The sequence below is a fragment of the Sinohyriopsis cumingii genome, chromosome 5 (assembly GCF_028554795.1).
Source record: "Sinohyriopsis cumingii isolate HCF-2022 chromosome 5, ASM2855479v2, whole genome shotgun sequence".
Taxonomy (NCBI): domain Eukaryota; kingdom Metazoa; phylum Mollusca; class Bivalvia; order Unionida; family Unionidae; genus Sinohyriopsis; species Sinohyriopsis cumingii.
The window spans coordinates 36,828,585-37,116,942 of record NC_142965.1 but is presented as its reverse complement, the minus strand read 5'-3'; the positions used below and the strand labels follow the sequence as shown (position 1 = coordinate 37,116,942).

At 35.2% G+C, this 288,358-nt stretch overlaps 4 protein-coding genes and 1 non-coding gene across 6 annotated transcripts; 2 read left to right on the top strand and 3 right to left on the bottom strand.

Moving 5' to 3' along the window:
- Positions 1-46,317: 46,317 nt before the first annotated feature.
- On the bottom strand, positions 46,318-46,401 carry Trnal-cag (transfer RNA leucine (anticodon CAG)). Its single transcript has one exon. It is a non-coding gene; the product is annotated as a tRNA-Leu (tRNA).
- Positions 46,402-46,619: 218 nt separating this feature from the next.
- LOC149798949 (interleukin-1 receptor-associated kinase 4-like) lies at positions 46,620-56,709 on the top strand. The gene is made up of 2 exons (XM_089957869.1): positions 46,620-46,870; positions 51,050-56,709. The coding sequence occupies exons 1-2, from the start codon at positions 46,713-46,715 to the stop codon at positions 52,563-52,565; spliced, it is 1,674 nt and encodes a 557-aa protein (XP_089813995.1). The 5' UTR covers positions 46,620-46,712; the 3' UTR covers positions 52,566-56,709.
- A 5,078-nt stretch (positions 56,710-61,787) lies between these two features.
- Positions 61,788-160,223, bottom strand: LOC149798948 (alpha-1,2-mannosyltransferase ALG9-like). Of its 2 annotated transcripts, XR_016421045.1 has the most exons (18): positions 159,998-160,223; positions 152,079-152,223; positions 145,324-145,458; positions 140,236-140,306; positions 131,691-131,853; positions 128,515-128,576; positions 119,042-119,129; positions 113,225-113,330; positions 110,280-110,368; positions 105,633-105,669; positions 98,967-99,037; positions 86,565-86,636; positions 79,639-79,768; positions 75,844-75,994; positions 74,828-74,957; positions 67,698-67,828; positions 66,448-67,122; positions 61,788-66,285 (listed from the first exon to the last, which is right to left on the bottom strand). XR_016421045.1 is itself a non-coding variant. In XM_089957868.1 (17 exons), exons 1-17 carry the CDS (start codon positions 160,066-160,068, stop codon positions 66,996-66,998), a joined length of 1,779 nt encoding a protein of 592 aa, XP_089813994.1. In that variant the 5' UTR covers positions 160,069-160,223; the 3' UTR covers positions 61,788-66,995. The 2 variants fall into 2 exon arrangements, 1 of the variants encoding a protein (XP_089813994.1); XM_089957868.1 differs by having other exon boundaries at positions 61,788-67,122.
- Positions 160,224-160,266: 43 nt separating this feature from the next.
- Positions 160,267-271,404, top strand: LOC149798946 (propionyl-CoA carboxylase beta chain, mitochondrial-like). The gene is made up of 17 exons (XM_089957870.1): positions 160,267-160,552; positions 167,386-167,499; positions 171,773-171,841; positions 178,922-178,978; positions 185,157-185,270; positions 189,831-189,891; positions 192,128-192,177; positions 200,253-200,294; positions 243,935-244,001; positions 246,489-246,609; positions 247,724-247,805; positions 249,407-249,530; positions 252,737-252,844; positions 256,018-256,118; positions 259,993-260,091; positions 261,127-261,223; positions 268,403-271,404. Exons 1-17 carry the CDS (start codon positions 160,343-160,345, stop codon positions 268,522-268,524), a joined length of 1,638 nt encoding a protein of 545 aa, XP_089813996.1. The 5' UTR covers positions 160,267-160,342; the 3' UTR covers positions 268,525-271,404.
- On the bottom strand, positions 204,717-236,578 carry LOC149798947 (beta-1,4-galactosyltransferase galt-1-like). Its single transcript, XM_089957867.1, has 2 exons — positions 236,449-236,578; positions 204,717-211,425 (listed from the first exon to the last, which is right to left on the bottom strand). Exon 2 carries the CDS (start codon positions 207,541-207,543, stop codon positions 205,927-205,929), a length of 1,617 nt encoding a protein of 538 aa, XP_089813993.1. The 5' UTR covers positions 207,544-211,425; positions 236,449-236,578; the 3' UTR covers positions 204,717-205,926.
- Positions 271,405-288,358: the final 16,954 nt, after the last annotated feature.

Below are 288,358 nucleotides of genomic sequence, written 5' to 3'. Positions count from 1 at the left end.
ACCACCGATAACACCGATACCACCAGAACCGAAAAAGTCTGATTATGTCACGGATAGACAATCATATCATGAAATTAATCCATCATACGGGGAACACCTACGTATTATAAAAAACTCATCAATGCTTCACAATTTTGTCTTCTTCGGTGGAGTTGAGGCATGGTTTTTTTATAATCCGGGAGAAACAGGACCTCATTGGGGTTTTCATCGAGAAACGATTATTAGATATTTTCAGGAAATCAATCAAGAGTGTAAAAAACAACTAGATCAACTGAATCAATATTTTAACGAACATATTTTTGACATATCAGCGTTATCGCGTGAAAAAATCATCACGCGTGTGGAAATATTAAATCAGCTTATATCAGATATGGAATATATTAATAACCGAATAGTTCAGGAGATGCTTATTATTTTAGAATCACCTGAAAATTCTGATGCATATAAATGGTTAGAAAAATATAAATTAACAGAAGCCGATGTACCAAATTATAAATTTCCCGGGTATAGTGTAACCGAGTTGAGAAAATCTATCAATGATGTCATCGACGAGTTTTTTTCTAAACTACTCGATGCATGGAGAAAATTAATTCCACCTCCAACTGTTCTTAGACATGATAATGATCCACATGGCGGAGGAAGACACGTATCCCCGCGGATCGTTAATATAACACCGACGGTCGCGGTCAATCTGGTTTGTGACGTAATCGATGGCAGCTATCAAATAGATCTCGGAAGATCAAATCAAGCTCAACAAGGATACATCCTGTACACGTTCACACCACAAGTCCCCCCTGGAAATTTAATCGTGCAAGAACCAACTAATCCCGTGTATTTGCGGTGTCACAATAATATGTTAACACGAATCAATTTTAAACTCACAGACCACTTTAATCGCTTGATTGACATACGTGAAGAAGAGCTTGTGATAAATCTGTATGTAAAGTCCTAAGGACTTCCGTCTTAAGGATTTTTGTCTTAAGGATTTTTGTCGTAAAGACTTCCGTCGCAAGACTTTATCGTAGATCTTCATGTGGAGGAGGGTTTTACACGCGAGGATTTCTTAACAGTTAGAAGAACATTTGTAACGGAGATCAGAATCAAATTCGATCAACTTAAAAAAATAATATTTATTAATTTTCCTGATTTTACAAATTACTTGATTTTGACTACCAACTACCCCCTCAGAAACATAAAAATGCACGAACTACTTGATTTTGACTACCAACTACCCCGTCAGAAACATAAAAATGCACGAACTACTTGATTTTGACTACCAACTACCCCGTCAAAATCAAGAAAGTTCTAACCTTGTCAAATTGTTCCTAACAAATTTTATTTATTATAAATTAATTTTATTTATTAATAATATTATTTTTACTGAGATTTTTATTTTTTTTTTACTAAAATACAACGAAATTGCTCAATTTTCCTGATTTTGACTACCAACTACCCCGTCAGAAATCAAGTAATTTGTGCATTTTTCTTTGATTTTGACTACCAACTACCCCGTCAGAATCAAGTAATTTGTGCATTTTTCTTGATTTTAGTAAAAAAAAATAAATCCTCAGTAAAAATAAAATTTATAATAAATAAAATTTATAATAAATAAAATTTATTAGGAACAAATTTGACAAGGTTAGAACTTTCTTGATTTTGACTACCAATACATGTGGTCAGCGTTGACTTGGACCCCAGTTACCAAAACTTTCATTTTCATTATCATCAGTAACGAAGTTACCTTGGATCGTTTCATCAGTAACGAAGTTACCTTGGATCGTTTCATCAGTAACGAAGTTACCTTGGATCGTTTCACGATCTGACATTATTTTTCTTAATTGTCTTATGCGAGTACTAATCGTTTTCTTTGCCTCATACTCGTGGGATAATAACGACTTAATTCTTTCTACGGCGGTAGAAAGAGGAACGAACTCCTTCACATGATCATCTTCTACGGTAGCTAGCGACTGAAACATTGCCGATTGAATCCGTTTCATGAGCCTGTATTCAGATGATAGTGTGTGTGTCCCCATGGTTTTACGTTCTTGTAAAATCTCAAAGTCAGAAACTATTTTTTCAGGATTAAGTTCATCAGATATATTAATTCCATCTTTTTTTAATTTTTTAATAGCGACAATTACATCATTGATATTTTCATGGTTCATTATATAATATATAAATCTTTAAAATAAAAAAAATATCCCAGACCCCCTTCGAGTTCGTCGGGATGTTTCTGGGACAGCACAAACATATAACTTAATTAAGGTACGCTCAGCAAAATCACACCCATAATAATTAATCCAGTGGGTGATACGAAAAATAGGTATCAACAACCAGTTAATATTGTGGTTGTGAATTTGCTGAGCGGAGGGGTTCTTGCGGTTCCCCCCACTATTATAAAAATCGCAATTATGCGCACCACCGACAAATTGTCAGCCATGGGGATTCGATCCTGGACCGCGAGCGCCACAGTCCAATACCATACTGATCGAGCTATCAAACCTTGTTACGAACATATGTTTCGGAAGTTAATATATAGCTAAGGAACCAATATTTACACTAAACAGCGGTTTCTGAATAATAACGGTTTCTGTATTTAACAGTTTCTGTATTTGTAGCGGTTTCTGTATTTATAACAGTTTCTGCATTTAACAGTTTCTGAATAATAGTTTCTGTATTTGTAGCGGTTTCTGTATTTATAACAGTTTCTGTATTTAACAGTTTCTGTATTTGTAGCGGTTTCTGCATTTATAACGGTTTCTGTATTTAACAGTTTCTGTATTTGTAGCGGTTTCTGCATTTATAACGGTTTCTGTATTTAACAGTTTCTGTATTTGTAGCGGTTTCTGGATAATAACAGTTTCTGCATTTATAACGGTTTCTGTATTTAACAGTTTCTGTATTTGTAGCGGTTTCTGGATAATAACAGTTTCTGTATTTGTAGCAGACCGAAAATCAATAATATAGTGGCATTAATGCACCAGTCAAGGAACTTTCCAGAATTGTAAGTTCAGTGAATACACAACTGCAGGTCAATTACAATGAGTAACGATTTCTGTTTCACACACAGCTTCCTACGGATCAATAATATTATCATGTGTTGTATGATGGGAAAATATTTAAAAACCATAAATAATACTTCTACGAGTAATTAGTTACGATGTAATTAGTTACGATGTAATTAGTTAAACTGACTAATTACAATCATAAAAAACCAACCATCTACGAAGAAAACTATATATTACAAAGTAATCTCCCCTTAAATCAAAAATTCAGTAGTGTATGGAGGACCTCTGTGACATAAATTAAAAAAATTAATTCAATGTGGTGATGATAGTTAATAATGTGGTGATGATAGTTAATAATGTGGTGATGATAGTTATTGATACTGAAATGTAATTTTCTGCTTATATTTTTTCGAGAGAGTTGTTTTATATATATTTTCTGCCACTCTTTGTACTGATTGCGGGTGAATATCAAAATATGTCGCAGCCGCGTTCATAGACTGAAACATAATTACTTTACCGGTTTCTATGTTTGTAGAAATTACCACCCTCTTTCCGATTGTCTTACATCTTCCTGTATTTCCACGTGTATTATTCTCGCTGTAAGAGATAGCTTGTAAATTGGATAAATTATTGTTTTGAGTGTCCCCGTCAATATGATCAATAACAAGACCATCATTGATCAACCCCCTGTGACACTCGTAGATGAAACGATGACAATGATATCTTTTCTTTCCAACTGTGAACCTTAGATAGCCAGTATTAGAAACAACGCCAACTGGTCTCTTCAACCTGCAATTTCTGATGATACCATTAATATTTGATTCATAGTTTGTTATGACAGGATGTGGGACAAATATATTTTGCTCCATTATAATAATATTATATGTTTAAATCATTGTTTGTCTGAAATCTTGATATATAATCCTTCACGGATTTTATAGCGTTTTCACCGCTATTATTTTTTTTGTCATAATATCTTTTAAGTTCTCTGAACCGTTTCCCGCCACACTTTCCACATAATTCTGTCTTTCCTCGCACTCCAATACCACACCGTAGACATGGTATTGGTCCTAGACTTCCTCGTCGTATGTTTTGTGAGTGCATCCAACAATATTCCTTTCTACAGGATTTGTTGCATCGATTTACTGAGCCGATCATCAACCATCTACATTGGGACATTGTATATATATATAATTTTCTTTATTTAAATATTTGTTTTAATTATATGAACGAGTTTGAGAGATTATCCCAAACTAGGCCTGTTAAGTATAAATTCAACCTTGACAGATTATCTTCTGACTTGCCAGTACGAGATCTGGTTGATCCGAAAAATAAAAGTTTGATCTCGAAAATTCATGACGCTAAGAAAGAATTTTACACGGATGGTGCATCTCATACATGGTCAACGTTCAAGATTATACGCAACACTGACTTTGTCACGGACGCTACAATGAACGACAAGCGAGCGGCAACTATCATTAACTACATCGCTGAATACGAGGGCAATCAAAAATATTTCTTCAGAGTAAAATTTATTGTATTAACAGAAACAGATAGTTGGATTATCCGTGACAAATATGATCCTGTCCTTGGTAATAATAAAACTATCATATTAAGTAAAAATTCCAGACCGGGTCTATTGACTGGTATTGATAAACCGTATTATGAGCGAGCGTATCCTGTAACAGCAGTTATTTATGGAATTTATGAGATAAATAAAAAACCCAACGTTGATAAACTAGCGCCGATGAAATTTTCAAGGTTAAATTGTGTGGCTGAACGAGTAATAGAACACTTTACAAACGCGATGCGTGGAAATGGATTAACTGATTTAAGGCGTGAAAAAATAAACTCGTGGGCTGATTCAGTTAAGGATACTGGTGCTACAATAAAAGATGTTGCTGAGTTAGGAAAAATATTAAAATTTCCAATAACTGTGGCGACAATAACGGGAGAAGTACTGTACCAGTCGAAATATAAATCGAAAGGAGCTCCAATAAATATTATCGATCATAACGCGCACGCATGGACTAACGCAGTAACAATATTTCCACGTGATCGAACTGTTAGATTTTATCCCACAGAATTATCTGTGGCAGAATTATCTGTGGCAGATATGAGTATGTTTGATTTTATCAACGAAATAAGTAAAACCGATCCTGTATCGGTATGGTTATTTAAAAGTAATGAGGAGGGTGAATTTGATCAGTTTGTCAAACCGAACGGTGAAATATATCGCACAGAATCCCTCCATGACGAGATGAAAAATCTTGCGACGTTTTTACAGTGCAAGCACGCGGAAAATACTGACAAATTACTAACTAATTGTTTTACCGTTCCATCTGTTGCGGCTCATTTCGCCAGGGAACGAAATTCATGGAAACCAACACGATTTGATTTACTCGAGGACGTACGCGCAAGTTGCGTCGAATATGGACATGGCGGATTATGGAATACCAAATATAATTACAATGATGTTATTTCGGTTGATATGGTTGCATGTTATCCAGGAAGTTTTCTGGGATACGGAGATTGTTCTGTGTACTTTGAAAGATTTGGTCACCCTACAAACGAGATGACGCGAGTGGCAATTAATGGACCATTACCTGATTTTGATCTGACTGGATTCGCCTGTATTGAGTCGTTCGAGTTTAACGAAAATCTTCACAAGATTTGTTATGTTTGGTTTGGCAGACATTTTTGTGAAAAACGTTGGGCACCTATAGTTTTGTTACGATATATGCTAGATTGTGCGATACTGACATCGTTGGTGGTCAGTGAGGCAATTATATCATATCATGCACAGACCAAAGTTTGGTTGCCCATGTCAGATTCTGAAGTTATCAGCGAGTTTAAGGATGATATTCCTAATAAACTCAAAACCGCAAAAGATCTCGGTAGAAAAATTATAGGTAAATTTACTCAAGGTGGTGCATATGATTATAAAAGACATCACGCACGATTAATTCTAGATGATGCCGAGTACGATTTTATAATCGCTGATACAACGGCGAAAAATACATTTGTAAATCGAGAGAGTGTTTATTTATCCGACGGAACAAAATTAGGTACGATCGTTAGTTACATAAATGACGTATCCCCGCAATATACTCATCTAAGATCTTCCATGTTGGCTTATGTTTCTATAAATTTATTATCGATGATTAATAGATTTCCTGAGGCCGCAGTCAGAGTCGCAACGGACTCGTTTTATATTTCAAGTAAATATTTAGAACCTGTTATGAAATTTACAAGTAGTGATGAACGATGGGGTTCGTGGAGAATAAAAAAGGAACTATTACACAATTATGTAGAATCAGCAGATGTTCCAGTGAGAGATGTTTATCGTGAGGGTAATAAAATATCAGAAATGTCGAAGGCACCATCGTTGAGTGATCCAATAACCAGATATAAGACAGTATATCTCAATGGACCTGGTGGATGCGGCAAAACAACTCGAACAATTAATGTTTTTAGAAATTCAGATATAATCGTGCTGACACCCACACATAGACTTGCACGTGAGATGAAACAGCGGCAAGTACAATCGTGCACGTATCATAGTTTCTTCCGATGGCGCGGGGATACATGGACTCCTGAACGAATGGGAGAAAAATATATACCTAAAATAATTATTTGGGACGAGATATGCACGGTGTCATTAGATACATTAAAAATGTTTCTTGATTGGTTGCTGACGAAAAATACCGCTATAATAATGTGTGGCGATCATGGTCAACCTCCGCCTTTTGTTGGACCATCTCCACATGATTGGTTAAAAAATTTCGTTGATTATTACGAAGAAATAGATGATGATCATAGAGCTCTTGATGCAAATTTGAAGGAGTTTAAAAAATTAATCAGATTACAATCAAACAAAATTCAGTGTGAAATAATACGTGGAGTGATCTCAGAGACATCAATGAGTGATTTTTTGAACTCATGGAGACCCAACGATTTGATCGTAGCAAGTAGAAAAATAATCAGAGACGCTTTACAGCAGCAGTTATTTCAGCTACATAAAGAACAATATTCAGAACTACCCGTACCGTTGTGTTATAGACCATCAGATACACGAAAACAGAATATTAATGTTGATATTCCAGGACCCTTGACAGAGTCAAGGAAACAGAATCTCGTATTAAATGATATTGTCGCCGTTGATATCAGTGTGGTCGAAGATGCATTACACGCTGACAAATCTCCATGGGTGTTGTGATACGCTATGACGATCCACTCGTCTCAGGGATTAACTATTTCTGATACACGAGTCTGGATTGTAGACGATCGCATCGAGTGGTCAAATTTAGTTTATTTAGCGGTATCGAGGGTCAGAAATATATCTCAATTACGTAGAATCATAATTCCTGAAATCGTTGATAAATTTAACATCATCGATGATGATATAATAAGAAAAAAATTAATCGGATACAAACAATCTGACAAAAAAAATAAACGTGACTTTGATCTTGATGTTGAATTTATTATTAAGTTAAAACAGCAGCAGAATAATCATTGCATCAGTTGTAATTGTATAATGTTATGGCGATATTCGAGTAATGATTCAAGACAATTTACCGTAGATAGAAAAGATAATAGTTGCGGTCATACACGAGAAATTACCATGTTAACCTGTCTTGAGTGTAATCGACGTAGAGGCGCTAGTGCTAGTTAAGTGATCGAAATCACCGAAGTGATCGCGGCGGTAGTTGTGTATCCGCGGGAATTATTTGTAGTTGTTCACGTGTAAATCCACGTTGAGGAGCAGCAGAATCTAATCTGTAGATTGCAGGTCTGGAAACGCCTACATTTCTTCCAGTGGATCTTGTCACGGTAGATATTTTGTGTGTGGTAACACTCCAAATAGGATCAGTTGCTCTCGCGCTACCACCTTCAAGTTCACCAGGCTCATATAAATATCTGACTGTGACATCACCTAATATTTTTTGTTTTCCAGCATCTTTCCGTTGTGTTCGTATACTTTTTTTTGTGACCGCGCTAATGGGTTTCATGTTGGTTGTTCGTGTGATCTCATTATTTAATGCAGCTATCACGATTGGTAATCTTGCAACCCATTCACGAGATCTTTTATCCTGAATAAATTCCCTCGCGTATTGATATCCAAATAACCGTTCAGCAAGTGTTCGATTAAATCGCTCAACAATTGCTTGATCACGGTGAATTGCAGTATGACCTCGTCGTATTTTGGTATTATGTTGTTTCATCAGCGATGATACTGGACCAAGAAATTCCTTGCCAGGATCAACCTGTAGTAGCTGTGGCCATCGTAGACCACCTCGTTGATAAATTCGTTCAAACGCATCGGCTACTTCAGATGATGTTTTCGCCGATAGCGGCTCTGCTTCTTTATATCTACTTGCAACATCAACTACGGTTAGCGCGTACTTGTACGTTTTTCCACGCACAGTATCATGCGGTAAAAACAGAATATCAGCTTGATGAACTTCATTAGGAACACTGACATCGAAATACGAGTACTGAATTTGTTTAGGACGCGGTAGATAAATTTGCCATATTGCTTGTTTAGATAACCACGCTTTAGCAGTAGAATGTTTAACCGATGCTGCATCAGCGAGTTTACCAATTGCTGCTTTGCCTCTCCAGTATCCTCTCGGTGAATAATAAATTGATTCCATTATTAATTACCAGCCCCAATCGCTAATTTACCTTTCATCGAGGATCTTACTAACCAATTAGCTAATGATTCTCTAATATTTTTATTTTTTATAGAATTTAATGAATGAATTAATTTTACATCTGCGATATGCCTATCTTGTAGATTTTTACTTTTATAAGCTACATCATGAGCATGACAAGCTCGATCAATAGCATTTATTGGTTCCTCGCCTGGTTTTGGTTGATCTTGATCATCGAGCCTGATATCGAGTCTGGTACCAGGACCGCAATAATTATATCCTGGTAGATGTTTTTCTCCGCTGTATTTAGCCCATGGAGCACCTGGAAACTTTGACATCAAATTAGCAATATCACCACCCCGCTTATTAGGTAAAAACGAAAATTTCTTTCTACCGCATACAGAACATTTTCCACCGTATGCTATTTTTTTATTTTTTGTTATAACCGTGGCTAAATCAACAGTTGGAGTTTTAACTTTACAGCGTAAACAATATAAATTCATGTTATAATATATATGGATATAATTGATTTCTCAGCAACTCGGCAGCGAGAGCCAGTTAAGCATCATCCTGCGCTACCGAACTCCATCAGAATGATTATCATAGGACCATCTGGATCGGGTAAGACGCAATTATTACTTAATCTGATAATGAGATGGTTGAAATGGGATAAGTTGTATTTAGTAGCACCATCCGTTGATGATCAACGATGTTATGATGTACTTAAAGATTTCAATGAAAACGCACGATTACTGGATGAAGATAATGATGTTATAGAATTTATAACCGATATTGATGAAGCACCATCCGTAGATTCCATAGATGGATTTATTAATAATTTAGTTGTATACGACGATGTGATGCTAGATAAACAATCAAATCCAGCCAGAATATTTTCCCGAGGGAGACATAAAAATACAGACGTGATCTATGTTACTCAACGATATACACAAATTCCAAAGGTGATCAGAGACAACTGCAACATTTTAGTTGTGTTTAATGGCGTAGACACACACACGTTGCGAAATATTCATCAAACTTGGTGTGGTGGTGACATGGATATAATTAAATTCAAAAATTTCTTCTCACGAGCGCAAGCTACCCCGCATGGATTTATAACAATAAATTTACATGATCCAAGAACAAGATATCGTGTGGGTATTGATAAAATATTTGGGTAACAGGGGTGATGATAAAATTAAATTTAATTAAATAGATAATGAACAACTGTGCGTGGCTGCGTCAAGGAACAACAGATAAATGCAACAAAAGGTGCCGTGGAGAATATTGCAAGAAACATAATTATCTTATAAAGAAAAACCCTCATGCTGGTCCACGAAGATGTGTTGGATGTAACAACGGCGTTAGAGGATTATATCAGATTTGCAAAAATTGCGGTGGAGATCGATATCGAAGTTTGATGATATATTATAAACACAGAAAGAACATAAATCCCAAAGTAGAAAAACCACCATCAGAACTTGAATATTACTTGAAACATAGAACAAATTCCGAAGATTCAGATGAAGATGAAACAGATGAGGAAAAACGACAGCGAGAACGCGTTGAAAAATATTCATCAAACTTGGTATGGTGGTAAATTAATAGCAGCAGAGAGGGTACCTACCAACGTTGGTCGTCAAAAAAATAAACAAGAAATAAATAAACACGTAGAGTACTTTATTTTTTCAGATACTATTTCGAACTGAGGTTTTATTAGCACAATCGGTTATTGCAAAAATAAACATCTCAAGGAAAGTTCATTTGTAAAATCTGGACCTTTCTACGAGATGATTTATTTGTTTGTTTTATTTGTTTTGTCGGAATTCTATGGTCTGTTCACCCTCTCTGCTGCTGGGGTACCAAACGGTTCCGTCTGTGCGGCTGATATATTCTCGCGCAATGATCTTAAACATAGTATTAGATAGTACAGTTATGATTTGTAGGTACACGAGCCCATGTGTGGTCTTATATGAATCTACCTGATGTGGCCGACACAGTCGTGTCCAGATCGCTACATCTAGTAATCCAAATACTTGAAAAACATGTCTGAAATCCACAAGTGACTCAGCCCTATGACCTTTGACGTCATAACTATTTATTATTGCATTCTGGTATTTTCCACACTCCATAAACCACGCCGCAGAAAGGTGCACGAATCATATTTGTATTAGGTCTTCGCTTAAATAAGCGATCTGTATTTTATCACTTTAACTGTCATTTGCAAAACGATGGTTTTAAAGGTTCAACATCAACAACTAGATATAAAAGTAGAATATACACGTGACAAAAGTACATAAAAAAGGATGCAACAAGTGGACTGGTTTTGGTTTTGTGGAATTTAACGCCATTTTTCGGCACACCTGAGGCCTTACATGGTAGACATTATATTTGGTGAATGAAGACGACGGAAAGACCGGGAAGAACCATCGACCAGAGGAAAGCTACTGGAAATCTTTCTTAAATACCTACGATGGTCGAGCCGAGACTAGAACTCACGCGGACAGAGGTGATGTGTGCTAGTTATCTGTAAATCGAACGCTTTCGATCAGCACCCCCCTCCAGAACAATTGGAACGAAACGATTCGATGTGTAGGGAAATTAACTCGCTATCAAAGCGAAACTTAACACTCGTTCAAATGCACAAATCCACGATTCTTCTGTTTAGAAATGCAATGTTTATGCATTAAAATTTTAATTACAAATTGACACCTATATACCAAATAGAGATGAAAGCGCGTATGTATGTATGTATGTGTGTGTGTGTGTGTGTGTGTGTGTGTGTGTGTGTTACCTTTTACCATTCCTTAAATCACGGAACATTACCGGTTCGAGGCTAATACAAAAATATACCGTATGGAACATTTGTTCTTTCAACCTTACCCTTCTCGCATCTGTTTATGGACGATTCAAAAAGTAAAACATATTACGGCGCATTTGTAAAATGCAGTGTTTTGGACATTTAATTCATAAATAATTCACTGCTAAATATCATTCATTCATTCATTCATGCTTGTATTCATTCATTCACGCATTCGTTGACGTATTCATTATTTTATACCTCCATTCTCTATTCCTTTGATTCAATTTTTATTTTCTCTGCACATGTTCTATATATCTGCATCATTATTTGGTGGTGAAGTTAGTCATAAAGTTAATTACTGATAACGCGCTTAGGGTTAAGAGCTCAAGTCTGAGTATCAAAAAACCTAATGAGCTCATCAGCTGTAAATTAGACTTACTTCTATATGAGTATGCCCAATATTCGAATATTAGATTTCAATTTAATATATGCATACATTTGCATATTGATCACATGAGACCATTATTACTGAAAGGTGAAAACAAGTTTATTTATACACAACCAAGAGAAGAAGAAAAAAAATGCATGTACTTCTTCCGACACACGTGGAGCAGAAGCGACAGTCGACCCGTCTATTGTTACAGCCTACTAGCCTGAAATTATTAAAATTATTTGGTGTCATTAAAATCAGATCTCCTCTGTCCCACGTGAAGATCTGACAGCGACCGCTTTGCGGCTATGTTCTGGTGACCTTTGCACTAGCCAATGGAAATGCGGCTTTCAGAATTCTGAAAATGAATCAAATCATTCTGCACACATTGATGCTCTTCTGCCATACTGCGCAGTCTCCCAAACGCGAAGATATAAGACTTTGTTTGGCTGATAAAACCAGCAATTATGATAATAACATAAGTCACCAGAACATGAGATCTAAGCAGTTGCTGTCAGATTTTCAAGTAGGACAGTGGAGATCTGATTTTAATCAGATTGTGAAATTATTAAGAGATTCCATCTTATTAGGTGACGTTATTGGGATTATTCGTATGTGAATAAAAGTGAATAAATCCGTCAGACGAACTTATTACGAACTTACCTGAAGACTTTGCATTACAATTCCTTTATACATCATGTACAAAACAATACATATACAATATTTGTAGATCGTGCAACAATAATCACAATTGAAAACTTCTTGCAATATTAAACATGTCTTAAAGTGCCAAGCTGAAATTTTATTAAACAATGTCATGGCATATATGATTTCATACATATGTGACATATTCTCGTCAACATCATGATGAACCCAATTCATACAAACATATTTTAAACTTTCACGGGCGCTTTTTAAAGTCTATAGTAATCGTACACCATACTAGAAAGTAAAGTGTTCAACACTTACTATCTTTGAAATCTCAATAAAGTGTAATACACTTGCCTCCAAATGAATTTGTTGTGCAGCAGAATAACAGCTTTGTTACTGACAGTGATTTTCATTTTCTTTATGATTTATATAAGGGTTGTAATTAAAAACCCAAGTATCAGGTTTGATAAAACAAAGACTTTTAATCCATAACGAAATGTTGTAGGAACTCGCCTTTTGATTTCACAACTCAGACTTCACGGCAACCCTTTATGCTCCTCAGAAAATAACACGCAAATAGTCTTGTCCGTTCAAAGTTTCGTTAGAACGTCTAAAGGATTCAGGTAGTGTATAAAACTCACAGACTCTGTATCATCTTTGTTGTGCTTTTTTTTTTGGTTACAAATACTATTATTAAAACTATTCCTTATTTACATCTGTGTGTGTGTGTGTGTGTGTGGTTTGTACCAGTATTCAGATTTAGTCTATAATATTAGTGTTGGAGGCATGGTGCTCTAATAGGCGAATTTCCGAAATCTTATTCATATACTTGCATTTGACAAAACTTTTTGAAATAATCTGAATCTGAATGTGTATAGTGAAGGGCCAGTTACGGCATACATTTGCACCGGAGGAGAGAATCAAATAGAAAGTTAGTAGTAATGTTCAAGAGCTGACTGCGCGCAAACAGCACTGAGGATCAGATGATTCCAGTCAACAGTTGTTTTTACGAAGAACGAAGCTCTAAATTGTTCTGTTCTAATATTGTTTTAATTAACAGATTTGATTCATTCAGAGATATATATTTTAGAAACCGCAATTAGCAGTTTCATTCTATTCTTTAAAACAGAAAAAGCACTGTAATACTTACCAAAGAATTAGACCCCTTGCTTTATTAACCTGCTCTATTTATCACCGAAACATCAGATGTTAAACATGTATGTATTTTTCAACAAGTGTGGGCAACCCAACCAGATTACTTATCTCGGTCTCTACGGTTAACGCTCAGTTCTCTATGAACAAGTTGAGACGTACATCTTCCGAGGGTGTGGTATTACAGGAGCGGTTAAGTAGCTACAATTGATAGTAAACATATCAATGAAAGAGGAAGTAATGTAAACTCGTGTAAATGATAGAGCAAGGAATTCTCCAAAAATCAGGCAAGACTGTGACTAAAGATTGAACGCACCAAAGTCTGAGATGAAAAAGACACCATTTTATCATCCATATATATATATATATATATATATATATATATATATATATATATATATATATATATATATATATATGTTAGAAGAAGGGACGCAAATTAACGTATATGAATTGTCTCCCTTCGTATATTGTGTTTTCCTAGTCACCACATCAGGGGGTTAATTAAGTATTTAATTGAAACCGAAAGAAGAAAAAAAAAAAATTTCCCTCTGCAGTAGAATAGAAACAAATTAGAGAATACATCGGAGTGCCATGGATGAGGACAGAGTGATCCCTGATATTGACTAATCAATTCCTAAGATATTGTAACGGATACTGTAACGTCAATCAGTTCCAGGAGTGAAAAGAAGCAATGATATTGTATGTGGTTATAGCAGAATTATAGTGGAAGTAGTAGCCTTGGTTCTGCTGTAGCGGATTTTTTAAATGGATCACTTACAGGTGACAGTTTGATAGTTTCGGCCTGCAGGAAGCAGGGACGTCATTTCAACTTTTTCAGGGGGTGTGGGCAAAATTCGGGGGGGGGGGCAAAACTTTACGGACTTGCTAATTTTCGTATATAGGCAACAGCAGTTTTACATTCTACAGTACATGCAAATTCGCCCCCCCCCCCAATAAAAGATGACTTCCCTGGCAGGAAGGTGTCCTTTCACGTCAACTAACATTTAGCCCACTACCTTGAGGCATGTAATGCAGTAGTACAATCGAAGACCGACAATTCAGTTCTTTCCAGGTATGAAAATGAGAACCACCTCGTTATTTGTATTGGTCTTTGCATGAAATAAATAGATGAAATATACTCAACGATTAAAATAAATATAAGCTACACGATTGCGAAATGTTTTTAAATGCTAACAGAAACAAAGGCCCAATAGAAGCCATGGAAAAGTGTCACATATTTGCATTTTGCAGTTTACTCACAAAAGCCGCACATCACGGTAACTATGTAGAAGCTATACTCGCAAGAGAAAATCAAATGCAGCATAAGCTTAAGAAAGGATGACTGTAAATAAAAGTTATCTCACCACTGGGAGTGGTAAGTGGTAGGCTCTGATATAACTATTCCCACGCAATGGATATAAAGACAGCAAAGATTTATGATAAGGTCAAAATGTTTATATAACATATATAAAGTCACATCCAAAAATAGTTACAATGATGCTGACAATAATGAAGACTTCGATGCTTGAATCTTCTAAAAGAGAAAAGAATTAAGGCACAAATAAACAGGGTTGCAAATAAAATTATCACTAAAAGAGTTAGAAAGTCATTCTAGAGAAATGTACATAAGCTTAGATTTTACGTGGTTAACAAACAACATTTCTGTGAATTTTTCATGACAATGAAACATGTTGGAAGAAGTCTCGTTTAATTTTTCACAAGCCGATACCCTTCTTCCTCCCCAGATGAAATAGAACAAGTTAATAGCAATCATAAACTCAAGAATATTGTCAGATCTTTTGTTTCTTCAAACCAACATCTAACCGCATACTAACTGAACCAATATCGCATATTGACAAACAACCTTGTTTTCATTTTTCTTTTAAAATTAGCGCAGTCCAGTGCTTCAAATCGACTTGCCCAACAAGCTAGAATACATCTCTGGAAAATTCATGGAGAGAGACAGTGTGAGCGAGAAATAGAGAGGTCATGTTCAGTTCATAGTGCTTTGTGTTCTGCAAGTTATATACTCTGATATCATGCCAATACCTATATATCTTTATTTATCGTTTATATATGTACTCCACCCTGCTATAATGTAACTGTCCGCAGTTTCTTTCAGCTTTTGATCTTTTATTTCACACTATACACTGTCAAAGTCTGTTTTCCATTTTAAAGTCAATCTCAAGGTGAGTCTCGTATTACTTTGCTCTGAAAGATATTAATTGTTGTAAACATATTTTACTGTCGTTTATTAAACAATATGGGATTTTATACACGTTGTCCAATACACTTAGGTCCTTTCCCAAAAGAAATACAAAAATTATCCAAAGATGGCATTCATTTTTTAAAAAAATTATAGTACATCAGTATTTTATAAAACATGAAACGTTTCAAAGGTATAGAGAATAAACACATAGTTATGTCGTTAATGTAATAAGTACTTAATATATGAGAGAGAGAGAGAGAGAGAGAGAGAGAGAGAGAGCTGGGATTTGATGGGATTAGCTGAATGTCTAAGTCTAGTATGCAGGATATTAAGGCGACATTTCTCAATATCATAATACGGATATAGACTCGTTAGTTGAATTTTATACAAAAATTCGAAGATATCAAGATTAGGAGCTTTCGGATATCTTCAGAAAGAGAGTCCCAAATACAAGTCGTACATTGGATGACGGGTGTCTGGGAAAAAAAAAACAGAGAACAAAAAACCACCATAAACAAACTGAAGTCTGGTTGAAATTAGTGTGATGCTTTGGGAGTTACGTAGAGATGAGATGCCTCGTATCTCCTTTGTGGAAGACTACCACTTTAGTTGAGCATTTATAATCAAATACATTATGCATAATCTCTTCTTCTTTCTTCCTTGTGCAAGAGTTTACCAACCATTAGATCAATTATTCCAGACGTGAGAAACATATTATAAAAGTAGACCTATTAATAGTATATACAGTTTGGCCAAAGCTGTCCTGCGAAAAGAGTTTTTAGTCTCGCACAACATAGCTATTTAGATGTGTTCTAAATAATCATTATAATATGATCGGTCCATTTGGTATCAGAGAATAATGTTACGCCAATGTGCCTATGATTTTTAACAGGAAGCAAATGCATATATTCATAAGAGACTTTGATATAGAAAAGTCATCTGGCTGTATGCGATTGGTAAAATGTCTGTTTTCAAGGTATTAAAAGTACGTCATTTGCATTTAGCTTTGAAAGATCGATATTTATAATCCTTTGTACGTGTGAAAGGTCTGTAAAAGAACATGCAAGATAAATATGATCAGAAAGAGCATCGTAAGCGAGCTGAAGTTGTCAGCTATATGGCTGACAGAAAATTTAATAGTAAAGGTTATAACACGGAACCTTGAGGACTACCCCTCCCCCCAGCAGTTACTTGACATTTTGATGCTACCGAAGCCTGATATAAAACTCTTTGTAGCGGTTTAATAAGTAGATTCCGAACCATGATAGAAGTTTCACAGCAATAATCTATTTTGAAACGTATAAAGTAATTATTTAATCCATGCTCTATCAAAGTCTTTACTGACTTCAAGGAATGTTGAACACGTGTTTTCATTAGAATCAAGAAAAGAAAATATTTTGTGATAAAGTTAAATTAGTTCACTAGTTGTTGAACGTCCTGGAAGAAATCCAAATTAATATTTATTCATCAAACAATTTTCATCGAAAACATTATATACATTTCCGAATATAATTCTTTCAAAAACCTTGTACACACAGCTCATTAGAGGAATTAGTATGTAATTAGACCATAGCGTTTTGTCTCCTTTCTTATACATCTGCATGATATAAGATAGCTTCACTGTGCGGGAACATAATAGTTTCAACTGATTTATTGATTAATATTTGCAAGGGCACATACATTTCTTCAACTATATTTTTAACAGCTTGTGACTAATTTGATTCGGACCATGGGCTTTGTTTAGGTCAAAACCATTTATTAAATGTATAATTTTTTGTATATGAATAAGAATGTCAGAAATAATAGGTTGATTTCTAAATTCAAAATGCGGTAACTATTTAGCATTATTTATTATGTTTTAGACAGTTATGTTTTGAAATACTGCTTCTTTGTACGATAGGCACTGTCCCTTCAGACCTCAATACCTTCCCTATATATAATGCAGAAATTGCTAAACATGAAGTGCGTGAATCATGCAATTCGGTTGAACTTCATAACTGTGAAATATGCTTAATGTGTCAATAATAACAGTCCCTATACGTATTTCCTATATTTATATAATCATTTTCAGGCACAGATAATTAAAAGTAACTAATCCAGCTTCAGAAATAGAAAATAGAAAATAAACAAAGAAACACACTATTTCTTGAAAACATTCTTTTAGGCCTACATTCCCAAAATTAGCAGGCAGACATCATGCAGCAATTTAAAACACCCTTGGGATGCTCACATTGGTTAACTGGCCAAATTTTGCCTTCGGAAAGGACAAACAATAGCCTTAGACTTGCCTTCAAAAATAGGAACAAATAAAAATATTTGCATGCGTCTAATGCTATAAATTTATATTGCGCGAGGCATACATGATCCCTTACAGCGATGATAATCTCTAAAGCTTCTAATCATATTTGTCTTCAAAACACGCCGAAAACCTCACCATGCAGTTACTCGAGAAATACCGCAATCATTTGGAACTCCATGTTGTTTAGCGCAATTTCTCAAGAAAAGGCTGATTCCAAGTTGTCGACCAAAATAAAAATGGAATTCGAATGACCACAGTAAGTATGTTTGTGCTATTCCACGTGCATGTAAAACTTGTCAAACATAGGATTTGATACGAAAATATTCTGTATATATTGCCGACAGTAACTGAAGGGCCGAAACAAATTCCGGTAGGTATCTAAAAGTTATACTGATTTCTGCGAACAGGAGTGTCAGCACGGATATTCACGTTTTAAAGAATAGGCGAGATTATATCATAAAAGTCGGTCATTATTAGTACAGGTTTGGTGCTGATTTATCGGATTTTTAGAGTTCTTATGCACAGCAAAAACGTTCGGTGCGAAACATAATCTTTCCAGAACCCTCAGTACCAATGAAGTTGTGTCTGTGCAACTTTGTATTATCAAGACAATAAAATGTCGAATATCCGGATGCTGATTATCCGTATTCGCTTGTACGGACTACTACCGTGTCGTGTATGTATGTATGTATGTCCTACATGTAAAACCTGACGATGATATTTATGTTTTGGGCGTCAGAGTCTTACAGCCTAACTAACGGCGCTGTGTAGCCTGTTTTGATGTCGACTAACATCGTTACGAAAGTAAAAATTTTAGGAATATTTCACGCAACTGACAACTAAAATAACGACGCTTTTTCTCAGATGAATTCAAATTCTCCCAAAAGAAATGGACCTGTTTTCAAGTTTCGTTGGCCTACATTTCAGTTCACTGGAAAGCGATGAAAGCCAAGAATGTCGAAATCGGGTTAAGTTGAAATATTATTCTTTAACGAAACGAATAAAATATATATTATGCCTATTGGAACTGTAAGCAACGGTTCGTTTCGTTCAAGAAACAGATCGCTAACATGAACCTACTTGAACTTATTTCGGCATACCTCGACTACCGTCGCATTGCAACAAATTCAAATGTATGTCAATGGAACGTGAGAATGGGTCCATTTGCTAGTGTCATATTTTCATTCCGGCAGGATAAAGACAGCACAGAAAGTATATTAATTACACATAAATTAGTGGAAGAGTGTCGATACAGGCTGCCAAGTGTGTGAGATGTTCCTGAAACTTTGATTACTCATTCCGATGTCAACGACATCGGAACACGCTATACAAGGCCGTTATTTGGATAGTAAGACATAGCACCTAAACAAAATCAACATGTGCTGTGTCTTACGTGTAGGAATAGTATGTATACATGCATGTATGTATGTATGTATGTATGTATGTATGTATGTATGTATTGGTGATTGGGCACCGTCTTTATGAAGTCACCCTGGTTCCGTGCGACCACGCTCTTCAGGGCATTTGGCTCGATACAAGTGGGAATCGGCCCACATACTTGTTTTTTTGGAGTCCGAACAGGGAAAGGAGGAAGAGGACTTGGATGGTAGGTATAAAGTCGGCCGGTACGCTAGGTAACATCAGGAGAGTACTTATGTCAATTGCTTGTACATTTTCCTACACATACAAGTTGGTATTTTATGTACAAAGTGTACTTCCAAATCTCGAATTAATCTAACGAAGGTCAATGAGACCATTTAAATTTGGAAGCCATGTTTGGTGATAAGGATATATTTAATTTGGAACAGTGAATACAAGGATCATGGCTGTTTATAAAAAGTATTATCGAACTGGAATTTCGAGCTAAATTGAAATCTCTGAATAAGAGGCAATTTGTTTTAATCCTAAAAATGGCTGAGGTTACACATCAAACGACATAAACAGGAACGGTTGAATATATTCTGGAACGTTGAACATTTCTCTCGACCGTCCTTTGTAATCCGATTCAGCAACTAGGTCCCTAGCATCATGAGGTCCCACTGATAATGTTGTGGGATTGGTTGGGTCTGAATGTCATGGACTTTGTGAAGCTCGTTAATCATCAGGACTAGGACTGGTATGGGACATTCATAAAACTGTTGCCCCAAGGTACTTATGTCAATAGCAAGTCTCTCAGCCTCTGTGAATTCTTTTGGTTGTTGCTGTTGTTGTTTGTTCAAGGCGCCTTCATGATATAGTTTCCAGTGTGTTTCCAGTGTTTCCTTAAAGTTTCCGTGTACTGAATAGCTGCCTAACAGTTATTAAATAAATGGGTTAAACCCCATATTTTGATTTGGTCAAAACTACAGTTGACAATAACTTCTCTTTGTTGTACGTCTGGTTGCGGTTTAAGCTGACCTTTCCTTGTCCTAGACTTATCCTCTTTTTCAGATTGCTAAGTAGTCGCTGTTTGATTGAGGTTTGGTGGTCCTGTTTTGCTGGGGTGGCCATTGTAGCTGTTACTGGCGTTTTAAGGTTGTTGATCATGCTGTAGCTCCTGGTATTGGGTCATTAGTAGTCACAATTTTATATCTGACGTATATAAGGGGAAGTTGTTTGCATTTGAAACATGCACAGTGGAGATAATGTTGGCATACCTCTATGCTACTTTGAGGTAATGTGGCTGGCACTTCTTTGAATATTGTATTTGTGGGAATTCTACACGATCTCAGCACACGTATAACTGAAATGACTGCTCCCTTGCGCTCAAAAATTCAGCCTGAATTAGTGCAAAGTACACTATCTTTAGCTGCTATTAAAATAGAGAAAATTAACTATGCCAGACTAGACACGCCAGTTTCTGAAAGTACAATGGAATGAATTACCAAATATATAAAATGTATATAAAAAAAAAGATATCGGCTCATTTTTTTACAATTTACCTCTGAAGTTCACGAAGTGAAAGTGACCAAGAAGAGCTATAAGTTTTTTGAAAGGTGCACATCTTTGAGTAAGGCCAAGCTTTATACGCTATAGCCCATATTACACCCCTCAATCATACACATGGGCGCCCGCAAGATTTTTGCGGGGGGGTGGGGGGGTGGGGTCATTCACTCACGGCCTGGAGAGTTCGTTGCGTAGTTAGTATAGTTAGTAGTCTGAAACTAAAGCTAATATTTACTAAGCGTTTTGAACAGAATCTTGTGACATATTTTAAGCTTCATTTCCGATTTTCGGAGGATATTCTCCTTTGCTTCCCTAAGTAGTAGCCTCAAGGCTAATTAGTAGTATTTCACTTTTCCACGTGGCCGGCTCTGTGTAGTGTACTTGTTCCGCTTGAATCATTCCTAATCCCAGATTAGTTGATAGTTCTTGGATCTTTTTCCTTCAGGTATGTTTGGTACCAGATTTCGGCTGACTGGTCTTTTGCATCTCTCGATAATTTGTCTGGTGGAGTGTGCTGTATAATGAAATGATGTTCTGGCCGCAGATCTAAGGAACATCTCAATTCTTACTAATTCAAGTAGCAGCAGAGGGGCTGTACAGACCGAAACTTTTTGCACAATAAACCCCTCCAGGAAACTATTCCTCGATAGAGGGCTTATTTCGACGAAATAAACCCTTCTATTCAGAATACAGGACAAAAAAAAATGTCCCCCGAAAACTCGAAGAGTTTCCAGGGACAAACTCGTTGAGTTTGCACTGACAACTTGGGTTACTTCAATAAATCTGAAACAGTTTCCGTGGCGGGGTCGTTATTGAAAAATCCATGGGTCGGGTCCATCCCCTCTGCTGCTCTGGGAAATGAGTTTCCAAGGAAAAACATTTTTATGTTGCAAATAGTGTATCAAGTCCAATACGGTATCTTGTTCTGGGATCGTGTAAATTTATTGTCACAAATCCGTGAGGTTTTCTTTGAGCATGACTGAAGAAATTTTTAAATTTATTTAAATCCATATCGCCACCACACCAGGTTTGATGAATATTTCTCAGTGTATGTGTATCAACTCCATTGAATATCGCAAGAAGATTACAATTATCCCTGATTACTTTAGGAATTTGTGTATAACGCTGAGTAACATAAATCACATCAGTGTTTTTGTGACGTCCCCGGGAAAATATTCTTGCGGGATTTTTTTGCTTGTCCAACATAACATCATCATACACTACTAGGTTGTTAATTGATTCATCAAGATCCTCGACGCTGGGGGCTTCTTCGATATCAGTGATAAATTCAACAACATCCTCACCGTCTTTACTCAGCGCGCTTGCACTCTCATTAAAATCTTTTATAACGTTATAGCATCGTTGATCATCTACAGATGGAGCTATCAAATACAGTTTATCCCATTTCATCCACTTCATTATCAAGTTCAGCAACAGCTGTGTTTTACCTGAACCGGATGGCCCAATTATAATCGCGCGGATAGAGTTTGGTAGCACTGAATTATGCTTAACTGGCTCTTTCTTTTTTGTCGCAGAAAAATCTGTAATTTCCATTTGTATATAAAGAATAATAATTATGGATCTATATTGTGTGAAGTGTAAGGCACGAACCCCTACGAATGATCTAACAACCATTACAACAAAAAATAACAGACAAGCACTTTCTGGTAAGTGTACGCGATGTGGCACAAAAAAATTTAGATTTCAAAAAAAAAGCGAGAATTTAGCGGAGGTGACATTGCAGCCAAACTTGGAAAGCTCCCCGGAACTCCCTGGGCAAAGTATCCCGGAGAAAAACATCTCCCAGGATACAATTACTGCGGTCCAGGGACCCGACTAGATATCAGACTTGATGAACAATCTAAACCAAAACCGGGAGAGTATCCGATAAACGCTATCGACGCAGCGTGTCACATACATGATGTTGCTTATCGAAGTAAAGATCTACAAGACAGGCATATCGCGGATGTGAAATTAATTCATGCACTAAGCGCCATAAAAAATAAATCATTTAAGGAGTCACTCGCTAATTGGTTAGTAAGATCAGCGATGAAATCTAAATTAGTATTAGGCGCTGGATAATTAAATAAAAATGCAAGCGATTTATTATTCCCCAATCGGATACTGGAGAGGTAACTCAGCAATTAATAAACTCGCCAACGCGGCATCAGTAACACGCGAGGTTGCCAAAAATTGGCTATCAAAACAAGCAATATGGCAAATCTACTTACCACCACCTCGACAAATCAACTTTGCACATTTTGATGTTAGTGTGCCCAATGAAGTTCATCAGGCTGACATACTATTCCTGCCTCATGATACTGTCCGTAGAAAAATATACAAATACGCGCTAACAGTAGTTGATGTTGCCAGTAGATACAAAGAAGCAGAACCGTTAGCGACTAAAACAGCGTCCGAAGTCGCCTCTGCGTTTAAACGAATTTATCAACGAGGACCTCTAAACTGGCCACGATTATTACAAGTTGATCCTGGCAAGGAATTTCAGGGCGCGGTGTCATCACTGACAAAGCAGCATAACGTTACCATACGACGAGGACATACTGAAATTCATCGGGATCAGGCAATTGTTGAGCGATTTAATAGAACACTCGCTGAGAGATTATTCGGATACCAGTACGCGAGGAAATTCATTTACGATACGAGATCTCGTGAATGGGTTGCAAGACTGCCAAACGTGATAGCCGCACTGAATAATGAAATTACCAGAACAACAAACATGAGACCTGTAAATGCAATCACAAAAAAATATATACCCCGCGTCAGTGAACGCGGACAACAGCAACAAAATGTTTCAACGCAGCCAGGGACGCTAGCGTCCCCACTGCTGGGTAATGTCACCGTTAGGTATTTATACGAACCAGGCGAACTAGAAGGAGGAAAAAAAAGAGCAACCGATCCCACATGGAGTGTTACTACACATAAGATATCCAGCATAACCAGATCAACTGGGAGAAACGCAATCTACAGATTAGATTCGACTGCTCCTCAACGCGGATTTAAACGCGAGCAACTTCAGGTGATTCCCGAGGATACACAATTACCACCCCGATCACTAAAGTGATCCGCACTGAAGTGATTCAATCATTTAAATAACTGCAGCAACACCTCTGCGTCGGTTACACTCAAGACAGGTCAACATCACATTTTCACGTGTATGACCGCGACTGCTATCTATTCTATCTACGGTGAATTGCCTTGGGTCGTTTTTCGAATACTGCCACAGCAATAAACAATTACAACTCGCACAGTGATTATTCTGCTGTTGTTGTAATTGTATTACAAATTCAACATCCAAACTTTGTTTGGGATCAAACTCTCTACCATTTTTTTTGTCGCTCTGTTTGTAACCGGCTAATTTCTTTCTTATTGTGTCATCAGCGATTGAGCTGTCGTTGACAACATCATCTAATACAATTCTTCGTAACTGACCTATCCTTCTTACTCTTGACACGGCTAAATAAACTAAATTTGACCACTCGATGCGATCATCAACAATCCAAACTGTTGTATCTGAAATAGTTAGTCCCTGCGAACTGTGGATGGTCATAGCGTATCCTAGCGTCCACGGGGATTTGCTCATTTTCAGTGCCTGTTCAACAGCATCAACATCAACTGTGACAATATCATTTAATACTAAATTCTGTTTCTCCGGACCCGACGCAGTCAGGCGCCCTGGAATATCAACATCAATATTCTGCAATCGCGTATCAGCTGGTCTATAACACAACGGCACTGGCAACATGGGAAATTTCTTCTGATGTAACTGAAATAACCGCTGCTGAAGTGTGTCCCTGACTATCTTTCTACTTGCCACAATTAAATCACCTGGTTTCCACGTTTCCCAAAAGTCGCTCAGCGAAGTCTCTGGAATTATTTCACGCATTATCTCACACTGGACTTTATTGGTTTGTAGCCTGATCAGTGCCTTAAACTCTTTCAGCGTTTCATCGAGTGCTCTAACATCGTTAGTTATTTCCTCATAATAATCTACAAAAGTTTTCAGCCACTCGTGTGGAGATTCACCTGTAAATGGGGGTGGTTGACCATGATCGCCGCACATCACCACTGCGGTATTTTTCTTTAGCAGCCAATCCAGAAACTGTTTTAATGTATCCAACGGCACAGTGTCTATCTCATCCCAGATGATTTTCTCGGGAATATATTTCGTTCCCATTCGTTCAGGTGTCCACGTGCCGCCGCTGTATTTGAAAAAACTGTGATACGTGCACGCGTTAACATCCCGTTGTCTCATCTCCCTGGCAAGTCTGTGTGTGGGTGTTAGCACAATCATGTCAGAGTTTCTAAATAATTCAATCGCTCGAGTTGTTTTACCAGAACCACCAGGACCGTTCAGATAAACTGTTTTGTGTCTTGTAACAGGATCGTGCACCGGCGGCAACAACGAAGTTGCCCCCGACGAAACCATCGAAGATATTTCTGCGCTGCGATACTCATCCTCGATTTCAACATCAGCCGATTTACAATATCCGTGTAACATTTCATTCTTTATTCTCCACGAGCCCCACGATGGATCATCCGATATAACATTATCCAACAGCGCTGAGTGTTTTTTATCAATATAAAATGAATCCGTTGCAACTCTCACTGCGGCAACAGGGAATCTATTGATCATTGACAACAAATTTATGGATACATAAGCCAGCATCGAAGATCTCAAATGTATGTACTGAGATGATTCTCCGTCAATATAACTAAAAACAGTCCCTAGTTTTTCCCCGTTTGACAGAAACACATCTTTGCGGTTACAGAACATGTTGTTCGTGGCTGCATCAGCGACAATAAGATCCAATTCAGTCTTGTCCATGATTAATCGACTGTGATGTTGTTTATGATCATACGCTCCACCTTGAGTGAATTTCCCTATTATTCTTCGTCCTAGATCTTTTGCTGTGCTTTCATCATTTCTGAGTTTGCTTTTAAGTACTTCAGGAGCTTTCTTGATGATAGCGTCGATAGAAGTTTCTGGATATTCTCGTGACCAATCTTCGATGACTTCTTCTAACGTAACCGGCGTTGGAGTTGGCAACCAAACTTCGGTTTGACGACAATAACATATAATCGCTTCGCTGACCGTCAGCGACAACAGTATTCGACTGTCAAGCATGTATCGCAATAACACTATCGGTGCCCATCGCTTCTCAACGAAATGTCTGCCAAACCAAACATAACACACAGGATGTAAATCCTTAGCGAATTTAAACGACGACACACAAGCAAATCCGGTCAAGTCAAAATCGGGTAAAACACCGTTGACAGCTACTCTTGTCATGGTATTGCCAGCGTGGCCAAACCGTTTAAAATATTCGCTGCATTCTCCACGCCCAAGGAAACTTCCTGGATAACACGCCGTCATGTCCACGGATATCATACCGCGGTGATCATACTGAGTATTCCACAAACCGCCGTGTCCGTATTCGACACAGCTCTGCTGGATATCAGCAAGAAAACTTTTCGGAGTTGGTCTCCATGAATTTCGTTCCCGGGCTACATGCGCGACAACACCCGGGACAGTAAAACAGTGTGTCAGTAACGTATCAGTGTTGCCAGCATGATATTTTTCTGCGAGTTTTTTCATTTCCTGCTGTAACGCCATTGTTCTGTATATTTCCCCGTTGGGTCTCACAAACTGATCATATTCTCCATCTTCGCTACTTCTGAATAACCACACAGACACTGGATCGGTTTTACTTATCTGATAAATAAAATCAAACATGCTCCCAGAATTGCTTTGCAATTCCGGATAATACTTCACAACACGGTCTTGCGGAAATATCCTAACCGAGTCAGTCCAGGCGTGACTGTTATGATCGATAATAGTTATTGGTGTTCCACGGGAATTGTATTTACACTCATACAATACCTCACCGGTTAACGATGAAACCGTTATAGGAAATTTTAGTAATCGCTCTAGCTCAGCAACATCATTTATTGACGCTCCTTTATCCGCTACTCGTGTCGCCCACGCTGTTATTTTAGTTTGTCTTAGCGGTGTTAGGCCGTTTCCTCGCATTGCATTTTTAAAATGTTCCATTACTCGCTCAGCTACACAATTCAACACCGACACCTTCATCGGTTTGAGTTTATCAACGCGTGGTTTCTTCATCGGATAAATTCCATAAACAACTGCGGTCACAGGATACGCTCTGGCATAATATGGTATATCAATCCCAACAAGTACTCCCGGTTTTGAGTCTTTACTTAACAGAACGGTTTTTCCACGAACGCCTCTGGCATCAAGAACAGGGTCTAGTTTGTCTCTGATAATCCACGTTCCCTCGCCGACTCCAACAATAAATTTTATCTGTACGAAATATCTTCTATCGTCGAGATACCCAATTATGTTACGCGCGATTGTATCGTTCATGGTAGCATCAATGATACGGTCACGAGAAATGCTTTGCATTTCCCGAGAAACGCTCGCGTTTCCGAGGATAATTTTATACGAAGACCACGTGTGTGCGGCACCATCACGACGAAACTCTTCTTTGGCATTCTTGATAACACCAATTACCTCTGCTAACTCTCTTCGTCGTGGATCAGCGGTTAACCGGTCAAGATCGAATCTAGAACCTGATATGGGTTTTATTCTGGATAGTCTTTCAAAACCCATTATTATAATTAAGACAAATATTTAAATAGACAAATATATTATATGATGAACCAATGCAAGTGGATCAAACTAAATTCATCAGCGCCGTGTAGCAAACCCTGCAGAGGCGAATACTGTGGACAACATGCTCAACAGGTCCGCGGTGGGAGTCTAGGACCGATACCGTGTATCAGATGCGGCATTGGAGTACGAGGAAAAACGCAATTATGTTCAGCGTGTGGTGGAAAACGCTATCGAGAACTAAAACGGTATTATGATAAAAAAAATCCAGACTGTGATAACGCTCTCAAATGCGAGCGTGATTACATAAATAAGTTTTCAGACAAATTATGAATTAGACAATGATTTGCTTATAGTATAATGAATCAAGAATTCGTCCGACATCCAACTATTCCAAATTATGAGGCAAACCGAGATGGCATAGTGAGAAACTACAGGCTGAGGAAACAAGTTGGTACAGTTGATAATGCTGGTTATTTAAGATTTACTGTTAGGAAAGGGAGGTATTTATGTCATCGTTTCGTCTATGAGGTTTTTAACGGAGAGATCCCTAAAGGCCTTGTCATTGATCATATTAACGGGAACAGACTTGATAACAGTATTGAAAACCTTCAAGCGATCACTCAGAGCAAGAATACCATACGAGGAAGAGTTAAATGTAAAACAGCTATAAGAAGAGCAGTGAAATCTGTGAATGTTGAGACTCGTGAAGAAATAATATTTCAATCAATGAGCGCAGCCGGTAGGTATTTCGGTATTTGTCCACCTTCTGTACAGCATGTCGCAGATGGGATCTACAAAACAGCATTTTCAAAGAAGCTCAAACAGAAGATTTCATTCTGTTATATAAATCTTATCGTTGACACAAACGACGATAACTCCTCCGAGAGTGTGTAACGCTTTGCAGAGTTGTCGTTGCTGGTCAGAGGATTTGCTCCCCCTAAGAAAGCCACCTTGATAAAATATTTTATCGAGTTCATAACATGTAATCATTTATTTACCGTAGAATATATATTTTTTTACAAACAATATCCTCGTTTTACTGAATATATCCGACTGTTTTGCTCTTCTGTGCTTGTTATATGACCGCGCTTAAGAAAACATACAATTAAAATATTTTAAACAAGTCCCGCCCCACTGCTAGAGCGAATTTCCAACTCGCAAGTAACAGTTGGGTTATATACGAAATCGCTCCCTAAGACCTTTGGGTCGATCGAAAGTCAGCACGCGCAAGCAAAACCATAAATTTAATCCGCCAATGGCGGGTGTCTTTTGTGCACCATCCAATGGTCGATTCAATGGATGGTTTTGCTCTGCTGCTGACCGTAGAAAATGACCCACCTGTATATGTTTGTGTCGTCATAGGATAAGGTCTTAGGATAAGTTAGGATAAGATTACATGTTCATTGTGCCTTTACTTGCTGTCATACTCGAATCAGAGGTTAAAGGTTGTCTGTTCTGTACCGTCTCTTAGGATAAGATTACATGTTCATTGTACCTTTGCTTGCTGTGATACTCGAATCAGAGGTAAAGGTTGTCTGTTCTGTACCGTCTCTTAGGATAAGATTACATGTTCATTGTACCTTTGCTTGCTGTGATACTCGAATCAGAGGTAAAGGTTGTTTGTGTTGTCAAATAAATGTTTGCCGGGCCTGCTAGAGAACTCGATCCTAGAAGCCAGGGCTGTCTCGTCTTGTAAATAAATGTGCCTCTGAGTCACTTGGCAGTCAGAGGGGTCCGTCCTTAGGATAAGTTACGTGTTATATGTTTGTCCTTGTCAATTCACTAAACACGTCCTCTTGAGCCTATAGAACGTTATTTGACGATCTAGAGGCTCTTGCAGGGGATAAAGTGTTTCGTGTTACATGTTGTATTGTCATGTCGGAAGCAGTCCTCGTGGGGTTCTAGAACGTTATTTGACGATCTAGGCCCTTGCAGGGGATAAATGTTTCCGACTGTCTCGTTTTGTTTTGGAAAGCTAGCGTTTCTCATGCAAAGTGTTTCTATTAAAAATATAAAAATATATAATAATATGAATCACGAAAATATAAATACCATACTTGTTGAAATTAAAGAATTACAACAGCGAGGTTTTAATATTTTACTAGACACTGAAACAATTATGTCAGATTTTGAATCCTTGAATGAGCTATCACGCTTGGGGAAGAACAATCTCCCTGCTCGTTATAGGTTCATTAAGGGTTTGCAAGATCGTGTTTACAGATCACTTGCCGGGATAACTGAAAATCAGGTATCTGAATTTATTCCACTGTGCCGTGCAGTTGAGAAGATTCGTCTTGGATTGTCACAAGAGTATGAGACTCGAAAATTAATTAGCACCAGGGTGAGACGGTTAAAAGGTTATATAAAGAATCTAGACACGGAAATGCCTTGCATTTCTGACAAAAATACTAGTGTTTCTGACTACGAGGCCGACAAGGAAGTATAAACCGCATAGCGTGTGACTCACAGCACAAAGTGAAAGTAGAACCTGAGAACGCTAGCGCCCCCCCCCCCCCCCCCCCCGCTTGGAGTGTAAAGCACATTTCCACGGGTAAAAAAAAAAGTGTATTATTTTTTTTGCCCTTGGAAACTCAAAGAGTTTCTCAAGTGAAGGGCGCTTTCAGATTTTCAGGATTTGCTTAAGCGTTTCAACATCAATACAGGAATGAGAATAGTTCATAATCTGTTCTCGTTGACACCAAACTATGATCATATGATTTTGCTGTAGCTCTGTTAATTGTGACGGAGTTAACAAGAAGTCTTCGTCACCATACACGTCAATAACTATTTTAACGGGGAAATACTGTTCTGGGAATGTCTGTATTTGAAATGCGGTTTTTATTGCCTCGTAAAGAATTTGCTTATCATGAATATGAACTCGTGCATGAATGTACTCGGGTTGATACATTATACACAACCGTTTTTTTTTAAATGCGTGCTAGCACTTTCAACGATAACTTATGCTGGTTTTGATAGGGTATTTGCACGATAAAATGACGAAAATGGATCAGTGCAGAAAAAAAAACTATTATAAATATTATGGATCCCTTGACTTAGGACTTCACCAGTAAGTTTATACTAACAGTCTCGTCACGCAGGTCCAACAAATTCCCCCTCTGGTCGGTGAGTTTGAAATTTATCGTTGACAACCACGGGTTATGACACCGTAGATAGACCGGATTGATTGGTTCTTGCACAATCAGAAAACCAGGGGGGTCTCTTGGTGTGAACGTATACAGGATAAACCCCTGTTGTGCCGTCGTAGTATCTGATGCGCTGTAACTGCCATCGATGACGTCACATACAAGATTGACCGCAATAACATCTGTGATATTTACGATCCCGGGTGAGATGTGTCTGCCATCGGATGCTGTACTGTTGTCGTGCTTGAGAATAACAGGTTGTGGTTTTATTCGTTCGTACGCGGCAAGAATATCTTCGAAAGATTGATCGATGAGATCAGAGACTGATTTTCTCAGCTCGGGCACGTTATATCCAGGAAATTTAAAATCTGAAATATCATTCACTTGAATACCATATTTAATTGCAAAATCTGCTCTGGCTATCTGTCTATAATTATCATCGATATAGTCTTTAAGATCCAGTAAAGCCTGAATTATTCTTAGATTTATAGTTTCCATGGCCGATGCGAGTTTGTTTAGTTTTTCTATGGTTGTGATAATATTATCACGCGGACTTGTTAAATCAGAAATATAATCTTGGAAATATACTCGCAGGAGTTGTAGCTGTTGTTTATGTACTAGATTGATCGGAATAAATAATTCAGATTCTATATCATCTAGACGGTAAACACGGAGCTCCTGCCCCCCCTTAACACGTGGAGCTTCTATACTCCAAGTATCGGGCATTAAAGTACTTTTTCTTGCTAGTAATTGATCTGCAAGGAGTAAATAATAATTGTACTCGAGGTCGTGTAGTGCTTCTTTATAGGTCATAAAATCCGATTTTTCAGGTTTTGGTGGACGAGGTTTAACCTCGGGGGCCTTTGGCCATCCTAATAATGTTCGGATTGAGCTGTTATAAATATCCACGGCGTATCCTGGCGTTGAGATTTCAATGACCGCAGACAGCGTTGGTTCATGAGCTGTTATAGATATTTTGGCTTCCTTGCCGGTGATTCGTTTTATTTGGCGTTGTATCTCATTATTGATTTCTTCGATCTGATAACTCCCAGTGGGAAGTGTAATTGTATTCCAGTCAAGTTCACCCTGTTCGCCGGAGTCGGCTTTGCTTTTCCCGAACACGAATGAATTATTTGGCTGCAGACCACCAAATGATGCCGACCTAACATTGGGCCAGCTGTGATACACACTGAGCTTTGCTAACGCGATTTCACTCACTGGAATTGGAGTTCGAAAATTAATACCGAATTCTGGTGTCGTCGAGGACACTGAGATCATTGTGGTCCTTACCGGTGTTGTGTTTGTGACTATTTGTTGAAGCAGTTCTATTGACATTATTTATTTGTTTAGTTTTCAAATAGTCATTGTACGCATCTGACATTAGTTTGAATTCAGAATCTGATATCGTAGCGTCGCTACTTTGCACGTCTAACGATGATGATATCAGCGATGATAATTTCTGATATGCGGTCGTGGCTGTATTTAATTTTGTCGTGTAATCGTGTAATTTTGTGTTAGCACATGATGATATTTTTTTTGCTATGATGCCGAAAACTTCAGCTGTTGTTGTGGCCGCGGAAACACAGATCGTGGCGGCGACTGCTGCAGTTACCGGAGTGACCGCTGATAGTATTGCTCCGGCAGATGCAACAACGGCAGATACTGAATAAACCATAATATCCAGCACTGTTATGCGGCGCTTGTATTTTTTTACTTTTTGACTAGTTACTTCGATGACAGTTTTTAACTCAGATTGCCACTCACGGACTTGATTGTATCGATATTGTTGAGCATCTGGCGTCGTTGACATTATTCAATTACGCGGTAACCAATTGAGGCGTTGCAGCGACGAATTCCAAACAAAACCAGTAAGATGTTGCTGTTAAACTATCGTCCTCGGCTTCAAGCATAAATGTTTCCTCGGTTCCGCTGTTTAGTATTACAGTGCAAACCCCGGAATACTTATCGGTGGAATGTCTCCAAGGATATGTTGTGAAGATTTCAAATTTAGCGGCTGAAAACACAGACAACCTGTAAACACCGGTGGCTGTTGCTGTATATTTGATAGTGTTATTTTGTCGTGACCATGTTGCGAATCCCGATGATACCGTGAATACGATGTTGGTGATATGCCCCGGAGTAACTCCAGTGGGAACTTTAATCAAACTGGTTTTGTTAACGATATCAGGAATACCCGATACGATATCCTGCTGTGTTTGTTTGATCGTGTTAATGTCGGTCTTTACATCAGCGAGTTTTACATCGACGACTGGAGGAGTCCCAAAGAACTTATCCACGACCTCATCAGTTTTTACGAAGTTTCTTCGAAATCTTGTAAACGCGCCCACGTGAACATCATGCTCTGCACGCAGCGTATTTAGTTTACCGTTGACGATGTCCACGTATTGTTTGTTTGACGCATCCTGGTCGGATTCGGGATTCGCTAACGCGGTTATTTTGTTGCCGCTCATGCTGAGTTCGCCTGTCATCGTGTCACCGGCTTTTTTCACACATTTATCAACACCTTTATCAATACTGTCTTTGATGCTTGCGATTGATATATTCGAGTCCTTGATCCGGCCGCCATCACTAAATGCAACGAAGTTATCCTTGGTAGCTCCAAGAACTCTGCGAATTATATCATTCCACTTAATGTTGCTCGTTCTTAGTTTTCCTTGCCTGTCTTGGAAAATAGCAACTTCATCTGGGTCAACTCCAGCTATATTCAAAAGATTATCGACTTCATCTTTGGTCGCATATTTTGAGAGATCAGCATCTGTGCTTGGTTTACCTCCTCGTGTGAAAGGTCTTCCGTAAATATCCACCATTATTCTTATTGCTGTTTTTCAAATGCTAGCATTTCTCGATGCGGTATATTCATACACTACTTTATGAGGAGGAGTTGCTGGATTTCTTGAGATTGCATCAAGAACATTTAAAACCTCCCTCCCACAAATGGGCGGATCAATTAATGTTTGTGTTGGTAACGTCGACTGCCACACTGGAACATTAGAAAATCTGCTGACATACTTGAGAAACTCAACTGGCGGTGCTAAACCGTACGAATCAAAATAGATAATTCCACGTGGATCGATCGCGTAAGCAACCCAGTGAGTTCCCGGACCATCTTTGTTGTCGAGATTGATAATGCCAGTTTCTGGATTATTCGGTCGTTGCGGTAATTGATCTCGCATAAATACGCCTCTGAAATGTTTTACACGCAATTTTTTAACAGCATCGAGTAAATCAAAATTGCTCAACGGCGTTAGAATTTTTTTGGATACCATGATGGTGGAGTTCCTGGTAGTCTTAGACCGCGTCCCTTTTTTTTCTTGTATCCTTTTCCCGTTGCCTTTTTTAGTGCCATTCCAGCTGCAGTTCCAACTGCACCGAGTGCTGCGGCTTTTGCTACGGCTGGTGCTGCCGCGGCAATCAACGCCGGTATTGCTGCGAGAAGAGGAAATATTCCACCGGTTTTAGTCATGTCCTTGATAGCTGCAGCAGAGAAATCAAGTCGGACACCGGTTTTTGCTGTTAGTGCCTTATTAAAATGTTTAAGCTGAGTATTAGTCAACGACAATTTGTTTGGACCACCAGTAATCTGATCTCGTTTTAGTGTTATTGATGTCCCGCACGTGCTTGCGTTCTTTGATTGCAATTTCTTCGTTTGACCGGAAGTCAAGGTGACATTAACATGACTGTATGACATTATATCCTAAGTTTGATTTTAATTGCGTTACATATTCTCGATTGGAGCGTCGATGACCCTCATTCGTCCGCCAACACCTTCAAGCAGCATTGCTTTATCGGAGAGTATGACAGCAATCGCTCTGTAACCACCAGCAGGAACACCTACACGAGCTCGGAAATGTAGGTCGACAACAGATTGTTTAACCAGATCAAGATGTTCCAGCGAAAAGTAATAAATCGGATATAAACTCATAAAGTCTCGCTGTGATATTTGCAGGCCAGTGTCTACATTAAGGTCGCGCCCCATAAATGACATCAGACGATGATACGCGCGTGCGACACGATGATGTTCGAAATCTATTAATATATCCTCAGATGGCTCCTGATGCCCATTTATTCTCAACGAAACTTCAGAAACTCCAAGTGTATCAAATACCATTGGATTTCTTTCCTGGCTATCTGTTCTAGCACGGTATTGAAATGCAATGAAAATATGTCGTGGTGCTGATACTCCTTGTTGCGATGATATATGCCATGTAAACAACCCACCATTATCACCCTGAATAACGTCTGTGGTTGTTGTTTTCCAGGATAGCAGTGATTTACCGCCCGTGTCCATGAAAGACAACAGTCGTTGTTCTTCGGTGATTGACGGAGACAACACTGGCATCCACAACCACAGTTTAGTTAGTATTACCTGACCAGGGGCAACAGCAGCATCTCGCCAGATAGCGTCATTATCATCAGGTTTTCGCACAAGTACAACTGTGTGTTTGGCACCGAATATGACCTTGTGGACATCTCTGCAGAATCCAAAGATGTGAGACAATGGAATCACACCTGAGAACTCTTCATCTCCACTTAACATCGATCTACGTGTTGCAAAACCCAAATTAAAATTTTCGTTCATCGATGCAACTGCGTCACCGGCATTATTCATTGTTACATTCCTGTTCTCGGGGCTGTCGGTTATATCCTTTGCAAACATCATTGATGGTCCGGCTGATCTGGTGTAATCATCCGAGTATCTCGCCAACCCGAGAATTGTTGTGGCAACGTCGACGTTATCATGAATTGTTTCAATTTCTTTTCCATCTATCATGTAAATAGCGGATTTAAATAACGCCATGATGCCGTTGTTAACAAATCCAACTCGGTCGCCGATTCCGTAGTTAGTGTTATCATTCTTTAAAAGCCTACCTTCAACTTCGATGAAGGCCTCAGCGGGCAAGAAGTATCTACTTGTATCCTGGACCTGTAGTTCAATTCTTCCGCGTTGGTTAGGATCACGTGCTTCATAAGAATAATATTGAAAATCACGTACAGAATCATCTTTAAGTACTGGTTTGGACATATCAAACGCGTCATTGGATTTTCGTGCAAACATTATTATTATTTGTGATGATCTAATTAAAATGTTATCGTCACCGGAAACCACTACCAGCTATCAAATTAGCAGTTACACTATCTTGCAACGCTTTGGAGGTAATTCCTGCTGTTGCGATCTCAGCTAATTTCTGATTTACGGCCTTATTTACTACGCTACTAACATTTGCCGGCATAGCTTCAGTGGATGGTAGTTTTACTGGCACCAACCTCTCGACTGGGTTTTTTTTTCGTATCAGCTGTGCTAGTCGATCCTTGATTGATTGAAATGCTTTCCCGGCAAGACTACCAACAGTGCCAATGGCTTTATCCTTGACAACATCAGCGGCTTTCATCGCGAATTGTTTTGCTAACGGTCCAGCTTTCGGAGCGATTCTTGTGACTAAATCCCTAACAACATCACCGACTCCATCTCCGTAAACAACCTCGTATACTGGTAATCGTGAGTTTACTACTCTGACACTTCTTGGTCTGCGAAAAGAATCGTGTAGTATCATTTTATTTAATTATTGTTTATCTAACTGAATTTGCTAGCAAATTTAATTATTAGTCGCTGTGGTAACCGTCTGCGAGTTCATCAATGAGCCCCCGGTAGATGCTGATATCCATGATGCCACGCTGAAATAGTCTCTGACAGATATCTGCGGCTTCATTTATAATTTCCGGAGAATTGTTTCCGGCACGTCTTCCTCCGATGAGAACTTCCAACCGTGATACATCATCGATGATATTATTAGGGCAGGCAATAAAACCGGATCCTAAACCCTCCCCTGTTGATGGTACAATTCTTGGGGATAAAATGTCTTGAGGCAAACTTTCAGAAGATGTTGTTAAGCTAATTATCGGCGACCTAGTTTGTTTGAATTTTTGGCCCCGCGGACTTCCTTCAGATGCAGCCTCGTATTCACTTAACGGAGTTAGGTCAGGATCTATTGCTCTTCGCCGTGAAGGATATTGTTGTCGTTCTGTGTGTTGCAACGGTGATTTTTCTTCTTGAGGTTGCGATGGTGGAATTTCAAGTTTACGTATAGCATCTACAAGTCTATCGTATTTTGTATCGTCCCTGCTGATTTGTTTTTTATTTTCACGTATACGATACGAATATTTGATAAAATTATCATCTGTCATAGAACCGTGTTCTGGGTTTAAAGACACATCTCTTCTAATCAATCCTAACAGTATTGTCTCAGGTAATTTCTCTTCTGGTACATTTTTAAGAAGTTCAATATAATCCGGCGTAAATCTTTTGGCGGGGTCAGTAATTCTCCCTGTTACTCGCTTACCAGCAGGTACTGACACAACAACTTCATCGGGTGGAGGCGGGGGTTTAAGTCCAGCTGAAATATCCTGTAAAATTTTCCTTTGCTCTATTAAAGCCTCTTTGGTAACAGCTGCGGATTTTTCAGTAGCTTTGGTCACGGGTTTAAATAATTCCTCCGTAGTCTCTGCAAAGCCTTCCCGTGCTTGCTGTCTTAGTTGTAATTTTTGTCTGACACTATCACGGACAGGAAGAAATTTCTGAATTGCTTCGAGACGTTCTCGAGCTAATCTAGTCGTATGTGCTTCTCCAATATTTGCCATTATTTATTTGTCAATGATTTAATTCCGCTAACATAAAAATGTTTTTCCTTGGAAACTCATTTCCCAGAGCAGCAGAGGGGATGGACCCGACCCATGGATTTTTCAATAACGACCCCGCCACGGAAACTGTTTCAGATTTATTGAAGTAACCCAAGTTGTCAGTGCAAACTCAACGAGTTTGTCCCTGGAAACTCTTCGAGTTTTCGGGGTCATTTTTTTTTGTCCTGTATTCTGAATAGAAGGGTTTATTTCGTCGAAATAAGCCCTCTATCGAGGAATAGTTTCCTGGAGGGGTTTATTGTGCAAAAAGTTTCGGTCTGTACAGCCCCTCTGCTGCTCAAGTATTAGTTCACCTACTAGAATTTGAAGTTCTTCCTTTGAGGTGCCTCTCAGGGTTATGGTGCAGGTGTTTAATGCCTTTTTCTGGATACTATCCACTTTTTAAGAAGGCTGCTTTTTGCTGAAGCATATACTTAACGTCCATAGTTTAATCTAAATCTGATGCGCTCCCCAACTGAATCCTCTAAGGTTCACGAGGAGATTCAGACCATGGTTGCATCTTCGGACTAATTGTGTAATGTAATCATTCCAGGAGAGGTTTTATTCAAAATACATGCCTCAAAATTTAGCTACTCTTTCGAATTGGATTGGTGTTTTATTTAAGTACAGCTCAGGGTATATGTGTGATATTGAATGAGTTATGAGGGTTTCCTTGATCTATGAATAATTGTGGGTAATTAGTTTCTATTTGGATGCGATGGTTCTGGAAATTGGTTGAATGATTCGTGTTGTTGCCCATCCCTGCAAAGTGGGTGGCTCTTTTGTTCGCTGTATTCTGATTGGTTATTGCCATGTGATTTTTAAGGTAGTTTGGACTAGTATTCCTCTGATGATTTGATTTTACTCCAGACCTGTTTTGCAGTTGTTGTATTGTACAGCGATGAGCAGAATTTAGACCAAGTTTTTGTTTCGCTGCAATATTAACTTTTTTGGGGGGCATGTGTTTCCTTTTCTTTGTAGCGTTCAAGTCCGATGCTAGTTTTGACCATCTGAATTTGTTTGAGGCCTTTTTCTTTTCCTTGATAGCTAATTTGCAATCTTCATTCCACCATGGGACCCATTGTTTTGCACATCCACCCATGGTTTTGGGGATGCTGAAAAAAGCTCCTGAGGACAGTGATACGTTAATGTTATTATTAAAGTTTTCCATATTTTTTTTCATACAGCTGCCCGTCTTCTATTCTCTCCCAGAAGGCTCTAAATGAACCCAATTGGCTTTATCAAATCTCCATATGGGTGTATGGGAGGTATCATTGATCGGAGTTGAAATGTGAATAGTTGTTTGAATCATGAAATGGTAGTTACCAAGAATGCTTTCTTGGTATATCTGACACACTGCTATTACCGCAACTTTTGGAGTGCATAGGGTTAAGTCCAAGACTGAGGTTATTTCAATTTCAGGGTTAATTCTAGTACAAGACCCGTTGTTCAATTACTAAATTAATTTATGAGATCCATTTTTCGGTTGATCTTCCTCGTCTGTCCTGATGGTATCCTCCCCACTGTTGGCCGTGATGACGTATTTGCTTAGGTTTCCTCGTCATATTTAAGTTAGTTTCCAAGTTCGGTGGGCTGATTCCTCCTGAGTCGTTTACATTGTATATCGTTATTTCTACTTTTCCAGTCTGGATTATAATCGATTGATATTCGATTGTTTCGTAAGGATCTAGTGGTGTTCTCGTGTTTTCAGCTACCACACTGGTTGCTATGCCTCCTCCTTTTCTCGATTGAACCTGCTTTGAGTAAATCTTATAGAATAACCTACGATCTTTGCGATGTATTCTTTATCCGAGTTCATGTGTGTTTCTTGGAGGCATATGATGTCTGGTTTGTGAATTTCGTTGTTGAGTTTAATTTTCAATTCGGGAATTTTTTTATTCAATCCTCTGCAGTTCCACTGCCAAATTCTTAACAATTTCCTTTTCTCTTACTTGGGCCTTGCCATTGTCCAGACTGATGCATTCAGTCATTTATTGCTTGGATTATGATCGCTTGTGCACCGTAGGTATGTGCGACTGGTTTATTTCCACTATAGGTGAGTGTCTTAATTGACCGTGATGCAAGACAAGAGCCTCATCCTTTACGCATTTATGCACACAATGTGAGCTTCTTAACCGTGATGGACATTCGGGCAATGAAGCCCCAGGCGATATTATTAATTGTAAAATGAGAGGGAATCGAACAATACACACACTCATTGATTCCAGACTGAATCACAATAAGACGCTCAGAGGGATCAACACTAACTGTGAGACGCCTCTCATGTTCCGTGTAAACATTCTCATTGGGATACCTGATGACTTGAGTGAGAATCGGCCCACACACTTGTCTTGGCAGTCCGAACAGGAAAGAGAGGAATGGACTCGGATGGGAGGCACAACCGTCAGTTTCAACGCTAATGAAGCGCCTTGGTGTACATAGTTAAATTTTGCCACGTTATCAATATTGGGCTTTTCCCTATTGCCAGTTTGGTGTATGCCTCCTTGGTAAATAGAGTCAAGCAATATAGTTTATAATATTCCTACCCCTTTAATAATTTTAAATTTCGTGTACAAGGTGTACTTTTCATGTTCTAATAGATGTTTGAAACAATGGTCTCAGTGATCTTAAAAATTTTCCTGTCCCGTTAGATATTTATGGTATTTGGTCGGTGAATCGCAGTCATATTAGATTCAGTTGATATTACCAAGAAAAGTATTCCAGCCAAAAAGGATGCTTACAGATATATGATATAATTGTAGCCCAAAAAAGTGCCTCTTTGGGCAAAAGAGAGGACTCTTTTATTGCGGTTCGGTGGCGTAAATCGTTTCATTTCTCGATTTCTTGGTTTCTCAGGATCCAATAGGTCAGCAACAACTAATTCCAACTGGTGATCGAAAGGCCAGTAGTACTCGGGGCCTCAATTCCATATGCTCCAGCTAATCTCATGCATATTAGCATATTAGAGATGCCAGCGTAACCGGACATTATGTGTAGGCCTCTTCCAATCTTACAAACAAGGGTAGTAAGTGTTTATGGACACAGTACTATATCCTCAAATTCAAACATACATACATACATACGACAATGATGAGATAAAGACCATTAAAGTCCATCAGTTTATTTGGAATACCTGAAAGACTACACAATTTGTAAGCACTAACAATATTCTTTGAGATTAATAAACTCATACATACATACATACATACATACATACATACTAGGTTGAAGGAAATTGTTTAAAGACATTTTGTACCAAAATTGTACCAAAATAAAGAAACATACTAAACGAAAATTTTGAGCAAATTTTCAAGTCTCTTTTGTAGACATCTTTTTAGCCCTGTCAAGTGCTGTTCTGTTTTTGGTAATCCTGTAAAGTCTCGGACGATCTCCCCGTCTCGCTACAGGCTTTCCCACAGGATAAGGCATGAGTCTGCAGTAGAAGGAAACCTCCATGGTGTCAACTCGACAATGTACAATTCCTCCCACTTCCTGCTGCTGCTGCTACTGCTGATGTCTCTTTTCTTCCTCGTGCTTCATTCTCTGTTGAAGTCTATGTCTCTCTCTCCACTTTTCCTCTTCTTGCTTCACTTCTTCATGGAATATATCTACTATCAGATCTTGAGCATTTTTTATATTGGTATTCTCCAAATTCTCTGTCTTCCGCATCATGTGTTGCCTGACACGATGCAAATGAAAGTGGGTTTTGTTAAGCTTAGCTGATTCGAATGCATGTTACTGGCTGGGGAATCAACAATGGATGGACAGACTGGCTAGCGACCCACATTATATTCCTCAACGCTGACCCGATGGAAAACATCCCTACGAATTGGGAACGAAGTTGATAACATGTTCCAGAGGAATAGAGACAGAGGTGAAATAGCATATATTCAAACAGTATCAATAAAAAATAATATACACCAGTTTTTAAAAAAATCAAAATCTTTGATTCACAGCAAGAAACTTCTCAAATAGAAATCAGCAAGTCCATATTTCTTCAAACATAAACTTATTTACAATTTTGACAACGCTGCAGAGTCAAACTCGACCTCCTTTTGATCTAGGTCATTTGACCATCGGTGCACACTACGTTTCCTTGTTAAAGACAAAAGATAACTATAATGTTCACAAAACCATATTTGTACTTTATTAGTGTTTCGAGAATACTCGCTATCAAAACAAGTCACTAAATGTTCTAATGGACATCCAGGGCTGCGTTGATGAAGAAAATTCACAGAATATTGTCCACACATCTATGAATCAGTTCCTTGCAACCTAGCATTATTGAAATGAGTCGAATATGCATTTCTTATTAAGTCCATGATATCGTCTTCCAAAGGCGGGAATCCATAACAATCAAAATAGTCCATACTGTGATCATTGTGAAGGTAGACGGCTGCCCAGTGAGTTTCTGGTTGATGACTGAATGTCGTCGGTGTTGGTACCATAAGCTTGGATGTCTTTAGGTTTGCTATGAGGAAGTTCATCTTTAGCATATATGACATGATTCCAAGAAGCTGTGGATGAATTGTGCGTCAGAAGGTAATGAAGTTCCCAGGTATCCATATCTTCTTTCACATGTAATAATAAGTCATCAATCCAATCCTGGCTTTTCTTTGAAAATGTCTGTCTGTTTCTGTACTTTGTGGAAATAGAGCTTCAATGCGTTGGATATCCAGAGGTGTCAAGGGGGTGGGTGGGGTAGGAATAGTCATGCAAGTGTTGATACCACTGATGCAACACTTTTATTTCGGAGACAAGACCGCAAGCGTCATTCAGATACTCTTCTAGTTGTTATTCTTGGCACATCAGCATACATTTGTCGTGTTGAATCTGACTTTGATGATCGTTTTGACATCCAAAACAATGTTCGTGTGTCAACGATGTAATTTTTTCTAGGTTCTAAGAAAAAGCAGTAGATTAAGTCTTCTTCTTGTTTTGGCGATATCGACATCGTGACGGTCTCTGTCTTTTTCATTTTTTCTGCCTCAAAGAATATTCGTCCACCATCTCAAAAAAGGCTCATAATTCCAAATTCTTTCACAGTTTCTAATAGTCTAGAATCACTTCTCAGAAGCTGTTGATGATGTTCAGTGCTTCTAGGAGTCTCTGCAAATGGAAGTTACACCCGAAGTTGGCCTGATTTTATAGGGTGGAAATGTCCCTCCTTGCTATCATGGCCACGAGTGAAATCAAAAGCCCACAAAGTATAACGTCCTGCATATTCGTCGTACGAATTTTTCTTACAAGGCAATATATTCTATACATTCAGGACACGTGTATTCAGTGTTTAAAACTGAAACTTGACATGAAATACAAAAACGTATAAGAGCCAAATGGTTAAGTACATCGCTAAAATATAAAAGTAAAATGATCAAGGTACAAGGCATTGTACACTGTACAACATTTTCGATGAAGGTGTTGTATACTAGAATTCATAGGGACAGACTTGAATATTCTTTGAATCTCTACACTGTTAACAGCTGTCCTTAATTTGGGTTTCCTCTGTGTCGGTTCTTTTCTGCCCCTTTTTCTGGAGTAAATTACAAGTGTCCCTGGCATAGTGAGCCATTTCTTGCGTCCAAGCATCGAAGCCAACTCTTTTCCAGTCACGTACATCTTTCCACTTGTGGTGTAGGTTACAAGCTACACATACATCTTCATAAACATCTAATGTTGATAAACCTTCACAAATCTTTTTTTTTCTCACGCAGAGGTAGAGAAGTAATGACATGAAAGCGCAACGCTTTTAACAGACCGAGTGTCTTGTGCACATTTAAAGGAGCATCCATGATGTCTTTGCAGGAACTCTTCGTAAATAATCCACAAGGAATCGGCTCTTTTAGAGATAATATGTGCACTTTTGCACAGACCCTCGTTTACTCCAGTACCAATCCTTAACTCTTTCCTTGGAATTCAGTGTAGTAGTGTCACCTTGTAAGTAGCAGTCTTACCATCCAAAGCCTTCTGTTTCTCTGGCAGGTGATCAATATCTAGCCATTTCAACACTATCAAAAGAATCAATCCTCTCATAGCATTAAGGTACCATTGGTTAAAACATTGGTGTTGTAAAAGATGCCGTTGTTCTTTGCGTTTCACTTATATTTTGATAAGGTCTTTGGCAAAAGTATTCTCTCAACTCCAGAGGCAAACTACGAATGTTCTCTTCTAGAGTATCCATGAAGATATTACTTGGGTCCCAGCAAAGGAAGCTAGTGGCAGCGCAGAGACCATCGAGTAGCTCCAGGTAAGCTGAGTCTTTCGTCTCTCACTCTTGAAGTGACACACTACAGCTGAAACACTTCACTTTATATCCTTCAACTAAGCAGACAAATCCAGCTCTAGCTAATTCTTCGGGTGCAGATCCAGCCGAAAACCTATGCCACTTTCCTTTGATCGTTTGGAATCGATTTTCAGTCACAGTAGCAATGCAAAGTCACAGGCAACGTGTATCCTTCTTTCACTGGTGCATTTTTTAGTTGACGTGATGGAGCAATTACGAGTTCTTTACACAGGTTTGGATGAGATCTGAAGGGTGGTAAACACACGGCATCACGTTGACTGTGAAAACAGTAAAGAGACAGGAAGGACGGTAATGAGTGGCACCACGTTATAACTATCCATGATGCGCCTAAACTCAGGATCGGTTTTCGAACGTCGATTGTACTCGTACTACCACATTTCAAACTCTTGGTATCCTTGTTCTTCTAACTTCAGGCGTGGTAAGTTTACCTCGTACAATATTCCATGGTGCACTGTAAGAATTCATTTTTCGTGTCACGTTGAGGATAACATAAAGAGGGCATCCGTGAAATAAGCATCTATTAAATTCATAGACGATGCTGGAGTCTTCTAAATCTCAGCCATCCACTTAAATAGTTTCCAATGGTCTTTCCGTCTCCTCTGTTACTGAAATGTTAGATTCATTTGTCTTCCTTTTCGGACAAGTAATGTAACCATCGCACAGCATTGGTCAAGTATCAACGTCTGATGAACTTTTAGTTTGAGTATGAAGGCTAGGATGTTCTCGGGCATGAATCGCTTGCGCTACACTAAGCAACACGCTTTGGTGATACTGCAGGCTTCCACCAAAAGGATCGATCCCTCCATGTTCTATGAACAGTTGTCGAAAATTTTCCACAAAAACGCTGTAAAATGTCCACGTCGGAACGACAATACCTTAACATTTCTTCCTGAAAGTCGAAAGGGTCCAAAGCATGAGAGAGGTACTAAGCGTAAAAAGGTACCCGCTGTTCGGTATGCATATTGTCGGAGTTGTAATAGTGTGCGTCAGACAAGCGCGGTAGGACTGCCTGTTGCTTGGCTTTTGTATTGACAAGGTGCGGAAAATATCCTTTGGTCGTTTCTGTCATTCCAAACGTTCTAGGCATTCGATTCAAAGGCATGGCCAAATAACTTAAAGCATGTTTTGAGGTAGGTAGTTTAAATAAACTTAAACTAAAATCAGTTGAAAAACGATCGCTATCCTTGCAAATTCAAAAGACAGCAGCCCCACCACCTCCACCTTCAACACACTCACCCTTTCTGTTTAATTTAAATTGAAAATAAAATGTTCCTTAGACCCATTAGATTACTACCGCTTATAGTCTGTAGTGAAATCTACTAGACTCTGACTAACGGATTAATGTTAGTTTCAAACCCTGACAACGTCTATATAGACCCATCTTCGCTCGCCAAGGTTAGGACATGTTATGTAGATAGGGTTAACATATCGGAACCTTGGCTAGCGAAGATGACATAGTCCTACTTTCTGAATCATGGATATAAGTCTGAGAATTATTGCTGGTGTTTTAATTTAAATAACATTATTATATAGCTTTGGTATTTTAATTAACATAACAATATTCTATAGTTTCGGTATTGTAGCTTAAATTAACAGTACTCTCTAGGTTTCGTATTTTAATTTAACATATGATCATTCTGTTGTTTTTGGTATTCTAAATTTCAGATAACATTATTCTATTGTTTTATGATTTCAGTTCAAAATAGCAAATGCAAACAACTTTACCTTACAGCAGCCAGCCTCTCAAAATTTCACAATATCTGTAGAAGAGCGTCCTCTACTGACAACGGGATTTTCGGTTGACCAAAAAGGAGGCAGTATTCCATTCAGTGCCTTGTACTCGCATATTAAGCAACCAAGGACTCTGATGGGCGTTTAATAATTTCAGTCTCACGAATGTGTTTTTCTTAATATTTAGATGCAAATAATTGGTTTCTATCTCGCCCTATAACAATGATCTAAGTGACCAAACAGTGATGACATTAAATCCTTTTTTGTTGTTAAAAATACTTTTAAATACTTTTACTTTTAAATACTCTGAAAAAGTACCCATGATAATGATGCAAAGCTCTAGAAGAAACAAAGGATGAACATATTACTAATATCATATCGAATACGACTCATTGCATACAATTTTTCATTGAAAGGAAACTCTTGAAACCTTTTATTTCTTTTAATGAAATAATTCTTTATCTCGTGGTATGTCAAATATACGTACAGAGATACACTAGATAAATACTTTTAATATACATATCATTGAATAAATTTGAAACTTTCATTCTGTGCGCTTTAAATCCATTATATATTAAATATGTATCGTAAGTATACATGAAAAAGGATGCAATGAATAATGCGCTGAAGAAAAAAAAAAAAAAAAAGTATTGTCAGAAGTGGGATTCGAACCCACGCCGGGAAGACCCGACTGCGACCTGAACGCAGCGCCTTAGACCGCTCGGCCATCCTGACAGACGTATGTCGTTGTTTCTGGAACAATATTGATCTATTTATCAAGCTATGATTCTTTTATTTATTTCTATTAATTTTAATGTAATTTATTATATACTTTTCCACCATTTATATAAGTTTTCACTTTTAAAAAATAGCTATCACTTCCTGGGTTGCTTATTCGGCTCAAATAATAAGACTGTGTCCGATTGGAGAATAAGACACATGACGTCTTTCCGATCGTTACTTCCGTGTTAAACAGAAATAGCACTATTGCAAACACAGTCCGTAAGTAGAGTTGACATGTAAAGAAAAACTCGAATTATACAAAAATGACAGGTGCTAAAGAAGTTACTGAAGATACTTTTATTCGTCATTTGCCTTATTCTGCTGTCAGATATCTGAGTTTGTTACTGGATGTTGATAACAACTGGAAAAAAATGGTGAATCACATTCCTAAGAAAATCGACTCTCCGCATTTCGAAGCAAGGTGAATAGATTCTGATATTTTTCCTAGTGTGAAATGAAATGAAAAATGGCATGTAGGTTGCGAGATTTGTATAGTCATGTCACTCGGAATGCAAATTGCGAGATCCAGGTAAATTTCAGCAACGATGTACTCTTGTTTCTTCTGTCAGCTGATCAAAGACATGAATGGTATACTCGCGGTTTTTGAGAAAATAAATCACATTCCTATCGATTTCATGCAGGTATATCTCGATCAAGTTTGCTAGGCCGGCTAGTAAGCGGCTACCCTATACCGACACCAAATGGTGTCGGCGAATTCCAACTTTTTAATAGGCAGTGGACTCGGACCCTACACCCTAGTCCTACAAAGTAAGACACATCACCCGATATTTTTGTTCTGGGGGGTGATGGGTCTTACTGCCTAACTAACAGCGCTGTGTAGCGTGTTTTGATGTCGGCTAACAGTGTAACGAAAGTCAAATTTTCAAGAATATCACACACAACTGGCAACCGATAATGTCGCTTTTCTGCAAAGTTATGTTTTTTGCCAGACTTTACTTACCCTGATATCTTTTCTCTAGTAAATTCAAATTCTCAAAAAATGGACCTGTTTTGTTGGCCTACATTTCAGTTGGCTGGAAAGCTCTGAAAGCCAGGAATGCCGAAATCGGGTTAAGGTGAAATATTCGTCGTCTTTATTAAACGAATAAAATTATATTATGCCTATTGGAACTGTAAGCAATGGTTCGTTTCGTTCAAGAAACATATCCCACATACGAGCCTACTTAAACATACATTGGCATACCTCGACTACTGTTGCATTGCAACAAATTAAAATGTCTGTCAACTGAACATGAAAATGCATCCATTTGCTAGTGTCATATTTTCATTCTGCCAGGATAAAGACAGCACAGTAAGATTATTAATTACACATAAATTAGTGGAAGAGTGTCAGTATAGGTGGCCAGGTGTGTGAGATATTCCTGAAACTTTGACTACTCATTCTGATGTCAACCGACATTGGAACAGCCTATACAAGGCCGGTATTTTGGTAGTAAGACCAGAGGTCTCAGAAATGCTTAATCACACGTATTTGGATGCAATTTATTTATCTGGGACACAGAAAATCACTTGTACAGTACTCCTCCTTATTCACACATTTGACGGACGGCAAATTTGGTGGCTTGCCAGTCCTGCATCAACCACCTACTGAGTGGCAAAATGTGTAGATCAAATGATCATTCTGAGTTGTGCTGATATTTACAATGAGAAAATTCAGTGTCTGAAAGAAGCCCAGATGTACATGTTGTCATTGTAAGAGTACATCTGAAGAACAGGACCAAATAGCTTGGCAGTAAGTTCAAAGACTTGACTAGCAGCAGAGTGGTTGGAAAATGTATTGATATTTACAATGACTGAATTCAGAGGCAGAAATAACCAGTGATGTATTTCTGTTTAAGAGTGCATCAAATGAATAACTTTAGCTTTCATTATTGTGTTCATTTTGAAGTGTAGCTGAATGAGTAGTGCATGTGACCTCCAAAAAAACCATGTTGAGAGTTAGACAAAATGCTTTTTTGCAAATGTGGATAAATATTTTGGGGCAAATTGATGAAGATTGTAATGAGATTCAGCAGAGTGCTAGAACTGATATTTCACTTGGAACAATATGTGTGATGCCTAGCTTAGTGCTTGAAATAAGGCCTTTCCTTGGCCAGACCTAATTGACTCTCACTCTAATGCACAAACAAGAGTTATAAGTCAGTGGTGTAAAGAAGTTAGAAAATGAAACTCAATGGCAACCATTGGTTCTTCTTGTCGGAAATGTAGCCACTTCAGGAATGCCCAATATGCTTCTTTCAGGGGACTGCAACTTTTGCTAGTGGGACTCCTGTTTTTCCCAAAATAGTAGTCCTGGACTCCTAGTTTTAAAATCCAAGCGAGACCTCTATAAGACATAGCACTAAAACAGAAACAACATGTGCTATGTCTTACATTGCTGGACTAACCCTACACCCCAACATCAATGTCCAGATATCAAAAGTGGGGTGGCAAGGGTCAGGGGAAACTCGGACTAATGGTAGTACAACAATGTAAGACGCCTCACCAAGTTTTTGTTTTTGGTTGCAACATCTTGCTACACATGGCCATTATTTGGCAGTGTTATCCCAGGCTGATTGGCAGGAGAATGAGAGGTTACATTTTCAGGAACATTTAATACATTTAAGTCTAATTGATATACTTACTTTGCTGTCTTTGTCCAGATAGAATAATAATGTGACACCAACAAATGGATGCATTTTCATGTTCAGTTGGCATTTCTTTTGTTTGGAATACAATGGAAGCTGGGAATGCTGAAATTGGGTTAAGTTTTAGTATGTTTCTTCTTAACAAACAAATAAAAATATACTGATATTGAAGAAAGTGTTTAGATAGCTTCGTTTCATTCAAGATACTTACCATTTAACCGATTTTGCATTCCTGGCTTCCATGGCATTCCATCCAACTGAAATATAGGTCAGCAGGGATGGTCCTGGCTTTTAAAAAGCTGTCGCCAAAATAATCGCCAACCTCAATATTTTGTCGCCAATTTTCAAAAAGTGTCGCCAAAAAAAGTAGTGTACATTTTTCCAAGTGTTAATTTAGTCTATTAATGTAACAGGCAATGAAAATTACAAAAGATGGATTAGTTAATACTTTAATTACAACAAGCATTAACAAAATGTTACAAAGTGTTACATGAAGATCCGTCGCGATTTTAGGGCTGCCCACTTGTTGAATGCAGTTTCAAAGTCTAATTTTTCACATCTGTACATGCTGATTCTCATTAAATTCTCGAGAGATGAGATGCAGAGCTTATTTCTAATGTCAGTTTTTATGAGGTTCATCTTACTGAATCCACGTTCACAGTCGTCAGTGCTGACAGGTGACACCAGTAGTCTCTCAGCAGCCCCCCCCCCCCCCCCCGGCTAGCTTCACAAAGCTTGTAGCGAATTGCTTCCTAAATCCCAAGAATGATCACTGAATGCTGTATAAATTTTCTCGACAAGAAAAATAGGATCTCCATTCCCACGAATGAAACTTACACGAGTCAACACCTGGCAATATAGGACCGTATATATCAGCGTAAATTCACACCCAATTTAGGGATTCTTTCACTCCTGTATTTTGAGAAATAAATAATTATTATTAATTATGCAAAACTGTTTTTTTTTTTTGTTGCTATTTCTTGTTGCGGAGTTTAAGTCTCTGCAGCCGTAACACGGGACTGATGACAAAAGAAAAAGATCAATGAGTAAAATGCTGCACTGGCGACAGATGTAATTGTGATTGAGATTTTTTCCATTTGCTTTGTATTTATACACAGTAGTCGGTACTTCAAAGGTTATCAGTTTTCTATGAAGGTTCAGCAAAACTATTGTATTGGTATATGTATAAAAAAAAAAAACAGAAGGATTAGCCATACAATTAATTGTATCTGTTCTATTCGCGTCTTCAGAAGTCGGTCAGTTGTAGGTATAGTGCGGTAGCATGATTGACTGTATCGCAGCATACAGTACTCAGCCCAGATGTCAGCATAAGCAGATTATGATGTAACAATGCACTGTAAAGATAGGGTTGTCAATAAGAACAAAGGATCGTTTGTGTAACAGATTGATTCCAATGCATTGCTTAGTCAAGTTTATGGCTTCCTTTCGTTCTGGCTTTAAATTTATTCAGTCCAAATCCATGATTGTATGTACAAATTAAATAACCAAAAAGTATGTCGGCAAAAAAATCGCCAGATGGGATATTTTTGTCGCCAATAAGGAAAAAAAATCGCAATTTGCGACATTGGCGAAGCCCAGGACGATCCCTGGGTCAGCAAAACTTGGAAACAAGTTCCTTTGTTTGTGTGAGAATTCAAATTTATTAGAAAAAAGTCATTAGAATAAGTAAAGTCTGCCTAAATCAACATAACTTTAATTTGTGATAAAAATGTAATAATTGTTGTTGTACAGCCATACTTGAAAGACAACTGTTTTTGGAATAGCACCTTTCACAAAGGTCCAACTGTCACAAAAGACCACATTTTTCATGCATGGTTCAATCGTATTATATGATGGATGCTAATGAGACACAGCTGTCTCTTTAGAGGTTTAAAGTATTGTACTTTTAATTAAAATAAATTCTTACAATGACTTTCAAATATATTTTACAGGTACTCCCAGCTCCAAGTTCGTCTTTTTGAAGACAAAGGAAAGAAACCTGATGGAAGTCCAACTAGAGCTATAATCGATGACTGGGCAACTCAGAATGCACAGGTACGGCATTTAATGCAAGCACTACTTGATGCTAGCCTAATTGAAGCTGCAGATTATCTTTCTATGAAGATCTTGAAGCAGGGTAGAGCACCAAGACCATGCCTACAAGATGGTGAGCACCTACCCCCTGTGGGTATGCCAGTACCAGCATGGCATGATCCTCACAAGGAGAAAAATGACACAGAAGATGATATTACAGAAATTAAAAGGGCCCTTCATCAGGAAAATAAACATGAGCCCAAGGAGGGGCAGGAGCATTCACTGGACAGTGATCAGTGCCATGGAGAAAGTGAAATTCCAGCCAATTCTGGAAATATGGAAACATTGTTTAATAGAATTCCATCTTATGAAAGTGGTGGAAATCCATCACAAAGTCTTTTTGTTGGTCAAGAAAGGCCCTTTTTTCATTCTATGGAGTCCTTTGAAAACCAAGAGACACTGTTGCAGAGAGCAGTTAAAGTACATGAAGCGGATAGAGACACATCAGAGCCGTGTGAGTCCATTGATGAATTGTTCCTCCTAATGCCAGATGGGCCAACCCAGTGTGTACCATACTCTTGTCTAGCTGCAATTACTGACAATTTCAACTCAGACTGCATTAGTAAAGGTGGACGGGTTATTGGACGTGGTGGATTTGGCACAGTGTATCTTGGTTTGTTCAGAAATGGTTACAAAGTGGCAGTTAAATCATTGCATGAGGTCAAAGATGTCAATGCTGAAAAACAATTTATAACTGAACTTCAGGCACTCTCCAAATATCGTCATGATAATATTGTGTTTCTGTTAGGTTACTCAGTCAATGGCCCTAATAAATGCCTTGTGTATGAATACATGTGTAATGGTTCACTAGAAGATAGGCTTTTGAGAAAGAATAACACTCCTTCACTACCTGGCAAACTACGTCTATCTATCGCAAGTGGTACAGGCCATGGTATTCATTATTTAAATAGTCAAGGAATCATTCATAGAGACATCAAAAGTGCAAATGTTTTGTTAGACGAGAATTTTACGCCAAAAGTTGGCGATTTTGCTACAGTTCGAACTGGTCCTATGGGATGTGGTACAACAGCTGTTCAGACTACGCTCGTAATTGGCACGTCAGCATATTTGGCACCAGAGGCATATCACTTTGACATTTCTACAAAACTCGACTCCTACAGCTTTGGTGTCGTCCTTCTGGAAATAATAACAGGATTGCCAGCTTTGGATCAAGATCGAGATGAAAAAGATTTGAAAAGTTATGTCGAGGAACACGAGGAGGATCTGACAAGTCTTTTGGATAAATCTGTGAATGATTGGTCAGAGGATACTGTTGAGGCTTTATATAAAATAGCAACAAGGTGTCTTGAGCACAAGAAGAAGATTAGGGTTAACGTAGGTGACATTTTAGAGGATCTTGATGCATTGATTTAGAGAGTTCCAATCACAGTGATATATACAGCGTTAGTAGCATCATGCCTGATGGTTCTTTTAGAAGATATTTACATAATGTATCATCTGGAATACAAGAGTATATGCTTATATTCGATATTAGTGAAGGTTGTATGCACTGACTTCTTTTATGTTTCTTTAGTAGAGAAGTCTTCCACTATCCATCTGTTTTGCAGCAAGTTTTATATTCACTTTTATTAAGCATAATTGACAGCAATGTATATCAGATCAGAAGGCAGAATTTTAATGAGATTAAAAACTAAACACTCACACCAATTCTAAAACAGCAGCCTTTAGAAAAACACATTTTTAAGTCTTTGACATTATTTTTACATTTTGCACATTTACCGTATGCTCACTTATTTGTCAGGTAGTATTACAAACTGCATTATACCCAGCTTTGATCTTGTATCATCTGCCAGAAGATTCGAGTCATATCATTTTATTAGAACTAATCAGTAGATTAAAAAACAGACCCTTTTCAGCTGTGCATTGTGCAACAGCAGATCAAGGTAGGGGTGACATAATTTATTTATATATCAATGCATTGTTAATTTTTCCATATCAATGAAGATTTCAGTACAAGAGGTGAAGAATCTAGACAAAACTATACTTATCCCATCTTCAGCAGACTATTGTAAATAATTATTAGTTGTTTGCCTTTTCATTCTTTAAATTGAAAATTTGTCTGAGGCAGTTGTTTCAGGAAACTTACTCATTTTTGTCAGTAAAAAATAAAACTTTTGGTAGCACCTACTTGTCTTCTACAAATAAATCAACACAAGGTGGCTAATATGAATGGTTTAAAATATGCTCTCACATCCCATTCCCACCAATTACATGCTGATTATTTTGTCACTTCACTGCGCTCAGCCACTGATAACTTATATCAGTGTAAAGATTTGTTCCCCATGTGTGAGATAAGTACTTGACTAATCCTTTAATAACCACATTATGCAAAGTTAATCTGTTGCTTTGCCTCTTGTCTACTGGCACTGCATTTGAGGGCTACAATTCCGGTGTGTCATGGAGAGAAATATGAGGCATTTAATTCTGATTAGTGGTTTTTGTTTGATAAAGTCCAGAGTAAAACAGAAAACAGTTAACCACCAATCAGAACTAAATCTGGCATATTCACTGCGTGACACTGGAAGTAGTGACATCCAAACTAGGTCCATTTATATACAAAGCAGCATAGTTTATATAAAGTGACTATTAAATAATTTTTAAAGTACTTAAATTGCATGTGGGGACAAGTTTGTAATGTCTGTTTTTACGCTGCTACACATGTGTAATCAGCAACTGAACTTGCTGAGAGATTAAAAAATTAGCGCATAATTAGCAAGGAGCCAGATTCCAAACTGCATGAATTGTGGTCACATATTAATTTTGTAGATGGGAAGTGGGTGTTTTCAACTATTTACCTTTTCACTGGCAGAAACTTGAGGTCTGACCAAAGCAGTTGTTTGAATCTGCAGGAAGTACAATGTGAAGGATTTAGTTGTTAGTCAACTCAGTTCGTTCGCACACTCTCACTTGTTATAGATACGATTTTATTTGCATGAGGAAATTACAATATTTCTTCTGTTTTGAAGATAGCACTGTATTGACATCCATATGTAAGTGAAGACGTGGATGTTAATAAAATGTTTTAAATACTTGCTGTGTGAAACAAAGAGTGTGGTGTTCAAGATGAATCCTGCCCCTGATCAAATGGAGCAACCTGAAATGGCCTAAGAATTTGAATAAAAATCACATATATAACAGGTATCAGTTTGGAAAGATTTTTTTGCAAAGATTGAGAATGACATGAACAGATGATAGTCTGTTTGTAATCTGATCAGTGCATATAAAATGGCACCACCCCACTGCTGACAGACATTCTAAAGATGAAACCACCATGAAATTTGATATTTATATTGATAATATATTGTATCGCGATCTATGTATTGGGAATCATACCAGTGCATGGCAGGAGTTTATTGTTTCACCATTTGGTCAGGATCTGTGTTGTTTGCAGTCGACTTGGGAGTATATGTGGTATTAGTTATTTTTGCCATCAGAACACCAGAAGGAAAATTGTAAACTTAATTTCTTCATTATGTTTATTTTCTTGTATGTGCTTATTATTTAAATTTGATGGTAATACAGAAGTATTAAGTGAACACAGTAAAATTAATACATGTATGTATTAGACTTGTGCTAGTATACTGTTAATTCAGTATTTTCCATCAGGTACCAGTTGTCATGGTTACTAAAGACCAGAAATTTAAAAACCCAATGAATGATAATAATCCTTAAATGGAAATGAGCAACCACCTGCCTCTCATTCCAATTCATGGAAATTAAGTACTTATACATTTGTAACATTGTGAAAAACTATGATACTTTATACCCAATAAAGTAAATACATTCACAATATTTGACAATGAAACACCCTTTTTTATCACATTTGATTTCCACCTATATGGTTCCAGGTTCAATCCTACCAGCACATATATCCATGGTTGGTGGTTCCTCATCTGAAGACCACACAATACCAATACTCAAAATGTCAAGAACAATTTTTACAAGTCACTTTAAAAAGTTTTGGATTGGACCTAAGATAAATTAAGTTTTAGTATATTCTTATACTAGGAAATATTGGGTATATATTATTGTTACAGGGTCATAGGAACTATTGCACACACAAAGAAAGTATATGCCTTTTTCTGTCTCTAAATGTTAGCCTGGTCTGATGAATAGTGCTCTAACTATAACTAGGCTAATAAGACTTGTGCAGTACACATGCCCTGAAATAGACAATAGACCAGTTTCAAATTGTGCAGTAAAGATGCCCTGAACAGTAATAAAGATTATTTAAGAGCAAGGGCAGAGGTCTCACTAGGATTTTAAAACTAGGAGTCCAGGACTCCTATTTTGGAAAAAACAGGAGTCCCACCAGCAAAGGTTGCAGTCCCCTACCAGAATCATATTGGGCATACCTAAACTGGCTAAATTTCCAGATGATTAGAATCAGTGGTTACCAATGAGTTTAATTTTCTTACTTCTTTACAACACTGATATATAATTCTTATTTGTCCATTAAAGTGAGAGTGAATTAAGACAGGTCAAGGAAATGTCTTATTCCATGCACTAAGTTAAACATCACACATAGCGTTCCATGTGAAATTTGAAATATCAGTTCTAGAAACTTCTAGCACTCTGTTTAATCCCATTACAATCTTCGCCAATTTGCCCCAAAATACTTATCCAAATTTGCAAACCACATTTTGTCCAACTCTCAACTTGTCTTGATTTTGAGGTCACGTGCACTGTTTATTTGACTACACTTGGAAATGAACACAATATTGAAAGCTAAAGTTGTTCATTTGATATACAATTACACACTGGGTCTTTCTGCCTCTGAATTCAGCCACTGTAAATATCAGTATATTTTCCCACCATTCTCCAGCTAGTCAAGTCTTTGAACTTGCCGCCAAGCTATTGGGTCATGTTCTTCAGATGTACTCTTACAATGACAACATGTACATTTGGGGGTCTTTCAGCCACTGAATTTTCACATGGTAAATATCAGCACAGCTAAAATGATTATTTGATCAACACATTTTCCCACTCAGCATATGGTTGAAGCAGGACTGGCAAGCTCTTGAATTTTCTGTCGGGCAAATGTGTGTGCATGGAGGACTCTTGTATAAGTGATTTTCTGCATCCCAGGTAAACAAATTGCATCCAAGTACATGTGATTAAGCATATCTGAGACCTCTGAAGGCGTTGTGCACTCGTGCAGAAATAAAGTGCTGTACAACTGAGCAGTTTCTTTACTTGCCAACGCATGATGGCACCAGGCATGTGGATTGTGAAACTGTCAACATTATTATGTATACCTCGTAATGTTTGCAGTGTTTGTTACAGTAATATTACATGCCTGTAATGAAGAAAAAAGACATTATACTGCTTGTTTTATTTTGTTTGTAAAATTGACATTATCTGTTAAAGATAACATCTACAGTGAAAGAAACATTGTTACACATTTCATATTTGTTGCCAATTTTTTAAACTTTGTATCCCGTCCATTGAAATATACTTAATATGACTGCTAATAAATTTGGTCTGTATTCTAAAATATTTTGTTTTCCCTTGAACTAAATATGGATTTTTATTTATACTGAAATAATCAGATATCAGTAAATATATTTTAAGTTTGACTTCATTTAATTGACTCAAAAGTGTTGTGCATGTCATATTTGATACCAGTAGAGTCCTATAATACAGGTCTCTGATTCTAGTAGAGATGTTTAATACACAAGACTGGTGCCAGTAGAGACATGCAATACAAGTCTCTGGTGCTAGTAAAGACATGTAATACAAGTCTCTGGTACCAGTAGAGATGTGTAACACAAGTTGCTGGTGCCAGCAGAGAAATGTAATACAAGCCTTTGGTGCTGGAAAAGATGTGTAATAAAAGCCTTTGGTGCCAGTAGAGGCATGTAATACAAGTCTGGTACCAATAGAGGCATGTAATACAAGTCTGGTGCAAGTAAAAATGTGTAATACAAGTCTGGTACCAATAGAGACATGTAATACAAGTCTCTGGTGCCAGCTTGTAATCTAATCTGATAGTTACTTTTCAATAAATGTGGTCTGTCTTACAGAATGTTGTTTTCTTTTTTACTATTTTGGATTTTCTTAATGACTTTTATTTAAATGCATGGTTTGTGGCCAAAAAATGTTACAACTTCCAAATATCGCAGCCTACATTTTTTGACTGCCCCAGTGACTTAAGTGGTTAGAGCATCTGCAATGGATGTGGGAGGTTGCAGGTTCAAAGCCAGGCTTAGTCATACCAAAGACTTATAAAATAGTACTAGCAGCTGCCTTGCTTGGCACTCAGCATTAAGAGGTTAGTCTTAGGAGTGGATGGCCTGGTGTCAAGGTAATGTGACTGGGTGGGATACAATGCTAAAGGTCTTTGGCATGATTCCTTAGTGCTATACCTCACTATAAACTACCACACTGCCAACACTGCAGCGATAGAAGTAACCTTAAAGTGATGCATTGCAGTTTTCTTTTTTAATTGGTATGTCAGAAGTTGTTGTTGTTTTAGGGTTTAATGCCATTTTTCAGCACACGATAGGCTAAACATGGTGGCCAGTATTAATGGTGGAGGAAGAACTCGGGAAATCCCCGGAAAGAACCACCGACCCTCAAGAAGCTACTGGCAGACTTTCTCACATACCCACACTGGCCGAATCCGAGACTAGAACCCACGCAGACAGAGGTGAGAATGGCAGTGATCTGTAACGGAGAGTGCTTTAGACCACTCGGCCACTCGGGGCCCCTCAGTATGTCAGAAGTCTATTCTTTGAAATTAAACAAGTTTTTCATGTTTCACTTCAAACATTCTGAGCAACTCTTAAGAGTTATACATATTTATGAATAGTTTTTGTTTGTAAAGACTTTCATCATATTACAAATACACATTAATAATCTAGTTCAATAATTGTTGCAATTCTTTGATCATTTAGTGTCCTTCCTCTGACCTACACTTTTTCTCCTTTCTCACTTTGTTCTCTTTCCTTGACCTTAAATACAGGTCATGAAGGACATTCGTTAAACCTTTGTTTATTCTGTGCTAATGTCTCGAAGTGAAAGCTGGTTTTGTGTCCCACAAATATCTGTGTTAGATTTCTCTTAATGAAGTAATTTTACCTCTAGCAGATTCCACACTGACTGCAAGAAAAGTCATCACCATTGAAAATGTGCCTAACTGATTCAATCGTCTAATCTCCTTTTATTTTTTTATCTTGCTAAGTCTCAGCTTCCTTAGTGAGGTAAATGTTGGCTCTTTCTGTAGTATTTTCACATAAATTAACATATACTCGACATAAATTTTATTAAATATGAAATTGCACATGCTATATCCTCTTAAATTCCAATATTTGAAACTATATACATTAAATAGCTAAAACTGAAAAGTATACAATTTTCCTGATAAATAATGAGACCCTAATGATATGCATCAAAGAAGACAATTTATTTAAGCACAGCTGAACCTGTCAATACATGTACTAGCCACCCATTGGAAAAGGCCAAACTGTCCTTTTTAAACAGGTGGCTTCTGAATGCAAGTTTGCTTTATAATCTTGGTTCTGAAACAAATATTCAGCATATATCATTATCAGTCATATTATTACAGGTATTATTATTTCAGGCAATAAGTATAACTTCCTTTTGAAAGAATTCACAGAATAAATTTATCATTCATAAATTCTTGAGGAAAAGGGTTTTATTTATATATTTCTTCAAGTTTTCTCTATGTTTCACATAAAACATTTTCACTTCTATAAATGGTAAGGTGTAGCTAGCTCCACTCCGGTCAGATAAACAACCTCATTTCAGAGATTATTTAATTAGATAACAATAGGTAGGGTGATGTGTCATGCTGCTGGCAAGTCCATTTAGCTAATTTGCACAGAACCCAAGTTGTCTGAAGTACATCAAAAATACATGCAGAAGACCAGATGTTATTGCACATCCAGCATTGAATGATAATGTTGAATCCAACTTTAATAAAGTTATAATCAGTCGCAATGTTTCTTTGAAGTTGGAGCTTTACTCTATAAATAAAATGCAAAACATAATTATTTCAGTTGTTAGAATACTGTTCAGGTTATTCATTTTTGAATAGTGTGATTCTGGAAGCAATAGACTATCTGCAAAGACTAGCAAAAATGAATTTAAAACTCCAGGTAGATGGAGTTTTACTTTGTCAAGTGCAGTAACAAGGGGAGCATTTAATTCCTTTCACATACTGCAAACATATCAAGAAGTATACATCCATCGAAATAGAAGCGCCACCTGTATGCAGCATATTTGACACAATGAACCAAACATTCTCTTTATTATTATTAACTATCTTAATTTTGTTAAAATTCTAACCATTATTGAGATTTGTTCTTCATGATGATTTTAGCCATGAAAAAGATTGATTTAAAGAAAATAATAAGCATACACCTGTGTTGGCACAGTTGATTTGTAGTGACAAAATGTTAACACCCATACTGGACAGATGTATTTATGATTGGTGTATTACCTGTAAGGCCCCCATTACACTTGAAAACATGATGTTCTTTCCCTTCCCCCAATGAAATGGTCAGTCCTAAATTGATACATATTCATTTTACTAAAGAGACAAGCATTTCTTGTGGTCAAACTGCCTTATATACAGTCCTGACAATGCTAACATTATGGTCATTTTAAACAGCTCTGTTGTGACCAGGGTTTGCTCAAGAGAATTCAGCAGGGAAGTTTGGACAACAGTACCATCCAGTTTCAAGACGATGTTGAGATGAACACTAATGGCACTTGCATTACCTTCAAAGCCCCTACTGAACTATTAAAAGCAGCAAACACTGCATCAAATTAAGCATATATTTTGCCATCCAATAAATTTCAAAGACAGAAACTTGATGCGTGTTATTTAATATCAATGTGGTTGTGATTCTGCACATGTGTATGTATTTGGCATTGATATTTGACAATGCTAAGTCGACCAACTATATCTTTCTTTCTAAGTGTATTAAATGTTTTGAAGAAAGAAAAAAAAAAGTGAATTGTTTTTATTCAGATTTGATTTTCCAATAATTTTCGTTATATAAAAAAAGCCTATTCCCAACTGAACATTCATTTTTTGGTCAAGCACACCGGCCCTTTCTGGGACCTCAAAACACACTTTTTGAGACTGAATATGCCAGCTACGGTATATTACAGCTGAAGTTGGCTGCTTCAGAAGTAATAGGCCTAAGTTAAATGTAGAAAGTATCATGGCTGACAGGTCACCTTTCCTCAACCAGTATTGTGTGCAATAATAGTGAATGTAATTTTGGTCCTTTATCCATTCGTAGATTGAAACGAATAACCTAATGATTAAATGCATGTCAAATATAGATGGATATATGGATGGACATTAATACTGTTACAATTTGTTTTAGCAACAATGCATTGTGTTCATATGGATTCAAGCAGACTTTTCCATGCTAATGTATCACTTTAGCTTATTTTTTTTTGTTTTTTTTGTTTAATAATTACAATCCACGTCTCTGACAATAGTCAGCAGTATCTGAATATGACTTTCATCATTATAAACAAAATGTACAAACAGCTTACCATGATTTTGATGCCCAAACCTGTATTAGGCAGTCAACACCAAAAGGACTGGTACATTTCTGAAATCTATTAAACAAAATCAAGTTCTGTATAAAATGTGTTATCTAGTAATCTCTTCTGATGAATACAATCAGCCATCAAGTATCTCAAGCATGTACCCCAATAACAAATTTCTAAGCAATATTTTGGCTTTATTCAATTTCTGAATAATTTAAAGTAACCTGATAAACTGATTTGAGTAGGGGTGAATATAAGTAAGATCAGTCATGTTATACATCATCACCTTGCTTGGGAAAATAAACACTCCTTTGCATGGCTGATATGCTGAATGACTGCTCTGAACTGAAGAAACCACTGCTTGGGTTTGAAAGACTTGGCTACTGATGATGGAAAGCTAGTATCCATTTAATATGTCTATTTTGGAAGAATTTCTCAGGTGGTGAATGGCCAGTGACCACTGTATTAAGGTGACCATAAGTGCAGGTTTCAAGGGTTAGTGATGATGTACTGAAAAATAATCGTTTAAGTGAAATGCTTTGGCAGTAGTAGATAAGCCAAGTTGTTGTAGGTTTAATGCCATTTTTTCAACACATCATAGACAATATATGGCGGCCAGTATAAATGGTCTAGGAAGAATCCAGGAAATCTCAGTAAGAACCATTGACCCATGGGAAGCAAGTGGCAAACTTTCTTAAAAACCCATGTTGGCCAAGCCTGGGACTCAAACAAATAGAGGTGAAAGATGGCTACTTAGTTCATAATCACTAACCTTTATGCTGTACCTCTGGCAGCTATACAGCCAAAATAGGCATCAAAATCAAATGTTTTCTAAAATCTAAAATATAGCATTTTTATTACCCTGCATCCAGAATATCTGAACATTATGTTTTCTGCAAAAATAGTCCTATGTTAAATGGTTTGTAATGGTATGTGTGAAAATTATTACAATATTATCTACATTCAATATGGGTTTGGTTTTGTGGCTGTACATCACTTTTTAGCAAATGAAATGTTATACATGGCAGGAAGTATATCTGGTGGAGAAGATCATGGGAAGACAATCCAATTGGCAAGCTTTCTCACATACCTACATTGGTTGAGCTATAATGGAGGTCACTTCTTTATAGGAAAATACTGAATATGCCATAACTCCTGCCTAACAGAGTCCAAAAACACAGACCTCACTTTCAATGATGGACATAAAAAAAATTAAGACGCTCTTATGAAGGTAGGATTTAACTTTTCCACCTCCTTTATTTGATTTGACACAAAAAATGTAATTAATGTGATAATACAAAGCAGGTCAGCTTTTAACTGAGTGTAACAATACAGCAAATGCATCTGCAAGTCCGAAGTCAATTAGGTTTTCATAGAAATGCTCACAGATATAGCTGTAATAGTAGATTGAAATTTTTCATTTTTAAATACAAGAGGGCACATTGCATTTATGATGGTTACATTGAAACAGAATTACAAGATAGAAATAAAACACAAATTTCATTCAACAAAATTTTAATTGGTGTTTATGAAAGTGTTGTCACCAGTAGGCATTGGTAATATTTTCATCAATCAAAATTTTGTTGAATATTGTTAATTAGAATGTACTGAGAATATTTGTTGGTAAGAAAAGTTAACAAAATACATGAATTTGCTTTAAAAGTTGAGAATTTCATGATGATGTTTCACATTTCTGGGTACTAACCACCATATTCAACAATAAAATGAGCAATATATAAATATATCAAAGTGTCATTTGCCAATTTTGATCACGATTTTCTTCACATTCAACAAACAGAGGCCAATATTTTTCTGTAATTTTGGTTTTAAAAAATGGGAGCCATGCATGTTCCTTCATTATAAGTGGGTTCCTGAGTTATCTTGGTGCCAGTTATCAAGAAAGTGATGAAGTTATAATTAGTGCAAAATGAATAGGACTTGCTTTAAAGTATGTAACAATAATAATGCATATTAACCACAGTAACCTTACATACATCATACCACTAATGTACAATACAATGTACAATTTCCAATGACAAGTTTGGACTTAAGGGCTTTTGCCAACACATACAAGTACCCTGATTCAGTACTGTTTAAATACTATAACAAGACAATTTATTGACTTCAAAGGAACTTTAAAAAAAAAAAAATAATTCATAGGTGAACAGTACCACACACATTTAAACAGTCTATATATATGCTCTATCACCCATACATATATATATGCACACACAACCCAAAAGCAGTAACCCTAACTGCCTTACTAGTTGGAATAATAAAATATTACACCTCTGTATTTGCTTCACATTCCTAATGGCTAACCTTTTACTTCCAATTTTAAGAATCTTTACTCCAAACACAAAAGTTCTGATATTTTATTATGGACATACATGTAAATACACAATTGCAATCATCTACCTTCTTAGGGCTATTCCATTTAAATATTTTTGCTAGCCAGGGAAGGCACTTTATATAGAGGATCTCAAATGGGTAATGATATAATACTGAATTTATGAAATGAGTTGAATAATGTCCAGCTTTTGCAAGCCTTGGCGAGCAAAAGCTGGACATTATTCAACGAGTTTCATAAATTTAATATTATATCATTACCCATTTGAGATTCTTTTTATCACAGTTTTTATTTCAGTGGAGATTATTTAGATAGAAAGAAGAACAAATAATTTCGTTCAATCTGACATACGGTGCACCTTTCATTTGTTGTGCATAAAATATTAAAGTTAAACTAGTAAATTTAAAGTAGATTGTACTTTTTTACAAACTGTAAATCAAAGAAAATGCTTCCATCCAAATAAACAGAACATTTTATAATGGCAAAATCATTTTTCAAAATAGAATGATCAATGTGATGTGATGCCACATTATTAGATACGGTACACATTAGGCCTAGAGTACATGTTTACCCTAGAATGTCCCTTTCAGAACAAAACATTACATTGTTGCGATTTTCATGTGAAATAGGATTTCCTATATTTACTGTAATGCATTTGTGATGGGATATTTACAGTATTTGACTGGAACAATAGATTGCACAGAAGATGTAAACAAATTTCTTTTTGAGTCGGATTTGCATCCCATATATGCTGCACAAAGATCAGCTGTGGTTGGATAAAGTTCTGTCAGTTAAGAGACCCGTTTATGTCCAAATTCTTCTGTGAACAGAGGTGAGTTTATTTATTTCTGTAAGTTAACATTAAAACCATGCTTGTATATACAGTGGATTCTTTATCTATGTTACAGATATACCGAAGCTCCCCCACCCTGCCATCAAATAAGCAATACCCTTAATTTTACTTCTTTTTGTTGTTCTTGTTTTGTAGTTTTATGCCATTTTGTCATCATGATATTGTTATACATGAGATAAGAAACCCCTGTAGGGGTAACATATCCATATTCAGACAGCTGAAATAATTTGTCCTCAATTTCCTTTCACAAGTCGAGTTCAAAAATGGCTGCCAAAAATGTTCATTCAAAACAAAACATTCCAGAAGGCAGGGTTAAAAATGTTTTCCCATGATTCCAGCCAATCATTAAAGAGGATACTGCACAGTAATTTCATGGGCTTATTTGGACCAATCAAAATCACAAAGTGATATTTTAGCATATGGTAATATAAAAAATTTGAAACTGCACATACTATAGGAAAACTATACCTACCTACTATGTGATAAAAACATATATGCCAGGGTATTCTGGTTACTCGGAGAGTTCATATGAAAATCATACAAAGTTTTAAATTGCATATATGGATCACTACCCCACATTAACTCATTAACCCCTGGAGGTTTTTGTCGTTTTTGCCTGAAATGTGAGTAGGAAACACGTTGTGGGTGTTTTCTGAATACATCCTAATACATCAACTTCCAGGCGATTTTCCAATAACCTAATACCTAGTTGTGTTAGAAACATCGTTTTCCATTGGCTATTTTGCTTGCGCATGAGCAGAAGGGTAAAATGGGGAGTACTTCTTTTTTTTGTGCTTAATGGACCCATCATTTTCATATCGAGACCACTCTTTATCCCAAATGCCCATCTTATCCTACTTTTTGCAAAGGTTCATCTGTCTGTTTGCAGTTTACACCGGTATGCCTTAGATATGAGACCAAAAAGTCTAAAATCTGGACACAAAATCGAATTCCAACCACGGGCGAATTTTGAGTGAAAAAAAATCGGGTAAAAAAAATGAGGTTTTTTTCCTTTGTATTTTGTAGTGCAACTAGAACTTCCAGATTATTTGGTATCATTGTAGAGCTACATTTGTCTGACTTTCATCTTTCGGCAGTAGGCTACTACCTCCTGTCATGTACGTAAACTCGGCACCAGGGGTTAATGAGTTAACAAGGATACAAGGATTTTGGAATTTTTTTACAGATCGTCAAGGAATGGCTAAATTTGTAATTTATGTCCAATATCAAGCACAAGTGATTAAGTACGCAAGGAATATTCAAATTTGGTGACGTCATCAAAATGCACCCAACTGCATATATGGATCACTATCCCACATTAACTCATTAACACCTTGAGGTTTTTGTTGTTTTTGCCTGAAATGCGAGTAGGAAACACATGTGAGCTATTTCTGAATACTTCCTAATACATCAACTTCCAGGTGATTTTCCAATAACCTAATGCCTAGTTGTGTTAGAAACATCATTCTTCATAGGCTACTACCTCCTGCCACATAAACTCGGCGCCAGGAGTTAATGAGTTAAAAGTGCCTTCCCTGGGTATCGAGTATAATTTACTGGGACAGCCTTAAGGATATTCTGTTACTGACATACACGTAAATACACAAATGCAATCAAATATTTACTCAGTATATTCTGCTACTGACATGCATGGAAATACACAACTGAAATCACCTATCTACCAAGGATATTCCGTTACAGACACACATGTAAATACACAACTGCAATCACCTATCTACTAAGAATATTCTGTCACTGACACACATGTAAATATACAATTGAAATCACCTATCTACTAAGTCTATTCTGTTACTGACACACATGTAAATATACAATTGAAATCACCTCTCTACTAAGTCTATTCTGTTACTGACACACATGTAAATATACAATTGCCATCACCTATCTACTAAGTATATTCTGTTACTGACACACATGTAAATATACAATTGCCATCACCTATCTACTAAGAATATTCTCGTTAAAATATATATGCATTACACAACTACAATCTCCTATTAATTATGGATATAGATGTAAATATACAATTGCCATTACCTACCTATCCAGGATATTTTATTACTAACATACATATAAGCACACAATTGCGATCATCTCTCTATCAGGGACATTTTCGTATGGACATAGTAAGAAACACAAAATTGCAATTAACTACCTAGACTAAGGATACTCTGTTACTGACATACATGTTGGAATTACCTACTACTAACGATATCCTGCCATGGATAAACATGTAAATACACAATTGCAATCACCTACCTACTAAAGATATTCTGGCATGGACAAAAATGTAAATACACAATTGCAATTACCTACATATCAAGGGTATTCTGATAACAACATATATGTAACACAATTGCAATTACCTACATATCAAGGGTATTCTGATAACAACATATATGTAACACAATTGCAATTACCTACATATCAAGGGTATTCTGATAACAACATATATGTAACACAATTGCAATTACCTACATATCAAGGGTATTCTGTTAAGAACATATAAGTATATGCATAATTGCAATTGCCTACTACCAATAATATTCTGGCATGGACATACATGTAAATATACAATCGCAATTACCTACCTACCAAGGATATTCTGGTAAGAATATATATGTAAATATACAATTACAATTACCTACCTACCAAGGATATTCTGGTAAGAATATATATGTAAATATGCAATTGCAATTACCTACCTATTAAGGATATTCTGGTAAGAACATATAAATAAATACACAATTGCAATTACCTACCTATCAAGGATATTCTGGCAAGAACATATATGTAACACAACTGCAATTACCTACCTATCAAGGATATTCTGATAACAACATATATGTAATGTACAATTGCAATTACCTATCTATCATGGATATTCTGTTAAGAACATGTATGTAATACACAATTGCAAACACGTATCTACTGCTGTCTCAAATGTTTGGGCCATCACACAATTTAAATGTTTTTCTGGGGAATACTTAAGTGTACTTGAATGACTATAGCCCCGATAATGTTATCTCTCAGTTTTTGACTTGTAGGTTTTCTTCGTCCTGGTAGTCCTTAGTAAGTTGTAATCTTCATATACACAGAATTTATCTGACACAAAAGGAATGTAGAAAGCCCTGAAAAATCTGTGAGATCTGAAAAGATTAAAGTGAAACAAAACTAAAATATCTGTATAGGTGGGGATTTTATTAATTTGTTTGTTTGGAGTTTAATGGTAAATCAAGACACCTTTGACTTGTGAGTCCAGCATGGGCACAGATTAAAAGAAAACAATCTTATATTAAACATGCAATAACATTTGTTTGAATATGAGTTCCAATGGGCAGAAAATAAGATTTGTTTCCATTTGAGTTCTAGTGAGAATAAATGAAGCCATAACAATGTGTTTCCCATCTGATTATTAGACTAAGTGCAGTATTTCTCTAAGGTAGCAATCATGCTACAATGGCAAACAGGTCAAAGACTTTGGATGCCAAACAAATCACAGCATACATTGGGATTTCCTTCACGCAATGTTCTTCCAGATTTGGGCTGTCACTATTCATCCTACATATGACTGCGCAAACAGCTAAAAGAAAATAATCTATTTGTACATTAGGCAGTGTCAAATCTATTGATACATTATGCAGTGTCAAATCTGGGTCTAAACCACTTGCAGTCATACAGATAAGGTATATTAATAAAAGCATTATATTTTTAGTAGCCCTACCTTGAGGCATCTAAGAATTTAATCGATGCTAGAAGTTTCCATTCATCCAAGTTTGCTGCATATCTGGGTTCCAATTCTGTCTCTGTGGGTAAATCCAAATCAACCAGGTAGTGACAGCGACTGATGTTTGTCTGCAGTATATAAAATAAATAGATTGAAACAGTAAAAATGCCAATAATGTTTCCAAAGCATGAAGATTACTTGTTAAAATAATGGGGTGAGCATTTCGAAGTATTATGGAACAGACTAATAACAACCAAAATCCCAGAAATCCACAGATACACACCTATATGCAAACATCAACTGGCCAAAGCTAAGAAAATCACCAAAGCCAACCCCCCGACAAGTTAAAGAGTGGAAATGCACCAAAACCTAATGGAATGCCTGCAGAGAAATCAAGGTAGACCTATAAAAAAACAGAAAGAAAAAAAACAATTAATAGACATGATATTTCTTCTTTTTAGAATGATCAGGGATGAGGAAAAAATCCCAATAAAAACATGATTAGCAAGATGGTTATCTCATTAAACTTCCATGAAATCTCAGGGAAGGCAATAACTAAATACTGTGCACCAGAAAAAGTCATGACTAAATTCATCTTGGAAAAGTTAAAGATGACTTTGGATAAGAAACTCCAAAACAAGAAAGCTAAAATGGATGATACATTTATCATATAGCCTCTACGCAAATAATGACGGTACAATCTCTTGCATAACATTCTTCTATCACAGTTGACTTTGGAAATGCATTCGAAAGAAGTGTAGACTGAAACACCAAGTGGATGCTAATGGGATATTATGGGATACCATCGAGATTCACCGACAGAATGCAGAGTGGTTCACAAAGAATCTCTCATGTAACTATCTGACATGGAGACAGGAGTCTGACACTGACAGGTTTGTCTGCTGTCCTCTCTTATGTACACCTGAAGGAAACATGGTCAAGTGACAAACCATTAATTGACTAAATCTCTGCATGAAATGGACTTTGTGTCTGAAGAAAATGATCTGGACTTTGTGTCTGAAGAAAATGATCTGGACTTTGCACATGACACAGTTCTTCTACCTCACAACCAACTCCAGCCACAGAAAAATATCAGCAAACTAGGAAATACAGCAGCTAAAGCAAAACTGAACATCAAGAAGTAATGCCAAATAAAAGTTACATTGATAAGCAAAAAGACAGAAGAAACTCTCAAAGGTGACATGCTTATCTACCTTAGAAATATCACACGTGAAGGCAGGTACAGAAAATGATACACTAACAAGAAATGACACAGGAAGAATGGCATTTCCAGTCCTAGCCCTGAACTCCTGCCAAAAATCTTTACACTGAGGGGTAGCTGTCAAAATTTTAAAATATTGCATTCATTTAGGAGGAACTGATAGGAAACAAACTGGATGTACATGAAGTTACATACACTGCTCCCTCGATAACTCGCGCTCTGATAACTCGCGATCCCGCTTATAACGTGGTGTCTGTCTTGGCTCCTGATTTTTTTCCAGAGAAAATGTATTTAAAATATCTTTAAAATATGCTGAACATAAAAAAATTATGATAAGAATTGATAAATTAAACCTTGATACATTGCTCATTTTATCATCGAAAATGGTGATTAATGCCCGTAAAAATATAATCCATATTTTGAAATTGGCAAGTTCTAAAGAAGAATTAATTTCAAAGATCTCGAAAACGCTTAATTACGCGTATTTGGATGCCAATTTTTGATCTGGGACGCAGAAAATCACTGAGGCGGGAGTCCTCCGTACGCATGTAATAGGTGCACGGGAAAATTCAAAGATTTGCTGGTCCTGTTTCAGCCACCTGCTTTGTGGGAAAATGTGTTGATCAGTTAACTGTGCTGGTATTTACAATGACAGAATTCAGTGACTGAAAGACTCTTTGATGTACTGTTGCCATTTTATAAGAGTACCTTAAAAAAAAAAAAAGAACATGATGCAACAGCTAGGCGGTAAGTTCAAAGGCTTTGACTAGCGGCCGAGTGAGAAAATGTACTGATATTTAGTGATTGAATTCAGAGGCAGAAAGACCCAGTTTTGAAATCCTAGCGAGACCTCTGTTTAAAGATATCATATATTATGTAAGTTTTATGATAAATAGTTGTCAGTATACTGTAAATAAACAGTCTGGTGAAATAGCGATCAATGAAAACTTCTGGTAAATGCTAACAGGTGGCAACAGAGAATGAAATAAACACCAATTAAACGTCTTCCTGTGTGAAAGTCACGTTCTAATCCTTTAATTCCGTTTCAGTGTAAACATTATAATCACAACATATTATGTTCATTGAAAACATGAAAAGAGTCAATCGACCGTCACGTCGAAACCCGTGAGTACTTCTGTGAGAACCTAATTACATGTACATGCCAGCTTTGTTTTGATCAACAACTTGGGGAAGTGTTTGTTGCATTAAAAAAAAATCGATTACAAGAGACCTTGGGTGCTGGATTAAGGGTCTTGGAGCTGCCGTTGACGTAAAGCAAAACAGTAACAGAGACAACGACGATGATAGTGACTTTGAATGTTTCAGTGAAACTGATGTCATTAATGCCGAGACTGGTTGGGAGAAATTCATACAGACTCATGGTCCTGAGATGGGCGTTTCTCTTGATGATATTGAGGAGTGGATTTGTGCTGACAATGATTGCCCCACAGCCGAATACATGTCAGATGAAACTATAATTATTTCTATAGCGAACAAAGTTGCAGCAGAAGATGATTCTAACTGGAGTAACACAAGTGTTGAAAGTGATGCAGACGCAGATGTTGCACCCCCACCCCTCTGCACAGGAAGCAATCAAATATTTTGATATTGCCATAAGGTGGCTGGAGAGCCAAAATGTTGACTACGTAAAGCTCATGCAGTTGAGAAATCTGAGGGATTTTGCTCGGCGGCAGAGAAACCAAGGAGTAACACACACACAAAAAAATAACTGATTGTTTCAAAAAGTGAATTGATATTTGTCAAGCGTGGCACAAACGGCAAGTATTAACTTGTTCTAATTTACATTGTTTTAAATTTGTAGACCAATTAAATACGTCTGTACTGATTAACCCTTGTGTTTTTTGTTTTCCATTTTACTTCTATCACATTCAAAAATATTTATCTATCGTTCGATCGACACTGTATATAAAAAAACGTCTAATTTGGATCAAACAATAAAACTAGAATGTATCCAATTCAACATAAAAGTTAGTGACGTAGTACACAATGTGTGAAGTGGTACACATGTTAAGCGAACGGAAACCACGTGGAATAATGTTTTCGATGATCGCCTCAATATACTGTAATTTATCCTGAAATTAATGTTGTCCTATGAGGAAATAATAAAGTACACTGTTATGAAGAGATATTTATTAACATTTAATCTCAGAACGATTATAAAATGAGTATTCAACAGTATAATCTGCCTACCCCCCCCTTATTTCTCCGTTATGTTGTCAATCACTTTATTGGTTTTGGGCTTATTTTATAGGTCCCTCGATAACTCGCGCCTCACTTATAGTGCGGTCGATGTTTCTGGACCCTGATGTGCACGAGTTATCGAGGGAGTGGTGTATACACATTTCAATGTACTTCATGCATGTTCTAAACAAACTGAATGTACATGAAATTACATAAAAATTTCAATGTAATTCATGCATGTTCTAAACAAACTGGATGTACATGAAGTCACATACAAATTTCAATGTGCTTCATGCATGTTCTAAACAAACTGGATGTACATGAAGTCACATATACTGTATACAAATTTCAATGTGCTTCATGCATGTTCTAAACAAACTGGATGTACATGAAGTCACATATACACATTTCAATGTACTTGATGCATATTCTAAACAAACTGTATGCATATGAAATCAATGATATGCATATCAATGTACTTCAAGCATGTTTATCTTCACATGTTGTTCTCATTAGGCAAGCAACATAAATTCCTTCTCTGTCAAAACCATTATATGGCAAGCAACATAGGTTCCCTCTCTATCAAAATCATCACATGGCAGACAAACTAAATTCCCCCTCTGTCAAGATCTGTCACATCTTTAAATGTATAGCTGTAAAACTTTATAATAAACAAGCTGAGCTCTTAAATTCACCGTTCTTAATTTTTTTTCCAAGAAAAGTCTCTAAACTAAGCCCAAGGAAAAAACTAAACCAGCGTTGCATATTTACAGTAACCACATATCCAGCATAAGAAAGCTTCAATAAAATCTTCCAAGCAATGATAAGTTCAAGTTTCACAATACTAACCCCTTTTCTCCCAAAAGTAAAAAAAAAAATGTCCCAAACATGGGACAGAGGAAAAAAGTGAAGAATTATTTTTTTTACAATGTTGGCTGCAGTAACTTTGACCTTAAGGAACCTAATTTACTGATATGAAAATTGGATCGAGGAAACTTTTTAATATATAGAAATGAAAATTGGACCAAGGAAACTGAATATATAGAAATGAAAACTGGACCAAGGAAACTGAATATATAGAAATGAAAATTGGACCAAGGAAACTGAATATATAGAAATGAAAACTGGACCAAGGAAACTGAATATATAGAAATAAATTTTTTCTCTTAAGACACCTTGATCTTGGATATACTGGTGCCAAAACTAATAGGCTTTGCTTCTATTCATAGCAAAGCCACATAAGGTTTAAAGAAAAAGAAAACCATCATAAACTAAAGTTATGTTGCAGAAACCACCTTATCAACAGACTGACAGAAACAGACATGATTTTGGTCTTCCATAAAAAAAGCTGAAAATATTTAATGGGGGGTTTGGGGGGTCCTCCCCCAAATGGCTCTCAAGAGGCAGCGCCCCGATCTGGGGGTCCAGGTTGCCAAAGGCTCCCGGCCAAAAACGCATTTTACACTCATAAGAAAAGCTCCTGGTGCAACTTATGATCATAAAATAAACCAAAATAATCATTTGAAAAACTAATAAACTTACCAAAAATGTTCAATTTGATTTCAATAATGTCACAATATTTATAGTCACATGAATTTGTTCTCCAATACTGTGCTGTTGTGTTGTTGTGATCTGGATTTTAAATGTAGCTTTAACAATTTTTTAGTCATATAGCTACGATGTTTGCAGTGTGACAGTTTATAGTGATGTCTAGCACTGGGGCATCATGTCGCAGACATGTAGCATGATGTCCCACCCAGTCACATTATCCTGAAACCAGGTCGACCAATCCTAACACTAACCTCTTAATGCTGAGCGCCAAGCGAGGCAGCTGTTAGTACCATTTTTGTAAGTCTTTGGTATGACTTGACCAGGGATCGATCCCATGACCTCACCGCATCCGAGGCGGACACTATACCACTAGGTCATCGGAGTGGTTCTCCAATACTATTGATGCTAAAGTTATTTCATGTGCATGTCAGTGTTCACACTGTAATTAAGTCACAATGATTTCTTAATTTTTACAGCAAATATATTATACTTCTCTCTTTTCATAACAAATCTGTAAAATAAACACCCATGTACATCAACTATATACAAATAATCCCATACATACACTTGTCTTTTTCTCCAGTGGACACAACCTGTTGATATGCCAGTCAAGCTCTTTTTGTGGCTTTGGCAAAGATATCTTTAGCCTTCCACTGACTTTTTTTGCACAATGTGCAATCATTTCTTTTCCTTCTCAATGAGAGCCTTTTTCCTTTCAAGCTGGTGCTTGTATTGGCAACATGCAGTGCGCATATTCTGACAGGGGCTACATCTGTTCTCTCATACAAGAAATCTTTCTTCTTATAGTAATTAACTGCACTTTTTCCAGATGTCTTCTGAGCTTCAATTTTTTTCATATGCAGCTTCTTTTGTAGGTGCTGTTCCAAACTCTTCCAACCGCAATTACCATAGAGCAGAAGTCACAAAATGCCAGTCCTCTAGCGTTCATTTTTTTAATAAAGTGACCAACTAAATTTCTGCCAACTTTTCACTCAAGCCATTCCCATTTCCATACATTTTCTCTCTCAACACTCGGGGCCCCGAGTGGCCGAGTGGTCTAAAGCGCTCTTCGTTACGGATCACTGCCATCTCACCTCTGTCTGCGGCGGTCCGAGTCTAAGATTCAGCCAATGTGGGCATGTGAGAAAGCTTGCCAGTAGCTTCTCGTGGGTCAGTGGTTCTTTCCGGGGTTTTCCGGGTTCTTCCTCCACCATTAATAAAGGCCGCCATGTATAGCCTATCGTGTGCTGAAAAATGGCGTTAAACCCCACAACTCTCTCAACAACTCAGGATGCCATGTTTTACAAGCATGCTTCTTTTTCCACTGCCATCAGTTTCCATTACACAAAGGTTCAATAGATGAATTTAAACCTTTGACCAATCAGAATACTCTTTATGACAGTTTTGTGCTAACTAATATATGAAACAAATAATTTACAAGGGTCGTTGCGGAATGGGAGCTAACAGACCATTTAAAAATAAAAAACCCAGATCGGAGATGATATAAAAAACGGACTATATCAAGAAAAATCTGATTCAAGTCAGGAGAAAAGCAGATTTCTACTTTAAAACAGAGACCAATCATGTGTGCAGACAACTGTGAATTTATTCCCTGCACATAAGCATAATCATCTGTATACTTAAAAATTCTGCAAATGGTAAAATATTCTTGACAATATCTTACTACTCATCCTGTAACCTTATTGAATAAGGTTTCAGTACAAAAGTGTCATTTCTAATGTTTCAAATATAATTTTTCCATATTTTAAAATACTTATTATTTTTTACATTGTGACAGAAAAAATAAATAGAAGTTTTCTTTATTTAAATGAGATGTGTGTTGCTATTTTATTTCCCTTTTATGGTAATAACTGTCTTTTAAATTTTTCAAGTAATTTTGATTGTTCATATGTGAGGAATAACATGAGTAAATTTTGTTTAACAAAATGCCTAGGGTGATAGGTTGTCTTTGCAACTGTATGATCTGTAATAAAATTAAGGATACTGGTATGTGTATGTCATTTTGATGAGAAAAAATATCCCTTAATAAATTAGTAAAATTGTGTAAGATTATTATATTCCAAGCCAAACAATGCTCAAAAGGAAAATGAAGAGATCATAAAGGAAAAAATAAACAACTCCAAAAACTTACATATCTGGATATCTCTTCTTTATTGAGGTCATTCATGTCTGAGGGTATGATCCTCGTGGCATCAGGACCTGAACTGTATGGTTTTGGCAGCTGACCCTTGAACTCTGACCTAAGGAATTGAAGACTCCAACTATAAGGAAAGAAACTCATATTAGCATAAGCAAAATAATGACTTTGATCCTAATGTCTCTACCCATTGCAAGCACATTTCACCTGTGAATTTTGATGAGAACTGGGTAGACAAAACTTGATTTTCAAGTGAAAACTAAAATCACAATTAGAGATCACATGACCTTGATCACTGACCAAGGGAATAAATCTACATTTTCTTCTACCAAAGTACAAATCAACCAATAAGACTGTTAAAGAAAAACATCACAGCAAACTAAAGTTACACAACAGAAATGAAGATTCCTAGTAAATAGGAGGAAATGTTGGAGGAAAACTGGGGTCATCAGGACTCATCCAAAATATAAATATTGCAAAAGTGTCCAAAATGGAAGAAAATTTAGGTTTAATTGGGTCTAATCTAGAACATATCTCATTTTTCTTTACATCTCAAGCAATTTAAAAATATACTTGACATAATATTTTAGAACATTATATTGATGCCTTTCATTTACTATTGCTTTCATGAGAAACAAAGATTGCTATAACATATAAATAAATTCTATAACTGACACAAATACTATTCAGTATTAATATATTAATAAAGTTCTTGTCTGATTTCAATTTGCTGCCATGACTTTCCAAAACTGTTGTCTTCCTTGCCAGATCCAATGACAAAAGCATAGTGGCAACTGCCACTTTTTATGTCAGCATAAACCCTTCACATTCCCAACTACGTGTATTACTTCTGTCTCTCATTATACATAAATTCTACTTCCTCTCTTGTGATCATAACAAACCCATCCCTAACGTCCACCAGAGCCTGCTATATAATTACCTCTGATCCAATGTCCTGATCCAAGGGGCAGGGGTGGTTGACGAGGGTAAGGGACATGGGGAACACTTACTTGTCTCCTGGAAGGTAGAAGCTGCTGGGATACCGATACCACTCCTTCCCAATACATACATGGACTGGCTTATCAGGTGGCAGGGTATGAATCTTCGGGTCAGATGCAAATCTGTTGAGCTCCACAAACAAGTCAAGAGGAGCATGGTAACCTGAAATCACAAACAAGTCAAGAGGAGCATGGTAACCTGAAATCACAAACAAGTCAAGAGGAGCATGGTAACCTGAAATCACAAACAAGTCAAGAGGAATATGGGAACCTGAAATCCACAAACAAGTCAAGAGAAGCATGGTAACCTGAAATCACAAACAAGTCAAGAGGAGCATGGTAACCTGAAATCACAAACAAGTCAAGAGGAATATGGGAACCTGAAATCCACAAACAAGTCAAGAGGAGCATGGTAACCTGAAATCACAAACAAGTCAAGAGGAGCATGGTAACCTGAAATCACAAACAAGTCAAGAGGAATATGGGAACCTGAAATCCACAAACAAGTCCAGAGAAGCATGGTAACCTGATATCACAAACAAGAGGAGCATGGGAACCTGAAATCCACAAACAAGACAAGAGGAGCATGGTAACCTGAAATCACAAACAAGTCAAGAGGAATATAGGAGCCTGAAATCCACAAACAAGTCAAGAGGAGCATGGTAACCTGCAATCACAAACAAGAGGAGCATAGGAACCCGAAATCCACAAACAAGTCATGAGGAACATGGGAACCTGAAATCCACAAACAAGTCAAGAGGAGCATGGGAACCTGAAATCACAAACAAGAGGAGCATGGGAACCTAAAATCCACAAATAAGTCATGAGGAATATGGGAACCTGAAATCCAGAAACAAGTCATGAGGAATATGGGAACCTGAAATCCACAAACAAGTCATGAGGAGCATGGAAACCTGAAATCACAAACAAGAGGAGCATGGGAACCTGAAATCACAAACAAGAGGAGCATGGGAACCTGAGCATGGAAACCTGAAATCACAAACAAGAGGAGCATGGGAACCTGAAATCACAAACAAGAGGAGCATGGGAACCTGAAATCACAAACAAGAGGAGCATGGGAACCTGAAATCCACAAATAAGTCATGAGGAATATGGGAACCTGAAATCCACAAACAAGTCATGAAGAACATGGGAACCTGAAATCCACAAACAAGTCATGAGGAACATGGGAACCTGAAATCCACAAACAAGACAAGAGAAGCATGGTAACCTGAAATCACAAACAAGTCAAGAGGAGCATGGTAACCTGAAATCACAAACAAGTCAAGAGGAATAATGGAACCTGAAATCCACATACAAGTCAAGAGAAGCATGGTAACCTGAAATCACAAACAAGTCAAGAGAAGCATGGCAACCTGAAATCACAAACAAGTCAAGAGGAATATGGGAACCTGAAATCCACAAACAAGTCAAGAGGAGCATGGTAACCTGCAATCGCAAACAAGAGGAGCATAGGAACCTGAAATCCACAAACAAGTCATGAGGAACATGGGAACCTGAAATCCACAAACAAGTCAAGAGGAGCATGGGAACCTGAAATCACAAACAAGAGGAGCATGGGAACCTGAAATCACAAACAAGAGGAGCATGGGAACCTGAAATCCACAAACAAGTCAAGAGGAATATGGGAACCTGAAATCCACAAACAAGTCATGAGGAATATGGGAACCTGAAATCCACAAACAAGTCATGAGGAACATGGGAACCTGAAATCCACAAACAAGTCAAGAGAAGCATGGTAACCTGAAATCACAAACAAGAGGAGCATGGAAACTTGAAATCACAAACAAGAGGAGCACGGGAACCTGAAATCACAAACAAGAGGAGCATGGGAACCTGAAATCACAAACAAGAGGAGCATGGGAACCTGAAATCCACAAACAAGTCAAGAGGAATATGGGAACCTGAAATCCACAAACAAGTCATGAGGAATATGGGAACCTGAAATCCACAAACAAGTCATGAGGAACATGGGAACCTGAAATCCACAAACAAGTCAAGAGAAGCATGGTAACCTGAAATCACAAACAAGAGGAGCATGGAAACTTGAAATCACAAACAAGAGGAGCATGGGAACCTGAAATCACAAACAAGAGGAGCATGGGAACCTGAAATCACAAACAAGAGGAGCATGGGAACCTGAAATCCACAAACAAGTCAAGAGGAATATGGGAACCTGAAATCCACAAACAAGTCATGAGGAATATGGGAACCTGAAATCCACAAACAAGTCATGAGGAACATGGGAACCTGAAATCCACAAACAAGTCAAGAGAAGCATGGTAACCTGAAATCACAAACAAGAGGAGCATGGAAACTTGAAATCACAAACAAGAGGAGCATGGGAACCTGAAATCACAAACAAGAGGAGCATGGGAACCTGAAATCACAAACAAGAGGAGCATGGGAACCTGAAATCCACAAACAAGTCATGAAGAACATGGGAACCTGAAATTCACAAACAAGTCATGAGGAACATGGGAACCTGAAATCCACAAACAAGACAAGAGGAGCATGGTAACCTGAAATCACCATCAAGAGGAGCATGGGAACCTGAAACCCACAAACAAGTTATGAGGAACATGGGAACCTGAAATCCACAAATAAGTCATGAGGAACATGGGAACCTGAAATCCACAAATAAGTCATGAGGAACATGGGAACCTGAAATCCATAAATAAGTCAACAGAGCATGGTAATCTGAAAAGAATATACCTATCCTCATTTTGTCAAATTGTAATGCTTTCAATATTATATTTTTGAGGCTGTCCAACAGACTATTTTCGATTAAATTTATCTATTATATACTTATGTATTAAATAAAGAAATTGATAAGCAAAATAATATTCATATTTTCATTTCTATATTTTCACAAGTGAAAATTATACCTTTATATTTCCACATGTAAAAATATAAGAAAACCGATCACGCCATGTGATGCTTGATTCTGTGTGACTATAGATGTTATCTGAAAGTGATAAAGGTATGAGGTCAATAACTAAAATTCTTTTCAGAAACAGTGAGTATGACCTTTGATAGTTTGACCCCAAAATCAATAGGATTCTTCCTTAAACAGAGTTGAAGTCATCCACAAAGTCAGGCTCTCGTGTGCAATGTAAAACTAATGATGTCAGGTAAAAACCCATTTTTCTTTCTTTTTCACTCATATTCAAAAATACGACAGGTTTCTTCCCTACCACAAATGCAAGCTATTTATAGGTTTGGTCATGGGAGATTATGGAGAACTCAAAGTAATGGAAGAAACAAAATAGAGAACATATGGGCAGACATCATATGGAATACCTTATAGTGGACATGTACAATTAAATGGAGAATAGATTGTTTGGGATTAGATTACAGCTTTTTATATAGAGTGGATTACATGAAAATTATGCAAATCATCCAAATCATTTGACGACAATAACACAGATCACAAGACCATTCAGAGGACAATTTTTTCATTGCACCAAGTTTCATCAAGACAAAAGCTATTTAAATTATTACCTAAGTATTAAAATTATGAAGGTAACATATTTGAACTGAAACCTGGTATGATGTCACAACAAACACTTTTAGAAAAAATTTAAACAAACCACTACAACATAATTGGTAAAAGAAGAACCAGACCTGCAATGGATGGAAAATTTCAATACAGCCCATTTTTGGTGAACTGCACATAAATATCTTATTTTTTCCCTTCTTGGTCAATATTTAGTTACTTATTGAGAAATTCTAACACCAGCTTATAATAATTCCAATGAAACTGCAACTTGATCAGGAACTCACCTTGATAAAGTGCCACAATCCTAGAGACAGACAACAATGAGAAGACAACTCCACCAAAAACAGGAATCCAGAGTGTGCTATCTGTGTAGTGGTTAGCTCCCCTGGAAGGAAACAGCCAGCTCCAAAATTTCTGTCAAAAGTTATTTATAAAATAATGATGTTGTATTACAATTTTGATATGCAGCAAACTCCTGTCAGTAATGGGATTCTGGCCAATAATCAAAGTATTCTTGTATTTTCAGCAAGTGTTAAAAAATGTTCTGTCTCACTGTGATTATTATGACATTACCTATGCAGGTAGGACTGCTCCTGACATCTGTCTACAAACTTAAGACATAAAGCGATATTTGTAATACATTATCCATGCAGGTAGGACTATTCCTGACATCTGTCTACAAACTTAAGACATAAAGCGATATTTGTAATACATTATCCATGCAGGTAGGACTATTCCTGACATCTGTCTACAAACTTAAGACATAAAGCAATATTTGTAATACATTATCCATGCAGGTAGGACTACTCCTGACATCTGTCTATAAACTTAAGACATAAAGCAGTATTTGTAATACATTACCTATGCAGGTAGGTGAGTGATCTTGATTTTTAACATAGCTTTAACAATTTTTCAGTCATATCGCTACGATGTCTGCAGTGTGACAGTTTATAGTGATGTCAAGCAATGGGGCATCATGCCACAGACATGTAGCATGATGTCCCACCCAGTCACATTATCCTGACACCAGGCCGACCAGTCCTAACACTAACCTCTTAATGCTGAGTGCCAAGCGAGACAGCTGTGAATACCATTTTTTTAAGCCTTTGGCATGACTCGGGCTGGTAGCTATCCCATGACCTACCGCATCTGAGGCACTCGCTCTAACCACTAGGTCACCGGAGCAGTCATAAACCTGTGTTGCTGTTGTTTAGGGTTTAACACCATTTCTCAGTGCAAGATAGGCTGTATACTGTGGCCAGTTTAATTGGTGGAGGAAGAGCCCAGGAAAACCCTGGTAAGAACCACTGAGCCATGGAAAGCTACTGGCAAGCTTTCTCACATACCCATATTGATCAAGCCCAAGCCTCAAACCCACATGACAACTGTGAGATGGTAGTGATCAGCAAATACGAATGCTTTAGACCATTTGGCCATCTGCAGCCCCCAATACCTATCGCTTGCCATCCATTTATAAGACATTAAACCAGAATAATTATTGACCAAAGAAAAGATTCTGAATGGGAAGTGGAATTAGTCTTGTCAGGGTGATTTTCTAATATTTGTGCATAAATTTAAATTACATTTAGATAAAAGATTTTGATATACTTACAACTTGACTAAATGGGACTAGATTTTAGTATGAACGGTATCCACTGTGTTAATAAAAATCATCCTTATACAAACATTACGTGTTTTGCTTTGACCATATACAAGTGTACCATTTATATGCATATACTTCCTTAAAAGTTTGGTACAATTGTAAACTGCATAGACCAAGAGCACACACTGCATAATGAACCAGAAGATTTGTTTCTATGTAGTTTGTAAGTACAAATCAGTTAGAACAACATGGACCATGATCTGCTGGCACATTATATGAAGGCAGATCAGTGTCTAATGTTACAACTGAAAAGGTTGCTTCCTTGCTCTGGACAATTAACTTCCCATAATCAGTACATAAATATTTTAATGGTAGTACATGTATGCCAGTCTTGTATCACGTAACCATTATAAATCACACTGATGAAGGGAGTGTAATATTGCCAAAATGTCAAATTCTTAAGATATTTATGATCTGAGTATGGGAAATTATTAATAATCAGTGTCTATGTTGTCTGCAGCCATATCCAGCTTATAAGCAACATATACAGCATTTGCTGACTATATGCCACAGAGACTCAGAACAGAGCCTAGCCGACACACTGACAATATGCCACACAGACTCAGAACAGAGCCTAGCCGACATACTGACTATATGCCACAGAGACCCAGAACAGAGCCTAGCCGACATACTGACTATATGCCACCGACACACTGACTATATGCCACAGAGACTCGGAAGAGAGCCTAGCCGACACACTGACTATATGCCACAGAGACCCAGAACAGAGCCTAGCCGACACACTGACTATATGCCACAGAGACTCAGAACAGTGCCTAGCTGACACACTGACTATATGCCACAGAGACTCAGAACAGAGCCTAGCTGACACACTGACTATATGCCACAGAGACTCAGAACAGAGCCTAGCCGACACACTGACTATATGACACAGAGACTCGGAACAGAGCCTAGCCGACACAACTTGGGATTATAAGGTTTCAGCCCCAATATAGCTACAATGTTTAATGCAATATCAACACCATGATCTTTAACAAATTATTATTTAGGGTGTGTGTGTGTGATTTGGATTTTTAACATAGCTTTAACAATGTTTCAGTCATATCACTACAATGTCTGCTGTGTGGCAGTTTATAGTGATGTGAAGCACTGGCGCATCATGCTGCAGACATGTAGCATGATGTTCCATCCAGTCACATTATCCTGACACCAGGCCTACCAGTCCTAACACTAAACTCTTAATGATGAGTGAGGCAGCTGTTAGTACCATTTTTATAAGTCTTTGGTATGACTTGGCTGGGATTCGAATCCACAACCTCCCACATCTGAGGTGGACATTCTAACCACTAGGCCACCGGAGCAGTCAAATTATTATTTAGTCAAACTGCAGGTTCAAGATCATTATAATAAACACAAACTGACAGTATCATAAACTTGGTCTCTATCATGTGTATGTACATACTAGAAGAGTCAGCAATCATTATGCGCATGTTGGAAGCTCTCCAAATATGGTTGTATTATGTAAATCATATCAAAGTTCAAATTATGAAATAGATATAACTAGCAAAGTTAAGTCATAATGGGGACACTAAAAGTAGTCAATGATAAGTTCCATGAAAATAGTGATGTTCCAGGTAGGTTTCAGAAGTCATACTGAGATTGACACAAAAGTTGTGTATAGCCAATGTTAATATCAATGAAAACAATGACGCTCTAGACAGGTCTTAGTAACCACTTCCCAGCCAAAATATGTACTGAGATCTACACAAAAAAATTAGTTCCATGAAAATACTGATGTTCCAGGCAGGTTTTAAAAGTCACTTTCCTCTCACAATGCATACTGACACTGTGTCACAGAATTGTATAAATCCTTTTATTTATGAAATACATGTACTTGGGTTTCATTTTCTTGTGTGTGTACAATGATACCCAAGGGTGATTTATGTATAATGTACAATATTTTGAAACGGTGAGTTTGGTTCATCCTATGCCACACATGTGAAGTGCTTTCGATGGGAAGAACTGAATACTTCCAATGCACAGACATGTATTGTGGCATCGTCCGTGTATAAATGCTTCACCGTAAGACTAAATCTACATATTACAGAATGTCTTGTCGGTGAGCGGTCTACTTTAAGGACTTGCACATCTTCAGCTGATGTGAGTTATTTATTAATTTCTTGTGTATAAGTTATAACTATTGAACTATCACGTTTATTTTTGTATATTTTCTATGTAGCTTTGGCTTATGTAGTATAATGCAAATATTTTCTATTCTTGTTTGTGACTTAACAAGAGATTTATATTAACAATATAAAGTTGCATTTTTAAGAAATGTTTAGTACCATAGGATTCTTATCAGGCATGGGTAGGTTTACTTCTGAACCTGTGTATTGTTTTTTGTAATTATTTATTGCCGATAATGTAATTTATATAACTTATCATATATAACGTCATTACGTTTATCGTATATGCCAGTGTCTTGCACAGTACATGGTGTTAGATGTATTTTCAGCTGACCAGAGTCACAGCTATAGAGCTGATCGGATTCAATGTGGTACCAGCTGTAGAGCTTACCATATAAGTTGACCATAGCAGCTGTAAAGCTGAACCATAGCAGCCGTAGAACTGAGTTAACAGTCTTGCTGGTCGAGTAGCAAGTGATCAGGCATTTAACAGAATCTGGATAGTATAAGGTGAAGTCCATGCTTTTGTTTCTCTGCATTCTTGATTTAATTTCTTAAGAACCAAGATAACCAAGAATAACTGTCTGGCCATCCAAAAGCCTTATTGTTTGCCTATCCAAGGCCTGTAGTGTTTGTCCATCAAGGATCTGTAGTGACTGCCCATCCAAAGCCTTATTGTTTGCCCATCCAAGGCCAGTAGTGTTTGTCCATCAAGGATCTGTAGTGTTTGCCCATCCAAAGCCTTATTGTTTGCCCATCCAAGGCCTGTAGTGTTTGCCCATCAAAGATCTGTAGTGTTTGCCTATCCAAGGCCTGTTGTGTTTACCCATTAAAGATCTGCAATGTTTGCCCATCAAGGCCTGTAGAAACCTGAATCTTCTGTAGTTCCCTCCACCATGGATGATACATGGGTGATGTACATGCTTTCTACCTCTGCTTTGATTTCTCGAGTATCAAGCATGTTTGTTTGCTGATACAAGGCCTGTGGTTTCTTCAAAGCCTTTTGTTTATCGGTCCAAGGCCTGTGGTTTTCTCAAGACCTTTTGTTTGCCAATCCAAGGCCTGTAGTTTCCTCAAGGTCTTTTGTTTGCCCATCCAAGGCTTGTGGTCTCCTCAAGGCCTTTTATTTGCCTATCCAAGGTCTGTGGTCTCTTCAAGGTTCTGCACTTTTCTCCACCTAAAAGTTGGTTCGCTGGTTGGTTTTTAACAGAATTCTGTACCTTTCCCAAGGACACATCAAGGCAGCTGACCCAGGATAGCTTGGGTGGGTATCCAACTCACAACCCTTAGATTATGGCTCTGATGCTCAATCAACTAACCTACCACAACTACCTTCCACTTCAAAGACCAATTTATGCATAAAAGTATGGAGTATCAAAAGTAAGCAATGAAAGTCTGTTTTATGATTTATGTCAACAACTGTTGTCAGAGAGGCAAACACAATTTGATTGTGTACCAATGTTTGTCCTACTTTGTGAACAACCCAAATACATGTACAACAAAGAATTTAGTGTAAGAAAAGTTAATCATTGTGACCTACGTTCCATTGAGAAAGGGGAACAATTATACAAGGAATACAATGATCAATTTTCATGTCTATAGTTGAAGATATATCAGGATGAAACATTTTAATAATGGTATTAATCTCTAATCAACAAATATATTAGTGCAAGAAATGTAAGTCACTATCAGCTGGATTGGTTTAGAATGAAAAAACAATTTCATCATGTGCCATATAAGCAGCATACCTACAGCTGGAGATATGCCATTAAGACAAAAAATTTACAAAGGGCTGACATACCTTGCCCACAGCTGGAGATCTTCCATGAAGATGGATGTTTATGCTAGTGTTAAACTTGAATCACTAAGTCATTTGTTAAGAATAGTTGGTCATGGTTACCTACTTTCCCCTAGAGTAGTTCAGAATGTGCAAGGAACATTGTATGTTCCAAGCAGATATTACTTGCCTACTGCTGTAGATTTGCCACAAAGACAAAGCTTTCACATTAATATGTAAACAACGAAGTCACTAGTATAAATAAAGTAGGCCATTGTGACCAGCTTTCACTTGGAGTAGCACAGAATGATGCAAGGAAACCATGAACAACATCCTACTTACAAATGGAGATCTCCCAGTAAGACAACATTTTTACATACAGTAAAACTGTAAACAACAATCATAACTGTAAGTAGGTTATTGCAACCTTTATTTCTCTGAGGTACTTCAGAATGATGCAACAGACGCCTTATGTTGTATGCAGATACAATGCCTACAGCTAGAAATTTTCTGGGAATACAAAACTTTTACACTAAGGCAAAGTTATTTGTGCAAAAAGTAAGTCCCTGTGACTTAATTTCACCCAGGGTGGTTCAGAATGATGTAAAATACAACTTGCTTAAGTTCCAAGTGGATAAAATGCATGGGGTGGCATACGTTTTAGTAAAGATTTTTTTTATGATGTTCTCCTGATTACCCTATAGCACCCACAATGCCGATGATACTGATGCTGTGAGTATATCCTAAGCTCACCTGTACTTCATACAAGCAAGTGTTATAACTTTATGGTATTAAACTAAGTAACAGAAAAGAGCAAACATCAACTTTTGTAAAATTCAACAAATAATATATTTCCCTAGCATACAAAGTGAAAAATTAAACAAAACTTACAATATTGTGAATTAAATCCCAAATAGTCCTAAAAGTTCTGTCACAAGTCCAAATGTATAAAGTTCCAACTGAATTCCAGTGGTATTCAAAATAAATTCTGATACTGCTTGTATTGATTTGCATGTAGTCTTGAATGTGCTAATGTGCCAACAGCCTGGAGTGTGATGATCTTTTAAGTCTTTTGATGTCTTATAATAATATAATTCAAAAAGTTCTAGTCTAAATTCAATATAATTTCAAAGTAATGTTCTAGTTCAAGAATATTAGTGAGTACTTTGTAATTACAGTGAATAATAATTTCAATAAAAATAAAACCAAACACAACAATATGACTGATTCTGCTTCAGATGTTAAGGCAAGAATGAGTAATTTTTCAAGTAAAAAATGGTATATAAAAAGCTAAAGTGCAATAATATGGCCAGGATGTAGGTCTGTCTCCTAAAAAACATTCAAAGTTGTTAACAAGTTTAGGAATTTCCAAGTGAAAAACTGATGTCCTAGACTCCACTGATACTGATCTGGCTATTTAATCTAGGATTTTAGTGAATTATTAGCTATGTTTACAAAATAAATGTCACTGGTCAGGTACACTATTAACTTGAATTTGACATGGTCAAGTACAAAATACATATATACATAACAAATCATCATTAAGAAAGACCAACAAACAATACATATTAAATATACATAACACAAGTTAAGCAACAAAATGTTCAATCTTAAATTAGTTACCTGTATATAATCCACAGATACAGCCCCGAGAAGGATGAAAAATGGATAAATTGGGAACAAAAACCTTTCCTCCTGAAATGATCAATACATTTTTTCATCAAGTCCACCACTGAAATAATCTAGAATTAGTCTATTTCAATAAAGATTAAAGTGTAATCCTTCTTAGGAATAAGCCAAAAAATACAACTTTTTATTAAAAAAATTAAAACCAAAATTTTAAAAAGTAATCTTGTTTTATGCAGAAAACATAAAACCGTAACCTTATTAAATTGAAATTATGTAAGTACCAGATGATACAGTTTTAATGCATGACTTTGGTGAAGTACTTATTTGACAAATTGGCCTGGATCAGAAAATATGTTTAGGTACATAAACTGGAACCAAACTATATAATTCAATATATCTATGGTTTACAAGTTGACTCATACACTGTAAATTATTACATATTTATATTTTTCTATTGTATCAAACAAAAAATTTAGCTCTAAGATGAAATATATTTTAAGGCAAAACAGAAATTAAGATTCATTATGAACAAAAATATTAATTACATTAATTGATACATTTATTGATTTTGAGTTGTTTAAAATAATGTTCAGATTGATACATAGGACCATTATTATTATACTGTACAGCACCAAAAACATTACATATTCAGCAGGAACACATTTTAAACACAGCACAGATGATCAGAATTATTACATCTTAAAAACAGTAAGCATGTTCAGAACGAATAACATTTTAACACTGCAGGCATGTTCAGAATAAATAAGATTTTAACACTGCAGGCATGTTCAGAATAAATAAGATTTTAACACTGCAGGCATGTTCAGAATAAATAAGATTTTAACACTGCAGGCATGTTCAGAATAAATAAGATTTTAACACTGCAGGCATGTTCAGAATAAATAAGATTTTAACACTGCAGGCATGTTCAGAATAAATAAGATTTTAACACTGCAGGCATGTTCAGAATAAGATTTTAGCACTGCAGGCATGTTCAGAATAAATAAGATTTTAACACTGCAGGCATGTTCAGAATGAATACATATTAAACATAAACTGTGAACATCATAAATGTCTGCAAAGAAAATGAATACCAGGCCATCTTTTGAAGTACCATAATGGGTGTAAGTCCTCTGGACATTATAAAACCAGGAAAACCTTAATTACAGAGTATTAAAATACATGGGGAGAAGTTATTATATGGATAAAAGATCATGGTAATGCTAAGACTATGGTAATTCTAAGACCATGGTAATGCTAGGACCATGGTAATGCTAAGACCATGGTAATGTTAAGACCATGGTAATGCTAGGACCATTGTAATGCTAAGACCATGGTAATTCTAAGACTATGGTGATTCTAAGATCATGGAAATGCTAAGACCATGGTAATGCTAAGACTATGGTAATTCTTAGACCATGGTAATTCTAAGACCATGGTAATTCTAAGACCATGGTAATGCTAAGACAATGCATACTGCTCATCATTGTCAGTACAGTTATTCAAATCTGAAACAGAAAAAAAGAAGAAATACGTTATCTGATTAGGCAAACAAGCATGGGAAGAAGGAAATGCAAGTGCATCCTACCTATATCACAATCACACTTCAAGAGACAATATGATTGCAAACTCAATTAATGACAAGCTTTTCTCCTAATATGAAGGCAGGACAATAGGAACATTTTGAACTTAATTATTATGAAATCCAACCTCTTTGGGGTTCAGATATGGGTGTTATCTTACCAGTGCAAGCTTCCCTGGTGAATGCATCAAAGCTATAAACCCCCGTGCCTAAAATGAATGATGTGCTGTCATAAATGAGGTCTAATGATTGCACGGGCAAAGTGCTCTCATCTCTGCGATGCCATCCTGTATCAATATAAACTGAACAACCCCACTTGTGCTATGAGGTCAGTGCTTGATGGGTTATATAATCCTTTCCTGCCTTACAATGCCAGACAGGAAGTGCAGTTGTTAAACAGTGCAAACCCTTTCTATGTGCCTTAATTACCTGTGTGCACAAACTGCATACTGTAACTTGGCCACTCTCAATGAATCATCTGAGGAGTGCGGGCAAATGATTATTTTCTAATTGTCCATAGAGGCAACCTTTTCTTGGTGACAAAACCAGGCATGACTGATCCATTGTACTGGAACTGGAGGTCCACTGGGGGGTCCATGGCCTAGGCATGCAGTCTGCTCACACTGCACAATAAAATCAGAATTCTCAGAAAGTATGTCCTATCAGAAAGCAGCTTTAGTGGAGCTGACGAAAGGGCATAAACTGAGTCACATAAAAACAAATTTGGGAAGCAAGATAAGCAAGGGTGGACCTGATAGGGAGCATGGGGGCACTGGGCAAATCAAAACAGTGGGAAAGATAGATCCTTTGCTGTGGCCAATATTTTCTTTCCCATCCTGTCGGAACATGAGAAATCATGGAATGATACTCAATGATAGTGACTGGGCTAACTTCTCCTCCCCAAAGAGTAATGGAAGAAGACAAAGAATATACAGGATATCTGAAGACATGTACAGTATGCATCATAAGAAGTCTTTCAATGAAAATGCCATCTGGATATGACCTTCCATAGGGAAGAAGAAATAATAAAATTTTCAATATGAATTCCACAGAGGCCATGTTGGCTATCAGATTGGCAACATTTTCATTCAGGACCAACTAGGCTTCACATTAAATACTATGGTGAAAACTCCATCATGTCAATACAACCATCCATTCAGAATGATTAGTGATATGCATTTCAAGAGGGTCACCATGGCAACTAAATTTGATGTTTAAAGGCATCTCATATATACATCAGTTTCACTTAGGAGCCACTAAACAGTTTACTGATCATCCCAGATCTGCCAATTCCAAAATGACTTTAGTATGGCAGTCAATATTTGTCTGTAAATTAGACCAATTTTCAATAAGGTGTAACAAAATTTCATGCACTGGGATATTGCTGACATAGGAAAAATGCATTTGAAAAGTTCAGAAGTGTGATCTGATACAGCAAAGGCATTATCTTCAACTAAAAAGACAAAAGAGTACACTTAGATCACAATGATCTCTAATTCAGTTTTAGAACATGCAGTTCCAAACCCTAAGGAAGTCAAGGGCTTCTTACTTATTGTCTCAATTCAACATAATCTTTGGGTTTTCTTTATTATTTCATGTGGTGGTTGCAATCATCTCTCCTGACATGAGATATACTCAAACTGACAAATGATTTCCAATAAATGTAATTCTTGCCTTTCCTGGATTTTTTTTCCCCAGCAAAAAACTGAGAATCTGAATTCCTTAAATACTTCTGTGCCAATTGTTTGAACTTATGAAGAGGCTGATTGTCACTTTCACCTACAATGTATTTTCATTTGTTGGACAACATTTCTAGATAATGATATGTCAAAGTAAAAACTTGATTATGCCAAAATTTTGCATTAAAAACATGAGCATACTGAAGTATGAGTTACTCATGTAAAGTCACTGAATTTAATATGAAAACTCAGATTCAAGCCAAACATGAACAAGCCAATATCTGGAGCTGACTGCAACAAAATATTTGTGTATTTCTTTATTTTACTGCTGAAGTCCATAACAGTAAGACGTATCATCATATCCCATGGGTTAGCAAATCATTATCATTAAAGGCAAGTTGCTTAGGTTTGACAAATTACCAATAGACAAACTATCTGGAAATATTATACTAAAATACTATCTTTTGCATCCTATGGAGCTGAAATTTTGGGGCTTTAACAATGTGTTTGATATTGAGAGAGTGCATACAAACTACAGTTACTATGTATTGAAACTTACAAAATATACTGCAAATAGTTTTGCTGTGCATGAATTGGGGAGAAACAATGTTAAATTAACATACAATATGAAGCCAATAAAATACTGGTTGAAAATACCCAAAATGTCCAACAGTAGTCTTCCAAAAATTTGTTTTAATATGCAACTACAATGGTCACAATAATCAGGTTTATATGGTATGGATTCAGGATATTAAAATTATAATCATTACCTATAGTTTTGGAGAGGTTTGATACAACCATTGTGTAGGAGATGAACTAATATTTATGAAACAGCTTAAGCGAAGATGTACAGATACTGACATACAAACCTGGAATGCAAGTAATAATGCAATTCAACAAATTACAAGTCTTCAAATTAATTAAGTTAAACATTAGCTGAGAACTATAGATATTTTTAAAAAATCCATTGTATCTTAGCTTATTCTGTGAGGCAGTTATCTGAATGTTAGGGTCAATATGGGTCGATACGATCATACTCCATCCCATGTTTGTTTAGTAAAAGTGACACTGAAATGGAACTTTGTTTGCAAGAGTAGAGCTGCTTTATTAACTTAAATATCTTTCAGTAAACCCTTCAGAGGATATGTTTATATACACACTTCCAAAGATGAAACAAATGTACACTGAACACAATATGTACATTTTTATGAACTTAAGCACAGAAATGTACACCGTATTTCACTTAATGTAAACAAGTGACAAATAATAATGACATAGGTCATTAATTGTGTATATATATATATATATATATATATATATATATATATATATATATATATATCCTTCACATGCTTGTTACTATTTGTTTATGTACCCTACGATGTAAATTTTATTCTATCTTAATTCTGTCTTGTAATATAAACCCTGACGAATAACACTGATATAGTTCATTATATATATATATATATATATATATATATATATATATATATATATATATATATATATATATATATATATATATATACATATATATAGAGAGAGAGAGAGAGAATTATAAATATACACCAGACAGAATGGAAAGTGCTATCCTATCCCTGGATTCCTATAGCTATAGAAGAATGCTTGATAATAGTAGGCTGAATTAATATTTTAATACAAATAATACTATCATATAGGTTAGAGAATTTTTAAAAAATACTCTACGAAGATTCGAACCCAGGTCTGCGGGTAAATGGCACCCATTGCCTTGCCTGCACACACAAGCCCATATTCCCTCATGACTAAGAACACATCACCAAAAAATGATGTTACTTAATCGGTGTTATATGCACTCGTGTGTAGCAGACACATTCGCATGATGACCTAGTAATATATATATATATATATATATATATATATATATATATATATATATATATATATATATATATATACATATATATATATATAATTTCACTCACATGCTTATTATTTATTTGTTAAGTTACATGTATTATGTAATTTGGGCCAGTATATTATATCTCAATAAATAGAGGATATTTGCTTTAAACGAGCGAATAACGGATACATTTCACTGAGTGGATGAAAAATTCAGTATTTTCACGAGTGGCAAAGCCATGAGTGAAAATACTAGAGTTTTTCACCCATGAGATGAAATGTATTCCGTTATTCACTCGTTTCAAGCAAATATTCTTTATATTTTATGCTCACATACATTGGCTACCTAATGTTTGTGACACAGTGACATGTACATAAGGAAAAAGTAGTTCACTGTCAGAAAATCAAAGGGAGGTAAATATGTTTTGACCCAAAAATGTAGTTCCTGTAGTGAAAAAATATTGTTATTTTTTCACTACAGTGAAATATCAATATCATTTTAATTAGAAAATCAAGTAATTCACTGCTTAGCATAAAATAAAGACTTCTATCCTATGGGATAGCTGGTCTGAAATCTCATTTGGATATATACATCCATTCAGTAGCAGTAGTGGTATTAAGACTTTCAAGATGGAAGCCATGGAGGCCATGTTGGATATCAGATCAGCAATATTTTCATTTAGGAAAATACCAAGGATGGCTGGGGAGGGATTTCAAGTAATGTGATCAGGTAAGTATTATTGGCAAAACATAATTTACTTCAAAATTTGCTTTCTCCTTCAAATACATTTTCCGATCACATTAACACTAGGAGAATAGGAAGGAATGCTGGGCATTATACATACACCTCGGGCATCCTCATTGTGAAGAAAGATTGGATTCCCTAAGTGAATGATAACATGCTCTACTATTTAAAGCATTTCAGAACATGGTCACATGAACCATGACAACTCTATCAGGTTAGTAAGATTATTGAAATTTCTTATCATCAAATTTCAGTGAATCCAGCAAAACTATGAGACTGTGTTGGTTTAATTGGGTCTGGTGGTTGTTATCTTGGCTGCAGCCATGGGACTTACCAGATTCAGGTTTTGTCTCTATGAAGCTAAATCCCCCAAGATTAAAACTTAAGAAGGTTGATTCTGCATGAATGTCAACAACTTCTGTGATGTCTTGGATAACAACATTGCATCTGAATGTGAGGCTCAAAGAGATCACTCAAATTTCATAGCTGCAATACTCTGATCTACTGAGATGTCAGAGTATACCAATCATAGAACCCATTTCAGTCAAGATGATCTGATTTGGGAGGCGATGGCCTTTCTCGTCTTCACTGGGAGAAAAAGACCTTGTGCATGCCATGATTTGTCTCTAAAGTCCAAGTAGTGCTTAAGGGCATGGACTGGATATTACATGGCCACAATTTATCTATAGATGAGAGAGAGCATACAATGACTAGATGCCCCTGATGATGAATGGCCTGGAGGTGGAGAAAATTGGTGTCTTACCTCCCCTGTAAGGGTGCCTTCTAGACTGGTTTGGCTCTTGACTGATGGTATAAGGTTGAGATCTGAACATCACTTTGTTTATAAAAGACTCCTTTGCTTGGGTTGCCAATCTTCTGTCCAATGTGGCAGGAATGGATAGTTTTTAAAATGATGAAACAGGTGAAGCAGCAAGTTGGAGGGGTAGTTATTCAAATTTGCTCACAAAAAGCAATGGTGAGCCAGATGGAGTCATCTTTATAGTGAGAGCAGTTTTTTAGGTGGAGGTAATCTTTTTAATTTCCTGGTGTGCAAACACGTTTTACAATGTATCAAGTTAAGATTGGCAAAGGCAATCAATACATTCACCATCAAATGGTGAGCTATTCTGTCAATAAACAAAGCTATTCGGGCCATTGACTCCCAGGCATGTTGATTGGCCAAGTTCCCACCACCCAGCTGTAAGAAAATTGCCAAGGAGGCCAAATTTAATGTCAAAGAAGTGGTAAATACATTCTGAACCCACTTCAATGTGGTAGGATGTTTTTTTATAGTCCACTTTTTGAAAGAAGTTGGGGTTGGTTGTTAGCTGCTGCAAATTTTTTTTTCTAATGCCAGGAGTTCAGTATAATATATGCAATGGAATGTGTCTTGTACCAGACTGTTAAAAAAGTGCTTCATTTCAGGATGAAAAATTCCCTGTGGCAACAATGACATGATGTCATCATCTCGATATAATTCATGGCCCATACCTTGCCAGCAAGAAGTGAATAAAAAAGACAGCTCTGTCAGATGATTTTTTCTGTAGTGTAAGGATGGGTAGTTCACAGTGAGTATGGTCAACATGCTTAACAGCCAAACAAAAGGCTGTCTACCATATTTGCCCGCCCATTAAGATGATACTTTTTTTTACCAGAAAATCTTAGCTTTGTCTTAAACTCCAAATCGACTTATATATTTTTTATGTTATCCAAATCATTTTATTGTATGTCACATAATTTTTCACATGAAAAAATAGTTTTCCAATAAGAATGAAAAATAATGTGTAACAAATATTTCATTTTGGGGAAGAGATTGTGTAAGAAAAAAATATAGGACCCCACATTATGAAGGATTTCAAACAATCACATGATCTTCAGTATTAAAAATTAACATAAATCAGACGTAACTGCACTAAAGCAGCATGCACCAGTAATATGTGTTTAAATTTGATTACTGGTACATATATGTGCATTAGAATTGACAAGTTAGGAGATGAATAACCATGACAAAGACGGATATTCCATCCCATTTTACTTCTTGCACCACACTATCAAATATAAATTATGCCCCAGTATGAGAGAAAGAGAGAGATAGAGGTATGTTCTTATGAATCTGTATTGTTCACTTACCTGATGACTGTGATTTTATGTACCAGTGCAGTACTATATTCCATTTTCAATTAATACCGCTTGTTAAGCAATTCCTTTTAGTTTTAGTTACCACTCCCAATGTTCAATAATCACGTGGCTTCATAGTGGTATTTTCATTCTAATTAAACATGTTACAGCTGCAGTCAGGTTTTCCAAGCTAACACCTGCTTGAGGTCAAGGTTCGGCAGAGTCTATAGAGATATTTCTCAGTTGGGCTTTTTTCTTTACACTGGAAAGTGTCTGTTGTGGCAGTTTGGAGTTATTTGTTAATTTTTATTCCAATTATTTGGATTCTAAAAGATTAATTCTTTTTCCTGGAAATATCTGAGTGCTCATACAGAATTCTTGGACAAAGACAAATTCAAACACTGGAATATTGTTTTCTGTAGTTCACAAAGGACTTTACACATCAGCTGTATACTGACTACAGTATACATCATCGCCTTCCATTTTGGATCTTTCATCGGGACTTGAACTTGAATTCATTAGAACATTTCATTACTAGGACTTCTAAAATTTAATTCGTGGATTATTCTTGGATTATTTTTGGATTTGATCTTAAAACCATAAGTTCTTATTTTTTCATTTTTACAGTGTTTTTCCAGGCAAATAAATTATTTGTTAAATTTTTCAAAGCTTGTTGTTTTCACTCTATCTTTTGTTACTGTTTATTAGAGCCTAAACACATAACACAGATCAAATTAGTGCAGCTATCAATAGGGAAATGAGGCCACCCATAGGGTATTATGAATACAGTACTGTTTAATGAAAGGCAATGCTGGTTACTCTTGTGAATTTCTCAATCAGTGGCATCTTCTGAACTTGCTGATAGAACTCTCAGCAATTTAAAGTATGAGCAAAGATCAAAAACAATTGCCACCTAAGTACAAGAAGATTACATGCACTTTTAAAATAAATTCTTATTTGTTGAGAATGGAGAGGTCATTGTACTTGCAAAGAAAATTAGACAGCATATGAAATGGTCTTTCTTGAAATATAACCTAAATTGAGTCTATACGTATAAAAATATTGTGAATATTGAAACCCTGAAGGAGTATGGTATGTATTTTCACAGTTTACATTTACTATTTAATTTATTAATGTTTTCTCTCTTTGAGAAAAACATGCTAAACAGGGGCATTAATTTTCACACACCCCAAAAATTATTTTAAATAAACATAAAAAGCTGAAATCTCTCTCTCTCATATTGGGCAATATTTTATTTTGATGACGAGGTGCAAGAAGAAAAATGCGATGCAATACATGTGCCTCTCTCTCTGTATCTCCCTTCCAAAAAGAACTCTGGAAAAAGCATTTCTGGCATTAATTATGCAATTTCCCAAGTGCTGGTAATCTGAAATAGCATACAGTAATACCTTTAATATTTATGAAACCGGAACTTACTGTAGTTTAATTCCACACATCATCGTGAATTTTATCCTATATGTAACTCTATATATTTTCAGGTCAGCATCATTATATGTAGCTAAAAGTACACAATACATTTAAAATACTTCTTATAAAACAAATTAGGTACTTTTAGTTTGAATTAATGATCCTCACGAATGATAAAATTCACGACACTATGTGGAAGTGAAAGAGATGCAGCAGAGATATTGATCTGGCCTTGTCTTATAATCAGCATCAACTTATATATGGATTAAGGATGGAAAATCTGACTTATACTCCACATCAACTTATTGGCCGACAAATATGGTAGTTGGTATTGGTATCATCTGTACTGTGGGCATGGCTGGACAGATGGATCTCACCCAAGTCCCTGTCATAATGTGCTTGTATAGTCTTACGCCAGACAAGACACAGATCATGATCTCCCTAAATTGTAACTGTATGTAGCCGTAAGCATATTAGGACAGACAACTGTATCATTATGATCTCCCTAAATTGTAACTGTATGTAGCCATAAGCATATTAGAACAGACAACTGTATCATTAAGATCTCCCTAAATTGTAACTGTATGTAGCCATAAGCATATTAGGACTGACAACTGTATCATTAAGATCTCCATAATTGTAACTGTATGTAGCCATAAGCATATTAGAACAGACAACTGTATCATTATGATCTCCATAATTGTAACTGTATGTAGCCATAAGCATATTAGGACTGACAACTGTATCATTAAGATCTCCATAATTGTAACTGTATGTAGCCGTAAGCATATTAGGACTGACAACTGTATCATTAAGATCTCCCTAAATTGTAACTGTATGTAACCGTAAGCATATTAGGACTGACAACTGTATCATTATGATCTCCATAACTGTAGAGACATGTTGCCATAGACCTGGTAAGACAGATGATTTTATCACTGAAATAACCCTCAATTTTAACTGTTAACAGCCGTAGGCATCTTAGGATAGAAAATCTATCACAAAGGTCTCCTTACCTGAAGAGATATGAAGCCACAGACCAGGTGAGATGGAATGATCTATTACTAAGATCTCCATAACTGTAATTGTGGCCACAGGCATCTTAGGATGGACAAATCATTCAGTAAGATCTCTGTAACTGCAGAGAGATGAAGCCATATACCTAGCGAGATGGACAGATCTATCACTAAGATCCGCATAATTCTAACTGTATGTATCATATTAGGCTGGAAAATCTATTAAGATCTTCATAATTGTCAAAAGATGAAGCTGTAGGCCTGCTAACACATCCTGATCTTTCAGTAAGACCACCTGATAAAGACGCCTGGACTGGCCAGCTGGTTCAACTCGTTGGACGATCATAGATTGATTAATATGGCTACAAGATAGTAAAGAATACTTCAATACTTCTGTTGCATGCACTAATAATCCCATGCACCTAGTCCTGAAGGCAATGCTCGGACATGTGGGGGGACTTATACCAGCTGGGTTACAAAATAATGGTTGTACACTCCTCAAACGTATCATAATTATTTGTAGGAATTTTAAATTTTGCAACATCATCACCCTCTGTATTGCCTCAGTCAACTTTGCAATAGTGCAGAGACTGCATGGTACTGGCAAAGTACATTTTGTACATGCAAAGCACAATTTGTGCCTGTCTTCCTTAGCCTACAACTTGTTGCATTTATTGCACTTAATTGACAGGTTTCACTGAAATGACAAGATAAACAAAACACAACCAAAGTGTATAATTAACGATTCAGTATGTTAACAAATCTCTAAAATGACACCTCTTACTGGGAAAGCAAACAATATGCAGTGTGAGTGAAACATGAATTGCAACAATAACATGTTTCACCTTGTGGTGCCAGGTCAGAGAAAGTGTAAAAATTTCAAAAAATATTTGCAAAATTAAAATAATAATTTTTAGGAATGAATTTTAATCAAAATAAATCCAAAAGTTTGTATGGCTGTTTCACATTTAATACAAATTTGGCTTTGGATTCACAGGAGGTGTCTTGTATGAAGTTGTTGTATGGAAGCAAAGCTTAAAAACTAGGAACACCTGGTGGTGGCAAGGTGAGATAATAGGCAAGTGTTTATCAACCTTTGTCTATATGAAACAGAAAAGACAAATTGTTGAATTTTGTAAATTTATTAGTATGGCTGGATTCAGGAGGTTGTTAAGACGAATGGATCTTCTTTCATTTTTCAAACTAGTTTCTACAGTAAATGTCAGGAAACAAGTAAATAAAACTAGTAACCAGTCAATGTCAATATATAACAATGGTAACATCTTGTAAATTGTGGTTTTGTTTCCATAATCATGAAATCAGTCATAAATAAGAAAATTTCCTAAGAAAATATATCCAAAAGGAATTGTGATTTTATTTCAAGCAATTTCTAGAAAATGCAAGAAAGGCTGTGACACATCTTAGTAGCACAGTCACGTTGTAGAGTCCACATTATAAGATCAGAGGTCAAATCTCAAGCTTGAATGTATGCTGATAGCTGCCATTCAGACCACCTGTTATTTATGAAACAAGATTTGACCAAGAAAAGTGTCTATGCTTCAAACTATTTTTTACATTCAGAATTTCTTAGTCAACACTATGCTCAACTGTAGCAATAGCCAAGATGGTTTCTACAATCTGTGGTTTCTTTCTGGCAAAGAAATTTCTGGTGAACAAAATATGATTTTTATTTAAATCACTGTTGTGAGATACATCCTAGGCATATTTTTATCTCAAGGAAATAGTTTATAAAGTCCAAATGCAGTCTACCTAGAAATAAAGAAGTACAAGCATCCACCAGGAGGTTAACCCATACCAGGCTGGTGTCCCATTTAGTGGGAGTTACACAGTCTCATTCCGTTTAAACCATGGAGACTGGGAGAAACTTTGGTCCAGTGATTTACTAGTAGACTTTTAATCTTAATCAGTAAAACCCGTGTTACAAACCTTGTGTGGTCTAGTGAAGAAAACAGCAATCCAAAGATACATTGGTGCTGTGAAAAGCCATGCTGGGATGTCTGAAAAAGTAAGCAAAGTCAATAAATAATATATGGACTAGCCAATGCTTAAATTTGTGACAAAAATGGATGCATTTCACATTGTCATTGTCATTAAATGAGAGATGATAAAAGCTTTCATTAAAATACTGGTATTTTTCTAACTTAACAGTGATATATGGATGTAAGATTTGATTGTCTAAAGTTCAGATTGGTGATGCAATCCACAGAAACACAGGAGAAAGATTCATAACTTTATTATCAACTACTCTGACATTTTTTCTATCAGTTGTTACTCAGACATGATCTTGGTATTCCACAAAAATAAGCTGAAAATGTGAAGTGGGGTTTGGGGGTCTTGAGGAGCAGCATCCCCTATCTGGGGGGCCAAAAATGCATTTCACAATCATAAAAACTGCTCCTGGTGCAACTTATGATCATAATATATAACAAAATAATCATTTGAAAAACTAACCAACTTACCAAAAATTTTCAACTTGAATAATTTCACAATATTTATTGTCACATGAATTTGTTCTCCAATACTACTGATGCTGAAGTTATTTCATGTGCATGACAGTGTTCACATCGTAATTAAGTCACAATAAGTTTTCAAATTTTGCGGCAAATATATTATACTTCTCTCTTTTCATAACAAATCTGTAAAATAAACACCCAAGTACATCACCTATATACAAATAATCCCATATATTCACTTGTCTTTTTCCCCAATGGACAAAACCTGTTGATATGCCAGTTGAGCTCTTTTTGTGGCTTGGCAAAGATTTTTTTAGCTTTCCTTTTTATCACCACTGACTTTTTTGGCTCAATGTGCAATTGTTTCTTTTCCTTCTCAATGACAGTCTTTTTGCTTTCAAGCTGGTGCTTGTATTGGCGACATGCAGTGCGCATATTCTGACAGAGAGCTACATCGGTTCTCTCATGCAAGAAATCTTTCTTCTTATAGTAATTAACTGCACTTTTTCCAGATGCCTTCTGAGCTTCAATTTTTCTGTGTGCAGCTTCTTTCGTAGGTGCTGTTCCAAACACTTCCAACCATAAAGCAGAGGTCACAAAATGCCAGTCCTCTAGAGTTCAGTTTTCTTATAAACTGAAAAACTTAATTTCTGTTGACCTTTTGCTCTAGCCATTTCCATTTCCATACGTTTTTTTGAACTTTTATCAAAGCTTCTCATGTCATGGTCTCTCTCAATAACCTGGAACGCCATTTTTTGCAAGCATGCTTCTTCTTTCCATTGCCATTAGTTTCCATTACACGAAGATTCATTGGATGAATTTAAACGTTTGACCAATCAGAATACTCTTTAACAGAGTTGTGGGATAACTAATATATGGAATGAATACGTTACAAGGATCACTGCAGAATGGGATCGAAAAGACCGTTTTTAAAAAACCTGATCAGAAATGATTAAAAAAAACTGGACTATATCAAGAGAAATCGGATTCAAGTCAGGAGAAAAGCAGAATTCCACTTTAAAATGGAGAAAAATCATGTCTGGTTATTGTTTAATTTATCTGTTGCTTGTGTTGTAATTTAAAACATAGTCCTGTGCAAATGTCTTATTAAATAACTTTAATTACATAAGAAAAATTTTTTCTCTCCACATGCAATAATACCATAAGTAACATCAAAATGTTCATTGCTATTTAATTTTCACTATTTATCACATGATTAGTGTTATTTAGATTAATATACCATATACAAATTTTCCTGTATATAACATATAGTAACACCAAGTGATGTCATAAATGAGGTCATAACATGATGGAAGGAAAGCTGTAATAACCAAAACAACCAAATGTATTTCAAAATCATTTCAGTTCTGACAAATAAAATTGTTTTTCATCACGTGATAATGTAACATATTTAGTTATGTATAGCATACACTTTCTCACCTAATTTTCTAACCTTATTTTAGGAGTGTACATTTTATACAAGGACTAAAAGAATTTTTTTCCAGGTCTATCGAATGGAAGGATGAATGCACAATAGATGTCTATATGTGTCACATTTATTCCTTGTGAACTATTAAATCCATTGTGTATTACATTGTAACTAAATTGTTTACTAGTACTAAATTGTTTACTGGTACTAAATGTTTTACTGGTACTGAACTGTTTACTAGTACTAAATTGTTTACTAGTACTAAATTGTTACTGGTACTAAATTGTTTACTGGTACTAAATTGTTTACTGGTACTAAACTGTTTACTAGTACTAAATTGTTTACTGGTACTAAATTGTTTACTGTTACTAAATTGTTATTGGTACTAAATTGTTTACTGGTACTAAATTATTTACTAGTACTAAATTGTTTACTAGTACTAAATTGTTTACTGGTACTAAATTGTTTACTAGTACTAAATTGTTTACTGGTACTAAATTGTTTACTAGTACTAAATTGTTTACTGGTACTAAATTGTTTACTAGTACTAAATTGTTTACTGGTACTAAATTGTTTACTAGTACTAAATTGTTTACTGGTACTAAACTGTTTACTAGTACTAATTTGTTTACTGGTACTAAATTGTTTACTAGTACTAAATTGTTACTGGTACTAAATTGTTTACTAGTACTACATTGTTTAATAGTACCAAACTGTTTACTGGTACTAAATTGTTTACTAGTACTAAACTGTTTACAAGTACTAAATAGTTTACTGGTACTAAATTGTTTACTAGTACCAAATTGTTTACTAGTACTAAATTGGGGCCCCGAGTGGCTGAGTGGTCTAAGGCGCTGTCCGTTACAGATCACTTCTGTCTCACCTCTGTCTGCATGTGTTCGAGTCTCGGATTTGGCCAATGTGGGTATGTGAGAAAGCTTGCCAGTAGCTTCTCGAGGGTCGGTGGTTCTTTCCGGGGATTTCCCTGGTTCTTCCTCCACCATTAATACTGGCCGCCATGTATAGCCTATCGTGTGCTGAAAAATGGCGTTAAGCCCTACAACAACAACAACTAGTACTAAATTGTTTACTGGTACTAAATTGTTTACTAGTACTAAATTGTTACTGGTACTAAATTGTTTACTGGTAATAAATTGTTTACTGGTACTAGCCTTATTAAAGAAAGAACTAATGCTTACAAAGCTTGATAGTCTAGTTTTTTCTCTCATTTATTATGAAAATAAAATTGCTTCATTTCACATCACTGTGCAACATTTTGTTCTAAGCTGCAACCAGAAATACATGTACATAATGACTGGAAACATTGTTTTAAAGCTGTGCAAAGTACAGCATTGTAAAGGTAAAAATATGACTAATGTACGTGTACCATAAATGCTGAGTGTTCCATTACTGTATATTAAAATACATTTTTTCATCATTTGTTCTTGGTTGAATTAAAATATAATTGTTTGAATTCAAGCAGTGTTAATGTTCTCATCAGAGGAACAGTTAGGGGACACATTTTGTTTTACTACAGTTCATATGTTACAGCAACAACGACAAATCATAAAACAATGCATCTAGGTAAATTTGCAATGTATTTACTTTTCTTAGGAAATTAGACTTGGTTCTTTGTTATAACAGAGTGAGCAATATTTAGTTGACAGCATGGTGTACTTAAGTGTGGACAGTGATTTGTTGACTCAGTGTTACCTGTCAAGATAATCAGTGCCAGCTAAAGCTTTGATATGCTAAACATACCAGTAGTCACTTTTTGCTTTATCTAGGAACCAGTAAATTTTCAATTTATTTACTTTCTTCAGAAAATAAATTTGGTTCTTTGTTTTCTTTCTCATTTTAAACCGTATTATCTGATACTTCAATGTTACAATACAGTCAGCAATGTTTAATTGACTCAGCATGTTTCTGAAGGTAAAAATGAGTACTGGCTAAATCTTTTGTTATATATATTTAATTTGTATTGTTAGTTGTCTTTTCTCCATGATTATATTATGTATATCTGTATTTTGTACTTGACCTTTGTCCAAAATCAAGTTAATGGTCTACTTGACTAGCAACATTTTGTAAACAACATGATACATAGCTAATATTTCTCTAATTATAGATTAAATATTCAGATCATTATTAATGGAAGGTAAGATGTTTATTTGAACCTAAGTCTAGGACATTAGTTTTCCACTAGGAAATTTCTAAACTTCTTAACATCTTTAAATGTTTTAGAAAGGAAACTGACCTACATTCTGGCTCTATTATAGTGTCTTATTTTTATATCAATACTGTTTACTTGAAAAATTACTAATTACTACCTTAATATCTTAAGTGGAATCAGCCTTATTGTTGTGTTCAGTTTTTGATACAGGTGGATTTAATTATTTAAATTATTCACTGGAATTACAAAGTGCTCCTTAATACATCTTGGATTAAATCATTAAGATGGAATTATAGTGAATTCAGTCAAGGACATTTTGGATTATATTATTGTGATATATCACAAGACTGTTACCACATCACATTCCATGCGACCACTCTGGTGGCCTAGTGGTTAGAGAGTTCACCTAGGATGCGGGAGATCGTGGGTTCTATCCCCAGACGAGTCATACCAAAGACTTATAAAAAGTATGCTAACGTTTGCCTTGCTTGGTGCTCAGTATTAAAAGGTTAGTGTTAGGACTGGTCGGCCTGGTGTCAGGATAATGTGACTGGGTGGGACATCATGCTACATGTCTGTAGCATTCCATTCCATGCCAGTGACACATCTGAGACACCAGGCACATCAACACATTCAATATTGGAATTTATTTGAAACACCACTTGAATTCAATTGGAACTTCATACATTCAGACTTGTAATAAAACTTTTAGGACTATTTGGGATTTAATTCACAATATCATATGTTCTTTATGTATTCGAGGGAAATAAATTATTTATTGAATTTTACACCCTCTTCTGTTATGTGGTTTAAGACCATATAATTGTGACACTGATGTGTCAGACATTATTACAATGCATTGTCTCAATATATTCTAACTTGGATATGGAGATACATTTTAGAGATGACATAATAATCCAAATAAGTATAAATACTGGACTTGAACTTTCAAGTACGAGGCAAAAGAGTGACTTTTCGAGAGTTATAATGAAGAAAACGAACACGTTTTTTGTTGTTGATGCAATCAACTGAACACCATCAACAAAGTGAACAGTAAAATGGCCTTATAAGGGCCATACATATACTTGAAGACATTATGTACTTTCAATATTGTCACATCTTTCATTCACTATCCAAAATGGCCGACTGTAGTTACACAATGAAAACTTAACAAAGTTATCAAGATTTTAAACTGTATTATATCGCATATGTTACATGGCAGAATTGTTTTTCCCCTGATTTTGAGTTGAAAATAGGGGTGCATGTTATACAGACAAAAATACAGTATATATATGTACAAGGTTTAACAGCACATCAGCACATCCAAGATACATAGAGCAGAGGAAGTTATGGCATCTTTCAAAAGCATAGAAAGGATAAAAGCAAAAAGGACAAAATCCTTAAAATGCAAAGTCACATTTTGTATAAACCGAGATCTCTTCAAAAGTCCAGATCTTCTCCATATGAACATCATCACCGATACGCACCCTAATCTACATCCATGAGTCCCCAGTGGTTTGTCATGTGATAAATGGAATCTTATATCACTGAATCCCCAGTGGTTTGTCATGTGATAAATGGAATCTTATATCACTGAATCCCCAGTGGTTTGTCATGTGATAAATGGAATCTTATATCACTGAATCCCCAGTGGTTTGTCATGTGATAAATGGAATCTTATATCACTGAGCCTGCAGGGCGATTGAGATTGTCAAGTGATAAATGGAATTTCTGAGGGATTATCATGAGGTAAATAGACTCTTACATTCCCAAGCCCAAGGAAGGCTGTCATGTGGCAAATAGAATCTTACATCACAGAGCCCGCAGGGGTATGGGGATTGTCATGTGATAAATGGAATTTGAGGGGGATGATCATAAAGTAAATGGAACCTTACATCCCTGAACCCACAGAACGACAATCATGTGGTAAATGGAATCTTACATTTGTGCTCACAAAAGTTATTTGATTTGTTTCATAAATGTGTCATCTGTAATGAACACTCATGTAAAATACTGTTTTTGCAGTCAGTGGTGCTAAGCTAATTCAAAGGGATCACAAAAGAATCAAAAGTATAATATTACCATGTGTTTGATGTCCCTCTAGCAAATTTTCAAAACCACATTAAAATGTTTTGAAAGACTGAAGTGTGAAAATATCCCAGTACATATACTGATGAGTTGAAATTTCATGGTAATTTCAGTTACAAAATTTCCCAATATTCCTCAGTCTACCTAATTTATGGCTATTAAATATCAATTTTCACACCAATACCTAGGTGATCAAATAATTTCCATTTCCCATACTTATACAACTTCATACCAATACCTTGAACATCAAAAGATGTCTATGTTCTTTATTTAAAAGACTTCACTCCAATGCCTAGATCTCATCATGTAGTACAAGTTAATGTCCAAAAATTATAAAATTACATTTTACCTTTTTATTCACATTTTAATGACAAGTTATCAAACAATGTTAGTGTAGGTATGACAGTCAGAATAACAATGTTTTCATCATAATTATGTCCAATATTACTCACCTGTATTTTGACTTTTGACTATATTCTGAATGGTAATCTACAAAAAATTGAAATGAAACAGTAAAATATTTATCATTTGAGTTTGTATTCAGAAAACAATAAATCATACACATCAATAGAGATGCCATTGCATTTTTCTAAATGGACTTTAGATAAAATATGTCCATGGTTTTGCCAACATGAAGGCCCAAGTGAGCCTGAGATCATTCACCTGTCGGACATCTGCCAACAAATCATATGCAACAGAAGTTATTGGCCAAGAAATCAGGGTCAGCAGAATGATTCCTGTTGATATCACTGTCATTAACATTTCTTTCAAAACTGTTGACTACATATGTTATTTAAAAAAATGTTTCAAGGTTTTCCTTGTTTTTCTATCTTCATCTATATCTAACCACACATCAGCATAATTTGTCCTATAACTGAAACAGCCCTATCATGCCAGAATACAATGGGTCCAGTACTAAAAAAAACCTAGTATGCCAGTACACATTGGGTCAAACATTGAACAAGCCCTATAAGTTGGGTACAATACTGAACAAGCCCTATTATGCAGGGATACATTGGGTCCAATACTTAAAGTGCCCTATTATGCAGGGATACATTGGGTCCAATACTTAAAGAGCCCTATTATGTAGGGATACATTGGGTCCAATACTGAAAAAACTCTATGGGTCCAATACTGAATAAACTCTACATACATTGGGTCAAAACTTGCTAAACTCTGTTGAGCATTGAGATAAAGTTGTGTAAATGGTTTTCTACTTGTAGTTCAGGATTGACATCATTTGTACAATCCGAATGGTCTTCATGCCAGGACATTTTTTTGTCGAATGTATCCAAATTCTGGTCAGTGGATTTTTTTTAGAGAAAGTAATCAATAGGTTTATCTAATTTCAGTAACACTGAGTATTCACTGGTGGATCATTATCATAAGTACTAATCTGAAATCCTTTCTCTATCAAGTTTTCTCAAATTTTATTGAGCAGTTTGGGAGTCAGAATAAGTTATTTAATGGTAAGAAATTTGGAAGAAAGGTCATTTAAAAGTTTGTATAATTTTAGTAATGGTGGCCAAAGATAATGGATCAACATAATTTGTACAAACCTGATTGGTCTATTCAGAATCTATTTAACAGTTTTGGAGAATAAGTCATTTGAAGTTTTCCTTTTTCTTAGTAACTGTTAACCACAGCTGTGTCAAACCAGCACAATTGGGAAAAGTTTGAAAGGTAATCATAAGAGGATACTTTCAGTAAAGTTTGGTCAAATTACATTCAGCAGCTTTTTTGGAGAAGAAATGTAAAATAATAACAGCTGAAGTAGGCATGATGGTTGCAGGATCATATCATAAGCTCACTTGAACTTATGATCAGGTGAGTTAAAAGTGCCACCTGCATTTCCCATTATGAAAGCTTTGTTCTGCTAAGAGAGAGAAAAAAATGAAAGCTTTCTGTTTTCCTGAAAGATTAACATTTACATTTTGTCATGTTTATACTGATGGTTTGTTACAGTAATAACAAGTTTACATACAATAAATAAACACTATGAATACATGTCAGCTGTGCTGTGTTCAATAAAAGAAAAATGTTATACAGCAATGACACCTGACTGACCCCTGCTTTTGTAATATGCAAATACAGCATTCCCTCACTATAAGACCCTTTATTATAACATGTCCCTGTTATATGGTGGGTATGACCATGGATCCCATTTCATTAAATGGTAATCGAATTAAGCACGATTAACTTCGTTATAAAGCAATCTCATTATTAGATGGTATACTCCAATTCCCTCACTATAAGACCCTTCATTATAACACATGTCCCTGTTATATGGTGGGTATGACCGTGGATCCCACTTCATTAAATGGTAATCAAATTATGTACCATTAACTTGGTTATAAAGCAATCTCATTATTAGATGGTATACTCTACATTCCCTCACTATAAGACCCTTTATTATAACACATGTCCCTGTTGTATGGTGGGTATGACCGTGGATCCCACTTCATTAAATGGTAATCAAATTATGCACCATTAACTTTGTTATAAAGCAATCTCATTATTAGATGGTATACTCTATGGCATCAGTGAACAACATTATAATAAAACGGTACTTATCAATTACTTCAATATAAAACAGTCTCATTATAAGACAATATACTCTGTAGTGCCCAAGGCCACTGCTATAATGAGGAAGTTACTGTAATACTTTTCTGAGAGGGTGACAGTGTATACTGTTGCCTTAGAAAACACAAGGTTGACAGTAACTGTAATTATGCTGTTTAATTGAAACCATGAGACACTCAACCTTTCCCTCAGCTGATTATATTCTGCATGCTCTACCTTGCTTAACTTGCAATTATTTGATCTGCTGTACATCTTTTTGTGTCTTAATATGATTCAGTTTGCAAGACATGCCTTTGTTGAATATATCCGACAATATATGTAAAGCATCCCAAGGAACTATGTGATATAGGTTCCTATTGTTATGTCTATCAACATGATGAAAAATCAATAATGCAACCAGATGCACTGCCTGGGCATGTGCATGGAATGCTGCTGTAGGATCTAGTGACTGAGAAACTGTGCAATGGCTTACAAACTTGAAACAGGATTTAAAAAAAAAAAACTACAATGTTACTAATCAAAGGTTCTATTAACAATCATGTTTCTCCAAGGTAAATTATATAGTTTAAAGAGATTTTGGAAGTAAATCAATCCAATGTATAATTTTGAAACACATACATTTTAACCAATTCTCATCAATTTCTGCTTATTCCTAGCAATGCTACAATCGATGTGATCATGCATACTTTTTAAGAAAAGAATAAGCATAACAATCTTACTAAACAATCCTTTTTAGCAAAGATGTGGAAATATGGAATTTGACTGGAATAGGTAGTTCATGCATTAATGACAGCCACATGCATGTATGTTTAAATGTTTACAAATTTTGTGACCATTTACAAAACTAAACAAAGCCATTTACTCTTGAAATGTTGCAGCCATAGTGGACAATGATTTTCTAAGGGTGACAAATATGTACTATCGCCCACTCAGAATTGTAATATTCATTTAAGTAACATCTAATGTTTATCAACTATATATAGACAGTGTAGATAATTCATGTAGATAATTAAATGAAACATACTTATAAAATGTATGTGGTACCTGTTGCTATGTAAAAACTGCAATACTTTAAATTAATTTACACTTTCATGAGTATTATTGTTTGCCATTCTTTCTGAAATTAAATTCTGTGGATTAGGGATGGGGTCCTTGTCAATACCTAAATATGTGGACTGGGGATGGGGTACTTGTCAGTTCTTAAGATTGTGGATTGAGGATGCAGTTGTGTTGTTTTAATAGAATAACCATTGCTTGCTAGATCTTTAAATTCCTGGTCTGTAGTAACCACAAAATAATAAAAAATATTGTACATGAAAAACAACAGTGAATTCACCTATTTTACCTATTAATGATTGTGGATATTACACTTAAATGAGGATAGTATTGTGTGGATATTACACTTAAATGAGGATGTTGTGTGGATATCACACTTAAATGAGGATATTGTATGTGGATATTACACTTAAATGAGTATACTGTGTGTGGATATTACACTTAAATGAGGATGTTGTGTGGATATCAGACTTAAATGAGGATACTGCATGTGGATATTACACTTAAATGGGGATACTGTGTGGATATCACTTAAATGAGGATACTGTGTGTGGATAATACACATAAATGAGTATACTGTGTGTGGATATTACACTTAAATGAGGATGTTGTGTGGATATCAGACTTAAATGAGGATACTGTGTGTGGATATTACACTTAAATGAGGATGTTGTGTGGATATCAGACTTAAATGAGGATACTGTGTGTGGATATTACACTTAAATGAGTATACTGTGTGTGGATATTACACTTAAATGAGATGTTGTGTGGATATCATACTTAAATGAGGATATTGTGTGTGGATAGTACACTTAAATGAGGATACTGTGTATGGATATTACACTTAAATGAGGGGGTCCCAAGTGGCTGAGTGGTCCAAAGCTCTCCCTGTTCCAGATCACTGCCATCTCACCTCTGTCTGTGTGGGTTCGAGTCTCAGGTTCAGCTAATGTGGGTGCATGAGAAAGCTTGCCAGTAGCTTCTTGTGGGTCAGTGGTTCTTCCAGGGTTTTCCTGGGTTCATCCTCCACCAGTTATACTGGCCACCATGTATCACCTATCATTTGCTGAAAAATGGCATTAAACCCTACAACAACAACACTTAAACAAGGATAATGTGTGTGGCTATTTCACTTAAATGATGATACTGTTTGTGGCTATTACACTTAAATGATGATACTTTCTGTGGCTATTACACTTAAATGATGATACTATTTGTGGCTATTACACTTAAAATGGATATAGTGTTATGTACATTACACTTAATGAGGAAACAGGTTATTATCCTTACATGAGGATACTGCTTGTGGATATTATATATAAATAAGGATAGCAGTGAAGTTTGTTGAATTCTTGTGAACTAATCGAAGTTAAAATTTATTTACTTTAAGGAATTTAATGTTATTGAACAGTCATGTTCTTATACTGTCAGTTATTTGGATTCTAAGTAAAAATACTCACAACAAGAGGCAAGCTGATGAGTGCCAGGAAGAATGCTATGTTGAAATTGAGGAATCCATTGATAAAATAATAAGACAATGGCTCAACACCTGCAATCAAAAAAGAAAATACAACAGTTTAAGATCATTTAAAATCACATGCATGTTCATCTTAAAAACACACTATGTCATTTTCAAGAATGTGCTGTAACAGTATAACAAAATAATTAATAACTTTCCATCAAAACTCTAAAATCTGAATCTCAGGAGCATATCAACAAATAATCTACAGAAAATAATGCACACAGGCCTTGCTTAACTTTTTGCAAAAGTAAGCACACAGACACATGCATACACAATGTGTGTGTGTGTGTGTGTGTGTGAGAGAGAGAGAGAGAGAGAGAGAGAGAAAACAAATATAAAGGCACACATTTCACTTCATTGGCAAGCATTTTCTGCCCCATTATATGTATATTTCATTAGACATTATTATGATTAATTTTCATTAACCAAAACCTAGTATGAAGTCAAATACATTGATGAGAACTATATTCAAACAAAACTATGGGATCCATGACCCATACATGAGAGACAATGGTACAATGAAGGCTTTTCAGTGTATTACTGAAAGATAATGGCATACTGAGGGGCTTTACAGTGTGTTGAGGGGCTTTACATTGTAATTTACAGCATATTACTGAGAGACAATGCTATATGAGATTTACAGTGTGTTACTATGACACTATTATACTGAGAGATAATGGTATGCAGAGTGACTTAACTCTTCCTGAGAGATAGATTTTATACTAAAGACCTCATAGTATATTACTGAAAGGCAATGGTTTACTGTGTGTCCTTACAGTTTATTACTGATAATGGTATAATGATTGACTTTAGTTTTACTGAGAAAATGGTATATTGAGGGTTATTGCAGTCTATTACTGACAGAAAATGTTATGAAATGAAAAACTTTACAGTGTGTTACAGGAGACAATGTTATACTGAGAAACTTAACAGTGGGTTACTGAGAGATGAACATGATGAGCTTTACAGTGTATTACTGACAGACAATGTTATCCTGGGGAACATTACAGTGTGTTACTGCAAGACAATGTTATATTGAGGAACTTTACAATGTATTACTGAGGAACTTTACAGTTGTTATAGGGTTTTAATGCCATTTTTCTGCACAAGATAGGCTATACATGGCAGCCAGTATAAATGGTGGAGGAAGAACCAGGGAAAACCGTTGAAACAACCACTGACCCACGAAAAGCTACTGGCAAGCTTTCTCACATACTAACATTGGCAGAACCAGAGTCAAACCCATGCAGACAGAGGTGAGATGGCAGAGATCCATAACGGTGAGTGCTTTAGACCACTTGGTGCCCCCCCCCCATCTATTACTGAGAGACAATGCTATACGGAGGAGATTTACAGTGTGCTGCTGAGACAATATTATACTGAGAGATAATGGTATGCAGAGTGACTTAACAGTGTTACTGAGAGATAAATTTTATACTAAAGGCCTTACAGTATATTACTGAAAGACAATGGTTTACTGTGGGTCCTAACAGTGTATTAATGATAATGGTATAATGACTGACTTTACAGTTTTACTGAGAAAATGGTATATTGAGGGGTTTTACAGTGTATTACTGACATAAAATATTATAACATGAGGAACATTACAGTGTGTTATTGGGAGACAATGTTATCATGGGGAACATTACAGTGTGTTACTGGGAGTCAATGTTATGCAGAGAGACAATATTATACTAAGGAACTTAACGGTGTATTACCGAGAGAAAATGTTATCCTGGTGAACTTTACAGTGTGTTACTGGGAGACAATGTTAAAGTGAGAAAAGTTACAGCATGTTAGTGAGAGACAATGTTATACTGAGGAACATTACAGTGTGTTACTGAGAGACAATGTTATACTAAGGAACTTTACATTGTGTTACTGAGAGACAATGTTATCCTGGTGAACTTTACAGTGTGTTACTGGAAGACAATGTTATACTGATGAACTTTACAATGTGTTACTGCGAGACAAGGTTATACTGATGAACTTTACAGTGGGTTACTGAGAGACGATGTTATACTGAGGGGCTACACAGTGCACAACTGAAAGACAATGTTATACTGAGTAACTTTACAGTGTGTTACTGAGAGACAATGTTATACTAAGGAACTTTACATTGTGTTACTGAGAGATGATGCTTTCCTGGTGAACTTGACAGTGTGTTACTGGGAGACAATGTTATACTGAGGAACTTTACATTGTGTTACTGAGAGACAATGTTATCCTGGTGAACTTTACAGTGTGTTACTGGGAGACAATGTTATACTGATGAACTTTACAGTGCACAACTGAAAGACAGTGTTATACTGAGGAACTTACATTGTGTTACTGGGAGACAATGTTATACTGAGTAACTTTACAGTGTGTTACTGAGAGACAATGTTATACTGAGTAACCTTACAGTGTGTTACTGAGAGACAATGTTATACTGATGAACTTTATAGTATGTTACTGACTGACAATGTTATACTGAGGAACTTTACAATGTGTTACTGACTGACAATGTTATACTGAGGAACTTTATAGTGTGTTACTGACTGACAATGTTATACTGAGGAACTTAACAATGTGTTACTGACTGACAATGTCATACTGAGGAACTTTATATGTGTTACTGACTGACAATGTTATACTGAGTAACTTTACAGTGTGTTACTGACTGACAATGTTATACTGAGGAACTTTATAGTGTGTTACTGACTGACAATGTTATACTGAGGAACATTAGTGTGTTACTGACTGACAATGTTATACTGAGGAACTTTATAGTGTGTTACTGACTGACAATGTTACACTGAGTGGCTTTAGTAGGTAATGCATTTGAGAAATCTGTGTGGCTTTCCCAAACAGTGTTATAATGCATTATTGACTTGAACTCACCATATAGATCTGGCCCATGTTCTGTGAAGACATTGTATAGAACTATATTAAGAGGTGCAATAACAAGCCTTCCATAGTAATACTTGTCTATTTCAACAACAGGAACCTGTAATAAAAACAAATTTAAGAAAACATAAATCCTAATAATAATTTGCTTTTCACATAAAGTAAAATTGGAGTATCCTCAGCAAGAATTATAAAGAAAAGTAGAACATCAGTTATTTGGACTGTTCACTCATACAGACTCTTCCAATCCCCCAAATTTAAATATCCAGATGATTCAAGATAATTTATCTGGAGTCTAATTTTCCAGACAAAACACGGGCTGTGTCTTAAGAAACACGTGGTAACCCCTTAGACAAACTGTCAATATATCAAAGGTATAATCCTGTGTCCATATGGGCCCCAACCAGGGGCATGTCTCAAGGGTGGGAATGCTACAGGAAGGGAAGTATAGGATGCTGCTATATATTCCAAATAGGCTGTAAATTGACACAAAAAAGCTAAAACATAGAACAGTAGATGCAACACTATTAGACAAAATGGCTCCATCTAAGGACTTAATTCAAAGTCAGAGTAGTACAAAGTGATAGGTAAAGACAGGATGATGTCAAATTAGAAAAAGCACTGAGTTGGGTAAGGTTTTATTGTAGTAATAATAATAATAATAATAATTTTACATAATCTGTGTTCAACTTTTGACCCAATGGCCACATCCAGGCACATAACCCAGGTGAAAACACATTAAAGAGATGGTGAAATATGAGATAATATAATATTCCAAATTTGTAGTCAATTTAATAGTAAATTCACTGAAATAGATGAAATCAAAACTTTCACCTAAAAGGTTTCCTATACACTGACCCATAGCCCCACACAGGGACTTGACCTGGGACTGACTCATAGCCCCACACAGGGACTTGACCTGAGATTGACCCATAGCCCCACACAGGGACTTGACCTTGGACTGACCCATAGCCCCACACAAGAGACTTGACCTAGGGAGAGAAGTTGTAAAGTCTGTAAGGTCATTGTGTGATAATCCTTCATGCCAAACATGAAGTGAGCTTGTTACAGAAATATAAGTTACAGAAATATAAGTAAAATTAAAGCTTGAACCAAAATGTCTTTTTTTCATTATAATTCTTGACCCATGGCCCTGCTATAGGTAGAACACTGAGACAGGAGTGATATTAAGTGAGTGACAGTATATTCTAAATATGAAGAGAATTAGATATCAGGTTTTTGAGTTATAAGTGCTGGGAAAACTTCAGCCAGAGCTGTCCACATCCACAGCTTTATAACACAAACCCACAAACAGATAACCCCTGCCTTTCAGGGGACATAAAAGATGTCTCTCAACAGATCTGGATAAACAGTGTCTTACTGTAATGAAAGACTACAGATATACAAATTGACAGGACCAAGACAAGGACTTCTAGCTATACAAAATGATAGGACCAAGACAAGAACTTGTAGATATTTATACAAAATGATAGGACCAAGATAAGTACTTGTAGAAATACAAATTGACAGGACAAAGACAAAGATTTATAGTTATACAAATTAACAGGACTAAGACAATGACTTGAAGATCTTCAAATTGATAGAACCAAGACAAGGACTTCTAGTTAATAAATGGATAGGACTTGGACAAGGACTTATAGATATACAAAATGATAGGACCAAGACAAGAAATTGTAGATATACAAAATGATAGGACCAAGACAAGAAATTGTAGATATACAAAATGATAGGACCAAGGCAAGAAATTGTAGATATACAAAATGATAGGACCAAGACAAGAAATTGTAGATATACAAAATGATAGGACCAAGACAAGAAATTGTAGATATACAAAATGATAGGACCAAGACAAGAAATTGTAGATATACAAAATGATAGGACTAGAACAAGAAATTGTAGATATACAAAATGATAGGACTAGAACAAGAAATTGTAGATATACAAAATGATAGGACTAAGACAAGAACTTGTAGATATACAAAATGATAGGACCAAGACAAGAAATTGTAGATATACAAAATGATAGGACTAAGACAAGTACTTGTAGATATACAAAAATATAGGGCTAAGACAAGAAATTGTAGATACACAAAATGATAGGACTAAGACAAGAAATTGTAGATATACAAAATGATAGGACTAAGACAAGAAATTGTAGATATACAAAATGATAGGACCAAGACAAGAAATTGTAGATATACAAAATGATAGGACCAAGACAAGAAATTGTACATATACAAACTGATAGGACCAAGACAATGACTTGTAGATATACACACTGATAGGACTAAGACAAGGATTTATAATATAAAAGTGATAGGACCTAGACAATGGCTTGTACATATACAAAATGACATAACCAAGACAATGACTTACAGTTATATAAGCTGATAGGACTAAGACAATGACTTGTACATATACAAATTGACAGGACCACAACAATGACTTACAGCTACACAAACTGACAGGACCAAGACAAGGATTTATAATATAAAACTGATAGGACCAGGATAAGGACTTATAGCATCTATAAAACTGATAGGACCAGGACAAGGACTTATAGATATAAAACTGATAGGACCAGGACAAGGACTTATAGATATAAAACTGATAGGACCAGGATAAGGATTTATAATATAAAACTGATAGGACCAGGATAAGGACTTATAGCATCTATAAAACTGATAGGACCAGGATAAGGACTTATAGCATCTATAAAACTGATAGGACCAGGACAAGGACTTATAGATATAAAACTGATAGGACCAGGACAAGGACTTATAGATATAAAACTGATAGGACCAGGACAAGGACTTATAATATAAAACTGATAGGACCAGGACAAGGACTTATAGATATAAAACTGATAGGACCAGGACAAGGACTTATAGATATAAAACTGATAGGACCAGGACAAGGACTTATAGATATAAAACTGATAGGACCAGGACAAGGATTTATAGATATAAAACTGATAGGACCAGGACAAGGATATATAATATAAAACTGATAGGACCAGGACAAGGACTTATAATATAAAACTGATAGGACCAGGACAAGGACTTATAGATATAAAACTGATAGGACCAGGACAAGGATTTATAATATAAAACTGATAGGACCAGGACAAGGACTTATAGATATAAAACTGACAGGACCAGGGCAAGGACTTATAGATATAAAACTGATAGGACCAGGACAAGGATTTATAATATAAAACTGATAGGACCAGGACAAGGACTTATAGATATAAAACTGATAGGACCAGGACAAGGACTTATAATATAAAACTGACAGGACCAGGACAAGGATTTATAGATATAAAACTGATAGGATCAGGACAAGGATTTATAATATAAAAGTGATAGGACCAGGACAAGGATTTATAATATAAAACTGATAGGACCAGGACAAGGATTTATAATATAAAACTGATAGGACCAGGACAAGGACTTATAGATATAAGACTGATAGGACCAGGGCAAGGACTTATAGATATAAAACTGATAGGACCAGGACAAGGATTTATAATATAAAACTGACAGGATCAGGACAAGGATTTATAATATAAAACTGATAGGACCAGGACAAGGATTTATAATATAAAACTGATAGGACCAGGGCAAGGACTTATAGATATAAAACTGACAGGACCAGGACAAGGACTTATAGATATAAAACTGATAGGACCAGGACAAGGACTTATAGATATAAAACTGATAGGACCAGGACAAGGACTTATAGATATAAAACTGATAGGACCAGGACAAGGACTTATAGATATAAACTGATAGGACCAGGGCAAGGACTTATAGATATAAAACTGATAGGACCAGGACAAGGATTTATAATATAAAACTGATAGGACCAGGACAAGGATTTATAATATAAAACTGATAGGACCAGGGCAAGGACTTATAGATATAAAACTGATAGGACCAGGACAAGGACTTATAGATATAAAACTGATAGGACCAGGACAAGGACTTATAGATATAAAACTGATAGGACCAGGACAAGGATTTATAATATAAAACTGATAGGACCAGGACAAGGACTTATAGATATAAAACTGATAGGACCAGGACAAGGACTTATAGATATAAAACTGATAGGACCAGGACAAGGACTTATAGATATAAAACTGATAGGACCAGGACAAGGATTTATAATATAAAACTGATAGGACCAGGAAAAGGATTTATAATATAAAACTGATAGGACCAGGACAAGGACTTATAGATATAAAACTGATAGGACCAGGACAAGGACTTATAGATATAAAACTGATAGGACCAGGACAAGGACTTATAGATATAAAACTGATAGGACCAGGATAAGGACTTACAGCATCTATAAAACTGATAGGACCAGGGCAAGGACTTATAGATATAAAACTGATAGGACCAGGACAAGGATTTATAATATAAAACTGATAGGACCAGGACAAGGACTTATAGATATAAAACTGACAGGACCAGGGCAAGGACTTATAGATATAAAACTGATAGGACCAGGACAAGGATTTATAATATAAAACTGATAGGACCAGGACAAGGACTTATAGATATAAAACTGATAGGACCAGGACAAGGACTTATAATATAAAACTGACAGGACCAGGACAAGGATTTATAGATATAAAACTGATAGGATCAGGACAAGGATTTATAATATAAAAGTGATAGGACCAGGACAAGGATTTATAATATAAAACTGATAGGACCAGGACAAGGATTTATAATATAAAACTGATAGGACCAGGACAAGGACTTATAGATATAAAACTGATAGGACCAGGGCAAGGACTTATAGATATAAAACTGATAGGACCAGGACAAGGATTTATAATATAAAACTGATAGGATCAGGACAAGGATTTATAATATAAAACTGATAGGATCAGGACAAGGATTTATAATATAAAACTGATAGGACCAGGGCAAGGACTTATAGATATAAAACTGACAGGACCAGGACAAGGACTTATAGATATAAAACTGATAGGACCAGGACAAGGACTTATAGATATAAAACTGATAGGACCAGGACAAGGACTTACAGATATAAACTGATAGGACCAGGGCAAGGACTTATAGATATAAAACTGATAGGACCAGGACAAGGATTTATAATATAAAACTGATAGGACCAGGACAAGGATTTATAATATAAAACTGATAGGACCAGGGCAAGGACTTATAGATATAAAACTGATAGGACCAGGACAAGGACTTATAGATATAAAACTGATAGGACCAGGACAAGGACTTATAGATATAAAACTGATAGGACCAGGACAAGGATTTATAATATAAAACTGATAGGACCAGGAAAAGGATTTATAATATAAAACTGATAGGACCAGGACAAGGACTTATAGATATAAAACTGATAGGACCAGGACAAGGACTTATAGATATAAAACTGATAGGACCAGGATAAGGACTTACAGCATCTATAAAACTGATAGGACCAGGGCAAGGACTTATAGATATAAAACTGATAGGACCAGGACAAGGATTTATAGATATAAAACTGATAGGACCAGGACAAGGATTTATAGATATAAAACTGATAGGACCAGGACAAGGACTTATAGATATAAAACTGATAGGACCAGGACAAGGACTTATATATATATAAAACTGATAGGACCTAGATGCCTCAGCTGCAAGCACTAGTGGTGCAAATGGAACTGTTGTTTCCATAACAGTTTTAAATGACTCTTTCAACTTTGTATCGAGCATTTATCCATAAAAAAGATCAATATGTCCAATTCAGTCTTACCAGAAATACTACCAGTGCAATTACACTCCACATAACAAAAAGCTTAAGCTGCTTCCTGCATATTACTATATCCAAGGCCATTGGTACTCTGAAAAAAAAAAAAAACCTCCATATTACTATATCCAAGACCATTGGTACTCTGAAAAGAAAAACAAAAACTCCACATTACTATATCCATGGCCATTGGTACTCTGAAAAGAAAAACAAAAACTCCACATTACTATATCCAAGACCATTGGTACTCTGGAAAGAAAACCAAAAACTCCAGATTACTATATCCAAGGCCACTGGTACTCTGAAAAGAAAAACAAAAACTCCACATTACAATATCCAAGGCCATTGGTACTCTGAAAAGAAAAACAAAACCTCCACATTACTATATCCAAGGCCATTGGTACTCTGAAAACAAAAACAAAAACTCCACATTACTATATCCAAGGCCATTGGTACTCTGAAAACAAAAACAAAAACTCCACATTACTATATCCAAGGACATAGGCACTCTGGAAAAAACACCAAAAAACCCATTTAGCAAATGAATGGAAATATCTCATAATTTAAAAACTGAATGGAAATACACAATAATTTACAAACTGAATGGAAATGTATCTGACTTCATTCATTTATTTCTTAAATTCTATTCAGCATTAAACAAAGTACTGTATGGTTCTAAAGAGACGTGGTACATCAAATGCTGTAAGTTTTATAAAAGTCAAAGTATCAAGATTTTATGCTTAGTGTTGTCCACTATAGAGTCATTGTTATATAACAGTTTGTCACTGTAAACAGCTGACTGTTATATAACAGTTTGTCACTGTAAACAGCTGACTGTTATATAACAGTTTGTCACTGTAAACAGCTGACTGTTATATAACAGTTTGCCACTGTAAACAGCTGACCCAGAGATGCATTTAGTAAAATTAGCATTTCAGATGTTACAGTGGATGCAAGCCTGGTCTGTTCCATTAATAGGTTGACTTTTTTACATTTTAAAGGTGGACTGGAAATAATTGTTGTGGAAGCCAGAGTGTCCAGTTAACAAGTTGGTTTTGTTTGCATTTTCTGGATGTACTGGAAATAATTCACTCTCAAAACAAACTTTTATCATTTGCACTTACATGTAGTAAGAATAGCATTGGTCCCTTGCAACAACAAAATTACACATAAAGATGATGAAATTTCTTCATTACATATAAGAGATTACAAGTTTTCTTAATCACACACAAGAGATGATGAGCTGTCTTAATCATATAAGAGATGATGAGCTGTCTTAATCATATAAGAGATGATGAGCTGTCTTAATCATATAAGAGATAATGAGAATTCTCATAGGTCAAAGATAATATACAACAGTGTTACCCAAATCTGACAGACCATAGTGATGTCAATCCTTCAAACATACTTACATATTACAGATAGCCGACATTAAATTGTCTAGGAAAGATAGGAATCTGCATCTAATAATGATATTTTGGACAATTGTTGCCTGCTAATAAATTATGGGAAGGGATAATTACATTGTGCATGTGCCCATGCTATGCCAGCTGGTGCAAGCACTGAAAACCAACCCCTCATCTTTATTGTGTCTTTTAATTAAATTGTTTGATTAATTCAGGGTTAATAGCATATTTCATTCAAAATTTTAAATTTTTTTTTCCAAGATTTATAAAGGTTCAATATCGTGTTTTTCAAGGTGCATTATTATATTAATTTTAGGGGATATATAAATGAAATTGTATTAAAGCTGTACCGATTAACTGGCCATACTCATAATTGGGCCAATTATTGAAACAATCGGTATAATTGGTATCAGCAGAACTAATCGGTGCCGATGTAAACAAATTTCCAAAATATAAATTTAATCATAACATTCATCCTGACATGGCTTGAATTTTAAATCAGAATTAAATAGTGGAAATTAAGGAATAAAGATGTGATTTGGGGGTTAATTGAAAGACAGTATATACTTACAAGTAAATACTTTTTAACACGCTTGCTGTAAAGTACCGCTGATTGTCTGCTCACAACAAATTATCAATACCATGCATGCACTCATACCAATCACAGCAGCCAACCAGCCAATGAGGCCTTGTGTGGCTGTTGAACTTCCAGCATACACATTACAGGGATGGTCCTGGCTTCTAAAATGTTGTCGCCAAACTCAATATTTTTGTTGCCAATTTTCAAAATATGTCACCAGAATAAGTAGTGAATATTTTCCAAGACTATTAATGTAATAGGCAATGAAAATTAAAAAAGATGGGATAGTTATTACTTTACTGACAACAAGCAATACAGCCATAATATTACAAAATAAATCATTACATGACTGTTTTGCACTACTTCCATGGTCTTTGCATTGCGCATCACTGTTAGTGCATAGGTCTAACTGTTGCCACCTGAAATAAATGCATTATCAAATGTAAAATATCTAATATCTACTTTCCTACGGTCTCTCTTTTTTTAATAGAAACATCAGGTATTAAGCAAATCTATATTATGTATATTATTTTCCAAATAATAGACTGTAAGAAACTTTATTTAGATAATGAAATTTTAATACTAAAACCCTATGATCGTACTTTGCAATGTAAGATAAGTGACATATAATGCGACCGTCGATTTTACGCATTCAGGAATTAAATGCCCCCCCCCCTTTTATTTTTATGGCTAGCTTCACAAAGTACATCTCCATCAACCAGGAGTTCAGAAATTTACTTTTGCCGTGCTTTACATGCTTTGCTTGTTAGTGAACTGCTTCCTAAATCCCAGGAATGATCACTGAATGCTGTAGATTTTTTCTCGACAAGCAAATTATGATCTCCATCCCCACCAATGAAACTTACACGAGTCAACTTGACCTGGCATTACTGTACCATATATATAAGCATTGATTACCATCATTAAATTAAAAGAAGGGATGAGGAAACATATCACAGAGCATATGTGCCTCCAAAAAACTAATTCGGAATAAATATGTTATTTAGTAAAGAGTTTTATTTGCATATATGAGTTAAAAATAAGGAATAAGGTGGGATATAAAATGTGGGAAATAGTTATCACATGTATGGTAGCTTGAGGCCACATTTGAACTGTTAACATAAACCTGCACCCACTTTAGGCATTGTTAGTTATAACAAAAATAGGGCATGGTTTACTTGTCAATCAAATACTAGTGCTTTCACTAACTGTAAAACAGGCGGTTTCTTGAAATAATCGGTCTCATAATCGGTATCGGCAATTTTAATAATCGGCTTTATGCGGCATCGGCATAATTGCCAAAAAGTGACATAGGTACATCTTTAACTGTATGTAAACACAAGTTAATACTATTACTCCATACGCGGAATATTTCTTGCAAATTTATTTTTAAAAAAACATAATAAAACAGGAAGTCAATAGCATGATCACAGATATCTTTCCCATTATTTTTTAACCCTGGTAGTGTGGAAGCCATATATTTATGGATGACGTTACCTGGCTGTGCATGCAGGAACCATATATTTATCGTTAAACTTTACCTAGCTCTGTGTGCAGACACCATATTGTTATGGCACAGGACAGTGATGTCTACATATGCCCAATCTAGGTCAATCATTAATCGTAATTATCTAGCATAGGCCTTAAAGTAATGAACTGAGGATATGTAATATGTAGAAACAAATTAACTGTCCATGTACACATTCAGAATAACTATATTTGATGGAAAAGTATACACTATATTCTATTTTTTGGGGTCAAAAATTACTTTTCCACCCATTTTCTCTATTTGGTTGCTATGGTAACTATGAACACATAATAATCTCACCGACACTTTTGGTGTTTGCAATCTGCATGCATATATGCATCACTCTGTACAATTTCACAGCAATCTGATTATAAATACTAGTTTTGTAGTTGTTATATGGATTTGGCCCAAAAAATCTGTCGTACTGTTCTGATTCAACAGTTCAGCATACACTGAGAGGGCAATTAGAAACAAATCAGCACTGGCTTCAAGGTCATCCCAAAACAACACAACTACCAGGGTTAAACATCCTACATTTGGGCATTAGAATAATGTAGTCACTGAACAAAGTTCATTTTACTCTGTCTACACTACACCTTTTACAAAGTCTACACTACACCTTTTACAAAGCCCAAAATATTTTAAAGTGAGTTTTTCAGTTCTTCTAGCTTGTCATCAGGTTGTTTTTCAAGAACTCCAAGTTCAGTGATTTTGTCCTTTTCACTTTTCCTCAAATTATTTTGATGTCATGATAAAGGAAATTTTCCTATGGATCTTTGCTTTCAATGCACAGTCAGCAGCAGCAGCTGTCATTGTCTCAATGTCTTTTTGTACCTTCCTTTCTTCTTCACTCATCCAAATAAACAAAAAAGTAAAGATATTTGTTTATTGCTTATTTAAAAACAGCGTATGGATATTTTAAATTATTTCATATTAGTTATATTAATATTTCTCTCAGCTTAGCTGTATTATATATTTTTAGATTTATCGTGTTCATTGCAATTATCATCAGTCCTTTTTCCACTCAATTCCAAAATAGAACTGGATTGAACTAATTTCATAAAAAAGACTATATACATTTTCTATTTTAAAACTTGAATCCGTGTTCACAGACACACCTCTTTCGTGAAAAATGATTTCATGCTGAAGGCTTCTTGTTTTGCCTGTATTAAGTGCCATTACAAGAGCTTGTGGTTTTTTTTCAGCTGCATGTGATCGTGGAATACTCTCTCCCTTTGCACACAAATCAATATCCTTCTGGCATAATTTGTATTTTGCAAAGCTCTCAGAGAAAGATCTCAAAATCAAAACTTTATATTTTTCTTCATCTAGCCACTGAAGTTGGAATCAGCAGCCAGCCATGTCAAAGCGACCGATTTAAATTTAAACCACTGCTACATCTGGACTTCGTACAATTGGAAGTTCAAAATGCACGACTGTGCAGTGGCCAGTTGTGGAAAAATTTCCGTTTCAGCACAAACTTAGCGAGAGATTGTTCTTTTTGTTGTCTTTTTCCCCATTTCTTTTTATTTAATTCTGAAAAATGAAAACTATTTATTAATTCCTTTTGGTTTTAAGAAAAATAAGGCTTTTCAAGGTATCCAGACAACATTTTGAATTTTCAAGGTGTTTTCAAGGTCCTGAAGGAACAATTCATTTTTCAAGGCTTTTCAAGGTCCCCTACAGACCGTTAATTGCTATATTGATTCTAATATGCATTTCCATGAAAACTGATAAATATTTGTAGAATAAAGAAAACTGCACCACATATCATCAACTGCTTATACATCCTACTGGTAAATTGAACCCTTGCTGACACTATAAAAGAACCTCTAATAATTTATAAAATCAAAGCCCATAAGCTTTCAAAGTACACCACTCCCTTGATAACTTGTGCCCTGATAACTTGCGAACCCGCTTATAATGCGAGATCAGGCATGGATCCCATTTTTTTAAACCAGAAAATACCCCAAAAATTGATCCCTATTTGTTGAACTGAATTGGTAATGGAAACTTTGATGCATCTCGTTTTATCGTTGAAAATGGTAGATAGGACCTGGAAATTTTAATCAGCACTAAAAAATATCAAATTTAAAAATAGGCCATACATTTTTATTATATTTTCTTTCCAAACGACATTCCTAGTACACCGCAATTAATGATATGTAAGGAAATTTTGATGAATGAAAATGTCACAGATGCCGAGTGGAGGCAGTACTTTAATAAATACAAATTAAATAATTTTGTTATCAATTGAAATTTGTGTTCTAGTTCTTATCTTTTAGTTCCTTTTAAATGTAATCATCATAAATGCAATGTGTCCTCTTGAAATTAAATGTGAAATGCATCAATCTAACGTAACAGCTATGTCCGCAAGCATTTCCCTGAAAACCTAATACAGTGCCGACCGTGTTTTGATAACTGACTTCCGGAAGTATTTGCCGTATCATTGCACCGAATTAAAAGCTGGCCTCCTTTGTATTATCACGTTAATTATGTCTTTTGAATCAAATAAAGGAGGTGGAATAAAATAAAAGTTAAAAGGAACGAAAACCCAACAAACTTAAAATCTAGCTGCCCCAGTTGTATGTTGGGTGAACTCACTTCATTTGATCAATCGAACACTTATAAATGTTATTGTGTTATGTTATATAAACTACCTTAAATTAACCAACTCTTTCGTAACTGTGATCAAAGATAACAAGGCAGCCAGGCGAAATGAATACTTCATAAAATAAAGAGCTTGATTTCACAGATACGTTCCATTGTGGGCAAGCGAGTTTCAGAGAATTCTGAACTGGCACTTAGAGATATCCTCAAGGATAAGAAGTTTCATCATTACTTCCAATGAAATCATGACATCAATACTAACTGAACAATACAAAAATTGAGTTTTGACGCAGACGATTGTCACACGAAATAAATGTCGCGTGTTTTTGGAAAAAAGGAATCTTGTTTGGCAGTTATTAACAGTTAGTCTAGTTCCCTGCACTGGGGACTCCCGATTTGGCAGGATAATATTAAATACCACTACGGGAAACAGACTCATCAAGAAAACAAAAAGCAGTGATGTAATACACAGATTTTTTTGCATACACGTGATGGTTGTTGAAACCAGTTGGAACGATCTTTCATATGTTGGACATTTTGAAAATAAATGTTATTTAAACAGAATAACAAACAACTTCATTAGAAAAAGCGCATTATTAAAAGTTATTATCGACGTGATTGTAAAATGAGGATTCAGTCAATAAACAGCCCAGTTCCCTAACACGGCTTCCCCCCCCCCCCGGTTTTCTCAATGTCAAAGCGATTTTTTCCAATTTTTGGAGGTCCCTTGGTAACTCGCGCCTTGCTTATAGTGCGGTCTATGTTTGTGGACCCCATTGTGCATGAGTTATCGAGGGAGAGGTGTACTCTGCTTTTTATTTTCATTTTGGAATGGAATATCTATTAAAATCAATAACAATGGTTAAATAGCCAGACATGCATATTTCATTGAAATTCACAGTTTCACATTTTTCAAGATTGAAACCACATAATTTTGATGCCTTTGTGTTCCTGGTAAATGTTTTTAAAATAAATTAAAATAAGAACAGGATTTATCCTGTATTTTGGCTTTTTGGTCTTTAGCCATTTTCAAAACCTTGGGAATAATTTATGGATATTGATGGTTAAAAGTGAGGGAATTCTGTCACACAAGGTCTTATTGATGAATAGAAGTACACCTTTTCAATTTAATTATCAACTTTTCGTTATTACTAATTCATATTCAGCTTAATAAAACATACAGTCTTCACAGAAGCAATTAATATATCATATGTACTTGTTTGTTAAGTCAAGACTAATTGCAAACAACATTGACTATCATCTGTGATCACACATTCCCCAGCAGATAAGGCTCTATGCTGTTTGTTCTAATGATTACTCCTAACGGACTGTATAGACTCAGATCTGCCAGTGCATTATGCGATGGCATATTTGGGTCTGTGCAATCTGCAGCTGCACTCGACTTATAAGCAGAGCTGCCAACTCTCCAGACTTGCAATTAGTGAAAAGTGGGAATTTTTTTTGTGAATTTTGAACACAATTAGTGAAAAACTATATAATGACACTAACTCCATCTACCTCAATGGTCAGCACTGCATTAAATGAAAATCCCAAAATAAAAATAAAACACATTATCTACACTGATCACATGTACTACTATATTTGCAGCCAAATTTACCCGATATACACAAACTTCACACTATCTGTCATGATATGATGCGGTGGCAGTCTTGAACTTCTTCAATCAGGCCATGGTAAATTTATTTTCAAAAGAGTTCAGGCTTCTTGCCTGCTGATAAATCGTGGTGACTAAAATTGCTGAAATTTTTCTGCACATAAGGAGGCACTTAAAGTTTGGCTTATTTTTCCTCACAATAGGAAATAATCTTTCACTGTCACTGTTGCTGATCTCCAACTGAGAAAGACAGGTTATGTTCAACAAGAAAGCTCACAAACAATGCCTCAGCACTGGTAGCATTCAGGACTTGAGTAGTGGCTTAAAGTACTCCAAAACTGAAATCTGTTGGGGGCGCTGTAGCAGTGTGCTGTTTCACATCATTCTGCCACATGCCTCTAATGGCTCGTTTCATTGCTTACAATTTATCTTTCATACATGTACTTATAATAATATTACTACATGGTACATGTATGGCAGGTGAATTGTAAGGAATAATACGAGCCCTTGTGCACATTCCCAATTGTAAAATTCACTGCACACTACTGTGCGGAAAGCATAGTGTACATCGATGTGTGATGGCCAAACGTTAGGCCAAATTTTGGTGTACTCCAATCTATACTTCACTTTTTGTGGAATACAAAATCTTTTTCCTTGGAAGTGAAAACATTTTAACTGCAGTGTAGCTTAATTATGAAATGGTATTAATCCAAAAGATGAAACATCGAATGGTGAACGAATAGTGGTGTCAGCGCATGTGCGGAAAACTATGAACTCAAGCAAATTATAATATACGCTAATCTTTCAATCTAAAAAATTCCAACACTCGAAAAAGCTGTCTTCATGTTGTTTCCCAACCTTTATGTGCTTTTTGCTACCAATGTGCTTCCTCACATCGTCTCCGCCACCATGCCCAATGCTAAAATATGTGGCACACTGTGTGCAAAAAGTATGATGCATATCGGTATTTTAAGACTGATTGCATCGTGAATGTTTGGTATATTCCAAACTAAATGTCACTTTTTGTGCAATACATTTCTTCTTCTTTGGTGGTGAAAACATTTTAAAGATGTGATGCTGAATGGTAATTCGAAACAGTGTTGGCAGTACATGCGCGGAGAAAAATTCTGGTTAGGCCCCGGTTTCTTTCAAAAGCATTTACAAAACTACTCTTATACATATAGATTAAAATATGCTAAAATGCTTGCTACCGGGCCAATGGTACCAATCGGCCATAGTTCTACTAATATCACGACTAGCAGTGCCAAACCATTTTGGCAATGGCTGATATCAAGACTAACACTTACCAAGAAAATTTAAAATAATTAATAGTTCGTGATTTTTTTTGGCATGCAGCATGAATCTTTGAATCATGTAGAAAGTTGTGAAATTCACACCAAAATCATGAGGGTTGGCAGCTATGTATAAGCAAGTACATAAAAAAACCTGAAAACAACTTGTGCATCTCAGTCTCAAACAGTTTTACACACTTCACTTATGAACTGATAAATGCCAGGTTTTGATACATAGCCTGATTTGGGTACATTCTAATATTATCAATACATGTTTTAGTATAATTTATCAAAGTTTGCAAACATTTACATGCATTAATCATCAAAGTTTCTAAGTTTGTTCATGAGGTAACACTCAATAAAAACAATCTGTTAGATCAAAACACTGAAATTAACTTATGAATTAATCTCAGATTGTTGATTTACTTTGGAAACATTAAAGATTTACCCAAGAATTAGAGCAAAAGGCCAACCAATGATAGTACTGGCAGCTGTGGACAAAACAGTCACCTGAAACAAAGCAAAAATCACAGTGTTTGGTATAATTCATCATATATATATAAGGTTGTTCAATTTTGAAATTCTAGTCAACTGAGCATTTACATGACAGACAGATTTTCAGGAATAAATCATTTACAGTCAGGTATTGTGCTGCAGCAGACTATAATACAGTTTTCATAATAATTGTTATCTACCTAAAATTTAACAAAAAGCCCAAGCAGGCCTTAAATTGCTCACTTGGATGACTTATGCCTAATAGCCAAATGCACAATTAGTTGGCTAAGAAATTTTGGTTAGGTTGCTTTCTGTACAAAATTGTTCCAATCCTGTTGGTCACATATTTTAAAAAAATTATTTCAAGGTTTTCTATTTTTTTAAATCTACAAACATATTTCATGGCATATCTGTATCATCTGTCTAAAGGTCATTGAAAGGTCATTATGGACTGAACACTTACTGTCAAAATTGGTCAAATTTTGTTGAGTATCTTTTAACATGTTTTCTATGTCTTGCAATGACAGCCATGTATATGAAGGGAGATCAACATCATTTGTATCAACTTGAAAGTCCATCATGCCAGCCTGCTTATATATTGAGACCATAACTATGACATAACACCCATTCCTTCAGACCAACAAGTGTAATACAAGATAGACTAGAATATGATAAATTGTTCCTGAGCTGCATTGATTACAAACAGCATCTCATGCAAAGATACTACATTGACTGACAAGGGCCTTAACTATGTCAAAAATGAAGTAAACAAGACAAAACCAATAAATGGCACATCTAAGTGACTTACGCATTCATCAGAATATGTTGATTTGTTCATGAGCTATGCTGATTGCAGGCAACATCCATGTAAAGACATTAAATTGATTAATAAGGGAAATAACTCTGTCCAAACAGAGTCAACAAGACCTAATTTAACAAACAAAAGCCACAAAATATACACTTAAGTCTAAGAGACAATGTTCTTATAAAACTACACATGTATACTGAATGGTTCTCAAACTATTCTGATTACAAACAACACACCATATACAAATATGAAATTGGTCAATGAGGGTCATAACTCTATCCAAAACAGAGAAGACAAAGCTAAATTTTACAAATGTCATTGTAAGTCTATGAGAAAATGTTTACACCATATTGAATCAGAATATGCTTCAAGGTTCTTGAGTTGCCAGTTACAAGCAACATCCAACTAGAAGATCATACCTTAGTGGTCAAGGGCCATAACTTTATATCAAATGGAAGCTCAGATGGAACTTTTGAAATGAATAAGACAAATTAAGGTCTATGAAGTACTGTACACACCACACTGCATCAGAATATACTCAATTGTTCTTAACACATTAACCCCTAGCGACGAGTTAACATGGCAGGAGGTAGTAGCCTACTGCCGAGCTCTGTAGCATCATGGTCATGCATGATACACTAAAGTGGGTGGTATTATAGAAAGGTAGACAGATGTAGCTCTACAATGATACCATATAAGCTGGAATTTCTAGTTGTACTACAAAATACAAGGGAAAAACCTCAATTTTTGGAACTGATTTTTTTCTATCCCAAATTGACTAGTGGTTGGGATCTGATTTTGTATCCGAATTTTAGACTTTTTGGTCTCAGACCTAAGGCAAACCGGTATGAACTGCAAACAGACAGATGAACCTTTGCAAAAAATAGGATAAGATGGGCATTTGGAATAAAGAGTGGTCTCGATACATAAATAATGAATCCGTTTAGTAAAATTTTTAATAAAAAAATGCAACTTTTACCCTTCTGCTCATGCGTGAGCCAAATAGCCAATGAAAAACGATATTTCTAACACAACTAGGCAGTATGTTATTGAAAGATCACCTGGGATTTGGTGTTTTTGGATGCATTTAGAAATAGCTTTCAAAATGTGTTTCCTACTCGAATTTCAGGTGAAAATGACAAAAACCTCCAAGGGTTAATGTGTTAATGGGTGCATTTTGATGACATCACCAAATTTGAATATTCCTTGAGTATTTAATCACTTGTGCTTCAACACTGCACATAAATTACAAATTTAGCCATTCCTTGCTGATTTGTAAAAAAATTCAAAAATCCTTGTTAACACATTAACCCTAGCGACGAGTTAACGTGGCAGGAGGTAGTAGCCTACTGCTGAGCTCTGTAGCATCATGGTCATGCACGATACACTAAAGTGGGTGGTATTATAGAAAGGTAGACAAATGTAGCTCTACAATGATACCATATAAGCTGGAATTTCTAGTTGTACTACAAAATACAAGGGAAAAACCTCAATTTTTAGAATTGATTTTTTTCTATCCCAAATTGACCAGTGGTTGGGATCTGATTTTGTGTCTGAATTTTAGACTTTTTGGTCTCAGATCTAAGGCAAACCAGTATGAACTGCAAACAGACAGATGAACCTTTGCAAAAAATAGGATAAGATGGGCATTTGGAATAAAGAGTGGTCTCAATACAAACATAATGGGTCCGTTTAGCAAAAAATAAAAAATAAAAAAAATCCAACTTTAACCCTTCTGTTTATGTGCATGCCAAACAGCCAATGAAGAATGATGTTTCTAACACAACTAGGCAGCATGTTATTGAAAGATCACCTGGGATTTGGTGTTTTCGGATGCATTTAGAAATAGCTTTCAAAATGTGTTTCCTACTCGAATTTCAGGTGAAAACGACAAAAACTTCAAGGGGTTAATGTATCAAGCTATGTGTGTTACAAGGATCTAATGAAGTGAAGATTTTAAACTGAGAGAAAAAGGACAATAACTCCATCAAAAACTGGAGCTAAAAGATGAAACTTTCGACATATATATCTATACATAATAGACAATTCACCAATCAATGGCATCAAACTATGGGCAAGGGTTCCAGAGTTATATTGGTTTATAACAAGTGTGAATGGTATACCAACATCTTGACTGAGTATATCTATACATAATAAACAATTCACCAATCAAATGGCATCAAACTATGGGCAAGGGTTCCAGAGATATATTGGTTACAACAAGTGTGAATTATATACTGACATATTTGCTGATGTATGACCCTAATGATAATTTGTATCATCTCTATCATCATCATTATTATCTAACTATTGCCATTTACCTGATAGTTCTCTAGGAACCAGCCTCCAAGGGCCAGGTATGTCATATACATACAGAAACTGCTGGGTAAGTAGGCTGTGCATGAAATGAACATCCCTGCACTCAGGAGGAGAAAGCACAGCATTATTCTCCCAGTGTTTGAACCAAAATGTTTACAAACACCTCTGTAAATAAAATGCATACTCAACTTTAATTGCAACATGTTTGCATAGTTCATTTTTCAAATTTTCAGTAACATCATCATAATCATCATAGAATCATTATTATCTTACTCAATGATAATAGCATAATGTAAAACCATGGCACTATTGATAGGAATGCAACTATTTTACTCAATGACAATAGAATAATGCAAAGCCATGGCACTATTTATAGGAATGCAACTATTTTACTCAATGACAATAGAATAATGCAAAGCCATGGCACTATTTATAGGAATGCAACTATTTTACTCAATGACAATAGAATAATGCAAAACCATGGCACTATTTATAGGAATGCAACTATTTTACTCAATGACAATAGAATAATGCAAAGCCATGGCACTATTTATAGGAATGCAACTATTTTACTCAATGACAATAGAATAATGCAAAGCCATGGCACTATTTATAGGAATGCAACTATTTTACTCAATGACAATAGCATACTGCAAAGCCATGGCACTATTTATAGGAATGCAACTATTTTACTCAATGACAATAGAATAATGCAAAACCATGGCACTATTGATAGGGATGCAACTATTTTACTCAACGACAATAGCATAATGCAAAACCATGGCGCTATTGATAGGAATGCAACTATTTTACTCAACGACAATAGCATAATGTAAAACCATGGCGCTATTGATAGGAATGCAACTATTTTACTCAATGACAATAGAATAATGCAAAACCATGACGCTATTGATAGGAATGCAACTATTTTACTCAATGACAATAGCATACTGCGAAGCCATGGCACTATTTATAGGAATGCAACTATTTTACTCAATGACAATAGCATACTGCAAAGCCATGGCACTATTAATAGGAATGCAACTATTTTACTCAATGACAATAGCATACTGCAAAGCCATGGCACTATTGATAGGAATGCAACTATTTTGCTCAATGACAATAGCATAATGCAAAGCCATGGTGATATTGATAGGAATAGACATTAAGAATTTCATTATCTCACTAGTCTTAAAAAATGTCCACGTTTCTAAACTGTGGTAATTCAGTTGTTAAAGTGCCAGACTCATGACCAAAAGGGGATGATTTCTGAATCATAACACTGGATCAGCCCAGGTAAGCTACAGTGCTGCATTCTTTGCAAAGTATTTTACTTTTGTTGCCTTTACACTAAAAAAACCTGCTTATGTTGCTGTGCTGTAAAACATCCAACCAAACTAAACCATGCTTCTATGAGGTACTGACCTACAGTATGAAATGTGTCTTGATCAATGAATGAACAAATAGATAAACAAATAGCAAACTACCTAGAAATGCATTAATGGAGTACCTCAAAAAAAAAAGTTCCATTTATATAAGGATTAAGTAAAACATCTGAAATTTGAGAACAAACTTTGACATTTACACTATGATCATTCATAAATAGGAACTTTGCATTACATCCAACTTCCAAGCATAGATTGTTAATTTAAAGCATTTTTAAATGAACTCACATTTAATTTGGCCTGGTAAAATACTATTAAGAAGTCAACAAAATCTGTTGTACTATAAATGCACCCTGACAAGTTTGATTAAAGTTGTGCTTTATGTGACATTGCCAGCTATAATGTTAAGGAACCAAAATACCTATGGTAATGTAAATCTCCTTTCTTATGTGTGCAAAATTACTGCTGCCCTTTAGTCCTCGGCCAATTATTTTTCATAAGACCAATGGAAAAATCAAGGCAGTAGTCCTTTTTTCCTATCAGACGAAACGAAGAATTAAAGCATAAGTCCTTATTTTTCCATCAGACAAATGGGAAAATCAAGGTATTATTCCTTATTTTTCCATCTGACCAATGGGAAAATCAAGGCACTGGTCCTTATTTTTCATAACACCAATGGAAGAATCAAATCATAAGTCCTTATTTTTCCATCAGACCAATGGAAGAATCAAAGCATAAGTCCTTACTTTTTCATCAGACCAATGGGAAAATCAAGGTACTAGCCTTTATTTTTTCCAATCAGACCAATGGAAGAATCAAAGCACAAGTCCTTATTTTTCCATTCGACTAGTTGTAAAATATGGGTACTAATCCTTATTTATCCATCAGACCAACGGGAAAATCAAGGTACTGGTCCTTATTTTTCATAAGACCAATGGAAGAATCAAATCATAAGTCCTTATTTTTCCATCAGACAAATGGGAAAATTAAGGTACTAGCCCTTATTTTTCCATCAAACCAATGGAAAAATCAAGGTACTGGTCCTTATTTTTGATAAGACCAATGGAAGAATCAAAGCATAAGTCCTTATTTTTTCATCAGACCAATGGGAATCAAGGTACTAGCCTTTATTTTTTCCAATCAGACCAATGAAAGAATCAAAGCACAAGTCCTTATTTTTCCATCTGACTAGTGGTATAATCAGGGTACTAGTCCTTATTTTTCCATCAGACAAATGGGAAAATCAAGGCACTTGTCCTTATTTTTCCATCAGAACAATGGGAAAATCAAGGTACTAGTCCTTATTTTTCCATCAGACCAATGGGAAAATCAAGGTACTGGTCCTTAGTTTTCATAATACCAATGGAAGAATCAAATCATAAGTCCTTATTTTTTCATCAGACCAATGGGAAAATCAAGGTACTAGTCTTTATTTTTTCCAATCAGACCAATGGAAGAATCAAAGCACAAGTCCTTATTTTTCATCAGACTAATGGTGAAATCAGGGTACTAGTCCTTATTTTTCCATCAGACCAATGGGAAAATCAAGGTACTAGTCCTTATTTTTCATAAGACCAATGGAAGAATCAAAGCACAAGTCCTTATTTTTCCATCAGACCAATGGGAAAATGAAGGTACTAGTCTTTATTTTTTTTCCGATCAGACCAATGGAAGAATCAAAGCACAAGTCTTTATTTTTCCATCAGAGTAGTGGTAAAATCGGGTACTAGTCCTTATTTTTCCATCAGACCAATGGTAAAATCAAGGAAATAGTTCTTCTCTTTTGCGGATTTATGAGCTGCATATATAGCTAAACATATTGCAGCCAATTTCAAATAATCATTATTTTCCTGCTCCAAATATTTTTGTTTCTTTCACAGTTTAGGTAAAAAATGTAAATAAAAACTAATGACAAGAGTTGTCTCCAATACAATTATTATTCCAACTTTAAATAAGAATCACGTGGCCGAGTCATACTAAAGAATTATAAAACTGGTAGTGTGACCCCGCTATAACATGGTAGTTGGAGCCATAGAACCTGACTTATAAACCGAACTGTGTTATAAGCAACCAGGTCAGTTAGCTGAAGAAATTATGCAAATATCCCCCAAAATTTGTGGGGGGATGTGTAGGTAATAAATGCAGGTGGTAAAATATGTGCTTCATTGGCACAGTTACCATCTTAAATCGATGCATATTAAATGAGAAATACACCTGTAGTGAAAACAGAGAAGGCATATATATTATTTTACTTTATTTAGAGAACCACGGACTGGTACATATATGTGTATACCGTTTTATATATACGTCTTATGTAAGGCATGAATAAAGTATCAACACTATGTTGTTGTTGTTGTTGTTGTGATTTGGATTTTTAACGTAGCTTTAACAATTTCTCAGTCATATCGCTACGATGTCTGCAATGTGGCAGTTTATAGTGATGTCTAGCACTGGGGCATCATGCCGCAGACATGTAGCATGATGTCCCACCCAGTCACATTATCCTGACACCGGGCCGACCAGTCCTAACACTAACCTCTTAATGCTGAGCGCCAAGCGAGGGAGCTGTTAGTACCATTTTTGTAAGTCTTTGGTATGACTCGGCCGGGGATCGAACCCACGACCTCCCGCATCCGAGGCGGACGCTCTAACCACTAGGCCACCGGAGCGGTCATCAACACTATGTACTCACCCATGAATCTCATCATATATATTGAATCCACAATACAAGTAATTCCATCAAAAAAATGCACACATACACACATTTAAAATATTCAATAATTTTGTCACAGGTCATATAGGTCTGAATTCAGTGGATAAACATAGCACAATCACGTAACAAATGATGAAGCACATTTACATTTCAGTACTTCCCAAGTCAGTTAAAGTTAGTTTGTGTTTTAATCCACCGTTGGTAATGTTCATAAGTCACATTGGAAAATTAAAAAATCCATCAGATTCCATTGCTTTACGTTTGGTACTGACTTCTTTGAAGAAAAGTTCTTTGTTTTTATTGAAGATTGTAGTCGGCTTTCTTTGATGAAAGGTGCATGCGTTATTGAAGTCACCGCTAAAGGACAGCTCTGGAGAACCAAACAAATGCCTGTTTCCTTTTGTGGCGGCAACATCAAATAATTGTGCTGCATGATTGAGACTGATTTCTTTTTCCATCTGCTTAGTACGTTTTCATAACAGTCTGTTCTTCAAAGGTAAAGTTTACTTTGAAATTTCAGCAAACCATTTAATCTGGGTACATTTTTAAAAAAGGAACTGGCTATCATTTGGTTGACTGTAGTTACAGTTCCTCCCAGCCTATTGAATACACCAATAAGTAAGACGTTTTTTGTGGGGGGTTACATTTGTGGTAGTGGAATGGTGCTGCCTTCCACTCATGAGTCAGAAATTTAACAAAGGGTCAACAGACGATAGAGACGCAGGTGTTCTGGTCTGATGACAAGGATTAGTACAGAAAATGTGGGTTTTCTGAAGGATTTAATTCTGAGTGTAAAGAAGAGGAATTTTACTTACCATCCACACACAAATATCAGTCTATGTAAATATATTAATTACTAGCAAGTGGCCAAAAATCCAACGAATGATACATTATGAGATAATGCCTCGTCCAGTTGATCTCGGCTACCAGAAATGTCAACAACAAAAAAGCATATATTTCACAACATACAGTACACATGCTCAATGTCAACATAAATGGATTATGATATAACAATGCACAGTTAAGATGGATTTTTAAATTAAAATATGGAAAAAGAAATTGTTTATGTAACAATTGATAAATTTAAGTGCATTTTATATCAAGTTTGTGGCTTCCTTTCATGAGGCCTCTGAATTTCTCCACTCCAAACCAATGGTTGTATATACAAGTTTAAACAGCCAACAATGTCGCCAATAAAAAATCTCCAGATGGTATATTTTGCTGCCCATAAGGAAAATAAAATCACAGTTTTCAACATTGACAAAGACCTACGCGATCCTAGAATAATCTTTTGAGACTTTAGTTTTTGTACTTTTAAGAAGAAAAAACTTTTTTAGTGTAAGAGAAAAATACATACAATTTCAGGAGCCATGTCATAATTGTCTTGTATTATTCATGCGCAATCTCTTCCCCAAAATGATAATAAAATGTTTACGTTTTTTTGTACTTTTAAGAAAGAATTTTTTTTTATGTGTGAGAAAAATACATGTATATAAAACTTAGGGAGCCACACCGCGATTGTGTTATATCCAAATTTGGCACGCAGCATTAAGAGGTTAGTGTTAGGACTGCTCGACCTGGTGTCAGGATAATGTGATTGGGTGGACATCATGCTACATGTCTGCAGGATGATGCCCCAGTGCTAGACATCAATACAAACTGCCATAATGCAGATACTGTGGCAATCTGCAAACCAATAATATAGTAAGATATTTTGCAACCTGAGGCAATTTCGAAATATGTTAATGGACTAGTTCAGGAGAAGTTCACAAAATAGCAACTTCCATCCAATAAATAATTTTGATTTCCTGAAATACATATTGATACTAAATGTGACGAATTCATTCAAAACAACACAACATACATGACAACACAGACCTCATAAAAGTTACTTATAATTTTCATTAGTCACGAATAGTTATTAGTTATTTGGCTTTATATTTTACACACATCAATAGATATAATGTCATACCTCAAAAACTGTATAAATGTTGGTCATATATTGGCATTTCACCCCGACTTATCATATAAAATCCATTTTGTCATGTTAAAATTATATTTAATTGATGCCTGGTCACTTGAGGGCTCCAGAGATTAAGCTCTCACTATTATGGGAAGCATGACCCTAGTTTAGTATTTATTACAATTACTAGTTTTGAAGGTGTCCTTTGGATTATGAAGCTTGCATCAATAAAGACAGTTATTAATAGTATCTGTTGAAATTGATATAATCCATTTGTTGTCTCTTGACTTTCCGCAAAATGAACAGTGCAATAGAAAGAAGTAATTATGTGGTCTCTGAGATTAATGTAACACAGCATGCCCATGAGTCAAATGCTAGCCACAGGCACTACGCCAATTCACTCACAGAAAGTATATGGTTACTATTATTAGACCAAGTAATCACTGCCCTTGGCTTATCAAGCATAACCATATGTATTACATACATATAGCACAATAATCACTGCCAATGGCTTGTCAAGCATAACCATATGTATTACATACATATAGCACAGGAATCACTGCCAATGGCTTGTCAAGCATAACCATATGTATTAGATACATATAGCACAGTAATCACTGCCAATGGCTTGTCAAGCATAACCATATGTATTACATACATATAGCACAATAATCACTGCCAATGGCTTGTCAAGCATAACCATATGTATTACATACATATAGCACAATAATCACTGCCAATGGCTTGTCAAGCATAACCATATGTATTAGATACATATAGCACAGTAATCACTGCCAATGGCTTATCAAGCATAACCATATGTATTAGATACATATAGCACAGTAATCACTGCCAATGGCTTATCAAGCATAACAATATGTATTAGATACATATAGCACAGTAATCACTGCCAATGGCTTATCAAGCATAACCATATGTATTAGATACATATAGCACAGTAATCACTGCCAATGGCTTGTCAAGCATAACCATATGTATTACATACATATAGCACAGTAATCACTTCCTCTGGCTTATCAAGCATAACCATATGTATTACATACATATAGCACAGGAATCACTTCCTCTGGCTTGTCAAGCATAACCATATGTATTACATACATATAGCACAGGAATCACTGCCAATGGCTTGTCAAGCATAACCATATGTATTACATACATATAGCACAATAATCACAGCCCTTAGCTTATCAAGCATAACCATATGTATTACATACATATAGCACAATAATCACTGCCCTTGGCTTATCAAGCATAACCATATGTATTAGATACATATAGCACAATAATCACTGCCAATGGCTTGTCAAGCATAACCATATGTATTAGATACATATAGCACAATAATCACTGCCCTTGGCTTGTCAAGCATAACCATATGTATTAGATACATATAGCACAATAATCACTGCCCTTGGCTTATCAGGCATAACCATATGTATTACATACATATAGCACAATAACCACTGCCCTTGGCTTATCAGGCATAACCATATGTATTAGATACATATAGCACAATAATCACTGCCCTTGGCTTGTCAAGCATAACCATATGTATTAGATACATATAGCACAATAATCACTGCCCTTGGCTTATCAGGCATAACCATATGTATTACATACATATAGCACAATAACCACTGCCCTTGGCTTATCAGGCATAACCATATGTATTAGATACATATAGCACAGTAATCACTGCCAATGGCTTGTCAAGCATAACCATATGTATTACCTACATACATATAGCACAGGAATCACTTCCTCTGGCTTGTCAAGCATAATCATATGTATTATATACATATAGCACAGGAATCACTGCCAATGGCTTGTCAAGCATAACCGTATGTATTACCTACATACATATAGCACAGGAATCACTTCCTCTGGCTTGTCAAGCATAATCATATGTATTATATACATACATATAGCACAGGAATCACTTCCTCTGGCTTGTCAAGCATAATCATATGTATTATATACATATAGCACAGGAATCACTTCCTCTGGCTTGTCAAGCATAATCATATGTATTACATACATATAGCACAGTAATCACTGCCACTGGCTTATCAGGCATAACCATATGTATTACATACATACATATAGCACAGGAATCACTTCCTCTGGCTTATCAAGCATAACCATATATATTACATACATACATACATATAGCACAGTAATCACTTCCACTGGCTTGTCAAGCATAACCATATGTATTACATACATATAGAAATTAGGATAACAAAGAACAAAAGTTTCAACCTGACATTTAAAAATTTAAAGTACATATGTTCAAGTCTGTCCATATCAATTAACTCTAGTAAGCTTGGAAATCTGTATCTTTGTCCTGATATTTCCACATGTGTTCAACTTTATAGGTAGTCAAAATGCATCAAAGAAGACTATAGCTTTATTCAAGTCATTATTCCTAAAGAGTAAATCATATAATCAAACAAGCTTACTTGTAAAAATAAATTTCACATAGGGCACAAGCAAAGGCCATCACACATCGTAGGAAGAAAAACAACATAATCTGAAATTGAAAAATATAACAAAATACAAGTATTAAAAGTGCTGGCACATTATTTTTTTTTAAAAAACACCAAACAAACATGGTTTTACTTGTAAGGAATCAAAAAATTACTCAAACTAGAAATATACCGGAAATAAAAAAATCCTAGCAAACAATATTAGTGTTACAAGTTTTATGGGCACATTAAATTAGCCAATATATTATTCTTGAAAATGATAATATTTAAAATTGATTACTCAAGAAAATGTATCTTACTGATATGATAACTATTGTTGTTGTTGTTGTTGTGGGGTTAATGCCATTTTTCAGCACAAGATAGGCTATACATGGCGGCTAGTATAAATGGTGGAGGAAGAACACAGGAAAATCCCAGAAAGAACCACCAACCCACAAGAAGCTACTGGCAAGCTTTCTCACATAACCACATTAGCCGAATCCGAGACTTGAACCCACATAGACAGAAGTGAGATGGCAGTGATCCATAATGGTGAGCACTTTAAACCACTTGGCCACTTTGGGCCCTGATATGACAACTATAGTATGTGCCAAAATCACATTACTTTGACCCATTTCAGATTTTATACTAGTGATTGCAAATAGCCAGTGGTAATTAAGATTTTCAGACAGCAATTCATTTAAAAACAACAGTATTTTGTTAACTGAGAACTGATGTCTACAGTTACTCTGGTGATGTCTGTTAGTGTTACAAATTTTCAAGTTAGAGTAAGTAATTTGTTCTGAAATCAATGTCTCTTCAAAGCAACATGCAAAAATGCATATTTAGCAATAAATTAAGTTTTAAAAGTTCTGAAAAGAAAAATATCAGAGAAAGAGCTGGAACTGTGAAAGAAAATACCTGCTAATAACAGGTAATGACTTAAGTAAAATGACAAAAAATGTTTTCGAGCAAAATATGTTTCTTTCAGGATACTTATCAGGTCATAGCACATTGAAGAACTTTCACCAACTGATAAAAACCCAGCCTTTCCAAGCTAAAAAAAACCCCCACCATACTGCATATAATTTAGCTCATTTTAGCAACAAAAGTGCTAAAATGTCATTGGCTTGCCATATCCTAAGTCAAACAAAGTGGTCTCCCCTTTGATAAAGGGAAAGCCCCAAAATCCTGTTAATCATATGTTACTATTTAAGTTGATGTACATATTCTTTCAGTAATCTAATGACATAGAGAGCTGAAAGGGTGTGCCTGTATTAAGGTGACATAAGAATTTGTAAAGAAATATATTTTGCTCCACAAATTGCTTTTCTTCATCAAATAAATTTACCCAATCATAATATATTAGGAGAATAGGTCAAAGGTTGAGGGATTTACATCCTCTAACCACAGAGGTGGCAATGATCTGTTCTAATGAATGTGAAGAAGCTTGAAGTCTTGTTTACAGATAAGGTCAGCACATCGGTATTACCTAGATGAGATCCCAAGAAAAACGTTTTATCTGGCAAATCCAGTAGAAGTAGAGTGAACTGCATCTTCATGAGCTAAAGAATGACCTGGGAAGTTAGCCTTATTGTGCTGCTGGTATAGGACCCACAAGGACACAGTGACCCATTTTTGATGAAAGGTCTCTGAGGTTAAAGCTGGAGAAGGTGGTCAGTCAAGGAACAGATGTGTCTGCCTGCTTTGGTTATCACCTTAACCTCATGAGTTTATATAGATAAGAAATTCATCTGATTTTAGACTACTTCCTTGCAGACTGAGCCACAAGTCAGATTGGGCTACTGTGTAGGCTGAGTTGATATTGGGCTAATTCCCTTTAGGCATAGTTGATCTTGGGCTACTTCCTTGTAGGCTGAGTTGATAATCAAGCAGATCCAGAAGGTCACTGTCTGAGAAGAGAAATATCATGGCTCTAAGAAGATATGTCCAAAGAAGAAAGTGATTTCAAGATAAAAGACTGATTTTTCATGAGTGGGAGCCTGTTCTTGGCAAAGCATGGGCCATCATAAAAGAATCTGACCCACTGTGGTGGAGCTGCATATAGATTACATTAGCTAAGCAGGTGCAATCATCAAAAGAACTAAACCATTTGGTGGAGATGCATATAGTTTAAATTGATGGATGAGGCATAGATCACACAGATTCTGCCTGGTGTGGCCAGTGTGATTAGGGGACAGGTCTTGTATGAAACACAAGTCAGTCAGGCTCTAGACATAAGTTTCAAAGGTACCTTGTTCTTTCACGTCTAAACCAATGGTAGGTTTCTGTTTGGACAAATGGCCATGACCTTTGGTAAAGTAAAACTTTTGGCCAGAAGGTCAGACATGTCTTTGTTTTAAAATATATTCTCCCTTTCATGATGGCATAATGTGTTTGAGATCATGGAACTTTTGCCCTCGATTTTTGATTTGGGATAGCTTTAACTCCTTGAAGAAACACAGAAGGAAGTTAGCTATTTTGTAGCAAAGAATTTTTAAGGTAGACCTATCTCAATGCTCATACCCTTGTGAGAATTTGTTTTTCTTCAAGGACTCTTAACAAAGCATTTCCTTGACCAAGCAAATCTGTCCATCACTTTTTCAGACAAATTTTTCTATCTGCAGCCAAGGGAACTTTCCAGGAAATCTTTACTTTTAGAATGAAGTAGCTGATCCATGACTTTGCACACCTGAGGCGAGCAATCAGGGTTGTTCTGGACTCTAATTCCCTCACTTGGAGAATCATATAGATAAAAGGTGAGAATTAATTCAGTCAGAATGGTTAAGGATACAGCTTGAGAAAATCCTAAATGGGAAGGAAGAGTATGGGAACATGGGACTTTTGAATTCATTCATGACAGTCAAGTTGACAAGAGAAAGAGTGCCCTTTCCAGACAGTTTGACAAGAGAATGAGAGTGCCCTTTCCAGACAGTCAAGTTGACAAGAGAATGAGTGCCCTTTCCAGACAGTCAAGTTTGACAAGAAAACGAGTGCCCTATCCAGACAGTCAAGTTCTAAAAAGAACGAGAGAGCCCTTTCAAGATAACATCTCTTGCTGTGATCGAAAGGCATCTGTTATAATAATAATAATAATAATGAGGACTTTGTATAGCGCCTAATCTTTAGAAGCTCTAAGCGCTTTACAACATTAGAAAACATCTATAAGATACAAAACATATAATGATATGATTACAAAAACAAACACCATGAAATTAGAATACATTAAAAAACCTGCTGAGAATATTTAAGGTAGGAAACATTATTAGGTTTTTAAGTTTGTTCTTGCAGTCAAAATAAGTGAGTGACTTTCATCTCCCAGGAATTTTTACGTATTGTGTACACCCAAAGAAATCAAACACCATTAACTATAAAAGAGAGCAGGAGATAGGCTAACATGCAGAATCTGGTGTATTTCCAAAAATATGATAATGCTGACATTTTATGATTTATGACGAGATCCTTGATCCTTATAATAAACTATTTGGAATTGTTTTTCAAACTCTGCTGCCACATTCAAACAATTTTAATCTAAGAAACAGATATATTGATATTTTGTAGGTAGATTAGAGGTAGTTAGGATGAGATATACTATTTTCTTTGTGAAATATCATACAAGAAAAATAAATGGATGCACAGAAAGATGTACTAAAGAAAACAGATGAAACAAGGGGCATGTCTGATTACCAAATATCTGAAAAGAGAGCTAATATAATGGCAGAAATGGCTAAAATGGAGACACAACTTTTACCTGAACAACAGCTAATATAATGATGGAAACCCCATAAATGGACACTGGAGGTCGGAGGGGTTCAAACCCCACCAGAGTCATACCAAAGACTTATACAAGTTACTAAGAGCTGCCTCACTTGGTGATCACCATTAAGAGGTTAGGGTTAGGATTGGCCAGCCTGGTGTCAGGATAATGTGACTGGGTTGGACATGATGCCACATTTCTGCAGCATGATGCCTCAGTGCTAGATATCACTATAAACTGTCACACTGCAGACATCATAATGATATGTTAAACTATTTTAAAAATCCAAAACACACACAGGCTAATAAAATGATGGAAATCACTTAAATGGAAACACAATTTTTATCTGAAACCATATGATATTTAACACTTTGGCTGTACTTATTCAACAGTAACTGTCAAAATATGTGATATTTACCAGTGCAATGTCAACAGTAAATGTCACAGCAATGGTAAAATGTGTGACATTTACCAGTGCATTGTCAATAGTAAATGTCACAGCAATGGTAAAATGTCCCAATTTAATCCTTTGCTGGCAACACTGCTTTAAAAATCAGCAATTAATGTCATATTGAAAAACTTACTTCTGAAAAAGTGTGTGAGTGTGTGAGATTTGTATTTTTAATGTAGCTTTAACAATTTTTTAGTCATATCACTATGATGTCTGCAGTGTGGCAGTTTATAGTGATGTCTAGTACTGGGGCATCATGTCACAGACATGTAGCATGATGTCCCACCCAGTCACATTATCCCGACAACAGGATGACCAGACCTAACACTAACCTCGTAATGCCGAGCGCCAAGCGAGGAAGCTGTTAGTACCATTTTTGTAAGTCTTTGGTATGACTTGGCCGGGGATTGAACCCATGACCTCCCGTATCTGAGGTGGAAGCTCTAAACGCTAGGCCACCTGAGCGGTCTTCTGAAGAAGAGTAAATGTCACAAATGACGACAAATGTTATTTTATGATAACTTCTAGCATTTGTGGTACTTGCAGGTATTACAATTGTAACATAATCTGGAGTTGATATGTGGTGATCACATGCACCACAACCCTAATATAATCCAGGATTTTACATCTGGTGCTTGCACAGGCATGGCACCTGTAAAATAACTGGGGGTGGGTGGGGGCGGAGATGTGGTACTCGAGATCAGAGAGGAGCAATTTATCATAAAGAAGTTCCTTTTCAATAAAAAGCCCCCAATTAAAACAATTTAATTACTGAACAAACCTTTCTACAATTATTATTTCATACTATGATGGAAGAAAGCCAAGAAACAGTTTAAAGATAATTATATTTCATGCAATGAAATGGCACAATTACCTTATTTTGTCCAAACAAGAGAGTGTAGAGCCTCATGGGAAGGGTATGCAGGAAAATGTATGCATATGATCTTATTGCATACTGTGGTGAATATTCCCATGTTTGGAATCCCTTGCCAAACATCAAGTAATGGGTCTGAAAAGTATTATGCTTGCATATGTAAGATTATTCAATCTGGCTATTCATACAAAAGATATCCAAACTTAATAAAATAAAGTTTTCCAAAAAATACAGTTTTGTCAGACATATTCCCATAACAAGTGGCTTTGAAAACTTCACTTGCCCTGTCTAAAACTCCACTTGCCTGACATGGCTATATTTTTATTGTTCCTCAAATCAAATCATGACATAAAAAAAAGAATTAAAATACTAATTCTATCCATCATATGTCTTGGGAAACAATTAGCTTGAGAAAAATAAATATCCTGACTGGAAAGAATATTTTAACCCACCCCAATTAAGTGATCAGTCCCTTAACCTGGTATTGACTGAACTCTCATTTACATTCTGCTTTAGAGGATCTTGCAACTAACATGACTTCCAACAATTTAACAATGTCTGTGTGTTCAGGTTGTGGAATTCTTAATAAATGAAGTATACACCTCTGCCCTTGCACTTTCTAACTGTCTGTCTATAGCTTTATCTTCAGTTGGATATACAGTTGGTGTATTTCATCGTAATTTGTTCTGAAGAGTATTCAGGTCGATGTGCAATCTGTGTATTTCATCATAATTTGTTCTGAAGAGTTGTTAGGTCAATGTGCAATCTGTATATTCATTCATAATTTGTTGTGAGGAGTACTCAGGTCAATGTACAATATGTGTATTTCAGCATAATTTGTTCTGAGGAATATCCAGATCAATGTATAATCTGTGTATTCATTCATAATTTGTTGTGAGGAGTGCCCAGGTCAATGTACAATATGTGTATTTCAGCATAATTAGTTCTGAAGAATATCCAGGTCAATGTATAATCTATATATTTCATCATGATTTGATTTGAGGAACATTCAGGTCAATGTATAATCTGTGTATTTCATCATAATTGGTTCTGAAGAGTATTGAGGTCAATGTACAATCTGAGTATTCATTCATAATTTGTTGTGAGGAGTATTCAGGTCAATGTATAATATGTGTATTTCATCATAATTAGTTGTGAGGAGTTTTCAGGTCAATGTACAATCTGAGTATTCATTCATAATTTGTTGTGAGGAGTATTCAGGTCAATGTATAATATGTGTATTTCATCATAATTTGTTGCGAAGAGTATTCAGGTCAATGTACAATCTGTGTATTCAATCATAATTTGTTGTGAGGAGTATTCAGGTCAATATACAATCTGTGTATTTCATCATGATTTGATGTGAGGAGTATTCAGGTCAATGTATAATCAGCGTATTTCATTGCAATTTCTTCTGAAGAATATTCAGGTCAATGTACAATCTGTGTATTTATTCACAATTTATTGTGTGTGTGTGTGTGTGTGTGTGTGTGATTTGGATTTGTAACATAGCTTTAACAATTTTTCAGTCATATTACTATGATGTCTACAGTGTGACAGTTTATAGTGATGTCTAGCACTGGAGCATCATGCCGCAGACATGTAGCATGATGTCCCACCAAGTCACATTATCCTGACACCAGGCTGACCAGTCCTAATACCAACATCTTAATGCTAAGTGCCAAGCGAGGAAGCTGTTAGCACCATTTTTGTAAGTCTTTGGTATGACTCAGCCTGGAAACAAACCCACTACCACCCACATCTGAGGCGGATGCTCTAACCACTAGACCACTGAAGCAGTCCATAATTTGTTGTGAGGACTATTCAGGTCAATGTACAATATGTGTATTTCAGCATAATTTGTTCTGAAGAATATCCAGGTCAATGAATAATCTGTGTATTCCATCATGATTTGATGTGAAGTGTATCCAGGTCAATGTATAATATGTGTATTCATCATAATTTCTTGTGAAGAGTATTCAAGTCAATATACAATCTGTATATTTCATTATAATTTGCTGTGAAGAGTATTCAGGTCAATATACAATCTGTGTATTTCATCATAATCTTTTAAGTAGTTCTGTTTTTCTAAATGCTACAAAAATCTCCATGTTTCTAAATCAAAGTTGAAAACAAATGAAATTGGTGAAGCATTGTTTTTTTTATATCTAAATCTGGAAAAACTGTAGCTTCAAATTTCGCAATTAGTCCAAATCATAAAACATTGGATGTGTCACAATTACAATTACAGCAAACACTCTATTATATCAGTCATAGTATAGTGGATATATCACAATTATAGAAAACACTATGTATATCAGTCATTCTACAGCTGATGTGTCACAATTACAGAAAACACTAAATATCTCAGTAGAATCAGCAGCTACCATTATCAAGGTTCCTTTTGAGTCACAAACATTATTATTGCAAGCATTTATTATGTTGCTAATTCCTAGCTTAAATGTCAAATAATCACATAGGTACCACTCACTACACCTCTCCCTCAATAACTCGCGCACAACAGGGTCCACAAACATAGACTGCACTATAAGTGAGGTGCAAGTTACCGAGGGACCTCCAAAAATTGGAAAAAAATCGCTTTAACATCGAGAAACCGTGGAGGAGAGGCAGGGAAGTGGCATTAGGGAACTGGGCTGTTTATTGACCGAATCCTTATTTTACATCCATGTCAACAATAATTTTTAATAACGCGCTCTTTCTAATGAAGTTGTTCGTTATTCTGTTTAAATAACATTTATTTTCAAAATGTCCAACATATGAAAGATCGTTCCAACTGGTTTAAACAACCAACATGTGTACGCAGAAAAAATCTGTGTATTAGATCACTGCTTTTTGTTTTCTTGATGAGGTTCTCATAGTGGCGTTTAATATTATCCTGCCAAATCAGGAGTCCCAAGAGCAAGGAACTAGGCTAACTGTTGATACACCGCCAAACAAGATTCCTTTTTTTCTTTTAAAACATGCGACATTTATTTTGTGTGACAATCGTCTGTGTCGAAACTCAATTTTTGTATTGTTCAATTAGTACAATACTGATGTCGTGATTTCATTGGAAGTAATAATGAAACTTCTTATCATCCCTGAGGATATCTCTAAGTGCCAGTTCAAGGATTCTCCAAAACTTGCTTGCCGACTATGGAACATATCTGTGAAATCAAGCTCTTTATTTTATGAAGTATTCATTTCGCTTGGTTGCCTTGTTATCTTTGATCACAGTAATGAAAGAGTCGGTTAATTTAAGGCAATTTATGTAACATACACAATAACATTTATAAGTGTTCGATTGATCAAATGAAGTGAGTTCACCCGACATACGACTGGGGCCGCTAGATTTTAAGTTTGTTGGATTTTCATTCCTTTTAACTTTTCTTTTATCCCACCTACTTTATTTGATTCAAAACACATAATTAACATCATAATACAAAGGAGGCCAGCGTTTAATTCAGTGCAACAATACAATAAATACTTCCAGAAGTCAGTTATCAAAACAAGTTCGGCACCTAATTAGGTTCTCAGAGAAACGCTCACAGACATAGCTGTTACAGAAGATTGACACATTTCATGTTTCATTTCAAGAGGACACATTGCATTTATGATGATAACACTTAAAAGGAACTAAAAGACAGAACTAGAACACAAATTTCAATTGATACAAAAAATATTTAATTTGCATTTATTAAAGTACTGCCTCCACTCGGCGTAATTGATATTTTCAATGATGTTGTTGTTGTGGGGTTTAACGCCATTTTTCAGCACACGATAGGTTATACATGGTGGCCAGTATTAATGGTGGAGGAAGAACCCGGGAAAACCCCAGAAAGAACCACCGACCCACGAGAACTACTGGCATGCTTTCTCACATACCTACATTGGCTGAATCTGAGACTCAAACCCACACAGACAGAGGTGAGATGGCAGTGATCCGTAACGGAGAGCGCTTCAGACCACTCGGGGCCCCCCATTTTCATTGATCTAAATTCCTTGCATATCGTTAATTGCGGTGTACTAGGCATGTCGTTTGGAAAGAAAATGTAAAAAATTGTATGACCTATTTTTAAATTTGATATTTTATTGTATTTATTAAAATTTCCAGGTCCTATCTACTGTTTTCGACTATAAAACGAGCGATACATCAAAGTTTCCGTTACCAATTTTGATTGCGATTTTCTTCAAGTTCAACAAATAGGGATCAATTTTTGGGGTATTTTCTGGTTTTAAAAAATGGGATCCATGCCTGACCCCACGTTATAAGCAGGTTTGCAAGTTATCAGGGTGCAAGTTATCGAGGGAGTATATTTAACCAGGGATGCAATATCAAGTCAGCATGCCTAACAGACAGCTAGCTCGTTATTATTCATGCAGGATGATGGGTAAGCAATGCAAATGGAAAACAGAAATAATACTGTTCCCCATTTTCATGCCTTGCTTTGTACACCATGTTTATAGCTTTAAATAGCAACAAAGCTGATGATATTCATAAGGTGGAGGGTCTTACCAATGTAAACCCAGCAAGCAAGGGGGGGGGTGAATATTAATAATTTACCAGTGTAAACCCATTTAGTATATATATGGTAATTGTTTATGTGTTCCTTTAAATGCAGTCAAAATGCACACCAGAACTCTACATGTACATGTAAGTGTTCTTTTGTAAATTTTAAATTGGTATAATCCTTTATATTGAGAGCAATCTTAAACAGATATCCTAATGGGTGTCATTCATATTATACCAATTTCCATGTATGCAGAATTAATAATATATGTACTAGGCTTTAGCAGTGTTCTCCCAAAGCCAATAAACTTTAGGGAGATTTCCTTTACCTTATTGTCTTCAGCAATTTTCATTCTACAACTTCACAGCCTCTCTATACCGTAACTGAATTCTTAAATACAGCATATAAATATACTATCACATAACAAACATTTGAATGAACTGTCACTCAGAAAGATACAGACAGTGAATAACACTGTTTATGTATAAATAAAACTACATTTTTGCAGGTGTACAGTGGTCATTCCAGAAATAGAAAAAGTGGTACTCAATGATTCCTAACAGGTAAAAAAGTTGTCATTTGGAGATAAAAAACAATGTGTTGCAAATATCCATAAATGTTTCTTGTTTATTCGAGAAATTCAAACAGATTATTCTCATTAGTCTAAATCTTCAGAGTTTTGTAAAAAAAAAACAAAAGACATTTTTGTGGTTATGTAATTCATGGATTTGACTGTTAAACATTGCAAATTTGTAAGTATTTAATTTCATGGCTTTGGCTGTTAAACATTGCAAATTTGTAAATATTTAATTTCATGGCTTTGGCTGTTAAACATTGCAAATTTGTAAGTATTTAATTTCATGGCTTTGGCTGTTAAACATTGCAAATTTGTAAGTATTTAATTTCATGGCTTTGGCTGTTAAACATTGCAAATTTGTAAGTATTTAATTTCATGGCTTTGGCTGTTAAACATTGCAAATTTGTAAGTATTTAATTTCATGGCTTTGGCTGTTAAACATTGCAAATTTGTAAGTATTTAATTTCATGGCTTTGGCTGTTAAACATTGCAAATTTGTAAGTATTTAATTTCATGGCTTTGGCTGTTAAACATTGCAAATTTGTAAGTATTTAATTTCATGGCTTTAGCTGTTAAACATTGCAAATTTGTAAGTATTTAATTTCATGGATTGAACTCCACAAATACCCCTCCCACTCCAAAAACAAAGAACAGAACTACAACAACAAGTGATGGTTGCCTCATTGGTTAAAAGAACTACCACCCCTATAAGCACAAATCAAATATCCATCAAAATAAATCACTCAGCTTCAATGACAGCTATGCAGCAAACAACACTAAGCTGATTAGTTATTTAAATAAATATGAATGATCTCTTCTTTAAAAAACTGTCCATAAAGTTGTACTATCAATTACTTTATGACAACCATGGTTTTAACACAGTGCCTTAAGAATGGTAAAATTCAAATTCTGATCTATGTCAGTTTGGATAATGTCATCATTCTACATGTGAACTAAACACACGACCGACTACCCCATGCTCAATGAAATTAGCAAGTAGTGTAAACATTTGATGTGTCAAGAGCCCAAAATCAGTCAATGGAACTGATCACCAGCTTCTTTGGTAATGAGCACAATCTATTTAGTCAATCTAACATCAATCGGATTGATTGTGCATCTTTATCCTCTTTTTGTGGCTCCTAAAGGAGGGAACAAAGATGAAAGCCTCAGCCTACAATGGGTACTTCAAGATATTATACAACCAAATGAATCCCTTGATCAGCTTGGGTTAAATTTGCATTTCTCCAGTCTTTGGGGGTCCGAATTTTTTTCAAACAACTTAACTAATTGCGTCATGTCAATCATCATAACATTATGGGGTAGATTACAGCAACAAAGTTATGTAAATAGCTAAGCCACATATTGGGTGTAGTATTCAAATCAAAACAGTCAAGTGATGAGGTCATGTAAACTTTCACTGCTCTATCATACCTTTTCAAGGCCTCAACATGTCACATTACTTGCTTGCAAAAACTAATTTTATCACTTTAAAATTAGAATTTTGCATTATATATGCATTTTGTCCAATTTCTGTAAGCAACTTTTATAAATATTATCAGTATAGTGGAATCTTTGGTTGTTACAAAACTGGACTGATTAAACTACACCCTTAATGATATCTAGGAAGAGCTCTAGATTTAAGCTGTGCCGAGTTTACTATAACATACAGGTTCCCAGTAATTGTACGTCTCATCACAATCTCCGACAATATTCCAGGCTGCTGCACAAAGCCGGGCAGACATGATGATTTTGAATGCTGTGTACGCCCCTGGGGTCCAGGGTTGAGTAACTGGCTCTGGATCTGGTGCATCTCTGAAATTATAAACCAGTAGATGAAATGATTAACGATGATGATGATGATGATGATGATGATGATGATGTGTGATTTAATGGTATGTCAAAATAAATCATGGCTATAATGTTGATTAAAAGTCAAGTTCCAAATGTGTAAAGATTATAGGAGGCCCAAGTGGGCCTGATATTGCTCACCTGTCTAATTTTATATAAGAGTTGACCATTTCACTAAGCAGGCTTATGAAATATTGTAAGAACACGACTGATCAAATGTTCTTTTCTCGTATACTTGTCAAGGACAAGCAGTTTCAGAAATTCACTTGTTCATTTTAGTTTCTCCCAACATTTAAATCATATCTGTATTCAATGAGATGTATGCACTTCAATCAATGGAAAGAACAAAGAAATATATACAATGTATTTATTTCTTCAAAGGGCTTAAATTTTCAAGTTTTCATTGTCAAGGCATCTTATAGATGTATATACTATTTCTTGCTACAACACAGAAAAACATGTATCAGTACTTCCATCAGCAAGAATGAAAAGGAATTTATTGTACTTCAGACTTTCAGTATGATCTTTCCTCAAGACTTTATAAACTGCCGAGAAAGTCCCTTGCTTGCCCTGAGTTTGTTTTTGTAATTAACACCAAAAAATTAAACAACTTTCTTATCCTGGAGTACACACTGCATTTCAATTGTTGTTGTTTCAATTTGGGTTTGATAATTTGTGCAATTAACTTTGCTTGTGGGAAGTTCAAAAAAATTTAATACTATTGTCATTTAATTAGTTGATAAAGGAAACTGACACTAATGTAGGTAAAGTACCATTCATTCATTTGCACTGACTCACCAGATTGAAATCATGGGGTCATTAACTTGTGAATATCTCATTTGAGTAAACACCATAGCCAAGGCCATTTAAAACACTGCTAATTCTTCTTACTGATTATGTATCATTTGAAGTGGTTCCTTTACCAATACATAAAATTCAGTAATTTTGCAATTTCATGCATGTGACAGTTTGTCAGTTGTAAGTCTGCTTTACAGTATCACTTTCAAAATAAATAATCTGGGATGATGGACTATTGGATTCAATCAGCCCAGACTACTTACGTAAACAATTTCACATACTTTATGTCATGTTGACATTACTGATGTTACAATATCCTGATACAAATTGTTTCTCTGGGCTCAAAACATAATGCTCATTCATCCAAGATTAGTAAATTTGCCGACAGATCACTATACTCTTACAAATCCTTTATATAAACAAAATTTCTGCTGGTAGCTATCTTAAGTCAGCAAGGAGTCTTGTGTGTGATGTGTGTAATAAGTAAATGTGTAACGGCTTTCCCCTTCAAGGTTAATTAATCATGGTTTTATTGCAAAATGAATTCCTGCAAAAATCCTGCATGTGATGAGTTACAATAAATGTCTATGGCCGAAATGGTCATATGTTATCCTAGGCATCAAGTAAATATAGGTGCCAGCTGCAGAAACAGTCACTGCACAGGTCAACTAGTCTAGTACCCATGCCAATGCATTAATGTCAATACTTGATATAGTTTATCATGCTAGTGTCAAAACTTGATTAATCGAATAGGCCATGTTAACTGATTCAAAATTATACAACATAAAAGGTTTTATTTTGAGATCAGTTTTTGATAAACATTCACTGCCTTATAAGCAACTGCAACAAAAACATTAGAGCTTAGATGACAACATGAAAGAATACAGTCATAAATGTCATAAAAACATAACAAGTGCCAAAAATTCAGGGAAAATTAGCATAAGTGGCTGAAATAAGTTCAACTGATGCTAAAAGTTGACCCTCCAGTTTTCCTGTAAAAAACTTTTAGCTTCAGTTGAACTTACACCATACCTGTGGGTACACTTTATCGATGTTGTAGAAATGAAGCTGCAACATGGAAGAGAAAGTCTGGATGATTTCATATCAAAGGCAAACAACTTCCATCTCTCAATAAAATTCATGGCAGAAGTCTCCAACTCAAACCAAGTCTTCCTGGACGCAACAACCAGACTGGTAGAAAACAAACTCCATACAGACATCTACACGAAACCAACAAACACCAGTATCTGCTCCCAAGCAGCTGTCATCCAAAACGCTGCATTAGGAACATCATATACAGCCAGGCACTGAGGATATGCAGAATTTGCTCCAACAAGGAAACATTACTAAAAAGGTCTCAATAGCTATCTAAACATTTAATTTACCGAGGTTACGACAAACACCTGATTACAGAGGCAACCCAAAGGGCTAAACAAACAAACCGCAATGACCTACTAAAATATGGAAAGAAGGGAAAGGCTGATAGGATACCATTTATCCTGACCTACCATCCAGACAACCCCTATGTAGGTAAAATCTTCAGGAAACACTGGCCCATTGTGGAATCATCGGATGCACTAAAGTTAATCCTCCCAAACAAACCTGTAGTAGCCTTACCGGAGACCAGAAAACCTCAAGGACATCCTAGTCAAGGCAAAGCTAACACCAATCACTAATCAAGACCACCCTAGTCAATCTGGCCCCGGTGGCTATAAAAGGTGCAAAACCTGTCAACATATGATAGAGACCAGGACATTTTCTAGCAAAGTAACTACAGAAAGACTAAACATACATGGTCCAAACAAAACATGCAAAACAGAGAATGTCATTTATCTCATCACATATAAGATCTGTAGCCTTCAGTATGCCAGAGAAACTGAAAAGCTACACAAAAGGATCAACCTTCATAGATCTGACTGGATGACAAAGAATCTGTATAGAAGCCCACTTTCAGTGATATAACACTTATTGCAACTGCTCATAACCCCAACTGGAGTTCCCAAACCAGGAAAGAAAAGGAATCTTACTGGATATGCCGCCTTAAAACACTGAAACCAAGCGGTTTAAACCAATAAGACTAGAAAAAGACAGCCATGCACAAAAAAAATTATCTTATGCAGCCGACACATTTTCTTTTAAATAATTCTCAAAATTTGCTTAATAGCTATAATGACTACTATAACAATGAAATATCCGGGATATAATTTGCGCTTACCTAAATTTACATAAAATAACAGATGTCATTATGGCTCATTGATTATAATACAAATATTTTCCAGTATCAGCAACAAGTTGAAATAAACTAGTTGAAACATAATAAAGTTAAATGGTTTAATTCCTGTAGAAATAGCCATGTAAAGTTTAGCAAACATAACCATTTTTCTGTTTTATTTGTTTGCCTCATCTATATTTTGTATTTGCCTTTGAAAAAGACTGATTAAAGAATTGAAAATGCTCAGGCTAGTAAGATACTAGTTTTGCACAGTTCCTTGTCAGTTTATTGCATTTATCTTAATCAATCCTTGACACATGTGATCCCTTGCTGGATCCGGTGCACTTGAAAGGATTGTTATTTACCATATGATCTGTATTCTTTATATATATATATATATATATATATAGAGAGAGAGAGAGAGCTTATATCAGAGGTCTCACTAGGATTTTAAAATTTGGAGTCCAGGACCCCTATTTTGGGAAAAACAGGAGTCTGCACCAGCAAACATTGCAATCCTCTACTAAAAGAATATTGAGCATACCGGAAATAGCTCAATTTCCAGACGAGAAGAACCAGTGGTTGCCATTGAGTTTAATATTTCAAATTCTTTACACCACTGACATTTAGCTCTTGTTTGTCCATTAGAGTGAGACTGAGTTATGTCAGGCCAAGGAAAGGTTTTATTTCAAGTACTAAGCAAGGCTCACACACTTTTTTACATCTGTTTAGTGTTCCATGAAAACTATCAGTTCTAGCAACTTTAGCACTCTTTTGAATCTCATTACAATCTTTATCAATTTGCCATTTAACCCCAAATTACTTATCCAAATTTGTAAACAGCATTTTGTCTAAGTTTCAATTTAACTTGTTTCTGAGATAACATGGACTACTTATTCGCCTACATTTGTTCTTCTAATGTACTCTTACAATGGCAACATGTACATCTGGTGGTCTTTCAAGTACCGAATTCTCTCACTGTAAATATCAGCACAGCTAAAACGATCAATTGATAAACATAATTGCCCACCCAGAAGGTGGTTGAAGCAGGACTGGCAAGCATTTGAATTTGCTGTCCAGCTATTTGCGTACATATGGAGGACTCCTGCGTAAGTGACTTTCTGCATCCCAGATAAAAAACTGGCATACAAATATGCATGATTAAGCACTTCCAAGACCTGTGTGATATATATATATATATATATATATATATATATATATATATATATATATATATATATATATATATATATATATCATATGGATATGACTTGCAAAATATACTCCAACTTGTACACTTTGACCACTGAAAAAAACACACTTTTGCATGTCATTCATGCCAGCATCAAACTACAACAAAGCAGTTCAAGTTTAAGCACATTTAATACCATTACCCTTTCTTCAGATATCCATGTAACCAATCATTAAAATCAACAGGTATCCAGTCCATTTTTATCTTTGACATGCTTTTTAATTGGGAGAATTTCATTCCCACTCAGGACAGTCAGGTCTTCTACATACAATCGGAAGACTCCCAATTGAATTGGGGCATGTCTGATCAATGGAGCAGCCAGGTATAATTCACATCTGGGTATTTACTGCATCACTTTCATTCATGTTAATAAAAATGCATACATACTATTACAGACCAGAATTTCTTGTTTCAAATGCAGATCTTACCAAAAGCAAACCAGTGGTTCTCAATCTGTGTGCCACATTAGTTAGGAAAGGGATCCACAGATTCATAAGTTTGGGTAGTTTAGGAACAACTGCAGAAGTTTGGGAACCACTGCTTTAAACAATCAAAACATAATAGACTACCATTTTGATTAAAAAATATGACTTGCTGAGCAAGATACACAGAATTTTTTTCCCATATGATGTTCACGCTTTGTAAGAGACAAAGACTATTTGCTAACTTGGATTTCTAATTTTTTGGCTCCATCAACAACTATAACATCATTCTGTAACCTCAACTTGCTGAGGCTACAACATCATAGCCAAAACGGGAAGAAATATTCATTGATATATAAATGTATCTATACTTATACAACAATACATGTTCTGATACAAAAGATGAAATTAAATAATGCTCAAAATATACATATATATATATATATATATATATATATATATATATATATATATATATATATATATACATACACACTTTAATCCTCAGAAGTCTTGAATAATTAAGTCATTTGCTATTTTATTCTTTAAATTCGGAATTCATCAAAAAGACCCACACTGGGCACAGCCTCTCATTTCTGTCAGGTAAAAAAGAAAAACTACTACAACACCCACTCCCCTTTTACAAATTAAGTCAACATGACTAAAGGACACAGTTTTTGTCATTCTGTGCGATTTTTTTCATCAGGCCATTTTACTTATCTTGTTTAGTTTTTATTTGTTTAACGTTACGTTTGTGCTATACCCTAGTCCTGCAAAATAAGACATAGCACATGCTGGTTTTGTTTTAGTGCCTTACACCCAAAACATAAATATCAGCGTCAAGGTCTTACATGTAGGACTATGCTATACGGTAACATGGTCATATTACGACCAGAAGAGTAATTCTGACCATGGATGTACGCCCCGCTGTTTACAGCAAAGATGTGCAAATTACTTGCTGTGTTCTTTGTTTTCATTTGTGCACATGCGTATGCAAATTAGTAAAGATGTTTCTAGGGGATGAGGTCACTGCGTGACAAAATGACATAATCGGCTCAGTATTCTCTCTTCCGCGCGAGTTCAGAAACAGCATTCATGAAAAAATTTATTCAGGACTCTAGTCATGTATTAATCATCTAAGATTTGTATAGCTTTCAATAACATAATAATTATGTTATTGTAGCTTTCAAATAATGCTTTGTCTCGCTAAAAAAGTAAAAATTGCACCAGTTTTATGATAAATAACAATAGTATGCAATGTTCTGTATGGTGGTCGGATTTAGCCCAGATTCTTTATCATGAGAGGGTATTTCTGACCAAGAACACAAACTTAAAAAAAATGTAGAATTATAATTAGTTTGTAGTTAACTTTGAAGGAAAAAAACCCAAACATGAATAAATATGTAATTAAAAACAATAAATAAAAAATTAAAGGTATAAATCTAAATAAAAATAAAATGTTACTTCTCTCCACAATTATCTCTATAACAACACCCACAATTATCTACATAACAGTATTGCTTTTTATCTGCTATCTCTCTATCTGTAATAAAATCAAAAACAATTGAAAGCTTTTAAATCTGTCAAGATAAACAAAATTTTTGTATTTTATAGACAAAAAACTTGTACATGTATGGTCAATATATGGTGGTCGGAATTACACATATCAGAGGTCGGAATAAGCCACAGCACGGTCGGATTTACACCCTGCATGTATAGTCACAATAAAATCACTTTTCAGTAAGAAGAACTCAAATTATATGCCTTTTGAATAGTGAAACTTGTTGCAAGAAGCTCGATTGACTGCTTCATGTATCATTTTTAGGTACACAGTAGTTGGCTTCAATAATGAAGTTGTCGCTCTCATGTCAGCAACCTCAGATGAATAGCAGAAAACTTGCCCCATGGAGAACTCGCCCTGGAAGAACTCATCCCAGGTGTCAGGAGAAGTTGCCCCACAGTGGTTGGAGAAGTCGCCCCACTGATCATATATAGTAATTCTGAGATGTCGCCACATGGTTGTTAAGGCTTTATTTATTGTTGTTTTTCTTCACCTTAATAACCTATTAAATCTATAAAATTTGCATTTATTCAACTTTTTCATTTGATCAAATCCGCTTCTGTACTTAATGAAAAATAAGTGTTATCTGTCCCTTTTGCTCTGCTCTTCAAATCATTAGATGCATTTTATTTGGAAAAATAGAGAGGGTGTAAGCATGATATGATGTCTGCAGTTTTATATATGAAAGGGTTCCAACCTAATAACCTAAGTCATCCTGAAAAGACTTTATGGCATGAACCTCTATAACACAAAATTGACTGAATTGGCAATGACCATCAATAAGCCAAAAAGTTATATTATATTCACTCTAACTGAACAATTTAATCTGATTGTTCAGTGAGATTTGCTAACCACTGATGAATGATACTTGAACTCGATAAAAAGCATCACTGACACCTACTCAGGAAATGCGGTCACTACCGAGTTCATCATCAAGGCTAATGAGCAGAATTCAGATGGTTTCTGAAAAATCACTTGTACTAGCCCATCATTTAGTTTATTTTTTCTTTTTTGTCAGTGTTCGTAACTTATCATCCTTTTTAATCACTATACTGTCGTCATTCACTGGATTATATAAAGACTTAATTTCGTCCTTAGAAATATTACTGTCATATTGCTTTTATGATTACCAGTTAATATCTCTTTTGTGATCGCGTATATATAACAATCTAAATATGAATCACGTAAAAGATGATTTAATTCTGTTATAAAAAAAGGTTATCTGGGTGACAAGTTTTGGGGTGACTTCTCCAACCAATTGGGGGTACTTCTCCAACCACTCTGGGGCGACTTCTCCAAATACGTTGGGGCGAGTTCTCCCAGGTCGTGTTCTCCATGGGGCGAGTTCTCCTCATACCTGACCAGATTACTCTACCCATTCACTTAAAAATTGCACATCATGTGTTAGACCAAACTCTGCAAGAAAACGTCTGTAATTCTATAATAGTTTGGATATATTTTACAGTTAACTATTCAGTCCTAGAATAAATTACCTATTAGTTTGCAATTGTATATCTTTGATGGATTTTAGTCCGGCAGCTCGTCTTTTCATGGAGGCTGACATCTTGCAATAACGGGGCTAACAACTTTAAAATGTTTTGAACTCTGGAACAAGATAAAAGTCATTAGACCCGAATAATTTAATAATATTCAAATTGTCATATAGACAAATATGTTCTTGAGATTTATCTCATCTTTCATAAATTTTCCAGCTGAAACCTATTCTATGCGATACACAAGTTGTCCGTGACCTTAAGGACCAAGTTTTAATCGATCGCCTTGGGTTTTGTCGCTAAATACGATTTTGTGTTTCACCTTAACCTGTCCATTAGTTTGTCATGGCTTCCATGTACCGAGTCTTACGATGCTTCTCTAGAGACAGTCGTCTAACAAATACGGGACGACATTTATTTCTGCAAACAAGATGTTGTGCTGTGTCTGCAGGTAGCACAGAACACACACTTAAAGTAAGGAAACGAATCGAAGAAACAAGAGAGAGGGCACTTCTCGGTGGTGGCCCCAAGCGAATAGAAAGTCAACATAGAAAGGTTGGTCAATGAATTTAGACAAAGGCACATTTTATTTAGAATCAGATTTACATTTGCATAATATGAAATATTAGCTCCTTGTGTTTTTAGCAATACGCATGCGATAGCACAGCAAACGCACGTTACAAAGGAAATTAAGCGGCAGCACGAAATACCCCAAACTAGTTCAAAAGTTCCCAAAGCCATCACAAAATTACCAAAATCAATATTAAAATCATATATATCACAAAAGTATATGGAAAGCCAGGAAAAGTTAAAACTGAGAGTGAGAAAGCAAGCACATATTATTTATCTAGCGCATTACTGACCTGTCGCGACTTCATTCGCACTGCTCTATTACCTAGCCCTACATATAAGACCTTGACGCTGATAGTTAATGTTGTGGGCGTAAAGGTTATACAGCCTAACTAGCGGCGCTGTGTAGCGCCTTTTTATGTCGACTAACATCGTTTACGAAAGTCAAATTTTCAGGAATATTTCACACAACTGACAACTAAAATAACGACGCTTTTCTACAAAGTAGTCATACTGTTTTAGCCAGACTTTACTTAATCTGATGTCTTTTCTCTAATAAATTCAGATTATCACAAAAGAAAGGACCTGTTTTCAGATTTCGTTGGCCTCCATTTTAGTTAGCTGGAAAGCGATGAAAGCTGGAAATGTCGATATCGGGTTAAGTTGAAATATTATTCTTTAACAAAACAAATACAAATATATTATGCCTATTGGAACTGTAAGCAATGGTTCATTTCATTCAAGAAACATGTCCCCAACATGAACCTCTTGAACTTACTTCGGCATAACTCGACTTCAGTCGCATTGCAACAAATTCAAATATATGTCAACGGAACGTGAAAATGCATCCATTTGCTAGGATCATATTTTCATTCCGCCATGATAAAGACAGAACAGTAAGTATATTAATTACACATAAATTAGTGGAAGAGTGTCGATATAGGCTGCCAAGTGTGTGCGATGTTCATGAAACTTTAATTACTCATTCCGATGTCAACATCGGAACACACTATACAAGGCCATTATTTGGATGGTAAGACATAGCACTAAAACAAAACCAACATGTGCTATGTCTTACATTGTAGGACTACTCGATTAACCAATCAGAAAATCTGAATTAGACATACCTACAGGCAGTTACTTTGGGCCATGTTTTTGCACAAGAGTAAAGAGAGAGAAAAGCACGACCCGTTGAATTACTTCCTGCACAAATGGAATTTGATTCAGTTATTCAGTAATAGATAATATATTATTAGCAAGATTGCTACATTATACATAACCATGTTTTTTCTTTTTATGCTTTTAGTATAATTTGTGCAAGTATGTTCCAGAGTAATCCAGCACATTTTTGGAAGAAGTTGACAACCAGATTTTGGAGCCAGAAAGCTGTTGTCTTTCACCATATCTTTCACTACTTCATTGTCTTTTTTCATCCCAACTTTATCCAGTGCAGCCTGCATTGTAGGGATAACAGGTCAAATTTAAATTTCATCTCAGGATCATAAATATGGTATTTTTGTGAAGTTCAGAGCATCAGAAAGTCCTACAGGACACAAAGTGTATCTGCAAATGGAATACACTCCAGCCCAGTTGATCTATGTTGTGGTGTTCCACAGGGGTCTGTTCTTGGACCTGTTCTCTTCATTCTGTACACTCAGTCGCTCTCAGGTGTCATAGATCATCATCCAGTGTCTCACCAGTTGTACGCAGATGACACCCAAATATGCAAATTGAGCCACCCAACTGAAGTTGATGCTACCATCCAAGGTGTAGAGAGGTGCATTTCTGATGAGAAATCATGGATGACATGTAACAAGCTGCAGATGAATGATAATAAAACTGAGGCCATTCTGATCACAACACAAAGACTTTCTCATTCACATACTTTACCTCAAACAATAAATATCAGCAACACCAACATTAAATTCACATAATCAGTATGAAACCTAGGTGTTACTCTGGACAGTACTCTCACATTGTACCAACATGTCATGAACATATGTGAGGCTGCATATCTTGAGCTGAGATGCATCAGCTCAATTCGTAAATATCTTTCAGTTGATGCCACTAAAACACTTGTGTGTTCATTAATACTTTCAAGACTGGACTATTGTAACTCAGTTCTGTCTGGTTCATCTCAATATCTGCTCCAGAAACTTCAAAAGTTCAAAACACAGCTGCTCGGATCATACTTAGAGTACCACGATCAGAGCACACCTCCCCGCTGCTCTGAACCCTACACTGGTTATCCATTAGATCCAGAATCAAACACAAAATTTGTTCTCTGTGCTATGTTTCACTGTTGGACTCTAGTCCAACATACCTATCCGACCTCACCCATGTGTACACACCAGCAAGATACTTACGCACCTCTTCTGACAATCGTATACTCATTATTCCAAGTATGAAAACAAAGTCATATGGACAGCGTTCTTTTGCATACCAGGGCCCATCAGCGTGGAATGAATTGCCCACTGAACTTAGACACAAAGACACAGTGATCACATTCAAGAGGGCTCTCAAAACTCACTTATTTTGACTGCAAGAACAGACTTAAAGACCTAATAATGTTTCCTACCTTAAATATTCTCAGCTTGTTTTTTTTGTAATGTTTTCTAATTTCATGGTGTTTGTTTTTGTAATCATATCATTATATGTTTTTTATCTTATAGGTGTTGTCTAATGTTGTAAAGCACTTTGAGCTTCTAAAGATTAGGCACTATACAAAGTCCTCATTATTATTATTATTATTATTATTAAGTAGTCTTCCAAGCCCTCAAAAAGATTGCACACACATGAAGACATATCACTTTCTATAGACATAACCAGGGATGGTCCTGGCTTTTAAAAAGCTGTCGCCAAAAAAATCGCCAACCTCAATATTTTGTCGCCAATTTTCAAAAAGTGTCGCCAGAACAAGTAGTGTACATTTTTTCAAGTGTTAATTTAGTCTATTAATGTAACAGGCAATGAAAATTACAAAAGATGGGTTAGTTAATACTCTAATTACAATAAGCATTAACAAAATGTTACAAAGTGTTATATGAAGATCCGTCGCGATTTTAGGGCTGCCAGCTTGTTGAATGCAGTTTCAAAGTCTAATTTTTCACATCTGTACATGCTGATTCTCATTAAATTCTTGAGAGATGAAATGCAGAGTTTATTTCAGATGTCAGTTTTTATGAGGTTCATCTTACTGAATCCACGTTCACAGTCTACAGTGCTGACAGGTGACACCAGTAGTCTCTCGGCAGCCCCCACCCCCCTCTCCCCCTTATGGCTAGCTTCACAAAGCTTGAAGTGAATTGCTTCCTATATCCCAAGAATGATCACTGAATGCTGCATAAATGTTCTCGACAAGCAAACTAGGATCTCCATTCCCACGAATGAAACTTACACGAGTCAACACCTGGCAATATTGGACCGTATATATAAACATAAATTCACACCCAATTTAGGGATTCTTTCACTCCTGTATTTTGAGAAATAAATAATTATTATTAATTATGCAAAACTGTTTTTTTTTTTTTTTGCTATTCTTGTTGCGGAGTTTAAGTCTCTGCAGCCATAACACGGATTGATGGCAAAAGGAAAAGATCAATGAGTAAAATGCTGCACTGGCGACAGATATAATTGTGATTGAGATTTTTTCCATTTGCTTTGTATTTATACGCAATAGTCAGTACTTCAAAGGTTATCAGTTTTCTATGAAGGTTCAGCAAAACTATTGTATTGGTATATGTAAAAAAAAACAAAAAAACAACAACAACAGAAGGATTAGCCATTCAATTAATTGTATCGGTTCTATTCGCGTCTTCAGAAGTCGGTCAGTTGTAGGTATAGTTCGGTAGCATGATTGACTGTATCACAGCATACAGTACTCAGCCCAGATGTCAGCATAAGCAGATTATGATGTAACAATGCACTCTAAAGATGGGGTTGTCAATACGAACAAAGGATCGTTTGTGTAACAGATTGATTCCAATGCATTGCTTAGTCAAGTTTGTGGCTTCCTTTCATTCTCTCTTTTAATTTATCCAGTCAAAATCCATGATTGTATGTACAAATTAAATAACCAAAAAGTCTTTCGCCAAAAAAATCGTCAGATGGGATATTTTTGTCGCCAATAAGGAAAAAAAATCGCAATTTGCGACATTGGCGAAGCCCAGGACGATCCCTGCATAACTGAGGTAGAGGATAACTGCCTTTTCTTTGCAGTCCGACAACAAGATAGGTGATGGTGATAGAGTAATATCTTTTAGTTGGGTTGTTCTTATTTGTCTTAGGAATTGTAGTTTCAGCTGCTGGTGGTGGTTTTACCTGTACTTCAGTTACTGCTTTGAAGTGGTTCACTATATGCCATGTACTAGGTTTGTGAACTGTGCCATATTGCACCAGGGTATAGCCAGCTTTGGTCTGTAGCCAGAGTCTAATTCTATTGTTGATTGAAATTAAAGTGTTGAGTACTTGATAAGCTGTTCCCATTTCCTTCTGTATCAGTTTACCCATATTGTTAATCTGGCTGCCAGAATTGTCGTGTATCTGATGCTGAGTCTGTGAGAGCAATTGAATTCTGGGTCTCAGTGGGTGATGCGTGCACTTTTCCCTGTTGTGATACTGCAGATGGACTGGCATTTTCTCACTGTTGGACTGCAATATAGAAACAATAGTGAATAGCCATTCACCATCTGCACTTGTTTCCAGGGGATTTCCTGGATGTATTCTTCAGTCATTTCGATGTAACTGGAGCTACATTAGGGAACTGTGTTGCTGATTGTATCGGTATTACGGCTATATTTGCTTTAAGTAGTAGCCCCTGATGAATGGCATTAACCAATTCGTCACAGTTTTGGGTTGCAACAGCCTGATGAAAAATAGACATTATTTTATTTTCATTCATTCATTCATTCATTCATTCATTCATTCATTCATTCATTCATTCATTCGTTTTGTATGACTATATATAGTATTTGGTTGACTGAACTATTGTTCAAAGGTGTCAATCTTAGGCTGCAAAATTAAGTGTTAAAAATAAAAGATACTAAATACTGTTCGTCAGAATAAATGTGATGTCTGAAGAAATTGCAAATAAATTAAATATAAAATTCAATTTCAATTTACTAATTGAAAATATTTTCATAGATTCACTATATTTCTGTGGTATTTGTTTGTCTGCATTGATAGAAATTAGTATAATAAATAATTGTGTATTTGTGATCATGCATTACACATCGAGGAAATATACAGATGTATAGATTCTCTTTTGTATGGTTTTGTTGTGTGGAATGGAAAGTAGGAGAATGTCTGTTTATGGAATGTTAGTACTTTGTGTTTGCTTTTTACTATGTACCCATGTTCTCTTTTTTTTATATGACATAAGAATCTCACAAGCATAGAGTTAATAAAGATTATTATTTTTATTATTATTATTATACATTTATCAGCTATTTATTAATAGCACTTAGGTATTTCCAACTCATTATACATATACTTTTTGTTTTCAGATAAAATAACTTTTGAAGTTTTATTACTTAAGATACATATTTTGGATATCTGATTTGTTAGCATTATGTTTTAATGTCAAAAGAATTTGAATGTGAATGATTTGCAATGTGTAAAAGGAAACTTGCACCAAACACAACCACTCTGTAAAAAAATGGAGATTATTCAGTTTCTGAATCAGTTCCCATTGCTGTTTAATATAGTATATATCTAATTGTATGCATTTCCAAACCATCAGCACAATCTTTAGCAACCTGAATAATTTATGATGAAATAAATGTTGCAACAGTATCATTTACGTCACCATGGGCTCCTAACTTAGTTGTCTAGTCTATATTTGATAAAAGGTTATTAAATTGTTGGAAATCTGCTTGATTATCTGTGTGTGTGTGATTTGGATTTTTAACTTAGCTTTAACAATTTTTCAGTCATATCGCTACGATGTCTGCATTGTGACAGTTTATAGTGATGTCTAGCACTGGGGCATCATGGTGCAAACATGTAGCATGATGTCCCACCCAGTCACTTTATCCTTACACCAGTTTGACCAGTCCTGACAATGACCTCTTAATGCTGAACACCAAACGAGGCAGCTGTTAGTACCATTTTTTAAGTCTTTGGTGTAACTCGACCGGGGAGTGAACCCACAACCAACCACATCTGAGGCGGACACTCTAACCACTAGGCCAGCATAGCGGTCTGCTTGATTATAAAGTCACACTTATCTCTTACAGCTGATGGTATATTCATAATGCAATCAAGTAATTAAGGAGGACTTGTAATAACTTATATTAGCCTCACAGAGATAATTCCAGAATGAAGAATTTCTGTGGTTTGACATATAATAATGGCATCTAACAGAGATGCATAGGTTGCTGTTACTTTGGTCAGCTTAGTTATTATATACTGCATGGCTTTAAGCATTATCCCTGTCAAAGGATTCAGCACTAAGTATGTTCTCATTTAAATCGGCCAAAGACCGATCCAGTGGCCTGAGTGGTTAGAGCATCTGCCTCAGATGTGGGAGGTCATGGGTTCAAACTCTGGTTGAGTCATATCAAAGACTTATAAACTGTACTTGTGTCAGGATAACCTAACTGGGTGGGACATCATGCTACATGCCCCAGTGCTAGACATCACTCTAAACTGCCGCTTGCATTGTCATGATTTAATATCACATAATAATATTTGTCTGTACCAAATCACATGTGAGAGTTATTCCAGTGTTGCATTAAATGTATGCATACTATAGATTACTTTTGCATATTTTTTTTGTGTGGTGATGGGGTCAGTGATCATATTTACTTTTATTTCAGGGGAAGATGACGGCTCGGGAGAGAGTAAAGATGCTAATGGACCCTGGCTCCTTCTTGGAGTATGATATGTTCCTAGAGCATGACTGTAGTGATTTTGGGATGGAAAAGGAAAAGGTATTTAAGTAGGATCTTTTATGTAGTCTATTTTTCTTTCTGCAGTGATGGCGTGTTTGTTTTATAGTCTTGTTTTTATATCCCTGCCTCTTTATTGGGTTTGAATATTAATTCTCACTGCTGTAACTAGTTTTGCAGTATTTGTACGCCTGCCGTAAGGCAGATCATATTATATAATGATGTTGTCCATCTACCATTACCAGATGTGGATGGCTTGCACTTGGGGTAAGGAAGAACCTAATGAGTTTGGGAGTCAAAAGGGCAAAGGTCAGGGTTACTTTGAGCTGTAAAACTGGTTTCAGCACAATAATGTTCTCCTCATTTTCAGTTAACAAACTTTGTGGATCACTGGCCAAGGATAAGAAAGAACTATATCAATTTCAGGGGTCCAAAGGTCAAACATCATTGCCTTTTTAACTGGAAGAAGAAAAATGGTTTCCATCCAGTGACTTGAGATCTCCAACACCTACAGTTGCCAAACTTGGTACATTGCTTGCACTTAGCGTAAGAAAGAGTCTCTTGAAGTTAGAACCTAAAAGTCAAAGAAGGAAAATGGTTTCCACTCAGTGAATTTGGTTCTGCGTCACAATTCTGGTCCAAAGTTTGGATGGCTTACACTTGCATTAAGGAAGAAAATTTTGACTCAAAGAGGAACATTGGCCTCTTGCATTATAACATTAATTTTAGATTGCAAAATGTTACCAAACTTGGCTCGCACTTGGGGTAAAGAAGAAGCCTAAATATTTTTTTGGGAAAATGTCTAAAGTCAAGATGTCTGTGACTGAAAGGAGAAAAATGATCTCTGCACCGAATTTTCAGTTATTCACCATATACCAGCAGAGAAGTGTGTGGATGTCTTTTGTATTGGTAAAGAAAGCAGCTTAGTGATTTGAGATCAAAGGTCATGGTCACTGACTGAAAGGACAAAATGGTTTTTGTATATTAGTTTTAGTTCTGCTCTATACACCTTGAAGTTTGTGGAGTAAATTGGGTAAAGTCATGCAATATCAAGATCATTTTGGTTTAAATAAAAATTGGTTTTACAGAATAACTTCCGTGACCAAATTTAAGATGGCTTGCAATTAAGGTAATTTAAAAAAAAAATGAAAAAGTCTACAGTTTCTGTTCTCTGCAGATTAAGTTTAGTTCTAGACAGCTACCTTGACTAGGGTCAAGTCTTTGAAACCAGTTGTTCAGTAATCCAACCACCATGCTTTTGGCATAATCATTAACTTTTTTTCACCTAAATGTCTTACACTTGCCTAGATATGAATTATTCTTTTTGGGTACTTTACAATTAAAATAAATTTAAAGCAATAATTTGATTTATCTTCTCTTTAATCCCACTCATCATATAAATTTGATTTGAGAATATTCTTGAAAGATGACTGCTGCATAAGAACAGTGTAAGAGTACTTGTCCATCATAGAACTTCTTGTACTTTCCTTATTTTCTATTTATAGCAACTGTATGAAACATTTTCAATAAAAATGGATAGGTTTCTTCAGTTTAAAATTTACCTCAAAGATTTGTTATATTGATAGTATATTTAGATAGTAGACCAGTCTATACTTTTAAAGAAAATAGCAAAAGACACTTTTGATGTGATTCATAAATGCTATATGAGAAATATGTTAGAGCATATGGATCTTTTAAACTTCAAAACATGTCAGATCAGAAAAAGGAGTAGTGCTTTATAAATTTGAAAAGAAGAATATAAGCGTGATATAATACAGCACTTCAGTTGAGAATATGAGTGATATAATACAACACTCAGATTGAGAATATGAGAGTGATATAATACAACACTCCAATTGAGAATATGAGAGTGATATAATACAGCACTCAGACTGAGAATATGAGAGTGATATAATACAGCACTCAGATTGAGATTATGAGAGTGATATAATACATCACTCAGATTGAGAATATGAGAGTGATATAATACAACACTCAGATTGAGAATATGAGAGTGATATAATACAACACTCAGATTGAGAATATGAGAGTGATATAATACAACACTCAGATTGAGAATATGAGAGTGATATAATACATCACTCAGATTGAGAATATGAGAGTGATATAATACAACACTCAGACTGAGAATATGAGAGTGATATAATACAGCACTCAGATTGAGAATATGAGAGTGATATAATACAACACTCCAATTGAGAATATGAGAGTGATATAATACAACACTCAGACTGAGAATATGAGAGTGATATAATACAGCACTCAGATTGAGATTATGAGAGTGATATAATACATCACTCAGACTGAGAATATGAGAGTGATATAATACAACACTCAGATTGAGAATATGAGAGTGATATAATACAACACTCAGATTGAGAATATGAGAGTGATATAATACAACACTCAGATTGAGAATATGAGAGTGATATAATACATCACTCAGATTGAGAATATGAGAGTGATATAATACAACACTCAGACTGAGAATATGAGAGTGATATAATACAGCACTCAGATTGAGAATATGAGAGTGATATAATACAGCGCGCAGATTGAACACATCATCATGATCTTTGCAGAATTATTTGACTTGACAATCATTCAGCAGAAATTTTGACATGTAGACTAGTTAAACTTAGTCAATATAAATAATTTGTTAGTATGTTTAGTGTTTGTTTCTGGTACTAATACACATGGGTTTTCCTCTTGTTGAAAACAATATTAACCAGCAGCAGATTCAGGTTAGTAGCAATAGTAAATGCTCATTTTTCATACAGTAGTTCTGTAATATGTAGATTACACTTTTTGTGCTCAGATTTTGCTTTTTTGCGACTTTCATTAGCAAATAATTAGCCAGCCAGTTATGAAGAGAATATTACTTTGGTGTTCCTTTTACATGTAATTTATGACAAAGGTGTAATATTACTGTATGTTGTGTCTTCGAGCTGATTGCAGCAAGTGGCATGGTGTATCATTTCTTGGGGCTGGTATTTATTGTAAACACCAGAGTCACCCATGCCCTACTGGTACCAATAAAGAGAGCTATTAAACAGAGGGCAAGTGTATAATGTTCTCTTTATACTACTTTTGTTCATGGATTGCCATGAAACTTGGGAAATATTATGGTTGTCACACCAAGATGCACATTTGATCAATCACTTTCCTGCTGCTGCAGTTGTTGTTAGAGTTATTGCCTTTTTTGTCTTATTGCTAAATGCAATGTATGACACAATCTCATTTGTGCAATAAAGCCTGTAATTTTGATGAACTGCAATGAAACATTTATATATCTACAAATCACTTTGCTTCCGGAAATTTTGTGGGAATTATTTCCTTTTTTTGTCTTTTTGCAGTGTAAGAAAGAATCTCTTGAGTGCATCTAGTTGCATTTTATCTTGCAAGCTTTTATAGATCACTAGTATACCTGGTATTTATTACAGTAGTCATCTAAAAATGCATATATTAAAAAATCATTGTGCTTCCATGATTATTGTAGGAATTATTGCCCGTTTTAACTTAAGCCAGATGAAATGTGACAGAATTTTTGTAAATGTAACTACTTGTCTGTTTTTTTATTCCTATAAAACTTAGTACATATTCTGGTTGTCATTTGCATATAAACATGTTGACAGATCATTGTACTCACATAATTTTCAGAAACATTGTGCATATTTTTGTGGTTTATGTATTTATGGATTTATTTCCATCATAAGGTTACTGTGGGATGTGGCAGAGGTGGAATCATATTACAAGAGCAAATTGTTTACCATTCCATTTAAACTATATTTGTAGTTATTCAATATTAACAGGTTTTTTAAAACAATATTCAGAGTAACTTGTGTCAACTGATGAAATTAATATTATATAATAGATGTCTACCTTAAACGTAAAATGGTTAAAACTGCTGTTAAACGTAACACCACTACATTGCTTAACAATTCACAGGCATGCCTATGCGGATGCGGTCTGCTAGGTAACAGGTGTTCTATTTATAGCATGCTGCACTTTGTCACTATGCTCTATGAGGTAAAGGGTTAATAACTAGATAAAATTATAAAGTTTACCTACATTAAAATGAAATAAAGATAAACAGAATTTAAAAAGAAGACATGTATACATTTTTTTTTTACATTGTATTATCTTTCAGTTATTAAAGATAAACAGAATTTAAAAAGAAGGCATGTATACATTTTTTTTTTTACATTGTATTATCTTTCAGTTATTTGTATAGCCTTCATTTATTTTTTTCCTATTCGAAGTAATGTCAATCATAAGCATCTTTCATTTTCAGTATCCAGGAGATAGCGTTGTGACTGGAAGAGGTACAATAAATGGTAGACTGTGTTTTGTTTTCAGTCAGGTAAGTTATGAATGGAATATTATACAGTTGTAAGACTGCTTTGTGTTCAGTCAGGTAAGTTTTGAATGGAATATTATAAAGTTGTAAGAATTGTGCTTTGTGTTAAGACAAGTAAGTTATAAATGGGATATTATACAGGTGTAGACTACTTTGTGTTTGATCAGGTAAGTTATGAATGGAATATTATACAGGTGTAAGACTGCTTTGTGTTCAGTCAGGTAAGTTACGAATGGGATATTATAGAGGTGTAGACTACCTTGTTTTCAGTCAGGTAAGTTATCAAGGGAATATTACACAAGTGTAGATTGTGCTATGTATGCAATCAGGTAAGCAGGTAAGTTATGAATGAGATATTACACAAGTGTAGACAGCTTTTGTACTTATTCAGCAAGTTGTGAAGTGATTATTACTCAAGTGTTCTGTTCACATGTAATTTATGACAGAGGTGTAATATTACTATATATTGCATCTTCATGCTGATTGCTACAAGTGGCATGGTGTATTGTTTGATGAGTTTCTATTGATGATTAGCTGTCATTGTATTTACTCGTGTTGTTCAGTGGACATTGTCAGACAGTACTTGTCATTGTATTTAATAGCGCTGTTCAGTGGACATTGTCAGACAGTACTTGTCATTGTATTGAATAGTGTGATTCAATGGACATTGTCAGACAGTACTTGAGATTGTATTTGATGTTGCAGTTCATTGGACATTGTCCAATAGTACTTGAGATTTTATTTAACAGTGTTATTAAATGGACTTTGATAGTACTTGTCATTGTATTTAATAGTGCTGTTCAATGGACATTGTCAGACAGTACTTGTCATTTGATTTAATAGTGTTGTTCAATTAACATTGTACTTGAGATTGTATTTAATATTGCTGTTTAGTGGACATTGCCCAGTAGTACTTAAGATTGTATTTAAAAGTCTTATTCAGTGGACATTGTCTGATAGTACTTGTCATTGTATTTAATAGTGTTGTTCAATGGACATTGTCAGACAGTACTTGTCATTGCATTTAATAGTGTGGTTCAATGGACATTGTCAGACAGTACTTGAGATTGTATTTAATGTTGCTGTTCATTGGACATTGTCCAAAAGTACTTTAGATTTTATTTAATAGTGCTGTTTAGTGGACATTGTCCAGTAGTACTTAAGATTGTATTTAAAAGTCTTATTCAGTGGACATTGTCAGACAGTACTTGTCATTGTATTTAATAGTGTTGTTCAGTGGACATTGTCAGACAGTACTTGTCATTGTATTTAATAGTGTTGTTCAGTGGACATTGTCAGACAGTACTTGCCATTGCATTTAAGTGTTGTTCAATGGACATTGTCAGACAGTACTTGTCATTGCATTTTAAGTGTTGTTCAGTAGACATTGTCAGACAGTACTTGTCATTGTATTTAATAGTGCTGTTTAATGGACATTGTCAGACAGTACTTGTCATTGCATTTTAAGTGTTGTTCAGTGGACATTGTCAGACAGTACTTGTCATTGTATTTAATAGTGCTGTTTAATGGACATTGTCAGACAGTACTTGTCATTGCATTTAATAGTGCTGTTCAATGGATATTGTCAGACAGTACTTGTCATTGCATTTTAAGTGTTGTTCAATGGACATTGTCAGACAGTACTTGTCATTGTATTTAACATTGTTGTTCAATGGAGTCCGATAGTACTTAAGATTGTATTTAATAGTGCTGTTCAAGTTAACATTGTTAAACAGTTCTTGTTATTGTATTTAATAGTGTTGTTCAGTGGACATTATCAACCAGTAATTGTCATTGTATTTAATAGTGCTGTTCAATGGACAAGCATTCCTTTGTACTTTACTAAGCATTTAGCAAAGAAGTTTTACAAATACTCACTTCTAAGCACTTGGTACCTGGAAAAAATTTAAGTGGCTGACACTGAATATGATGGTGATTTCTTGCAACAAATACTGACTTCTGATAGTGATGATGACAATGATTTTGAAGGACATGAGGAGGATGAAATTATTGGAGCTGGCGAAGTGTTGATGGAAATACCCACGAGTGATTTTGAGACAGGAATTGACATGAAACTGGAGTCTGATGTACATGCTGGCTGGACAAGAAAAGATGGCATGCCTGTCAGCTCCCCCCCCCCCCATTCACTGGCAATTCAAAATTAAATGTCGAGATGGCTTATACTGAACCTATCAACTATTTAAGACTTTTTTTTGACAAGTTATTGCATCGGATAGATCAAACAAATTGTTGTGCAGATAGAGAGTTCATGGGGCAGACTTGAAGGAGAACAGTCTCTTGAAAAAATGGCAGCCTGTCACATCTGACCAGTTAAAACTCTTTTTCGCATTTATTATAGCAATGGGTTTGGAACATAAATCTGATCTCGATTCCTACTGGGCTACTGATGATGTGATATCAACCCCATACTTCAGCAAAATAATGAGTAGGGATAGATTTCTAGCTATTCTAAGCAATTTACACCTGGCAGACAATGAGAACAGTCAAGGTGACACTTTACACAAGATCCACCCAATGATTGAAAAAAATGAAGCATTTGCTGAGGTTTATTCACCATATATGAACCTCAGTTTTGATGAGGCTACCTGCCTTTGGAAAGGTTGTCTGAAATTTCGAGTTTATAAACATACCAAAATTAACAAGTTTGGCTTAAAGCTGTTCCAGGTGTGTGAGGCAAGCAGTGGATATTGTATTGGCTATTACATTTATGTTGGTAAAACAGGTGGAGGGTGGAGACCTTGACAGTTATTGTGAAGGACTAGAATTAAACATTGAAGAGCTGAGTAAAACAACAAAATTTGTGATTGGTTTGCTCTGCAAATGTAGTCTTTTGAGTAAAGGAACAGTATATATGGATAACTAATATTCACCACCTGAACATTTAACGAACTTGAGTTGTTAAATACCGCTGCATGTGGAACCTTGCGAACAAATAGAGTAGGTGTTGCAGAGGCAATGAAGGTTTAAAACAAACTAAACCAGGGTGAGTGTATTTTTTGCACAAAGGACAATTTGCTACTGGTGAAATATCATGACAAACGAGATGTAAATGTGATCTCAAGTTTTCATGAAGCTAAGGTAGCAGTGATCAGTAAAACAAATTTTGCAACAAACACACCTGTCATGAAACCCACATGTATTGTGGATTATGAGAAAAACATGGGAGGAGTATTTTTAAGTGACCAATTTTACCAGTACAATCATGTAGTAAGGAAATCCAAGAAATGGTGGAGAAAACTATTTTTTCATCTGTTGAATTTATGTATTGTAAACGCCTATCAGTTGTACCTGAAATTCTCACCTGTGCAGAAGAAACTTAGTCACCATGATTTCCGTGTTTAAGTAGTAAAGTCATTGGGTCAGGAAGCAGGAGATGTGTCTGAACCTACTAGGAGAGGACAAAAATTTGCTGGTGAGCAACCCAAATGCCTCTTTGGGAGACATTTCCCTGAATTTATTCCAGCTACACCTGGAGCTAAACATGCACACCCTGCATGCGATTGTGTTGTTTGTAATAAGACAAAAAAGGACCGTGAGGGATTCAGAAGAAAGCAAACATCTTTTAAATGTGAGACATGCCAAGTGGCACTTTATGTACTGATTGTTTCAGGTTATTCCACACACGTCTAAATTACAAACAAAGTGAATATAGTAGTTCAGATGAGTTAGAATAACACCTGAACAGGTAATAAACACAATAGGTGACTGTAAGCTCACAAGTGGACATGAGATAATGCAAATATATTAGAATAAATAACAAGTGAAAAATTTTCATGAACATTTATTACTGATTCTGGGGGTCTAAACTTACCATTGACATTCATGGAGTAGATGTTTACAAAACTGTTACTCTTTCTTTACCTGTGATTTTCACAATTCACAATTTAGATATAACATTGTGACAGACATAACATGTACATGTACATGGTTGAACTACTAAAGAATATAATATTTCTTAGATATATTTGAACTTTTCCATTAAAAAACAGAAAAAATACAGATGAAATGCAATCAAAACTTGTCATTTTACCTGTATTTGCACCTGTACATGCAAATATGTTAAACTTATACAGTCATGTGCCTTGATGCTCATCTTAAAGTTTAGACATCCGCCATCATTTTTCATATAGGGTTTGTGTATCTATTGTGTATATTTATTGAAATACATACAATTTAAAAACTATGCAGTTTTCTTCTTTTTATCAAACAATACAGCAATGAGGGATCTTGTACTGCAAAACAATATAGCACTTTAAGGGTTAAGTTATTTTCAAATAAGGCATGTCATGGTGATGCTGATAAAACTAAACAGAAAATACTAGAACATAGCCCACAAACAAAACAAATCAGGGCAGGTTGACTTGAGAATCTTGATCCAAATATTTGAGTTAGAAAAAAAGAATATTTACAAATAATATGAAACCAGAATTTATATCATTCTCAGCTACTGAAAAATGAATAACTTGGCTTTGAAAATAAAAACCAATGTATTATGAAAATTTCACAAAAAAAATTTTGAAAGTTTTTATGTGTATAGGGTAAGATTTTACTAATCCTTAAGCCACTGCATAGATAATTATAGTTAACTTCATGGGGTATAATTTTATTATTCCTTAAGTTCTGCATAGTTATATTATAGTTAACATGATGGAGTATAATTTTATTATTCCTTAAGTCACTGCATAGATATATCATGGCTAACATCATGGGGTATAATTGTATTATTCCTTAAGTCACTGCATAGATATATCATGGCTAACATCATGGGGTATAATTTTATTATTTCTTAAGTCACTGCATAGATATATTAAAGTTAACATCATGGGGTATGATTTTATTATTCCTTAAGTCACTGCATAGAATATTAGAGTTAACATGATGGAGTATAATTTTATTATTCCTTAAGTCACTGCATAGATATATCATGGCTAACATCATGGGGTATAATTGTATTATTCCTTAAGTCACTGCATAGATATATTATAATTAACATCATGGGGTATAATTGTATTATTCCTTAGATCACTGCAAAGATATATTATAGTTAGCATCATGGTGTATAATTTTATTATTCCTTAGATCACTGCATAGATATATTATAGTTAACATCATGGGGTATAATTTTATTATTCTTTAAGTCACTGCATAGAATATTATAGTTAACATCATGGGGTATAATTGTATTATTCCTTAAGTCACTGCGTAGATATATTATAGTTAACATCATGGGGTATAATTTTATTATTCCTTAAGTCACTGCATAGAATATTATAGTTAACGTCATGGGGTATAATTTTATTATTCCTTAAGTCACTGCATAGATATATTATAGTTAACATCTTGGGGTATAATTTTATTATTCCTTAAGTCACTGCATAGAATATTATAGTTAACATCATGGGGTATAATTGTATTATTCCTTAAGCCACTGCATAGATATATTATAGTTAGCATCATGGGGTATAATTTTATTATACCTTAAGTCACTGCATAGATGTATTATAGTTAACATCATGGTGTATAATTTTATTATTCCTTAGATCACTGCATAGATATATTATAGTTAACATCATGGGGTATAATTGTATTATTCCTTAAGTCACTGCATAGAATATTATAGTTCACATCATGGGGTATAATTTTATTATTCCTTAGATCACTGCATAGATATATTATAGTTAACATCATTGGGTATAATTGTATTATTCTTTAAGTTACTGCATAGAATATTATAGTTAACATCATGGGGTATAATTTTATTATTCCTTAAGTCACTGCATAGATATATTAAAGTTAACATCATGGGGTATAATTTTATTGTTCCTTAAGTCACTGCATAGAATATTATAGTTAACGTCATGGGGTATAATTTTATTATTCCTTAAGTCACTGTATAGATAATTATAGTTAACGTCATGGGGTATAATTTTATTGTTCCTTAAGTCACTGCATAGATATATTAAAGTTAACATCATGGAGTATAATTTTATTGTTCCTTAAGTCACTGCATAGATATATTATAGTTAACATCATGGGGTATAATTTTATTATGCCTTAAGTCACTGCATAGATATATTAAAGTTTACATCATGGGGTATAATTGTATTATTCCTTAAGAGACTGAATAAATATATTTTAGTTAACATCATTAACATAATATTTTGCATTAAAACATGAACAGATTAATGGACTATAACGATCATTGACTAATATAGCAGAAACTGAAATTTATGATTTACTTGTAGTAATTTCTGAAGAATATTTAGCATGCATTACTTGGTGTAATTGTCGTCTGATGTGGGAAGTGTTATGTCACACTAACATATGATTTAAATGACATAAAGATGCAAATAAATGTTAGCATTACTTAAAAGTAAATCAAATTTTATTCTTGGGGTACTTGGTAATGTACAAAACTACATGAAAATCATGACATTAAAAATGACTTTCCTCTCACATTTTTCTGCAAGTTTATATCATTTTTTTGGCAGGTTCCTGCTCTGCAGCAAAATAACCACTTTCAGTATACTGTAGGTCATACAAATTTAGGTCTGTTCCAGTAAAACATACATGGGACCCAGGGAAGGCATTTTTAAAATGGGGTACTCACCCATAGATGCAATTTAGAATTTTCTTATCATTTTAATTTAAACTGTGAAATCAAAGTACCCTGGCATATATTTTTTAAAAACTGCCTTCCTTTGGTACCATGTATGTTTAAATGGAAGAGTCCTTATAAGGCATAACTAAATCATGCCAGATTTCATGCTTGCTAAAATCGTGTGAAATGAACCTTTTTTTACACACATTTATACAAATGCATGCATTTCTGTTATGTACAATATGATTATCATTGAGAGGTGATATAATGGAATAAAAGAATGGAATAAATGAGTAATTTATGCAAATGTGTAATATATAAGAGCAAGATAAAATCAAAGCTAGTTTGGGTTATTACATTACTGTAAAAAGACATGCATGTTTAATAAAAAAAAACTAAGATCACATTTTGTCAATTTCTGTCCATACAATGTATCTAAAGTATGTGAATGTTCTTTTCAGGATTTCACTGTATTTGGTGGAAGTTTGTCAGGTGCTCATGCTAAGAAGATATGCAAGGTAAATTTAGATATTACATGTTTGTAACTTAGAATTTATTTGTTCACTTCCTGTGCTATTTTATAATGGTTTGGAATTACATATTCCTGGAAAGTAGTTTTGTGAGACCCTAACTGGAATGAATTTTCTCAAAGACCTCTTTTTCTAACATGGAGTTCTTTTTAATACTATTTACTCATCCTGTTCTTATTAATTAATTGATAATATAAGAACTTGCACCTGTAATCCACATGCTTTTTATTTTGCCTTGACTAAATTTAAGGGATCTTTTGAACTTCACCCACCGCACTGCCAACATCAGCTTAAGCATATATATGTGTACAGGCACACATCATCACAACCTTTAATTTCATTGGTCCTATATTTAGATGGGTTTGTTTGTGTCCTACCTACATATTGTTATGCCTGGAAACATTAAACTTGGTGGTGGGATGATCTTGATGAGTACTATACCTTCACAAAAGTAGGTCACTGAGCCATCTTTTGAGTTCAGTTTTTAAGGTTATTTCTCAGGCTTTGTTGATTTAGTTCATCAGAGCATTATGTATTATTATAAGTACAACACTTTTATATTATAAAAGAAGGCCACTGTGGCTTGCATCTCACATTTTACAGGTTAAGTTTTTGCATTTAGCTCATGACCGGTTTTTGCCCCCTTTTTACATAGTGTTACACCTAGAATGATGGAATTTGGTGAGGGGGATACATCTTGATAAGCACTACACCTACATCACAAAAGTATGCTGCTGTGACATATATTTTATACTTAACTGAATTTGGTTCCATTATTAGCTCACCTCTAGCAGTAAGCAATTGTACCTCCCCATCACTGACATCCACACAGATTATAGCGCATGTACACCTTAACTGAATGTCAACATCCTTACTCCCTAGGTCCTACAGAACAGATCTGAATGAGTTTAATAGCACCAACCCCATGGGGAGGGGACTGAACAAGCTTAATTTGTACAAATATGTACATGAGTTCTACATTTTAGGTTAAGTCTTGTGTTTAGCTCTGCTTTAGTTTTCGCATATTGTAAAAGTACCATCATACCTGGAATCTGTAACCTATTGAGGGGATGCATCTTGATGGGTACAAACCCTTATAACCAGGGGTCACATTACTAGGTGAAATGGGTGACTAAGTCCCTAAAAAATGTAAACTTTGCCTTGATCTGTTAGTTAAGCAAAAATGACTTAGCCCTGAGAGTTTTTTGAGGTACATTGAGTGACCATAGTTTTTGAGATGCTATCTTGCCTTAGCCAGGTAGTTCCAGTGTTGTGTTATAGCTCAAGGTGAAATGAAACCATGCATCAGGCCATCAGGGTGGTGGTGATATCAACTGCACCGACAAACAAACTCTTGCACACTCACAGGCATGTGTTTTGATAGTTAATTGACCATTAAACCTTTCCTGAGTAAGATTACAGATGCTCAAATTGTTGCTTACAATTTACTAAAAATCATAAATGTACTATATAATAGTACAAGGGAGGACCACTCTGGTGGCCTAGTGGTTAGAGCATCTGCCTCGGATACGGGTGGTTGTGGGTTCGATCCCTGGCCGAGTCATACCAAAGACTTACAGAAATGGTACTGACAGCTTCCTCACTTGGGGCTCAGCATTAAGAGGTTAGTGTTAGGACTGACTGGGTCAGACATCATGCTACATGTCTGTGACATGATGCCTCAGTGCTAGACATCACTATAAGCTGCCAAACTGCAGACATCATAGCAATGTGACTGAAAAATTGTTAAAACTACGTTAAAAATCCATATCACACACACACACAGTACAAGGAATGACACTTCTCTATCTTTTCATGCGACCTATTTAAGAATCAGTGCTGATATTTCAAGCAACACATCATGTAGCATAATAAATTTAGTATTATATAGTTCTGTACATGTAGGTAAATTGTAAGCATTGATATGGTCTCCTCTGAGTAAGATATCAACTTTCACTGCCTGATTTCTGCAAGTTATTCTTTGATGATAAAAACATACAAACATGCATTTTGCAACTTAAACATTAGTGTGTAAATAGCAGTTTGTGTTTTAAAAATAGATTTGGAGATCTGAGTATTTTAACTATATGCATGCATTATTTTCTTCATAAAACCAGTTTGAAACTGTAAGTGAACCTGTCATGGAGAAATAATGGCAGACATTGCTGTGTCTGGGAAGTACCACTTTATTAGATTGTCTGTTCTCCTAAACCATTTGGCAGATATATAAAGGAAAATATACTGATCATAGAAAGAAAAGTCTAAATTTTATCTTATTGAAGATTTAGCCTTAAATGCAAATGTGTAAGTTAAAAACTTATGGGACAATGCTAGTGGAGTTTGAGAAACTCAAGGTCATAGTTGTTTTCTGGTTTCATTCATTTTTTTAAAAATATAAAAAAGCAGCAAAGCAATTACTATTTAACCAATGCCTACCATTACCTCAAGTACGTAGCCAAATAATAAAACCTTAAATTTGCAATCCAATCAGTGGGCTGTGGTAACAAAGCTAGTATGCGGCTGGTTACATTAAGAAAAAGCCTCTTTCTAAAAATAGATGCACTCACAATTTGGCTGTCTCGATTTTGTTGGAAAGAAGAGTTTTATTCATTCATATATCGACTTAACGCTTTTGTGTGTTGTCTATGAATAGTTATGCTTATGTTTTATCGGCAACAAAGAAATTAGGATGAATAGTATGATACGAAGATGTGTGCATTTGCTGTCATGTACATGGTGCAAGGGTTGTTTCAGACATGTTTAGAAATCTTTTCAACTGCAATTTTATAGTGAACTTTCAGAAAGTTAAGAACAAATTCTTAATTACAGGTAGTTGAATTAAAAAATTTCACTAACTTGCGATTACAATACTGTGATCTAGTAGGTCCTATCTAATAAAATTCATTACGATATATAGTTTATACTGTGCTCTTTTAGAGTCATATGGCCAAAATAAACTACAAATGAATATGGTAATTTTTATGCACATACCAAATGTGTTTATAATTTAAATTCAACTTGGAAATTTTACTACATGAAAATAAAGTATTGCTTAAAATGAGATATGCATATTGGGAACTAGAGGGCATAATTCAAATAAGAGAATGAAAAAGCACATAAGCAGACACATACTTTTTTGTGTTTCTTGCTTTGTACAGACTTCTCCTTTATCAGCTCTCACTTCACCCTATTGTGTCCAAAAGGAAAAGTCACTTTTCTCTGACATTGAAGCCTAGCGTGACCCCTGCTTATAATATATCAAACTTTAATTTCATTTTGTAGTTTACATTTATTTCTCAAGTTCTGTTCATGACAGGATCATTAGATTATATAGTTGTATGTATCTCTTTTAGTACCATACTCTTAGCATGAAGGAAGGTCACTGTCATCTACATTTCACGTTTTATTGGCTTAGGTTAAGTATTTGCTTTCAATTTATGACCATTTAGGGTTTTTTTTCACCCTCTTGGTATACAGGTATACTGTTAAACATAGCCATTAAAATTGGTGAGGAGATGCATCTTGATGTGTGCTACCTCTCCTTGCAGAAGTATGTAACTGTGATCTATATTTGACACTTCACTGTCTTTGATTCAGTAATGTGCTTAGTTTATTTCTCAAGGTTTCAAACTGGATGATTGTATGCATCTCTGTTAGAATGTAACTGTCACCTAGATCTAACATTTTACTGGCTTATGTTTAGTTTTGAAGGTTTAACTCCAAGCCAGATAGTTTCTTTTTTTAGCACCCTGTATACATACTATTACTCATAAGTGAATATACTTTATAGAATATTATACCGTCATCACAGGAGTAGTCACTGTGACTCATATTTCATGCTTCACTACCATGGTTTCAGTCTTAAGTACTGTTTATGCCAGAATCATCAGCATAGGCACCCCTATTAGCACCACCTTTACAACAAAATGTCATTGTGACCTAATGTAAAACATTTTTATTTTTGTGCATTTAGCTCATGACCAGATTAGTGTTTTATCTACTGTATAATATTAATATACCTAGAATCATGAAAGGTGAATCATGGTGAGAAGGTGTATATTGACAGGTACTACAGCCTCATCATAAAAATAGGTTACTGTGACCAAATGACTACATAGATTTTTGGCATTCTCTGTGCATACTGTCATTTATAAAATCATGGAACATGGGGACTCATCTTGATAAACATTGCTTTCTCATTTAAGTAGATCAGTATCAGCCATATTTTATGCTTCATTGACTTGTTAAAATTTTGTGTTTGATGTTTATTTCTCAGGATTGTTCATGCTTTAATTGTGAAATGGATGATGATGCGCATCTCATTGTGACCTGTATTTCAGTTCTACTGGCTCTGGTTAACTTTTTTATTTAACTCACCACGTGAAGGTTTGGTGTGCTTTATGCATACTGTGCTATCAACAGTGATGAAACTTGGTGATTAAGTACATCTTGTTAAGTTCTACTTCCTTTTTGTCAAAAAAAGTTTATATGACCTGCTAAACCACTTTGTTCAAACTTTGCTAAAAGTTCATTTCTTGGGTGTTGTTTACGTTCAGTCATGAAACCTGATCATTGAATGCATATTTGTTACTACAATGCCCTTGCAACCAAAAACAAGATCATAGTGACCTGTATTTTATGCCTTAACTAATATGATATAAGTATTTATGTTTGTGATCATATTGAATCAAGCATGTTAGACCTATGTACGTGTGACTCTTCTCAGCTGGGCTTTTTTGACCAAGGGCGGTTAGAAGTAGGAATAATGTTATTCAGTGGTAAACTTTCATTGACTAACTATGCATTGTATATTACCCTCATCAGGTTAACTGTATATTGTAAATGTGAATACATTTAGGAATTCGATGTGTGGACTTCATTCTGCATACTCTTCATGCAAGGCCTCACCAGTAATTATTGATGTGTGAACTAGGCTGGCTGTCATTTAAAGATTTCCTAGTAATACTGGGTTTCTAGGGTGGACAAGCAGATTGTAATAATGATTATAGAAAATGTATACAAAAATAACTTATAACCTCTACATTTATTTGGTAGAAAAGATTGTTAATGTTCTTTTTTATTCTTCCTCTGTATTTTATGACTTGCTGATATTGGTAAAGAGGTATATATGTGTCCATTAGGTAATAATCTAGAGGTACATGTTGTTTCTGGCAGGCATTTTCAAATCGACTGGATTCCACAAATTTATAGTCTTGGACTTACGGCTCAAGGAATTTTCACATCATCTTTTAATTGCTGTTCCATCAGAATGGATGCTTAACATGGATTCCCAAAATCCCAGACAAACAACTCTTCTCAAATGCGACAGTTTCTGACAGATTGAGCTCCACCCATTTTCATTGGAAGCTTTTGATCTCATAATTACTTCCTTCTCGTATATCATGTCTGCTTTAATGCAGAGATCATCACATTGTTATCCAAATGTTCTAATGCACCACATTTCTCTGGAGCAATGACAAATATTTAGAAATAATGTTCATATTCTTTATACGAATGAACTAAAATATACAGCAAAACAACCATGTTTATTGTCAGGACCTGTGTGGCTGAGTGGTCTAAAGCGCTCACCATTACGGATCACTGCCATCTCACCTCTATCTGTGTGGGTTCGAGTTGCGGGTTCAGCCTATGTGGGTATGTGAGAAAACTTACCAGTAGCTTCTTGTGGGTCGGTGGTTCTTTCTAGGGTTTTCCTGGGTTCTTCCTCCACCATTAATACTGGCCGCCATGTATAGCCTATCTTGTGCAGAAAAATGGCATTAAACTCCACAACAACAACAACAACAACCATCTTTATTCTATACATATGTTTAATCTTCTAACTGTGTCCTTCGTTATAGTTGTGTTATTTTCAATTTACTATATCACCATTATCACCTACACCCTTCCTCTGCTCAACTAGACTCACCTATTTCCCTAAAAATGCAGGTATCATTTCCTGGAATCTGTGTTTAAGATGGTGCTATTTGATATATATATATATATATATATATATATATATATATATATATATATATATATATATATATATATATATATATATATCCTATTTATTTTTAAAGGATGATTACGAAACTGGCATGGCAGTGCACTATTCAGCATTTTTTTTTTCCTGTTTAATTATGTCTTTGTCTCTCTTCTGTAGATAATGGACCAGGCCATGCTAGTAGGAGCACCTGTGATTGGCATAAATGATTCAGGTGGTGCCAGAATTCAAGAAGGAGTGGAGTCACTTGCTGGTTATGCATACATCTTTCAGGTGAATATTTTTACCGTGCAAAGCATGCACTTAGTAAGTACAAGACTTGTGGAGAGAGAATAACAGCAATGTACTATGATTTACTATGGTTCATTAGTATACATATGCAGAAACAGAAACGTTTCTTTCAGATTGGTTTCCCACAGAGTAACCAGACTAGAAAGTGTGGTTGCCCAACAATAGAAAACAGCCGTGCAACTTTTCATGAAGAGAATAAAATACATCTTGATCAAGAGATGTTAACAACTATTTTAAATGTCAACCAAACAGTTTGAAACTCCCAAATAGATATTTACGGAATTCAAAATCCAGTTGATAAGCAATTAGCTAAGAGGTCAGTAAATGCTTATTGAAGTGAAGAAAATGTATCACTTAGTACCTGTAGCAGAAATGAAACACTGCATGCCATTGAAGTTTATTTAAGGTACAGTCTTATGGTCAGTATGAATTAATTTATAAAAATTTTAATCCTTCCTGAACGTTGGAACTTTATTAACAGGACATAGACGGTATAATGTTTGTCTGACCTTCAGCCAGTATAAAACATTGAACAGCTACAATTCTAAATCAACTTGACAGCAAAACACTTAACTGTTAACACAGCCAAATGAGGCTTGATAGTTTTAGCTCCATTTTATCTCATTTAGTTTCTTGGTAGAATACAGATTTAACTTTGACTTTGCCCATATCCCACCTAAGTCATCTATTTTTATAAATCATGCTTAGTTACACTTAAAAAGCGTGACATGCTTAGTTACACTTAAAAAGCATAGAAGATGCTTAGTTACACTTAAAAAACATATAAGATGCTTAGTTACATTTAAATAGCATATGACATGCTTAGTTACACTTAAAAAGCATGACATGCTTAGTTACACTTAAAAAACATATAACATGCTTAGTTACATTTAAATAGCATATAACATGCTTAGTTACACTTAAAAAGCATATAACATGCTTAGTTACATTTAAATAGCATATAACATGCTAGTTACACTTAAAAAGCATATGATATGCTTAGTTACACTTAAAAAGCATATAACATGCTTAGTTACATTTAAATAGCATATAACATGCTTAGTTACACTTAAAAAGCATATGACATGCTTAGTTACACTTAAAATGCATATAACTTGCTTAGTTACATTTAAATAGCATATAACATGATTAGTTACACTTAAAAAGCATATGACATGCTTAGTTACACTTAAAAAGCATATAACATGCTTAGTTACATTTAAATAGCATATAACATGCTTAGTTACACTTAAAAAGCATATGACATGCTTAGTTACACTTAAAAAGCATGACATGCTTAGTTACACTTAAAAAGAATGACATGCTTAGTTACATTTAAATAGCATATAACATGCTTAGTTACACTTAAAAGCATATGACATGCTTAGTTACACTTAAAAAGCATATGACATGCTTAGTTACACTTAAAAAGCATGACATGCTTAGTTACACTTAAAAAGCATATGACATGCTTAGTTTCACTTAAAAAGCATGACATGCTTAGTTACATATACATAGCATGACATGCTTAGTTACACTTAAAAAGCATGACATGCTTAGTTACATTTAAATAGCATATAACATGCTTAGTTACACTTAAAAAGCATGACATGCTTAGTTACACTTAAAAAGCATATAACATGCTTAGTTACACTTAAAAAGCATATGACATGCTTAGTTACATTTAAATAGCATAACATTTATCTTGAGCATCCAAGCGGTCAGTATTGCTTGTTCATGTTTTTAACTTTGGTGTTGTTCACCCAAACAGGACTAGAAAATCAAGTTTTATTGTTTGTAGTGGAAAATTCTTACTAATGAAGATATATTATGCTTTGTTGATTCAAAAATGAGAACAAGTCATAAGGTCATTGCACTTGGATCAGTAAAATTGGCCCTAGCTACCTATACTTTATCAAGCAATGACATTCTGAGGATTATCACAGGTTTAATTACCAAGACTCCTGGCATAATTATTCTCAGCCTTAGTGAGTGAAAAAAACAGTTAATAGCCTGCTTTTATTAACCTTGCATCAGAGTGAACATTGCTCAAAAACTACATGTAATCAGAATCTGGTTATTAAGTTGGGCTTACGATTTTACAAGTTTAATTGCTCAAAGCTAACATTTAGATGTCCTGAGCTGGTCATAACCATATATTTCCATGCCTGACATACATTAAAATCTGACAGAGGTTTTGAGACTAAAAGAGAATGCACCACTTAAAAATTCTACTTGGTCTTTGGTGGTCCTAGAAAATTCCTAACACAAATCAAGACAATTATCCATTTGGATTTTTTTCTTAATAGTATAATTTCATTCTTTTAATATATTGGCAGAATGTTTAACAATATGTTGTCAAAACTACAATTCCTCATGTGCATATATGTTATCAAGTAGTTTGTTAAAAAGGAAACAAATTTGAAGTGATAAAATCACATCGGTATTTAAACATACTTGTAACTGAAGGAAACTTGAATTTGCTGAGACTCTGCACTAGACATATTATGTTCGTAAAAGGCAGATGGTGCCTATTGAGCTGTATAGGAATAAAAACAAATCTGTATAGTAGCAGATATCCTGTATATATGTGCCTAAAAAGTTGGATCCTACTGTAAAAAAAACGTGGACCCTGATCTTCCATTACATTATGTGTCAGCCAATCACATGGAGGAAAGTTCTCCATCTTTTGATGGAAGTTCTATCTTCTGAATGGCCCTACAGGTATATCTTCCAAATTGTGCAAATCTGTTGAGTTTGGAGGGTTTATGGTGGAGTAGGAGGTTAAAGTAGTTGGAAAGAGTTTTGTAAGAAAAAATGCTTAGGGATACTAATTTTGAAACTTATGATTTACTGTGGAGTGAGAAAAAGGAAGTTTTAATGCAGTATTCAGCTCACTGAAGGCTCCTCTGATGTGTTCTGCTGAATCATGAATTCATTCTCCACTCCATATTTAAAAAAAATAATTGCATTTTCTTGGTATTCATCAGTCAGGTCAGTTGCAATTTCTGCATTTTTTCTCTCCATTTCATTACAGTTACAAATTTTATAAATGGTTAAAAGAAAACCACATTCTTTTGAGTTGAAACTTCAAAGCATAACCGACTACTTCTCCCAACTGCTGGTCCAGTATGGTGGAAAATGTGTTGTGCATTTCAGCAGCTTTATACAATTATATATCCTGACTTACTTTCTTGGTGAGAACACTCTGGATGTATAGTCACTTTGACAAGAAAGAAAGAAATAACCAGTTTGATCCCAAGAGATTTGTACTGAATAAAAAATTAAACACAAGACATTATAACTTTATCAATATTTAAGTTACTTAACAAAAATAAAGAATTTCTGATCATATAGTTTTAGTTGTCCATTGTGGGTACGTTTCCTTTTTTATGCTTTTTGTTATTGTTTGAGCCTTTCTGAAATAGATGTTTATCTGCTAGAATTTTATTAGTAGCAATTATCTTGTTTAACATCAGATCAGTTATGTGTTGAGATGATGGAAGCACATTTTTTTTCTCCAAATTACGATGAGAAATTTATGTGTTAATGTTTCAATGGATGTTTGCATCAACTTTAAAAAATTAGAATTTTGGATTGTTCACTTACAATTTTCATCCAAAAATATAGTTTCAAAATTTCACCTTTTTTCCCCCTGGACCCAAAAAGGCTGGGGGGGGGTCAAGATGACCCCGTTGACCCTAGGCCTACTTTTAGTATTGTGGGTGTTTTTACAACTTTCACCCATACAGTCAGGGTCTGGATGGTTTGTTCTACTGGATATTCTGAACAAACTGCTTGGACCTTGGTCTTCCAGCTCATTATGCAATGGCAGATCTGGGACTGTGCAGTTTGCATTTGGAACTGACTTGTAAATCATTATATGTGGTAGGCTTAATCATTTTTTGATGAGGATTAAAAGAGGCAAAAAGTGTGTGTTTGTGTGTATTAAGATTTTTTACATGGCTTTAACAATTTTAGTCATATCGCAACTATGTGTGGAGTGTGGCAGTTTTTTGTTATGTCTAGCTCAGGAGTATCATGTCACAGACAATTAACATCATGTCTCGCTCAGTCACATTATCTTGACACCAGCCACTAAGTCCTAACACTAACCTCCTAATGCTAATCACCAAGCGAGGCCGCTGCTAATACCATTTTTATAGGAATTTGGTAGGACTCGTCCAGGGTTCAAACCCATGACCTCCCACATCCAAGGCAGACAAAACAGGCAAAGAAAATATAAACAGTCAGTAATGGGTATGAAAAAGCATATTTAGACTCTTTTTAAAGTAGTTTTTAGAAAATAGTACAAACCACTTTAATTAAATTAGGTTCATCAGTACTGTGCAATTCCAATGATAACATAAAGGCAGGCATTGCTAGCATACAGTATAAAAACTCCCATTCACTCAAATTTTATTTTATGATGTTCCAGCTATATAAAACATGTTTTTTAAACAAGTAAATTAAAATTTAAGTTCTAAAGCATTTAAATATTTATAAATTCAAATAATATTTTTCAGATGTTTTGTTTTTCAGAGGAATGTGAATGCTTCTGGAGTAATTCCACAGATATCTCTTGTCATGGGACCCTGTGCTGGTAAATAGACTATCTTTACATCACTGTATCATGCCATGCCATTCCCCATACATTGTTAAATCTGTCTCAAAATAAACTCAGACAGATCAGATCTGGACTTTGTTGATGGCTTATCCTTGGGGTAAAAAAGAAAACAAAGTCTGATTTTGAGGATGAAAAGGCCATAGATCAGTTAAAGAAGAAAAATGGTTCCACACAACTTTGACTCATGAACCTGGATGAAACTCTGTTCCAAAGAATGCTAAGATGTTATGTTCAAGTTTATTAAAATTATACCTCTGCACCATTTGTTTCATTCCTGAGATTTTGGTACAATAGTATTGCTGACTCCATCTAGCTTTTATCATTTGTAGTTTATCTTTAGGACTTATGGAGGTACTTATCTTGTACTCAGTATCATTTGAAGTCAGGTTTAGACAGTATTAAATCTTTTTTTCTGCCATTGATGGTAACTTTAGGCATTTTCATGGCATCCCTAGGTATTCCTGGCATAATTCTACATCATAGCAGGGGAAAATGATTCCAAATACTTTATGATAATTCTTTCACGAAGGATATTGCTGTTTGCAGGTTAACCCTAGGATAAGAGTTCTTTTTTATTGGAACAGTTCATATTTTATGCATTATATTATTACTCGGCTTGGTGAGACTTGTTTGTCTTATTAGAAACCTGCTATGGGAGTATTAGTTGTGTCCCATTTTTCATGCAGGTTAACCGTATTTGTTATATTTATATGGGGGGCTAGGGTTGGGGGTTGTATATATTGTGGTAGATCATGTGTATCAGTGTGTTCCTCCAGTTACTGGTCACTGTTTTCTTTTTAGCAGAGCTCTGCCTATACCAATATAGGGAGAGTAATTATATTTGGTAGGCTGTTGTAGGATGATAAGTAGATGACAAGAAAGACTTTAGAGTCTGGATGCAGCACCTTGGGAGGAAAGGAGGGTCAAAGGTCACATCATATATAATAGGTGATCACATTTGGTAGTTTCAGAAGGGTGGGTAGATGGGGAAAGAGTTTTGAATCCTAAATGCAACCAGGGGGTTGGTAATGGGGAATGGAAGTGGCAGGGTGCAGGCAAAACTTAAAAAGTGGATTGTTTAGATGGCTTTCATCTCTTAGGCTTTTTTAGATTAACTCAAGCTATTGGTATGGTACATTTTTTGAACATTTTGTATGGTACATTTTTCTTGCTTGGTTAGGGTCATCCTCAGAAAGTTCTGAACTGACCCAGAACAAAGTAGGTCACAGTGATCTACTTTTTTGCATTGTATGTATATGTTAAAATATCCCATTGCTATATAATATTCTATTGTTAAGAGTCATTTCCTGCCATTAGCTCAAGATTCATGCAGTGCAGTTAATTGGTAGACAAGGATTCCTGTTTAAAGATTGACAGTATTTCTTCCGTTAGTACTAAAACTTCTAGAAACATTGTTGATGTTAATGATACTATAACCATAATGATGTCGTCAAGAATGTTAAGGAATGCACTTGAGATAGGTGTTTCTCACATTGCTATGTTACAGGGATAAATCAATTCTACATCAAAGTTGAATCAATGACTATTTCTTTATTGTTTTTGTCTGTCTCAGCTAATCTTATAAGGGTAAACCTACCTTTTTACACTCTGTCTTAAGGTAAGGAAATTCACAATGGATATTTTGGTGTGTGAAAGTTGCATCAGCATTCACAATATGCCATTTTTACTTTGACCGTCATTTTTTGTTCATAAGTTTGAGAAAAAGTTTCCTTCATTATGTTTCACTGTAGGATAGTAGAATTTCACTCAATAAAAATTTTGTGTCAGACACGAAAGCCTCATGTGTAATTATCCTATCCTACTGTGGTGCATATGAAATTCTACTAATCCCACCTGCACATGTATATAGGAATGAAAGAATAATAGAATCCAATATATGCATTGCTGTTGGATTGGGAAATTCCACTCAAAAGGTCAGAATTTGTAGACACAAACCAAGCTTTGCCTGAGGGTGGGTTTGGTTGGGGAGGGGGGGGGGGTTGCAGCACAGCATTTTGTACTAGAAAATAGTTTTTTGGGAAACAGCATAAAATGTTTAGTATATTCATGATAGGCTGTTATAATTTATCATTTCGGTACAGAAACAACAATTAACTGTGTAGATTTTGTCATTTGGGTTTCACAAAACCCTATGTTGTTACACTACTAAACTCAACTCATTGTTTATGGCATTTTACTTTTTTCTTCCAAGGTGGTGCTGTGTATTCTCCTGCCCTGACAGATTTCATTTTTATGGTGAAGGTGAGTTTTTTTTAAAAACCGTAAATGAAAATATGCTGACATGGATAGTATTTATGGGAATTTAATTTGGAAATAAACTGCATAAAAACATTTTAAACTCGTTTCTCTCCAGCATCAACCAGTCACACATTGGCATGCTTGAATGACTTCCTCCTTCCCAGCATAACACCTTCATTTGCCTGCAAACTTGCAAACTTGAGCTTGTGTTAAATCTCTACAGACCGCTCTGGTGGCCTAGTGGTTAGAGCATCCGCCTTGGATGCAGGAGGTCATGGGCTCGATCCCCAGCCAAGTCATACCAGAGAGTTATAAAAATGGTACTAACAGCTGCCTCGCTTGGTGCTCAGCATTAAGAGGTTAGTGTTAGGACTGGTCAGCCTGGTGTCAGGATGTTGTGACTGGGTGGGACATCATGCTACATGTCTGCGGCAGGATGCCCCAGTGCTAGACATCACTATAAACTGCCACACTGCAGACATCATAGCAGTATGACTAAAAAAATTGTTAAAGCTACATTAAAAATCCAAATCACACACACAGGCACACAAATCCCTACACTTTCTATTACATATTCGCACCCCTCAACTACTAGCAAACCCTACTCCTACCTTGATCCAAGGGTTGTAATCCAAATCATTTATATCTGTTTTGAGTCAGAACTTACAGCATAGCTGCTATATTTTTATATTTGATCTTGGTCTTTGTCTCAGGGACATCAGGGAAGATCCTCAAATGCTATACATTAGAGGTTGTTATCACATCACAGAAACTGTATACAAATTTAGGTAAATTTCCACCTAGTGGTTAGGAAGAGAAAAAATTATGGATACATGTTTAAACAGAGAAAGTTATTGCATTCTCTAAAGAATGGGGATAAATTCAAAACAGCTAACTATTCTGTCAAAAACATTGGGCCCAGAGTACATAAAGTTTTTAAGTTTTACTATATATATATATTTGTATGTAAGTTCAGATTGTTAGGTAATATAAAAAAGATGCAATTGTCACCAGTTGTATTTACATGCCCCCCAAAAAGTAATGCATTTCCTGTTGTGATGTCTGTTCTTTAGTCCATTGGTCAGTTCTTGGTATTGTTTAGTGTCTCGCGAATTTGAATTCTTTGTCATCTGTTCTCACAAATTTTGCAAATAGCTTACCTCTGGGATAAGAAAGAAATCTGATAAATTTTGGGATCAGAAATCAAAGGAACCGACTAGAAAATTTCTTGACATAATCTAAATCTGGATCACATATCAAAGTTTGTGGAGGGCTTGCTCTTAAGGTCAAGAGAAGGCCTATTGATTACAGGGTCAGAAGCAAAGTAGAATTCTTCTTTTCTCCTGACTAGAATCAGATTTTTCTTGATATAGTCCATTTGTATATCATCTCTGATCCGGTTTTTGAAAAACGGTCTCTGCTCCCATTCCGCAACGACCTTGTAAATTTTTTGTTCCATATATTAGTTAGCACACGACTCATAAAGAGTATTCTGATTGGTCAAAGGTTTAAATTCATCGATTGAATCTTCATGTAATGAAAATGATGGCGATGGAAAGAAGAAGCATGCTTGCAAAACATGGCATCCCGAATTGTTGAGATAGACCATGACATGTAAAGTTTAGATAAAGGTTTGATAAATGTATGGAAATGGGAATGGCTGGAGGAAAAAGTTGGCGGAGATTTAATTGTTTATAAGAAAACTGAACTCTAGAGGACTGGCATTTTGTAATCTCTGCTGTACAGTAGTCATCGTTGGAAGAGTTTGGAACAGCACCTACAAAAGAAGCTGCATACGGAAAAATTGTATCTCAGAATGCATCAGGAGAAAGTGCATTTAATTACTGTAAGAAGAAAGATTTCTTGCATGAGAGAACAGTTCTAGCCCTCTGTCAGAATATGCACACTGCATGTCACCAATACAAGCACCAGCTTGAAAGGAAAAAGGCTCTCATTGAGAAGGAAAAGAAACGATTGCACATTGAGCCAAAAGTCAGTGGTGACAAAAAGAAAGACTAAAGAAATCTTTGCCAAAACCGCAGAAAGAGCTCGACTGGCATATCAACAGGTTGTGTCCATTGGAGAAAAAGACAAGTGAATATATGGGATTATTTGTATAGATTTTATGTACTTGGGTGTTTATTTTACAGATTTGTTATGAAAAGAGAGAAGTATAATATATTTAATGCAAAAATTGAGAAATTATTGTGACTTATGTACAGTGTGAAAACCGACATGCACATGAAATAAATTCAGCATCAATAGTTTTGGAGAACAAATTCATGTGACTATAAATATTGTGAAATTATTGAAGTCAAGTTGAACATTTTTGGCAAGTTTATTAGTTAATCAAATGATTATTTTGGTTTATTTTATGATCATAAGTTGCACCAGGAGCAGTTTTTTATGAGTGAAAAATGCGATTTTACTGGGGTTCTTTGGCCCTCTGTTCCCCGGATCGGGGGCACTGCCTCTCTAGACCTCATTGGGGGAGGACCCCCAAACCCTCCTTAAAATTTTTCTGCCTTTTTTATGGAAGAACAAAATCATATCGGCAAAAGATCAAATGTCAGTATTCGTTGTAAACCACTTCCTCGGTGCCTTTCATCACCTGATCACCTGATGAAATTATACATATTTAAAATAGGTAGAAATAAAAAGAAAATGAAATTTGTTTTTTTTTCTTTCAAACATTGTATTCATTTTGTAACATTTCCAAGTAATGCATGTTATCAGTCCTTTAAAACTAAGGTTTTGTGATTTTGGTTCCCATTGTGCAAGAGTTATCAAGGGAGAGGTGAAGTGTCCTGACCTGGGTCATTAGCTGCATGGCGGTAACATTTGCATATACAGGTTTCATCCATGATGTAATTTTTCTCTCCAGTTAAAAAAGACTTAGATTATATCACCACTCATATCTCACCTCTGTCCACATGAGTAAAAGTTTAAGTTGAACCGACAGGGTAAGGTGGGAAAAGTGGCTCTTCCCAGGGTCTTCTTGGGTTCTCCTCCACCAGATATACTGGCTGCCATGTATAGCATATCATGCTGAAAATGGCATTAAATCCGACAAAACTTAAACCAAGTTAGAAGAGAAATGATGGTTTCTAAGTTAATGATCCTCACAGCCATTAAGGTGATTGTTTATCCCGCATCCATTAAAAGACCTGATTTTCTTTAGCATACTGATAGCATCCATGAGCTTGTCTTCCACTATTTGCTTGTCACAGAGAGTCAAAGTTTCCTTTTGCAGGGCTGCTTGGTAGCTGTTAAATAAGCTCCTTTGATCTGATAGTTCTTCAATTTACACTCTAGTAGTTCATTGATTTACATTCTTGGCACAATCCTTGTCAACGGTCTTGTCAGGTGCAAGGTCAAAATAAATGGGCTTTTTGGACATATTGATGATAAGGTGACCATTGTACACCACTCCCTTGATAACTCACACCCTGTTAACTCAAAAATCTGTTTATAATGCAGGGTCAGGTATGAATCCCATTTTTAAATCAGAAAATACCCCAAAACCGATCCCTATTTGTTGAACTTGAAGCAAATCGCAATCAAAATTGGTAATGAAAACTTTGATATATCACTCGTTTTTTTTTCGAAAACGGTAGATAGGACCTGGAAATTTGAATCAACTTTAAAAAGAAGTGATAAAATTTGTTACATTTTCTTTCCAAACGACAGTCTTAGTACACCGTAAATTAACGGTATTCAAGGGAATTTCGATCAATGAAAATGCCCCTTACTCCTAGTGGAGGCAGTACTTTAATAAATGAATTCCAATTAAATATTTTTTTATTAACTGAAATTTGTGTTCTAGTTTTATCTTTTAGTTCTTTTATTAAGTGCCAACTTTGTTTTGATATTGGACAAACGGAAGCATTTGTTGTATTGTTGCACTAAATAAAAACGGGCCTCCTTTTCTATTCTCATGTTAATTATGTCTTTTGAGTCAGAGGAGGTGGAATTAACAAGAAAGTTAAAAGGCATACAAATCCTACATGCCTAAGAAGCAGCAGCACCGGTTGTGTGTCGGATACCTCATTTCAGTCAATCAATCGAACACTGTTATAAATGTTATTGTTTATGTAATCTAATTAAACTACCTTAAATTAACCTACTCAATCATAACTGATTAAAGATGGCAAGGCAACCAAGCGAAATGAGCTTTGTTTCACAGATATGGACAATTGTGGGGAAAACAAGTTTCAGAGAATTCCTGAATTCGCATGTAGAGATATCATCAAGGATGATAGGAAGTTTCACTGTTACTTGCAGTGAAATCATGGCATCAATATCTTACTAATTGTTCAGTTAAACAAATGGAGTTTTGACGTAGACGATGGTCTCACAAAATGTTGCATTTTTTTTTATAAAAAGGAATCTTTTTTGTAGTGTATCAACAGTTAGTCTGGTTTCCTGCCTGGAAGATCCCTTTTTCAGACAATACTATCATAACACTCCTGACTAGTCAGCAAAACAAAAAGCAGTGATGTAATACTTTAATTTTTTTGTGCACCATGTTGGTTGTTGAAACCAGTTGGAATCATGTTATCAATCTTTCAGATGTTGGACATTTTAAAAATAAATGTAATTTATACAGAACAATGAACAACTTCATCAGAAAAAGTGCTTTATTGACAATTATTTACAATGCTATTGTAAAACACGGATTTAGTCATTAAGCAGCCCAGTTTCCCCTTCCCAAACCCTGTGGTTCTCTGGATGTCTAACGGATTTTTGGGAGGTGCCTCGGTAACTTACACCAGCGCTTATAGTGCAGTTTTTGGACCCCAGTGTGCATGAGTTATCGAGGGAGAGGTGTATTTGTCTTTCTCTTGCCAACTTGCCATGCACACAGACGAAATACCTAGGCCGTCAGGTAGTCGTCAAACTCCTACATCTTTTGCCATTTCCTTATAAAAGCATAGAATTCATTTTGCTGTCAAGATCCTTTGGAAGTCTCTAGGAAGGAAATGATTTAGTGTTAAGAGTTAAGTCACTCCTTGCCACAAATCTGGTTTTGAAGCTTTATGTTCTGTATTATGTCATTAATCATTTCTAATTATTATTTGTTGGCCAGCAGAAAAGAGAAAAAACCTGCAGCTGTTGAGAACTGCCACTGCAAATTCTCAGTGACAGTTGTTCCTGAGATTGCACTGAAAATTAAAGGGCAACTGTTGAGCCTCTTGTTTTCCCATCACATCATTCTGATGCCTTAACAGAAGCAGTAGACCAAAAAGGAGGGTGTGTATAGAAAATCACTCTTGCTTTCCCATCACCTCATTCTGATGCTGTAACAGAAACAGCAGACTGAAAAAGACGGAGTGTATAGAAAAACAGCAGTGATCGTTAGTGTCATTTCAGCTTGGTGAAAAATTGTCAGATGCACAAAGACAAGTAGGGAGAAAGTCAACACAACATTCCTGACTAATTCTGACATGCTGTTTAAGACTTGTCTCTACATTTTATCAATATCTAGGCAAAATATTGTGGCGAAAATATCTCTGAACATGACATTTTACTAGTCAGGTTTGAAAGTAGCACACGTCTAACTCATAAAGAAACTCCTGTGTTGTCAGCATCACAAGTGTTCCAAGAAATGTCTGGTTATTTTGCAGTCTTGAACAAATATAACAATGTTCTGAATGATGATAGTTCCTCCTCCTCATCAACATCTTCCAAGGTATTGACGTTGTAGTTCAAATTGACTGAAGGTGGAAAATGGCATTCTAACATTCTAATCATGAACAACCTTACATCCCACATTATGTGATAGATAATTATGTAGAGAAGGTGCCAAGAAATGAGACCTTGTTCCTTCTCAACATTTTGATCTGTCTTTGTGTAGAACCCTTAACACTTGGAGTTTTCCTCCCAAACACATCAGACAAGAAGTCATATCCCAGTTCAAGAAACCTCCATACAGAATGTAATGTTCATGGATAACACACTACAAAACCATTTTGGTAAATAGGATTTTTGTTTCATGACATGAACCACTTTACTTGCTTCGTTCACAGTTCAGGATGGATAATGAATGCAGATTAGCCATACCTTGTCCCATTTCAACATTTTGTCCATCTAGATATGGAATTCTTAACATACCTTAACTTGGCTTCTTTCTTCCAACACATCCAAAGTGTAACTCTTGTGCCCAAGAAAACATAATGTTAGACATTGTTAAGAAGTTTCTTAAAACTCCATGGCCTACTCAAATTGGGAGTGAACCTGTTACACTGCCATTTTATTATTGGACCTGAGATGGTCAGTGACATTGATTCTTCAAGAGAAAGCTTTTTATATCAACCTCTTGAAAAACCATTCTTAGTGCCTTCCACATGTGGATGGAACATATCTGTGAAACACGATTTTATAATGTCAGACAGTTCACTTGTGTTGACATACCTTTGTAAGGGGCAGAACAATCACTAGACCTTTGCCTCATGGTAGGGTTATACCTTCATTGGTACACTAATATCAGATAATATTCAAATCCAATACATTCTTGACCAGCTCACTATACCTGCTGACTCTTTCTAAATAGAGAAAAACAAAAAACACTTCATACAGAGTTGTTCATTGAGGGACCTTTCATTGAGTTTGCTCCCTTTGATCAAAGGATCACACATTGAAGATTTCAGTTCACAAAATACAAGCAGTGAATGTAATTTCACAGTTTGGGACATAATGGAGTCAAATGACTGACAAACCCATTCTACCATCTCTTATTTCCTTTTTCGTGACATGGCCTTACTAAGGAGAAAACTGAATCTCAATGGGCTAGTGATAGCTTCACAGACAGTGACCGTTCCCCATTCGTGAAAGCACAACCTCAGACCCAGACATGAATTTGCCACTTTTGTCAAATTTGCCTTGGAAACTTCTGTTGGTGAGACAGAAATCATGCGTAGAATCTCACCAGGATCTCCTGAGTACATGTATAAACAAACTGTCTCCTTCTGTGCTAAATTAACATTAGGAAAATTCAGCCTTTTAGTAGAGCAATCATACTCCTACTTGGTGACCCAGGTAGAGGTAGTATACTCAGCCTTATCTGTTCTCCTAATGTAATTTGACCAGGTACTGTATTTGTTGGAAATAGGCAAATGTTTAGTAAAATATGTTGTGCCAATATTACTTATCTGATCTTATTGCAAATAATCCCTCCTACCCTTCCCAGCTATGCCAGCATCTTTCAAGGTGTCACTCAAAAAAAAATAACTGGTTTAAACCAGGTACATATAATGGTAGCCATCTAGTGGGTAGAAAATTGAATTCACCTGTAATAGTTGCTTCCCTTTGTCTATATAATTTTAGAATGAAAGAGCTCGTTTTGTAGGTAATTAAGAAAGCTATCATGATATATTTTGATCAGGTAAGTTTTCAGGGAAACATAATTTTCTGAAAATATTGCTTTCCCCTCTTATGCATCTCTGCAGTTTCATATTCCTGTTTTGTAGGACCACCTGTTTTTGGAAACAGCATTCTTTGTTCAGGTAGTTTGTAAGACACACTTCAGAATTTTGGAAAACTGGCAACCAGATTGAAATGATTGTGAACGATATTAGCACTATTTCTGATCTTCTGTTGCTTTGTGGACATAATAAAAAAAAATTCAACAACAGTTTACTGCTTATGTATGCATATTAAACATGTACACATGTCTACAAATATATCTGTACAAGTCTTGCCATTTCTCACAGGGTATCTTTTACATCATAACATTTTTGGGAAAAATTCCAATGATAATTATTTTGATACAACATGGATTAAATGAAATAAAGGTCAGGCTTGAAGATACAGTGCGTTATTTTCATTCATTAGATGATTTTTCTGCATGATTTTGTAGAAATTAGAGCAAATCCTGTTATCGCATGTCCATGAATAGATGCTGTTCTCAGTGCATCATTTAGTTTGAAATAAAAATTATTTGCCATAAGTTGTAAAAGAAAAACAAATGAAGAAATGCAGACATTTTAGTATAGGGACTATTGTTGAATTTTTTCAGTGACCTCTGTCCACCCATCCCTTTACCAATCAGTTAATAAATAAATCTATTCTCTTTTCAGGACACATCCTACCTTTTTATTACTGGGCCAGATGTGGTGAAGGTAAGTGGTTAAATTCCTGAATATTATTGCTATAAAGGCACAGAAATAACTGTGCCATATAAACTTTTTAAAGATTGTATTGCTTTGAGTACAGTCCAGTCCAAAATTAAAAACAAAAGAGACAATATATAAATTATCTGGTTTTATGACATATTTGCTTTTAAAAGATTAAAAAAATAATGCACAACCTGTTCCTTTCTTACAGTGGTTCTTAACCCTTGGGTCACCATGCTTTTTCAGTGGGTTGCTGAGCTCAACCATAATAATTTGGAATTTCATACCCAAACTTTATTTTTAGCATTTGATGGGTGGTGAGGCTAATCTTCAAATCCTGATCTGGGTTACCATCCAAAAAGGTTCAGAACCGCTGATTTATAGCATGTTCTCACAGGTATCAATACAGGGGAAAATACTCTAGTTTAATTTCTATTTGCATGAGTTATTTCCCATGCTGTTTGCTGCATTGAATATAAATATATAATCAAAACCTTCCAAGGAGGCAGACCTTCTCATGCCAATAACTTTCCTTATTAGAGTCAGTTTTCCATGAACAGACTTGTGTGAAAAGAGCAAAGAGGACCAGAGAAATAAAAATCTAGTAATTGTAGTATAATGCAATATGAAATGTAATTGCTTCCCCATTTTGTTGATATACATTTACATTGCTAGACTATTTTGGTGGGGGTTTCTCCACTGTTATATTAACACATATAATAATAATTTTATCTGCCATCCGGAAAATGGTTCATATTTCAGGCTTATGCAAAGATCTTCAGATATATTTAATCATACTTTATATTAGCTCAGTTGGTCCTAGTCCATAGAGCTTTTCGTATGGCCTGTTGTCCATCATTGGACTTAGTCCATAGAGCTTTTGGAATGGCCTGTTGTCCATCATTGGTTCTAGTCCATAGAGCTTATGGAATGGCCTGTTGTCCACATTGGTCCTAGTCCATAGAGCTTATGGAATGGCCTGTTGTCCATCATTGGTCCTAGTCCATAGAGCTTTTAGAATGGCCTGTTGTCCATCATTGGTCTTAGTCCATAGAGCTTTTAGAATGGCCTGTTGTCCGTCATTGGTCTTAGTCTATAGAGCTTATGGAATGGCCTGTTGTCCATCATTGGTCCTAGTCCATAGAGCTTTTAGAATGGCCTGTTGTCTATCATTGGTCCTAGTCCAAAGAGCTTTTGGAATGGCATGTTGTCCATCATTGGTCCTAGTCCATAGAGCTTTTAGAATGGCCTGTTGTCTATCATTGGTCCTAGTCCATAGAGCTTTTGGAATGGCCTGTTTGTCATTGGTTCTAGTCCATAGAGCTTATGGAATGGCCTATTGTCCATCATCCATCGGTCCATTAGGACTTCTGAACAGAAGATTTACAAGAAACTTAACAAATATATTCATCCCAAGGTCCAATTGGTCTGAAATGAAAATGGTGCTATTTGGATGATCTGTATTGCCACCACAGTGACCATCTTGAAAGTCTGTGTTCATTCCCTCTACCTCCACCCCCACCCCCAGGGCATTCAGATTGTTATGGGGTTTTCACCTAAACATTTCTTATGATTTTTATTGGTTCTAAATTAAATGGTACCAATCTGACATTTTATAAATTCCGACTTGTTAGTTTTTGTATGGAAAGTGAAACATAAAATAAGCAATAATCACATTATGAATTGTTAGATTTAGTATGGAAAGTGAAACATAAAATACAGCAGTAATCACAGGATGAATTGTTAGATTTAGAATGGAAAGTGAAACATACAATACAGCAATATCACAGCATGAATTGTTAGATTTAGAATGGAAGGAGAAACATAAAATTAGCAATAATCACAGGATGAATTGTTAGATTTAGTATGGAAAGTGAAACATAAAATACAGCAATAATCACAGCATGAATTGTTAGATTTAGAATGGAAAGTGAAACATAAAATACAGCAATAATCACAGCATGAATTGTTAGATTTAGTATGGAAAGTGAAACATGAAATACAGCAATAATCACAGTATGAATTGTTAGACTTAGAATGGAAAGTGAAACATAAAATACAGCAATAATCACAGTATGAATTGTTAGATTTAGTATGGAAAGTGAAACATAAAATACAGCTATAATCACAGCATGAATTGTGATAAGAGGGAATCTTGACCAGTAGCAATACCAGTACTTTTATGTGTAATTGCCTTTTTATTCCATAATATTAGCACGCTTAACCATGGTGTTTGTAAAATGGGGTCTAAGGCATACATATGAACTTTTCAAAAGCCAAGTAGGATGACTGAATTAAAAAAATAGAGATTGAGGACCTAAAATCGGTAGGTTTTTCATGGCATTTTTAAAGCCTTGTTTTCACTAAATATTGATTGATCTGCCTGGTCCAATATGTGTGCAATTTGCAAAAAGACTTGCCATTTCTCTGTGATGTGCCCTATTTTCATATTCTGGTCAGCTGTGGTCAAACTGCACAATAGCTAAAGATTAGCCTTAAATAAATAAGCAAGAAAGCCAGTGCAACTAATTAAAAGTTAATCCTTATCCATGCAACTATTTTGTGAAAACGATTGGCCCTCCGTCATAATTCAAAGAAACCATGTTCTACACTATCGTGTGTTATGCAAGCACCAGCAGTTGATTGGAAAAGAAAGGATTCCCAATTTTTTTAAACTAAAGGTACCAAAATAGCCAGTCTTATGGCAGCTAATTTTCCCTCCTTGTATATCCGACCTTATTCCGTTATTGTCAACTCATAAAGCATTTAGTATTGTTTATTATAAATCATGTATTCTGAGTTAGTTTTTTGAGGACGCATTTGCTGTGTGGTATGTATTTTCATTCCTTCTTTTAATTTAATGATGGTAATTAACATTGTTATATACATTATAAAAATGCCATGTGTTCACTCATGTAAGTTTATTTCGTGGGAATGGTGCTATAGCATATGGAGTTACAGCATTCGCAGTGATCGTTCTTGGGATTGAAATTAATTGTGGATGATTTTATTGTTGTGGTTTATTTTTTTTGTTCTGGTTTATTTTTTTTATTTTTTTATTTTTGTAGGAATGAAAATAATCAATAATTTATGTGAATAATGTTTAAACTTAACATTCTTTTTAGTAAAGAAGCGAATTCTTTATAGTAATTATTTCGTCACAACAATAATTCACAGGTGTTACAACAGAAATGTGGAACTTTCCTTGTTTAGAAGAAATAAAAATAGAAGACATAATGTAATAATCTAGAGTTCTTAGCAAAAATTTGAAGATATTATGAAATCGTGAGGTTGGCTTGGAGCGACCCCGAAAATCTGGAGCTGTTTTTCCCTCCGGGCTTGAAAGTTGATAGTTATTGTGTAAGGTCGCTTACATCAAAGCAAACTACAACTCAGCTTTTACGGTATTAGCATAATTTTTGAAGCATTATTTCCGAACCTTTATTATTGTATTTTGGAGATAGCATTAAAGTTTAGCGCAATTGTGCCCATGATTCAACTCCAACGGATGTACTTAATTCAGCGATTAATCAAACCTACAATGTACATGCGGTGGCACCATTATGTAAATAAGTTCATTAGCCTAATTGCGAGCATTGAATCAAACAGTATTGTTTGTTTGTTGTAGTGTCATACTGGGATTATATTTTAATGAGTTAGGTATTTGCAATTTCAAAGCTAAGTAAAAATGTAATTTCAGGTGTACTGATATAAAATGTCCAATGCAATAATGCATAAATAAGCAATAATTGAGTCAAAGGTAGAGGTAGTGTTAACAGCAACTCGCAGTTGCTAAATTCTTGTCATCGTTCTATCAAATTATACACAAATCTAAATTAGGCAGAAACAATAAGAAAACAGAAAATTAAATAAATTACTTTATACCATTTCTTTTTAATAATCATGCATGCCAACCTCGAGATAAGTATACGTGTATTTTTTTTAAATATAAGTTTGCTTAAATAAATGCATTTAGAATTTACCTCGTGCATCTTGAAATGTCTCAGAGTTGGAGGTCAGCTTATACGAGGGTCATGCACTTTTTAGTGTTTATACCTGTTAAGTTTGGGGGTCAGCTTTTACGCAAAAGGGCTTATACACGACTATATACGGTAGTTCTCTATCAGTCTTTCACAGTGGTCATCAGTGCACCTCCCCACCCTACTTATTATCCCCCACCTGCAAATAATGGGGTGGATACCATAAGAAATACTATTTACCTAGAGTAAAGACTCCAACAATGAATCACTATACAATATTGTGACTTTATTAAAGTTCTTACAATAACAATGGAATGAGATTATTTAGCCAATTTAAAGTTACACCAGCACTTGAATATGTCAACTATAAGCAAGTTAAGCCATGTTTTGTTTTGTTTTGAACCCACACTAACACTTGAATATATCGACATTCACATGGAAAAAGCAGTGACATAATACACTTTTTATTGACATTAATTCAAATGACATGTATTTACTTAAATAATGTCTTTCTTGAGTAAACAGATACTTCATGTGCATGGTTGATATGCCCAATTGACTGCCAGAAACCACTGTTTGGTTAGGAAACACCTGGCCAATTTGGCAGTGGAAAACAGGTGGCCATTTAATACATGTCTTTTATAGAGGAAACTTTATTGTGGTAGGTGAGGATGGCAGGTCATCTCAGAATAAAGTGACTGTTTGGGCAGGTTTAATTGTACATCTAGGTTTTCATATCCATTTTTAAAGTTTGTAATTTGTATCACATGGCAATTGTTTTCCTTAAATATTTTGTATCACATCACATTAATGCTGATAAACATGTGGTATATTTCTATATCTGACATGTATCATCAATGTACATGTAGCACAGCAATAAGATATAAATATAGATAAGGTGACTCTTGTGTCATAATGTAGAATGTTAGAGTTATATGTCCCTTAATGAAATGGTTACATAGATGTAAATATCTTTCTCCATCACCTGATGTTTAAGTGATTCCATATTCCATAAGAGTAAGTTGACATGACTTGTTCCTATGTCAGCCAACAAGTTGAAAGAAAGATAATTTTCCAACTTAAAATTCACCTGGAGTTTCTTGTTGGATATCTGTATACAGGGGAATATTATTAAATATTCACAAGTTTGACTAATCTTAAAACTGGATATGAAAATTTATAATGTATTGATTTTGAATGTTTAGTTTATAAAAAGAACTTTCAATTACATTGGATTTTGCTTGCAAAAAATTTTTCTTTACTCCTCCCAACTTGGTGGAGAAAGGGAGATTAAAGCAATGCTGGCAATAAATCTACACTATAGGCACATCTTTTGTAGACAGACTGATATCCCCTCCTGGTAATATACTTTTTGGTTTTGGCAAAATGATTATTCTTTAATACCTTTGTATATAAATATAATAATCTCTTATAAAATGAGACAAAAAAAGTCAGCTCTGACACTGTATTCATATATATGCATCAGTCAAAATATCTTTTTTTTTCTATGCCAGCAGTTAACATAATAAGGGAAATGCATGTGCATAGGCAAGTTCATAGAAATTTTGATGTTAATGCAAACAGTTCTTATTGCTTTCTACAACAGTTTTACTTGAGCTGTGAAAAATTATGTAATGGACTTCACCTACCCTTGAAATTCATGTAATGTCAACTGAACTACTTGATGGAAGCTTAGTAAATGTGTGTACTGTGTCCTTGATAACATCTTTGTATTTCTGGGTGAGCTTATCAGCATATTTCAGAATTGTTCTATCTTCCACTGGAACATTGCAAATCATCCGAGAATCAAACTGTGTCACGCATGAACGATAATGGTGAATTAATGCCACAGTTGGAGACACTTCTATTACAGACTGGCTTTGATCATAGTAGACTGTCTTACTTACATGATGAATGCCCATTTCAATTACTTGAGTGGGTTGGACAATCACCTTTGATCTAACCCCACTTATTACGTCATTTCGATTCAGTAACTGCAGATAAGTTAGTTGCTGTGATGGATCTAGATGTTGATTTGGGTCAAAAAATGCACTTTTGAAGCTAAATCCTGCAATGTATGGATCCTCATTCTCAGATCCTGAAAATCTGAGAAGTTTTAAAAGTGATGGCCAGTCATCATCTTGCTGTGGAATTATTAGTTCATCGATATCGAGGAAAGCTAGATAATCAAATTTATACATATTCCTATACAAACAATCCTGAATTGTTAACAACTGTCCATTATACCAAATTCTGTGTGGAGAAACATGCAAGGGTAATAACCAGTCAATTAGAGTTACTTCACCCTTGATTTTGTAAAATTTTAATAACTTTTCAACATCCTCTGAAACTTTCATCTTGTAGATTATAAAATTAGACACTCCCAGAATTTTTGATAATTCAAAAAACTGAATCAGTAAAGATAGCTTCAGATTTCCATACATGGGTGGAATGCATATTCCAATTTTCATATCTGGAACATTTTCATTGTTTGCTTTTTCCTCCTTGTTTTTATCAGTGATCACATCTGATATTTCCTTTGCTACAGTTGTAATTTGATTACTTGCATCACTGTCACTTTGCATGACAAACTGATTAATGTTGCGGTTGAGAAGATTATTAGGTACAGTTTTGTGTTCATGTAGAACTTGTAAAGCTGTCATGTTATCAATATGTAACCCAGTTCCTGCACTTAATTGTGCCAAACTGGTCAGGTACACTGTTTGTGGAATGACAGTCAGATAACCTGGAATGTTACAATTGAATATGAAGCCACCATATTTTTTCTCATGATTTTCACACATCTCATATTTTTCAGCCAGCATTCGAAACATTGTATTGTTTTCCATAAACCCACAAACCAAATTGTCCAATGACTGAATTTCCATAAGTCCTATCACTCTCACCAGGGTAACTTCTAGGTAGGGTCTGTCATCATAATATGCAGAAAAGACAGATATATTCCCAATAGTCTTGAACACTTCCCAGTTTGTCATGTCCTTCACTTTACCATGTGAATTGTTTGAACCCAGTCCACCATTTCCATGAAGATTATGGAGATAGTTGCGCTTGTCCATTATTGCACCTATTTGAGTCTTGCCTTTGTCTGTGAGTCTACCATTACTTGCAGTGTTTATTGACTGTATTGTGATTTTATTGTTTGCAAGTGTGTTATTATCTTGTTTGGATAGCCATGACATGAGGTGGTAGGTTAAGGTACCATACAAGATAAAACATGTAACCATTAAGTACTTAATTCCACACTTTAGCAGCATTGTTTACCGTGTTTTCAATGTTCTAAAATGGTTTTTGGTAAATAACATATCAATGTTTTTATACAATGACCAGTTGACAAAAAACAATTAAAGACATGTTTTAATGATTTCAAATTATTCAAAACAGTTAAGCATTTAGTTCAAAATTGTCAGGGTATAATGCAGTTTGTTCCAAATGAGACAGTAAGATACACATTTTATTCAACCACTAACTCGAGTTCTGTTACTTTGCAATGTAAAAATAATTTAGATCTTAGAGCTTTCTTTGCAGTACAATAATAATAATTTTTGATGATGGAGTTTACTTTGTAATGTAATACTAAGTTAGATGATAGAGTTTACTTTGCAGTATAATAATAATCATAGAGTTTACTTAGCAATGTAATAATAATTTAGAGGATAGAGTTTACTTTGCAGATTAATAATAATTTAGATCATAGAGAGTTTACTTTGCAATGCAGTAATAATACAGATCATAGAAAGTTTACTTTGCAATGCAGTAATAATTTACATCATAGTTTACTTTGCAGTATACTAATAATTTACATCATAGAGAGTTTACTTTGCAATGAAATAACAATTTAGATCATAGAGAGTTTACTTTGCAATGTAATAATGATCTAGATCATAGAGTTTACTTTGCAAAGAGAGAAGTGCATGTAATAATATGCATCAGCAAAGTTTTGCTTACAGCAATAATTTGCAAGAAATGCATGTATGGCAAAGAAAAATTAATTTATTCTTAACTATCTTTGATTAGATCTTATGATATCAACCTATTTTGAAAAATGGTTGGAAAGAAAATCACTTAATACAGTTAACCACACAGTGCATGATATATAAAAAATAAAAGAGGGTATAATTTGGCTGTGAATATTTTTACTCTTTATTTTGGAAAGGGAAATATGTCATTTTTATGTTCTTTTAATTGGTTTACATATCTTGAAGATTTTAAACTTATTCCAGAACATCCAGTAAGTTTGATGAACTCAAGTTGCATTATATTTTTTTTCCAGAACATGTGTCTGCCTGTTATTTAAAATATTCTGAGTGTTTATTTTTGCCTTCTAACATTCTTGTAGTCTGTTCATTACATACCCAATTGCCTTCAGAAACAATAAAGACTTGCAGTATTTATCATTATCTGATAAGCTCATTGGGAGAAGAAAAAAAATTGTGTTTGTTAACAGCTTTTCAGACTCTGCTTATCTAGGAACAGAATAACACTTGTTATAAAAAGTAGTGTGATACAGGCTTGTTTAGATTGGACTTAATAAGTTGGATGACCTGGCCAAGATTTCAATCACACAACTGAAGTCATTAGTTAAACTTAAATCTAGGATCCAGTGATATGATTGGCTGATATTGAATTGTGTCTCAGATTCAACCAATCCAGTGCATCAAGTCCATACATTCTAGCAGAATTCGTTCCTGGTGCAGTTAAGTCTTCCAGTATGTACTTTGTCACAACAATCTTTAAGATGATAATTGCATATTTCTTACCAACACAGGTCTCCAAGACAAGTCACTGATGTTATTTGTAGTCTAGTTTTCCTTGAATGCCATTAAGAAACAAAATATTTTCTATATATGAATCCCTTTTCCAGTCACATCAAACATGCTTAATCTTATGCTGTCACCTTCATGCTACCACAGTTTTAAAAAAGCACATTAATGCATCAAGGAGTATTCTATGAATATGCTGTCTTCATAGTCTTAGAATTTCCCTTACATGTATAGAGAACTTCAGCTTGGTCAAGTTAATGTGGCTTTAAGAATATTTCAGTTGCACACATGGTGGCAGGTGTAATTTTGTTCCATCATGAAAATTAATGTTCATACTTTCCCCCTCAAACCATAGTTAATTCTAGCTTTCCAATATCAGGCTCACGTTTACCTAAGTGTCTGATTCTCAATCAGTGTGCTTATTTAATCACTTCCCAGTCAATGGATACTTGACAAAAAGAACGGCTGTATTTCAATCCATTTAGAAGGATTCAATGAGAATAAATCAATTTCAAATCGCTGCACGTTGATTTTTTACAGTTGGCTTTTTTACACAGTATATTTGGAGAAAACTTAGTTAAATTGTAGTTCTTGTCTATTTTGTATCCAAATGCACTTCATTCAGTCTATTGAACCATGAAGCTTGTTTCTCTGTCTTAAATTTCCATAGATTAAATGATTAAATTCTCTTTCTTATCAGAATAGGATGTCGTCAGTAGTTGAATGCAACAGTTACTGCAAGAAAGTGTTGTACAAGTCAAGGACATTTGTTCAGCTCTTCTGCTTCATAATTTTTATGTTTGTCTGTCAGTTGTTTTTCCCAAAAGAGGTTTAAAGGGTATGTCTCATGGAATCTATTTCTGCTGCAACAAGTGTTCAATAAACCAGCGACATTTTCATTGGATAAAATACCAGTGTCTGTAATGAAATGAGTATAATCACACCCAATTATTGATGCTTATTTCTTTTTTTCCACAGAACAAATTACTTTTACTTCTGAATAAATGTCTTGTAATAAAGTTGGAAGATTTCCACATCAGGTGCTTTTCTCATGACTTTATCCTTGAATAATGAATGTAATTCATGAAGAACAAACTTTTTAAGCACAAATTCTTTTATATAAACTCTAATGGGTAACACTTTTTCTTTCAGCTTTGAGTATTTTCATTTGAACACCGTTTTTTATGTATTTTTCTCAGCCTGTAGTTCTAATCCATAAGAATGAACAATAATCTTACATACACCATTTGCAGTTAACTGTGAATTTTGTGCTTGCATGATAACTCCAGCCAAACAGAATCAGCTGCCATTGTATTATTTTGAGTGCATCAGTCAATCTTGCTCCCACATCAAAAGGAAATTGTATACTAATGTCTTGCTTGTTAATGTACTTAATGCATTAATCTAAGCAAGAATCATCTCTGCAGTCTTGCAGGATTTACACAGCTGACAGTTTTTGTCAATTTTAGTGCTAATGTTCTCTCTAGTCAAGATACATATTTCATGAACTATGGTCTTCCAGCTATCCAATTTGTTCAATACTTTATGGATGATACATCATATAAGGTTTCTGTCGTTGACACTTACTCTATCCATTTGGTGCTAAATTACTTCCCTCCAGATAAACATCCACATTTAATCAATATTAAAGTGATTCTTTGTAACAGTCATTTTTATAGGATCCTTTGTACCTGTGACATGATCATCTTTGCAATGTATTCTATAGGGTTTCTTCCTGTAATATTCACTATTGATTTCTGTGCTGATTTTCTTCCTGCCACATACAAATTATCTTCCATGGACTGTTATTAATTTTTTTCTACAATAATCCACTTTATTTCACTGCTTTACACACACATCGGAACAGATAAATATTGGCAATAAGTCTTGATAGTTTTTTGTCATCTGTTGACATCAACTTGATCAGTTTCAGTGTTTATTTTTACATACAGAAAGCAGTGGACATGGTCATGTTTGAAGTATTCTCATATTTTGGAGACAGATCTCTTCCCATTGTAATATAATTTCCAGTAAATCTGAAGGAATGATTTTTTAATAAAAAATCATGATCTTGTTACGGTAATTTACATACATCTTTATGAGATGGATTCATCTCCATAACAGATCTTAGAATTTCTGTTTCTGTAGCTTGTATAGTTAATATGATGTCGATTACTCTGATGAACTTCTTCCCACAACATAAAATATTCAAGTCTGAAGTGCATAATACAGTGATTATTTAAGTGGCATATATCCTGGGATTGAGTGGAAACTAGTTTTCATTACTTCAGGAGTTGGAATAACTGATAACTTCCTGTATTTAACTTATTCCTTTTACTCCATTCAGTGATGAGTGAGGCCTGAAATTGGTTGTTCCTGAAAAAGAAAAATGAAGTGAGTTCGAACAAAAGAACCATTTACCTTCTACAGTTTAATTGCAGAAGACTAAACATCTACTACAGTTTGCTTTTTATACCATTATAGTAGAAGCCTACAGGTAGTTTTTATCCGAACTTTAGTTTATTAGTAAACCTCTCTTGGCAAAAGTTCATCATAGTGAGCGTGCATGTCTGTATACCTATACGTATGTCTGTTCTTCCAGCCAAATCCTGGATTATTTTCAAAATGAAAGCTGTGCTATCATTGCAGTAGAAGAAGGGGATAGATTGCTTTTCTGCTGTCCGTCTACTCATCAGTCTCAAAATCATTTTTGTTGGACTTGGAGGCACAAAGTTTTACACACTATATCATGGTTGTGAATAGATGGCTGATCAGATTTTCAGGTCATTACAGCAATCTTTTTTATATTTACACATTTTAAAATCTTTTTGGACCATTTTTTAAAACAAAAACTATATGAAATTAAGCAAAACCATTTGAGATAGACAAATCAAATTTGATAGACCCAGGTGTTTTCTTGTATAGATGACCCTATAACATTTTCCTGCCGTTACAACAGTTTATCATTTTTTTTAATTACACATTTGTTTCACTTCTTGGACAAAATTTGTGATAAAATCTTTGTTAGTACAATTAAGCAAAGACCAGTGGAAGAATACAGATGAAACTTGGTATCTATATCTGTATTAATATGTAGATGACCTGGTTAGATTTTCAGGGCATTATGGAGTTTTTCAATTCTTTAAATAACTGAACTTTTTGGACTAATTTTTGTAAACAAATAGGTTGTATGCGTAAATAGATAACCTGATATGAGTTTGATGCTATTAATGAACATTTGTAAAAGTTTGAAAGAAATTAAAAGTTTTTAATTGTTTTAGCCTTGGACTTGTTTGGCTTGCATTAACTCTGTCGGGCAGTATGTTTTTCAAATGCATATCTACCATATATACTTGCTTATAAGTGATGACCAGCTGCAAATTAGACGGACCCAGTTTTGTCATCATACAGTGTGCTAGCAGATCTGGCTTTGTGTGGTTTGTAAGGAGTAATCAATGGAACAAACACTGTAGACCATGATCTGCCAGTGTTTTATGTGATGGCATATCGAACTCTGTTCATTTACAGTTGGACACAACTTATAATTGAGTACATATGGTAGTTTAGATTAAGCTCAGATTTTGAGGGTAGAAAAAAATGCAGATTTAACAAAAAAGGGATTCTCTTGTGCATAGTTACTAAGGTTACCACAAAAACTCATTTTGAATAGTAGGTTATAATAGAAACCCATTTTACATAGTTACTACATGAACTCATTTTGCATAATAATGTGCTTTCCCATTTCCTTTTCTGTATAATTTAAACAGTTCTCTTTCTTTTAAAACACTGCTTACGATTTATAAAACAGTGTTCTTGTATGAATATCATGGGATATCCTTCAAAATGATCCATGATACAATGACACTTTTACTAAGGTTACACCATAACAAGGTTTTGCAATAACAAGGACAAAACAAAAACTTTGGCATTATAAGATGTGAACCATGGTAAATTTGGTTCTCAAGAACCAAGAGCTAAAATCAGATTGAATATATTAAATTGAGCAACAGCAAGAAATCTACATTTAAACAATTTAGTGTGCATGCTCCTATTAGAGGGTCAGCCAAACATATTCCTGTAAGAAAGGGTCAACCAGTTAATAAATATACTCTTATAAGAGACAGTCAACCAATTTAAGAAACATATTCATGTAGGAGGATCGGCCGATTTAAAAGCAGGCTCTTGTTGGAGGGTCAACTGTAATTTGAATGCCTTTATAATGAGGGACCATTGTATTACTGTTTATGAGTTATGAACTAAAATCACCCATATCTCTTTTTTTCTTATTTTGAAAGATAAGGAGAGTTTCTATTTATACAAATATCAGGCAAAATTTCATCAGGTAGAATCATATTGAATGCTAGGTTTAAAGAAGCATTTAATTGCAGCCTTTTTTATAATTGAAATTGTTGCAAATGCTTTGTTTATCATTAACTGTGACAAATTTAAATTCTTTTGAAATGTACACACTTTTCTCCCATGTATATTGTCAGTCAGTGAGGGATTTCACAATTTGTATACTGTATGTACTCGCTCATAAGTCCAGTCCTACTGCAGACCTCACAGACCCGGATCTGCCATTACATAATGCACTGGCAGAACTAGGTCTGTGCAGTTAGGACTAATCAACAGAGCAAACAACTTGGACCCTGTTCTGCTGTTGCATTTTGTGATGGCAGATCAGAGATTTTGGTCTGGAGTTAGACCTGGCTTTTAAGAAAATATAAACAGTATTATACCTGTGGTAGCAGTGAAGAGTTTGTTATGAATGGCCAGGGGGTACAGTTTTAATGAATACACATCCCTACTTTATCTCTGCATCTCCCTTCATGATTTCTTGCTTTAAGCAGAAAGGAATGATTTTTGTGCAGGAACACATTGGTACTTGCTTTGTTGAAGATTATGTTTTGGCCTAGAGCAAGAAGTTCGTACATGTGATTATATAGCAAGGAGTTCATACATGTGATTATACAGCAAGGAGTTCATACATGTGATTATATATCAAGGAGTTCATGCATGTGATTATATATCAAAGAGTTCATACCTATGATTATACAGCAAGGAGTTCATGCATATGATTATATAGCAAGGAGTTCATACCTGTGATCATACAGCAAGGAGTTCATACATGTGATTATATCTCAAGGAGTTCATGCATGTGATTATGCAGAGATCACTTTGGACAGATCAGGAGATTTGCAAAATTTTTGATAGGAGTGTTGACTTCAGATCAGAAGGATTTTGATTGATACAATTTTCAACATGTAAATGGACAAGAAGCATTAATGGTTGAACAAACTTTCCTTTCTATATCATAATATGCACATCATTTCATGACATCATACTTTCCTTTCTATATCATAATATGCACATCATTTCATCACATCGTACTTTCCTTTCTATATCATAATATGCACATCATTTCATCACATTGCACTTTCCTTTCTATACATCACATCATACTTTCATTTCTATATCATAATATGCACATCATTTCATCACATTGTACTTTCCTTTCTATATCATAATATGCACATCATTTCATCACATCGTACTTTCCTTTCTATATCATAATATGCACATCATTTCATCACATCACTTTCCTTTCTATATCATAATATGCACATCATTTCATCACATTGTACTTTCCTTTCTATATCATAATATGCACATCATTTCATCACATCGTACTTTCCTTTCTATATCATAATATACACATCATTTCATCACATTGCACTTTCCTTTCTATACATCACATCATACTTTCCTTTCTATATCATAATATGCACATCATTTCATCACATTGTACTTTCCTTTCTATATCATAATATGCACATCATTTCATCACATTGCACTTTCCTTTCTATACATCACATCGTACTTTCATTTCTATATCATAATATGCACATCATTTCATCACATTGCACTTTCCTTTCTATACATCACATCATACTTTCATTTCTATATCATAATATGCACATCATTTCATCACATCACACTTTCCTTTCTATACATCACATCGTACTTTCCTTTCTATATCATAATATACACATCATTTCATCACATTGTACTTTCCTTTCTATATCATAATATGCACATCATTTCATCACATTGCACTTTCCTTTCTATACATCACATCATACTTTCATTTCTATATCATAATATGCACATCATTTCATCACATCACACTTTCCTTTCTATATCATAATATGCACATCATTTCATCACATCGTACTTTACTTTCTATATCATAATGTGCACATCATTTCATCACATTGTACTTTCCTTTCTATATCATAATGTGCACATCATTTCATCACATCATACTTTCCTTTCTATATCATAATATACACATCATTTCATCACATTGCACTTTCCTTTCTATACATCACATCATACTTTCCTTTCTATATCATAATATGCACATCATTTCATCACATCGTACTTTCCTTTCTATATCATAATATGCACATCATTTCATCACATTGTACTTTCCTTTCTATATCATAATATGCACATCATTTCATCACATCATACTTTCTGTGTAACTTGTTGCCTTTCATACTGTCCTTATAAGTACCACAAGTATTAGAGACTTTCTAAGCACTGTATCTCATTGCCTGGATTATTTTTATGGCAGACCTCATAAATGTTGCCCTCAACACTTAATAGATGATGTATCATTACAGAATCCAGGTTTCCTCTGGAGTCAGCCTCAGTTTTCCTCAGAATAGATTGATCTACATTGCGATGTCAATGTTTTTATTAAATTGGTTTTTGCGAGCTCTGACAAGTTTGAAGTTTGATGATGGTTTCTTTCCTCCTTTTGATAGCAGGTGTATTCAAAATTACAAGGGTGCATTCTCAAACCCAGACATAGCCAAAAACACATCCTTAAACGCACACATAGCCAAAAACACATCTTTAAAACCAGACATAGTCAAACACACATCATTTGATCGACACATAACCAAAAACACATTACCAAAACCAGACACAGTTGAAAACACATCCTTAAACCCACACATGGCTAAAACACATCCTCAGAACCAGACATTGCCAAAATACATCCTTTAGCCCACACAAATTTTAGCCAAAAACACATCCTCAAAACCAGACAGAATCGAAAACACATCCTTTAACCCACATGTGGCAAAAACCACATCTTCAAAACCATAATTAAAAACACATCCTTTAACCTACATATGGCCAAAAACATATCCCCAAAACCAGATATAGCCAAAAACACATAATTTAACCCACACTTAGCTAAAAACACATCCTCAAAACCAGTCAAAAACACATCCTTTCACCCAAACATAGCTAGAAACACATCCTCAAAATCAGACAGAGCCAAAAAGACATCCTCAAAATCAGATATAGTAAAAAAGCACATCCTCAAAACCAGACTGAGCCAAAAATACATCCTCAAAATCAGACATAGCCAAAAACACATCCTCAAAATCCGACATAGCCAAAGACCACATCTTCAAAACCAGACATTGCCAAAAGGCACATCCTCAATCCCAGACATAGCCAAAAGGCACATCCTCAAACCCAGACATAACCAGAAAACATCCTCAAACCCAGACATAGCCAAATACACATCCCCAAAACCAGACATAGCCAAAAGGCACATCCTCAATCCCAGACATAGCCAAAATGCACATTTTCATAACCAGATGTAGCCAAATACACATCCTCAAAACCAGACGTAGCCAAAAAGCACATCCTCAAACCCAGACATAACCAGAAAACATCCTCAAACCCAGACATAGCCAAATACACATCCTCAAAATCAGACATAGCCAAAAAGCACAGCCTCACACTCAGACACAGCCAAAATGCACATCCTCAAGCCTAGACATAGCCAAAAAGCACATTCTCAAACCCAGAAAAAGCCAAAAAGCACATCCTCGAACCCAGACATAGCCAAATACACATCCTCAAAATCAGACATAGCCAAAAACACATCCTCTAACCCAGACATAGCCAAAGCACATGTCCTTTAACCCACATATTGCCAAAAACACGTCATTAAAGCAGGAAATAGCCATAAGGCATATCCTTAAACCAACATATAACCAAATGCACATCCTCAAACCCACAGATGAGACAAAACTCACATCCTCAAATCTAGACCTATCCAAAAACTCATCCTCCAACCAAGAAATAACTATAAAGCACATCATTAAACCCACACATAGCCAACAAAGCACGTATGCAAACCCGTACACATCAAAAATGCACAGAGTCCAACCAGATATAGCCAAAGTGCACATCCTCAAATCTATACTTGGCCAAAATGAACATCCTCAGACCCAGACAGCCAAAATACACATCCTCAAACCCAGACATAGCCAAAATACATGTCCTCAAAACCCAGACATTCTGAAAATGCATGTCTCAAACCCAGACAAAGGCTAAATGCACATCCTCAAACCCAGACATAGTTAGAAATATTACTGAGAACATTAAGGACATAATGATAATAACATTTCAATAAAAATGGAAGGAAAAAGAAAAAAGTGTACTTCATTTGTATTTACTGGGGGTGGGGGGTGTTCCTTTTATACTTGTGAACCAAATACTAGGATGTTATAAGAACCCTATATAGAATCCGATGTAGAAAAGTGGTTTTTTTTCTTCATCTTAACCTTGCTTTTCATTTTTGCATTCAATTTATTTTTGTAAGCAACAAACTGAGTCATCAAGAACATAATCATTAAATATTCTGAGGTATGCATTGTAACAGGGCTGGGTGGAGGGTTCATCCTAGAACATTGAAATGTAATATTTATAGTATTTTACTTCGGCAATGTCTGTGTGAATACCTTGCATTGCCCCTGCACAGCAGAAAATATACATTATAATTATTTCTAACTAATACAAGTACCAGTTGATTACATGGTTGTCATTACAAATTGGTATACATAGCTAATCATGTAATTACAAATTGGTATAAATAGCTAATCATGTAATTATAAATTGGTATAAATAGCTAATTAGCTGCCAATAGAACAAACATATATTTTTGTTTTATTTTCCAAAACTTCACCAAAAACTGACAAATCCAAATTTAGATCCAGATTGTGTTTCAATTAACCCCATAAACGTATAAAGTTGAGGTTACTCATCCAGAACAAAATGTTTAAATAGATGAACACAATGGTATGCATTTATAGGGGTCATGTCGAAATTGGTTTCAAATGTTTTCTACTCATTTTCAAGTGATATTTTGGAAACTGAAAAGAATGCTTACTTAAGTGTCAGTGGATTAAATACTTTTGGCCTGTTTTGTAATTACAGTGCTGCAATCTAGGTACTCCTGTCACTTAAAATTAACTACAATTTATAGTTTCTGCTGGGCTCACTGGAAGTCAGATGGTCAAATTACATGGTGTCATGACCAAGATAGGGTACACAAACCTTAAGTCATTGAAGAAATTTATACATATTTTTCACTTCAATGAATTTTAAAATTCTTTTTAGGAGTTTTCATAAAGATTTTTTACTTTTGCAAATTATAAATACCTAGGTGATGACATCCTAGTATGTTCTGTTATACTGGCTTTTAACATAGTGTGGTCTTACTGTGATACTTTGGCTAAAATCTACTAAAATATCCAATAGCTAAAGCAGTGGATGCAAAAAGACCAGTGGGTGATTATGAATAACTGTTTTTACAACCTTTACTGGCAATATTAGACCCTCAGGAAATGCAAATTGGTAAATTATTGGCTTCCAGTCTAGCAGTCTGAATATCAAATATTGTTATCAAAATGTCATACATACAATTTTAGCACTAGTCTCTCATCTTACCAAAAGGGTAGGAATGCAGTATGTAATAGAGTTACCATTTGTTGTTTAAGATATTCTTAAACTGGATCAGGCAAAACATGTACAGATTCATAGATCAAGATAAGAAAACAAGGCATGAGACTGTTGATGAGATTTCTCAAGCTAAAGCCAGCTGCTGCAGATTCACATACTGAAGTAACACCGTTTAGCACAATATTCATTGAATTTTTTGTGTGGATTTAATGGTTTCTGATAGAGCTCGGGCAAATTACCAAACATTTAAATCAGAATACATTTTTTATTATTATTCAAGTTGAGAATTGCCATTTAGATGTTTGTTTATGATACCATGTGAGTTTGGCATTATTTTGTAAAAGAATTGAGGCAATCTGCAAACTATTCAGCACTGAATTAATTTTCAAATGAACAACTTCAGATTTTATAAGTCACGTAAATTCAAATTTCCAATCATAAAGTACTCATATTATAAAGGTTTTGAATAGTCATACTTCATGTTTATCACAATTGCTGTTTCAGGCACTTTTGAAATGATAATATGTAATAAAGCAAGTTTTGAAATGATAAAATGTAATACAGCAAGTTTTGAAATGATAATATGTAATACAGCAAGATTTGAAATGATATGTAATACAGCAAGTTTTGAGATGATAATATGTAATACAGCAAGATTTGAAATGATAATATGTAATACAGCAAGATTTGAAATGATAATATGTAATACAGCAAGTTTTGAAATGATGATATGTAATACAGCAAGTTTTGAAATGATAATATGTAATACAGCAAGATTTGAAATGATAATATGTAATACAGCAAGTTTTGAAATGATAATATGTAATACAGCAAGTTCATAAAAAAGCACTGTATACAGAACAGGGTTCATAGTAAAACAATACGTGTACTTATTTATTTAATTTTAAGTCTGTCCCCCTCCAATCATACTCAGTACCTCTAAAATACCATTTAATTAGATTTGGAAACCTGAATTTATTGTTTTCATTTCAGCTTGGCTGAGAGGGGAGTCAGTAAAGAACAATGTAGGCATTGGAAAGAAAGGATTTGATCTTTATATTAACATCAACAAATATTCAGATCCTGTCGAAATGCATTCAGTAAATATTTAAATAGGAAAATGCGATATTTGTTTCAGCTCTTCTTTACCTTTAAAGTTGTTTGAGATCATAGGGGATGAAACTTGATAAGGTGTGTTGTATATTGAGGGATTTGTCATGAAAATGAAGGTCACTGCACACTATTTTGTTTTCCATCACATTCATTTCAACACCATTACATTAGGGTTCTTTGAGATTAAGCAGTGCAGCATGGTATAGTTAATTCTGTCATGATTAGCAGTTGTGTTGTTTACTACATTGGTGGGGTGGGATCATCAGGGGTGAAGTCATGGTGTTATTTGTTGAATTAAACAGTATTTTCCAATTCTGTAATTTAGAGCCATTTGAAACCAAGGAATTTAACTTGGTTGTGACCTTAACTGTTATTTTAAGATTTCTTTTGCTATCTATTTTATTTTTGTAAGAGCTTTTTAGGTACAGGGATGAATATTGGTAAACTTCTCATTTTGATGGCATCTCGTTTATCACAGGCAATGTATTATTTATGAGGTCAAGATAAATTTTAAAACCTCATTTGTGCACTCCTTTCTTAATGCTCTTTCATATAGAGAGGTTAAACATGGTTACTTTACAGTCTGGCTTAAAGACAACAGTCAGATTTCAGGACTGAATTTATATTACCTCAATAACGTTACCATAGTAGTTGGGGGGTGGGGTGATTCACTCAGTTTGCTTGTTTACACACAAATATGCATTCTTAATAGTATTGAGATTCAGTATCATTAGTGACTTGTGTATTGATTACTTTTGAATATTATGCTTTCGTTCCTCATTAGAGTGTGTACCAATCCACCTAAGCACTGAGCTTAAGCATGTAGCTAACTAACAATGCACACAACAGATCAAAACTTGCCTTTGTTTAGCAAGACAAAATGAACAAGTTTATATTGATGAATAGAAGAAAGAAGCCTTAAAATATGGAGGGTGGTCTATGTTATTAAGTGGGGCCCTGGATGGCTAAGTACCATATAAGGCACTAGTGTTTACAGGTCACTGACATCTAACCACTATCCACCTGGGTTGGGTTTAAGTCTTTGGCTCAGCTAACATGGGTATGTGAGAAAAATTACCTGTATAGCTTCCTGTGAGTTGGTGGTTCTTCCCAGGGATTTCCACCACCAAACATACTGGCCAGCAGGTATGTCCTGAAAAATGGCATTAATCCCATAACAGCAAGAAGAAGAGAAGCCATGGCAGGAAGGCCTGTTATCCTTCATCTTTAAAAATAAACAGGTTATATTTGTTGTTGTCCCAGTGACTCTAATTCCTTCCCTATTTTACAAGTCGCTTCCCCTAGCTCAAGGTCCAATTTCATCCCAGTTAGCCAGTTAAAGGGATTCTTAATAGGTATGACCAAAGGGATTCTTAATAAGTATGACCAAAGGGATTTTAAATGTGCAAAAAAGTAAAATATATAGCAGTACAAATATTAGGTTTCTAGTTAGTAATGTGCTGGGTGTGTGAATATGGGAATTTCAGAAATAGATGTGAGGGAAGCAATGATAAATCTGGGTAACTAGGTCAGCATCATGGAAACTAATGTAAGTTGGGTGTGAAAACACATCAATAGTAGTTAAGTTTTTGGGTTTCATGAAGGCTTTGACAAATCTGGATAAACAGGAGGTCATCATCATGACATATCTGGATAACTGGGTCATATTCCTGCTGTTTCAGCACCATTTAGTTATGGTATGATCTGGAGGAAGGGAGCTGTCATTCATCTAGTAATGGTTAGCCAATCATATTCTGAATGTGGGGAAAGGGTGTGGGATTACAATATGTGTATATAGATAGATACAAGATATAGTGTGGAGTAGTAGAAAAAGTAAAGGCAGAAGGGTAGGGAGCAGAAAGAGGGCAGAGAAAGAAAAAGGGACAGTAGAGATAAGATGTAGTTGGAAATAAGAACCAGACAAAGATATACAAGAGGGGGAAACAATGTAGATAAATAATTGTAGAATTTGGAGAGGTGGACAGAACTAGTGTATATTTTGGATATAAACAGTAGATTACAATATGGCTTAGTGTTTTAATTAGTATACCACTGGTTCCTACCTCACCCCAAAGTCAACAGAAACACCTAATAGGTCAGACAGACTGCACCTAATGGGTCAGATATAACTTCAAATATACTGTAATAGAGTATGCATTGGGGAGTTGGAAGAAGGGAGTTGTGTTTTGAGCATGCTGGATACTGTGTCAGTTGGCAGCATTAATTGACCTCAGACTGTATTATTGACCTTAATGGGCATCAGTATTATCATAAATTGAATTTGGTGACTGATGTTTGAAAGTTTTATAACAGGCTGGTAATGGCACTTATATTAAAAGCATTTGGTGCTAAAAATTATCCAAGCCAGCAAATGTCATTTCATTTTAATTGCTTCATAAAGATACTGCTGACTACTTAAAAGTTATTTCTATTTTTAAGCATATTTAGCGACTTTATTTTTAGTGTTTCTTTAAAAGTGTCGGCATGAAATTACAGTCATTTACTGTACAAAAATTTATGGATGTAAATGGTCTTTCATAAAGTCACAGAGTAAGTTTAGTGTACTTGTTTTGTGTAGCATTTATGGGAGACCGCATCATGCTGGGGCAATTAATCTGGAGTAAATTAAGTATTTTGTCCATAGACATGCCGTACCTGGTCTTTGCAGGAATCACATCAACACATTTCTTTTAACATAGTATCATATTCTCTTATTGCTCAGCAGTTAGCTTGCCAGGCTCATGACCAAAGGGTGCTGGTTCAAATCCTAACAGTGTATCTGCATGAGTCAGCTACCATGGTGTATCCTTGGGCAAGGCACTTGACAGTGATTACCACTGCTTCTTGTGCTGCTGTAAAGCACAAAACCAAACCAACGCTCTGAGACTGCAGGGTAATTTTTGTATATATTTGGAATTAATAAACTACACCTTATTTACCTCTCATCAGAATTTTTTATATGCGCTTGTAGGATAAGATCAAAGCAAATCAAGATACACACCCCAGTACATTTTCAATACTTTTGGTGCTGAAATTAAAGCATGTATAAAAACTACAAGATACCATATTCCATAAACAGTTTTGAGACTTAGCATAAACATAAAAGTATGTATGTATGATTTGGATTTTTAAAATAGCTTTAACAATGTTTCGGTCACATTGCTACAACTTATGCAGTTTGGTAGTTTATAGTGATGTCTAGCACTGGGGCCTCATGCTTCAGACATGTAACATCATGTCTCACCCAGTCCCATTATCCTGACACCAAGCCAACCAGTCCTAACACTAATCTCTTAATGGTGAGCTTCTAGCGAGGCAATTGTTAGTGCCATTTTTCTAAGTCTTTGGTATGACTTGATCGGCCGATGTTCGAACCTGTGACCTTCCACTTCTGAGGCAGATGCTCTTACCACTTAGTCCACTGCAGCAGTAAACATAAAAGTATTGTTCTCCTTAATTTCATTTTGAAGAAAAGCTAGCGTTAAAGAAACTCAGCTTTTTCTTGTTTTACTTAATGTATATGTTCATTTTCCTTTCCATATAGAAGATTGTAAATGTTTCTAATTTCTATTGATATCATTTCTTCTGTTTACTCACCCATTTATCACATTCATTTGATTAACTTGACAAGATTTTTATGATGAAAATTTCTTCTTGTTATAAACAATATATTAACTAAAACTTCCCATGAAATGTAAAATCAAATTTTTTCATGTGATTTGTGATTTGCAGTGATAGTAATAGAATATGCTATAATACTTCCATAATAAGTCCATGACTGGTTATAAGGCCATCCACTACCATTGCAAAATTATGGAGGTGTATTGGGGGTGGGGGTGGGGCAAATGGTCTCAGGTGATAAGGCCATCCACTACCACTGCAAAATTATGGAGGTGTATTGGGGGTGAGGCAAATGGTCTCAGGTGCTCATCTTTACAGATCACTCACACATCTCACCTCTGTCTGTGTGGGTCTTCGGTCTTGTCTGGGAATGTGAGAAAGTTTGCCAGTAGCTTACTGTATATAGATAGTTTTATTGGGCTTATCTCAGATTCTTCCAGAGATATTGCTGCCATGAATAACCTGTCTTATTTTGAAAAATGTCATTAAATCCACAAAGGAAACAAAAAAACAAAATTATGTCATTTTGTGGGGATTATAGATAGCTTCCCCCTTCCATTTTTTTTTTATTTTTTCAAGAATAAATTTTTCAGTGGCAAATTCCCCAGGGCTTACCATGCATACTTACTATTAAATAGAGTTTAACTGCAGAGACCCAGATCTGCCATCAGATAATGTGGCAGCAGATCTGGTTCTGTGCTATTTGTTAGCTGCAGTTTGTAGAACAAACAACATAGATCCTGATCTGCCAGCACATGCAATGACAGATCAGGGTCTGGCCTGTTTGTAGTTGGACTCGACTTTAAAGTCAGTATACATGGTAATATATGAGAAATGCAGCAAGTATGAAGTCCTTAGCTTTAATATCAACATTCTTGATCATCAAACAGCTGTGCTTTAGACAGATTTCCAGATCTTCATTCTGTGTTATGCCGCTGATTGGTCCTGTTGATATAATCTAGTAACCAGTCATTAGTATCTGCCAGACTGTTTCTCCAGAGATTCAGATCATCTTTAGAAGAATCCTTTAAAAATTGTCAGTTACCAAATTTTCCTTGCAGAATAGTATACCAATTTGTCTGCAGATTGATTAGAATTTTGAATTACCAATCTTTTTTGCTGAACACAGTAGCAAATCTATATATTGCCTGATATGTTCAGGGATATTGGAATGAAAGGTTACTGAAATGATTGGCAGAAGTGTTAGTATTGTCAATAAAAAGATGGAGAAAGGAAATTGGTTGGATAAATTGGACCATGCATCATGAAAATCATTTATTTTTGCTTTCTCTAACACTTAAAATAGCTCCCCTAATTAGAAATACTTTTGTATCAGATTAGCAGTGTCAGTCAGCCAGGAAATGGCAAAATAGTTTAAACAAATTTGCAGAGGAATGAAATTCATATTTCAAGCATGTTGTAAGAGACCACCCGTGGTACTATTATGACTTTGTAAAGAAGCTTTGTAAAATTCAGCAAATATTTTATTTCCCTAGAATACAAAATGAAATGGAACTTTGGCATTGTGAATTAAATCCCAAATAATCCTAGAATTACAGACAAGTCCTGATGATTAAAGTTCTGAATAAACTTCAGTGGAAATCCAAATTAAATGCAATGCTGGAAGTGTTGATGTGCCCTTTGTGGCTTGTATAATATTATAATGAAAATGGTGCCAATCTGATGTCCAGTATGGCTGTGATCATGGCCTCATTGAAAATCGTATCACTACTTTTCCTGAATGAGTAGTCATATCAGTGTAGTATTTTCACTAAAAGATTTATCCTGATATCTTGGTGGTCATAAATGAAAAAGGTACCACAGCAGCCATCTTGAAAATCTTGTTTTAGCTACTCCTCTATGATGGAAAGTCATATTGACATGTAGTTTTCTGTCTTTTTTTAGATACTGTTCTGTGTACTTTTGTTCAGCTTCATTTTCTAGCACAGTGACTAGAGAAAAACTAAAATACATGGTCCAAACAAATCGTGAAAAAAAGAGAATGTCATTTATCTCATCACATGTAAGATCTGTAGCCTTCAGTATGTTGGAGAAACTGAAAAGCTACACAGAAAGATCAACCTTCATATATCTGATTGGATGACAAACACAGAAGCCCAGTCACGGAACTCTAATCCTCCCCTGGCCACATTTTCAGTTATAACACTTATTGCAATTGCTCACAACCCCAACTGGAGTTCCCAAATCAGGAAAGAAAAGGAATCTTACTGGATACACTGCCTTAGAACATTGAAACCAAGCAGTTTAAACCAACCAAGCAGTTTAAACCAAGAAGACTAGAAAAAGACAGCCGTGCACAAATAATATTATCTTTTCCAGCTGACACATTTTCTTTTAAATAATTCTCTAAATTTGCTTAATAGCCTTTAATGACTACTATAACAGTGAAATATCCAGGATATAATTTGCGCTTAAATAAATTTACATAAAATAACAGTTGTCGTTATGGCTCATCGATTTCTAGGTCAATACAAATATTTTACAGTATCAACAACAAGTTGAAATAAACTAGTTGAAACATAATAAAGTTAAAGGTTTATTTCCTGTAAAAACAGCCATGTAAAGTTTTGCAAACATAACCGTGTTTCTGTTTTATTTGTTTGTCTTGTCTGTGTTTTGTATTTGCCTTTGAAAAAGACTCATTAAAAAGTTGAAAGCTCTCTTGTAGTTAGATACTAGCTTTGCACTGTTCGTTCTCAGTTTATTGCATTTATCTTATTCAATCCCTTATATACATGATCCCTTACTGGATCCAGTGAACTTGAAAGGATTGTTATTCACCATATGATTTGTATTTATATATATATATATATATATATATATATATATATATATATATATATATATATATATATGGACACACCTTAAGTGTAAATGTGAAAGTGTATACATGACATGCACTTCTAATGCAATGTAAATAATAAGGATATACGATCAAAGTATCACTATGTACTGATTTGATGATTACCTTCAAAACGGAATATAGAGCAGTGTAACTTTTGCTATAAATTTTCATGGTGGTTTGTGTGCTTGAGTTGATGGATGCTTTTGAATATCTAATGCTGGACATGCAATTTTCATGAACCAGTCTGGAAATAGATATTCAGATGCACAAGGTTTGGCAGGTCATTTACAAAACTGATTTACTTCTTACATTTTTGGAGGAAATAATCTATTTACAGTGAGAAGAAATCGATATATCTGACTATGGAGAGAGAGCAGTAATTGGTGTTGATTTTCCACTAAGAGGGGAATATTTGGTTCACAGACTACAGTAGACTGATGCAATGAACTTAACAACTCTGGGCCACTAATATAATCTCAATATAAATCTGGAGTTCCATTTTATTTTTTAAATGTGGTCATGCATTTTATCAGATGATCTGAGGAAGAAGATCATTGAGGAGGTGGCTTTATACAAATGTTTTCCTAAATCAAGTACAATAATTTCAACTGGTAACAGCTTGGCTTACCTTGAAGACAGCTTATTTGGCATTTTGAAAACTGAATTGTCTTTGGCTCTGGGACCATCTTTTTTTAAATTTTCTTCAAGTTTTTAAGTGGTTTGAAAGTTTACCTTTTATTTGTTTTAGTTTAGGAAAAATTGGACTGATGTCCAAAAGTACAAATATATTGTTTCTAAAAATAAATTTACAATTTCCAGTTTACCAATTCTTTCTTACCTGTAAGACACTGTTTTGTGCAAAATTTAAGAATGTTTTTATTTGGATCCTTGTATAATTATAGCTTTAAGACTGTCATGTAAAAGGCTGAGGAGTTCAGAGACTCCTTTAATCAAAAAAAGCTTCAGAAACCCCATTCTGTTGAAACTCTTAACAAAGGACTTTCACATAGTTAATTCTCCTGATTACTCTTCACCCTAGAAGACATTATAGTGTGTTATATTATATTTTGAGTTGGCATTGTTCCATTGAATCCCACGGAGTGAAAGAGTGAATAACCTTTGGATATATATATATATATATATATATATATATATATATATATATATATATATATATATAAATAAAATTATAAATAAGCATCCTAACAAATTGAGATAGATACAATGGTGTAAAATGTTGGGGAAACAAATTGTTTACCTGTAGTTATGTAATCAAAGTAGTAGATTACTTGGAAAATTTTATGTAATCAAAATAGTAGATTTACTTTATCACTTGGAAAATGTTATGATATGTCTGCTTTTACTAGCATAGTTTTATTGAGATGAGGTAAATGATTTTTCATCTCTTATTACTCTTATTAAAAAAAAACATTTGAAAAATCTTTGTTTATCTGATGAATGATATGACTTCTCATCATGAAAATTTGTAATTAACTTCATTATTATTTCAGTTAAAATATGTTCTCTCAAGATAAGTTTATCTGTGATCTATTATAAGAAGCACTATATTAAATAGACAAATTCATATATAATGAATGAATTTGTCTGACTGTTTAATATATGTGTATCCTTCTAAACATTTTAAACTATGTCCAAGGGGGCCTTGAGTGGCTGAGTGGTCTAAAGCGCTCACCGTTATGGATCACTGCTGTCTCTCCTCTGTCGGCATGGGTTCAAGTCTTAGATTTGGCCAATGTGGGCATATGAGAAAGCTTGTCATTAGCTACTTGTGGGTGATTGGTACTTTCTGGGGTTTTCCCGGGTTCTTCTTCCACCATTTATACTGGCCTTCCATATGTGGCTTATCTTGTGCTGAGAAATGGCATTAAACTCTACAACAACAACTACATCCAAAAAATGTTGCATTCTTCTTGATAAATTATGATCTTAAGAATGGGGGGGGGTCATACAAACCTTAGTACAGTATAATTTTTTTATTGATGAATTCTTAGACTTAACTGACCTTGTTGGATATTCGAGAGAGAAAGAGATTGAAAAAGCATTATGTGCTAATTCAACTAAAAGGCAGTTTGACGCCCTCTAATTCCCTCAGGTTTTTTTTCCCTTGAAAAATAAAAATAATCCTAACTTTTCTACAGTGACTTTATCAATTTATTTATAACATGGTGTCTTGCTTAAGGTTTTTCTGATGTTTTGAGAATAATTATTATTAGACTACCATTATTAATTTTATTCAGTTTTTGACTTCAAAAGTCAGTCTTATAATTAAAGGTATGCAGAAAGAAAGAGGTAGATGTACATAATTGGGTAAGAAAAAAGAGTTGACTTAAGAATGAATAAATGAAGGAAGGAAGGAATAAATTTATGTGTGTATATATATATATATATATATATATATATATATATATATATATATATATATATATATATATATATATGCATACAAATAAGAATAAACAAATGACCATTACAAGAGCAAGAGATTATAAGATCAAATTAAAACAATTCTTGTTTTATTGACAAAATGACACTTTATTTGGGAAATGGACAATTTAATATTATTGAACCCAGGAAGAGTAATACATTTGCAAGGTGGATTAGGGGAATAATTGATGTTACTCTTAAATGGGGTTTTATTTCATGTTTCCTTAGTTCTACTGCACATAGACCATTAGAGCTTAACACGGGGGTGGGGGGTGTGTGTGTGTGTGTGATTAGGATTTTTAATGTAGCTTTAACAATTTTTCAGTCATATCACTACGATGTCTGCAGTGTGGCAGTTTATAGTGATATCTAGCACTGGAGCATCCTGCCGCAGACATGTAGCATGATGTCCCACCCAGTCACATTATCCTGACACCAGGCTGACCGGTCCTAACACTAACTTCTTAATGCTGTTGTTGTTGTTATTGGGTTTAATGCCATTTTTCAGCACAAGATAGGCTATACATGGCGGCCATTATTAATGGTGGAGGAAGAACCCAAGAAAACCCTGGAAAGAACCACCGACCCACGAGAAGCTTTCTCACATATCCACATTGCCTGAGCCCATGACTCAAACCCTCTTAATGCTGAGTGCCAGGTACTATTTTTGTAAGTCTTTGGTATGATTTGGCTGGGTTTCAAACCCCTGACCTCCCGCTTCCGAGGTGGATGCTCTAACCACCAGGCCACTGGAGTGGTAGAGCTTAAGGGATGGTCTGTTGTCCATTGTCCAGTGTCCATCCATCCATTAGCATGTTTGTTTAATCACTACTCTTCCTAAACTATTCAGAGGATTGATGAGAAACTTTACATAAGCATTCATTCTGTGCTCTACGTGGTCCTAAATGAAAATGGTGCTGCTTGAAAATCCAACAAATCTTGAAAATCCTGTTGTCACTACTCCTCCATAATGGATGGTCTTATCATCATGGAGTTTTCACTAAGAGACTTCTAATGTCTGTTTGGTCCTAAATGAAAATGGTGCCACAACGGCAGCAATCTTGTAAATCTTTTTGCTACTGAGACCTTCTGAATGGATGGTCATATTAAGAGTTTTCACTAAAAGGCATCTTATGATTTTTAATGTAAACGCCATGTTAATATGGCCATCATAGCATATCCTTCTGAGCAGAAAGTTCTGTTGGATGGGGTTTCACCAAAAAAACTTCTTTTGATTTCCAATTGGACTTGAATGAACATGGTGCTCAAGTAACATCCAATATGGTCTCTACACTCCTGAATGTATGTTCATATCAACAACAGGTTTTCACTTTAGGACTTCTTATAGGGTCTACTTGGTCTTAAATGAAAATTGTGCCAGTATGAAATCCAGTATGGCTGCCACAGCAGCCCCCTAAAAATCTTTTCTATCACTACTTACTCAGAACAGAAAGACATATTGATGTATAGTTTTCACCAACATACTTTTAATGATGTCTATTTGGTTCTAAATGAAAATGGTGCTCACCAGACGTCTAATATGACTGCCACAGTGTCCAGTATGTGGCCATCTTGAAAATCTTGTTTTAGCATCTTCTTTTAAAAGGGTACATCATTTTGACATGGTGTTTTCATCAGAAGCATTTTGTAGTGTTTACTTGATCCTGAATGAAAATGACCCAATTCATAATATGGCCATCATGGTGTCTATCCTGAAAATACTGTTATATTTACTCCCAAATAGATGGCTATATCAACATTGGTTTTTCACCCAATGACTTATTATGATACCTTGTTGGTCCTAAATGAAATTGGTGCCAGTCATACATACAATATGGCTGTGATGATGGCTGTCATGAAATTTTGTCACTGCTTCCCCAAGAATGGATGATCATTATGGCATAGAGTTTTTATCTAAAGACTTCTAAAGATGTTTTCTTTGTCTTAAATGAAAATGGTGACAATCTGTCATCCACTATGCTCATCAAAGAAGCTGATTTGAAAATAAATCTTGTTATTGCTGATGAATATCAGAGATGGTTTCAAAACTCAGTTTAAAGAAAGAAATGGTCTTGAATTCTTTTTGCCTCTAAAGCATCAGACCCTTCAAGGGAGTCTTGTTTTTTGTATCCTTTGATGCATATAGTATAAACTAATACAACATAGTTGACAAGCCATTAATCTCACATATTAGAGGACTTGAGACTTACTAAAGGGAAGTGTCATTATTTTATTACTAACAATTTCTCAATAACCAAAAAAAAATAGTTGAAAAGTACCACCACCCCCACCACCCCCGAAAACATTACAAGTCCACAAGTCACTTGGAGGATCCCCCGGGCATGATGTTAGATAAGTGTTTCTGATTTCTGCAAAATCATTCTTTATAAGAGAAGACAAGCAGGTATACTTGCTCATTTGAAATTCCGGATGAAACTATCCTTTAACTATGGAAGGACAATCTACAGTCACCTCACTAGTGGCTTGGAGAATGGTGGTACCTGGGTAAAGTGATGCAACAACTGGAAAAAGCTTATCAAGTGTGCTGGTTTATCACTGTACAACTGATTACAATGTCATTTCAGTGTATAATGTTAAACAAAAACTTATAATCAATATTTTGATGAGCACCTCTCACTATTAATATTCAGTATAATGCCACAGATGTTATGTTTTACATAAATTACCTGATGATGAAAGTGATGAATAATTTAACCTTTCTATACAGCTACAATCCAGACCTGCCAACTCCTATGATTTTGCCATAAGCCTTATGAAAATTACCCTTAAAATACAAACTTAGGGCATACTAGCAAAAACTATGAAAAAATATGGTTGCCGAAAAATCCGGATAATTGTTTCATCCATCTTTTATTTGGATCCGGGTTTCATCTTAGAATTAGTGAAATTAGTCAGGGAACCAAATAAACTTTACAGCAGCGATGCCTGTTTAAGATGAAATGGAAATTAGGCTTCTAGAAAAGTGTTAATAATCAACACAGAAGAATAAAAAGGAGTATTCAGATTCTTGTGAATAAAAGCTGGAAAGGACACAAATACATTTATTGGACATCACGTGCCAATTTGAGAATGTCTTATGGCAGGAGATATGATTGCCATCATTTGAAATGGAAAAGAATTTCCAAGGATTATGTCAAGTTGAGAGACAGCAACAAGCCATTTAGCTGTATAGGGTTTGGAACTAGAGTTTGTGCACTGTACTAGTGGTAAATAAAGTCTACGCGTACTTTACAAACTTTTCAGTTGAACATAATGTTTATTGTCGTTTTCCATCTTTACAGTAGCAGTTATTGACATTTTGTTACACCTTACTGAAAACTGGTCAATCTTACGGGGGTGGGTGGGCACGGGGAAACTGCATTACTGAGAGGGACTCGTCAGGGTTGGCAGGTCTGATGATCCCCTGTAGTATGGGTTATATTGGGATTTATTTGACTGCTAGAGTACAGGTGATTCTCATTAGCTATAATCCCTAGTAGTATGGGTTATATTGGGACTTAATTGACTGCTAGAGAACAGGTGATTCTCATTAGCAGAAGGGTAACATATTAATAATTGACAGTTTTGGAATCAGCTTTCCTCCTATTCCTCCTACCCTGGGGATGCTGGAGAGCCTTGAGTTTTCTTAGGTCATTTTTTTAGTTTTAATTAGTTGAGTTATCAAAGGTCTCTCTCTCTCTCTCTCTCTCTCTCTCTCTCTCTCTCTCTCTCTCTCATCATCATCATCATAAAACATCTGAACTGTAAGTTGAATAATTTAGGGAACTTACGGATGACTAAGAATTATATGCATTATTTTAAAATGTTACTTTAGCAAAAGTTAGTTCTGATATGACTTTTGGGTGGAGGGTAGAAACCATGACGTTAGGAGTTTATGAGTATCACTGTACTAATTGGGACAATAAACTGTCATCCAATTGTTATCTCAAAATAAAATCATTCATATATTTATTTTTTCTTGGAGATTTGCTAACCATAGAAGAATGTCACATTCAGTCAGAAGAGAGCAGCAATTTAAAAAAAACAACAGAAAAATGATGTTTATTGCATCATCCCCTTGGCTTTGTATCCAGTGACAAAGCAGACAGGTGTGATTGGACCAGGTTTGGAAAATCACTTACACTGCAAATTGCATCAAATTCATTCAGTTGCAACCATACCCTCAGTGGCCAGGTGGTCTAAGTCACTAAGCCTTTACAGGTCAGTGACATCTAACCTCTGTCCACATGGGTTTGAGTCAGAACTCAGCCAGTGTGGGTGTGTTAAAAAGCTTGCCAGTAGTTTCCATTGACATTGGTTCCTCCACCACTGGCTACCATGTATATAGCCAATAGTGTCCTAAAAATTGTATTAAACCCACAAAACCATAACAATTAAAACTAATTCATCTTAGAAATGCAATATATATTATGCTGGTATTTTTGTATGTTGTGTCCAGATTATTTGTTAACATAAGTAAAATATCCCTAGTACATCTGAACTTAGGACTAATGCACTGGATTCCAATTAAAATCATGTTGAAAATGGAATAAAATATACAAAGAAATAACTTATTGTAATATTCTCAAAACTTTACTCAATAGCCCTTGTTACTGTAAAGTACTAAAATTACACTTAATTACCATTGTTACTGTAATGTATTAAAACTACACTCAATTATCATTGCTGTTGTAAAGTACTAAAACACTCAATTATAATTGTTACTGTAAAGTACAAAAAAAACACCAGTTACACTCATTACTGTACACTACTAAAAACTCAATTACCTTGTTACTGTAAAATACTAAAAACTGCACTCATTTTCCCTTGTTACTTTAAAGCATTAAAACTACTCAATTACCCTTGTTGCTATAAATTACTAAAAACTGCACTCAATTACCCTTATTACCTTAAAATACTAAAAACAACAATCAATTACACTCATTACTGTAAAGTGCTAAAAACTAGACTATTACCCTTGTTACTGTAAAGTACTAAAAACTGCACTCAGTTACCCTTGTTACTGTAAAGTGCTAAAAACTACAATCAATTACACTTATTGCTGTAAAGTACTAAAAACTGCACCCAATTACCCTTGTTACTGTAAAGTACTAAAAACTAGACTCAGTTATCCTCTTTACTAAAAACTACACTCAGTTACCCTTGTTACTGTTAAGTGCTCAAACCTACACTCAATTCCCCTTGTTATTGTAAAGTACTAAAAACTACATTCAGTTACTGTTGTTGCTGTAAAGTACTAAAAACTACACTCAATTACCCTTGTTACTCTAAAGTATTAAAACTACTCAGTTACCCTTGTTCCTCTTGAGTACTAAAACCCATACACATTGACCCTTGATAGTTTAATTGCATCCATAAATTTCAGTTTATTTAGTTCTACCCTCCATTGGAAATTTGTATTTACTTTTTGATTGTTTTTAGTTTGAATTCACTTCTTATTTGGAAGAAGACTACAGTCTGCCTATGCATGTTAATTCATGAAAATTATTCCAAATTGGGAGAAGACTGAGTCAGAATGTTCATTTATGAGAATTATTCCAAATTGGGAGAATTCTGGAGTCAGACTTTTCATGTCCATTCATAAGAATTATTCCAAATTGGGAGAAGACTTAAGTCAGTCTATGCATGAGATATTCCAGAGTTTGCTATGATTGATATACTGATGTGCAAAGTTCACATGAATTTAGTATAGATGTATCAAGCTTTTCAAAAAACTTGCATATGTCATTATTTACAGAATATTCTTTTTAGTTAAAAATTCTAACCACTTTTGGATACTTTAATGAGTTTACTCTCTGAATATGATTATGTGCACTCTTCAGATAAATTTCTTTTTTTAACTTCACCTCTGCTGCTCTTATTTTAAAATTGTACAATATAACATGTCATACAAAATATATTGAGTACAATAAATATGTAATACAAAAAATTATTGTGTACAGTTGACTTGTAATACCAAAAGTATTGAGTACAAAATATGCTGTAATACAAGAAAATATATAGGACAATATATATGTAATAGAAAAAATATACTGAGTACAAAATACATGTAATACATGATACATTGAGTACAATGTACATGTGATACAAAAATAAAGTTATTGACCTATTGTATGGTAGTGTAAGGATGCAAATTTCTGTTGATCTATGAAGAGCACATTAACTTGGGACTAGAGAACAATTTGATTTATGGGGACAGGTGCTTGTTAAATCGCTATTCTGCAATGATTTTAAATGTCTGTGTCAGGTGAGGAAGTGATTCCTAATTAAGCCTTCATTTACATAACTGTTAGACAACTAAAAAAGGGATGGTTATCTTCAATTTTATCAGAACTCTCAGATTTGAAATTTTCCAGATCTGTTGTATGGAATTCTATAAGTCATGCTGAACGCAATTTTGGCACCTAGTTATAAAAGGTGGTAAATATATTTAATCCTGATTGGTTATGCTAAATAAGGGGCATGGTTCCCACATGAAAATTCCTTGGGCTTAAATGGCCCTCATCGAAAAATCTAGTCAGTCTGTAATTTTCCTGCAAGATTGAAAATATAAGGGACTCTGAGACTGAATTTGGAAGAAATTCTCTCGTAAAACATTGATCAAGGGACCTGATGTCTGGAAAGTCAATGGACACAATTTTGGCGGTAGATGCTAACAATGCTTGAAAGTACAAGGGGAAATAGCTCCATCGACTTATCCACAGACGTATCCACTGAAGAGTCACGGACGTATCCACTGAAATATCTACTTATGTATCCACCTACCCACACAAAGTTTGAGGGCCAAAAAGAGGCATTACAGTAGGGAGGTCGGAAAAGGGAAAAAGCGAAAGGACCTAGAGGAACCACCATAGTGAAGTCAGAGAGGACCAGAATAAGCAGATTATGAAGTTGTACAAGGCTATGACTTTGATCGATCATTTGATTATATGATGAACTAATTCTGTCATTTAAAACAGATCAGCTATTTATATCAATATATTTGTATTTGAGATTCAGTGAAAGATTTATACCAAAAAGAAGTGTATTTTCCTAATGTAATATATTATCCTAGTTGTTTATGTAATTGATTCAGTTTTTGTTTTTCCCAGTATGGGGGCTTGTATCATTCTGTTCTATATCTGCTCAGATCTCTATTTATTCCATCTATAAGTTTCACTCTTCATTTTAAAATTTACTTGATCGGGGCAACATTACCAAGGGCAATCACCCTCTAGATAATGATAGCCAAATCAAGCAGACACCTTGTAAGAAGGTACAACCTCATTATACCACACCACCAGTAGCAACCACTACAGGTAGTAAGAAAGAAAAACAAACATCCATTATGGCACTCATGGCTTTCAGAATTTCTCTTCAGTTACATGAGATTTCCTGGGACAATTACAGATATTTTGTTGTTACAGTTGTTGCTTAGAGCCCTTTTGGGAGAACTTTCATTTGTACTTATGTAAGCTTATTAAAAGGAAATATAAAATATCAAAAAAACAAAAACTTACCACTGTTATCACATATGTGTGCAGAATTTTCTGTTCAATTTAGTTTCTACCCTCCAGGGAAAACTTTAGCCTGTTTGCTAGTTTGAGGTTTCTTGCTGATTTGGGAGCAATCTCAGCCCAACTTAAGCACTAATCTTTGGTTGCTATAGAAAGCTAAATTTTATCAGAGAAATAGGGTATACAGTTTCAGCTTTCAAATGGACTGGGGAGCAAGCTTCAGAGGGGATGAGCTTTGATTTACCATACACACCCATTACTTTTCCTATTCAAGAATTTGAAGTGGAAATGATCTTACATACATGTGTGTGTGTGTGTGTGTGTGTGTGTGTGTTCAGCAAAGAACTTTGTTTGCAATTTATAATTTCATTTCCTCTGAAAATAAAATCTTTTATGATACAGATCTACTGAAATGGGAAGGGGGGATCATTAGTTTTCTTGACACAACGGTTGTGTTTTATGCAAAGCTGCAAAGAGGGATGCTGCATATATTCAAATATAGGTTGGTTTCAGCTGCAAACATCATAAACCCAGATCATTGACACTTGATGTACCAACAGAAACAGCTCCATGCAGTTTGGTATAATTAATTAATGAAACAATTAATGAAAGCACTAGCCTTTACAGATAAACCACACACATCTCACCTCCATGGGTCAGTGGTTCTTTCTGGGGTCTTCCCAGATAGCTTCCCTCACCAGATATACTAGCCACTATGTATAGCCTATCATGTGCTGGAAAGTAGAATTAAAACTACACAACACCAAGTAACATAGACCTTAATCTGCCAGCACATTATGCAGATGAGGGTGTACACTGTTTGCAGTTGGATCTGACCTGTATGCATTTTTGTATGGTATGATCATTAAATATCAGTTGTAGGCATCCAGTCAAGGCCTAATCAAGATGAATGCTGGTTATTTTTAAAACAAGTAATGATTTATAATGTGTTTTATTTTGTGCAATATTTTTTTCAAAATATCAAGTATTTGTATAACTGTCTTGACATATTACTTTTGTGTGTTTTATTCTTAAGACACAATGATTAAAGCTAGTAAAGATTTGAATATGACTATAACAATCATAACAAATCAACAACATAGGAAGAAATTATACAGAAATAACACATATTGAAATAATTAAATACTGGAAGTAAAGAACAGAAAATTATTTCTGATGCACAAATTACCATTCAAATTATGATACCATCTGTTCATGGCATCCTGGTTTGCTTACTTGTGCACACCTGTGTAATTACATTTGATTTACCCAGCTAAAAAGTTATTAGGAGAAAGAGGCCTTTTAGTTTCAAAGAAGATTTATATCTGTATATCTGAGGAAATGTGTTTGATATAAAACTACTGCTCTTCTATGCTGCCAATCACCTGATCATGATTGCATTCTATTCAGTGTGTGTGCTAATTAATTTGACATTAAATTAGTTGTAAATTGCAGAAAAGAGAAAAATCTAAAATATGCATGTTCATCTTTTTCACTGTAATCTTGTTTTGTGCACTAGTAATTTTTTTGTTGGTCTTTTTACTGTTAAACCAAAAATTGTTATCACTTGTGTCTAATTAGTGGCATAAGGCATGATTCATACAGTCAGCATATAGAATTAACTGAACACAAGTACAGCCAGTGCAATCAAATCCAATCTTTCATCAGATAAGGGCTGTTGATTGGCAGCATAGCTGAGCAGTAGTTTTATATCAAACACATTTCCTCAGATATACAGATATAAATCTTCTTTGAAGCTAAAAGGCCTCTTTCTCCAGCTGCAGCCCACAGAAGTGAAGAATATAAACCTTGTAAATACCTGACTGACATTTTTTGGTTCTATTTCTTCTTATCAGTATTATTCATTTGTTGTACTTCATTAGGAGTACTTGTTTTATGTGTTAAAGTTCAAATGATATTTATATCATAAATAAATAGGTTTTCTTGGAATATAAGGATTTTGTTGAATGTCTAAGTTGAAACTTTACTGAAATTGCCAGAATTTGAAATTCTAGGACTAAAGTAGGGAATGGTCCCCATCCCTGAGGGGGTTCTGTAGAGAACACCACCACCAAGGACCCATTTCTACATGCCTTAAGCACTGATCCAGTGGCCTAGTGGTTAGAATGTCCACCTCAGATGCGGGAGGTCGTGGGTTCAATCCCCAGCGAAGTCATACCAAAGACTTACAAAAATGGTACTAACAGCTGCCTCACTTGGCGCTCAGCATTAGCCTGGTGTCAGGATAATGTGACTGGGTGGAACATCATGCTACATGTCTGCGGCATGATGTCCCAGTGCTAGACATCACTATAAACTGTCACACTGCAGATATCATGGTGATATGACTGAAAAATTGTTAAAGTCACGTTAAAAATCCAAATCACCTGTCTTAAAACACTGCATGTTTCCACTAAATATGTCCACCAAATGAGCTGTTCACCAAGGAGCCACTTCCACCGGCATAAAATACAGGATGTTTCCACTAATTATGTTCACCAAAATAACTATCCCCCAAGGAGCCTTTTCCACCTTACTTAAAATACAGCATGTTTCCACTAATTATGTCCACCAAATGATCCATCATCCCTTTGATTCAGCCATCTTGTTATCATAAGAGGAGTGGAATTATAAATAATTATCATTATTCTCTTGAGCAAACTTATAATGTGTGGGCTAGGTATGGATCCCATGTTTTTCCTGAAAATGCCAGAACAATTTGGCCTTTTTGTTGAATGCAAAGAAAATAAAAATAAAAATTGGTAAAATAATCCCTGATATTGCTTGTTTTATCATCAAAAATGGCTGTTAGTGTCCAGAACCTTGAATCATTATCATGAAATTTTCAATTTATAATACGAGGTCAGTGATACATTTTTGATTAATGAAAATGACACTATTGCTACCAATGGCAACACTTCAAGAAATAAATAGCAGTGAAATAAGTTTTTTTAAGTGAAATTTGTGTATGATCATCATAAATATTAGATGTGTATAATCTTATCATTATACTGCTTTACTACAGTACCTTTTTCCAGTGGTACTTTTTCACTGTACTGGTATCTGAGTAGTTTCCGTCAATAAGGAATGTACTGAAATTCCCAAGGAAACTTTTTAGATTTCAATGGTATTAACAGCATGTTTTCATTATTCATGACAAAATAGTTTAACAGATTATCTTTTTGTATCCATCACAAATTAATGATGAAAATTATAATTTATGATCCTTTAATCATATTTTTAATATGTGACATATGCCAAAGTGGTGGACAAATTAAATATTGGGAAACATAATCAGTCCAAATCCAACTTTCACAAAAATATTCAGACTGTAAAAACAACAAAAACAAAATTAACAAACAAAAGCAAACAACACAAAACACCTGAGGTTTTAGTTATTTTCTAGCATATGTGACTCTGTTAAGTATTTCATTCCTTGGTGTGACTGAATCATCCTACAATTTTCAGAAGCGCATTTTTCTGTATGAACTTTATGTAATTTCTCAAGTCCAGTAAATATTTTCTCATTTGAGTAAGTTGTTGTTATTGTTGTTTTAGGGTTTAACGCCATTTTCAGCACAAGATAGGCTATACATGGCAGCCAATATTAATGGTGGAGGAAGAACCCAGGCAAACCCTGGAAAGAACCACCAACCCATGAGAAACTACTGGCAAGCTTTCTCACATACCTACATTGGCCGAACCTGAGACTCAAACCCACGCAGACAGAGGTGAGATGGCAATGATCTGTAATGATGAGTGCTTTAGATCACTCAGCCATTTGATTAAGTGTTTTATGTTTACTGGCCTTCTCTGATAAATGTCTTGCCTGGGCATTGATATCCCATTCAAAGTTTCCTTGCCTAGTATATCAATAGCGTAATAAAAAAATTGTAGACATCAGCATCAGCACTTCCTGCTTCTAGCAATCAGCTCTGCAATGTCAGTACTGTCTTTCACAATTTCAGCTATAGTGTACGTTTAATCACCCAACTTTTATTGCAACTTCTATAACAATTAACATACACATGGCAAATTCATCAAATATAAGATACATGTACTGACCATTTAATTTTTGAGGGAGAGGGCTGTTGATTTTTGTCTGCGCTGAGATATTTATTTCAAAATAATTATTGTTTGCAAATAATATCATGGATAGAATATGGTTTTATTTTTTTTTAAACCATGTAAAGATGTTTTTCCAGCTACTGTTCCTGCCCCAAAACATTAAATTGCTGGTCACTAATATAATTGCAGTATATCATGGTATATATTGTAGTACATTCTTGAATACCGTGGTATACCATGGTACAGATTTTTTCATGGCACCCAGCTGTATTTAATATGATACGCCGTAATGTGTTCAAACATGCAAAATGTCAGTATACTGCATCAGCTATGTCCGTGGGCATTTCTCTGAAAACCTAATTAACTGCCAGCTGTGTTTTGATCTCAGATCTGCAAAAGAATTTGTGGTATTCTTACACTCAATTAAAAGCAAACCTGCTTTGTATTATCACACTATTTATGTCCTTTGTCAAAGAAAGGGAGTGGATACAATTAAAAGGCATGCAGATCCTACCTGCATAAGAGCTAGTGGTCATGTTTGTGTATCAGGTCAACTCATTTCAGTTGAACACTCAAACACTGTTACAAGTATTATTGTGTAATTAAACTACCTTAAATTCCCTACCTAGTCACTAAAAAATCTAATCAAAGGTGTCAAGTCAACCAAGTGAAAGGAGTACCTCGTGAATTCAAAACTTTGTTTGATACAGTTCCAAAGTTTGCAGTGGCTTAAAATTAACCAATTGACACCTAGAGATTTGCTCAAGGATGAGCAGAACTTGCGCAAAACAAATGTCTCTACTATTTTAACCAAAGGAATCATTATTTTTTATGCAAAAAGCAGTGATGCAATTTGGCACACATGTACTTGATGGGTTGATGCCCCTTAGAGTTAAGTTCTGTGTGAAGTTCTGTGTGACTCACTGTCATGCATTGGGGTGGGGTGCTCCCAATATTTATTTGAATTACTGTGGAATTCCCACCCTGGCTCATTTTTGTAGGAAGTGAAATTAGTGATAGAGAGAGGTAAAGCTCCGAGCCCCCAGTCAGCAATACTGACAATTAAATTATTAAGAACATGAAGGTGAAATCCTAAAGAATAACAATTTAATACAAATTAAACGATATTAATTTCTCAACCAATCTACTTCCTCTTGACCATGTGACAACCTATTTCATCACGTGATTTTAGTGTGAGATGGCTTTCCCCTGTACTTGGTTTCTACTCATCTGTGTTTACTATGCCAATTGCTTTACTCCTTCTGGCGTTCTCCGATTCTTCCTGTCCTCTTCCTCTTTTGTCTTCTTTCTCCTCCTCCTTTTCTTTCTCTCCTTCTCCTTCAACGAGGCTTGTTCCCCGCCTACTTCTATTCTCTATTTCTCCTTCAACAGAGCTTGTTCTCCGCCTACTTCTATCCTGTCTCTCTGAGACTCGGGACTTGACTATTCTGTCCCCAAAAGCTTCCTTTACAAAGCTTTCTGTCCTTAGAATGTACTAAGAGTTTTCCCGCCAAATCATGAGTGGCTCCCTCGGAGTGAGTATATTCTGCTTTACCAGTACAACGGCTTACAAATCACTAATTCGTTATCAGTTCAACTGACTTAAGTTCTGGTTTGAATTGATGGCCCCACCCTTCCTCAGTTCTGATTGGATTATCAATTCTACCCCCAGTCTGTTCAGCTTAACAGACGAGCCTCAGGCCATCTGTCAAAGCGGGGAGATTTACAATAGCGTTGAGGGTCCTTTGTTCTCAGAACAAAGCTTCTAACATCTATATGCTAGTGTTAACACCTAATGGGGGGGGTTCTTGTACAAACAAAATCACCATAACAGTGCAGGGTCAACATACTCATTGCGCTAACCCATTCCTTTGTTCCTGACTTACGTAATCACGGGGAGGCAAACGTGACATTCTGTTACAATCTTTTGGAGTTTGATTATTTTGAAAATTAAGCTAATTCATACCAAAAAGTGAACAATTTTATTAGAAAAAACTGTTTATTGCCAACTGTTACCAACATTATTATAAAACAAGTATTGATCTGTTAAACACTGCTGCTACCCAACCCCAGTCTTCTCAAAGTCTAACCAAGATGACACCCCCTTCATTTTTCTGGGGTCTCACGGTAACTCACACCCTTTCTTATAGTGTGGTCTATGTTTCTGGATCCCACTTGTGTTATTAAGGGTGAGACTGTATTTATGTCTTGCCTTTTTATGTCCCTGCTGTATCTACACTTATGGAGGAGATATAGGGTCCATCTTTCATATCATGTAACATGATTTCATCCATACCTAAGTATAGACTGAATTTAGGTTTGGACTTTCTGTACCTGTGCTGTGTATATAGAGAGGGTATATATGACATATCCCATCCAATCGCAGATTTTCTTTCTGTGAAATGTCTTTAAATGACTTTGGATTCAAATCAGATTTGGTACATGGCTTTACATTAAGAAGTCAAGTTCATTTTTCACCATTTTCCAACAAAATTTAGTAGTTATGGCTCCTGTTTGACTCAGAAACCCGCTTTATGTTGCATTATATTTTCATTTTTGCTCCTTATCTTTTAAAGGACTTCATTATAAACTAATTTTGGTTTGCACTTAGATTAAGAGGACAAGTTTTATACCATGTTCCTACAAAAAGTAATAAGGTTATGGCCCCTGTTTGACTTAGAACTTGGCCTTTCTTTTGCATTATAATTTTGTTTTAAAGGACTTCATGTATTTGGTAGGAGACTTTACCTTAAGAAAATCTTGGCTAAGTTCAACTTTCACAACTTTTCACTAATTCATTGGTGTGTGTACCCATTTGATCTGAAACGTTTCCCTTCAGATAAAATTTTCATTCTTTTTCGGCAAAATCTTAAAGGGTTATGGGATCTGCTTTGCCTTAAGGCTGTGCACTTAGTTGTGTCATGTTTGCAGGGGTATCTGTGTCATAATGACACATTTCTAGTTGTGATACCTGAACAGGGGGGCCATGGTTTCTAGCATCTTTTTTGGATGAATTCATCTACCATTGCTCAAGATAGTTCATATAACTGCTAGTTATTGGAAGGAAATGAGATTTTTCTTGTTTCGTAAAATTAATTTGAAGGAATGTTTTCCTTCTTTCTTAGAAAAACTGCAATTTTTAAATTTATTCATGTCACAATTGTATTGTAGGAGCAGTTGTTTTGGCTAACTATGTGCTTAGATCATGAACAATTTCCAGAAGTACAGTCAAAAGAAATTTCAAAGTATGGAAGTTACATAAAGGTATGCTACAGTTTTCTTCATTGTGCATACTGCAGATACAAATAATGACCTTAGACCTGTCACTCTCTCAGAACTAAGATCTGTGAGCTCCCCCAAAGAGGCAAACTAGTGTGCAAAACATAAGTATGCTTATTTCCCCTAATTTTTTTCTTCTCAGTCTGTGACAAATGAGGAGGTAACACAGGAGCAGCTAGGAGGAGCTAAAACACATACCTCAGTATCAGGTGAGATGTTCATACCTTTTTCAGAGTTGCTTTGTTGTTTTTTTTTTTGCCTTTGAAATGTAGGTGAGACCCATTTATCACTATTCAGATAGGGTTATTTGTCTTGCTGCAGTTGTTATGGAAGTTGTTGGTAATAATTTTAAATCTTGTATCAACAATATATTTTTACATTTAATTCCACTGTTGCATGTACAACTCTGACACTTTATTGCAGAATTCATTTTGAGAAACAATAGTCTGGGTGACAGTGACATTTTTTAAAATTCTCCATCACTTGCATCAAGTCTTTATACTTAGCATGATTTCTGTGATTTTTTCTTTTAGTCCTGGAATTTATTACATTAATTCATTTGAGGACTTATATTTAAATCATTAAAGTGGGTTACAGCAGTCTACTTATTTGCACACGAGTCAATGTTATGTCTGATGTTTGTGGTAGTAGAGCCAGGTAGATAATTGGCAAAACATTTTTATCATCAATTTATTTTAGATTTACTGAGTCACTTCTTAAGTTACATATTAAAAATGTTACAAGTACATTGCTACTGAATTGGATTGGGGCATCAGACAAGACTGTTGTTATTCTAAATTGAATGGTGGCATCAGACGATTGTTATGCTTATTTGGATAGGGGCATCATACGATTGTTATGCTTATTTGGATAGGGGCATCATACAAGACTATTGTTATTCTAAATTGAATGGTGGCATCAGACAATTGTTATACTTTATTGGATAGGGGCATCATACAAGACTATTGTTATTCTAAATTGAATGGTGGCATCAGACGATTGTTATACTTAATTGGATAGGGGCATCAGACAAGACTATTGTTATTCTAAATTGAATGGCGGCATCAGACGATTGTTATACTTATTTGGATAGGGGCATCATACAAGACTATTGTTATTCTAAATTGAATGGTGGCATCAGACGATTGTTATACTTTATTGGATAGGGGCATCAGACAAGACTATTGTTATTCTAAATTGAATGGTGGCATCAGACGATTGTTATACTTAATTGGATAGGGGCATCAGACAAGACTATTGTTATTCTAAATTGAATGGCGGCATCAGACGATTGTTATACTTAATTGGATAGGGGCATCAGACAAGACTATTGTTATTCTAAATTGAATGGTGGCATTTGACAAGGTCATTTTTAAACTGAACTGAATGGGGCAGCAGACAAGACTATTGTTATACTGAATTGAATGCCGGCAGCAGGCATGGCCATTATTATAGTAAATTGAAAGGGGCAGTTGACAAGACTATTGCTGTACTAATTTGAATGGGTCAGCAGACAACACTGTTGTTATATTAAATTGAATGTGGGCAAAAGACAAGGCCATTGTTATATTAAATTGGATGGGGGCAGTGGACAAGATCATTGTTATACTGAACTGGATAGGACAGCAGACAAGACCATTGTTACACTGAACTGAATGGTGCAGCAGGAAAGACTATTGTAGTTATACTAAATTGGATATGACAGCAGGCAAGTCTGTTGTTATAGTGAATTAGATGGGGCAGCAGGCTATGCCATTGTTATACTGAATTGGATGGGAAAGCAGACTAGGCCATTGTTATACTGAATTGGATGGGGCAGCAAACAAGACTATTATGCTGAATTGGATGGGGCAGCAAACAAGACTATTATGCTGAATTGGATGGGGCAGCAGACTAGGCCATTATGATACTGAATTAATTGAGGCAGCAGACCAGACTTATATGGAATTGGATGGGGCAGCAAACAAGATCATTGTTTTACTGTGTTTGATAGGGGCAACAGACAAGACCATTGTATCCATTTATAATTTGAACAGATCTTGCATTTTCATGTGCATAGTTTTGTCCTCTTTCCAAAGCAGATTGATTGTAAACAGTGATATAGACCATTCTGAATTCTGCTCAGTGTATACCAGTTTTTCCTATTAAATTTTTTTAATGCATAAAAAAACAATTTACAGACTTAAATCTTATTAAATGAAAACAATTTACAGACTTTTTTCTCTTTGATTAAAAGTAGGATAACTGTCAAATTTTGAGAAAATACAGAACTAATTTTTTGTGTGCATAATTCCAGCTTAGAGTCACTCTGCATTTCCTGTATTGTAGTCCGTTTTTGTGGGAGACATTCCTACATGTTGTTCTGCACTCATCAACATTACACAAGCACACACACCAGACCTGAGTTGATAAACCAATCACCTTGGTTTTAAGAAATTAGATTAGGAAGTGTTAAGTAAGGTTGATTAACATATCAGAAAGCTCTGTTGTTATATGTTGTAGAAATGTTGTTATAATTCAGGTTTCTTTATTATGGTGTAGCAAGATTTATAAATATCTATTATTTCAGTTGAATTTACTATGACATACAAAAAGTTGCAGAATCACCTTTATGATATTGACATTTTTGGTTTGTTTATTTAAAAGTATTTTTTTTTAAATTGAAAAGGAAAGGTGTTGTATTTTGCTCTTTTAAGGTGTGGCCCACAAGGCTTTTGATAATGATGTTGATGCCTTGCTGCAGGTGAGGGAGTTCTTTGATTTTCTGCCATTAAGTAACAAGGATCCAGCCCCTGTTAGAGAATGTGATGACCCATGGTAAGTATAAAGGATCTAGATCACTCCAGTGTTGGAAGTTATTGTATATGCTCTCATCTGAGTTAAGTACAGATGCAAACAATATAGACCCTGATCTGTCATTGCAAAATACACTGGCAGAGCTGGTTTTATATTCCTATCAGACTGCATTAATCTAGATTTACTGGCAATGTAATGACAGATCTGTCAGTGTATTTTGCAGTTGGACTTGATTTACAAGCAAGCATATGGTTCTCACTTCTAAGATCAATGATAAAAAGGTTTGAGTAATGACAAAAGTCCAGCACACATTACATTCATGGGAATTAAAAGCAGTTTAAATACCAAATTTTTGGAACGATTGCTCATACAACATTATATTTTAGGGTGAAGGACTTAACATTTTATTTGCAGCAAAATATTCACGAATGCACCTGTCTGTCTTTAGTTCTGAGAGAATACATGCAAATTCTGCACTAATCCATCCATTTGAAGGAAAACTTAATTTTCTTTTCAAATTTTAAGATGTGTTGTGAATTTTTCTTATGTTTATTGATTCAGTGTACCGGTACTTGAATTGAGCTGCCTGACAACTTCCATCTCATACCCTTTTCCAATGGGTTATAAATATCCCCGCCCCCATTCTTTATGTCTAGATAATAACAAAACCTGACAGCATCTATTAAGTAAATTATTAATGGAATATATGTCAGTCTATTGTTTTATATATGTTTGTCATTTTGTAACATGGATCTTGTTTTTTAATTAGTCTTGATTAAGAGAGTAAGAATCCATACAATGACATCACATAAGAATGAAGGCTACATAGGTGTGCTAAGTGAAAAATGTTTAGTGTGAAGGTGTGCTAAATGAAAATATCAACTATGAAGGTGTGAAGAGTATCAGGTATGAAGGTGTGCTGAGTAAAGATTATTGAGTACAAAGATGGAACAGTATTTTCCAATTGCCATAAAGGTAGTTTTCTTATATCCTAGCTCATCTGTTTTCCACTCTCTTAAGTCAGGATTTTCAAATGTTTTCTCATGTGACAAATTCTGTCAGATTGGCAGGAGTAGACTATATTATTTGCATAAATGGCATTTTATAAGTAATAAGTTGGGTTTCTTTTTGCCAGGGATCGAGATGTGCCAGGCCTGGACACTGTAGTACCTCTTGAGTCTACATCAGCATATGATATTAAGGACGTCATCCAGGGTGTAAGTGTCTGTAATAGAATAACTGATATGGTGATTCTATCATGGTGGCTCCAGGTCACAGTTTTGTCTGTGTGGGTATGTGAGGAAGCTTGACAATAGCTTTCCTTGGGTCAATGGTTATTCCCATGGTCTTACTGGGTTGTTCCTCCACCAGAAATATACTGGCCATCATGCATAGCCTAATTTGGGCTGCAAAATGGTGTTCAGCACACAAAACCATGAACCATTCTTTTATGATTTCAGATAATCTATTTGCATCATACTGTTGTTGGTTTCTTCATTTATGAAATTTGTTAGGCACGTTTGAAGCAAAAACCAATTGACATAGAGAAATGAAACTGGGTAGGCATTTCAGCATGATTGTGCAAATAAAACGACATAGAGAAATGAAACTTGGTAGGCACCGTGTCCAAAATATGTGATAGCCCAATACCCAGGATCTCTCTAACTTCCGAGGGGCCCCTCCTATAATTTAAACGAGGTGCCCATTGGGCTTATAAAAAAAAATCAAATATGCCTGAGAAAACTTTTGATTGCTATTAGCAAATGCAGAAACTTGTTTTCAAGATGTTGACCTGCCATAACACGATGTATAAGCTTGTTAGATATTGATTTCATGAAACCAATTTATCCATTTCAAAATGAAATTTTTAACTTTATATATGTAAACATTTCGAGGGGAGGGGTCATGGTCCAGCTACAGCATTATAAATAATACTGCATAAGGTGTGCATTAACAAATTTCAAGCCCCCAGTCAGCAAAGCACTGATACCCTAAATACATACAATAACTCAAGATTCAATAGATAAAAATGTTATAAAATGTAAAGAATCAATAAATATATTCAACATAAAGTCTTCAGTCTCTTAGTACAGTTGACCTAGTAATCAACCTTTAGAATCCACTTCAACCAGTTTCCCTTTCTTAGGACACTCAAAATAGTGAAGTTTTCCCTTACAAATGGTGGATGTTTCCTGCTTAACTTTTAGACCGCACGTTCATTTCGTTTTAGCCCTCTAATTAGCTATATTTGATTGGTCCACTCCTATTGGTTTATCTCAGTACCAACCATATCACACTTGGCAGCTTTAACACAGGGGTGGGTGAGCATGTATAAGAGGCAGACAATTAAAGCTATTCAGAGGATTGTGTTCCCTTGAAGCAATCTGCTTCTGTAGGACATCTTGTTCTTAGGTAGATTCCACTTAGTTGTGACCTTGCATAACTTGGATTGAGCTATTTGCCATTAGGTAGGGAGGCAAAGGTCCTGTACAGAGATCTACTGATAAACTGTATTGCCTACATAATGCATTCTGTTTAATCACATTTTGTTAACATTTATTATTGTGATAAATGTCACATCATAAAATCCTGTATCACAATGACATCTTTACCACATCACAAGTATTCTCATTGAATGATGCAGTTTTTAAATGTATGTATTTCTATATACAGTTACTTAAAACTTGTTGAATAATACAGTATACCATTCTCTGTAAACAGCTCATAACATATAAAATTATTCAGCAACTTTCATAAATTTTGTATCTAGTTGCATTAGATACTCTGTGTGCATGTATTGTACTTTGCTTTATTTTAGGTTGCTGATGATACCAATTTCTTTGAGATTATGCCAAACTATGCTAAGAACATTGTGGTGGGCTTTTCAAGAATGAATGGCCGGACTGTGGGCATGGTGGCCAATCAACCTAAAGTAGCTGCAGGTAATTTGTGTATGTCCCCACCATATCTGTGCAGAAGTCATATAGTGTGTCTTTTATGACTCTTCACTCCCATCCCATCCATAGGGAATTTTGTTTCGACTTGGTAACTTTAAAAGGACTGCATTGATCGAAAGCAAATTTTATACAGTTCTGTCCATTAAGAAGACCCATGTAAAGATCAGTTTTCACCAAATTTGGATCACATATAATAGAGTTATATCCTCTGTTAGACTTGGCATTTTGTCCTTTCATTGTTACATTTATTGGTACATATCTAATTTACATTGTATAAGGGACATAACCATGTAAATCACACATGCCATCAAAAGACAGTTACAGGAATCCACCATGACATGAACAAGTCCTGTCTTTATTAAATATTTCCCATTCCTTGGTTATACAGGTAAGATGGAATTTTAAGAATTAAGCTTTTCACCGCTTCTGCTCTAAAACTGCTTGAAGATTTCGACTATCCCCACATTTCAAGGAACATAGATAAATAGTAATTACACATTTATACCATAATGTCCATCCATCCATATGCCTGCTTATTCATAACAAAGCTTTGCCTTTCCTTCCACACCACTTTAAAGATTTCAGTGAAATGTTGTAAGCTGGATATTTATTGGTGTAGTTGTGAAATAAGGTTTTCCATGTAGCCTCTGTCCAGGTTTTTTCACAGAAATTACAACCTAGTTAAATCTTCATACTACATTGAAACATCTCAAAAAGTACATTATCATCATTTTAGATTACTTTTCATATTGAAAGCATTGCAAACTTAATCTTGACAACCTATTAATATCTTGGATCTTATAGAAACATATTGTTCTCATATTATCTGTAAAAAGTATTCCGTACTGTTGGCTTCCTGGTTACATTCTTAATAAGGGTAATGGAAAGGGCAGATAAAGCATTGAAACTGCCATGCAGTCAACTGTTTCTCAATAGAAGATTTCATATACTGACCTCAGATATTATATATATTGGAATTTCATCATACTCCTCAAACAATATGAAAGAGAACTTCAGCAACAAACTTTGTAGCGTAACATGAAACCCACCATTGGAGAGTGCCATTCCTTGGTTTGAACTAACCACAGAAATGAGAGAGCCATTCCTTGTATTGAACTAATCACAGAATTTAGAGAGCCATTCCATTTCCATGTATTGAACTAATCACAGAAATGAAAGCCATTCCTTGTACTGAAGTAATCACAGAAATGAAAGCCATTCCTTGTACTGAAGTAATCACAGAAATGAAAGCCATTCCTTGTACTGAAGTAATCACAGAATTGAGAGAACCATTCTATGTATTGAACTAATCACAGAAATGAAAGCCATTCCTTGTACTGAAGTAATCACAGAAATGAGAGAACCATTCTATGTATTGAACTAATCACAGAAATGAAAGCCATTCCTTGTACTGAAGTAATCACAGAAATGAAAGCCATTCCTTGTACTGAAGTAATCACAGAAATGAAAGCCATTCCTTGTACTGAAGTAATCACAGAAATGAGAGAACCATTCCATGTATTGAACTAATCACAGAAATGAAAGCCATTCCTTGTACTGAAGTAATCACAGAAATGAAAGCCATTCCTTGTACTGAAGTAATCACAGAAATGAAAGCCATTCCTTGTACTGAAGTAATCACAGAAATGAAAGCCATTCCTTGTACTGAAGTAATCACAGAAATGAGAGAACCATTCTATGTATTGAACTAATCACAGAAATGAAAGCCATTCCTTGTACTGAAGTAATCACAGAAATGAAAGCCATTCCTTGTACTGAAGTAATCACAGAAATGAAAGCCATTCCTTGTACTGAAGTAATCACAGAAATGAAAGCCATTCCTTGTACTGAAGTAATCACAGAAATGAGAGAACCATTCTATATATTGAACTAATCACAGAAATGAAAGCCATTCCTTGTACTGAAGTAATCACAGAAATGAAAGCCATTCCTTGTACTGAAGTAATCACAGAAATGAAAGCCATTCCTTGTACTGAAGTAATCACAGAAATGAGAGAACCATTCTATGTATTGAACTAATCACAGAAATGAAAGCCATTCCTTGTACTGAAGTAATCACAGAAATGAGAGAACCATTCTGTGTATTGAACTAATCACAGAAATGAAAGCCATTCCTTGTACTGAAGTAATCACAGAAATGAAAGCCATTCCTTGTACTGAAGTAATCACAGAAATGAGAGAACCATTCTATGTATTGAACTAATCACAGAAATGAAAGCCATTCCTTGTACTGAAGTAATCACAGAAATGAAAGCCATTCCTTGTACTGAAGTAATCACAGAAATGAAAGCCATTCCTTGTACTGAAGTAATCACAGAAATGAGAGAACCATTCTATGTATTGAACTAATCACAGAAATGAGGTGCTGTGCCAATCACTATAAAATAATTTTTTTTAAAACAACCTCAGAAATGTTGATGTGATTTTGATAAAATTTGTCAAAGAATCCTGGCATGTAGATGCCATTTTATACAGATAATACTGATCATCATTTGTTACAACAAGCATATGTCATCTGTCCATAATTGCAGTTTGAATATTTTTCAAAAATCTCCATTAAGTAAAGATTGCTATGGTGGCCTAGTGGTTAGAGTGTCTGCCTTGGATGTGGGAGGTCACAGGTTCAAACCCCAGCTAATTCATTCCAAAGACCTATAAAAATGGTCCCAACAACTGTCTAGACTAAATGCTAAACACTGAGAGGTTAGTGTTAGGACTGGTCAGCCTGGTGTCAGGATAATGTGACTGGGTGGAACATGTGCTACATGTCTGCGGCATGATGCCCCAGTGCTAGACATCACTGTAAACTGCCATACTGCAGACATCATAGCACCATGACTGAAAAATTGTTTAATCTGCATTAAAAATCCAATCACACACACACACACACACACACACACACACACACAAAAATGATGTTAATCCATCAAATATGGCTAACATAGCTAAAAATAATCTTTAAAGTATGTGGACATGTTCTGATGAAAATCTATTCTGCAAACATTTTTTAGTGAATTATTGTTTGAGCATTTGCAAAAGGAGGATATATAGTACTGTTTGGAACAGCTCAGTCAATCAAATTTTATACCAGTGTCCAAAGTTCTGCTTTATGTTTTCATGTACATGTTCTTTGAATATTTGGAAGTTTGACCATGTAATAAATCTTACAGGTTGCCTTGATATCAATGCCTCTGTGAAGGGAGCCAGATTTGTTCGATTCTGTGATGCATTTAACATCCCAATCGTTACTTTTGTTGATGTTCCAGGATTCTTACCAGGTAAGATGATGTCTTTTTTTGATTCAATAACTTAAGAGTCATGCTGACTTCTTTTTGTGTATAATTTGTGAATCAAAAGTGATGCAGATTCCACCATGCCTTAACATGTCCTAGTCTAAAGTCCATTTGTACACCCTTTCAGTTTTCAACAAATTACTTCATGAAATAAAAATGTTAACTACAGATTTTGGCAAGGAAAGAGCTGATTTATTTTGAGCAGGCAAATGAATGTCAGTTTAAATTGTAGATGATAATGTTATATCTAGAAATTCCTGTACAAATTAAACATTATTGTAAATCCATGTTAGGAGTTTTTCTGCAAGCATTGTGAATAAAACTGCTAAAGTGTTCTTCTAGTCCACCACTTTTATCAGTGACCACTCCAGTGGCCTAGTGGTTAGAGCATCCGCCTCGGATGCAGGAGGTCGTGGGTTTGATCCCCAGCCAAGTCATATCAGAGAATTATAAAAATGTTACTAACAGCTGCCTCACTTGGTGCTCAGCATTAAGAAGTTAGTGTTAGGACTGGTGGGCCTGGTGTCAGGATAATGTGACTGGGTGGGACATCATGCTACATGTCTGTGGAATGATGCCCCAGTGCTAGACATCACTATAAACTGCCACACTGCAGACACCTTAGCGATATGACTGAAACATTGTTAAAGCTATGTTAAAAATCCAAATCACACACACACAGACACAATTATCAGTGACATTTTTTTAAAAGGAATTTTATGTATTAGCATTTAATTGCATGGCAGCACAAATATGGCTGTGGAGAACCTAATATCAATTATACCCATAATGCCATGCATAAATTACCCACAGTGGCTTACAAAAATGGCTTATTTGTATAGCAACTTCTGCACCTACCACCATAAGCTATGAATGGAGAGTATTCAATTATGTCAGTATATGCTTGAAAAGCAGTTAGCTCCCATTTTTGGGGCATGATATAGCCAATAATCCATTCAGAGTGTTGTTAAAATCATCAAAAACAAACAGATGTAAATGAACTGGTTTTGGTGTTTGTTCTTACCAGTATATTGACAAAGACATGTTTTGTTCCAGTGATTAATAAACATGATGCATGTTATATATTTATTGGATGATAATCCCAGCCCTTCATTTTTGTCACAAAGTTTTGCAATATATTTAATACAAATATATTTGGCTGTTTATAAACCTATCACCATTTGGAAAAAGAAAGTTTTCACCGGCTCCTTTATGATAATTAGATTTTGAAGTTTTTAAAATTACAAAATCTTTGTACAAGAAAGAATGCAGTTGTCATCTCTGTCATTACACTATCATATCCTATGCATTGATTTTGTTATAACCCATGCATGGATTTTTTCATACCCTCTGTATGTATTTTGTCATTCCCAATGCATGGATTTTGTTATACCCTATGCTTGGATTTTGTTATACCTTTGAATGGATTTTATTATACCCTATGCATAGATTTTGTTATACAGTACCCTCTACATTGATTTTGTCATCCGTATGCATGGAGTTTGTCATACCCTTTGCATCAGTTTTGTTATACTCTATGCATGGATTTTTTAAAATACCTGATGCATTCATTATGTTATACCCAATGCATGGATTTTTTCATACCCTGTGCATTGATTTTTTTCATACGCTATGTATCGATGTTGTCATACCCTATGCATGGATTTTGTTATACCCTATGCATGGATTTTGGTATGACCTTACATCAGTTCATTCAGATATCTGATATAGCAACTATCATTGGACATCTAAGAATTGTGCTCTAACAATGTAAATCTTGTTAGCTGTCATTATTAAACAGCTGTGTAGAAAGAGAACTGCTGATTAATAAATTCTTACAAAGTCTTCTGTGTCTTGAGAACTTTAAAAAATTATGATAAGTGGAAATAATCCATTGCTTTATCAACATTTACATCAGTTGTTCTGATTCATTTGAATATTTAGTACATAAAATGGAGAAAAGCTAACAGCCCTGATTGGAGGAAGTTAGTTACTGAAGCTTGTCTAAAGCATTATTATTTTCTTTGAACTTGTTACCACACATGGCAGCTGATTCTATGTCTTGCATTAGAGAGTGTGACAATGTTGGAGAGAGACTGCACTGCCAAAAAAAGTGAAGAGCTTGCGACATACCCCAAGGGAGCTAACTCTTCTATTATGTTCATACATGGAATTAGCTCTTTGATTTGTCATTTTGTGCCTACTATGATGAGTTAAAAAGATAAGAAATTTACTCACTATGTTTAAACATACATTGAGAGTATTGGGTGAAATATGGTAGTTATTGCCCTTTTTTTTATAGAGAAAATAAAATTGTACACAAGTTTATGTCCACATAACTGGGAAACTGCACTGTTTGAAATGCCATATTGATCCAGTGATACATCTACCCTTATTTGTACAGTGTTCACAAAAATGTCCTCATGAAATTTTTATCTGAAAATTAGCCAACTCCAGCTTTTAGAATAATATATTTGGACTGGTCCCCAGGTCTTATCATGGAGAATGACTGAAATATGATTTTTGGTCTGTGGATACCTTATTATATTTGTCAAGCCTGCCTCACTTGAAGCTCAGTATATTGATCAGCTTAGCATCTGTATGAATCCCTATCCCTCTGCAACTGAGATTAACCTCAATGGTAAAATGTTTACTTCTCATGAAAGTTTTTACATGTGTTCATGCCTCTCTCTCCACAACCGAGTTTAACCTCAGTCTTCATGTTTTGACATCATTGTGCATGCCCATCTGTCCACAACTGAGATTAATCTCATTGTTAACATTTTTGTGTTAACACATCACCACATTCCATGCGACCACTTCGGTGGCCTAGTGGTTAGAACATCTGCCTCGGAATAAGTTTAAACAGACAGCATCCTTGTGACCCAGATTTCTTGGTCAACTGCTCTTGCATTTTGGTATAACGCAGATGTCATGCAGGTGAGTGATCTCAGGTCCAGTTGAACCGCTTGCATTTAAAGGATTTCAGATTCTTTTGTGGTAAGGGTTAATATTCTTATAAAAAAGCATAGCATTTGTAATGGTGAGCCCTGAAAGTTGCTCCATTTCCTGTTTTAGAACACTTCCTTTACAAGGTTACTGTATGCAGTGTCTTTAGTGGAAAGGTCTTCATTATGTAAAATTTCTATTGATTTCAGGAACCCATCAGGAATATGGAGGAATTATAAGACATGGAGCTAAACTTCTCTTTGCTTATGCAGAAGCTACTGTCCCAAAAATTACTGTCATCACCAGAAAGGTATGCTACCTGTAAACTGTATTGGTACAAAATTACTGTCTTCACCAGAAAGTATGGTACCTGTAAACTGTATTGGTACAAAATTACGGTCTTCACCAGAAAGATATGATACCTGTAAATTGTATTGGTACAAAATTACTGTCTTCACCAGAAAGATATGCTACCTGTAAACTGTATTGGTACAAAATTACTGTCTTCACCAGAAAGATATGGTACCTGGAAATTGTATAGCTAGAAAACTTGCTCTCATCATCAGAAAAGGTATGTTATATGTATAGGTACAAAAGTTATTGCCATTCACTGTTTTGGTGCAAAAATTACTGTCATCACTGTAAATTGCTTAGGTACAAAAGTTACTTTTAGTTTGGTCTTGTAAAGATAACCTGATTCAATTGGACACTTTTATCAGTGTTTTATAAGGATAACCTGATTATATTAGATACTTTAGCAGGGTCTTATAAGGATGACCCGACTAGATTAGACACTTTAGCATGGTCTTAAAAGGATGACCTGACTAGATTAGACACTTAGCATGGTCTTATAAGGATGACCTGACTAGATTAGACACTTTAGCATGGTCTTATTAGGATGACCTGACTAGATTAGACACTTTAGCATGGTCTTATTAGGATGACCTGACTATATTAGACACTTTAGCGTGGTCTTATAAGGATGACCTGACTAGATTAGATACTTTAGCTTGGTCTTATAAGGATGACCTGACTAGATTAGATACTTTAGCATGGTTTTAAAAGGATGACCTGACTAGATTAGACACTTTAGCATGGTCTTATAAGGATGACCTGACTAGATTAAACACTTTAGCATGGTCTTATAAGGATGACCTGACTAGATTAGACACTTTAGCATGGTCTTATAAGGATGACCTGACTAGATTAGACACTTTAGCATGGTCTTATAAGGATGACCTGACTAGATTAGACACTTTAGCATGGTCTTATAAGGATGACCTGACTAGATTAAACACTTAAGCATGGTCTTATAAGGATGACCTGACTAGATTAGATACTTTAGCATGGTCTTATAAGGATGACCTGACTAGATTAAACACTTAAGCATGGTCTTATAAGGATGACCTGACTAGATTAAACACTTAAGCATGGTCTTATAAGGATGACCTGACTAGATTAAACACTTAAGCATGGTCTTATAAGGATGACCTGACTAGATTAGACACTTAAGCATGGTCTTATAAGGATGACCTGACTAGATTAGACACTTTAGCATGGTCTTATAAGGATGACCTGACTAGATTAAACACTTAAACATGGTCTTATAAGGATGACCTGACTAGATTAGATACTTTAGCATGGTCTTATAAGGATAACCTGATTATATTAGATACTTTAGCAGGGTCTTATAAGGATGACCCGACTAGATTAGACACTTTAGCATGGTCTTAAAAGGATGACCCGACTAGATTAGACACTTAGCATGGTCTTATAAGGATGACCTGACTAGATTAAACACTTAAGCATGGTCTTATAAGGATGACCTGACTAGATTAAACACTTAAGCATGGTCTTATAAGGATGACCTGACTAGATTAGACACTTAAGCATGGTCTTATAAGGATGACCTGACTAGATTAGACACTTAAGCATGGTCTTATAAGGATGACCTGACTAGATTAGACACTTTAGCATGGTCTTATAAGGATGACCTGACTAGATTAAACACTTAAGCATGGTCTTATAAGGATGACCTGACTAGATTAGATACTTTAGCATGGTCTTATAAGGATGACCTGACTAGATTAGATACTTTAGCATGGTCTTATAAGGATGACCTGACTAGATTAGATACTTTAGCATGGTTTTAAAAGGATGACCTGACTAGATTAGACACTTTAGCATGGTCTTATAAGGATGACCTGACTAGATTAGACACTTTAGCATGGTCTTATAAGGATGACCTGACTAGATTAGACACTTTAGCATGGTCTTATAAGGATGACCTGACGATTAGACACTTTAGCATGGTCTTATAAGGATGACCTGACTAGATTAGATACTTTAGCATGGTTTTAAAAGGATGACCTGACTAGATTAGACACTTTAGCATGGTCTTATAAGGATGACCTGACTAGATTAGATACTTTAGCATGGTTTTAAAAGGATGACCTGACTATATTAGACACTTTAGCGTGGTCTTATAAGGATGACCTGACTAGATTAGACACTTTAGCATGGTCTTATAAGGATGACCTGATTATATTAGATACTTTAGCAGGGTCTTATAAGGATGACCTGACTAGATTAGACACTTTAACATGGTCTTAAAAGGATGACCTGACTAGATTAAACACTTAAGCATGGTCTTATAAGGATGGCCTGACTAGATTAGACACTTTAGCATGGTCTTAAAAGGATGACCTGATTATATTAGACACTTTAGCATGATCTTATAAGGATGACCTGATTATATTAGATACTTTAGCATGGTCTTATAAGGATGGCCTGACTAGATTAGACACTTTAGCATGGTCTTAAAAGGATGACCTGACTAGATTAGACACTTTAGCATGGTCTTATAAGGATGACCTGACTAGATTAGACACTTTAGCATGGTCTTATAAGGATGACCTGACTAGATTAGATACTTTAGCATGGTCTTATTAGGATGACCCGACTAGATTAGACACTTTAGCATGGTCTTATTAGGATGACCCAACTAGATTAGACACTTTAGCATGGTCTTATAAGGATGACTTGACTAAATTAGACACTTTAGCATGGTCTTATAAGGATGACCTGACTAGATTAAACACTTAAGCATGGTCTTATAAGGATGACCTGACTAGATTAAACACTTAAGCATGGTCTTATAAGGATGACCTGACTAGATTAAACACTTAAGCATGGTCTTATAAGGATGACCTGACTAGATTAAACACTTAAGCATGGTCTTATAAGGATGATCTGACTAGATTAAACACTTAAGCATGGTCTTATAAGGATGACCTGATTATATTAGACACTTTAGCATAGTCTTATAAGGATGACCCGACTAGATTAGACACTAAATTTTAGCTTGGTCTTTTCAAGTTGACCTAATTATTTTACATACTTTGAGCATGGTCTTTAAATGATAACCTGATTTGATTTTCAGGCCATGACAGTTGTCATTTCTAAACTTTATATTCCTGGAATCTCTTTTTTAACAATATAGCATTGGTCCCTTTGAGAAACTAGCATTAGTTCCTTCAGCAGTATAGCATTGGACTCTTTGAGAGACTCTTGTTTACACATCGTATTATTATTTTACCTTTTTGGCAAAAACTTACATATCATGACCACCTTGTTTTAGAAACCACTCAAAATTTCCATTCTAGTTTGCCTGCCACCAGATCAACATGACTAGTTCTGCTAATCATTAGGACCCTGGTGTAGTTGTGCATATAGAAACTGGTTTTTGTTAAGAGTGGATATATTTCTACTTCTATCTTTTCACAAAATTCTTGCTTTTCATCTTTTATGTTTTTCTCTCTATCTGTCAGTGTCTATATTTGGTATCTATACTTCATTTTTTTCTTTGTGATCTATGTGTATAACTCTAACCTGCAAAGATCATATGTCCATCAAGACCATTTTTGTGTGGTTCTCAGAGTTGCTGTATATTATGCAACATATTATGGCATTACATATAAGAATAACATGTAGCAACATCAGTGAGAAACACAAAAATCTGTATAGTTATGTGAAAAGATTGTATCCATTGGACTTAAGAGTGTTGAAAACTACAGTATGGCACACACTGCATGCAATTTATGGCATAGTTTTATTAAGGAATTCTTGTGATAAATTTCATTGCTACTAAACACATTATATTGTAATTTGTACTTTTTATTCAGGCCTATGGTGGAGCATACGATGTGATGAGCTCAAAACATCTCAGGGGTGACACTAACTATGCATGGCCAACTGCAGAGGTTGCTGTTATGGGAGCTAAGGTCAGTGTACATCCAGACACACTCAAATCTGAGCTCAGGGTTAAGTTTATTTTACTTACCTCAACAAAAATGGAGGCTTTTGTAACTTAAGTTACAACCCTTATAGGACTTGGAAGCTTGTCCTTGAATCATGAATTCCATATGTGCTCAATAACATTTGATGAACTTATGGAATTAAATTTAATGTCAAGTGTTATATTAAGGAAATGTTGTTCAGGTTTGATTTTAGTTTATTGATCTTAAAATTTGAGTTATTGCCCTGGATATAGAAGTTTGCCCTTCAATCTTCAATCCATTTCAGCTTAGAATGATACTGATAAAAGACTTGATAAATGTAAACCACATTTTATGTTTATACCAAGAAGGTCCAGGTCATTTTTATTGCTTTACATATTTGTGTCAAAATTTGAGTTACAGACCCAATTTAACTAAGAAGTTTGTTACTGCATTGCAAATTGTAACTTTTCAAGGACCTCACAGGTTGAAACTAAATCCTGCATCAATCTTGTACATTAAAAAGACCTTGGCTAAGTTTAACGTTTACAGTATTCTTTGAAAAGTTTGACAGACATATTGTTTATAGAACTTTGACACTGCAACTTGAACTAGACTGTTGTCAAAGCCTCCATATTGGCATGGGCATCTGTGGCCTTTTGACACTTTTTTTTTTGTTTAGAATTAAACAGAAATAAAGAGAAGAGAATGGAAGTCAGTATTTATTTTGCTCACTTGGCTCTATTTGTAAGTCAGTATTTGATTGCACATGGACTGAAATCTTATGGGGTATGTGAACAGGGCAGCCAGAAAAAAAAACTAGACGGTATGCACTACAAACATGTAAATTCCAATAATAATGACTTCTTACATTTGGCTCTTTTTTTACAGATCTTTTCACATCAAAAATTTGAAATTGTGTACCTGCATATTTTTTGTCTCAGAAGATTTATAATACAGAAAGTTAGTTTGCTAAAATTAGGCAGAAAATGCAATCACTATGTTCAATCTTACTTTCTACCATTTCTGGTATTTCAACAGGGAGCTGTGTCCATTATTTTCCGTGGAAAGGATCAGGCTAAAAATGAAGCTGAATACGTCGAGAAGTTTGCCAACCCTTTCCCAGCAGCTGTTAGAGGTATGGAAAACAATTAAACCTCATCAAATAAGAATTTTTTACACAGAAAAATATATCTGACTGTAATTTAACATGAATTGTGTTATAATATATAAATGTATGTGAACATGTGAAAGATTTTGTAAATAGAAGGAGTTCAGTATGGTAAGCTTTTGTTTCCCCTGCCCTTGTAAACTGCAAGACATGTGTATCATTTTAAGCTGGTACTGGCAGTGATGTGTTTGTTGAATTGCTGTCTTCAGGTATTCACAGTTCAGTTACAGTTAGTGACTATCATGGTTTTCAGATGACCACAGAATCCAAACTTATGAACAGCATTGCAGTTGGTATTTTTGTCAGATCCGCCTTGGTGGAAGTTCAACATAGTGATCTCTTTGACACCTCATCTTTGTATGTCCATGCATCCATCCACAATCTAGGTCAAGGTCAGTGTTAAAAATCAGCTCAGTCTTCATGTTTGCTTTTCTAACTAAACGAAGGTGAGCTTAACAATTTTTTTTTCTTTCTGAGCATACAGTTCAGAACAGTATGACTGGTTGCTGAAACAGTATCACCTACTTTTTATTTTCCATGTTATCAGCAGAGTGTACATACCACTTGGGCATTTTTCTATGCCCACCATAAGACAAAACATTTTATGTTACCATCTTTAACCTATTTTATGTCTGCATAATAAGTTATTAAAGTTGTCCATGACCTACAGTTACCAAATTCGGTGAATAGAAAAATCAGAACCGTATTGATTTTCAGGGTCAGAAGCTTTAAGGTCAAGTTCTGCACCATCTGCTGTTAAGAAAAATTTGAATATTGTTTGCACCTGAGCTAGAAAATAACTTTATCGATTTTGTGGCCAAAGGTCAATGCCAACTGTAAATGTGACTGAGAGAAGAGATCTTGTTTCCACACAATAACTCAACTTGTCCACAGTTACCAAACTTTGTGGATGAACTTTACTTATGGTAAAGTGAAAATATATTGATTTTGGGGTCAAAGATCATGGTCACAGGGACTGAGAGAAGAAAAATAGTTTCTGCACAATAACTAGTTCTGTAACATCTACAGTTACTAGAGCTTTCGGATAGCTTGCACTTTTGGATGTGAAAGAACCCTAATTGAGTTTGGGATCAGTTGGTCAAAGTTCCAGATCTCTGACTGGAAAAAGAAAAAAATTGTTTCCATATATTAACTAGATTTCTCTACCAGCTATGAGCTTCTCATGGGTCGGTGGTTCTTTCCGGGATTTTCCCGGGTTCTTCCTCCACCATTAATACTGGCCGCCATGTATCGCCTATCGTATTCTGAAAAATGGCATTAAACCCTACAACAACTACAACAACTACCAGCTATGGTTATCAGATTGTGTGGATAGCGTGAACCCTACTAATTTGGAGGTCAAGGGTCTAGGTCACTCTATGAAAGAGAAAAATGTAGTCTATGCTATTTATCAGACCTGCCAAACTCTTTGATTTTGCCACAAGTCTTATGGAAATTAATCTTAAAAAATGGAGTCATGAATAAAGGCACAAATTGTGGAAATTTGATTGTTTGCAATAAAATCCAGATACTGGCTTGTCCATGTTTAACTAAGATCTGGGTTTTATATTAGATTAATTGGAATTGGTCAGGGAAACATACTTTATCAGAGTACTCAGATGATGTAAACTACACACATTCTGAAATTCAAAATGTCTGTATGATCAAACTGTTGCTTTTTTTATTTGGCATCAAACAAGCAAGTGGTCCCAGTAAATTATAAAATGTTTTAATAGACCAGAAGAATAAAATGGAATATATACATTCTTTGGGCAAAAAGCAGGAAGGGCAACAATTATGTTTAGTGGACATTGTGTGTTGATTTATGTCACACAGCGTAAAAGATTATTGCCATCACCACAGCTCTCTTTTTTAAGGATTACATCAAATTCAGAGATATTAAGAAGTCATTGAGTTCCGTAGGGTTTGGAACTTCAGTTTTTGAAACTGTACTGGAGGTAATTAAGGCTAAAGCAAACTTTACAAACCTTTGATTTGAACATATTTGATGTCAGTACATGTCTTGAATCACACTTCTGGAAAACACAGGGTTGGCAGGTCTGTTTCATTACTTCAGCATAACAAACCTAGACCAAACTTTTTGAATGGCTAACATTTTTGGAGAAAGGAATAAGCCTGTCGATTTGGGGTTCAGAATGTCAATGCAGGGCTCAGACAAATATCTGCATGCACTTGCCCCTGAGATGAGTGAGTTGCAATATTTTACTTGCCCATATTCTCATTGTACTGAACACGGTACACTTCTCCATGTGACTACTTATGCTGTTGCTAAAGAACCACATGTACCTGGTGCATGCCTGATACAAAAATGGGTCAGAATCATGACAATAGTATGTCATAATACATGGCTCCTTAGATAAATATACAGCAAGAGACAAGGCTTTCATATCAATAATTTTCAGTTATGGCCTTCTATTTCCTAATGGTATTTGCACTTACAATGACACCTCACAGTAAATTTGTCTAATTTTAATGTGGAGAAAGTTTCATTTTTTAATGAGCTATCACATAAATACTAAAGTTGTGCTTGAGTTTTACTTGGCCTAGAGATGAATAAGTACTAAAGTTGTATTTGGTCCCAAAATGAATAAATATTAAAGTTGTGCTTGGCCCAGAGATGAATAAGTCCTAATTCTGTACTTGGCCCAGAGATGAATAAGTACTAAAGTTGTACTTGGCCCAGAGATAAATAAGTCCTAATTCTGTACTTGGCCCAGAGATGAATAAGTACTAAAGTTGTACTTGGCCCAGAGATAAATAAGTCCTAAAGTTGTACTTGGCCCAGAGATAAATAAGTCCTAAAGTTGTACTTGGCCCAGAGATGAATAAGTACTAAAGTTGTCCTTGGCCTTGAGATAAATAAGTGTTTTACTTGGCCTATAGATGAATAAGTCCTAAAACTGTACTTTTCCCAGAGATGAATAAGTACTAAAGTTTTACTTGGCCTTGAAATGAATAAGTACTCAATTTTTATGTGGCCCAGAAATGAATAAGTACTAAAGTTTTATGTGGCCCACAGATGAATAAGTACTAAAGTTGCACTTGGCCCAGAGATGATTAAGTCCTAACATTGTAATTTTCCCAGAGATAAATACGTATTAAACTTGTATTTTGCCCAGGGATGAATAAGTACTAAAGTTGTTCTTGGCCCAGAGATGAATAAGTCCTAAAACTGTACTTGGCCCAAAGATGACTAAGTTTTAAAGTTTTACTTGGCCTAGAAATGAATAAGTACTCAATTTTTATGTGGCTCAGAGATGAATAGTACTAAAGTTGTACTTAGCCCAGAGATGAATAAGTTCTAAAGTTGTACTTGGCCCAGAGATGAATAAGTACTAAAGTTGTACTTGGCCCAGAGATGAATAAGTAATAAAGTTGTACTTGGCCCAGAGATGAATAAGTATTAAAGTTTTGTTTGGTGCAGACAGGATGAGAGGAGAAATAGTTTTTCTGAGTCTAGACAAAGGTCATGGTCATTGTGACTGAAGAAAGAAAAGTGGTTTCTGAACAAAACATTAGCTTCTCTGCACAGAGCACAATTAAGCATGGAGCAGGTTTTTTAATGTGTCATTCACAGTATTCTTATAGGTAGAAAAATATTTCATTTTACATGTTATGTTACACCCTATGTTACATTCGACTAGTGATGGGCTTCGCAATACTTTATCAGACTGAATGACAAGTGAAGACAATATTTACTTTGTATTAGGATAAGACCTGTGAACTTTATTTATTCTTACTTGCAAACTGAATATGAAAGAAAACGTAAAGAAATGGTTTGCATCAGCTATCAATCATTCCTATATTCCAGTATTTAAAAATAATAAAGAAAGCATTGTATACTTTTATCCCCAAAAGAAACATTGAGGCTGAGGTGGGGCCAGAGATACAGCTGGTTAGGTTTTGCACACAAACGCATGCATCATATATATACCCTTTTATGAAGTAGGCAACAGGTGCAAATCAGTAATTGATCAGAGACTAGCTTAAACAAGCGTTCAGTGGAAACGATGGGAAGCAAACATGGTACAAACTTCAGTCATATAGTAATATTATGCCATACTTGAGTACAGCAAGTGATGTAGAGTGTACATGACTTTCATAAATATATCTCAGAATTTTTAAAAATTTTGCTTTGTTTTCTCTCTGAAGCCTATGGCATAATTTATACAATATATATATTGATTACTAAGATTCATTGTGTTTTTAATAATAAAGTACTTTATTTAAGAATCCTGGCCTTTTGCTTTTGAAAGGCTTGTGTAGTTATATAAAGGGACATTATTCTGATCATCGGAGGAAATGATAGGACTCAGATTGTTTACTCCCCTTGATATAGCTTGACTTGCTTTTGGAAAGTAATTGAAACAATGCAGAATCATTTCTATAGGAAATTCTTATAAATGGTAATTGTCTAAATGTTTTATAAAATAACTATTTTGTGAAGCTTTTAATCAAAAGTATGTTAAGAAATAAGGAAAATACTTAAAGCCTGATTCAGATTACACGTGTTCAGAGCTATATAGGTATTTACCTTTGATCCTGTTTAATTGACCATATTACACAAATTCTCCATTCTGTTTGTATATTGCCTTTGATTCTATTTAATTGACCATATTACACAAATTCTCCATTCTGTTTGTATATTGCCTTTGATTCTATTTAATTGACCATATTACACAAATTCTCCATTCTGTTTGTATATTGCCTTTGATTCTATTTAATTGACCATATTACACAAATTCTCCATTCTGTTTGTATATTGCCTTTGATTCTATTTCATTTACCATATTACACAAATTCTCCATTCTGTTTGTATATTGCCTTTGATTCTATTTCATTGACCATATTACACAAATTCTCCATTCTGTTTGTATATTGCCTTTGATTCTATTTCATTTACCATATTACACAAATTCTCCATTCTGTTTGTATATTGCCTTTGATTCTATTTCATTTACCATATTACACAAATTCTCCATTCTGTTTGTATATTGCCTTTGATTCTATTTCATTGACCATATTACACAAATTCTCCATTCTGTTTGTATATTGCCTTTGATTCTATTTCATTTACCATATTACACAAATTCTCCATTCTGTTTGTATATTGCCTTTGATTCTATTTCATTGACCATATTACACAAATTCTCCATTCTGTTTGTATATTGCCTTTGATTCTATTTCATTGACCATATTACACAAATTCTCCATTCTGTTTGTATATTGCCTTTGATTCTATTTCATTGACCATATTACACAAATTCTCCATTCTGTTTGTATATTGCCTTTGATTCTATTTCATTTACCATATTACACAAATTCTCCATTCTGTTTGTATATTGCCTTTGATTCTATTTCATTGACCATATTACACAAATTCTCCATTCTGTTTGTATATTGCCTTTGATTCTATTTCATTTACCATATTACACAAATTCTCCATTCTGTTTGTATATTGCCTTTGATTCTATTTCATTTACCATATTACACAAATTCTCCATTCTGTTTGTATATTGCCTTTGATTCTATTTCATTGACCATATTACACAAATTCTCCATTCTGTTTGTATATTGCCTTTGATTCTATTTCATTGACCATATTACACAAATTCTCCATTCTGTTTGTATATTGCCTTTGATTCTATTTCATTGACCATATTACACAAATTCTCCATTCTGTTTGTATATTGCCTTTGATTCTATTTCATTTACCATATTACACAAATTCTCCATTCTGTTTGTATATTGCCTTTGATTCTATTTCATTGACCATATTACACAAATTCTCCATTCTGTTTGTATATTGCCTTTGATTCTATTTCATTGACCATATTACACAAATTCTCCATTCTGTTTGTATATTGCCTTTGATTCTATTTCATTGACCATATTACACAAATTCTCCATTCTGTTTGTATATTGCCTTTGATTCTATTTCATTTACCATATTACACAAATTCTCCATTCTGTTTGTATATTGCCTTTGATCCTGTTTAATTGACCATATTACACAAATTCTCCATTCTGTTTGTATATTGCCTTTGATCCTGTTTAATTGACCATATTACACAAATTCTCCATTCTGTTTGTATATTGCCTTTGATCCTGTTTAATTGACCATATTACACAAATTCTCCATTCTGTTTGTATATTGCCTTTGATCCTGTTTAATTGACCATATTACACAAATTCTCCATTCTGTTCGTATTGCTTTTTATCCTGTTTAATTGACCATATTACACAAATTCTCCATTCTGTTTGTATATTGCCTTTGATCCTGTTTTATTTACCATATTACACAAATTCTCCATTCTGTTTGTATATTGCCTTTGATCCTGTTTAATTGACCATATTACACAAATTCTCCATTCTGTTTGTATATTGCCTTTGATCCTGTTTAATTGACCATATTACACAAATTCTCCATTCTGTTTGTATATTGCCTTTGATCCTGTTTAATTGACCATATTACACAAATTCTCCATTCTGTTTGTATATTGCCTTTGATCCTGTTTAATTGACCATATTACACAAATTCTCCATTCTGTTTGTATATTGCCTTTGATCCTGTTTAATTGACCATATTACACAAATTCTCCATTCTGTTCGTATATTGCCTTTGATCCTGTTTAATTGACCATATTACACAAATTCTCCATTCTGTTCGTATATTGCCTTTGATCCTGGTTAAATGACCATATTACACAAATTCTCCATTCTGTTCGTATTGCTTTTTATCCTATTTTATTTACCATATTACACAAATTTTCCATTCTGTTTTTATATTGCCTTTGATCCCATTTAATTGACCATATTACACAGATTCTTCAAACTGTTCATATTGCTTTTTATCCTGTTTTATTTACCATATTACACAAATTTTCCAGATCATAAGTGTTCTCAATGTTTGAATACACTGATGTAATTATTGTTGGAAAAGGGATACCCTTGTTTCATACAGACTTGGGAAAGAAATTAAGTTGAACAGTGAGAGTTAAATATTGTGCAGATTTTCACTCATGTTCCCATCAAATATCACACACTTAAGGTATTTGTATTGCCAAAAGAGGTGTCAAAGAAATTATTATACAGGGTTGAACCATAGTTGTTTTACTTTTGCAGGTTTTGTTGATGATATAATTGAACCTAGAACTACAAGGCGAAGGATCTGCCAAGATTTGGAAGCATTGGCTGGGAAGAAGAGAGAAAATCCTTACAAGAAGCATGCCAACATGCCATTGTAAAGGCATACACCTTGTACCAGAGTCAACCCTTGCAATAAAATCCCCTTTTCCTGATGGCTTTCAAGTAACAATTAATGTTAAGGTTGCTGATTCTTTAAGGCCAAAGCTTTGATTTTTTATTATTTTAGTTTTGATCCAGTGATATTTTCAGATGTCCAGTTGATCTTGTCTTGTTGATGTGAAGCATGTATTAAATTTATTCTATACCTAATAATGCATTTTAAAAACTGTTTTAGAAAAAAACAGAAACCAGTCGCATCTCCACTAATGGTTACATCATGGTAATGGTGAACCTCTCATAACAAATGAGTTATTTACTTTTGTATTGTTATTTTCATTGTTATATTATATTTTCTCCTTTATGAGTCATCTGCCTTAAGTGCCATAATTGTTCATCATATAGGCATACATTCAACAAGGATACATTCTATCCTTTGAATTGAATACAATCCTGTACAGAGTCCTGGCATCCTAAAAGGACACGAAGAAATAGTTGAATTAACTCTCATACTTCAGCACCACTGTTATACTACTAATTATGTGTTCTTTTATAGGCATTGTCATCAGACCCACTTTTTTATAGTGAAAATTAACTCTTTCAAGGGTTGTAATTCAGTACATGTATTAAGGTTGCATATAAATTTAAAGAAATTCTTTTTTTATTGCTGCCAGATTTTTTACATTAATTCCTGATCATATTCTCAGCTACCTATTTCAAGAACTTTTTTAAAGGTTTTTTGATGGTAGCTTTCATTATATGATCTTTAAATACACCACTTTACATTATTGTGTCCTTTAATTAGGTTGATGGCATTAATCTTCCTCTTGAGTGGGCTATTCAGTAGGCTATTCAGTAGGCTATTCACTAGGTTATTCAGTAGGCTGTTCACTAGGCTATTCAGTGGGCTATTCAGTAGGCTGTTCAGTAGGCTTTTCACTAGGCTATTCAGTAGGCTGTTCACTAGGCTATTCAGTGGACTGTTCAGTAGACTATTCACTAGGCTATTCAGTAGGCTAATCTGTCTAGTAAAATTTACATTTTTATTGAAGTTTAGTATCTTAAACTGGTCATTATTCAGAAGAACTAGAGGAATGTAGAGTCAGGATATTTTGTTTAATGGTATTTGGACGTTATTTCTTTTGTAAATCTGGATGGACAAGGAATTAAAGCGATCTAATCTCATAAAATTTGTATCATGGTATCACAGATTTAATAATTCTTATATAACTCACCAGAAAACACTGATTTTATTCAGTGTAACAGAAATATTGTAATGCCTTGATTTTTTTTTTTTTAAATTACATTTACCTCCTGTAGAGTTTACATATTTGCTGTGAAAATATGGTCCCGGTGCACCCTGTGTTATAACATACCATAGATATTTGCTTATATGTCTGGTCCTGATCTGCCGTCTCATAATGTGCCTACTGATCAAGGTCTTTATTATTTGTTCTACTGATTACTTCTGACAAACTGAATAGACCTGAATCTGCTGGTACATTATGCGATGGCAGATCTGACTTTATGCAGATTGCAATTGGATCAAATTCATAAGTGAGTATATGTTGTAATATCATATATCTTTACTGCCAAAGTTACGAAAAGACAAGATCTGAGAGACATTGATTTCCGGTGATAAGCACAGATATGTGAATCTAGCTATAGTTTTTTTGAATATTAATGTCTGTATATTGGCAACTGTGTATTCTAAGGATAGAAATCAGCCTGGAGTATAAAACAGATATATGTAACTTGCTCTGTTGAAGACTCTAATCTGTTGCAAATTCATTTACATACTGTATGAATAGGAAATTTCTGTGACATTGCATTTTTATGAATCCCCAAAATTGACCAAATTTGCAAGTTTAATTTTTTTAATTTTGCAATTTTGAATTGTTTCTGTTTGATTATGCTGAATTTATTTGATTTGTTTGTTTTATTTGATTATGCTGAGGTCATGAAAAGTGTTAAAATTATATGACGTGGAAATTTCCCATACACCATATTAAGTTTGTCATTCAGTATTTAGTATGTCCAAGATGGGTACTCTGTTAGAGCCAGTTTATATCTTTAATTCTGTTTAAGGAATAATAATTTTCAAGTTCATCATGCAGCTGATTAGTTTTCAGGTTTAGCTTCTGACAATCAAAATTCTGACAGTTTTGGTTTATTAACATTAACATCATTTATATATACTAGTCCTTAGAGGCATCATCATAGTGAGAGAAGTCGGGTAAAGAAATCAAAACCAGTTATTTTCAGTTATCAATTTCAATTTTTTTTCTGTCAGGTGGAGCTGTATTTCAGTAGCTCCTGCAATTCCATATCTCTTAGGATTCGCACAAGCAGTGGGAGCCACTGATTGACAGATATAGGTGATATATTACAGCATAAATCAGACGGGTCTGATTTTAGTATTCAGGGTTTTGAGGAACGTGTTGACCTACATGAATCCCATGTTTTGATGTACCTGTAGACTATCTAACTTTCGAAAACTTCACAGTGGCAAGAAAGTTTATTTTTAAGCATAATTCACTTTTTGTGTGGCATTTTTGCAAATTTGATTTTAAGATCATAGTGTTATGTATTGAAAGAGATTCCAAATATTTATTAGCCTAATCCACTTTTTTGTTTATGCTGTGTTTAAAAACAGTATCCTAACACTCGTGTCTTTTGCAGAAAGTGGATGAACTCCACACTTCTTCTGTCATTAGGCTATGTACTGCTCACCTTGTCAAATGTTTTTCCCTTTCTTCAGATCATTTACTGTTAAATTGAAACACTAAGCTTATTTTATAAGAAAATGGCAGTCTCATAGTTAATGGAATAAGTAGTTACTCTTCAGATAAAACAGAATATATATCTTTAAAAGGGCAAAATTGTCTTTGTTTTCTTTTTGTATGAATGCTTTGGCATTTTGTGTGTTTTACGTACATCACATATACATACAAAATGAATGAAGATTATTAAGAAAGGATATGACTGGAATAAGAATGGTGTTGTAACAATTAATTCTTTTGAATAAAACTATTCATTTAAAATAACGTGGGAACATTTATGGGGTTTTTAAATATATTTTTAACATAGCTTTAACAATTTTAGCCATATTGCTACAATGTCTGCAGTGTGGCAGTTGATAGTGATGCCTAGCACTGGGGCATCATGCCGCAGACATGTTGCATCATGTCCCACCCAGTCATTAACCTGATAACAGGCAGTCCAGTCCTGACAATAACTTCTTAGTGCTGAGTGCCAAGCAAGGCAACTGCTAGTGCCATTGTTGTTGGTATGACTTGGTGGAGGTTTGAACCTGCAACCTCCCACACTCTGATCACTTAAACCAATGGAGCTGTCCCATTTAAAATAAAATAGCCTGGTAAAAGTTAGGTTACTATGATCTGATTGTTGTGTAAGAGACTCTTTCCATTACTGCAGTCGAACATATTGCAGGATATCATGGAGGTGGGAACACCAATCTGGAAATAGAGGAACGTTGCATACTGGGTCATTGGATATATTAATTTGTATGGATGAATCTGGTTTGATTTGTGCAAGTTATGATTGATACTTCCAACGCAGATTAAGTTACTCGAAGCATTTTTTCGAATTTTTAGTTTGTGGTAACATTAAAGTATTTTGTGCAACATTTGAACAAGCATGTTTATTAAGGTAGGTATGACCGATTTCCGTCACCAGTGACAATGACGAACACAAAATGAATGTAAAATAGAAACAGTAATTAAATAATTAAATAATATTTAGTTGACTCCTGTTTTCAGATACAATGGTGAAATTAATTTAGACCAGTAATTTTGGGCCATGTTGAATAAATTGGCATATCATTGGAATTGTACTCTAAAATATCTCCTTGGGAGTATATGTAGGAATGTGTGTTCCAGTGTGTGTATGTATGGATGGATCACTCAGTTTTGAGGAACAGGTAAGGGTTTTTTGCACTTCAGTAAGTAATAATTCATGTTCTCACTTACCACTGACTGTTATTACTTGTCTATAAACAAGCCCCACCCCACCCCACCTACTAGAGCTTTCTTAAAAACAAGGAACATACATCAGAAAATATATGTTGGTAGAAAGGGAATGGCAAACATTGATCATATTTGTCATTTTAACTTCTTCAACTATAGTAAATTTCATCCTCTAGACAACAGGAAACTAAAATATAATTGTTTTGAAAGCAGAAGAAAGTAGAAGAAGTAGAAGAGTTCAGCTCTTCTTATCACAGGTATGGATGAGTTTAGGTGTTATCACAAGTACAACTAGTACGAATATAAACACAAGTGATAATATGTATGTGTGTGTATATATATATATAGATAGAGATAGATAGATAGATAGTAAGACAGACAGACAGATGGTGGTTTTAACACCATTTTTCAGCACATGATAGGCTATACATAGTGGCCAGAGTATGTGGTGGAGGAAGAAATTGGTGGGGGAGGGGAATCTCAATAAAAACCACCAACCACCAAGCTACTAGCGGGGCCCCAAGTGGCCAAGTGGTCTAAAGTGCTCTTCATTACGGATCACTGCCATCTCACCTCTGTCTGCGTGGGTTCGAGTCTCGGATTCGGCTAATGTGGGTATGTGAGAAAGCTTGCCAGTAGCTTCTCGTGGGTCGATGGTTATTTTCAGGGCTTTCCCCAAATTCTTCCTCCACTATTAATACTGGCCACCATGTATAGCCTATTGTGTGCTGAAAAATGGCGTTAAACCCAACAACAACAACAACAACTAGCAAGATTTCTCACATACCCACTTTGGGTGAGCCCAAGACAAACTCACATAGAGGTAAGATGGCAGTTATCTGTAAAGGCAAGCATTTTAGGACACTTGGCCACCTGGGACCCAAAATTTTATGTAAATATATATACATTGATACTGAAAGATGTGTAGTATGTGTGGTAGGTTTGAAAAAATGTATATCATTTAACAAACATTCCAAAAGGAGTACAGCAATGTATGTGGAAGAGAAATTGGAGAACTGTAGAAAGGAATTTGAGAATGACAAAAATGAACATATAAAACAGATAAAAAGCTAAAGAGAAATTAAGTAAACAATTAAAAGAGGAAGGTGAATAAGCAAAGAGAGTAAATGTCTTTTGATTTCGTTGGAATATGACAGTTTGTGACAATGGAATTAAGATTTAAACATTAACATGCATTACTCCTTATACTTGTCCTGAAGTTCATTTTGATGCAGCTGCAGTTAACTGAGAAAATGAACAACTGTTTAAAGAGATAAATCTTCTGAGAAAATAATGATTCTATTGGACAGTTTTCATAAATACTTATTAAGATTTGACCATAATGACATTATGAAGAGATACAAGACACAGCACAGTATGAAATGGTAGCATTAATTAAACTGGGGTGTCAACAGCTGGTGTGGATTATCTTCACATATTAAGCAAATCTTAATGTACCAGAGTTAATATAATCTGTATACACATTTACATTCAAATATGAACTGTTGTCTGAATATGCATTACCATTACATAATTAACAAGCTTTTGACCCAACACTGTAATAACTTGAGCATTCCACCAAATCATGAGTGGAGATACATCACTGGAAACAGTTTGATAATGGACATGAAGAATATAACTGTCCATCAGACTGTCAGTGTTTTGGAAAGCCTCCATCCAATGATACGATTCAAGTTGTCAAATATCATTACATCTATGAAACGTGTACTGTTGAATTCTGAAAAAATATTTGCTGATGAAATTTGCATGGATATATCAAGTGAAGTAAAAGTGAGATTGACCTATTTCTTTCAACAAGATAGCACATGACTGATGAAAGGAATGGGGATACTGAATCCGTATTATTTCTTAATTATTTTAATTATTAATTTGTTTTGTTGCTCACATCCTGCTAAAACAAAGTACACAGGTGTTTCCACTGACAAAAACATCATTACAAATTTTACTTTCAAATGTTATTTTTGGCAAACACGGCAATGACTTCAGTGAAAACATTACACGAATTCAGTAATTTATTTCTAAGTAGTTGTAGGCTTAATGACATTTTACAACATGGTGCACAATATATAAAATGGAGAAAGAATCATGGAAGAACCACCAATCCACAGAAAGCTACTGGCAAGCTTTCTCACATACCCATCTTCGTCAAACCCTAGATTAGAACCCATGCAGACAGATGCGAAATGTGCGTAATATGTAAAAGCGAGAGCCTTGGAAGACTGGGCCACCAGAGGCCCATATTTCAGAGTCAGACTTGGCTGTGAAGATCGATTTTATTTACCTAGTGGTATGATATGTGTGTATGATGTGTGTTTGTGTGTGTGTGTGTGTGTGTGTGTGTGTGTGTGTGATTTGGATTTGTGATGTAGCTTTAACAATTTTTCAGTCATATCATTTTGATGTCTGCATTGTGGCATCATGCTACAGACATGTCGCCCACCAAGACATTATCCTGAGACCAGGTTTTCCAATCCTAACACTAACTTCTTAATGCACAGCGCCTAGCGAGGCAGCTGTTTGTACTATTTTGTACCACATCCAAGGCGGGCGCTGTAACACTAGGCCACCTAAAGTAGACTTTATAATTCAAAACATTTAAAATTTACTTTTGAAGCCATGAATTCCTTACCCTTTTCTATTGTTGTATCTATACATCTGATAAAAACTGCAAAACACAGTCCAACTAATGGAGTCCACTGATTACTTTTTTGTACCAGACAATACCTGTGATACCATTTCTGCCCCCACTTCCACCTGCACTTGTTCTTCCCCACTTTTTACAAAATGTGTCATGGATAGAACAAGAGTTGTTACTACGAAACCCAAGAGGGGTCGTAGTCAGTAGGATCACTTTAATTTGTCCCTTTCATTCGATAAGTGCCCTCACAAAAAGTCCTAAATATTTCGAGTTGTTAGAAAAAAAGAGCAACTAAGTCATCTTAACTAAAGAAGGAGTAAACACATATTAAGCATATTCTGTAATATTGTTGTCAAGAATAGAAAATTTACTGATACCTGCATTAAAAAATGTAATACGCATGTAACATGATGATGTGAGTTGGGATTAGATTTTAATGCAGACACTGAAAGCAATTTCCTGAATGAGATGTTTATTTATAATGCAATTCAAATGTGATTAACTCTGACACTAAACTCTACATATAAATTTGAGCAATGGATTTAAAATGATGCGCACCAAGTTAAACAACTGATACAAGGAAAATGATACAGTTTCTAACTAGGACGAATTATAACATGAAAGTTAAGTAAGTCAACAACAAGAATGAGTGGAAAGTTATCAACAAATACTGACTTACGGAACTATCACCATGAATGATCAAGTTTTTAATAATTAATACTGATTAATCTACCACTTAGTGGATTAAATTACAGATTTACACAACTATGAATAACTAGGGGTGAATAAAGTATGCAGTTTATACAAATACAAATAATATTTCATACACAAATAAAGATATATACATGATTTTCACTCCAATAGATATACTGAATACATTTGGATTTTCACTCCACGATACTGAAACAACAGAACACAGCTCCTGGCATCCAGTTGATGATCAAAATGTATATCTTCAGTCCATCACTTTGTCGGATGATCAAGACTCCACCATGTATGGCCTGCCCTTCCCAGTCTGCTGAAGGAATCCTCAAGAGCTGTTTTTGCCCCAGATCCATTGGTCCCGAAGCTTTAGTCCCTTACCACAGGAAAACCACTATCTTCTCCAAGACAATGTCACTAACAGCAAGCAGCAGAGAGGGCAAACAGACCTTTTTTGCTAAAACATCGTTTTTGAAAAAATAAGGATTCCTACAAAAACAAAAAATTAAGGCCAATAACGTCGAACCAGAGCCTCTAATTGACCAATAGTTTCTCTAATTGGGTTAGTTTTTTTTGTCGTTTGTGTTTACCCACCGTGACACTTATTTGTGGCCGTGCCCTCTCTGCTGCTGTATTGTGTAATTTAATCATTATTATATCAGTCTCTCAACCAAATTTTTTATCAACACCTATGCGATATCGTGATCAAGGATCATGTAAATTTATTGTAATAAATCCATGTGGAGTAGATTATGCTATTGAAAAGAAGTTTTTGAACTTAACCATATCCATATCCCCACAACACCATCTGACGAATATTGCTCAGAGTATATGTATCAACTCCATTAAACACAACTAAAATATTACAATTATCTGTGATCACTTTACATATTTGTGTATATCGCTGAGTAACATAAATCACATCAGTATTTTAATGTCTGCCTTGAGAAAATATTCTAGCTGGATTTGATTGTTTGTCCAGCATTACATCATCATATACTATGAGATTATTAATAAATCCATCGAGGTCATGTACAGATGGGGCTTCATCAGTATCGGTGACAATATCAATACTGTAATTACCCTCTTTGTCCAACAATTTTGTGTTTTTATTAAAATCTTGTAAGTACATCATAATATTTCTGATCATCAACTGACGGAGCTACTAAATACAACTTATCCCACTTGAGCCATCTCATTATCAGATAAAGTAATAATTGCATTTTACCAGACCCAGCTGGACCTATTATTATCATTGTGATGGAATTTGGTAATGCTGAAACATGTTTGACTGTCTCTTGCTTTCGTGTCGCTGAGAAATCAGTGGCATCCATGTTGTACAAATATAATAAATAATATGGATTTATATTGTGTTCTGTGTAGAGCATCCACCCCCACAAGTGGATTAACAACAATAATAACAAAAATTAAAAGGTCTGCACTTACAGGCAAATGTGTGAAATGTGGAACAAAAAAAATATATGTTTATTTCCAATAATAAAATCAGTGGAGATATTGTTACTTCATTAGAATAATTACCAGGAACTCCATGGGCTAAATACCCAGGAGAAAAACATCTTCCTGGATATAATTATTGTGGTCCTGGAACTCAACTTGATATCCGACTTGACGAGCAAGATCAACCAAGACCTGGAGAGTATTCAATAAATGCTATTGATCAAGCATGTCATGTTCATGATGTAGCATATAAAAATCCAGATCTGCAACAACGACATATTGCAGCTGTGAAGTTGATTCTTTCGTTAAACTCCATTTTTTTAAAAATCTATTAGACAATCATTAGCTTGGTTGATATGATCTGCTATGAAAGATAAACTAGTGCTAAGGCTGGTAATTAATCATCCGATTATTAAAATAATGGAATTAATTTATTATAGCCCAAGAGGATATTGGAGGGGTAGAGCAGTGATTAGTAAACTTGTTGATGCAGCAAATGTTACATGTTCTCTTGCTGCAAATTTGTTAGCACAACAGGCAATATGGCAAATCTATCAACCACAACCTAAAAAAATTCAGCATGCACATTTTGATGTCAGCACTCCTAATGAAGTTCATCAAGCAGATATTTTTACCACATGATACTATTAAAATTGGTAAATGTCAATCACATACATATAAATATGCATTGACTGTCTTTGATGTTGCAAGTAGATATAAAGAAGTAGAGCCATTATCAATTAAAACAGCATCTGAAGTTGTATCTGCTTTTGAACGAATTTATCAACGAGGACCCTTGTGATGGCCACAATTACTACAGGTTGATCTTGGCAAGGAATTTCTTGGTGCAGTATCATTGCTGATGAAAAAACATCACGTCAGAATCAGACAAGGACATACTGCAATTTATCGTGATCAGGCAATTGCTGAGCGGCTAGTTTGATATCAATATGCAAGAGAAATAATTCAGAAAGATATAAGATCTCGTAGGTGGGTTGCAAGAATACTAATAGTTGCATTAAATAATGAAATTACTTGAACAACTTCTATGAAACCCATCAATGCGATTACAAAAAACCATATACCAATTCAACAACATGAATTTTCAAAACAAATAGTATTAAGTAATGTAACTGTCAGGTATTTATATGAACCTGGTGAACTTGAAGTTTGTATTAAAAAAAAGCGCGACTGAGCATATTTGGAGTATTCCGACACATAAAATTTGTAGCGTGGTAAGATCCACAGGTAGACCTGCAATCTACAGATTAGATTCAACTGCTCCTTAACGTGGATTTGTACGTGAACACTTACAAGTAATTCCTGAAGACACACAATTAGCACTGCATTCACTTTTGTAAGCTAGCACCTCGATGTCGATTACATTCAAGACAGATCAGCATTACATTTTCGTGTGTATGACCAACACTTCTATTAATTCTGTCTATGGTAAATCGTCTTGGATAATTTTGGTAATATTGCCACATTACTGTGTTACAGCACGCACAATGATGATTCTGTTGTTGTTTTAATGTCATGATAAATTCAGCATCGAGATCAAAGTCGCGTTATTTTTTTGTCCCATTGTTTATAACTAATTTTTTTCTTAATATATCATCGCCATTGCCAGCAATGGTTTCCAGAATTTGATAAATATTTTCTGTGAAGTCCATGACAACCCTCTGCTGCTGAGATAATCTTCTGACTCGAGACAATGCAAGATAAACTAAGTTTGACCATTCGATATGATCATCGACGATCCAACATTTGTATCAGAGATGGTTAATCCTTGTGATGAATGAATTGTCATTGCGTATCCTAGCATCCACTGAGTTTTTTCCATAGTTAACGCGCTCTCAACAACATTGACAGGAACTAAAACAATATCATTTAATACAAGATTTTGTTTCTCTGACGATCCTGGTATATCGACGTCGATATTTTGTCGTCGAGTATCTGCTGGTCGATCACACAATGGTACGATTAGATTTGAAAATATTTCTTTATGTAACATAGATAATTATTGTTGAAGTATATCACGAACTATCTTTCTACTTGCAGCTATCAAATCATTTGGTGTAAATAAATTCCAAAAATTGTTAATAGGAGTTTCTGAAATTATCTCACACTGAACTTTATTCGTTGTAGTCTGATTAATTTCTTAAACTCTCTTAATTCAGGATCAAGCGCTCTATGATCATCAGTTATTTCTTCATAATAATCTACAAAATTCCTCGGCTTTTTATGTGGAGACAATCCAACAAAAGGCAGTGGTTGAACATGATCGCCACACATTATTACAGCAGTATTTTTTATCAATAACCAATCAAGAAATATTTTTAACGTTTCTAATGAAACAGTGCATATTTAATCCCAAACAATAATCCTTGGAATATAGTTCTCGCCCAGTCTTTCATGTGTCCATTTATCTCCCTTCCATCGAAGGAATTTATGATAAGTGCATGATTTAATATTTCTTTCTCTCATTTCTCTTGTGAGTCTGTGTATAGATATTAATACAACTGTATCAAAATTACGATATAATTTAATCACACGAGTTGTTTTACCACAACCTTCCACGCCCTCTGAGATAAACTGTTTTGTGTCTAGCTACATGATCATTTACAGATGGTGCCGATGATAATTTTGATATTTGATTCTTTTGGTAACAAATATCCTTAATTTCAACGTCGGCGGAATTGAAATAATTAAGTATATTTTCTTGTTTGTTTTTTTTCTCCATTCACCCCATGATGCTTTAGTGCCGATATGTAGTTGTTCTAGCAATCTTGTATTTTGTATTCATATAAAACGAATCTGTAGCGACTCTGACAGCAAACTCAGAAACTTTATTTATCATCGATAATAGATTTATCGCAACATACGCAAGCATTGAACATCTTGAATGAGTAAACTGCGGTGACTCACCATCAATATAATTCACAATTGTACCTAATTTAGTTCCATTTGGCAAGAAAACTGTTTCTCGACTTATAAACGTATTTCTATTCGTTGTATCAGCAATTATAAAATCTAATCAAGTATTATCCATAAAAAATATTGTACAATGTCGTTTGTGATCATATGTTCCTCCTAGGGTGAATTTACCAACTCTTTTTCTGCCAAGATCTTTTCTTATTTTATTCTCAAAATCAGTTCTATCAGAATTTTCAACATCAAAATATTTCTTTTGCTGTGGTAACCAAACTTCTTTCTGCGGACGATATGATATAATTGCTTCTCTTACTGTTAACAGTAATATATTTTTACACCAAGCATATGTCATAATAATACTGTTGGTGCCCACATTTTTTCTGAAAAGTGTTTGCAAAAACAGACATAACAAATCGGATGAAGATTTTCGGCAAACTTAAAAAATGACTCGATACAAGCGAATCCGGTCAATTCAAAATCCGGTAATAGTCCGTTTATCGATACTCTGGTCATCTCGTGTGTTGGATGTCCAAATCGCTCAAAACACATAGAACATTCTCCCATACCGAAAAAACTCCCCGGATAACATGCAACCATATCAACCGAAATAACATTTCTATGATCGTATCTGGTATTCCATAATCCACCGTATCCGTTTTCGACACAACTCGGTATTACGCCATTCAGAAAATCAAACCACGTAGGCTTGCAAGAATTTTTCTCTTTAACAAAATGAGCTGCGACTGATGGAATCTTTAAACAATTACTGAGTAACTTTACATGTATGACCTCGCCATGGGTATATTTTGACGCAAGATTTTTAATTTTTGTATGGAGAAATTAAGTTCGATAAATTTTTAATGTTGACCACACATGAGCTGCGCCACGAAATTCTTTTTTAGCATTACGAAAACTTTCAATCACAGTTTCCGCCGGATCAATCAGAGCTCGTCTTCTTGGGTCAGGGGGTTCTGATATCAAGATCAAATCTATATTAAGGCTTAATTTTAATATCTGATGATAATATTTCCATATTATAATTAAGACATATATATATATATATATATATATATATATATATATATATATATATATATATATATATATATATATATATATATATATATGCCGATGGCTTATGATAGGTTCTACAACTCCCTGTAACAAAGTTTGTATAAATGTATACTGCGGATATCATTTACAAAGTGTATGGAGAGGGAGTTTAGGACCTAAACCGTGTTTGAAGTGTGGTGTTGGAGTTAGAAGAAACACGCAGTTGTGTGTGCAATGTGGGGGTAAAAAATACAGAGAGCTCTAAAGATATTATAATAAAAAATGACATTGACAATAATGACAAAGTTATAAGAAATGCAGAAGACTATTTAGCTAGATTTTCAAAATAATGATTAAAACAAATGATAATATATAAACAGAGCAAAAAGAATTTGTGAAAAATCCTATCATCAAGGATTACGAGGCGTCTCGTGATGGTGTAATCACGAACTATCGACTGAAAAAAACAGACGGTTAGGTGACTAATACTGGGTATCTCAATTTTTTTGCTGGGGGGAAGAAAATTATTACTCAAATTCGTATACAAGTGTTTCAGTGAATTAATCTAGAAGAGTCTTGTGATTGGTCATATTGATTCAGATACGAAAATTAATGATTTATGTAATTTGCGAGCTATCACACAAAGTAAAAACTGTAAATTCGGTAAGACTGGATGTAATAATCAAAACGCAAAAGTTGTTAACTCGAGAAATAAAAAGACAAGTGAAAAAAATAATATTTAAATCGATATATGCAGCTGCTAAATATTTCGACATTCATCCTGCTTCAATACATTATGTCGCAAATAATAAATCGGTATTTTCGACAAAATATAAAGAAAAGATAACTTCTCATTATTGTTGAAGGGAGATAACTCTGTCAAGCTAAGATATCTCAGGTAGAGTAATTAAGTAGTTACCCCGCTTGTTGTCACTAATATTATATTACTATTTATTTAACGTTTGTGTCATTATGCTCATTGTTAGAATAATTATTGATAGAATTGTTATTTTATCAATCTGAGGATTCGTTGGTAGGGAAAGTGCACAATTATCTATAATATATATAATTTTGTGCACTTTCCCCAGTCGAGAAGCATGTAAGTATTTTTGTGCGTCCAAAATGTCATGATAGAACTCTTATTTAACCAGTCTGAATATTTTATCGTCAGTGGCGGAAGTCCGACAATTACACATAATATATAAATTGTCGGACTTCCGACAGTCGCAAAATAATCATCACAGAACTGTTATTTGATCATTCTGAGATTTCTATCATTGATAGAATTCACTGTTAAATATTTTGAGACTTCTATTATTTAAGGGAGTTAACTGTCAAGCTAAGCTCTCTCCGGTAGAGTAATAGAGTAATTAAGTAGTTATTTCGCTTGTTAATGCGTAATTGGCTTAAGCGATTTATTAATTTTTGTGTTCTTGTAAACTAATTATACAAATATGTATAATCTAACTATCTGCGTGATAATTGACACAATGTAGTTTAAGAAAATATTGCACTTACCTCTGGTCACTCCAGGATCCACTTCCAGACAGACTGAGAGGTAGCGATTATGTGCCTTTTATAGTCCAGGCAGAGCAATTCTGCAATGACGGGGGAGAGGGAGATTTCCAGAATATCTCGTTGCTACGTATTTCTTTTCGGGGATCTCCATAAACCTCGCTACTACATATATCTGTTTGGAGATTTCCAAAAATAACTTAATCACTTGATATTGTACAATATTCTGGAATGACAGGGGACTTCCAGAATAACTCGTCACTACCTATTTCTGTTTGGTGTTTCCAAAAATAACTCAATCACGTGGTTTTCTATAACATTCTGGAATGACAGGGGATTTCCAGAATTGTTCTGCGTGGACTATAAAAGACAAAGAATCGTTATCTCTCAGTCAGTCTGGAAGTGAATTCTGGAGTGTACAGGGATAAGATTTACAAAAAAGCATTATATCGTCATGGTTGAGGAATACAATATATATATATATATATATATATATATATATATATATATATATATATATATATATATATATATATATATATATATATATATATATATATATATATATATATATATATATATATATATAATGAATTACGAAAATATTAATGATATTATTTCTGGAATAAATCAAGAAAAGTTAATTTGTGATTTCGAAATATTGATGATTGATACCGCTGAATATAGATTTATAAAGCAGATCCAGCAGGCTATCTTCCAATCTTTGGCTACTGTAAAAGATAAAGAAGTTGATAAATTCGTATCTCTCTCAAACATGATTGAGAAAATTAGATCAGAATTAGCTCAGAAATATGAAACGAAAAAGCTTATTAACACGCGCGTTAGGCAATTGAAAAGGTTTATGTCAGATAACAATGACAAAGTTGATAATGAAAATAACAAAAGGGATTTTAAAATTGAAAGTAGTGACAAAAATGAAAGTTAATATTTCTTCAGATTATAATATTTATCATTGACTTTGTCAAGGGATTCAGATATATTTTTTATTCTACCTGATTATTATTATTATGTAATTTATTTAGTTTTTCTGTTTTTGTTTATTTTCATTATTTTAGTACAATTTACCCCATAAAAATTATAAAATCTAACTGATTTTCATTATTTTAGTACCATTTACCCCATCAAATTAACGAAAAAGCAGTGTAAAAAATTATGTTACAAATATATATTTGTTTATGAAATTATTATTATACAAAATATTTTCTATGAGATTATTTTGATTTATCCCATCTTATTGAAATTGTTTGATAATTTGAACATGCACATGAAATCGTTAAGACATTACGTAGAGATTAATATTCATACTTTCATTTCTTAAATCAACTAAGTGTTCGGATTGGCCAATAAGTTAGAAATGTATTTTTGATAATAACGGATTATGACATCGCAAATAGACCGGATTAATGGGCTCTTGTACGATCAAATATCCAGGAGGTACTTGTGGCGTAAATGTATACAGAATATATTCCTGCTGAGTTTGACTAGATTTTTCAATATCTATTTGATAGCTGCCATCAATTGTATCACATATAAGATTTACTACAATTGTTGATGTAATATTTACAATTCCTATGAAATATGTCTGCCGCCACCTTATGGATCATTGTTATGTTTGAGAATATTTGATGATGGGGTTATTTTTCTCCATGAATCAACGATTTGTGGAAAATGTTCATTGATAATATCATTTACCCGTATTTTGTAGTTCGTCCGTATCAAATTATGGTATTATAAATGTTGCTAGATCTGCTTCGGTTATTTTGAAATATCTCTCTATGAATAATTATAATATTATTTTCTTGTGGTATTCTACTAATTGCAACACTTATAGTTTCAATAGTTATTTTATTAACATATTTAATGTCTGATGTAATTTTATTTAAATGTTGTTATATGTCAATGATTCGGTTTTTTATTTCGTCATTAAGGTATTCCAGAATATAATTTTTAAATAACTGTTTTAATTCCGCAGATATAATTGCATTATCATCTTTCATTTGCTAAGGTAATAATTTGAATATATCTTCTTTAATTATATATCTATTATTTTTTATGATTATATAAGAAGTCTATAATAAATACTGAGTAGAGTGTACTGGAGATCTTATTTCTTCTCAATATTGTGAAGTTGTCATAAATTTTTTCTCATCTGTGAGAAATTCATTTAACTTTGGTTCTGAAGGTCCTTGATTTTTAGGTGCTATCTCAGGCCAACGTAAAGCAGATCTGATTGACGATTGATTAAATATCTAGAACATAATATAGAAAGTTTATATCTATCGCAGCTGATACAGTTGTTCCTGAACCGTAATAGCTATTTTGATTCTTTTCCTTGTATAGATTTGCTTCTGTGCTGGAATTCATCATTGATTTGTTCACTCTGTTATTTGCCTGTTGGAATTTCGACAACTTGCCAATCAAGAGTTCCATCATCTTTATTTTTATTTGCAAATACAAGCAAATTATTTGATGGCAATCCACCAAATGATCTTGATCTGATATTTGGCCATCTGTAATATACTCATAATTGTGCTAGCGCTATTTCTTTCGCTGGAATTGCAGTTGGAAAATTAACACTAAATTCTGGATTAGTTGAGCTCACTGATATCATCATAGTTCTTAACGGAGTTGTATTAACGACAATCTGCTGAAGTAGCTCGTTCCGAGCTGACATTCTTATTTAAATCCTGATTTTCTAAATCATGTCTGGATTCCATCAAAGTCGTTACTTCCTTGTAAATTTTAATCGTCTCTGTGAACTTAAAATCTGATATTATTCCATCTCCAAGACTTGTTGATAATAACGAGGATAATTGGGAGTATTCTAACGTGATATTAAGAATACCTGCAATTTTTCTTGCAGCTGAAACACAAATTGTTAAAACTGCTGGTGATGTCATTGTTATAGTTTATAATAATACGCCGGTTCCAGCAAAAACATCAAAACGCCAAATATGCAATTATGTCAACAGCAACTTGACTTCTGCGATATTTTTTACTTTTACTGTATATTCGTCAATGATATTTTTTAGTTTTGTTTGCCATTCACGTGCTTGATTGTATCTACATTTTTGAACGTTGATTGGGGAGCTCATTATATTTTAAGTAGGTGGTAGTTTAGCAACTAATTCAAGACACCAATAATACAACACGGATTGACCTTTTTCTTCGGGTTCCACCACGAACATTCCCTCGTTGTTTTGATCTAACATCACTAACATACATCCAGAGGATCCAGTTAGTGGAAAACGCTGTGAAATTGTAGTAGATATTGTATATGTTGTAGTGCCGAGTATTGAGAACCTGTATATGCCGGGTTTACTCAGACAGACTACTCAGCGCGATGTTTGTTGGGTTTATTGAGTGGTGTCCATAATGCTGATCTAGACGCTGCTGTATATACTACACTGTCTTTGATCTGTTTGATGTCAGAGAGTTTAATACCGATAACTGCTGAATTTCCAACAAATTTGCTAACGATTCCTTTTATTTTTTTGCAAAAATTTGTAAACGCTTGTACATGATTAGAGTATTCAGATCTAAATGTTGCCATTCCATCGTTGATTGTAATGAGTTCATCATCGGAATGTTACTGTCATCGACATATTTCTTCGTTGCAGCGTCATGGTTTGATTCTGGCTCTCCAAGACCAGTAATTTATTATTAGTCATTTTGACTGAATCAGTCATTGTATCACCTACGGTTAATAAACGATCACTGATCTCAGTTCTGATCATGTTGTTTTTGCTGTCCACGTATCTTTTTGTTGCCACATCGTTATCTGATTTTGGTTCTCTCACATTAATAATTGTATTTATATTCATATTGAGATCGCCGTACGTAATATCTCCAATTCTTCTGATACGTCCAGCCATTTCTCCCATGATTGATAGAATAGATTCATCTGATTTTTTAATTATACAGTTATTAGTAAACACCACTAAGTTATCTTCTGTTGCATCTGGAACTCGCAGAATAATATATATGTCAACGGGATATTACTCGTCTTTAATCGTCATTGTTTATCTGAATAACAACGATTTCATTTTGGTCCATATTTGTAAGACTCAAAAGACTAGCGAGTTCATCATTGACCTCGTCAAGGGTTGCATATTTGAGGTTTGCCTTGAGTCTTACTCAGAGAAGATCTTCCTTAAATATCTACCATTATACTTTAAGATCTGTTTAAAACGATTAGCGGCTACTTGTATACTCATGTACGACTTTATGAGGCGGTAATGTTCATGAAGATATAGCGTCGAGTACAGCAATTACTTCACGGCCACATATTGGCAGATCCGTTATTGTTTTTGCTGGTAATGTTGAATACCAGACAAAAGTTTTTATTGTGTTTACGTAATTGAAAATTTCTTTTGGTGGAGCCAACCCTTACGAATCAAAATAAATGAGTCCACGTGGATCAATCGCATATGCCACCCAAGGAGTACCAGGACCAGGACTATTATCGAGATTAATAATGTCTGTTTCAATGTTGTTTGGTTGTTTTGGTAATTGGTCACGCATAAAAACACCTCTGAATTTTTTATATTTAATTTTTAGCAGCATCAAGTAAATCAAAACTTGACATTTTAAAGATTAACGAAGTATTCCTGGAAGTCTCAGACCTTTTCCATATCGATAAAGGGTTCCTGGTAATCTTAGACTCCTTCCCCTTTTTTAAATCCTTGTCCTGTTGATTTCTTTAATGCCATCCAGCAGCAGTTCCAACAGCACCAAGTGCAGATGCTTTTGCAACAGCTGGGACTGCAACGGCTATTAGCTCTGGTATAGCTGCAAGAAGTGGAAATATACCGCCTGTTTGTATTGTGTTTTTAACTACACCAGCAGAAAGATTGAGTTTAACGCCTGTTTTTGATTGTTTGGCGCTGTTGAAATGTCTGAGTTGACGTTCTGACAATGATAGTTTATACTGACCACCTGTAATCTGATACTTTTTAAGTGATATGTTTATTCCGCAGTTCTTTGCTGAATTTGATTGAAGTTTTTAAATCTGACCAGGAGTCAGAGTAACGCTAACATAATGATATGACATTAAAAATATCGTGAGCGATTTCATTACATATGTTCTACTGGAGCATCAATAACTTTCATTCGTCCGCCAGTGCCTTCAAGTAACATTGCTTTATTGCTGAGTATAACTGCATTTGGTCTATAATTAACACCAACAGCTAGGTTCACGCGAGCTTTAAAATGAATATCAACGACAGATTGTTTGAATCATTCTATATGCTCCAATGAAAAATAATAGATCGGATACAGATTTCTAAAATCTAACTGTAATATTCGTAAACTAGTATCTATATTTTGATCACGCCCCATAAATGCCATTAAACGATGATATTCACGTGCTAAATAGTTATTTTCAAAATTTCAAGTTATATCTTCAGATGGTTCTTGATGTCCATTTATCCGTAAAGAAACTTCACTAACATCAAAATTGTAAAATATCATATGAATACGTTCTTGATTATTTAATGGTTCAGC

Bases quoted from the DNA above. Each gene is read 5' to 3' on its own strand.
- LOC149798949 (XM_089957869.1), top strand. From the start codon at position 46,713: ATGACAGGTGCTAAAGAAGTTACTGAAGATACTTTTATTCGTCATTTG. The intron at 46,871-51,049 runs GTGAATAGATTC...TATATTTTACAG, and splicing joins TCTCCGCATTTCGAAGCAAG to GTACTCCCAGCTCCAAGTTC.
- LOC149798948 (XM_089957868.1), bottom strand. From the start codon at position 160,068: ATGTCAGCCTCCATGAAAAGACGAGCTGCCGGACTAAAATCCATCAAA. The intron at 152,224-159,997 runs GTAATTTATTCT...TTATAATTTCAG, and splicing joins ATACAATTGCAAACTAATAG to AGATGCACCAGATCCAGAGC. The intron at 86,637-98,966 runs GTTTGTAACACG...TGATCATTTCAG, and splicing joins TCTTCACTAGACCACACAAG to GAGGAAAGGTTTTTGTTCCC.
- LOC149798946 (XM_089957870.1), top strand. From the start codon at position 160,343: ATGGCTTCCATGTACCGAGTCTTACGATGCTTCTCTAGAGACAGTCGT. The intron at 167,500-171,772 runs GTATTTAAGTAG...TTTCATTTTCAG, and splicing joins TTGGGATGGAAAAGGAAAAG to TATCCAGGAGATAGCGTTGT. The intron at 252,845-256,017 runs GTAAGATGATGT...TATTGATTTCAG, and splicing joins TGTTCCAGGATTCTTACCAG to GAACCCATCAGGAATATGGA.
- LOC149798947 (XM_089957867.1), bottom strand. From the start codon at position 207,543: ATGCTGCTAAAGTGTGGAATTAAGTACTTAATGGTTACATGTTTTATC.